We start from the raw sequence: 288,358 nt of genomic DNA on the forward strand, positions 1-288,358 counted from the left end.
GTGTCGTCAGACCGGCTTGTGCGAGTCCGAGGTTGTTTCGGTTTGTTGTCACACGATGTTCTGCCTTCATTAAACTGTCGCACCCACAAACGCACTTTCGACACATCCATAACTCCGTCACCACATGTCTCCTTCAACTGTCGATGAATTTCAATTGGTTTCACACCACGCAAATTCAGAAAATGATTGATTGCACGCTGTTCAAGTAAGGAAAACGTCACCATTTTAAGTATTTAAAACAGTTCTCATTCTCGCCGCTGGCGGTAAAATTCCATCTGCCGTACGGTGCTGCCATCTCTGGGACGTATTGACAATGAACGCAGCCTCATTTTAAAACAATGCGCATGTTTCTATCTCTTTCCAGTCTGGAGAAAAAAAATCGGAGGCCTTAGAACTTGAATGCACCTCGTAAATGTCGTGTGACTAGGGCCCACCATCGGGTAGACCGTTCGCCGGGTGCAAGTCTTTCGATTTGGCGCCACTTCGGCGACTTTGGCGTGGATGGGGATGAAATGATGATGATTAGGACAACACAACACCCAGTCCCTGAGAGGAGAAAATCTCTGGCCTAGCCAGGAATCTAACCCGGGCCCTTAGAATTGACATTCTGTTGTGCTGACCACTCAGCTACCGGGGGTGGAGGTAAGAACTGTTTATAGCCTACCTTTCACTTCCTTACAAAGCTGCATTCCAAATATCTACAAGCCAGATATATTAAAACTTAAATTTATGTTAGATGTTTGCAAATTCCTCTATTTCAGAAATGCTTTTCGTGCTATAGCCAGTCTGTATTTTATATCTCTCTAATGCTTTCATCGTCAGTTATTCTGCCGCTGACATGACAAACTCCTCTATTAGTCTTAATGTTTCATTTCTTCATACAGCATCACATGTTTTGAGTCGACTACATTCTGTTGGCCTCGTTTTTACTTTTATTGATGTTCGTCTTACAATCTCTTTTCAAAACACTGTCCGTTTCATTCAACACCTCTGGCGAATCCTCTGCTGTCTCAGACAGAACTACAATATGACTGGCAAAGCTCAACGTTTTGATTTCTGCTCCGTTAACTTTAACCTTAAAGTATTTATTCCTTCTTCCTGAATATTAATTCCCCCTCCTTAATCCTACCTTCCAAACTTAACAGAAGCTCTTCTGCGAACCTTGCAGAACTAGCACTCCTGAAAGAAAGGATACTGCGGAGACATGGCTTAGCCACAGCCTGGGGGATGTTTGCAGAATGAGATTTTCACTGGCAGAAGTAAAGCTGTGAGTACCGGGCGTGAGTCGTGCTTCGGTAGCTCAGATGGTAGAGCACTTGCCCGCGAAAGGCAAAGATCCCGAGTTCGAGTCTCGGTCGGGCACACAGTTTTAATCTGCCAGGAGGTTTCATATCAGCGCACACTCCGCTGCAGAGTGAAAATCTCATTCTGGAAACATCCCCCAGGCTGTGGCTAAGCCATGTCTCCGCAGTATCCTTTCTTTCAGGAGTGCTAGTTCTGCAAGGTTCGCAGAAGAGCTTCTGTAATGTTTGGAAGGTAGGAGACCTGATACTGGCAGAAGTAAAGCTGTGAGTACCGGGCGTGATTCGTGCTTCGGTAGCTCAGATGGTAGAGTACTTGCCCGCGAAAGGCAAAGGTCCCGAGTTCGAGTCTCGGTCGGGCACACAGTTTTAATCTGCCAGGAAGTTTCACAACAGAAGATTATAAACTTTTTGATGAAACAGTGAATTATTACTTTTTGAAACTAAAAAACCAAACTGGCTATTATAATGTGTCATAACTGTCCTAAAGAACCTTTCTTGTAGGTATGGCCTTAGATATCTTCTCAAAAAGTGGTCAGCTGTCTTTTTATTCAGCGCAGCTGTATTCTGAGTCCGTAATACATTCGTCCACCGCTAAACCTTAAGATTAATTGAGAAAATAAATTGTGTAATGCAACATGTAGATCGTCTATTGTGTTCTGATATTTATAGCGACTAACGCAAGTCTATTCTCCGAGATACCATATAATTGATGTGGAAAACCTTTCAGCATTAACTGTGACGGCATTGTTTAATTAATTCCAAATAAAAATACCATTACGCAAGTGATCAATAATGCATTCCAATAGGCTCTTATCCAGTGTCGACATTGGACTCGATGAAATTCTCTACTTGGACCTTATTTGAAAGTTTCTAGTGACTTAGCTTGTCGGTTACTCCCTCCAACGACAAATAATCACCAAATGTTGTACATATATTTAGCACAAGCTGCCAATCACTGTTAAATGCGTGTGGTGGTGTGCCATTTATTGTAATATGTAGTAAAGCTCTTTCCCACTGCTGAATTTACGATACTGTTCCTACACACTTTTACGTTATTCTGGTATAGGACATAGAAGTTTTTCTGTGCCACCTCTTTCATAGACTAGCCGCAGTTTGCACTATCTTACGAATGAATCGAAGCCAGCTTTATGAGTAACTGTCCTATATGTACATTCTACCTCACATTTCCATGTATTGTTACTCCCCAGAATTTGAGTGACGTTACTGATCCAAGCTGTGACTCATTCCCGTTACGAGGAAAGACATTTCTACGTTTTGTAAAGTACACATTTCTACATTTTTCTATATTTAAAATTACTTCCCACATTTTGCGCCATCCCGAAAATACTGCAAACTGACGTGAATTCGCTGTCATCAGCGAGAAGTCTGAGATTACCTTTTTTTTGCTAAGGGCATAACCTTTGAAATCAGCGACTATGTACTGTAAAACGTGCTAACTTCAGCCACCTGGGGTAATTTTGGCTAGCAAACTGTGAAATCTGGTTTTTGGTGCTGCCAGGTGCTGATTTCGTGGTTTAACTATTTCGAAAGCTGTGTGTAGTGGAGAGAAGTCCCTGACATCCTCATTGTTTCACTTGAGTTCGTGCGAAAACTGTCGTACAATGATTGTTGATTTCCAATCAGTGCCGAACAGGGCAGCGCTGAAGTGTGAAAACAAACTTCTGAACAGCTGATATCTGATTTCGTTAACCATTACCTCTTTAACGGAAATGCTGCGTAAGTAAAGTATCTCTAAATATATACTCAAAAAGTATTCGGTAGGAAAAATTAGGCCTAATGTTTAGTTGAGGTAGTTTTAAAATCGGCTGTGTGAATTTTCAAGGTAACTTGGGCCATGGCGAAAACTTGTAAGAAAAACGCTGGAGGGCACGCCTATTGTAATTACAAACAGTGTTATTTACTAAACGAACTGGAAGAGATTCAGAAAGGGAAAATATCGATGCATCAGGACTCCAAAATATACGCTGTACCTAGAACAACCTTCTAGGGCAAAATGAAAGAAATTCGTATAAGAAAAACCGGGCGTCCATGCGTTCTTTCGGAGGACGTTATTTAATTTTCGTGTTACTATTATTATTTAGAAATTTATATTCTGAGGTCCTTAAATGTTGTTACATACATAACTGCCTGCTGAAAAACATTCTTAAGACAATAGGCCCTAACTTCCTAATTTATTTCACTAGGAAGAAGATGCTCTATGCTCGGACTACACTTTATCGCAGTAAAATTTCCAGGGCACAAATGAAGTGTTCATAACTCTAGTGAAAATAGAGACTGGTATATATCCTCCAAGAGGGAACAACCATGGGAATGTGGAAACATTTTGACAGAAAAAGTGAAGAAGAAATGAACAAAGTAATCGGAAGTATTCTGCCTGAGTGTGTTGTTTTAATGTATTCACTGGATTTCGACGTAACTCAGATCGGTAATTTTTGATTTTAACAGTTAAGTAGACAGTAAGGTAAAAATGTCATCAATCCGAACACCGCAGTGCTTTACTAGGCATGTTCTTAGACTTTAGAACCAGCAAACTTAGAGTGTTATAACTGGGACCTACAGTTTAACGTGATTTCAAAGCATGGCGAAACTCGGTATTTTTCTCAGGAATAGACATTGTCAAAGGTGAAAGAAGTGGCAAGTGACAGGTATAAATTCTTGCACTGCCCAGGCCTAGAACCCCATACCTTGACAGCTGTAGTCTGACACTTTACTACGGTACTACCCAGCCATCTTCGAACGGAGTGACGTGGAGCAACTACTGCTCGTTGTACAAAGCAAGAGAGCAGCACCATTCATCTTCCGGCTGACTCACGCGCTTGAGAAGGTTTTACGCCGCCAGTGTGCTAAAACTGTGTAGATATTTACGACTGCATGTAATGGAAGGCGAAGTCGAAAGGTTAATTGCCTGCTTCATCAGGTATGCTGCCCAGCTGGAAAATCACTTTAGAAAACTCATGAATGTTTGGCTAAGTTACCAGTTTTGGTACACAGGCAAGTAAAATTAAAAAAAAAAGATTAATTAATCTCGAGTGCAATAACCGACAAGGTAGTTGATTGGAGTGTATAATAAATTGCAAATTTCAATCGCATTTTTTTTTTTGCGGAGACCGTTCATCAAGCATAAACGTCCAACGTAACAAAGAAAAACATGCTCACACTCACATCCCTCGTAGAATGTGAAGGTTTTAAAATAAGTAATTGGACAGTTGTATAGATTCTGCAAAAACTACAGAAATAATTGCAGTCACACAATGAGAAACGAGAACAAAAAAAAAAAAAAGATTAATTAATCTCGAGTGCAATAACGGACAAGGTAGTTGATTGGAGTGTATAATAACTTGCAAATTGCAATCGCCTTTTTTTGCGGAGATCATTCATCAAGCATAAACGTCCAACGTAACACAGAAAAACATGCTCACACTCACATTCCTCGTAGAATGTGAAGGTTTTTAAAATAAGTAGACAGTTGTATAAATTCTACAAAAACTACAGAAACAATTGCAGTCACACAATAAGAAATGAGAACAAAAAATTAACGTCACGAAAGATACTGATAGTATGTCCCAGAGATCGAGCTTTGAAAATAAAAAATGTGTCGGCATGATATTCATTGCGACCTGAATGTTAAACAAAATGGCTCTGAGCACTATGGGACTCAACTGCTGTGGTCATCAGTCCCCTAGAACTTAGAACTACTTAAACCTAACTAACCTAAGGACATCACACACAGCCATGCCCGAGGCAGGATTCGAACCTGCGACCGTAGCAGTCGCACGGTTCCGGACTGCGCGCCTAGAACCGCGAGACCACCGCGGCCGGCGGAATGAATGTTAAACCGATTCTATTTTCTGTACTATGTAAAACCTTTCCGTTTTCCAGTTGAAACCAGCTATTTCTGGCGTCTGTACAATGTTGTGCAGTTATTTCAGAATGCATAATGAACAGTATTGTGGCAATGGCACTAGGAGAGTACCAAGGAAATGGGGAATGTCAAATTTATTGCACAATTTTAAGGGAGTTTGATTCACACGCGAATAACGTCCAATACAAGAACCTCGTTTCATCAGTTCTAGAACGTTGTCCGTCAGTCTGGTTGGATTAACCGAAGAGGTAGAAAGGATCCAAAGAAGAGCTACACCAACCGTCATGGGTTTGCTCCGTACGGGTGAGAGTCGCATCAAAAGAACTCAACAAACTACAGGGAGAGACTACAAGAATGTTGCTGTGCATCGCCGAGAGACTTGCTCAATTCGTAAAACAAATCAAAAAATATACTGATTTCTCCAAGTACATCTCCCGTAATGATCACGACGGTAAAATTAGAAATTAGTGCTTGTACAAAAGCGTCCCGGCGAAGTTTCTTCGTGCGTATCATCCGCGAATTGAACTGAAAGGGGGAAGAATGGGGCTGATATAACCTCGTCTAGGAAACCTGCTTTCTCGGATCGCTGGACAACATTCAAACAAACCGTATTAATGTTTTATTACCAAAAGATAGCGTCGCACAAGTGATTCAGGGAAGGACGTATGTCGCTGGCCAATAGCGCACGGTCTGCAATACCACATCGCATCACCGATGTCATTGTTATGCCGCTGGATGCCCTCATTATTTAAGATCGGCGAGTTGCCGCCTTTGTGCCACACGGCCTTCAACCAGCACACAAAGCATGCCGTACGGGACTCGCTCTGGAACATCGGAGCACTATCCCAAGCTAGAGTATGAGGTCCAGTTCACGAGTGGCTGATGGAGACCAGGTATGGTGTCATCACTTCGAACGCGAACCAAAACAACGAAGTCCTCTGTGGAAGCTTGCATGGCCGCTGCCACCCAAAAAATCCAAGGCCGTTTACAACACGGTAACTCATAATTATCACTTCATTTAATTTTGCGATCTCCATATTATTATCTTAATAAAAATGTATGTCTTTTTTATTTTACGGTCAGTGGTCATTAATTGAAGGAAAGTAAGGTATATTTATGAAGAACTATTCAAAACGGATATTGTTCAGGAATGTAGTAGACACCCTGGAAATGTCACGCATAGACCATAGATAACATAGACTGCGCATGACGCCATTTTACTGAAACCAACATCTAAGTCACGTGACTCGCGGCACGAAGCCGAGTATGTCACTACGCATTTATAGTGCACAATTTATGACATTTTTGTTACAGATAAAATGTTGTGCTGCTGTGCTTCTTACTAGATGCAGAAGAAAAGACCTTCACATATGCTCAGATAAGTCTTTTTTTTTGTATCCTAAAGATTAGCTAAAGTGACGAAAATCTTAAGTGTAAGTGAATTACATTAAAATACTTGCAGAGATACATCCATCAACTGAAAGGATGGATGTTTGTGTTTGAAGATAAAACTTGACGAATGACTAAGCTTTTGAAAGGACATATCGTTAATATGTAGCTCAATTCACCAGTACAATCAACATTCTGAAACATATTACGCTTCCTATTTTGATATGGTTTCGGTATCTGTACGGGATTAAAAATCAGAAAACGTGTATGCTTATTTTGTGCAAATACCTGACATTATGCACATAAACGAATTTCCTTTCTTACAAAAGCTTACTAAAGGATTTTGATTTCACACATATTCTTGTCAAATCGTGAGAATACTAATGCTGCGTTCGGCATTGTTATTTTGTCTTGTGCTCCTGTAGAAGCGGTGAACTACAAGAATTCACAAGGCAAAAAAAAAGTATTAACAAAAGAACAGTCATTCTGTCGCTTGTTAAAAGAACTGCCAATTCGTTTCAACTTGACCACATGTAAAAACGATAACCGCTGCTTTACTATCAGGAATTTCAGAGAAATTAGGTTAATTGCACTACTACATTTGTAAGACTTGTACTACAGTTCGTTGAATTGTCAAAATCAGTGCTTGATCTCAGCTATAAATGAGAGAAACTAACTGTCAGCTCCACACAGTGGTTAATGACAGGAACTCAGCTTTCTAACCCGAGTCACGTGACATACATGCTGCTTTCAAGCGTTATCACGGCAGAGATAGTGACATCTTATATATGGTCTACGATATCACGGACATAGGGTGATGTGGAATCCATAGAGTAAATATCTCTGGAGTGAGCATTCACATGCGCAGAACAGATTTTGTGTTGTCAACATACATTGCCGGCCTGGTCACGTGTTCTCCGGACGTCGTGTGTTTGTCCGTATAAAGCCCCGTATATTTAGAATGTCACTACAACCCTAGTACAGACGGATTCTTTTCGTACGTGTCGTGGATTATTTATATATGGTGCGCAGACATTGTAACAGTATTCATTTGATACCGGGAATAAACCAGCTACGTAACTTTTAAGGGCAAGTGATATTGCATTCTGCTTCTTTGCGATAGGTGTCACAGTTCAGAGGCACTCGATTTTTGGTAGTTTTCGGTATGATACGGCACTTTATAGTATTACAGAGCCTGACGTACATTTTTGCAGTGATAGTCGTGCAAAACGACTTGACAGTACGCTAGTACTTTTACAAGTGTCCGAAAAACACCGAATTTGCCACACATTAGCGATTATATCCCTGCTAATTCGTCCTTTTTTTCTGCTATTTCTGCGTATTTATTTTCTCGTTTTTACGACCTAAAGCACAATTTTTCTTACTGGTGACACTTTGAAGTATTTATTTAACGCATTTTGCGTACTTGTTCCCAGTTTATTATATAAATATTTCTCAGTGAAAGAAAGTAGTAAATATGATAACCACAAGTTATATATACGAACCTGACAAATTTCGTTTTACAGGTGGTTTTCGTGTGGGTACTTTTGGTAGTAGGTGCTGTGCAAAACTAAAAATAGTTGGTATAGCATCTACCTTCAGCCACACACGTCCAAATTTTTCTCTGTCTAAACATTTCACTTCAAAGGGTTTTGAACATGCTTTGGAATATTTTGTGGGGACAAAATTACTCCTCCTTATTTTCTGGAGCCACATCTTTACTCGTTGTTCATCCTTCGGGAAACTAAAATATAAATCACACACAATCATTCTCCATGTCCTAGACACACTTAACTTGGTCTCCTACTGTAACGTTAAAGTAAACAAAAAGGTTTGGACACACATATTATACGAAGAGAATTACAGACTCGCACTCTATTGAATTTATGTATCTCCCCTCTTTAAAATTTATGTACATAATTGACAAGTCACTGATAAATGCATGGAGGACAGTATTTGCTGAAACAACTAACCATTCCCTTTCCTGTTCCACTAGCAAATTTATGAGAGGAAGCAATTGTTTGTAAGCTTTTGTACGAGCTGTAATATCTATTATATAGTCATAAAATCGTAGAAAAATAGGTCTACAGAATCAAGTCTTAATTATAATGCGCCTCGAAATTTTTAAACGTATACAGTGTCTCTTACTAAAACGAAAACTACAATTAGAGCTATATGGATGAAAAGTTACTATCCCTCCTTTCACATATTTTTCTTTGCATCCGTAGCAACAACGTAATTCACCATCGCTATTACACTGTCAACAAACGGTGAAACACAACAAAAACTCTTGGTATTATAAACTTCAAACGCTGCAGAAAGCACACAGGCACAGCGAAGTCCCGAAAACATGTGACAATCCTGGTTTAATGTTGACAACATGCGCAGAACGCAATGCTCACTCCAGAGATATTTACTCTATGGTTGAATCCAAAGATATTGTTAAGAGTATGGGACTAACATCGTTGAGACGCGAGCGCGTATAGTGGGGCACGCGAGTTGCAAGCTTACAGTGGCCAAGAACAGAAGGAAAGCGGTTGTCCCAGTCTGCAAGATTAACGGCCCTGTCTATGTGGTATCCTAAGGGCGACGAAGCGTTGTAAATTTACGAGCAAGCGTATGTCTGGGTCACAATAGGCTAGAAGTAATGAAGAAGAGGTGGCAAAATGAACTAGTGGCCAAAGTTAATACAAAGAGCTCGTTAACGAAGGAAGAGCAAACTGCCAATTATTGTTCTCACAAAGTGCATTGCGTCATGCCATCTGCATCAGACTAAGGCGGTGCCATTTAACAGTGCAGTATTGTCAAACACCTGCCAGTATCGTAGACTGACGTATTTGCAAACATTATAGTATTTTTTGTTAAACTATAAATATCATTCAATGTTGATGATTTTCCCCAGTCAACAACTGTCAGTAGGATCCTTTCCTGTCATCGTTAAGACCGAGTGACACTTCATTAAAATACATATTATTTGACCTAAAGAAACTTGATTGCACTTGCCATTAAAACTTAAATTTTGTTACTTGATGAAAAGAGAAACAGTAATAGGTAACTTGCCAGCAGCCGTAGAAAGCTTAACAACCAATGAAATTCAGTTTAAGAGAAGTCTAAAGGATTTATTGGTGGCCAACTCCTCCTCCTTGATGAATTTCTCAGTAGAACCAACAGACTTTGTGTGTGTGTGTGTGTCTGTATAAGTACAATATAACTTCTGCACACTTTCAGTGCAGTAATGTGTTCATTGTAAATAAGTGTGTGTGTGTGTGTGTGTGTGTGTGTGTGTGTAAGTACAATCTAACTTCTGCACCATTTCAGTGCAGTAATATGTTCATTGTAAATAAGTATTATAGTAGTTCTGTTACTTGTTTATTACATTATAACTAAAAAAAACCCTTTTATTTTAAATTTAGTGCATTAGTATTAGTAAAATGATTCTTTCATATAGTGTTCATTAAAAAATGACGATCATTCCACTTGGGACCTGTGGAATGGTAGAATAGCTTATTTGTTTGAGTTGTAAATATTTGTCATTTATAATTGTTTTTCTGACATGCTCTACATCCTGGAGGGCCTCCTCACTACGGATCAATTCGAATGAAAGTAAATCTAATCCAATCTAATCTAATCTAATCTAACTAAAGTCATTACTTCATCGTAGCACGTTAACTGAATTCTACAATTATTTGAAAAATAAGTTTAGTGCGTATTAAAAGTAACTAAAAAATGCTGGTACAGTGAACTAATTTATTATAATTAACTAAAACTGATTATGTTTGATATGTCCCATAAATACACTCCTGCCGGCCGAAGTGGCCGTGCGGTTAAAGGCGCTGCAGTCTGGAACCGCAAGACCGCTACGGTCGCAGGTTCGAATCCTGCCTCGGGCATGGATGTTTGTGATGTCCTTAGGTTAGTTAGGTTTAACTAGTTCTAAGTTCTAGGGGACTAATGACCTCGGCAGTTGAGTCCCATAGTGCTCAGAGCCATTTGAACCAAATACACTCCTGGAAATTGAAATAAGAACACCGTGAATTCATTGTCCCAGGAAGGGGAAACTTTATTGACACATTCCTGGGGTTAGATACATCACATGATCACACTGACAGAACCACAGGTACATAGACACAGGCAACAGAGCATGCACAATGTCGGCACTAGTACAGTGTAGCCGGCCGAAGTGGCCATGCGGTTAAAGGCGCTGCAGTCTGGAACCGCAAGACCGCTACGGTCGCAGGTTCGAATCCTGCCTCGGGCATGGATGTTTGTGATGTCCTTAGGTTAGTTAGGTTTAACTAGTTCTAAGTTCTAGGGGACTAATGACCTCAGAAGTTGAGTCCCATAGTGCTCAGAGCCATTTTTGAGTACAGTGTATATCCACCTTTCGCAGCAATGCAGGCTGCTATTCTCCCATGGAGACGATCGTAGAGATGCTGGATGTAGTCCTGTGGAACGGCTTGCCATGCCATTTCCACCTGGCGCCTCAGTTGGACCAGCGTTCGTGCTGGACGTGCAGACCGCGTGAGACGACGCTTCATCCAGTCCCAAACATGCTCAATGGGGGACAGATCCGGAGATCTTGCTGGCCAGGGTAGTTGACTTACACCTTCTAGAGCACGTTGGGTGGCACGGGATACATGCGGACGTGCATTGTCCTGTTGGAACAGCAAGTTCCCTTGCCGGTCTAGGAATGGTAGAACGATGGGTTCAATGACGGTTTGGATGTACCGTGCACTATTCAGTGTCCCCTCGACGATCACCAGTGGTGTACGGCCAGTGTACGAGATCGCTCCCCACACCATGATGCCGGGTGTTGGCCCTGTGAGCCTCGGTCGTATGCAGTCCTGATTGTGGCGCTCACCTGCACGGCGCCAAACACGCATACGACCATCATTGGCACCAAGGCAGAAGCGACTCTCATCGCTGAAGACGACACGTCTCCATTCGTCCCTCCATTCACGCCTGTCGCGACACCACTGGAGGCGGGCTGCACGATGTTGGGGCGTGAGGGGAAGACGGCCTAACGGTGTGCGGGACCGTAGCCCAGCTTCATGGAGACGGTTGCGAATGGTCCTCGCCGATACACCAGGAGCAACAGTGTCCCTAATTTGCTGGGAAGTGGCGGTGCGGTCCCCTACGGCACTGCGTAGGATCCTACGGTCTTGGCGTGCATCCGTGCGTCGCTGCGGTCCGGTCCCAGGTCGACGGGCACGTGCACCTTCCGCCGACCACTGGCGACAACATCGATGTACTGTGGAGACCTCACGCCCCACGTGTTGAGCAATTCGGTGGTATGTCCACCCGGCCTCCCGCATGCCCACTATACGCCCTCGCTCAAAGTCCGTCAACTGCACATACGGTTCACGTCCACGCTGTCGCGGCATGCTACCAGTGTTAAAGACTGCGATGGAGCTCCGTATGCCACGGCAAACTGGCTGACACTGACGGCGGCGGTGCACAAATGCTGCGCAGCTAGCGCCATTCGACGGCCAACACCGCGGTTGCTGGTGTGTCCGCTGTGCCGTCCGTGTGATCATTGCTTGTACAGCCCTCTGGCAGTGTCCGGAGCAAGTATGGTGGGTCTGACACACCGGTGTCAACGTGTTCTTTTTTCCATTTCCAGGAGTGTATGTTGCATGGTCTTGCCTCGCGTTGTTTCGGAGTAATCTAAATTGATTGCATCTATTTTGTGAAGCTCAGTTGTTATAAAATTTCGTATGGAGTATTGATTATTCGTAGGCATTGTTCCTCAAAACCTGAAAACGGTCAATATTGTAGTGAATGACGTTGCTCAATATACAGGGTGAGTCACTAATATTGCCACCTAGAATAACTCCGAAAATAGGAGCTGAAAAGTTTGTTGGACAAATGTTGCTTGGGATAATGGGGGCTATAATATGACGTCGGTTTTTTTGTTGTTACGTGGGGTCGCTTCAGAGTTGAGAAGGTCAACTTCGTTTTTTTAAATGGGATGCCATAGTTTGGTTCTTATTTTCTGATAGCGGCTATCGAGACGAATCCAACGTGTGTAACAGTAAGATCTTTGAAGGTCAACGAACGTCAAAAAGGTGGCATAAACGTCCATTTACAGAAGGTATTCGAAGTGATAATCATAGCTATGAATGCAGTGCTGCAATCTTCTTACCATGGATTGAGTGGTATTCCTTATCACATCGGCACTTACCGAAGCACATGCTCTGACAATTCCCTCTCGCATATCTTCAGGTGTAGCTGGGACATCTTTATAAACAATGTCTTTTACGAATCCTCACAAGAAAAAAATCCAGAGGCGTCAAGTTTCGCGAACGAGCCGACACGACTCATCTCCTCCGCGTCCAATCCAACGATTTGGGAACTGTCTCTGCAACTCATTTCCAGCCATCAGCGAAAAATGTGCCGGACGCCCATCGTATTGATACCACATTCTGTTCCTTGTTGCTAAAGGCATTTCTTCCAATAAAAGACCTAATATTTCTTGCAGGTATGTGGTGTACTTCCTACCGTTAAGATTTCCTTCGATGAAATTGGGGCCTACAATTCTGTCCTCCAGAATCCTACACCATACATTCACCGACCACGGTTTTTGGTGTGCAACTTGCCGCAGCCAACATGGATTTTCAGTTGCCCAATAATGCATATTATGCAAATTAACGTTTACATGGTTCGTGAATGTAGCCTCGTCAGTAAATAAAATCAAATTAATAAATGTGTCATTCCTCTGAATCTGTAGTGAGCCCATCGGCAGAATTCAATGCGACGCATACAGTCCGTACCAGTTAAACCTTGGTGGAGACTGATATTGTAAGGACGATACTTATGGCGATGCAGAACACGAACAACACTACTCTGGCTCATGCCAGATTCCCTTGTGATTTACAGGGAACTAGCACAAGGATCTCGAACCAATTTCCATTTATTCTTTAGTAACTTTCCTTTGCCGGATATGTTTCCGATGCGTCAAAATGCAGTTGTTATCAATTTATCATACTCTTATTTAAAAGTACGACGTGTAGGGTAGGTAAGTTGAGGATATATTTCAGCGTATAAGTCTTTAGCTTTCACTAAATTTCGTTGGTATTCTCCGTAAATGAGAATCATACCGACTTGTTCTTCGAAGGAATACATCATTCGCATTCGCTTAATTCGACGATATAGTCTTACCGTACCTATTACTATTGTATTACGAAACCGTCGAATGGTGTTTACATGTCAGTGGCAAGTTAGATGGACACGCCGTATTCGGCGGATATTTACTATTTGCACTATATACGAGAGACAATTGTCAGAGCATGTGCTTCGATTATAAGTACCAAAGTGGTAAGGAATACCACTCAATCCATGGTAAGAAGATTGCAGCACTGCACTGATACCAATGGTCATCACTTCGAACACGTTCTGTCAATTGACGCCGGCCGGTGTGGCCGAGCGGTTCTAGCTGCTACAGACTGGAACCGCGCGTCCGCTACAGTCGCAGATTCGAATCCTGTCTCCGGAATGGGTGTGTGTGATGTCCTTAGATTAGTTAGGTTTAAGTAGTTCTAAGTTCTAGGGGACTGATGACCTCAGGAGTTAAGTCCCATAGTGCTCAGAGCCATTTGAACCATTTTCTTTTGTAAACGGACGTTCATACTACCTCTTTGACCATCGTTGACCTTCAAAGACCTTACTGTTACACATCACTGGATTCGTCTCGATAGCCGCTATCAGAAAATAAGTACCAAACTGTAGCATCCCATTTAAAAAAAAAAAAAACGAAGTTGACCTTCATATCTCTGTAGCGACCCCATCTAGCAACAAAAAACGAACGTCATAATATGGCCCCGGTTGTCCCATGCAACTTACGTCCCACAAACTTTTCAGCTCCTATCATGCTTTCGGAGTTATTATTGGTGGCAATAGTTATTGACTCGCCCTGTAAATAACATTACGTGTTGCTCGTAACAAATCAGTACTGATTTCTCACGACTCTAAAGCTTTCAATGCAGTAATAGTTAACTATCAATCATGCCATTATCGATCAATTTTCATTTGAGCTTCTATGTATGTATTTACCATTGCCACCTAAACGAATTTCAGTAATTGTTAGTTAATGTCATTTGCAACTAAACGTTCTTAAATTCATAACTAGCGACAATTAAAATTGCTACACGAAGGAGAAATGCAGATGATTAACAGGTATTCATTGGACAAATATACACTTCTGGAAATTGAAATAAGAACACCGTGAATTCATTGTCCCAGGAAGGGGAAACTTTATTGACACATTCCTGGGGTCAGATACATCACATGATCACACTGACAGAACCACAGGCACATAGACACAGGCAACAGAGCATGCACAATGTCGCCACTAGTACAGTGTATATCCACCTTTCGCAGCAATGCAGGCTGCTATTCTCCCATGGAGACGATCGTACAGATGCTGGATGTAGTCCTGTGGAACGGCTTGCCATGCCATTTCCACCTGGCGCCTCAGTTGGACCAGCGTTCGTGCTAGACGTGCAGACCGCGTGAGACGACGCTTCATCCAGTCCCAAACATGCTCAATGGGGGACAGATCTGGAGATCTTGCTGGCCAGGGTAGTTGACTTACACCTTCTAGAGCACGTTGGGTGGCACGGGATACATGCGGACGTGCATTGTCCTGTTGGAACAGCAAGTTCCCTTGCCGGTCTAGGAATGGTAGAACGATGGGTTCGATGACGGTTTGGACGTACCGTGCACTATTCAGTGTCCCCTCGACGATCACCAGTGGTGTACGGCCAGTGTAGGAGATCGCTCCCCACACCATGATGCCGGGTGTTGGCCCTGTGTGCCTCGGTCGTATGCAGTCCTGATTGTGGCGCTCACCTGCACGGCGCCAAACACGCATACGACCATCATTGGCACCAAGGCAGAAGTGACTCTCATCGCTGAAGACGACACGTCTCCATTCGTCCCTCCATTCACGCCTGTCGCGACACCACTGGAGGCGGGCTGCACGATGTTGGGGCGTGAGCGGAAGACGGCCTAACGGTGTGCGGGACCGTAGCCCAGCTTCATGGAGACGGTTGCGAATGGTCCTCGCCGATACCCCAGGAGCAACAGTGTCCCTAATTTGCTGGGAAGTGGCGGTGCGGTCCCCTACGGCACTGCGTAGGATCCTACGGTCTTGGCGTGCATCCGTGCGTCGCTGCGGTCCGGTCCCAGGTCGACGGGCACGTGCACCTTCCGCCGACCACTGGCGACAACATCGATGTACTGTGGAGACCTCATGCCCCACGTGTTGAGCAATTCGGCGGTACGTCCACCCGGCCTCCCGCATGCCCACTATACGCCCTCGCTCAAAGTCCGTCAACTGCACATACGGTTCACGTCCACGCTGTCGCGGCATGCTACCAGTGTTAAAGACTGCGATGGAGCTCCGTATGCCACGGCAAACTGGCTGACACTGACGGCGGCGGTGCACAAATGCTGCGCAGCTAGCGCCATTCGACGGCCAACACCGCGGTTCCTGGTGTGTCCGCTGTGCCGTGCGTGTGATCATTGCTTGTACAGCCCTCTCGCAGTGTCCGGAGCAAGTATGGTGGGTCTGACACACCGGTGTCAATGTGTTCTTTTTTCCATTTCCAGGAGTGTATTATACTAGAACTGACATGTGATTACATTTGCACGCGATTTCGGTGCATGGGTCCTGAGAAAACAGAACCCAGAACAATCACCTCAGGCCGTAATAACGGCCTTGATACGCCTGGGCATTGAGTCACACAGAGCTAGGATGGCGTGTACATGTACAGCTAGCTGCCCATGCAGCTTCAACACGGCACCACAGTTCATCTCAAGAATAGTGACTGGCGTATTGTGACGAGCAAGTTGCTCGGCCACCATTGACCAGACGTTTTCAATTGGTGAGAGATCTGGAGAATGTGCTGGCCAGGGCAGCAGTCGAACATTTTCTGTATCCAGGCCCGTACAGGACCTGCAACATGCGGTCGTGCATTATCCTGCTGAAATGTAGGGTTTCGCAGGGCTCTAATGAAGGGTAGAGCCACGGGTCGTAACACATCTGAAATGTAACTTCCACTGTTCTAAGTGCCGTCAATGCGAAACAAGAGGTGACCGAGACGTGTAACCAATGGCACCCCATACCATCACGCCGGGTGATACGCCAGTATGGTGATGACGAACACACGCTACCAATGTGCGTTCACCGCGATGTCGCCAAACACGGATGCGACCATCATAATGCTGTAAACAGAAACTGTATTCATCCGAAAAAATGAGATTTTGCCATTCGTGCACCCAGGTTCGTCGTTGAGTACACCATCGCAGGCGCTCCTGTCTGTGATGCAGCGTTAAGGGTAACCACAGCCAAGGTCTCCGAGCTGATAGTCCATGCTGCTGCAAACGTCGTCGAACTGTTCGTGCAGATGGTTGTTGTCTTGCAAACGTCCCGATCTGTTGACTCAGGGATCGAGACGTGGCTGCACGATCCGTCACAGCCATGCAGATAAGATGCCTGTCATCCCGACTGCTAGTGATACGAGACCGTTGGGATCCAGCACGGCGTTCCGTGGGCAACGGCCTTGCCGCAGTGGATACACCGGTTCCCGTGAGATCACCGAAGTGAAGCGCTGTCTGGCGTGGTCACCAGTTGGATGGGTGACCATCCAGCCGCCATGCGCTGTTGCCATTTTTCGGGGTGCACTCAGCCTCGTGATGCCAATTGAGGAGCTACTCGACCGAATAGTAGCGGCTCCGGTCAAAGAAAACAATCATAACGACCGGGAGAGCGGTGTGCTGACCACACGCCCCTCCTATCCGCATCCTCAACTGAGGATGACACGGCTGTCGGATGGTCCCGATGGGCCACTTGTGGCCTGAAGACGGAGCGCTTGCTTGCTTTTACGGCGTTCCGTATTACCCTCCTCAACCCACCGATTCCATTTTCTGCTAACAGTCATTGGATCTCGACCAACGCGAGCAGCAATGTCGCGATACGAAAAAGCGCAATCGCGATAGCCTACAATCTGACCTTTATCAAAGTCGGAAACGTGATGTTACGCTTTTCTCGCCCTTACGCGAGGCATCACAACAATGTTTCACCAGGCAACGCCGGTCAACTGCTGTTTGTGTATGAGAAATCGGTTGGAAACGATCCTAATGTCAGCACGTTGTAGGTGTCGCCACCGGCGCCAACCTTGTGTGAATGCTCTGAAAAGCTAATCATTTGCATATCGCAGCATCTTCTTCCTGTCGGTTAAATTTCGCGTCTGTAGCACGTCATCTTCGTGGTGTAGCAATTTTAATGGCCAGTAGTGTGTATTCTCAGGGTATATTCCCAATTTCATAGTAAGACGGAATCAGCCACATGTTTATTCTACAGAACAAACCTAAAACGGAAAGGAGCAACAGAGATGAATTTGATAAGTTTATCAATAAATGAATTACACTCTAAGAAAAAAGAATCGACCCACGGCGAAGGAATTATCCGATTGGGATAGAAATCGGAAAATGTGATGATCACAATTTCAGAAAAAATGGATGGTTTATTTGAGAGAAAGAGCTTCACAAATTGAGCAAGTCAATAACACGTTGGATAACGTGTGGTGTTTATGCAATCAGTTGTTCGGCTTGGCATTCACTGACAGAGTTGTTGGGTGGGCCTCCTGAGGTATGTCGTGCGAAATTCTGTCCAACTGGAATTAGATCGTTAAAATCCCAGGACGGTTGGAGGGTCCTGCCCATAATGTTCCAAGAGTTTCCACTGGGGAGAGATCTGTCGACCCTGCTGGCCACGGTAGGGTTTGGCCAGCATGAAGACAAGCAGTAGAACCTCTCGCCTTGTGCGAGCGGGCACTGTCTCGCTGAAATGTAACATCAGGCTGGCATCCCATGCAGAGCGAAAAAATGGCGCCTGGAACATCGTCGACGTACTTCTGTACTGTAAGGGTGCTGCGGATGACAAGGGGTCCTGCTTTGAAAAGAAATGGCACTCCAGACCATGTCTCCTGGTTGTCGACCCATATGGAGGGCGACCGTCACGTTGATATCCCACCGCTGTTGGGGCGTCCCTAGACACGTCTTCGTTGGTCATCGGTGCCCAAGACAAAGCTGAAGACAGTTCTACTCCAGTCAACGAGATTCCAGACCGCAGACGTTTCTGCAGACGCCCCACACAGCTTTGGGATACCAACCTGACCGTGCCCGGCATTCGGTCTGACAACAGGGAGTTATTGTCTGCGGTGACATTTCCTTTCAGAGCAGGACCGCTTTCGTTGTCATACGCGGCACCCTTACAGTAAAGCAGTACGTCGACAATATTCTACAACCCCTTTGTTACTCTTCATGGTAAGCCATCCTCCGAATGTATACAGGGTCGTCCATTGATCGTGACCGGGCCAAATATCTCACGAAATAAGCATCAAACGAAAAAAACTACAAAGAACGAAACTCTTCTAGCTTGAAGGGGGAGACCAGATGACGCTATGGTTGGCCCGCTAGATGGCGCTGCCATAGGTCAAACGGATATCAACTGCGTTTTTTTAAAAATAGGAACCCCCATTTTGATTACATATTCGTGTAGTACGTAAAGAAATAAGAATGTTTTAGTTGGACCACTTTCTTTCGCTTTTTGATAGATGGTGCTGTAATAGTCGCAAACGTATAAGTACGTGGTATCACGTAACATTCCGCCAGTGCGGACGGTATTTGCTTCTTGATACATTACCCGTATTAAAATGGACTGTTTACCAATTGCGGAAAAGATCGATATCGTGTTGATGTATGGGTATTGTGATCAAAATGCCCAACGGGCGTGTGGTATGTATGCTGCTCGGTATCCTGGACATCATCCAAGTGTCCGGACCGTTCGTCGGATAGTTACGTTATTTAAGGAAACAAGAAGTGTTCAGGCACAAGTGAAAAAAAGTCAACCTCACCTGGAACAAATGATGATGCCCACGTGGGTGTCTTAGCTGCTGTCGCGGCTAATCCGCACATCAGCAGCAGACAAATTCCGCGAGAATCGGGAATCTCAAAAACGTCGGTGTTGAGAATGATACATCAACATCAATTGCACCCGTACCATATTTCTATGGAACAGGAATTGCATGACGACGACAGTTCTGCCACTGGGTACAAGAGAAATTACGGGACGATGACAGATTTTTTGCACGCGTTGTATTTAGCGACGAAGCGTCATTCACGAACAGCGGTCACGTAAACCGGTATAATATGCACTATTCGGCAACGGAAAATCCACGATGGCTGTGACAAGTGGAACATCAGCGACCTTGGCGGGTTAACGTATGGTGCGGCATTATGGGAGGAAGGATAATTCGGCCCCATTTGATCGATGGCAATCTAAATGGTGCAATGTATGCTGATTTCCTACGTAATGTTCTACCGATGTTACTACAAGATGTTTCACTGCAAGACAGAATGGTGATGTACTTCCAACATGATGGATGTCCGGCACATAGCTCGCGTACGGTTGAAGCGGTATTGAATAGCATATTTCATGACAGGTGGATTGGTCGTCGAAGCACCATACCATGGCCCGCACGTTCTCCGGATCTGACGTCCTCGGATTTCTTTCTGTGCGGAAAGTGGAAGGATATTTGCTATCGTGATCCACCGACAACGCCTGACAACATGCGTCAGCGCATTGTCAATGCATGTGCGAACGTTACGGAAGACGAACTACTGGCTGTTGAGAGGAATGTCGTTACACGTACTGCCAAATGCATTGAGGTTGACGGACATCATTTTGAGCATTTATTGCATTAACGTGGTATTTACAGGTAATGACACTGTAACAGCATGCATTCTCAAAAATCATAGTTCACAAAGGTATATGTATCACATTGGAACAACCGAAATAAAATGTTCAAACGTACCTAGGTTCTGTATTTTAATTTAAAAAAAACCTACTTGTTATCAACTGTTCGTCTAGAATTGTGAGCCATATGCTTGTGACTATTACAGCACGATCTATCACAAAGCGAAAAAAGTGGTCCAACTAAATATATTCATATTTATTTACGTACTACACGAATATGTAATAAAAATGGGGGTTCCTATTTAAAAAAAAACGCAGTTGATATCCGTTTGATCTATGGCAGCGCCATCTAGCGGGCCAACCATAGCGCCATCTGGTTCCCCCCTTCAAGCTAGACAAGTTTCGTTCTTTGTAGTTTTTTCGTTTGACGTTTATTTCCATATTTCATGATATATTTGTCCCGGTCACTATCAATGGACCACCCCGCATACCGATGATCCAAAATATTACTACGTGGTTAATAGTGTGGTGGTCGAAATTTCTAATACAAGTAGTATTGATTCTGGTGTGGATCTTACATGTCATTGTTACATTTCGGGAGAGATGTAGCACCGTATACATGTCTCTGCACAGATCACGTAGTTCCCAAAAGTCATGGGCCTCTGGTTCGCGGATGTGCACCTTGCGCCAAATAGCGTGCCAGATGTTTTCCACCGGATTTCTACCAGCCATTCGCCAGGCAGATGGCGTATCTGAACACACGACATTGGCATGGTGTAACAACAAACATGATTCGTCCCACTATGCGTCACATAATTACTGATCTACGCTCCAATCTTGATGATCCTTTGTCCAATGCCGTCGTAATCGACGATATACTTGGGGGAACATGGTAACACGTAGTGGTCATTAACTCCAGAGTACTATGTTCAACAACATGCGCTGAATAGTGTGCTCCGAAAATCTTGTGTCTTCTCCAACAGTGTACCCTGTCGGCGGATCTCTCAGAGATCACAGCGTATCCTACTCTACCGAGAAGATAAGCGTCCGATCCTTCTTCAGCACCTCTAGCGGTACACAGTAATTGTTTGTACTGCCGCCCAAATCGTATATCTATACAGTGGAGTAACTGATCATCATGGAGGCTATTTATCACGGTACGCAGACTTTCCGGCTCATATTGAACCTTACGGACTCCCAAAATGTGTTGCAGAAACCACAACACCTGTCGTTTGTTAAACTGGATAACACAGGCTACATGTCATGGAGAACATAATAGAATCGCGGACAATGGACACCGACGTCCGCTTACTGTGGATCAAAGGGCATGAAGGCATTCTCCAGAATGAAACTGATGACCGCCCCTGTAAGAGGAGTATTACGGAAGGGCAGATCCGCCCAGCACCAATCCCTTGTGCGGATTTTAACTCGACGGTCAAGATAGCTGGTTATCGCTACTGGAACTGTGACTACCATGTAACCTAGCACAAGGAGGGCGGCCCTACACCCGAGCGTCTCTTCTCGGCCATGACCTCGGTGAAGCTAAGTTGACATCATGCGACCTCTCTCATCCGCACGTTGAAATTCATCGCTTCTGGTCACAGTGATGGGGACATAACGGCGCTGGCGGATTTGAACCACGCTATACCGGCATGTGACAAGTACTCAGGGTTTTCGTATATATAGATACCATTTACTGACAAACTACACTCCTGGAAATTGAAATCAGAACACCGTGAATTCATTGTCCCAGGAAGAGGAAACTTTATTGACACATTCCTGGGGTCAGATACATCACATGATCACACTGACAGAACCACAAGCACATAGACACAGGCAACAGAGCATGCACAATGTCGGCACTAGTACAGTGTATATCCACCTTTCGCAGCAATGCAGGCTGCTATTCTCCCATGGAGACGATCGTACAGATGCTGGATGTAGTCCTGTGGAACGGCTTGCCATGCCATTTCCACCTGGCGCCTCAGTTGGACCAGCGTTCGTGCTGGACGTGCAGACCGCGTGAGACGACGCTTCATCCAGTCCCAAACATGCTCAATGGGGGACAGATCCGGAGATCTTGCTGGCCAGGGTAGTTAACTTACACCTTCTAGAGCACGTTGGGTGGCACGGGATACATGCGGACGTGCATTGTCCTGTTGGAACAGCAAGTTCCCTTGCCGGTCTAGGAATGGTAGAACGATGGGTTCGATGACGGTTTGGATGTACCGTGCACTATTCAGTGTCCCCTCGACGATCACCAGTGGTGTACGGCCAGTGTAGGAGATCGCTCCCCACACCATGATGCCGGGTGTTGGCCCTGTGTGCCTCGGTCGTATGCAGTCCTGATTGTGGCGCTCACCTGCACGGCGCCAAACACGCATACGACCATCATTGGCACCAAGGCAGAAGCGACTCTCATCGCTGAAGACGACACGTCTCCATTCGTCCCTCCATTCACGCCTGTCGCGACACCACTGGAGGCGGGCTGCACGATGTTGGGGCGTGAGCGGAAGACGGCCTAACGGTGTGCGGGACCGTAGCCCAGCTTCATGGAGACGGTTGCGAATGGTCCTCGCCGATATCCCAGGAGCAACAGTGTCCCTAATTTGCTGGGAAGTGGCGGTGCGGTCCCCTACGGCATTGCGTAGGATCCTACGGTCTTGGCGTGCATCCGTGCGTCGCTGCGGTCCGGTCCCAGGTCGACGGGCACGTGCACCTTCCGCCGACCACTGGCGACAACATCGATGAACTGTGGAGACCTCACGCCCCACGTGTTGAGCAATTCGGCGGTACGTCCACCCGGCCTCCCGCATGCCCACTATACGCCCTCGCTCAAAGTCCGTCAACTGCACATACGGTTCGCGTCCACGCTGTCGCGGCATGCTACCAGTGTTAAAGACTGCGATGGAGCTCCGTATGCCACGGCAAACTGGCTGACACTGACGGCGGCGGTGCACAAATGCTGCGCAGCTAGCGCCATTCGACGGCCAACACCGCGGGTCCTGGTGTGTCCGCTGTGCCGTGCGTGTGATCATTGCTTGTACAGCCCTCTCGCAGTGTCCGGAGCAAGTATGGTGGGTCTGACACACCGGTGTCAATGTGTTCTTTTTTCCATTTCCAGGAGTGTATTTAAAAGTCACCTGTATCCAGTTTTGATCTATAAGTTCTGTGGATATTGTCTTCCCAGGGACCGTTCGAGGTGTTGCAGTAGTTATCACACTGGACTCGCATTCAGGAGAACGACGGTTCAAGCCCGCGTCCAGCCATCTTGATTTAGGTTATCCGTGACTTCCCTTAATCGCTTTATTCAAATACCGAGATCTTTCGTTTGAAAGGACACGACCGACTTCCTTCTCCATCCTTTGCTATTCTGATGGGAGCGATGAACCGGTTTTTGGTTCCCTTCCCCGGATCAAACAACTAACCAACCCATGAAGCTATCCCAGTTCGAAAACTGGGATGTCTGTTTATGTTTTTACTTTGCACTGAGAACTTGTCGTTGTAAACTTTGCCCAGCATTCATTTACAAGTTTCGGTGACAGTCATTCAACTCTGGAACCGACTTGGTTCGAATCGCGCGTTGTGTTTTTTAAATTTATATACAGAACTTATCTTTCTACTTCACAATCTTATCTCTGTTCTGTTGTGAAAACTGCCACTAATGTTAACTTGACTACTGCTGGCTGCATGATGTTCATCATTTAGTGTTTTTATCTTCCATTAACTACTCAGATTTGTACATCGAACTGCTTTTATTGTTCTAATATGTAAATAGTAATTATGTTAATACAATAAAGCGCCACAGAAACTGGTACAGGCATGCGTATTCAAACAGAGTGATATGTAAACAGTCAGAATATGGTGCTGCGGTCGGCAACGCCTATATAAGACAACAAGTGTCTGGCGCAGATGTTAGATCGGTTACTGCTGCTACAATGGCAGGTTATCAAGATTTATATGAAGATGGTATGTGATCTTTCGCACATGTCCGAAAGAACAGATAACATCTTCATATAGTTAAGGCTAACCGGCCATTGACCTTCTTCTTCTGTGCTGGATGCACACGCATCGCCCGAACTCTTACGGGACTCGGTAAGATTGTCTGCCGTGTAAGCAGGAGATCCCGGGTTTGAGTCCCGGTCAGTGCAAACATTTTCAACTGTCTCCGTTAATGTATATCAACGCCTGTCGACAGCTTAGGGTCTTGATGTAACTATCATTTCATATCAAGATTTAAGTGGGTTTGAACGTGGTGTTATAGTGTAACGATGACGTGGGGATTTTTCTGTATGATCATTTCACGAGCGTACCGTCAGTATCAGGACTCCGGTAAAACATCAAATCTCCGACACCGCTGCAGACGGAGAAAGATCCTGCAAGAACGGAACCAACGACGTCCGAAGAAAATCGTTCATAATGACAGAAGTGCAACCCTTCCGCAAACTGCTGCAGATTTCAATGCTGGGCCATCAACAAGCGTTAGCTTGCCAAGCATTCAACGAAACATCATCGATATGGGCTTTCGGAGCCCAAGGCTCACTCGTGTACCCTTGATGACTACACGACACAAAGCCTTACACCAGGGCTTAACAACTGCCCGGTTTTGAGCGCGAGTACTCGCGTCTGCTCAGGCACCTGCTCGCGAGCAGCTGCAAGGTCGTGGAGTAGTGAGGGGGGGGGGGAGGGAGGGGAAATGCGCGCGCACGTTTGAATAGGGCCGCAGCGTGCCTATTGAATTCGCGCCGACTGTGTAACGTTTAAAGTACTACGATCAGCTCTTAACAGTCACTTCGCTGGTTAAGAATCATGTGAAGTCGCCGTTGTGTAACCCCAACCATGCTTTCGCAGTTCAACCCCCATTGGGGGGAATTGTATCTGTTTACAGAAAAAGATGGTGTTGCAAAATGTTTAGTATGTCACAAAACGCTAAATTCTTTTACGAAATTTAATTTGCAGCGACATTATATGTCGTACCACGCGAAAGACTACGGACGTGAAAAATGTGATTGACCAGATCGTGCACAGGAAGTTATCAAACTTAAAAGGAAGCTGTCCGAAGAAGATCTGGACGACGAAGAAAAATCAACTTAGGCAGCTCTCAGAGTGGGTTACAAAACTGCTTTTCTTTTAGCAAAATCCCTGCGCCCCTTAACTGATGGCGATATAATAAAGGAATGTTTGGTAGTTGCAGCGGAACGATTGTGTCCATCTCAAGTTGAGCAGTTTCGGATTGTGCCATTAGCTAACATGACCATTATGCGTCGCATACAGGACATGGCAGACGACGTCCAGAGCCAGCTTGCAAATATCTGTAAAGATTTTATGGCGTATTCTCTAGCTCTGGACGAAAGTTTTGATATCACTGGAACAGCGCAGCTTGCCATATTTATTAGAGGTGTTAATAGAGATCTTCAGGTGAGGGAGGAGCTCCTCGATGTAGTAGCCATGAAGAACACTACAACCGGAGGTGATATTTTAAGTAGTGTTGAAGAAAGTGTTGAAAATATAGGATTGTCGTGGAATTCTTAGTTTCAGTATCTACAGATGGTAGAGGCATACACTTGTTGTTGTTGTTGTGGTCTTCAGTCCTGAGACTGGTTTGATGCAGCTCTCCATGCTACTCTATCCTGTGCAAGCTTCTTCATCTCCCAGTACCTACTGCAACCTACATCCTTCTGAATCTGCTTAGTGTATTCATCTCTTGGTCTCCCTCTACGATTTTTACCCTCCACGCTGCCCTCCAATGCTAAATTTGTGATCCGTTGATGCCTCAAAACATGTCCTACCAACCGATCCCTTCTTCTAGTCAAGTTGTGCCACAAATTTCTCTTCTCTCCAATCCTATTCAATACCTCCTCATTAGTTACGTGATCTACCCACCTTATCTTCAGCATTCTTCTGTAGCACCACATTTCGAAAGCTTCTATTCTCTTCTTGTCCAAACTAGTTATCGTCCATGTCTCACTTCCATACATGGCTACACTCCATACAAATACTTTCAGAAACGACTTCCTGACACCTAAATCTATACTCGATGTTAACAAATTTCTCTTCTTGAGAAACGCTTTCCTTGCCATTGCCAGTCTACATTTTATATCCTCTCTACTTCGACCATCATCGGTTATTTTACTCCCTAAATAGCAAAACATACACTAAGCTAACAAAATTATGTGGCACGTGTACATTCTCCTTTATTTGTTTCATTTGTCGCAGTAATAATTCGTGAGTGATATCCCTGCAGGTGGCCGCAGATTTACATCGACTGGCGGCAGCTGTTCTGTACCCCACGTGACTCTCCCCACTCTCCGCTCTGGTCCGGTAGTGGGGGTAGCGTGCTCGCGCTGCTCAGTGCTCGCGCCTTGCTGCTCACAGCTTGCTCCGCGAGCACGTATGTTGTGAAGCCCTGCCTTACACCTTGCCTGGACCCGTCAACACCGACATTGGACTGTTGACTGGAAACATTTTGCCTGGTCGAACTAGTCTCGTTTCAAATTGTATCGAACGGATCGACGTGTACGGGTATGGAGACGACCTTATGAATCCGTGAAGCCTGCATGTCAGCAGGGGACTGTTCAAGCTGGTGGAGGCTCTGTAATGGTGTGGGGAGTGGGGAGTTGGCGTGATATGGGACCGCTGGTACGTCTAGATACGAGTCTGACAGGTGACACGTACGTAAGCATCTTGTCTGATCACCTGCATCCATTCATGTCCATTGTGCATTCCGACGGACTTGGGAATACAGAGTGGCTCCAGTAACACTCTTCTCAGTTCAAACACTTCTGCTGGCCACCAAACTCACCAGACATGAACATTATTGAGCATATCTGAGATGCCTTGCAACGTGCTGTTCAGAAAAGATCTCCACCCCCTCGTACTCTTACGGATTTATCGACAGCCCTGAAGGAATCACTGTGTCACTTAAGACATTAGTCGAATCCGTGCCACGTCGTATTGCGGCACTTCTGCGTCCTCGCGGATGCCCTACACGATATTAGGCACGTGTACCAGTTTCTACTGGTATTACTGACGGCCTTGGGAGAGCCAGTCCTGACAAAACTCTACCATCTGGTGAGCAAGATGTATGAAACAGGCGAAATACCCACAGACTTCAAGAAGAATATAATAATTCCAATCCCAAAGAAAGCAGGTGCTGAGAGATGTGAGAATTACCGAACAATCAGTTTAATAAGCCACAGCTGCAAAATACTAACACGAATTCTTTACAGACGAATGGAAAAACCGGTAGAAGCCGACCTCGGGGAAGATCAGTTTGGATTCCGTAGAAATATTGGAACACGTGAGGCAATACTGACCCTACGACTTATCTTAGAGGCTAGGCTAAGGAAAGGCAAACGTACGTTTGTAACATTTGTAGACTTAGAGAAAGCTTTTGACAGTATTGACTGGAATACTCTCTTTCAAATTCTAAAGTTGGCAGGGGTAAAATACAGCGAGCGAAAGGCTATTTACAATTTGTACAGAAACCAGATGGCAGTTATAAGAGTCGAGGGACATGACAGGGAAGCAGTGGTTGGGAAGGGAGTAAGACAGGGTTGTAGCCTCTCCCCGATGTTATTCAATCTGTATATTGAGCAAGCAATAAAGGAAACAAAAGAAAAATTTGGAGTAGGTATTAAAATCCATGGAGAAGAAATAAAAACTTTGAGGTTCGCCGATGACATTGTAATTCTGTCAGAGACAGCAAAGGACTTGGAAGAGCAGTTGAACGGAATGGATGGTGTCTTGAAGGGAGGATATAAGATGAACATCAACAAAAGCACAACGAGGATAATGGAATATAGTCGAATTAAGTCGGGTGATGTTGAGGGTATTAGATTAGGAAATGAGACACTTAAAGTAGTAAATATGTTTTGCTATTTGGGGAGCAAAATAACTGATGATGGTCGAAGTAGAGAGGATATAAAATGTAGACTGGCAATGGCAAGGAAAGCGTTTCTGAAGAAGAGAAATTTGTTAACATCGAGTATAGATTTAAGTGTCAGGAAGTCGTTTCTGAAAGTATTTGTATGGAGTGTAGCCATGTATGGAAGTGAAACATGGACGACAACCAGTTTGGACAAGAAGAGAATAGAAGCTTTCGAAATGTGGTGCTACAGAAGAATGCTGAAGATAAGGTGGGTAGATCACGTAACTAATGAGGAGGTACTGAATAGGATTGGGGAGAAGAAAAGTTTGTGGCACAACTTGACCAGAAGAAGGGATCGGTTGGTAGGACATGTTCTGAGGCTTCAAGGGATCACCAATTTAGTATTGGAGGGCAGCGTGGAGGGTAAAAATCGTAGGGGGAGACCAAGAGATGAATACACTAAGCAGATTCAGAAAGATGTAGGTTGCAGTAGGTACTGGGAGATGAAGAAGCTTGCACAGGATAGAGTAGCATGGAGAGCTGCATCAAACCAGTCTCAGGACTGAAGACCACAACAACAACAACAACCAGTTTCTTTGGCTCCTGAGTGTATGACACTACTATTGGCTGTATGGTGTTTGCTGCCCAACGCCAAAATAAATAAATGAAAAAAATAAAAGCGTCCTTCCGACCTCCACGTTCTGTGGTGAGCCGTGGACATGCAACACAGTCATCTGCTTTTGGTTTAACCCTCCTTTAACCACTTCCCATAGATGGTCACAACAACAGCGTGCGAACAGCCGACTAGCCTGCCCTTTACGAGATGCTCGTTCCCAAGCCCGTCAACACAATCCGCTCATTGTCAAAGCCGCGTGTGTCAGTATTTGCGGCACGTATGGTCATCCGAATGATTCCACATATGTCTGTTTTCCGTTGTACACTTTCAATACGGCGTTGCCCACCGGTCAGTCGGATTTACTCCGGCGGTGAGTGGTGATCATAACATTTTGTCTCATCACTGTCTGCGCTCTGATTGTTGGAACCAACTTCTGTACTTAACTTCGCAATAGCAAGACGCCACACAGTTTCTTCACTCACTTTCTCCGCTTATGTGACACTCCACAGTCACTGGAAAAAAATACCCTTCCACCTGTCAACACCGGCTAGGCAGACTGTCTTACGAGAAAACATCACAAAATCAACTTCGTATTTTAAGGAGAAAAAAGCACACGTGCAAGATATGTGCCCGAAAAATCGATCCCGTTCGAAACTTTTTGTCTTTATACTGACCTGCTGAATCTATAGCTTTCGAACACGCGAGCGCACTGCTTGTTTGTCACTCGTTCCGCTTCACTGCACCCGCTAAACGCTCGAGCGTGAAGCACTGGAGCAGCATTGGAGCTGTCGCCTTTTGCAAACGTGGAAAGAAGGGGAATCTTTCAGGACCGTCAAGAGGAACTTTAAATTATCAAAACAAAAAAGAGATCTTTACACCTGGTGTAGATACCTTGAAAACCAGGTTACACATCAACAAAAGGTTTCCGAGGTCAACACAATATGTCTACACAAATTTAACAACGCCTTCAGGAAAAGTTAATGGCCCACGAAGTTAATGTACGGCTCTGGGGCGTTCAAGCCAAAATGAAGGTGGGACTAAAATAGTTTAAAGCTTCTGCCAGATGGGTGTACGCTTTCGAGAAGAAACATGGTACTGTGGCGCGAAAAATAGCCCGTGTTACCAACAATAAAAAAGCTGCGTAGTGAGACAGCCATACTTAACGCCATGTATAGAGTTTTTGCTAACACCTGACCTATTATGGAAATGGTCGATAGGCAGAATGTGTACAACACGGGTCAGAACGATTTTGATGTAGAAGTCACGCCCTGTCGATCTCTTGCCAAAAGAAGCAACGAAAGGCGTCGACACAGTGGTGCAATCCAACAGTAACACGACGCACATCTCTACAATAATGCCAGCAGTGTCTTCAGAAGGATTCTTGCTGCCACCTCTGTTGCCGACCGGAACGTTTCACTCGACAGTCAAGGTGTCTTTAATGCAGACATTATTGTAGCAGTCGCCTCATCTTCTGGAAATGTCAACACGGAACATCTGCAGATGTGGTGACAGATGGCGTTTTCTAAAATAGTACAAGATGAAAGCAGAATAATTTAAATTGTTGATTCATTTTCCGACCAACCACAAATGCTTGTCAATGTATGAAGAGAACGGAGAAGAAGACACTGCAGTTTCTATACTGGCGATACCACCAGATGGAACGAACTCGACATGAGTTCTAGACACCACGTCAGCTACGGCCAACGACCTTCAAATGCAGTCTCTTCTGTACAGGCATTTCTGCGCACCATTATTTCAGCTAGTCCTCCGGCGCGGCTGTTATTGAAGTCACTACACTAGTGGCCGGCCAGATCGTTTTCAACATCAAGTGAAATACTCCAGAATGAAATTTTCACTCTGCAGCGGAGTGTGCGCTGATATGAAACTTCCTGGCAGATTAAAACTGCGTGTAAGACCCATACTCGAACTCGGGACCTCTGCCTTTTCGCGGGCAAGTGCTCTACAGATTTAGAAGTGCTACTTGTGCAAGGTTCGCAGAAGAGCTTCTGTGAAGTTTGGAAAGTAGGAGACGAGGCACTGGCAGAATCGAACCTCTTGGGACCCGTGCCCCTTCGTGCATGGGTAGCTCAGTCGGTAGAGGACTTTCCCGCACAAAGCTCCCGAGTTCGAGTCTCGGTCCGGAACACAGTCTTAATCCGCCTGGGAGTTCAAAGTGAAATACTGTTTCGACAGTGGTAACGTGCTTTATTCATTGTGTCAAAGTGAACTGCTCCTAACTTGTAACTGGTGTCAGCGACGTCTTTGTTTTGAACATTTTTATACTGAAATTCACAAATGCTGTGAGAGTGCATGCCATTAAAGAAGTAGTGTAACGATATTTAATTATTAACATCAGTGTTGAGAATCATTTCCTGTGAGTTGGAAAGCTGGCACTGTTAAAGTGAAAACATTTGCAGAAATTGAGCTGTTCTTCACTAGAAGGGCATCGGTTGCCACTTTGCTGTGTGGTACTTTGCTCTCGGGCACCAAACGGTCGCCGTGCGAGAGAGCGAGTGATGGACAAGCGATGTGCGTGCGCATTTAATAGCTGTACTTTCGGAGGATCAAACCTGCGTACTATCAGAATAATGGACGAAATTTTTACGCGGGATCGATTCCTGGCGAGTATGTATTCTACGTGTGTTTTTCTCCTTAAAATACGAGGTCTAGTTGGTGATGTTTGCTCGTTACTGAAACATGTGACTGTCTTGAGCATGAAATGTTTGTATTACATTTTTCACCCTCTAGTCACAGAAATAAAATGACAACAGAATCCCCCTATATTATCCATTCCTTTCTGTGGTTATTAATTATTATTATTATTAAGCCAAACACAAGAAAGGGATAATTATATATATATATATATATATATATATATATATATATATATATATATATATATATATATATATATTGTGGCCAAAGATAAATATTAAATTATGTTTCAAATGAGCGTCAGGCTCCCTACAAATTATTTCAAATGCTTTCGGCGAAATGTAATGCAGGCTATGTTCATTGACCTAGAATAAATCGTATCCTTGAAAGTATGCATTTTTTGACAAAATAAAATTAGTGATGCTTTGAACTTTAGTTAATTGAATAACTTAAAATGATTCTTTCTGCTCCGGCTGTGGTGATATGTTACACAGAAAAAATGAATTTAAATGCGCCGCGTAATGGCGGCCAATTGTTGCCAGTCAAATATCACTTCTGCTCTCTTCGCAGAAACTGAAAAAAATGCTACATAACTTCTTGCAATTATTAACTCAGGAAGAATTGTTTGCAAGGGTTCTTTAAGTAACACAATGCACTCACTTTTTGTAAGTATATTTCCACAAAGCACAGAATACACACTTGAATTATTCGCTACGTACGGGAACAAATAGAACAAAAGCTACCGCTTTACAATCATAGAGTAAATATATCTGGAGTGAGCACTCACATGCGCAGAACAGATTTTGTGTTGTCAACATACATTGCCGGCCTGGTCACGTGATCTCGGGTCGTCGTGTGTTTGTTCGTATAGCGCCCTGTATATTTAGAATGTCACTACATCCCTAGTACAGACGGATTCTTTTCGTACGTGTCGTGGATTATTTATATATGTTGCGCAGACATTTTAACAGTATCCATTTGATACCGGGAATAAACCAGCAACGTAACTTTTAAGGGCAAGTGATATTACATTCAGCTTCTTTGCGATAGGTGTCATAGTTCAGATGCACTCGATTTTTGGTAGTTTTTGGTATGATACCGCACTTTATAGTATTACAGAGCCTGAAGTACATTTTTGCAGTGATAGTCTTCCAAAACGACTTGACAGTACGTTAGTACTTTCACAAGTGTCCGAAAAACACCGAGTTTACCACGCATTAGCGATTATATCCCTACTAATTCGTCTTTTTTTCTTGTATTTCTGCGTATTTATTTTCTCGTTTTTGCGACCTAAAGCACAATTTTTCTTACTGGTGGCACTTTGAGGTATTTATTTAACGCGTTTTAAGTACTTGCTCCCAGTTCATTAAATAAATAGTACACGGAGTAATCTATATACATAATTGACAAGTCACTGATAAATGCATGGAGGATAGTATTTACTGAAACAACTAACCCTTCCCTTTCCTGTTCCACTAGCAAATTTACGAAAGGAAGCGATTGTTTGTAAGCTTTTGTACGAGCCGTAATATCTATTATATATTCATAAAATCGTAGAAAAATAGGTCTACAGAATCAAGTCTTAATTATAATGCGCCTCGAAATTTTTAAACGTATACAGTGTCTCTTACTAAAACGAAAACTACAATTAGAGCTATATGGAATGTACCCATGAAAAGTTACTATCCCTCATTTCACATATTTTTCTTTGCATCCGTAGCAACAACGTAATTCACCATCGCTATTACACTATCAACAAACGGTGAAACACAACAAAAACTCTTGGTATTATAAACTTCAAACCCTGCAGAAAGCACACAGGCACAGCAAAGTCCCGAGATCACGTGACAATCCTGGTTTAATGTTGACAGCATGCGCAGAACGCAATGCTCACTCCAGAGATATTTACTCTATGTTTACAATAGCAAGCGTACCTTATATACTGCAGAAGAAATGATCTGACTCGAAGTGATTTTAAATAGCTTTTTTCTCTTATATATAGTGACAAAGATAATAATGTTAGTTTCGAGAACGTTATGCACTACGATCTCATCTAATATAAATAATGTCTTTTTATTACATTGCAATCGATATAGTCTTTCTTTGAAGCTAATTTAATACATTTTCATAATTAATTTGTCGTTTATGTCCATATAATACACTCCTGGAAATGGAAAAAAGAACACATTGACACCGGTTTGTCAGACCCACCATACTTGCTCCGGACACTGCGAGAGGGCTGTACAAGCAATGATCACACGCACGGCACAGCGGACACACCAGGAACCGCGGTGTTGGCCGTCGAATGGCGCTAGCTGCGCAGCATTTGTGCACCGCCGCCGTCAGTGTCAGCCAGTTTGCCGTGGCATACGGAGCTCCGTCGCAGTCTTTAACACTGGTAGCATGCCGCGACAGCGTGGACGTGAACCGTATGTGCAGTTGACGGACTTTGAGCGAGGGCGTATAGTGGGCATGCGGGAGGCCGGGTGGACGTACCGCCGAATTGCTCAACACGTGGGGCGTGAGGTCTCCACAGTACATCGATGTTGTCGCCAGTGGTCGGCGGAAGGTGCACGTGCCCGTCGACCTGGGACCGGACCGCAGCGACGCACGGATGCACACCAAGACCGTAGGATCCTACGCAGTGACGTAGGGGACCGCACCGCCACTTCCCAGCAAATTAGGGACACTGTTGCTCCTGGGGTATCGGCGAGGACCATTCGCAACCGTCGCCATGAAGCTGGGCTACGGTCCCGCACACCGTTAGGCCGTCTTCCGCTCACGCCCCAACATCGTGCAGCCCGCCTCCAGTGGTGTCGCGACAGGCGTGAATGGAGGGACGAATGGAGACGTGTCGTCTTCAGCGATGAGAGTCGCTTCTGCCTTGGTGCCAATGATGGTCGTATGCGTGTTTGGCGCCGTGCAGGTGAGCGCCACAATCAGGACTGCATACGACCGAGGCACACAGGGCCAACACCCGGCATCATGGTGTGGGGAGCGATCTCCTACACTGGCCGTACACCACTGGTGATCGTCGAGGGGACACTGAATAGTGCACGGTACATCCAAACCGTCATCGAACCCATCGTTCTACCATTCCTAGACCGGCAAGGGAACTTGCTGTTCCAACAGGACAATGCACGTCCGCATGTATCCCGTGCCACCCAACGTGCTCTAGAAGGTGTAAGTCAACTACCCTGGCCAGCAAGATCTCCGGATCTGTCCCCCATTGAGCATGTTCGGGACTGGATGAAGCGTCGTCTCACGCGGTCTGCACGTCCAGCACGAACGCTGGTCCAATTGAGGCGCCAGGTGGAAATGGCATGGCAAGCCGTTCCACAGGACTACATCCAGCATCTCTACGATCGTCTCCATGGGAGAATAGCAGCCTGCATTGCTGCGAAAGGTGGATATACACTGTACTAGTGCCGACATTGTGCATGCTCTGTTGCCTGTGTCTATGTGCTTGTGGTTCTGTCAGTGTGATCATGTGATGTATCTGACCCCAGGCATGTGTCAATAAAGTTTCCCCTTCCTGGGACAATGAATTCACGGTGTTCTTATTTCAATTTCCAGGAGTGTATATTCAGAGTCCTTTTATTATTTACTTCAAATATATCGGCTTGAATATTTCAAAAACGACACTACACCCCCTCCGCAGCCTAGGTCTCCACGACACGCCTCTTTGGTGGCGCTCGACTCGAAGGTAAGCCGGTTCGATACCTGGTGGCGGGTGAAATTTTCGCTGTCAGTATTTCGCCGGCATGGGAAGGAGATGTGGTGGCGTAATGCTTCTGATCGCGAGACTTTGCGCCAGTGTCCGGGATTAAATTCCAAACCTGTCCGAAGCGAGTCATGAAGTCGAACGGGGACGCTAAGCTCGGCGACCAAAAATGGTTCAAATGGCTCTGAACACTATGGGACTTTAAAATTTTGAGGTCATCAGTTCCCTAGAACTTAGAACTACTTAAACCTAACTAACCTAAGGACATCACACACATCCATGCCCGAGGCAGGATTCGAACCTGCGACCACAGCGGTCGCGCGGTAGCAGACTGAAGAGCCTAGAACCGCTCGGCCACAGCGGCCGGCACAGTTCGTAGTAATTGACGGAAAGTCATTGAGTAAAACAGAAGTGATTTATGGCGTTTCACAAGGTCGTGTTATAGACACTTTGCTGTTCCTTATCTATATAAACGATTTTGGAGACAATCTGAGCAGCCGTCTTCGGTTGTTTGCAAATAACGGTGTCGTTTATCGACTAATAAGGCCATAAGAAGATGAAAACAAACTGCAAAACAATTTAGAAAAGATATCTGAAGGAACTCTTTAAACTTCAGTTACACGATGAATCAGTCTAATCTAAAAGCCGTAAATTCAACTAAATACCCAGGTATTACAATTACGAACAACTTAAGTTGGAAGGAACACATAGAAAATGTGGGAAAGGCTACGCTTGTCCGTCCTCTTTTTAGAATACTGCTGCGCGGTGTGGTATCCTTACCGGATAGGACTGACGGAGTACGTCGAAAAAGTTCAAAGAAAGTCAGCACGTTTTGTATTATCGCGAAATATGGGTGAGAGTGTCACAGAAATGATACAGGATTTGGGCTGGAAATCATTAAAAGAAAGGTGTTTTTCGTTGAGACGGAATCTTCTCACGAAGTTCCAATCACCAACTTTCTCCTCCGAATGCGAAAATATTTTGTTGACGCCGACTTACATAGGGAGGAAGGATCACCACGATAAAATAAGGGAAATCAGAGTTCGTATGGAAAGATATAGGTGTTCATTCTTTCCCCGCGCTATACGAGATTGGAATAATAGAGAATTGTGAAGGTGGTTCGATGAACCCTCTGCAAGGCACTTGAATGTGATTTGCAGACTATCCATGTAGATGTAGATGTACCCTCTACAAATACACATACGGCACAACTCTCATAACATCAAGGAAGGGACCAAAAGGTGCAGAGCAGGAACACCCTTTCTTTTCGCGGCTGGACCCACCTCGTGGCTAACGAAATTTACAACCATTTAAAAATAATGAAAGAAATGAGAGGTTGTAAAATACTAGGGAATTAAATTACGAACTCAAAGTATATCCTGTATACAACCACACACATGTGAATACGCTACATAGAAATTCGTCAACTGACGAAGGCACGGGAACCGCTCACACTGTAAAAATATCTGGATTCTGATTGTTGGAACTGAAGGCTAAAATTAGCCACGTAACTTTATACCATTCCGTAGATGTCTTTATAGCTTCATACTTTTACGTAGATAACTTAAGTGTTGAGTTGCAACAACCAGCGTGCAGGTATTTTTACTTTGTGAACGGTTACCCGGGCTTGGTCAATGACAAGTTTCTGTACAGCGTACTCGTCGTTTTAGGTTTGTACAAGAGCCACTTTGATTTCGTAATATCAAAAAATGGTTCAAATGGCTCTGAGCACTATGGGACTCAACTGCTGAGGTCATTAGTCCCCTAGAACTTAGAACTAGTTAAACCTAACTAACCTAAGGACATCACACATATCCATGCCCGAGGCAGGATTCGAACCTGCGACCGTAGCGGTCTCGCGGTTCCAGACTGCAGCGCCAGAACCGCGCGGCCACTTCGGCCGGCTTCGTAATATCGTTTTCTACTATTTAATTACCTTCTTTTACTTTCTTTCTTTCTAATAGATCGTCTGATGATGTCTTGCTAAGAAGTCGAAACCGCTTATGATTTCAGGCTGAACAATATAATAAAAACATTTACTATATAAGAAGGTTATGTCTTCCACTAAAACAGTTTTCCTAGCCTGTGTAGGTTCTTCATTTGCTGTTGTCAGGTGGAAAGACAATTTGCTAGTGACTAAGGAGTGTCGTAAAAGTGGAGACGAAGCGAGTGACGAAACTGTGTGCCTGTGTGTGTGTGTTGGCGTGTTGCCGGGGTGTGGTAAAGCTGGGCGACCCGCAGGAAAAACGTCAGATATCGCGCAACACGGCCCACGTGGCTTGCGCCATGTGTCACTTCCATAATTGTCTGCGGATGGTGTTTTCTCGTGCCAGCCATACATCACACATAATACGTGTCCCGGAGATAAAATTAGGCGCAAGGTGTGCACGACTGGATGCACCGCGCTTTCAGTCCACATCCAGACGCAGCAGAGGACGCGCCTCAGCAAAGATGGTACGTGTCGCAGCGGACAGCCCGTCTTCGCGCGTTGGTACTTCCAGAAACCGCGGTCGCCGACTGCTGCACTCTGTAGCGTATTGTTTGCAACTGTCAGCTTCCATCCACCTGGTACAGATACAAAAAGACAAGTCCACCTGCAGGGACACTTTCGGCGGAATCTTTGCGAACTGTATGTCAGTTTGTACGGGAACAACCTCCTATGTACGCGAGGAAGCGATTGAAACGGCTCAGTGGCTACCGCTAAAACAAATATTACGGAGGACAACGGTTCAGATCCCCATCTGGCCACTCGGATTTACGTTTCCTGTGGCTCCTCTATATGGTTTGAGGCAAATTCCGCTATGGTTGGTACGAAAAGGACACATTCCATTTCGCTCCTCACAGTCAGAATTTGTACTACTGCGCAATGACCTCGTCATCAACGGAACTATAATTTTCCTTCCTTTTTGTACAACACAACATAGTAAAAAATTGTAACCCAGATTCTCTTTGCTTTTTTTTTTCTAAACAGGGTATTCAGTGAGTATTCTGTAAGGCTACAAGACTTCTTGTTTTATGAAATCATCTATGCAAATTAAAGTCCGCCACCTCGTTTTGTGTGATAGGGTTTTCACTATTAGACAGACTGATTAATGAGGAAGGTCTGTGCGTACAATTTATAAATATTTCGTGCAAACTGACAAAACTATCATGAATTAAAGTCTCCCTCTGCGGTTTTCTCTCTGTACGGGAAGACTAATTTCAGGAAGTACTGTACGGATTTTGATACGGTTTTCACTAACAGACAGACAGAGTGACGAGGCAGGCTTTGTATGTGATTTAGTACCACTGCAACAAACAGTCTGGCTGTAGACCCGTCGAAGCCGGTGCATGTCGTTAGTTATTCACAATTTAAGATCTAATTTTATTTCACATATACTCACATAGCTTACATATTGTGTGTTTCATATGAGCGTATATTGCTAATAAGTTTTGTGCTATCCTTTGAGAGTTTTGTCCATACTGACGGTATATTTCTAATTTTTGTGAGTACAGGAAAAATACTTTGAAATTACGTTACCTACCTCATATGAAACAAAATCAGTGAAAATCATCAGCAAGGTGGAAACAAAAATTAACTGCAAGTACATATTCTATATACTAGATGAAATTATGAATACAGATGAAATTATGAATTCAAGTTCAATCGCTCTCCTAAAGGGGAACAATCGTTATAATAACAAGTACATATTCTATTAGGTTGGTGCATAAGTTCGTAGCCTTTTTTTCCTCGTACAAAGACTTGCGCGCATACGCTAAAGATAATGTTAGGCGCTACTTTGTCGAAAACTGATACGTTATGCATCTGGCGGATCAGCGACTGCGCACTGTACTGTGAACTGCTTCCTGCTGGTGTAACCATCACCTGCCGACATTTACTGTCAATAACTGAGTCGTCTTGCAGACGCAGTCCAAGAACAACCAACAACAACGACGAGGAAGACTGCGTGAAGTGATGTTACTCCCCAATAACGCCCGCTCGCATTCTGATGGACTGACAAAAAAGACTATATAGGAGCTGAGTTAGGAAGTAGTTCCGCAGCCCCTTATTAACCTCATCTTGAGCCCTCAGATTTTCATCTTTTCCGCTCTCTATCGAAAAACCTTCAAGGAATTCCCTTTCCGGATGCAAATGTGCTACCAACATGGCGCAACGTGTTCTTCGCCTCAAAAGCTTTCTACAGTCACGCAATGCAAAAATTACCCCAATTAGCAGCGGACTGTTGTAAATAGTGACGGAGAATATTTTATTGGTGACTAAAGTCTCTGTTATGTGTACCTGTTGTGTTTATTAAACTAATGTAAAAACGCTACGAACTTATGCGCTAACATAATATTTTTGCAGAAACCAAGGCGGGATATCCAGAATGAGATTTTCACTCTGCAGCGGAGTGTGCGCTGATATGACACTTCCTGGCAGATTAAAACTGTGTGCCCGACCGAGACTCGAACTCGGGACCTTTGCCTTTCGCGGGCAAGTGCTCTACCATCTGAGCTACCGAAGCACGAATCACGCCCGGTACTCACAGCTTTACTTCTGCCAGTATCTCGTCTCCTACCTTCCAAACTTTACAGAAGCTCTCCTGCGAACCTTGCAGAACTAGCACTCCTGAAAGAAAGGATATTGCGGAGACATGGCTTAGCCACAGCCTGGGGGATGTTTCCAGAATGAGATTTTCACTCTGCAGCGGAGTGTGCGCTGATATGAAACTTCCTGACAGATTAAAACTGTGTGCCCGACCGAGACTCGAACTCGGGACCTTTGCCTTTCGCGGGCAAGTGCCCTACCATCTGAGCTACCGAAGCACGACTCACGCCCGGTCCTCACAGCTTTACTTCTGCCAGTATCCCCCAGGCTGTGGCTAAGCCATGTCTCCGCAATATCCTTTCTTTCAGGAGTGCTAGTTCTGCAAGGTTCGCAGGAGAGCTTCTGTAAAGTTTGGAAGGTAGGAGACGAGATACTGGCAGAAGTAAAGCTGTGAGGACCGGGCGTGAGTCGTGCTTCGGTAGCTCAGATGGTAGAGCACTTGCCCGCGAAAGGCAAAGGTCCCGAGTTCGAGTCTCGGTCGGGCACACAGTTTTAATCTGCCAGGAAGTTTCAAGGCGGGATATGTTTTAGAAATATAAATAACGCATTCGTAAATCAAAAAGCCGCTTAACATTGCGGTACGCTGTTTCAATATGTTATTTAAGTAAAACAGGAACGTGTCTACCATACTGAGTGAAGCGCGATAACAGTCGACATTTAAGGATGCTCGTGAAATAGAAATCGGAAGCGCTTATAGTTGTAGTGAGTTCCTGTTAACATCTGGCCGAGAAAACAAACGTATGAACCCGAAAATAATTAACAAAGGTCCTTCCTTTCGCTGCGCTTGTCAATTGTTCAAATGGCTCTGAGCACTATGGGACTTAATATCTGAGGTCATCAGTCCCTAAGACTACTTAAACCTAACTAACCTAAGGATATCACACACATGCATGCCCGGGGCAGGATTCGAACCTGCGACCGTAGCAGCAGCGCGGTTCCGGACTGAAGCGCCTAGAATCGCTCGGCCACAGCGGCCGGCGCCGCGCTTCTCAACTACTCCGTGTCTGCGTACGCAACGTGTGCGCCGTCTTCAACCGATGATGACCGACCGGTCTAACTATAATTTTTATGACACGTCTCTCATCGTAATCATATCTTCACTGGATACCTGATAAATTCTGAATGACTTTGGATGCATCCTAATAGTCTGCCGCTTCTTTGTTGCGAGTTTTTCACAAATGTTTTATCTCTGTTTCTGTTCCAGCGTTTGTCCGAATATTACTAACTGTATCCCAGCATCTTATTCTGCCGGCTACATAATTATGGTGAAAATTTCTTTCACTACCAGGGTTCGAAGTGCCTATTGCCGTATCTAACGCTAGCCCATTAACGTGCGCTACCGACTTTCGCCGCGGAGAATAGCATTTAATTTTTATGTGGTGTCAATCGTCGTTTCTATTTGTCACTTCAGAAAGTTCGTTATACATTATTATGGCAGGGCAAGTAACTTTTATTGAATGTTGCACTACACTTCAGAATGACGCAGATACAGGATACTGTTTTTGAACATAGTCTCAAATTTCCTTAAACATCGGTTGGAACGTTTTATCGAACTTTCAGCCGCTACGGTCGCAGGTTCGAATCCTGCCTCGGGCATGGATGTGTGTGATGTCCTTAGGTTAGTTAGGTTTAAGTAGTTCTAAGTTCTAGGGGACTGATGACCTCAGATGTTAAGTCCCATAGTGCTCAGAGCCATTTGAACCATTTTTGAACTTTCAGCTGCTCCATGATTGATATTCCTTCCTTAGTTGTGACAAAATCATTGGATAATCTGCGTGAACGTCCGCATCAGTGGAAAATCTCTTCCTTCCGTCCACCTGCTTAGCTGGGTGGTAACGTGGTTGCCTCCCGAGCAGCGGGCCCGGTTTCGATTCCCGGTCGGGTTGGAGGTTTTCTCGTGGACTGCGTGTTGTTTTGTCCTCATGATTATTTCAACCTCATCACCTGTGCTCAAGTCGCCCAATGTAGCTTCGACTAGAATAAGACTTGCACTTGGCGGGAGAACTTCCCCGGACGGAGCCTCCCGGCCAACGATGCCATACTCTCGTCTCTGTCTCTTCCTCTCTCCCACCCAGATATCTGTGGTGGATGTTGGCGTTCTTTCTTTCCGACCAGCACCTACCACGTTGCGGCCTTTGTCGAATTACATACGTCCGAAAGAACAGACACCATCTCGATCCTGCACCAATTATGAATCAAGACACAAAGGAATTAATGACATTTAGCTGTTAGTGGGCATTGATTTACATCAGTGGGTAAAGTGGAATATTCGTGACGCATCGGGATTCGATCCCGGGTCCTCTGCTCACGAGGCAGACACACTGACCACTAAGCCATTCGGACACAGTGGTCATCGCAAGTGCACGGATTATTCTAGCAAGCGTCCCGTCAGGCCTAAATGCTCAACTTATCCACACACTAGTGACGTAGTGCCCCTGCCCATTACTCACTTTACTAGCAGCGTTTCGCCGATTTCTGTCCGTGTTGTGCGTCTGCACTGAAAGGATCATTGGACTGCCTCGCCTTTATTATATATATGGTGTCTGTTCTTTCGGAGATGACTTACAGGAATCAGCGAAACGCCGCGAGTAATGAGGCTAGTGGGCAAGAGCACTACGTAGCAGTGAGTGGATAAGGTGACAATTCGGATCCGACGGGAGGCGTTCTAGGGCAGTCCATGCACTTGCGATGACCACTATGTCCGAATTGCTTAGTGGTTCCGAGTATCTCCTTCTCTCGATTGTCGCGCAGGTGACAAAATGGTAGATATCGAAATAGACGACAGAGGAGTAGAGAAACAATTAAAATCGCTCAAAATAGGAAAGGCCGCTGGACCTGATGGGATACCAGTTCGATTTTACACAGAGTACGCGAAGGAACTTGTCCCCTTCTTGCAGCGGTGTAAAGTAGGTCTCTAGAAGAGCGTAGCGTTCCAAAGGATTGGAAAAGGGCACAGGTAATCCCCGTTCTCAAGAAGGGACGTCCAACAGATGTGCAGAACTATAGACCTATATCTCTAACGTCGATCAGTTGTAGAATTTTGGAACACGTATTATGTTCGAGTATAATGACTTTTCTGGAGACTAGAAATCTACTCTGTAGGAATTAATGAACAAAGTAAGAGCATGTGGACTATCAGACCAATTGTGTGATTGGATTGAAGAATTCCTAGAGACAAGAACGCAGCATGTCGTCCTCAAGAGAGAAGTCTTCCGAAGTAAGAGTGATTTCAGGTGTGCCGCAGGGGAGTGTCGTAGGACCGTTGCTATTCACAATATACATAAATGACCGTGTGGATGACATCGGAAGTTCACTGAGGCTTTTTGCGGATGATGCTGTACTATATCGAGAGGTTGTAACAATGGAAAATTGTACTGAAATTGTAGCTACAATGCAGCAGGTCAGCAACTGGAAGCTGTTAATTCCATAAATTATCTGGCAGTAGGCATTAGGAATGACTTAAAATGGAATGACGATATAAAGTTGATCGTCGGTATAGCAGATGCCAGACTGAGATTCATTGGAAGAATCCTAAGGAAATGCAATCCGAAAACAAAGGAAGTAGGTTACAGTACACTTGTTCGTTCACTGCTTGAATATTGCTCACCAGTGTGGGAACCGTACCAGGTGGGGTTGATAGATGAGATAGATAATATCCAACACAGAGCAGCGCGCTTCGTTACAGGATGATTTAATAATCGCGGGAAGCGTTACGGAGATGATAGATAAACTGCAGTGGCAGACTCTGCAGGAGAGACGCTCAGTAGCTCGGTACGGCCTTTTGTTGAAGTTTCGAGAACATGCCTTCACCGAGGAGTCAAGCAGTATATTGCTCCCTCCTACGTATATCTCGCGAAGAGACCATGAGGATAAAATCAGAGAGATTAGAGCCCACACAGAGGCATACCGAGAATCTTTCTTTCCACGAACAATAGGAGACTGGAATAGAAGGGAGAACCGATAGAGGTACTCAAAGTAACCTCCGCCACACACCGTCAGGTGGCTTGCGGAGAATGGATGTAGATGTAGATATATGCGTCGTGAGCAGCAGACCCACGTTCGGCACAAGTTTTCAACTTTCCCCATTGATGTAAATTAATGCCCACTAGCAGCTAAATGTCATTCCTCTTTATCTCAATTCTTATTATAATACTATTTAATAAGTTTATAGGATTATTCCTATACAATTTTACCGTAACAAGATATCTAGCATTAATTCCCTCGTGTTTTGGTCAAATTGTTGACACTATTTCACTACCACTGGACGAGGCATCGCATCTGGTCCACAAAGCACCAGAATTTCGCCGTGAATCTGTAACTCATACTCTCTTCTGACGATGTGCCACCTTTGTTGCACAATGGTCTTAGAATGGAGCGAACTGTCTAATTTACATGGTACTTTCTGAAGTCCATACGTAGCACTCATCATTATAATTGTCAGCTGTTTTTGTTTAACAAAGCAACTGTCTCGTTTTAAGAGCGATATTATGGGCTGTGAGCGAGAGCTCATCGTAACAACTCAAGTTTTACTATGGTGAAGCTCTTACGGCGCTACGTTCACTTGTGCTTTTATCTGTCTGTATGAAACGCATGTGCAAAGTCCATGTGATGTACTACGATTTACATTGAAACTTCCTGGCAGATTAAAACTGTGTGCCCGACCGAGACTCCAACTCGGGACCTTTGCCTTTCGCGGGCAAGTGCTCTACCAACTGAGCTACCGAAGCACGACTCACGCCCCGTCCTCACAGCTTTACTTCTGCCAGTACCTCGTCTCCTACCTTCCAAACTTTACAGAAGCTCTCCTGCGAACCTTGCAGAACTAGCACTCCTGAAAGAAAGGATATTCTTACGCCTTACATTATTTAGTAGCAGTTTCGGATAGCTGTGAGGTGCTCACTGACCAGACAAGTGCAGTAAGCCGGCCGGAGTGAATTATTTACGTGTAGTTAGCGAAGCCTGTAATTAATAGCTACCGAGACTGACTAAAATATTAATTATGGAATGATAAAATATAATCGCTAGTTATGAATTTAAGAACGTTTAGTGGCAAATGACATTACCTAACAATTAATGAAATTCGTTTGGTGGCAATGGTAAATACATGCTGTTGCTAGATACGGTCGCTTCAGAGATATGAAGGTCAACTTCATTTTTTTAAATGGGATTCTATAGTTTGGTACTTATTTTCTGATAGCGGCTATCAAGATGAATCCAATGATGTGTAACAGTAAGGTCTTTGAAGGTCAACGAAGGTCAAAAAGGTGGTATCAACGTCCATTAAAAAAAAAAAAAAGTGCCGGCCGAAGTGGCCGTGCGGTTCTAGGCGCTACAGTCTGGAACCAAGTGACCGCTACGGTCGCAGGTTCGAATCCTGCCTCGGGCATGGATGTGTGTGATGTCCTTAGGTTAGTTAGGTTTAAGTAGTTCTAAGTTCTAGGCGACTGATGACCTCAGAAGTTAAGTCGCATAGTGGTCAGAGCCATTTTTTGAACAAGTGCAGTAAACATCATATTCTCGGATATTGCTTCTTTCAGCGTCTAGATACTCTCCACGCGGTCACGGAATAGAGTTCAGCTAATGTAGAAAATAACTTATATTGGGTAATATGTGTCTCTATTTTCCCACTGACTTCCTATCGCCGACTCTTGTGTTACATTGCCCTGAGTCTGTAATAACGCTACTGTATTACGATGGGGCAAACGTGTACGGCGCGAGCCTTCGCTTTTGCAACGAAGATCTCTAATGTTAAGTCTTCTGGCGTCGGTAACCAAAACGTGAACAGTTCAGACGCCTGCATGCTTTAGTGAAATGTGAACGTCATTATTACTTAAGGTCACTTGGAGTCTATCACTCAACTTGCGAGTACACTACTATGAAATAGCTCTAAGCACTATGGGACTTAACATCTGAGGTTATCAGTTCCCTAGCCTTATAACTACTTAAGCTAACTAACCTAAGGACATCACACACATCCATGCCCGAAGCAGGATTCGAGCCTGCGACCGTAGCAGCAGCGTGGTTCCAGACTGAAGACCTAGAACCGCTCGGCCACAGTGGCCGGCACAATACTATAAGATCAGTTTATTAAACAAGACATACCAACGTTCCCCATGCGACAGACTGAAATGTTGTTATCATAGCTTGCATATACAACAATGTGAAGATATTTACTGCTTATGTCTAATTTGGCCAGAGGATATCTCACAGCTGGGAGAATCTGCTACTAAGTGGTACACAACGATTGTGCAAAAATATCGCAACACAACGAGAAGTGGATGCGTGAACATAAACGCTGATGCTAGCAAAGCCTGCAGGTTACGCTATTGTATTTGACCACAGACGACACCTATGCAATGGCCTCAATACATTGTAAGTGTCATTCATGATCAGAACAGTGTCCTGTGTTGTTGTGAGTGCCGGAGCTAAGTGATTTGCAAAGTTGGCCGACTTTTGGTGCTCGTACGGCTAGTACTTCCGTAAACAAGGGAGCCGAAGTGTTCGTTGTTTCAAGAGGCATCGTATCGAAGATTTATACCGCATACAAGGAAAGCGGATAAAAGCATCATCCGCTAAGATACAACGCCAAAGAAAGTATGTGATCGTGATGGACAGTCGTTGATGAGAATCGTGACGGAAAATAAGACGTCGATGGCTGCTAAAGTCGCTGCAGCGATGAATGTCGCACTCGCGAGCACTGTTGGCACTAAAACTACACGAATGGAGCTCCATAAGCAGGAAATTGCAGGGCAAGCTGGATTCCACGACCAATCAGTGATGAAAATGTCCGTACCAGGGAAACGTGGTGTCGAAGCCATGAAATCTGGACTAGGGAACCGTGAAACAAAGTATTTTAGACATCTACATCTACATCTACATCTACATCCATACTCCGGAAGCCACCTAACGGTGTGTGGCGGAGGGTACCTTGAGTACCTCTATCGGTTCTCCAAATGGTTCAAATGGCTCTGAGCACTATGGGACTCAACTGCTGTGGTCATAAGTCCCCTAGAACTTAAACTACTTAAACCTAACTAACCTAAGGACATCACACACATCCATGCCCGAGGCAGGATTCGAACCTGCGACCGTAGCGGTCGTGCGGTTCCAGACTGCAGCGCCTTTAACCGCTCGGCCACTCCGGCCGGCTCTATCGGTTCTCCCTTCTATTCGAGTCTCGTATTGTTCGTGGAAAGAAGGATTGTCGGTATGCCTCTGTGTGGGCTCTAATCTCTCTGATTTTATCCTCATGGTCTCTTCGCGAGATATACGTAGGAGGGAGCGATTACTAAATGATCCTGTAACGAAGCGCGCTGCTCTCCGTTGGATCTTCTCTGTATCTTCTATCAACCCTATCTCGTACGGATCCCACACTGCTGAGCAGTATTCAAGCAGTGGGCGAACAAGCGTACTGTAACCTACTTCCTTTGTTTTCGGATTGCATTTCCTTAGGATTCTTCCAATGAATCTCAGTCTGGCATCTGCTTTACCGACGATCAACATTATATGATCATTCCATTTTAAATCACTCCTAATGCGTACTCCCAGATAATTTATGGTGTTAACTGCTTCCAGTTGCTGACCTGCTATTTTGTAGCTAAATGATAAAGGATCTATCCATCTATGTATTCGCAGCACATTACACCTGTCTACATTGAGATTCAATTGCCATTCCCTGCACCATGCGTCAATTCGCTGCAGATCCTCCCGCATTTCAGTACAATTTTCCATTGTTACAACCTCTCGATACACCACAGCATCATCTGCAAAAAGCCTCAGTGAACTTCCGATGTCATCCACCAGGTCATTTATGTATATTGTGAATAGCAACAGTCCTATGACACTCCCCTGCGGCACACCTGAAATCACTCTTACTTCGGAAGACTTCTCTCCATTGAGAATGACATACTACGTCCTGTTATCTAGGAACTCCTCAATCCAATCACACAATTGGTCTGATAGTCCATATGCTCTTACTTTGTTCATTAAACGACTGTGGGGAAACACGGCATCTACCTGTGAACCCGTGTCTATGGCCCTCTGAGTCTCGTGGACGAATAGCGCGAGCTGGGTTTCGCACGACGGTCTTTTTCGAAACCCATGCTGATTCCTACAGGGTAGATTTCTAGTCTCCAGAAAAGTCATTATACTCGAACACAATACGTGTTCCAAAATTCTACAACTGATCGACGTTAGAGATATAGGTCTATAGTTCTGCACATCTGTTCGACGTCCCTTCTTGGAAACGGGGATGACCTGTGCCCTTTTCCAATCCTTTGGAACGCTACGCTCTTCTAGAGACCTACGGTACACCGCTTCAAGAAGGGGGGCAAGTTCCTTCGCGTACTCTGTGTAAAATCGAACTGGTATCCCATCAGGTCCAGAGGCCTTTCCTCTTTTGAGCGATTTTAATTCTTTCTCTATCCCTCTGTCGTCTATTTCGATATCTACCATTTTGTCATCTGTACGACAATCTAGAGAAGGAACTACAGTGCAGTCTTCCTCTGTGAAACAACTTTGGAAAAAGACATTTAGTATTTCGGCCTTTAGTCTGTCATCCTCTGTTTCAGTACCATTTTGGTCACAGAGTGTCTGGACATTTTGTTTTGATCCACCTACCGCTTTGACATAAGACCAAAATTTCTTAGGATTTTCTGCCAAGTCAGTACATAGAACTTTACTTTCGGATTCATTGAACGCCTCTCGCATAGCCCTCCTCACACTACATTTCGCTTCGCGTAATTTTTGTTTGTCTGCAAGGCTTTGGCTATGTTTGCTGTGAAGTTCCCTTTGCTTCCGCAGCAGTTTTCTAACTCGGTTGTTGTACCACGGTGGCTCTTTTCCATCTCTTACGATCTTGCTTGGCACATACTCATCTAACGCATATTGTACGATGGTTTTGAACTTTGTCCACTGATCCTCAACACTATCTGTACTTGAGACAAAACTTTTGTGTTGAGCCATCAGGTACTCTGAAATCTGCTTTTTGTCACTTTTTCTAAACAGAAAAATCTTCCTACCCTTTTTAATGTTTCTATTTACGGCTGAAATCATCGATGCCGTAACCGCTTTATGATCGCTGATTCCCTGTTCTGCGTTAACTGTTTCAAATAGTTCTGGTCTGTTTGTCACCAGAAGGTCTAATATGTTATCGCCACGAGTCGGTTCTCTGTTTAACTGCTCAAGGTAGTTTTCAGATAAAGCACTTTAAAAAATTTAACTGGATTCTTTGTCCCTGCCACCCGTTATGAACGTTTGAGTCTCCCAGTCTATATCCGGTAAATTAAAATCTCCACCCAGAACTATAACATGGTGGGGAAATCTACTCGAAATATTTTCAAAACTATCCTTCAGGTGCTCAGCCACAACAGCTGCTGAGCCAGGGGGCCTATAGAGACATCCAATTACCATGTCTGAGCCTGCTTTAACCGTGACCTTCACCCAAATCATTTCACATTTCGGATCTCCGTCAATTTCCTTCGATACTATTGCACCTCTTATCGCTATAAACACGCCTCCCCCTTCACTGTCCAGTTTAGGATTTCATTACTGTTTACGTCTGGTTTCAGCCAACTTTCTGTCCCTATTACTATATGGGCGTTGTGACCGTTTATTAATGAGAGCAGTTCTGGGACCTTTCTATAGACGCTCGTGCAGTTTACTATTAGCACATTAATGTTGTTATTCCCTGTTGCATTTTGCCTACTCCTACCTTGCCGCGTCTCAGGAGGCGTCTTGTCGGGCCTAGGGAGGGGATTCTCTAACCTAAAAAACCCCCACGTGCACTCCACACGTACTCCGCTACCCTTGTAGCCGCTTCCTGTGTGTAGTGCACGCCTGACCTATTCAGGGGGACCCTACATTTCTCCACCCGATAGCGGAGGTCGAGAAATTTGCACCCCAGATCTCCGCAGAATCGTCTGAGCCTCTGGTTTAAGCCTTCCACTCGGCTCCAAAGCAGAGGACCGCGATCGGTTCTGGGAACGATACTACAAATAGTTAGCTCTGATTCCACCCCGCGACAGATGAGTATCGTTTCACACTGTTTACAACTTCTGGCAGGGTTTACGCCACAAAAGTGAAACATGGCGGGGGTTCGGTGATGATTTAGGCAGCCATATTATTGTATTCCGTGGGTCCCATGGTTACTTTGCAAGGCTGCATTACTGCCAAGGATCAGATTATCATTTTGACCGATCAGGCCCATCCCGTGGTACAGTGTTTGTTCCGCAATTGCGACGCTATGTTTGAAGACAGGCACTGTGTCCCCACAGCTCGCATCGTGCAGGAAGAATTGTCACATCTCGCCTTATTTCCAAAGATACCAGATCTGAATACTGTTCAGCCTTTGCGGCCTGCTTTGGAGAGGAGGGTGCCTGGTCGTGATCCACATCCACCATCGTCACCTGGACTTCCAGCTTTTGGCAGGAGCAACGGTACGTATTCTCTTGGAAGCCACAGAGTGTTTAGCCATTCAGAGACAACTGGGAACTGTTTTGAACGCCAGCGAGATTCCTGAACCGCATTAGTCACGATAACGTGTCGTGTTTGCGGTGGTTCCCAAGTTTTTGTCCACCCCCTGTAAGTCGCAGTACATCAGTTGGAGAACACAGGTGCGTTTCATACATCCTGATAAAAGCACAAAAGTACACGTAGCGACGTGAGAGCGTCATGCACCAGCAGCTCACCATAGAAGACTTCCATATCACGGATGGTTGTTGTGGTGACCAGTTACACTTACAATGTTATACAGTACTAGATGCGGTTGGTTGGTTGGTTGTTTGGGGGAAGAGACCAAACAGCGAGGTTATCGGTCTCAGAGGGTTAGGGAAGGATGGGGAAGGAAGTCGGCCGTGCCCTTTCAAAGGAACCATCCCGGCATTTGCCTGGAGCGATTTAGGGAAATCACGGAAAACCTAAATCAGGATGGTCGGACGCGGGATTGAACCGTAGTCCTTCCGAATGCGAGTCCAGTGTGCTAACTACTAGATGCGTGTCGTGGGGCTAAGCCATAAGAGGGCACCAGTAATCTTCCCATCGCATTCTTTAAAGATTTGATTCCGAAGATGAAGGAACCACTTCGTGGCATTCGCTTCAGAACTGTTCCAGAGATCCGACAGGCAGTAGACAGCTCCATTCGCACCATCAACAGAACACGCTCTGCTAACGGTATACTACGCCTTCCAAATCGCTGGCAACGGGTTCTACACAATGCTGGTGACTACACAAACCAAAACATTGCATAAAACCAAGTGTTCAGTTCCTACTGCTGTGAAATATGGGGAAAAAACAGCAAATCGGCATTCATAAGAAGAGGAACAATACCAAAAATACAACAGGAGCGTAATACGTAGAAAATCGTCCATGCTACCTGCCACTGAAGATGCCTTGCAGAACATAAAGGCGAAACGCGTATGGCACAAAAATTGTGTTTCATTCGGTTGTAGTCAGACGGTCCATAAAGTAAAAATTATCAGCATGCCGTAATATTACACGCAACTGAGGAAGACAGCCCTATAAAAATTGAAGATATACGCTGAGTTATTCGAATTTATTTCATATGGTTCACTCTATTAGTTCGAGTATAATGACTTTTCTGGAGACTAGAAATCTACTCTGTAGGAATCAGCATGGGTTTCGAAAAAGACCGTCGTGCGAAACCCAGCTCGCGCTATTCGTCCACGAGACTCAGAGGGCCATAGACACGGGTTCACAGGTACATGCCGTGTTTCCCCACAGTCGTTTAATGAACAAAGTAAGAGCATATGGACTATCAGACCAATTGTGTGATTGGATTGAAGAGTTCCTAGATAACAGAACGCAGCATGTCATTCTCAATGCAGAGAAGTCTTCCGAAGTAGGAGTGATTTCAGGTGTGCCGCAGGGGAGTGTCATAGGACCGTTGCTATTCACAATATACATAAATGACCTTGTGGATGACGTCGGAAGTTCACTGAGGCTTTTTGCAGATGATGCTGTGGTGTATCGAGAGGTTGTAACAATGGAAAATTGTACTGAAATGCAGGAGGATCTGCAGCGAATTGACGCATGGTGCAGGGAATGGCAATTGAATCTCAATGTAGACAGGTGTAATGTGCTGCGAATACATAGAAAGAAAGATCCCTTATCATTTAGCTACAAAATAGCAGGTCAGCAACTGGAAGCACTTACTACCATAAATTATCTGGGAGTATGCATTAGGAGTGATTTAAAATGGAATGATCATATAAAGTTGATCGTCGGTGAAGCAGATGCCAGACTGAGATTCATTGGAAGAATCCAAAGGAAATGCAATCCGAAAACAAGGGAAGTAGGTTACAGTATGCTTGTTCGCCCACTGCTTGAATACTGCTCAGCAGTGTGGGATCCGTACCAGATAGGGTTGATAGAAGAGATAGAGAAGATCCAACGGAGAGCAGAGCGCTTCGTTGCAGGATCATTTAGTAGTCGCGAAAGCGTTACGGAGATGATAGATAAACTCCAGTGAAAGACTCTGCAGGAGAGACGCTCAGTAGCTAGGTACGGGCTTTTGTTAAAGTTTCGAGAACATACCTTCACCGAAGAGTCAAGCAGTATATTGCTCCCTCCTACGTATATGTCGCGAAGAGACCATGAGGATAAAATCAGAGAGATTAGAGCCCACACAGATGCATACCGACAATCCTTCTTTCCACGAACAATACGAGACTGGAATAGAAGGGAGAACCGATAGAGGTACTCAGGGTACCCTCCGCCACACACCGTCAGGTGGCTTACGGAGTATGGGTGTAGATGTAGATTAGTACAGTTAGGGTAATTTCTGATCCTTTTTAAGAAAAAAACTAGTTTTAGACGCATTTCATTGCTTATGACGTCGTACCTTCTGATATATGTCGCACAATAGAATAATTTTACAGGTACATTCAGTGGTATTGTGGTTACTGCCTGCAGAACATGTTGCGAGAACAGTTAGTAGTAAAGGAGTAATAAACCGGTACGTCGTGCGTGATGCTGAAGCCCTACTGTATGAAAAGCGAAAATGAAGAATGTGAAAATTCATTTCCTTTCATTACTTTGAGGGGAGCGCCAGCGAGAAATAGTTTCGAAAAGATTTGAAATTATATGTAAAGTTTGTTGGTAGTTGCTAAGCGCCGTCATTCTCAAATAGTAGATAAATATAATCTAGGTAATTAGTGTGTCGTGAGCAGCATTGTGTCAAGACATGTACGAGTACATACACTCCTGGAAATGGAAAAAAGAACACATTGACACCGGTGTGTCAGACCCACCATACTTGCTCCGGACACTGCGAGAGGGCTGTACAAGCAATGATCACACGCACGGCACAATGGACACACCAGGAACCGCGGTGTTCGCCGTCGAATGGCGCTAGCTGCGCAGCATTTGTGCACCGCCGCCATCAGTGTCTGCCAGTTTGCCGTGGCATACGGAGCTCCATCGCAGTCTTTAACACTGGTAGCATGCCGCGACAGCGTGGACGTGAACCGTATGTGCAGTTGACGGACTTTGAGCGAGGGCGTATAGTGGGCATGCGGGAGGCCGGGTGGACGTACCGCCGAATTGCTCAACACGTGGGGCGTGAGGTCTCCACAGTACATCGATGTTGTCGCCAGTGGTCGGCGGAAGGTGCACGTGCCCGTCGACCTGGGACCGGACCGCAGCGACGCACGGATGCACGCCAAGACCGTAGGATCCTACGCAGTGCCGTAGGGGACCGCACCGCCACTTCCCAGCAAATTAGGGACACTGTTGCTCCTGGGGTATCGGCGAGGACCATTCGCAACCGTCTCCATGAAGCTGGGCTACGGTCCCGCACACCGTTAGGCCGTCTTCCGCTCACGCCCCAACATCGTGCAGCCCGCCTCCAGTGGTGTCGCGACAGGCGTGAATGGAGGGACGAATGGAGACGTGTCGTCTTCAGCGATGAGAGTCGCTTCTGCCTTGGTGCCAATGATGGTCGTATGCGTGTTTGGCGCCGTGCAGGTGAGCGCCACAATCAGGACTGCATACGACCGAGGCACACAGGGCCAACACCCGGCATCATGGTGTTGGGAGCGATCTCCTACACTGGCCGTACACCACTGGTGATCGTCGAGGGGACACTGAATAGTGCACGGTACATCCAAACCGTCATCGAACCCATCGTTCTACCATTCCTAGACCGGCAAGGGAACTTGCTGTTCCAACAGGACAATGCACGTCCGCATGTATCCCGTGCCACCCAACGTGCTCTAGAAGGTGTAAGTCAACTGCCCTGGCCAGCAAGATCTCCGGATCTGTCCCCCATTGAGCATGTTTGGGACTGGATGAAGCGTCGTCTCACGCGGTCTGCACGTCCAGCACGAACGCTGGTCCAACTGAGGCGCCAGGTGGAAATGGCATGGCAAGCCGTTCCACAGGACTACATCCAGCATCTCTACGATCGTCTCCATGGGAGAATAGCAGCCTGCATTGCTGCGAAAGGTGGATATACACTGTACTAGTGCCGACATTGTGCATGCTCTGTTGCCTGTGTCTATGTGCCTGTGGTTCTGTCAGTGTGATCATGTGATGTATCTGACCCCAGGAATGTGTCAATAAAGTTTCCCCTTCCTGGGACAATGAATTCACGGTGTTCTTATTTCAATTTCCAGGAGTGTAGTTTCTAACTCTAATACGTGACTTACTGTATTAAAGTTACAACGTAACATTATACCTCTTAATGAGTAGGCTGTGTCAGAATTTGAAGTTCATAAATTCGGCCAGCGAAATTATGAAAATTAAATTTTTGTTCCTCCTGGAAGCTGTTATATAGGCAACGTACAATTATTTTTCGATGATGCTAGTGGTTTAGTAACATAGGTGTCGGATGCTTGCAAATCGTAAGAACAAACGAACAAATTACGGGCAATGCTTCTTAACGGACGCTGTTTGAAACTCTACAATAAATCTTAACTCTTTAAATTGCCGTTTCGTCAGTCGTCCGTTTCCGTATCGGTAGAATTCACCTTCGACGAGTTGGGTATGGCCACGTTCAGTCCAGAACACCTCCTTTCCTCCCCACTATTTTCAGCCTGCTACGTTAAACCACCGCAGCGTCAACGCCCACTTTCAATACTTTTAACGTGCGCTCACGCTTTCGGCCGATCTTTTAAGAGGCTTTGCGTCGAGCGCTTCAAAATGTTCAATGAAGGATTTTTAGATTTATTTTATTACAAGATTTTAATACGGAGAAAATCTTCTACGCTACCTGCCACTGAAGATGCCTTGCATAAAATAAAGGCGAAACGTGTATGGCACAAAAATTGTGTTTGATTGAGTTGTAGTCAGACGGTGCAGAAAGTAAAAATTATCGGTATACCGTAATACTACACAACCCTTCTGTTTTGGCTGTCATCATTTATCATGAAGAATTATTTTATTACATTGTGGTCCAAGTCGCTTCGACTGGATTTAGGTCGCCGTGGTAGGGACGCAGTTATAGACCAGAAAAAAACCGTTTTCTATTATTTCCTTGCATGATGTTCAAAGGCTTAGGTTTACCTATCTTAACAACTTCATACCGTTCTCTCTTGTGCCACTAAGATAAACTACACCTACGTCTATACCCGCAAGCTACCTTGCGGTGTGTGGCGGAGAGAACTTTTTGTAGCGCCGTCACTTTCAGCCTATCCTCTTCCCATTACGAATAGTTCGCGGGCAGAAACATCGCCGGTAAGCCTGCGTGTGCATGCGAATCTCTCTAGATTTTCGTCATGGTCTTTTCGCGAGAATACTTGCGAGGAACCCTTATAGGAACATACTGTAATAATAAACCGAACGGTGATGTAGAACGCCTCTAATCCAGCGCCTGTCACCGGAGTTGGTTTATGCTTACTAAACGAACCTGTAACGAAACGCACTCCTCTTCTTTGGATCGTCTCTGTTTCCTCCTTGAGCCCTATCTGGTACGGATCGCATACTGACGAGCAATATTGAAGTGTTGCTCGAACGAATGTTTTGTAAGCTCCTTCCTTTGTCGATTTCATGTGGATTCTTCTAACGAATCTCTGTTCGGCGTCTGCCTTACTTGCGTTTAATCTTACGTGAGCTTTGCGTTTCAGATCGCTCCGCACGCATATCCCTAGATGTTTTAGGGAAGTAACTGCTTCCAGCGCCCGTTCTGTAATTGTGTAATCAAACGATAATGGGTCTCTCTACGTATTCGTAGTACATTACATTTGTTTTGTTTCTCTTAATTTATTGACTTTCGGGATGTGCCCATACAACCATCTGAACAGTGGAATGTGAGTTATGGCGATACGAATGTGAGGACAGCACAACACCGAATCCCTGAGCGCTGAAAATCTCCGACCCAGCTGGGAAACGAACACGGGCCCTTTCGGTTAGCGATCCGCCGTGCTGACAGCGCAGCTACCTTAAGCCGCACGTATTCGACGTTTAAATAGCACATTCCTAACTAAATCAAATAAATCTGGACGTGACAAGAATAATAGTTTTTACGAATGGATGGCACCACTGCGGGAGAGTACAAAAGAAACATGTTTAGATGCAGTGACACGAAACAATTCGCGTCCACGACGTGTAAAAGGTTTCGTTAAAAGCTGACCAATGAAAACGATATACTTCTATTTCTGTGTGAGATTTGTTGAGGATCAATTCCCTCTCCCCCGCACCAAGCATCGATCTACCTGCGTTTCGCTACAATTTTCAAGCGTTGCGGCTTCTCTGTATACAACACCATCAACCGCGAAAAGCCTGGTGAAATTCTGACGTTACTTCAACGCCTGAGTACTTCTCTCCGTTCGGAATGACATACTGTGTTCTGTTTGCTAGAAATCTTCGATTCAGTCACACAGTTCATCTGATATTCCGCATCCACAACGCTCTTATTTTGTTCTCTAGGCGGCGGTGCGGAACTGTAATCCAACGCCCGCCTGATGATAGGGAACACGGCATTTACTAGGCGCCTGTATCTACTGTTGTTTCGGTAAAATAAAGCAATCTGTACCGTTTACCTCATAAGCTCATTGTACTCGCATAGTGAGGCAACCACTAACGACGGCGTCCTTGCAGTTGTTTCCTTTCTACTTATATAATAAAGTAATGTAAGTAAGACGTTCTGGAGCGCACTCGATCTAACAGCTGCGCCACGGACTGCGTAACATCCACGCCTCTACTGCGGCACTGCACGTGGTCCCCCCACTCCTTGTTCCCTGGCAGCTCGCGCGACCAGTTCCCGTATTGGCCGCCGGTGAAGATATTTCAGTCCGGCAATGTGCTTTTGTGTTCAGCTGAGCGTGGAGAATGTTTGCGAGGCGTAATAAATCCTTCCTCTACTGCCGGCGAAATACTGGTGCTACAGTTACGCATTTTCTCCAGTGATAGGCCATACGAGTGGGCGCAATTGTCAGCATTTGGGGGGGGGGGGGGGGGAAATCGGTGTGCCATGGTGGCTTAGTGGCTAATGCAACTGCCTAGTAAGCAAGAAACCTGGGTTCGATTCCTGGCCTTGGTACAAATTTTCACTCGCCACTTCAGGCTATATACATAAAATGCATTTTCGTAGCTCGTTAACTCATTTGCAAGGCATCAGACGTTTGACACGTGGGAGTTCGATTCTTTAAAACATTTGGAGAGGAGGGGAGTAACCGGTGTTCGTCTGAATTGCAAATAAAACAATTAAGTCTGATTTGTCTCAAGACTGCGGTTATTTCCTTACTTTGATGTCGTGCTGGTACCTACCAATCAACGTACAGCCCCAGTGCTATATGAAGGACTAGTGCTAGCAAAGAAACTTATATAATCGGTATATAAATTAGAGAAAAGGTTCTGACAGTACCTAAGCTGTTAGAACGAATCTACCCTTAAAACTCACATGATACAAAGATTGCCTGTGAACTGGAGGTGGCTGGTTCTATCCTTTATCCAGCACATATGTTTCACAACATCATTTCACTAGCAAACGAGTTCCCCAGTCACAGTGTTTACATCTACATCTACGTCTACATGATTACTCTGCAATTGACAGTAAAGGGCGTGTCACAGGATTCATTGAACCACCTTCAAGCTATTTCTCTACCGGTCCACTTTCGAGCAGCACGCGGGAAAAACGAGCACTTAAATCTTTCCGTAGGATCTCTGGTTTCTCTTACTTTATTATGATGATTATTTCTCCCTATGTAGGTGGGCACCAACAAAATGTTTCCACACTCTGAGGACCGAGTTCGTGGTTGAAATTTCATCCCGTCGTAGCAAATAACAGTTCTGTTTTGCTAACAGCCACTCCAATTCGTGTATCGTATCCGTGGCACACACTCCCTTATTTCCGCGATAATACAAAACGTGCTGCCGTTCTTTGAACTTTTTCGCTGTCCTCCGTCCGTCCTATCTGATACAGGTCCCACACTGTACAGCATTACTACAAAAGGGAGCGGACAAGCGTAGTGTAGACCTGTTACATTTATAAGTGTTCTGCCAATAAATCGCAGTCTTTCGTTTGCTTTCCCCACATTATCTATGCGATCCGAATTTAAATGATTCGTAACTGTAATCGCTAGGTATTTAGTGCAGTTTACAGCCTTTAGATTTGTGTTGTTTATCGTATAACTGAAATTTAAAGCATTCTTTTTAGTGCTCATGTGGATGACTTCACACTTTTCGTGAATTAGAGTCAACTGCCTCTTTTTGTACCATAAGGTATCCTGTCTAAATCATTTTGCAATTCGTTCTGATCATATGAAGAATTTACATGACGGTAAATGACAGCATAATCTGAAAATAGTCAAAGAAGGTTGCTCTGATTGTCTCCTAAATCGTTTGTGTAAATCAGAAACAACGGAGGGTCTGTAACCATTTCCTTGGGGAACGTCAGACATTACTTCTGTTTTACACGATGACTTTTCCGTCAGTTACTATTGTGACCTTTATGACGGGAAATCACGAATCGAGTCACACAACTGAGACGATACTTCACAGGCACGCAATTTAATTAGAAGTCGCTAGTGGGGAACGATACCAAAAGCCTGCTGGATATCTAAAAATATGGAATGAATTAGACGTCCCCTGACGATAGCACTCATTACTTCGTGAGAATAAAGAGCTAGTTGTGTATCAAGAGAACGATATTTTGTGAATCCATGACGGGTATTTGCCAATAAATCGTTTTCTACTTTATAACGTTCAAGTAGGTATTAAAATTCATGGAGAAGAAGTAAAAACTTTGAGGTTCGCCGATGACATTGTAATTCTGTCAGAGACAGCAAAGGACTTGGAAGAGCAGTTGAACGGAATGGACAGTGTCTTGAAAGGAGGATATAAGATGAACATCAACAAAAGCAAAACGAGGATAATGGAATGTAGTCAAATTAAATCGGGTGATGCTGAGGGGATTAGATTAGGAAATGAGGCACTTAAAGTAGTAAAGGAGTTTTGCTATTTAGGGAGTAAAATAACTGATGATGGTCGAAGTAGAGAGGATATAAAATGTAGACTGGCAATGGCAAGGAAATCGTTTCTGAAGAAGAGAAATTTGTTAACATCGAGTATAGATTTAAGTGCCAGGAAGTCGTTTCTGAAAGTATTTGTATGGAGTGTAGCCATGTATGGAAGTGAAACATGGACGATAACCAGTTTGCACAAGAAGAGAATAGAAGCTTTGGAAATGTGGTGCTACAGAAGAATGCTGAAGATAAGGTGGGTAGATCACGTAACTAATGAGGAGGTATTGAATAGGATTGGGGAGAAGAGAAGTTTGTGGCACAACTTGACCAGAAGAAGGGATCGGTTGGTAGGACATGTTTTGAGGCATCAAGGGATCACAAATTTAGCATTGGACGGCAGCGTGGAGGGTAAAAATCGTAGAGGGAGACGAAGAGATGAATACACTAAGCAGATTCAGAAGGATGTAGGTTGCAGTAGGTACTGGGAGATGAAGAAGCTTGCACAGGATAGAGTAGCATGGAGAGCTGCATCAAACCAGTCTCAGGACTGAAGACCACAACAACAACAACAACGTTCAAGCTCAGTATATTTTCCAAAATCCTTCTGCACATCGACGTTAGTGATAAGGGCTGTAATTCAGCGGATTACAGCTGTTTCCTTTCTTGGGTATTGATGTGGTTTGTGCAACTTTCCAGTCATTGGGTACGGGTCTTTTCTACGAGCGTGCAGTTTTGTGTGATCACTCAGTATGGAGCTGTTCTATCAGCATACTCTGAAAGGAACTTGTATACAATCTGGACCTGAAGCCTTACCTTCCTTAGGTTTTTGAAGCTGCGTCGTTACACCGAGGATATCTACTTTTAAGTTACTCATGTCGGCAGTTGATCTTGCTCCGAATTCAGGAATATTTACTTCATCTTCTTTCGTGAAGGAATTTCGGTAAACAGTGTGCAGTAACTCTGCTTTAGTGGCACTGTCTTCGGAGGTAGACATTATCGTTCAACAATCAGTTGGAAAAATAACGGTTTTGGTAGTTGTGAATGTGACAAGACGGCCAGAGAAACATTACTAAATGCGTTCTCTGTTAATTACGTAGCTCTGATTTTTCTGATGATCACTTGTTGTTGTTGTTGTTGTTGTTGTGGTCTTCAGTCCTGAGACTGGTTTGATGCAGCTCTCCATGCTACTCTATCCTGTGCAAGCTTCTTCATCTCCCAGTACCTACTGCAACCTACATCCTTCTGAATCTGCTTAGTGTATTCATCTCTTGGTCTCCCTCTACGATTTTTACCCTCCACGCTGCCTTCCAATGCTAAATTTGTGATCCGTTGATGCCTCAAAACATGTCCTACCAACCGATCCTTTCGTCTAGTCAAGTTGTGCCACAAACTTCTCTTCTCCCCAGTCCTATTCCATACCTCCTCATTAGTTACGTGATCTACCCACCTTATCTTCAGCATTCTTCTGTAGCACCACATTTCGAAAGCTTCTATTCTCTTCTTGTCCAAACTGGTTATCGTCCATGTTTCACTTCCATACATGGCTACACTCCATACAAATACTTTCAGAAACGACTTCCTGACACTTAAATCTATACTCGATGTTAACAAATTTCTCTTCTTCAGAAACGCTTTCCTTGCCATTGCCAGTCTACATTTTATATCCTCTCTACTTCGACCATCATCAGTTATTTTACTCCCTAAATAGCAAAACTCCTTTACTACTTTAAGTGTCTCATTTCCTAATCTATTCCCCTCAGCATCACCCGATTTAATTTGACTACATTCCATTATCCTCGTTTTGCTTTTGTTGATGTTCATCTTATATGATAACTTATAATGGAAATATTGGATGATACTACAAACTTCCACGGACCATGGACAAGGGTAAATTTATTAATGTGAGGTGAGGGATCGTAGTCCAGAAATTATCGAGTCGAAAGTTATAACTGAAAATCGTTCTGGTACCTGTGATGGTGGCATACTTGTATGCGTAGAGTTGTTGGTAAGATTGTAAGGTAGACAACTAACGAAGGTGGTAGCAAGGACTAAAACAAGAGAAAAAGACTAATAAACAGGGGCTCTAAAATTCATACCTTAAGAACTATGAGCTCTTCTTCATCTTAGCTACTACGAAACCTGTTCACACATGTAAGAGTTGCTTGATATAACATTTTGGATAAATAGTTTTGAACGTTCATATACTTTGGAGCACAGCCAAGCTGACTACACTATGACCTTTTGCTTAATTTCTTCTATAAATACTTTCGAAAATGGTACAAAAAAAGAATTCGTAGCATTCGGATACTTTCGAGCACCAATGTGACTGCACGGTGATTGGCTGTTTCACTTTGTCTGTAAAATATTTGCCGACAATTGGAGGAGACAGAAGGATAGAGAGAGAGAGAGAGCTGTTACCCTAGCAAAACTGGGCTAGCTACACCATCTTGAATTTTAAAAATTCTTTACCATCTTGTATTTTTAAATTCCGGACCAATGTGACGTCACTGAAAAAAAGGGCACTGTCTGTGACGTCATCATGATGATGTCACAGGTGAGGGGATGTTGTTCGTGATGTCATGAGTGGAGCACTGACATGCTCAAGTGATGTAAATATAAACAGTGTGCCGGAACACACATAGTCTTCCTACTGAGAAGATTGCTTACATATCACTCGTGTGGGCCGCGCGGGATAGCCGCGCGGTCTCGGGCATCTTGTCACGGTCCGCGCGGCTCCCCCCGTCTGGGGTTCGAGTCCTCCCTCGGGCATAGGTGTGTGTGTTGTCCATAGCGTAAGTTAGTTTAACCAGTTTGTAAGCTTAGGGACCGATGACCTAAGCAGTTTGATCCCATAGAATCTTACCACAAATCTACAAATTTACTCGTGTGGCTCATCCTAAAATATTAGACAAGTATGTGGGACACATATGAAAATAAAATGAGTATCACAGTAGAAACTGAACTGGCATACACTTTAAGCTAGACACTGTCCCGAGATGGCCTACTTGCAAAGTTTCGAGAACCAGCTTTTCCGTAGTGATCGTGACTTTAGATTGATTCCAGCGATTAGGGAGCTATTAAACAATCATTCTTCCCGCCCTGTATACGGAAATGGAATGAGAAGAATACCTAACAACTGGTGTAATGGGAAGAACCCTTTGCCATGAAACTCACAGTGTTTCAAAGAGTATGGACGCTAGGTGTGGAACCTCTTGGCGCTGCTATGATTTCACAAACTCCATGCTGACTATGCGACAGAATCACACGGACCTCCATTCCGACTTTGGCTTGGACAACGCGCAGCTAGGCACATCGTTCCATCGTGCTTCGGACTCAGCACTGCTTGTGTGAGCAGCAACATGACTGCAGTGGGGGTAACCATTTGCACAGAACGACCATTTCAAATAACGATACATTACTACCACTAAATAAAACGGGAGTCAGATGTAAAACCACATCAGAAATTCATCAGAGTTTTCCATCAACTTGGTGCACTAATTACGAGTGACTGTATGAACTGATCTTCATATTAAATGCGTGGAGTTTGGCAGGAGTTTACACAGTTTATCGACGTGAGCAATATTTAGTCATTTCATCACTAGTAGCTCTGAAGGAAGTTATCACCAACCCTCTCTTACGTCGACAGTTTACTAAACAAACTATCGTATGCGACGAATGTTTCATTTATTTACTCTGGTGAGATAGGGCCTTTAGAGCCCTTCTTACATTCTCCATAGGTCACGCTGTGTTCATAACGAGACATGTGTAGTAAAAAGATTTACATACAACGTGGAATGCAACCCTTAGAAATAACTGCAACATAAGTATTGGAAAACAGTACTAGAATATTAGAAAAAAAGCACAGTTTATATTAATTCATGGAAAATAGAACGACACGGAATTATTACCGCCAGAGAGATTTAAATTGAGGGTACTGGCAGAGACAGAGGAACGAGAACGAATACGATTCTTGACGGGATATTTGGGGACGAAGGAGGAGAAGGGGAGAGTAATTTACGAAAGAAAAGTACAAGTGGGAGAAGACAGAACCAGTCGTTTTAGTTTTTGACAGAGGGAAATTAGACACACGTGTTAACTTTTCAGAGAAAAATTATAAGATTAACAAAAGAAGGTGTTTCAGCTATTTCCTGAATGCAACAGTGCACTGAATCGTGCACAAAGTACAGAGTAGCTCGTAACAAGAGGCAGACAGCACCAACGGAGAAGGACTTTGAGAATGTATTTCTTTAAGGCTGAACACAGCTAGGGTACCAGATATCTGAGACATTGTGTTCTGATTATGATGAGGCGGCCGTTACTTGATCTCTCATCTTACGAACTGGGGTTGATGCACAATGAGAGGGCCATTTAGTTACGTAACCTGTCTGGCGGCAGATGTCTTAATGCCGTGTGAAGCACAAGGATGGCCAAAGAGACGGATACTTCAGATGTAATGCACATAAGCGCTCGTGGGTAATTTTAAGCTTCTGGAGAATTCACTACTCGTTCCGCGTTGGATTACATTGCAATAATGGAGGTTGAGCGGAATAAGTGATTGCGTAAGTGTGTGCTTTACAGTATTTCAATATATATTACGAAAATTTTCAAGAGCATAGACGCAAGCAGAACTGTTCCCGGACGTGGCGACAGGACATTTTGCCTAGCTGAGATGCTCATTCGAAGTTGCGCCGAAGTTCTTTTCTGATGCGGTACTGGAATACGTTTGAGAAAAATGGGAGATAGTTGTCCGCGGAATCCACAAATAAATAATTTACACTATTATTTGCATAAAGGGAGAACAGTAGTGGGTCGAAGACTGAGCGCTATGGCATTCCTGAGAGAACACGATTCCAAGACGAGTTTTTATTCCCACAGACAGAAAGCGGCTGTCTGTTTTTCAAGTACTTTCGAAATGAAACGGTTCAAATGGCTCTGAGCACTATGAGGTCATCAGTCCCCTAGAACTTAGAACTACTTAAACCTTCAAGTAATTTCAAATCGCTTCAGCATACTATGAAAAAATTTTAAGTGCCGTATTCGTTTTTTTGAGCAGATTGTAAAAATTGGCGGTATCAAAGTTTCTGTGAAGTGTCAATATTATCGCTTTACGCTGATCTATGGTGTATTTCACGTTGTCAGTTACGTGAATTCGTGCCGTTTTCGTTATATCGCGTTCACAAAAGCCAGGCTGGTATTTGGTTGGTTGATTAATTTGGCAGTAGGGGGGGGGGGGGGGGGGGCAAACAGCAAAATCATCCGTCCCATAGGATTAGGGAAGGATGGGGAAGGAAGTGAGCCTTTCAAAGGAACCATCCCGGCATTTGCCCGAAGCGATTTAGGGAAATCACGGAAAATATAAATCAGAATGGCCGGGCGCGGGTTTGAAGCGTCGTCCTCCCGAATGCGAATCTAGAGTGCTAACCACGGCGCCACATCACTCGGTGTCTGGTATTTGTTAAATAAGTTAAATTTGCCGAAGTAGTCAGTGATTTTGTTGTGAACCCGTTCCCAGGTGTAGGTACGGAATAAAGTGTCTTCAACGGCACGACACTTCGATTTTGAAACATGAAGCAATCGGTTCCTTCAGCCCAGTGCTTTTCTTGGCACTGTGCTACAGCAGGGGGCATTCCAGTGCCATCATCCGACCTTGTGACTCATTTATCCAGAGAATTTATGGGGGCGCTTACAGTTTGACGTGCACTGCAAACCACAGTGCAACTCGGCATTTTATGCACATCATTTCCAGGCGGGAAAGAAGTGAAAAGTGGCAGAAATAGTCCGAGCTGAGGATTGAAACCCCAATTCTTTGTATTTGTGCAAGGACTGTAAATCTGATACATTCCCACTTCACCACCAAGATTAAGTTACAGAAGGTATTCCATTTGTGCTGTGTTAATGATTTCGCTCACTCCACCGGAGATGACACAACTAATTTAGATAAGCTTTATTTCGTTGCATTCAAATGCCTCTTAATATAATATTCGTATATGTTAGTGTGTGTGTTCTTATCAGTATTTTTTTGGTTCTGTTTCAGGAAGAGTTACCTCCAGAACAAATCGCAGGTAAGTGCTCCACTGTTATTTATAGAAATTAATTAACTGTTCTGTGCGAGAGGTAACGCTGAAGAAAGTCATGAAAAACTTTTTATAATCTTGTCTCTCGAACTACAAATTGAGTGTTAAACCACTACTCAAAAGTCTTGTGGTTCATGTCTACACCAAGTAAGCTATTTGCGCTCCAAGGAGCACAGCGAGTAACAGCTACCGCGTAGCACGGGTTCAAGGTTGTGGCAGCGGGGCTAACTGAAAACCGACACTATAACAACACCAAAAAGTAGCAGCACTGTCGTAAAAGAAGTCATTAAGCGAAATCGAGAGGTTGAGGACAAACGCGTACTCTTCGTTTTTATACACTCCTGGAAATGGAAAAAAGAACACATTGACACCGGTGTGTCAGACCCACCATACTTGCTCCGGACACTGCGAGAGGGCTGTACAAGCAATGATCACACGCACGGCACAGCGGACACACCAGGAACCGCGGTGTTGGCCGTCGAATGGCGCTAGCTGCGCAGCATTTGTGCACCGCCGCCGTCAGTGTCAGCCAGTTTGCCGTGGCATACGGAGCTCCATCGCAGTCTTTAACACTGGTAGCATGCCGCGACAGCGTGGACGTGAACCGTATGTGCAGTTCACGGACTTTGAGCGAGGGCGTATAGTGGGCATGCGGGAGGCCGGGTGGACGTACCGCCGAATTGCTCAACACGTGGGGCGTGAGGTGTCCACAGTACATCGATGTTGTCGCCAGTGGTCGGCGGAAGGTGCACGTGCCCGTCGACCTGGGACCGGACCGCAGCGACGCACGGATGCACGCCAAGACCGTAGGATCCTACGCAGTGCCGTAGGGGACCGCACCGCCACTTCCCAGCAAATTAGGGACACTGTTGCTCCTGGGGTATCGGCGAGGACCATTCGCAACCGTCTCCATGAAGCTGGGCTACGGTCCCGCACACCGTTAGGCCGTCTTCCGCTCACGCCCCAACATCGTGCAGTCCGCCTCCAGTGGTGTCGCGACAGGCGTGAATGGAGGGACGAATGGAGACGTGTCGTCTTCAGCGATGAGAGTCGCTTCTGCCTTGGTGCCAATGATGGTCGTATGCGTGTTTGGCGCCGTGCAGGTGAGCGCCACAATCAGGACTGCATACGACCGAGGCACACAGGGCCAACACCCGGCATCATAGTGTGGGGAGCGATCTCCTACACTGGCCGTACACCACTGGTGATCGTCGAGGGGACACTGAATAGTGCACGGTACATCCAAACCGTCATCGAACCCATCGTTCTACCATTCCTAGACCGGCAAGGGAACTTGCTGTTCCAACAGGACAATGCACGTCCGCATGTATCCCGTGCCACCCAACGTGCTCTAGAAGGTGTAAGTCAACTACCCTGGCCAGCAAGATCTCCGGATCTGTCCCCCATTGAGCATGTTTGGGACTGGATGAAGCGTCGTCTCACGCGGTCTCCACGTCCAGCACGAACGCTGGTCCAACTGAGGCGCCAGGTGGAAATGGCATGGCAAGCCGTTCCACAGGACTACATCCAGCATCTCTACGATCGTCTCCATGGGAGAATAGCAGCCTGCATTGCTGCGAAAGGTGGATATACACTGTACTAGTGCCGTCATTGTGCATGCTCTGTTGCCTGTGTCTATGTGCCTGTGGTTCTGTCAGTGTGATCATGTGATGTATCTGACCCCAGGAATGTGTCAACAAAGTTTCCCCTTCCTGGGACAATGAATTCACGGTGTTCTTATTTCAATTTCCAGGAGTGTATTTTGGGAGGACAAATTAGGGATTAACCCAAGAAAAAACCGTCTAGTAAGCAAGGGATCTGAAATTCATACTTTAAGAGCTGTCAGCACTTGTTTATCTTCGCTAATGTAAAGCACATCTCTTCTACCGGACAAGTACTCATATCTACTGTAGAGCCCATGGTTACCAGACATTTTTTCTTGTTTTGGTTCATATTACTCCCTCCCCCCCCACCACCACCAAAAAAAAAAGATATGTAGAGGAAAGAGCTTGAAGCAGAACAACTTTTGACACCGTACTCACAATGGCTTGTAATCAAATTGCTTGCTTCCTGGGGCAGATGTGGATTCTGACCACAATCTATTGGTTATGAACTGCAGATTGAAACTGAACAAACTGCAAAAAGGTGGGAATTTAAGGAGATGGGACCTGGATAAACTGAAAGAACCAGAGGTCGTAGAGAGTTTCAGGGAGAGCATAAGGGAACAATTGACAGGAATGGGGGAAAGAAATACAGTAGAAGAAGAATGGGTAGCTCTGAGGGATGAAGTAGTGAAGATAGCATACGATCAAGTAGGTAAAAAGACGAGGGCTAGTAGAAATCCTTGGGTAAGAGAAGAAATATTGAATTTAATCGATGAAAGGAGAAAATATAAAAATGCAGTAAATGAAGCAGGCAAAAAGGAATACAAACGTCACAAAAATGAAATCGACAGGAAGTGCAAAATGGCTAAGCAGGGATGGCTAGAGGACAAATATAAGGATGTAGAGGCTTGTCTCACTAGGGGTAAGATAGATACTGCCTACAGGACAATTAAAGAGACCTTTGGAGAGAAGAGAACCACTTGTATGAATGTCAAGAGCTCAGATGGCAACCCAGTTCTAAGCAAAGAAGGGAAGGCAGAAAGGTGGAACGCGTATATAGAGGGTTTATACAAGGGCGATGAACTTGATGACAATATTATGGAAATGGAAGAGGATGTAGATGAAGACGAAATGGGAGATAAGATACTGCGTGAAGAGTTTGACAGAGCACTGAAAGACCTGAGTCGAAACAAGGCCCTGGGAGTACACAACATTCCATTAGAACTACTGATGGCCTCGGGAGAGCCAGTCATGACAAAACTCTACCATCTGGTGAGCACGATGTATGAGACAGGCGAAATACCCTCAGACTTCAAGAAGAATATAATAATTCCAATCCCAAAGAAAGCAGGTGTTGACAGATGTGAAAATTACCGAACTGTCAGTTTAATAAGTCACAGCTGCAAAATACTAACGCGAATTCTTTACAGACGAATGGAAAAACTGGTAGAAGCCGACCTCGGGGAAGATCAGTTTGGATTCCGTAGAAATGCTGGAACCCGTGAGGCAATACTGACCTTACGACTTACCTTAGAAGAAAGATTAAGAAAAGGCAAACCTACGTTTCTAGCATTTGTAGACTTAGAGAAAGCTTTTGACAACGTTAACTGGAATACTCTCTTTCAAATTCTGAAGGTGACAGGGGTAAAGTACAGGGAGCGAAAGGCTATTTACAATTTGTACAGAAACCAGATGGCAGTTATAAGAGTCGAGGGGCATGAAAGGGAAGCAGTGTTTGGGAAAGGAGTGAGACAGGTTTGTAGCCTCTCCCCAATGTTATTCAATCTGTATATTGAGCAAGCAGTAAAGGAAACAAAAGAAAAATTCGGAGTAGGTATTAAAATTCATGGAGAAGAAGTAAAAACTTTGAGGTTCGCCGATGATATTGTAATTCTGTCAGAGACAGCAAAGGACTTGGAAGAGCAGTTGAACGGAATGGACAGTGTCTTGAAAGGAGGATATAAGATGAACATCAACAAAAGCAAAACGAGGATAATGGAATGTAGTCAAATTAAATCGGATGATGCTGAGGGGATTAGATTAGGAAATGAGACACTTAAAAGTAGTAAAGGAGTTTTGCTATTTAGGGAGTAAAATAACCGATGATGGTCGAAGTAGAGAGGATATAAAATGTAGACTGGCAATGGCAAGGAAAGCGTTTCTCAAGAGGAGAAATTTGTTAACATCGAGTATAGATTTAAGTGTCAGGAAGTCGTTTCTGAAAGTATTTGTATGGAGTGTAGCCATGTATGGAAGTGAAACATGGACGATAACTAGTTTGGACAAGAAGAGAATAGAAGCTTTCGAAATGTGGTGCTACAGAAGAATGCTGAAGATAAGGTGGGTAGATCACGTAACTAATGAGGAGGTATTGAATAGGATTGGGGAGAAGAGAATTTTGTGGCACAACTTGACTAGAAGAAGGGATCGGTTGGTAGGACATGTTTTGAGGCATCGAGGGATCACAAATTTAGCATTGGAGGGCAGCGTGGAGGGTAAAAATCGTAGGGGGAGACCAAGAGATGAATACACTAAGCAGATTCAGAAGGATGTAGGTTGCAGTAGGTACTGGGAGATGAAAAAGCTTGCACAGGATAGAGTAGCATGGAGAGCTGCATCAAACCAGTCTCAGGACTGAAGATCACAACAACAACAATCGAATATTATCTCAGTTATGAGATTGGATGTGTGATTTCCTGTCAGAAAGGTCACAGTATGTAGAATTTGACGGAAAGTCGTCGAGTAAAACAGAAGTGATTTCTGACGTTCTCCAAGGGAGAGTTACAGGCTCTCTGCTCTCTAGGAGACAATCTGAACAGCCGTCTTACGTTGTTTGCAGATGATGCTGTCGTTTATCGTCTAGTAAAGTCATCAGAAGATCAAATTCCAGAAAGATTTAGAAAAGATATCTGTATGGTTCCGAAATTGGCAGTTGCTCCAAACAACGAAAACTGCAAGATCATCCACATGAGTGCTAGATGCAACAAATCTACTAAAGAGGCTGCTTACTCTACGATTGTCCGTTCTCCTTTGGATACTGCTGCGCGGTGTGGAATCCTTACCAGATAGGAATAACGGAGTGCATCGAGAAAGTTCAAAGAAGGGCAGCAAGTATTATATTATCGAAAAATAATGGAGAAGGTACGACGGACGTGATAAGGGGTTCGGGATGGACAAAGGGATCTTTTCACGAAATTTCAATCACCAATTTCCTCCTCCGAATACGAAAGTATATTACTGACGCCAACTTACATAGGGAGACGCGATCATGACAATAAAACAAGGGAAATCAGAGCTCACACGTAAATATAAAGGTGTTCGATTTTTCCGCGCGGTGTTCGTTAGTGGAATAATAGAGAATTATTCTGAAGATCGTTCGATGAACCCTCTGCCAGGCACTTGAGTGTGATTTGAGGAATATCCATGTAGATGTAGATGTAGCTGTGTATCATAGTATCGAACATGAACAAGTGCTCGTAGTTCTTAAGGTAGAGTTCTTGTAAGTAAGTTCTTGTACAGTCCTCGTTTACTGGACATTTTCTTCTTGTTTTGGTAGGAACCTGTCCCTAAAGCTTGTCAGTTTTTTTTTAAAATACCCTGCATCCTTCACTTACCGCTTCGCGTATGTACCTCCAGGCAGCGGTCTTCACTCTCGCTGTGGGCAGTGTACATAACGTTTCGGTTCCTCAGTGCTTGGTTGGAAAAGATGCTGGAAATCATGAGAATAATGATCAGCTACTGAGATAGAGAAGCATGATTCGCTTTGTTGGCAGCTGCAAAAGGCAGTTGAACTGAACGCTTGAACAACAAAACGGCGGGAACTCAGAGAACATAGTTAAGTTAGTGATAACTTCTTGTTGAAACCTTTATCGCTATAACAGTACCAAGTGAAAATGAGTGAGTCCATAAATAATAATCACAGCCATAGTAATAATAATATACTAATAGTTTATTATTTGTAACTACATAGATTTGCAGTCAAACCGCTGTTCTTCTTGGGAGAAGCAGAGTTTCTGTCCATGTCTACGTATCGGTGCGTTGACGACACTTGCTCCCTGGTTCACCCCACAAAAATCCTGTGACCGTCTTTCTGAGGGCGCTAGGTGCGAATCATGTTTCCTCCTTTCTTTTATTTAAACAAATGTTCCATCACAAATGGACACAAGATTAACAGCTAATTTAGGAATACACTACTGGCCATCAAAATTGCTACACCACGCAAATGACGTGCTACAGACGCGAAATTTAACCGACAGGAAGAAGATGCTGTGATATGCAAATGATTAGCTTTCAGAGCATTCACACAAGGTGCTGGCATGAGGAACGTTTCCAACCGATTTGTCATACAAAAAACAGCAGTTGACCGGCGTTGCCTGGTGAATCGTTGTTGTGATGCCTCGTGTAAGGAGGAGGAATGCGTACCATCACGTTTCCGACTTTGATAAAGGTCGGATAGTAGCCTATCGCGATTGCGGTTTATCGTATCGCGACATTGCTGCTCGCGTTGGTCGAGATGCAATGACTGTTAGCAGAATATGGAATCGCTGGGTTCAGGAGGGTAATACGGAACGCCGTGCTGGATCCGAACGGCCTCGTATCACTAGCAGTCGAGATGACAGGCATCTTATCCGCATCGCTGTAACGGATCGTGCAGCCACGTCTCGATCCCTGAGTCGACATATGGGGACGTTTGGAAGACAACAACCATCTGCACGAACAGTTCGACGACGTTTACAGCAACATGGACTATCAACTCGGAGATCACGGCTGCGGTTGCCCTTGACGCTGCACCACAGGCAGGAGCGCCTACGATGGTGAACTCAACGACGAATCTGGGTGCACGAATGGCAAAACGTCATTTTTTCGGATGAATCCAGGTTCTGTTTACAGCATCATGATAGTCGTATCCGTGTTTGGCGACATCGCGGTGAACGCACATTGGAAGCGTGCATTCGTCATCGCCATACTGGCGTATCACCCGGCGTGATGGTATGGGGTGCCATTGGTTACACGTCTCGGTCACTTCTTGTTGGGATTGATGGCACTTTGACCAGTGGACGTTACATTTCAGATGTGTTACGACCCGTGGCTCCACTCTTCATTCGATCCCTGCGAATCCGTACGTTTCAGGAGGATAATACATGACCGTATGTTGCAGGTCCTGTACGGGCCTTTCTGGTTACGGAAAATGGTCGACTTCTGCCCTGGCCAGCACATTCTGCAGATCTCTCACCAATTGAAAACGTGTGGTGAATGGTGGCCGAGCAACTGGCTCGCCACAATACGCCAGTCACTACTCTTGATGAACTGTGGTATCGTGTTGAAGCTGCATGGGCAGCTATACCTGTACACGCCATCCAAGCTCTGTTTGACTCAATGCCCAGGCGTATCAAGGCCGTTATTACGGCCAGAGGTGGTTCTGGGTACTGATTTCTCAGGATCTATGCACCCAAACTGCGTGAAAACGTAATCACATGTCAGTTCTAGTATATTTGTCCAATGAATACCAGTGTATCATCTGCATTTGTTCTTGGTGTAGCAATTTTAATCGCCAGTAGTGTAAGTTAGGAATAGAAACATTAAACAAAATAAATCTTTTAGTCATTTTATGCACTCTAGCAGTTCCGTCTCAAATGTGTGCTCCTGCCGGTTTGCAGTGCTGAAGAAGGCCTTCGACGTGTTCGACCACCAGAAGACGGGCTCCATCGGCACGGACATGGTGCGCACCATCCTGGAGATGTTGGGGCTGCGCCTCAACGAGAAGCAGCTGCAGGAGATCATCGAGGAGGTGGACGCTGACGGTGGGACCAAGCGTAGCGCCAACACAGCTGTGTTCAGGGCTGGGGCGGCTGTTCCTGTCACTTCATCCACAGATCTGACATGATCAGAAAGTGCCTATTGGCTTCTGTCTCGGGTTCTTCGGCCGACGTTCATCTAATGATTTTTCTGACGTTTCGCCAGCACGAGTGGCTGGCATTGTCAAAGCTTCACCCTCCATTGCCGGTGGTGAACTGGAGCCGAGATCGCGGGCGCAGACTATATGTACCTGGCGCGCCAACGTCCGAGGGCTTCTCCGCGGTCATTTCCGGTGCGGTTCTCCTCTTGCTACCTGCGACGGTCGTTCGCTGCAGTACGGGAAGCCAGGATCCGTTGACCTTAAGGCTTTCCTCTTTCTTGTTCAAACTGTTCGCGTGTTTTTGTATTTCTACAGCTTCTCTGAACAAGCGCGTGTGATAGTGGTTCTCTACAGCCAGAACTTCCGTGTCGGCGAATTTTATTACGTGGTCGGTCTCATTCAGTGCGTGTTCTGCCACGGCCGATTTTTCCACTTTACCGATTTTTTCAATGATTGCATCAGTTTTTCCTGACAATGGTCTGCCAGTGCGAGTGTCATCACTGGTGTCTTCGCGGCCATCTTTAAATCGTTTAAACCACTCAAACACTTGTGTTCGCGATAAACAATCATCGCCGTACACTTGTTGTAACATTACAAACGTTTCACTTGCAGATTTTCCTAGTTTGAAACAAAATTTGATGTTAACACGCTGTTCTTTCTGTACACTCAACATTTTCCGACGCACAGACAAAACGTCAACTACTTGAAACAGACGCCACGGGCAGACTGAGTGCAGGAGGCAGATGAAACTCGAGCAGTAGGCGGAGCGAGAGTCACGTGACAGGCCACGCGACTTTCAGCCTTATTGCATTCGTTTTATTGTTTCACCAGCACTAGTCCGGTTTTTTTCTAGCTACACCTCGTATGTAACCCGGAAAGTACGTTGTATCAACTTCTTTATTTCTTTCGAAGCTCCAATCTTGATTCTTTGCTACACCTAAATCTTCATATTCTGCAAATCTGCACCAGCACGTTGCTCATTTCCTCTGTAGGAGAAGTCCGCAGCTTGTGATCTGGCGGCTAACGTTGCTGCTTCTGGATCACGGGGTCCCGGGTTCGATTCCCGGCCGGGTTGGGGATTTTCTCTGCCCTGGTACTGGGTGTTTGTGTTGTCCACGTCATCTCACCATCCTCATCATCATTCGTTACAATGGGTAGATTGTGACTTTGCAAGCCGACCGCGGTGGCCTCGCGGTTCTAGGTGCTGCAGTCCGGAACCGTGCGACAGTTACGGTCGCAGGTTCGAATCCTGCCTCGGGCATGGATGTGTGTGATGTCCTTAGGTTAGTTAGGTTTAAGTAGTTCTAAGTTCTAGGGGACTGATGACCTCAGATGTTAAGTCCCATAGTGCTCAGAGCCATTTGAACCATTAAGAATTTGCAAAAAAATTGGACTGTATAAAAATTGTGACTTTGTGTGGGCGCTGATGACCGCGCAGTTGAGCGCCCCACAAACCAAACATCATCATCATCATCAGAATGAGATTTTCACTCTGCAGCGGAGTGTGCGCTGATATGAAACTTCCTGGCAGATTAAAACTGTGTGCCCGACCGAGAATCGAACATGGCAAAGGTCCCATGTTCGAGTCTCGGTCCGGCACACAGTTTTTATCTGCCAGGAAGTTTCATCATCATCATCATCTGTCGGTGAATCAACAGACTCACAATTACAGTCGACAGTCGATGGAATCGGCTTCACATCTGCCATCCCTACCAACTTTAGGCTTCCTCTCGCCCCGTTTTTCCATGTCAGTCCTATGTCTTTACACCCATCCCCACGTTCCTACCCTCTTGATTCCTAACTGCTGGACACATGATGCCTCTTCAGACCGACTCAGTCATTTAACAGCTCCCAACTTCGTTTTAAGGGGCTCCGGAACGCCCTATACTTGCAATGTTAAAATAACGCTTATAAATTACATCTTTCCTCACAAAGTATTTGAGGTAGGAAGTTGAACTTTTTATAGATTATTTATTGGAATATGGGCTACAACTTAACACGGGGATTTTACAAAATTTTAGTTCAGTTATTAAAGATGATTTTTTTTTCAATTGTAATGAAAATTCACAACATTTTTTTGCAATTTTTTATTTATATATTCAAGAATATACAGTTTTTTGGAAAAAGGCTGTGTTAAATTATGAAGAAGGTACTGTGTAACATTTACTGAAAGTTTGAAACAAATATGTTTGGAAGATCCTTAGAAAACATGTAATTAGTATGAGAAAATAAAAGTTTTGGGAATCGAGCGACAAAGATTGGATTAACTTTTTAGTGCATTCCAGGTCCATAGGATGGATTATCTTCATCCTCTGTAAACTCCTCCTCCAGATTCCTCTTGTTCCTCCTCCTGTTTACTCTTGCTTGTATTTCTAGACTCTTTACAGCCCTGTCTGCAGCCCGAAGGCGTTCCTTGTTTAAAGCAAGCACCGCTCGTACCATGTTAGAACCAATCTTCATTCCCATATTTCTAAATACCTTGCACCTTACAATGTTTTAATCATTGAAAGTCGCAACAGCATCATACACACCAAAGTGAAGTGTTTCTATTCCAACAAATACAGTCTTGGGGATTCTCGACCATATAACACTATTTACACTTTCATTGGGGTTTTGAGTTTTTCCGTGAATACACTTTTTCAACAGTTCAGGTGCTGCTAAGTCTCTGAAAATAGGTTTTATCACCTCCATTATTGCATGAGGCAGACTATGTTTATGAGTGTACACTTCACCAGTTTGCAATCCTTTGTTATATTTACACCAACTGTCTTCTTCTTTGGGACACAAGCTATGTTCGGGATTTTCATCGGTTGAAGAAGTATGAAAAAAAAAAGAGCCCAAACAGCCTTCTTCATTTCGTCGACACTTTGTGTATTTTGCCTAATAGCCATTCCATAATAGTTCTGTATTTTGTCAATTACACTGTCAGTTAACCTTCCCTTCCCATCCAACCCTTTACCATCACTGAGTTTGTTTTTTTTTTTTTTTTTTTTTGTACGAAGCTTTCAGTCGCCGAAGCTTGTTCCCATTCGCTTCTGTACGTGTCCAATACACTCAAATTTCTGCACTACAACATCATCACCATAGGGCTTCAGTCCTTGAACATGTTTGAAACTTTTAGAATCACCGTCACCAAGGTAATTAACATATCGCACTTTATCACACGCCTCAGAACGCTGGAATATACTGGCAACACCAGCCACTTCCATTCCTCCACTACTGCCACTATAGTTAGCTTTGCAATTATTTTCATGTGTACCTTTATATTTTTGTGGACATCTACAATACTTTGATATTACTGCTACATCTAAAACTTTCCCTGTATACATACTGGTGGCAGATACTACACCATGAAGAGATGTGTGTCCCCGTTTATGCCAGGTACCATCGAACGCTGCAGTCAAATCTCTGTTACCATTATTTTCCATTACTGCCTCTTCCACAGCGTTCTTCATAGATTCTATACAGACATCTTCTACTTTAGACCCTATTAATTTATTATAGGTCGTAAACTTGGTTGGGGGATTTGGAAGATTCATGATGCCACAGAAAATTGCACCTGCAGTAGCACCCTTACCAACTGAACGCAAGGAATAAACAAATCTAATGTTGTGTTCGTAGATTTTGCTACCATTTTCTTCAGTTGCAGTTACTGCAACACTGTTCCAAAAGGTGGTCATGTATGAACACTTATCACATTTCAGTTGTATTTCACTAGCAAGTCCTACGTGCTTTATTATGGAGAGTTCCAGACCAACTTCACTACAATGAATACACCTTACACAGTTTGAAAAAATTCCTTTGAGAACCGACATATCAAATATTTCATTCACATCCGATTCGCCCATAAAACATTCATAGTTTTCACTCATTGAACCAAGCTTCTTCTGTGAAGTATTTTCTTTCCCACTTTGACTGCTATGGGCAGGTGTACTTGAGAGGTTAGGTTCACTCACTTGGTTATCGTCTTTATTGTTTACAGTAATAACACATACCTTTGGCTTTCCAACATTTCTCCTTTTCTTAAACGCCTTCAGAGGATTTCTAATAACTTTACTTTTACTCATTATTATACTTCAACAAAACAGAGACTCAAGAAACAGAATTAATTCCGAATATTTTCGAGATAACGACAGAGTAAATAAACATGAAACAATCGACAATCACACCAGCGATATATATTGAACCATCACAGGTTAGCCACAACACATACTTTATCTCACATCACTAAAATGTACCTGATGAACACGGACGTTAATAATAACACCATTTGACAGCAGTTTAACAGCGCCACAGTGGGTCACGCCCATGTAGAACACATTTCAAAAAAAATTTAAAAATAGTTGTAGTCTTCGGAATTGAATAAATTATATATCTATTAAAAGGTAATAGTCTGCAGATTCAGAAAACGCAAAAAAGTAAAAAATTGAACTTTTCATGATTTTGAGCCTTTCCGGAGCCCCTTAAAAGCGGAAAAGACATTCCGTGTAATTTCAAAGACCATCGAGGCAAATAATCTTTTCAATTATTTTAAGCTAAAGTTTTTTCAGTTATGGTAGTATTTTACCATAAGTTGCTTGAATGACGAAATATTGGCAAGCTACCCTCGCACGTCACAGGCGAGAGAACGAAGTAACAAAAACAAAATAACAAACGCAGAACAGAGCCAGTTGTGTAGCATTTGGCTTCGACATGTTCTTTTCGTTTAGTTTTCGAGACATTACCTTGTGTTCAACAGGGGAACGGATGTCATCAACAGAAGTATCTCTGTACACAGCTTAACTGAAGACATTCCTCAAATGACACTTTCGACATCAGGCTGCAAACGATTTAACCTTCCAGTCATATTTCATTAAGTGCATAGGTTGTTGTGACCTGTCAATGACCAAATTCCATGAAACATCCTACGGGAGCACTTGCGCTGGTAACCCCGCACCGGCCCCTTAGGCAGGACGAAGTTTTGGAACAGTCTGAGTTGTGTTGGACTGACCGCGATATCTTGAAAAGCAGCACGTCTCAAAATTTAAGTATCCTTACGACCCTGTTTAATTACACAACTGAATTCGCGTGTAATGTTAAAAGCGCTATAATGTACCACAGTTGCTCTTTCAACCCCATTCCACTATCGAGAACGTGACGGTCCGGTACGTAAAGGCTGACAGACGAGGCTGTTACAGATTCCAGTTTCAGGTTCCTGATGCAATCGCACAGGTGGCAACAAAGTGGCTAAATGACTCTGATATAGACCGCCTGGCCTTTTGTAAAAGTCTGTAATATCGTAAACTACTAGCAATTCAACAGATCTACGGTACTGCTAAGCAGAATAACCATCTGCAGCCCGACATTAAGCGATATGTCGCAGTGCTTCCACATCGGTAACACAGGTATGAAAGCGTCCTTTCGTCGAGTACAAAATGCCCACCATTGCTTTTTCTGTATGTCCACTTTACCAGCCTCTTGCAGTCGCAACTTGCGGGAGAACTCGACAATAAAACAGCAACACGTAAAAAATATTTTCAAATAAAATTAGAATGTCGTGTAATCTCTTCCGTTCCTTGCACCCTGATCCCTTCGTTAAGCAGGCTTGGTGGCTAGCAACCGCTACATGAGATATGACAGTTACGTTTCTATTTATTATCATTGAGACTTACAGGAAATATTTGCCAAATTGACTGGCTTCTGCATCAAGATTATTAATGAATTGCAGGGACGATAACGCAACCGGGATGGGACATCATAGTATTTTACAGTAGGCTGTTTTCAAACTTTCCCTCTGCATTATCCATATTGATCCCAGTTAATCCAAACCACGTGGTGGTTTCACGTTGCGTGGTCATCCTAAACTAAACCATACAATACGATTTACAGCGATAATATAAGTGAAAAAACTGGACTTTTTTCTGCATCTCGTTTCTCTGTGGGAGTATACCTGGTTTTGGGATGGTGAATTCAAAGGTGCAAACGAAATATCTCTAGCATATCATACGAGGGGCGTTCAGAAAGTAAGCTCCGATCGGTCGCGAAATGGAAACGACTATGAAAATCCGATAAAGCTTTGCACAGATGTGTTGGGTAGTGTCTCTAGTATAACCCCAGTTAGCATCACGTCGCTCTACTCATTTCTGAGCTCGCAGTGAGTGCGTAAAGATGTCTAGAAAATAGTGTCTGCCGCCAAGTACGAGGGCCTGGTGAGAAATTTCGCCTGAAGCCATGCAGCTAACATTACATAACTGTCGTGCTGTTTCTTCTTCAAGACAATTCTCAGCCGCATTCTGCAGGGGCAATGAAGATGCTCCTGCATCGTTTTCAAATGGAAATGTGAGATTACCCACAATACAGTCCGCAATTGTCTCCCCCTGAGTTTCATCTCTGGTCACATGAACCGCTGTCTTTGAAGACAACATTTTGACACAGACAACGAGGTGTAGGCCAGCGTGGAGAATTGGCGGAAAGCACTGGCGGTTGCCTTCTATGATGAGGCTATTGAAAAGTTGGTACAACGCTATGACAAACGTCTAAGTCAGAACGGCGACTACGTAGAGAAGTAGCTGAAAGGTGTAGCTAATTGTTACAAGTAAAACATTTCTGATGTTCACTGTGGTTTCAATTTGGCAATCAATCGGAGCTTACTTTCTGAACAGGCCTCGTATTTCCGAGATGCACTCACTATTTAGACTGACATTAGTAATTACTACGTTTCTCTAAGCTAAGAAACGGTAAAAGAAAGGCTTCTGTTTATGAAAAATCAATCTTTATTAAAAAAGAAAACAGTCTTAGCAACAACTAAGTCTCTTACGTTAACACTGGCCTCTTAGAGATTTTGGTATTAACTTAAAAAGCAAAGAAAACTTACTTCAACAAAGCTCAGAGACATGTTTTGAGAAAGGTAACGACCAATTAAGTAAACTACACAGAAAAAAACGAACAATGACTTTCAATAAAAAAAATAAGAGTAGGTATATGAACGAATCAACTAAGCACTTATTTCGTTATTCAGTGTCAAGATATGCCTTTCTATCAATGGAACGCACTTTGTACACATATTTCTGATATTTCGAGCACGTTTCGGTTGTTATCTACATCTACATCCATACTCCGCAAGCCACCTGACGGTGTGTGGCGGAGGGTACTTTGAGTACCTGTATCGGTTCTCCCTTCTATTCCAGTCTCGTATTGTTCGTGGAAAGAAGGATTGTCGGTATGCTTCTGTGTGGGCTCTAATCTCTCTGATTTTATCCTCATGGTCTCTTCGCGAGATATACGTAGGAGGGAGCAATATACTGCTTGATTCTTCGGTGAAGGTATGTTCTCGAAACTTTAACAAAAGCCCGTACCGAGCTACTGACCGTCTCTCCTGCAGAGTCTTCCACTGGAGTTTATCTATCATCTCCGTAACGCTTTCGCGATTACTAAACGATCCTGTAACGAAGCGCGCTGCTCTCCGTTGGATCTTCTCTATCTCTTCTATCAACCCTATCTGGTACGGATCCCACACTGCTGAGCAGTATTCAAGCAGTGGGCGAACAAGCGTACTGTAAACTACTTCCTTTGTTTTCGGATTGCATTTCCTTAGGATTCTTCCAATGAATCTCAGTCTGGCATCTGCTCTACCGACGATCAACTTTATATGATCATTCCATTTTAAATCACTCCTAATGCCATACTCCCAGATAATTTATGGAATTAACTGCTTCCAGTTGCTGACCTGCTATTTTGTAGCTAAATGATAAGGGATCTATCTTTCTATGTATTCGCAGCACATTACACTTGTCTACATTGAGATTCAATTGCCATTCCCTGCACCATGCCTCAATTCGCTGCAGATCCTCCTGTATTTCAGTACAATTTTCCATTGTTACAACCTCTCGATATACCACAGCATCATCTGCAAAAAGCCTCAATGAACTCCCGATGTCATCCACAAAGGCATTTATATTGTGAATAGCAACCGTCCTACGACACTCCCCTGCGGCACACCTGAAATCACTCTCACTTCGGAAGACTTCTCTCCGTTGAGGAAGACATGCTGCGTTCTGTTATCTAGGAACTCCTCAATCCAATCACACAATTGGTCTGATAGTCCATATGCTCTTACTTTGTTCATTAAACGACTGTGGGGAACTGTATCAAACGCCTTGCGGAAGTCAAGAAACACGGCATCTCTCTGTGAACCCGTGTCTATGGCCCTCTGAGTCTCGTGGACGAATAGCGCGAGCTGGGTTTCACGCGACCGTCTTTTTCGAAACCCAAGCTGATTCCTACAGAGTAGATTTCTAGTCTCCAGAAAAGTCATTATACTCGAACATAATACGTGTTCCAAAATTCTACAACTGATCGACGTTAGAGATATAGGTCTATAGTTCTGCACATCTGTTCGACGTCCCTTCTTGAAAACGGGGATGACCTGTGCCCTTTTCCAGTCCTTTGGAACGCTACGCTCTTCTGGAGACTTACGGTACACCGCTGCAAGAAGGGGGGCAAGTTCCTTCGCGTACTCTGTGTAAAATCGAACTGGTATCCCATCAGGTCGAGCGGCCTTTCCTCTTTTGAGCGATTGTAATTGTTTCTCTATCCCTCTGTCGTCTATTTCTATATCTACCATTTTGTCATCTGTATGACAATCTAGAGAAGGAACTACAGTGCAGTCTTCCTCTGTGAAACAGCTTTGGTAAAAGACATTTAGTATTTCGGCCTTTAGTCTGTCAGTCTGTTTGATATTTGCTTTGCTCGATGCCATACCGGATTGTTTTATTTGTAACGGTTTCTTCCAGAAAAATAGGCAAGTAGTGTTACTATTTCTTGCGTTTTATTCGCGGATTTTTTCTGCCTCTTCATCGTCGTCTATTTCACTATAAATTTCGTCATCAGGTATTTCTGTTTCATTCTCATTAAACACGGCTGCATCTTGAAAACAATCTGGTGTATCCAACTGTCTTTGCTAGTTAAAAGTAACCGGCCATTGTGGCCGAGCGGTTCTAGGCGCTTCAGTCCGGAACCGCGCTGCTGCTACGGTCGGAGGTTCGAATCCTGCGTCGGGCATGGATGTGTGTGATGTCCTCAGATTAGTTAGGTTTAAGTTGTTCTAAGTCTAGGGGACTGATGACCTCAGATGGTAAGTCCCATAGTGTTCAGAGCCATTTGAACCAAGTTAATAGTAACTTCAAAACATGATCATCGCTCAGAAGTCGCTCCATTCCGTCTAAAACAGTTTGTGATGACAAGTAAGAAAAGCAACGTTGATAACTTCGTGGGACAGAGAAGGACCCCATCCCGTACGTACCTACGGAAACAATGATCACTGGTTAGCACGCGCTTGCACGGAGCACAAGTGCAACCGGTACTAAGAATGCATAGAAGGGGAGGGAGTGGCAACGTTGGTATAGCAACAGAAATGCAAACATCAGTGACGCGTGAGGTAATAAATTACACCACGAATGTAGTTAATGATTAATATGTGATGCACATTAATAGGACGCAAGTATGATGCAACAGCATGAACATTATTCAGACACACAAAAAATGTAAACAGGGATCACCTTATTCTACGAGTAGAAGTGACATGGAATATGTTCCACGCTAAAAAAATTATGACATTTTTGGAGGACGAAAATCTCCTCTTCTAAAATCAACACAGATTCTGCAAGCAGGGACGCTGCGAAACTCAGAATACTCTTTTCCTCTGTGAGATCCACAGCACCGTATACAAAGTCGTGTCCAGGAAGGCATTTGATGACGTCAAGCACTAACGTTTGGTGAAAAAATACGAGCTAACCGACTACCGGACCAAGTTTGCGACTGGTTTGAAGCCTTCGTTGCCGACAGAACTCAACACCTCGATCCTAAAGAAACAAAATCGAGAAATATAAAGGTGATTTCCGAAGTTCCACAGGCAAATGTGACAGGACCATTACTGTCAACAACTTATGTAAATAGTATAATAGAATGCGTCGGAAGCTCTTTAAGATTGTTCGCTTATGTTCAGATTGTCCACAAGAAAGACAGTAGCGATTTACAGAATAATCTGCAGCGGACTCATGAATGGTGCAGGCTCTGGGAGTTGCCCCTCAACGTAAATGAATGTAACACATTGCCCATACATAGGAAAAGAGAACCACTGTGTACAACTACACTATTCACGACAACTAGTGGAAACAGTGGGCAGTAAAACATCTAGGAGTAACCATCCAGAACGACCTTAAGTGGAATGACCTGATAAAACAAGCAGTAGGAAAAGTAGATGCCAGACTGAGATTCATAGGAGGAATCTTAAGGAAATGTAACTCATCCACGAAAGAAGTGGCTTACACGACGCTTGTTTAGACGATTCTTGAGTATTGTTCATCAATCTCAGATACTTACCAGGTAGGACTGACAGAGGAGATAGAGAAAATTCAGGGAAGAGCGGCGCGTTTCGTCACGGGATCGCTTAGTCGGCGAGCGAGCGTTGCGGAGATACTCAACAAACTGTCGAAGAAAACGATTTATTGATACATAGTATGCACGGATTCAGAAAATATCGTTCTTGCGAAACACAACTGGCTCTTTAGACTCATGAAGTAATGAGTGCTATCGACAGGGGATGTCAAATTGATTCCATATTTTTAGATTTCCAGAAGATTCCAATTCTGGAGTACTGCTGTGCGGTGTGGGATCCGCATCAGGTGGGACTGGCGGATGACATCGAAAAAGTACAAAGAAGGGCGGCTCGTTTTGTATTATCGCGAAGTAGGAGAGAGAGTGCCACAGACATGATACGCGAATTGGAGTGGCAATCATTAAAACAAAGGCGTTCGTTGCGACGGATCTTCTCATGAAATTTCAATCACCAGTTTTCTCCTCGGATTGCGATAACATTCTATTGGCACCCACCTACATACGAGGTGCATTCAAGTTCTAAGGCCTCCGATCTTTTTTTCTAATTAACTGCTCACCCGAAATCGATGAAACTGGCGTTACTTCTCGACGTAATCACCCTGCAGACGTACACATTTTTCACAACGCTGACGCCATTATTCCATGGCAGCGGCGAAGGCTTCTTTAGGAGTCTGTTTTGCCAATGGAAAATCGCTGAGGCAATAGCAGCACGGCTGCTGAATGTGCGGCCACGGAGACTGTCTCTCATTGTTGGAAAAAGCCAAAAGTCACTAGGAGCCAGGTCAGGTGAGTAGGGAGCATGAGGAATCACTTCAAAGTTGTTATCACGAAGAAACTGTTGCGTAACGTTTGCTCGATGTGCGGGTGCGTTGTCTCGGTGAAACAGCACACGCGCGGCCCTTCCCGGACGTTTTTGTTGCAGTGCAGGAAGGAATTTGTTCTTCAAAACATTTTCATAGGATGCACCTGTTACCGTAGTGCCCTTTGGAACGCAGTGGGTAAGGATTACGCCCTCGCTGTCCCAGAACATGGACACCATCATTTTTTCAGCACTGGCGGTTACCCGAAATTATTTTGGTGGCGGTGAATCTGTGTGCTTCCATTGAGCTGACTGGCGCTTTGTTTCTGGATTGAAAAATGGCATCCACGTCTCATCCATTGTCAAAACCGACGAAAAGAAAGTCCCATTCGTGCTGTCGTTGCGCGTCAACATTGCTTGGCAACATGCCACACAGGCAGCCGTGTGGTCGTCCGTCAGCATTCGTGGCACCCACCTGGATGACACTTTTCGCATTTTCAGGTCGTCATGCAGGATTGTGTGCACAGAACCCAGAGAAATGCCAACTCTGGAGGCGGTCTGTTCAACAGTCATTCGGCGATACCCCAAAACAATTCTCTCCACTTTCTCGATCGTGTCGTCAGACCGGCTTGTGCGAGCCCGAGGTTTTTTCGGTTTGCTGTCACACGATGTTCTGCCTTCATTAAACTGTCGCACCCACGAACGCACTTCCGACACATCCATAACTCCATCACCACATGTCTCCTTCAACTGCCGATGAATTTCAATTGATTTCACACCACGCAAATTCAGAAAACGAATGATTGCACGCTGTTCAAGTAAGGAAAACTTCGCCATTTTAAGTATTTAAAACAGTTCTCATTCTCGCCGCTGGCGGTAAAATTCCATCTGCCGTACGGTGCTGCCATCTCTGGGACGTATTGACAATGAACGCGGCCTCATTTTAAAACAATACGCATGTTCCTATCTCTTTCCAGTCCAGAGAAAAAAAAATTGAAGGCCTTAGAACTTGAATGCATCTCGTAGAAACGATCATCACGATAAAATAAGCGGAATCAGCGCTCGCACAGAAAAATTTAAGTGCTCATTTTCGCGCACGCCGTTCGAGATTGGAACGGTAGAGAGACAGATGAAGGCGGTTCATTGAACCTCTGCTGGACACTTTATTGTGAATAGCCGAGTAATCATGTAGATGTAGACTCCAGTTTTTTTGTAGCTTTTCAACAATGCAGTCATTACAGAAACTGAATCTTATTCTGTTGCATAAAGAGCCAAGAACAGTGACTCTGCAAGCAGTCCAAGCATTTATGAGTTTAGCGTCGAAAGTGCCATCCATCGCCAATTGTCAGGTGTGTGGTCCAATAAAGAAACTGTCTTTCATCTTGGCATCACTGATCTTGGGAAGAGCGTCTTTCAGCTGGTTGAAAGCCTCACCTGTTTAACGAGCGCCTTTGTAAAATTCTACGTCTGGCATAACATAATGTGGAGAGGAGGCAGTATGACTTTACGTAGCGCAACTAATGGTCTTTTCTTAAAATTTAATCAGAGGCTATTTCTTGACATGGTAATACACTCCTGGAAATGGAAAAAAGAACACATTGACAACGGTGTGTCAGACCCACCATACTTGCTCCGGACACTTCGAGAGGGCTGTACAAGCAATGATCACACGCACGGCACAGCGGACACACCAGGAACCGCGGTGTTGGCCGTCGAATGGTGCTAGCTGCGCAGCATTTGTGCACCGCCGCCGTCAGTGTCAGCCAGTTTGCCGTGGCATACGGAGCTCCATCGCAGTCTTTAACACTGGTAGCATGCCGCGACAGCGTGGACGTGAACCGTATGTGCAGTTGACGGACTTTGAGCGAGGGCGTATAGTGGGCATGCGGGAGGCCAGGTGGACGTACCGCCGAATTGCTCAACACGTGGGGCGTGAGGTCTCCACAGTACATCGATGTTGTCGCCAGTGGTCGGCGGAAGGTGCACGTGCCCGTCGACCTGGGACCGGACCGCAGCGACGCACGGACGCACGCCAAGACCGTAGGATCCTACGCAGTGCCGTAGGGGACCGCACCGCCACTTCCCAGCAAATTAGGGACACTGTTGCTCCTGGGGTATCGGCGAGGACCATTCGCAACCGTCTCCATGAAGCTGGGCTACGGTCCCGCACACCGTTAGGCCGTCTTCCGCTCACGCCCCAACATCGTGCAGCCCGCCTCCAGTGGTGTCGCGACAGGCGTGAATGGAGGGACGAATGGGGACGTGTCGTCTTCGGCGATGAGAGTCGCTTCTGCCTTGGTGCCAATGATGGTCGTATGCGTGTTTGGCGCCGTGCAGGTGAGCGCCACAATCAGGACTGCATACGACCGAGGCACACAGGGCCAACACCCGGCATCATGGTGTGGGGAGCGATCTCCTACACTGGCCGTACACCACTGGTGATCGTCGAGGGGACACTGAATAGTGCACGGTACATCCAAACCGTCATCGAACCCATCGTTCTACCATTCCTAGACCGGAAAGGGAACTTGCTGTTCCAACAGGACAATGCACGTCCGCATGTATCCCGTGCCACCCAACGTGCTCTAGAAGGTGTAAGTCAACTACCCTGGCCAGCAAGATCTCCGGATCTGTCCCCCATTGAGCATGTTTGGGACTGGATGAAGCGTCGTCTCACGCGGTCTGCACGTCCAGCACGAACGCTGGTCCAACTGAGGCGCCAGGTGGAAATGGCATGGCAAGCCGTTCCACAGCACTACATCCAGCATCTCTACGATCGTCTCCATGGGAGAATAGCAGCCTGCATTGCTGCGAAAGGTGGATATACACTGTACTAGTGCCGACATTGTGCATGCTCTGTTGCCTGTGTCTATGTGCCTGTGGTTCTGTCAGTGTGATCATGTGATGTATCTGACCCCAGGAATGTGTCAATAAAGTTTCCCCTTCCTGGGACAATGAATTCACGGTGTTCTTATTTCAATTTCCAGGAGTGTAGTTTTCGATGTCTCGGCTGCCTCGGAAACACATAAATCATTATTTTACTAAGGCAACCTCGATGTATATCCCTGAAACTAAAGACAGGCAAATATCAACTTCTACCTGGAGTTCAGAACTATAAAATTAACCATACCGAATACTGATTAATATGAGTAGTATTGCATTGCAAATAGCTAGGATCAAAGGCGTAGGCCCTGTCTCGTACTTCAGGATTCTCTAAGTCTTTTATCATGTCTATTCTTGCTCGTCATTTTGAAGTTAGAAAGCAACACAGGGTTTTTCATTAGCATTCAGGCCTTACGAACGATGACTAAACGAAAACTACAAGACATATCGAAAATACATACGTGACAGTGGATAGACCATCTTTCCAAGTCTTTAATAGACAAATACTCTATACGAGCAACGTTTGTTACTCGGCAGCTGCCAATAATTGCGCGTACGCGCGATATTCGGAAACTAACGTCCGATCGGTCGCGAAATGGAAACCACAGCGAAAATCAAAAACGTAGATTGAAACGCATGACAGTCACATCATGTGGGCTACATGACATCAGGCGAAATCTCACACCAGGACTCCACCCTTGGTGGCAGACCCTATTTTGTAGGCATCTTTACGTGCTCACTGCGCTCTCGAAACCGAAAAAAAAGAGACGTGAAGCGATCGACAGACATACTAGAGACACTGCCCGACAGATCTGTGCAATGCTTCATCTGTGGTTTGCACTTCACGCTCTATCGGACCTTACTTTCTGAACAGCTCTCGTATTTCATTGAAGTCTGGGATGGCGCGATGGCAGCCTGCTTTGTTAATGTGTTGACTGGGTTGCCTATCTGTAGGCGCGTCGATGCGAAAGTGTGGAGCGGGTTATTTGTCTTCGTATTCTGACACGCCTGTCCTTGGAGCAACTACTCCACGGCGCGTATTACGATTAGAACCTTGCAGAGGTGCTTTATCCACTGCTAGGTGTCATTTTCCTGTATATCTTCTAGTTTTCACGTAGTCATCTTTTGAATTCCCAGTTACGTGTAGGAATAACGCTGTAGATGACAAAAACGATGCACATTGTGACAGCGTAAACTGAATTACAGTAGAGAAAGTGGTACAAATAAGGAATACCACTTCGTTTTTCGTTTATGAATTTCTCAGTTTTTCGCATTAAGCAGACAAAATATCTGTAGCACATACTTTGGGGTATATTTTAATGCTTCCTATATTTTCGAATACGTACTACGTCAGGAGCACTTCTAAATTAGGCTTAACACAAAGTTTGACATTTTTGGCACTTCAGATTATGGGGTACAAATGTGGATAGTCCACTTGTTTCAAGATATGGATTTTTGAGTGGGCCATTTTCTTTTTTCTAACATTTTAACTGCTACTTGCACAGCAGACTCATTCCACTGCTTCCGAACTCGTAAAGTCATATATGAAGCAATTCCTAGAAGTAAAACAAGTTGTGAGTGTACGGTACAAATTGGAATACTACGCAACAAATATGGAGTGCTAATATTCCATATTAGTGACACAGTCACCTTGAAATTCAGAAATGCAAATAAAATAGAAAATTAAATTTAAATACTCAACAAACACGCCATTTTACGGCTCCGTGTATTAGCTAAAGATCTCTTTACAAAATATATTAATAATTTATGTATTACGACAAGAATGAAAGCGAAAACAAACCTGCAACAATCATTCCTTCCAGTGAATTCGGTGAAACAGCTTCACACTATCACAATGTATGCCAACTGTAAAATGAACGCACCCAAAAGCAGCGTAGTTTTCAATCAGTTAACCAAACTACGGCACTTACAAGGCGAGAAATCATAGTATTTCATATTACACTACTGGACATTAAAATTGCTACACCAAAAAGAAATGCAGATGATAAACGGGTATTCATTGGACAAATATATTATACGAGAACTGACATGTGATTACATTTTCACGCAATTTGGCTGCATAGATCCTGAGAAATTAGTACCCAGAACAGCCACCTCTGGCCATAATAACGGCCTTGATACGCCTGGGCATTGAGTCAAACAGAGCTTGGATGGCGTGTACAGGTTCAGCTGCCCATACGGCATCAACACGATACCACAGTTCATCAAGAGTAGTGACTGGCGTATTGTGACGAGCCAGTTGCTCGGCCACCATTGACCAAACGTTTTCAATTGGTGAGAGATCTCGGAGAAAGTGCTGGCCAGGACAGCAGTCGAACATTTTCTGTATCCAGAAAGTCCCGTACAGCACCAGAAACATGCGGTCGTGCATTATCCTGCTGAAATGTAGGTTTTCGCAGGGATCGAAAGAAGGGTAGAGGCACGGGTCGTAACGCATCTGAAATGTAACGTCCACTGTTCAAAGTGCCGTCAATACGAACAAGAGGTGACCGAGACAAGTGACCAATGGCAACCGATACCATCACGCCGGGTGATACGCCCGTATGGCGATGACGAATACACGCTTCCAATGTGCGTTCACCGCGATGTCGTCAAACACGGATGCGACAATCATGATGCTGTAAACAGAACATGGATTCATCCGAAAAAATGACGTTTCCTGCTAACAGTCATTGGATCTCGTCCAACGCGAGCAGCAATGTCGCCATACGATAAACCGCAACAGCGACAGGCTACAATCCGACCTTCAAAGTCGGAAACGTGATGGTACGCATTTGTCCTCCTCACACGAGCCATCACAACAACGTTTCACCAGGCAACGCCGGTCAACTGTTGTTTGTGTATGAGAAATCGGTTGGAAACTTTCCTCATTTCAGCAATTTGTAGGTGTCGCCACCGGTGCCAAACTTGTGTTCAAATGGTTCAAATGGCTCTGAGCACTATGGGACTCAACTGCTGAGGTCATCAGTCCCCAGAACTTAGAACTAGTTAAACCTAACTAACCTAAGGACATCACACACATCCATGCCCGAGGCAGGATTCGAACCTGCGACCGTAGCGGTCTCGCGGTTCCAGACTGCAGCGCGTAGAACCGCACGGCCACTTCGGCCGGCGTCTGTAGCACGTCATCTTCGTGGTGTAGCAATTTTAATGGCCAGTATTGTACTACCCCAATGCCACATTTGAACTTCTTCCTCTAAGCATATTCTTCAGCTCTATACTTTTTTTAGGTTACAGCAGCTAGCGATTGGTAGTGCACCAAAATAGTGAATGAGTTTATGAAAGGCAGACAACATTTGAGTCGATTCCACAACATGAAATACCACTGCTAGCCGAGTAAGATAATATCGCACAGCAGCAGCAAGACGACGTGGTTTTGATAGTTAAAATTTAAATGGAAGGATTATATTAAATAATGGGGTGAGGTAGAGAGAGAGAGAGAGAGAGAGAGACAGACAGAGAGAACGCTGATGTATTTGTAATGAGCAGTTTGTTTTTATTTAGAGCATATATACGGCTTTCGTATGTTTATAGAGTGCACAGATAAAAACGTAAAAATAACGATTCAATTTCCTTTATTCGTGCGTAAATGCCCTTAGAAATCAGAGCTCGAACAGAAAGGTTTAGGTGTTCGTTTTTCCCGCGCGCTGTTCGGGAGTGGAATGGTAGAGAGATAGTATGACTGTGGTTCGATGAACCCTCTGCCAAGCACTTAAATGTGAATTGCAGAGTAATCATGTAGATGTAGATGAAGATGTAGAAATCATGAAAAAGTAACGTATGAGCTTGTTGTGGCAACTGAGAAATGTGTCCTGAATAATCACTGCTCAGCAAGGTAGATGGGTCGTTCAATAAGTAATGCCCCACATTTTACTCTCTCAGAACATATTTCTTGTTGAGAGTCATAATTTGGTGACAATATACATCAACATGTATTGTCCATGTCCTATTTTTCGACGTAGTCCCCATCATGTTCTATGGTCGTACGCCAACGTTGTGGAAGAGAATGTATTCCCTGCTGATAAAAGCTCTTGTCCTATAGGCGAAGCCATGTTTTCACTGCATGACTAACACTTTCGTCATCTTCAAAGTGTGTGCCCCGTAGGGAATCTTTAAAGCGGCCCAAAGAGATGGAAGTCCGAGGGCGCCAGGTCTGTGGGATGGATGAAGCAATGATGTCCAACGCAATTTGACGATGTGTTCCCGGGTTCTCAGACTTGTGTGTGGGCGTTCATTATCGTGTTGGAGCAAGATTTCTGCTGGATTATTGTCCGATCGAACACGTCGGAAACAGTTCTTAGTTTATTCAGAGTCTTCACGTATGCCTCTTAAATGATGGTTGATCCTCCAGCATAAAATCCACGAAAATGACATCAAAATTCCTAAACACTGTCGCCATGACTTTTCCGGCAGAGGGGGATGTGTTGAATGTCTGCTTTTGTGGTGAATCAGGATGATGCCACCCATGGACTGCCTTTTTGTTTCCGGTGCAAAGTGGTGCACCCAGCTTTCGCCGCCCTTAACGGTCCGTGACAGAAAGGCCTCTCCGTCGGTCTCAAAAAGCTCCAACGATCCAGACGAAATGGCCTTTCTTTGAATCTTGTGGTCCGCTGTGAGCATTTGTGGAATTCATCGTGAGCACTTCTTTGAATATCCCAGAGTCTCGATCATTGCAGACGAACTTTCAATGGTGACCGACAACTGTAGAGCCAATTGTGGAGTTGTGATGCGCCGGTCGGCACGAATAACGGCACCCGCACGATTCAGCACGTCTGGAGCAGTGGCTGTGACACGACGTCCCGAGCGTGGCTGATCTCGGAGCTATGTTTCTTCATTTACTTTACCCATTGCCCAACTGTACTATCAACTGCAGCATCGCCATACACTGCTCACAAACGTTTAGAGATGTCCACCACGGTTTATTTTTCTGCACACAAGAATTCAATAACAGTACGATGCTTGTAACGTGAATCGTATGTGGACGCCATTTTGAAGCTGTACTACGGCTCTGCCATCAGCCAGAACGGTTCGAAACTTGAAATGTGAAACACCAACAAGGACTTGTGTCTATGTACCGGGTGATCAAAAAGTCAGTATAAATTTCATAACTTAATAAGCCACGGAATAATGTAGATAGAGAGGTAAAAATTGACGCACATGGTTGGAATGACATGGGGTTTTATTAGAACCCCCCCCCCCAAAAAAAAACAAAGTATTGCTAGACGCTTGAAAGATCTCTTGCGCGCGTCGTTTGGCGATGATCGTGTGCTCAGCCGCCACTTTCGTCATGCTTGGCCTCCCAAGTCCCCAGACCTCAGTCCGTGCGATTATTGGCTTTGGGGTTACCTAAAGTCGCAGGTGTATCGTGATCGACCGACATCTCTAGGGATGCTGAAAGACAACATCCGACGCCAATGCCTCACCATAACTCCGGACATGCTTTGCAGTGCTGTTAACAACATTATTCCTCCACTACAGCTATTGTTGAGGAATGATGGTGCACATATTGAACATTTCCTGTAAAGAACATCATCTTTGCTTTGTCTTACTTTGTTATGCTAATTATTGCTATTCTGATCAGATGAGGCGCCATCTGTTGGACATTTTTTGAACGTTTGTATTTTTTTGATTCTAATAAAACCCTATGTCATTCCAAGCATGTGTGTTAATTTGTACCTATCTATCTACATTATTCCGTGGTTTATTCAGTTTTCAAATTTATACTGACTTTTTGATCACCCGGTATATTAATGGCTTTTTTTAAAAAGAAATGTGTAGCATTACTTATTGAACGACCCTCGTGCCATGAGGAAATTTTGCGTACTAATTTGTGTGTCTGAATAAATTTTCATGATGAACGGAACAATCAATAGGAGCGACAGATCGGTCGTAGATATTTAGTTTATAGTCAAAGGAAAGCTGTAGGTACAAATTTTCTGCCTCGTACCAGTCACGATGTACATGATGTCAGCTGCCATACTCACGTGTGTTGCAGGCTCTGGGCAGCTGGAGTTCGACGAGTTCGTGCAGCTGGCGGCCAGGTTCCTGGTGGAGGAGGACGCGGAGGCGATGCAGCAAGAGCTCCGGGAGGCGTTCAGGCTCTACGACAAGGAGGGTGAGTGTGCCGGATCTGTGCTGAGCACTACATTCCTCATCTTTTGTTTCCTACCCTGGCGAAGGAGGGCCGCCTGTTGTGCCACTGTTGCTTTCAGTTACAAGTAGAGTTCCGCTCTCATGTACAGTACATAAATGACGTAGTAAATGGTAGAAGTATTGGTAGTATTGGTAGCACTGGAAGGGATAGAAAGGTAAGTGATGTGTGGGAGAGAAACTAATAGCCGATTAGTTCACTTTATTCTTTTGTTTGCTTGTTTCTTTATTTTGCAACATAACTAGAACTGTATGTAGTTGAGTGTTAGTCCATGGCGTATGTTACATTCTTACAAAATATAAATTACTTTTTGAAAATAATAAAAATTAGTTGATAGCGTAACCTCTGTGCTTTTATGTAAACAAAGTAATTACTTTTGATCGCAGTGCAGCTTACATGCACACACGTAAAAAAAAGCTAGATAACTTTTGTTGTTATTTCGTAATCGACAGAATCATAATTAAAGGCAAGTGGTTCCTATTGTTACTGTCGGGTGTTCATGAGCAACAGATACATGTTTTATATAAACTTGACGAAGTATTGAAATAGTGTTTGATATGTTTTATTTTTGCGCGTTTTTCTTTCAATTTTAACTTTTTTCAGAAAATTGCGTTTTCTAGCGCTGTTTGACAAATCTGTATCTTTCTGAAATTCTTACTGGAACAGCACTCTGTTCCAAATTAGAAATCAACAATTTTCGAATGAAACACCGACAATTTCAAAAAATGGTTCAAATGGCTCTGAGCACTATGGGACTCAACTTCTGAGGTCATCAGTCCCCTAGAACTTAGAACTAGTTAAACCTAACTAACCTAAGGACATCACACACATCCATGCCCAAGGCAGGATTCGAACCTGCGACCGTAGCGGTCTCGCGGTTACAGACTGCAGCCCTAGAACCGCACGGCCACTTCGGCCGGCCGACAATTTCAATTTTGCTGTAAGTACTGACTGTTTTCAAGTAACAGAGAGGAGGATAACTACGTAAAAAAATGTTCCCTCAGTTCAGCCCTTTATATATCCTCTTTCAGTTTGTAGACGGCTAACCGCTCCCGGCTTCTAGGGGAATATAGAAAGATACTAATCGCATAAGCGAACTAAACGATCGAAATGAGATAACGCCCGACAGCTATGCAACCCACTTAACGTACAGTAACGTGGTTACGATTTTAATTGACAGGCTACTACGATAACTGCAGTAGTCTACACCTACGTTAGTCTACTGTAGCGTACGGTAGTTTCACTAGTTTTACGACTCTAGTTACAGACGATCTAACGGGGAATGGAAAACAAAGGTACCTAATATGTCAAACTGTGATGGCACCACTCGATTTGGTCATGTGGTACCACTCGAATTGATCGTGTGGCATCACTCGATTTGGGTGGCAGATAGTGGTGAGTTCGCGTATCACTGGGCGGAAGAAGAAAGAGGGAGCAGGCCGTGCGGCTGGCTCCCTACGTCTTAGCAGCAGGTACGAGGTGCTTCACAGTGTTGATGATAACTCTGAGACAGCACCGCATGCCTCTGCCAGCGGTCGAATTTCCTGCCCAGTCCGGACAAGTACAGACGGTGGGTATGCTTGTCATAGGGAGCTACAATGTGTGGCCGGTGATGGAGCCCCTCAAAGAGATACCGGGCAAGGCGAGAAAGAATTCCAGGTGCATTCGGTATGTTTGCCGAGAGGTCTCATCCGTGATGTGGAGGAGGCCCTGCCGGCGGTTATCGAGCGCACTGGGTGCAGCCGGCTGCGTGTAGTGGCACATGTCGGCACGAATGACGCCTGCCGCTTGGGTTGTGAGGCCAACCACGGCTCTTTTCGGCAGCTGGCTGATTTGTGAAAGCAACTAGCAACGCACGCGGAGTGCAGGCTATGCTGTCTTATTTGTAGCATCGTACCCAGGGTTGATCGCGGTCCTCTAGTTTGGATCAGAGTGGAAGGTCGAAACCAGAGGCTCAGGCGGCTCTGCGACGGTATCGGATGCGAATTTCTCGATCTGCACTATCGGGTGCAGAGGTTCCAGTTAATAGGTCAGTCGTGCACTACACGCAGGAAGCTGCTACTATGGTAGCGGAGTACGTGTGGCGTGCACATGGGGCGTTTTCATGTTAGAGGACCCCTCCCTTTGGAGCAAACACGATCTGCCTGTTAAATCAGCCACAGCGACCTCAGAGAATCTTGGTCCTCACAGATCAGAGATAGAAAAGATTACTATGATTTTAGTAAACTGCAGGAGCATCCAAGGAAAGGTCCCAGAATTAGTATCGCTTATTGAATGTTACAATGCACAGTTAGTATTGGGAACAGAAAGCTGTTTGAAGCCAGACGTCAATGGCAACGAAATCCTAAGTTCAGACTGCAATGTTTGTCGTAAGGATAGTTTAGTCGCCAATGGTGGTGGGTGTTTACTGCAGTAAAAAAGTCGATAAAATCTAGCGAGGTTATCTCGGTTTCCGAATGTGAATTTTATCTGAGTGAAATTGAGTATCAAAGAACGGTAAAAAATGGTGATCGGATGCTTTTATAGACCACCTGGGACAGGATCTGTAGTTGTAGAGCGCTTCAGACAGAGCTTGAAGAATATCGGTAGCGATTTTCCTGATCTTGCCGTTGTAATAGGGGGTGACTTCAAATAGCCAGGTAGAGTGTTAGGCCATCAAAACTGTTGGCAGAGACAGGGAATCGTGTGGCGTTGTTCTGGATGTCTTGTCCGAAAATTACCTTGAGCAGATAGTTGGAGAACCAACTCGTGAGGGTAACGTCTTACACCTCCTGGCAACAAACACACATGAACTTATGGAATCAGTTAACGTAGAGGAGGGTATCAGTGATCATAAGGCTGTGACACCATCTATGACGACTGGTCCTACAAGGAATGTTAAGAAAAGTAGGAAGACATATTTGCTCAGAAATTGTGACAGGACAAAAATTTCAGAATGTCTAAGCAGTCAGCATCAAATATTCGGTGATGAGGACGAAGATGTGGAGAACAAATGGAAAAAATTCAAAGACATCGTTCAATATGCCCTAGACAAGTATGTTCCGAGTAAAGTTTTAAGAGATGGGACAGGTCCTCCATGGTCTAATAGCCGTGTCAGAAAAGTGCTATGTAAACAAAGAGAACTTCATCTCAGATTCAAGAGAAGTAAAAACCTAGCTAACAAAGAAAAGCTGAACGAAGCGAAAATGGGCGTACGAAGAGCAATGAGAGAAGAGTTCAATGATTTCGAAATCACGACGTTGTCAACCGACCTGCGCAAAAACCTTAAGAGATTCTGGTTCAAATGGTTCAAATGGCTGTGAGCAGTATGGGACTTAACATCTGAGGTCATCAGTCCCCTAGAACTTAGAACTACTTAAACCTAACTAACCTAAGGACATGACACAGAGGGGTCTATCCTGTCATTGTGTCTACTCTACATACACGAACGCAATAGGCACGATTACTAATACTACACTACTGGCCATTAAAATTGCCACACCACGAACACGACGTGCTACAGACGCGAACTTCAACCGACAGGAAGAAGATGCTGTGATATGCAAATGATTAGCTTTTCAGAGCATTCACACAGGGTTGGCGACGGAGGCGACACATACAACGTGCTGACATGAGGAAAGTTTCCAACCGATTTCTCATACACAAACAGCAGTTGACCGGCGTTGCCTGGTGAAACGTTGTTGTGATGACTCGTGTAAGGAGGAGAAATGCCTACTATCACGTTTCGGACTTTGATAAAGGTCGTATTGTAGCCTATCGTATCGCAGCATCGCTCCTCGCGTTGGTCGAGATCAAATGACTGTTAGCAGAATATGGAATCGGTGGGTTCAGGAGGGTAATACGGAACGCCGTGCTGGATCCCAACGGCCTCGTATCACTAGCAGTCGAGATGACAGGCATCTTATCCGCATGGCTGGAACCGATCGTGAACCCACGTCTCGATCCCTGAGTCAACAGATGCGGACGTTTGCAAGACAACAACCATCTGCACGAACAGTTCGACGACGTTTCCAGCAGCATGGACTATCAGCTCAGAGACCATGGCTGCGGTCACCCTTGACGCTGCATCACAGACAGGACCGCCGGCCATGGTGCACTCGACGACGAACCTGGGTGCACGAGTGGCAAAACGTCATGGTTTCGGATGAATCGAGGTTCTGTTTACAGCATCGCGATGCTCGCATCCGTGTTTGACGACATCGCGGTGAACGCACATTGGAAGCGTGTATTCGTCATCGCCATACTGGCGTATCACCCGCCGTGATGGCATGGGATGCCATTTATTACACGTCTCGGTCACCTCTTGTTCGCATTGACGGCACTTTGAACAGTGGTCGCTACATTTCAGATGTGTTACGACCCGTGGCTCTCCCCTTCATTCGATCCCTACATTTCAGCAGGATAATGCACGACCGCATGTTGGAGGTACTGTACGGGCCTTTCTGGATACAGAAAATGTTCGACTGCTGCCCTGGCCAGCACATTCTCCAGATCTCTCACCAATTGAAAACTACTGGTCAATGGTGGCCGAGCAACTGGCTCGTCACAATACGCCAGTCACTACTCTTGATGAACTGTGGTATCGTGTTGAAGCTGCATGGGCAGCTGTACCTGTACACGCCATCCTAGCTCTGTTTGACTAAATGCCCAGGCGCATCAAGGCCGTAATTACGGCCAGAGGTGGTTGTTCTGGGTACTGATTTCTCAGGATCTATGCACCCAAGTTGCGTGAAAATGTAATCACATGTGAGTTCTAGTATAATATATTTGTCCAATGAATACCCGTTTGCCATGTGCATTTCTTCTTGCTGTAGAAATTTTAATGGCCAGTAGTGTAGATACAAAATTTCTGGAATTAAAAACGTTTAAGGGTAAAGATTCATAACTATTATACCAACAAAAAAGAAACATTGATACTAGTCCAGTGAGCAAACAATACATGCAGAAAACAGGTGACAAAATTTCAGAGTATGAGATATAAGAGCTGCAGAGAAAAAATTACGCGAAGTTAGCAATTTGACGATGGCGAGGTAGGTAGTTCCGACTCGCCATAAATCGGGGGATCGTGCGGGCCAGTCCACTCGCCGAATATCGTCTTCTTTCCAGAGCTCCCCCACGTGTGCTGTTCGGTGCAGTCATGCATTGTCATCCATAAAAATGAAGTCAGATGCGGATGCACCCCTGAAACGACGCACATGTGGAGGAGTAGTGTGTCACAATAACCTCGAACAGTCAGTGAGGGCAGACGTTCAAATATTTCGAGGTCAGGACGACGATGCACAATTATGCCGTTCCACGTCATGACACCCGGAGCAGCAAAACGATCTTGTTTGACAATGCTGCACTTACCCTCATACGTCGGGAGGTGGGAACACGTAATCCAGACAGGAATACAGTCAAACGTAAATAACACACCCAGGAAAGTAGTATCACACGAAAGTTGTGAACAAATCAGTGGGGACTTACAGAAAATAAATGCGTGGTGTAATGGCCCGCAGTTATCTCTCAATATTAGTAAGTTCACCTAATGCGTATAACAAAGCGAAAATCTTCATTAATGTACGAGTACAGAATAAATGCCCAGTATTTGGAAGCGGTAACGTACGTGAAGTATCTGGGTGTGACTATTCGAAATGATCTCAAATGGAACGATTAGATTACACAAGTAACAGGTAAGGCGAACTCTAGATTGCGGTTTATTGGTAGAATTCTGAAGCGGTGCTGTCCTTCAACAAAGAAAATTGCTTACAATACTTTAGTTCGACCAGACTTAAGAGTATTGTTCGTCTGTGTGGGACCCTTACCAGTTCGGTCTAATTTAAGAGATTGAGAAGGTCCAAACAAGAGCGGCAAGATTCGTTACTGGTACGTTTAGCCATCGCGAGAGCGTTACAAATCTCACAGAAAGTTTGAAGTGGGACACACTTGCAGATGCACGACAAGCTAAACGGAAGGGGCTTCTCACTAAATTTCAAAATCTGATATTCGCCGAGGATTTAGAGCATATATCACCCTCAACTTTCATATCGCGCCGTGATCACCGTTCAAAGATTATTCAAAGGGAAATAAGAGCTCGTACTGAGGCGTTCAGACAGTCGTTTCTCCCTCGCGCGTTCCGCGAGTGAAACAGAGGGGGAAATATGACTTTGGAGCGAACAGTGCTCTCCGCCACACACCGCTTGGTGGCTAGCGGAGTATATATGTAGATGTAGAGCGGTCTTCTGTAATGTCCAGGGGACCATCATGAATCGCCGTGACTTCACTGTAATTATTGTTTATAAATAAAAGTGTCATTTCTGCCCGTTTCATAGTCCATTTCTTTCAGTTATCCTCTGTACTATACTGCAGCAGTTCTTTTTCTGTATGGTGCAAGTTTCATCGAGCTATGTTACTTGGCAGTGACGCCTAATGCGAAAGTTACTTTCGTCGTCAAGTTATGCGCACCAGTGTAAATCTGATAAATATTAAGTACATAGGAGCTGATCGTAGAGGAAGAAAACGTGAGGGCGCCAATCGCTTCGACCATTTCACGAGTGTACCGTGAATATCAGGAACCCGGTAAACCATCAAATCTCCGACATCGTTGCGGCCGGGGAAAGATCCTGCAAGAACAAGACCAACGACGACTGAAGAGAATCGTTCAACATGGTAGAAGTGTAACCCTTCCGCAAATAGTTGCAGATTTCAATGCCGGGCCATCGGCAAGTGTTGTGTGCGAAACATTCAACGAAACATCATCGATATTGGGTTTCGGAGCCGAACTGTAACCTTGATGACGGCACAACACAAAGCATTGTGCCTCGCCTGGGCCCGCCAACACCGACATTGGACTTCTGATGACTGGAAACATGTTGCCAGGTCGGACGTACGGGATTCGACCGTCGATCAATGGAAACGTGTCGGCTCTTCAGGTGAATCACACTGTTGCTACTCTAGGTCGAGAGTCGTCTCTACAAACGCCGTCATCGAGGTTAACTACGGCTAGAAACGTGCAGTGCGGCACGGACGCAGGTAGGTGGGAACAGATCAGACTATGGCAGACATTCTCCTGCGCTTGCACGAGACATGTGGTAGTAATCGAAAACACGCTGAAAGTTGCGAGTGACCTGCATTCCTTCGTTCTTGACGTCTTCCCCATCGCCGATGTCATCTTTCAGCAGGATAATTATCCGTGTCTCGGAGCCAGAATCGTGATACAATGGTTTGAGGATCATTATAGTCAACTTACTTTGATGTCATGGCGACCAAATTCGCCCGATGTAAATCGTATAGAACCCATCTAGTTTGCTATTGGGCTCCATTATTGCGTACACGAACCGGCGGCCCGTTATTTACGCGAATTTCATGACCTGTGCGTACACATCTAACGTCAAATACCTCCAAAAACCTACCAACAAACTGTCGGATCTCTAATACGCAGAATTAGTGACGTATTTCGTTCCAAAGACGGACAAAAATGCTATTAAGCAGATGGTCATACTGTTTTGGCTCATCATTGTGTAAGTAGCGAGAAAATGTCTAAACACATGTTAAATTGGTCGCACTTAAAGTGGTACGGAGATAGAACACTGGCAATTAGTCGGAAAGTAAGTTTCAATAAAAATTTGCGCTGAAGATTAATTGTTATTTGAAACTGTCTAATCAAAAGTTGCTTGTTCCAAAAATTATTGTCATTTTAAGTATACTGTTAAAAAACTGTATTTCCCTAACCATTGGTTGAAATGCGATTATTTTAGCACGTTACACCTAGAACATAACGTGTAATTTCCTGTACAAGTTTCATGTTCAGTAGCACAGTGTTTGCTAGATTACAGGAAACCCAATTAAAAAAGTTTAACGTTGTCGATGTGGGGCGTTCCAAGTCCCCTTCAGTCGCGTACTCGGCAGTGGTGCACTGATGACCTACCAGACAATATACATAGTAAGCCCTGCCTTCTGCTGATAATGCAGTTATCTATAATGAAGTATTATCAGATGAGGGCTGGACAAATATTTAGCAAGATGTTGATAAGATTTCAAAACCCTGTAAACTTTGGAAATTCGCTTTAACTGCTCAAAACTGTAAATTTTTGCACATTACAAAAGACAGGAAAGAGGTATCCTATGACTGCAATGTAAATGAGTCACAACTGCAATCAGTCATCTCAAACACACTCCTAGGTGTAGTAATTTGTGGCGGTATAAAATGGAACCATTACATTGTCTCATTTACAGATAATGCAAGTGTCAGACTTCAGTATGTTGCTAATATATGGGAGAACTGTAGTAAGTATACAAGGAACACTGCTTATGGAATATTACATTATGTGTGGCTCATACCATACGGAACTAACTGGGGCACTGAATCTATACGAAGAAGAGAATAGTGGCAGGTTTGTTTGACCCACGGAAGAGCAGAAGCTTTGTTTGACCCATAGAAGAGTGGCAGGTCTGTTTGACCCAGGGAAGATTAGAAGCTTTGCTTGACCCACAGAAGTGTCAGGTTTGTTTGGCCCAGAGAAGAGTAGAAGCTTTGTTTGACCCACAGAAGACTGGCAGGTCTGTTTGACCCAGGGGAGATTAGAAGCTTTGTTTGACCCACAGAAGAGTGTCAGGTTTGCTTGACCCAGAGAAGAGTAGAAGCTTTGTTTGACGCACAGAAGAGTGGCAGGTTTGTTTGACCCAGGGAAGAGTAGAAGCTTTGTTTGACCCACAGAAGAGTGGCAGGTTTGTTTGACCCACAGAAGAGCAGAAAATTTGTTTGACCCACAGAAGAGTGGCAGGTTTGTTTGACCCTGGGAAGATTAGAAGCTTTGTTTGACTCACAGAAGAGTGGCAGGTTTGTTTGACCCATGGAAAAGTAGCTTTGTTTGACCCACAAAAGAGCGGTAGGTTTGTTCGACCCACAGAAGAGTGGTAGGTTTGTTGGACTCACAGAAGAGCATCACTGAAATTCTGAGAGCCCTGACCTGGTAAAACCTTCAAGATAGACGCCACCTCTCCTGTGAAAGCCTACCCACAAAGTTTCAAGAATCAGAATTAACGGAGAAATTTAGTAACACATTGAGGTGACAAAAGTCATGAGGTGCCTATTATTATCATATCGACCCTCCTTTTGCTCAGGGTAGTGCAGCTAGTCGATGTGGCATGGACTCAACAAGTGGTTGGAAGTCCCCTGCAGAAATATTAAGCGATGCTGCCTCCACAACCGTCCATAATTGCAAAAGTTTTGCCGGTGCAGGATTTTGTATACGGACTGACTTCTCGATTAAGTCTCATAAATGTTCGATGGAATTCATTTCGGGCGATATGGGCGGCCAAATCATTTGCTCCAATTGTCCATAATGTTCTTCAAACCAATCACGAACAATTGTAGCCTGGTGACATGATGCATTGTCGTCCATAAAAATTCCATCGCTGTTTGTGAACATGACGCCCGTGAATGGCTGCAAACGGTCTTAAAGTAGCTAGAACATAGCCATTTGCAGCCACTGATAGGTTCAGTTGGACCAGAGAACCTAACCCATTCCACATAAACACAGCCCACACCATTATGGAGCCACCACCAGCTTGCACAGAGCATCGTTGACAACAGAGATCCATGGCTCTTACCAGCTGAAGTCGGGACTCATCTTACCAGATCACGGTTTTCCAGTCGTCTAGGGTCCAACTGATATAGTCACGAGCCCAGGAGATAGCAAAGGCACTCGTGTCAGTCGTCTGCAGCCACAGCCCACGGCTCCCTAACACGAAATTTCGCCACATTGCCCCAATGGATACGTTCGTCGTACGTTCCACATTGATTTCTAAGGTTTCTTCACGTAGTGTTGCTTCTATTGTAGCACTGACAACTCGACGCAAACGCCACTGCTGTCGGTCGTTAAGTGAAGGCTGTCGGCCACTGTGTTGTCCTAGAAGGCCGAAGTGGCCGCGCGGTTCTGGCGCTGCAGTCTGGAACCGCGAGACCGCTACGGTCGCAGGTTCGAATCCTGCCTCGGGCATGGATGTTTGTGATGTCCTTAAGATAGTTAGGTTTAACTAGTTCTAAGTTCTAGGGGACTAATGACCTCAGCAGTTGAGTCCCATAGTGCTCAGAGCCATCTGAACCACTGTGTTGTCCGTGGTGAGGGATAATGCCTCAAGTTTGGTATTCTCGGCACACGCTTGACACCGTGGATCTCGGAATACTGAAATACATAACGATTTCCGAAACGAAATGTCCCACGCGTCTAGCTCCAACTGTCATTTTGCTTCCAAAGAATTTTGATTCTTCGTGTGGCCATAACCACGTCGGAAACCTTTTTACACGAATCACCTGAGTACAAACAGCAGCTCCGCCAATGCAGTGCCCTTTCATTCCTCGTGTACGGGAATGCTATACCACGGCCATCTGTATGCGTGAATTCCATGACATTCGTCGCCTCAGTGTGTACTATAGTCCCCTGCTTATCGCTTCCGTACGAACCACATAAACAGACAATATCAGACTAATTACAGCGCGCACAGAATGGTCTACCCTGTTATTGTTTCTACTCTACGGACACGAACGCAGTAGGCACGAGTCCAAATGAGAATTACCGTGTGCCATGCACTTCGCTACGGTTTGCAGAGTCTGTTTGTAGGTGTACGTAAGTCTCTTTGAAAAGTTTACGGGGTGTTCATCTGGCTGAATGCAAGCGTGCAGTTTGTGGACCGTTTAACGGAGACGTATTGCTGTGGTCTTGTTGCACACTCTTGCTGAACACGTGTGTCGAGCGGAGCGGCTATCACCGGCAGTGTGGAACAACTGCACCTACCAACGCTCACCAGTAAATTACGTGCGTAAATTCAATGCAGTCAGCTGCAACAGTCTGGCATTCGCATGTCTCTCGCCGAGGATGTAAACTACTCCACAGCAGTAGATCACAAAACATCCCTCCAAATAGGATATAAACCTTACGTTCCAAATGGAACAACGATATCCTTGGCTAACTGAATGTCTCTTCCCTCGTAAAGGATTTGTTTATTTGCTAGACATACAGGGTCGTCCAAAAGTCCGGAAACACCCTCATAAAATCCAAATGGAGTAGCAAACAAGGAAACAGAGTCCCTACACACGAGGAACGGGAAGGGGGAAACTTTATAGGCTGTCCGTACCAAATGCAGTCACAGTTTTTAGCCACCGACCTGCTCAATACGTCACGCGGAATATATGTCTTTTCTCGTCACAAAATTCACTTAAAAATTCCGAAATTTCTACACACACATCAGAATAATTATACCGTCACTTTACAACACTTTTGATGTATGAAACACTGCTAGATCCGGCAACTTATCATTTCCATCGGAACTACTACTACACACGTCCGAACTGTTTCATGGCTAGGCTCCGACTCCTCTCTAGAATACTCTAAGTCTTCTCTACCGGCAGAGAAAGGGCGTGCGAAGAATATTGCTTTACCATTGTTCAGTTTACTCAACAGCCAATAGCAAAACAATATTCTCCCGCGCCATTCTGAGCTTTTCATCAATAACCAATCGCAAAATAGTAAACCTAACGACTGCACTTTTTGCCGACGTAATTATCTACTACGCTGAAGATTTGTTTATGCATAACGTTATTTACCATTGTTATTTATGTGGTGTCACCGCCAGACATCACACTTGCTAGGTGGTAGCCTTTAAATCGGCCGCGGTCCGGTAGTATACGTCGGACCCGCGTGTCGCCACTATCAGTGATTGCAGACCGAGCGCCGCCACACGGCAGGTCTAGTCTAGAGAGACTTCCTAGCACTCGCCCCAGTTGTACAGCCGACTTTGCTAGCGATGGTTCACTGCCTACTTACGTTCTCATTTGCCGAGACGATAGTTTAGCATAGCCTTCAGCTACGTCATTTACTACGACCTAGCAAGGCGCCATATTCAGTTACTATTGATATTGTGAATCATGTACCGTCAAGAGCGACGTTCATCATTAATGGATTAAAGTTAAGTATTTCACCAGCTACGTCCGTTTTTCTAAATTCTAATTTCCTTGTCATGTTCCAGACCTCACGCCAGCCTGCGTTAGCTAAAACGCGTGCAGTTCGGCCTCCTCTAGTAACACGGTGTTGGCTCTCCTGCCAACCACAACAATATATACCTGAATTAACTTTTCCTTTACCATAAACTTACTTTATAAATCTATTTTACAAAAATCCCCTTTGTCCATATCCATACTTCTTCGAAATTTTTCCACACTAAATCCTACTACACAACTCGTTAAACAATTATCTTCATATTAACCTTAAACCACACTCACGCGTCATTCATACTGCTCAAACACATTTGTAACATTTTACATACACGAAAAGACATAATAACACTTTATGAAAATACTAGAACAGTTTACGAAAAACATTCTATTACTTTAGAGCACTCTAGTGGGCACAATCGAAACTAAATCACAGTCCCCTATCGAATACTGTCCTCTATCGGCTGATACATAAACTACGTGCACGTCCAGTCTCGCCGTCACCATCTGTCACTATCCAGCTTTGAGACACATCTCCCACTTAACCGCCTCCAAGGCAGGATCGGATACGGCTCTACGCCTCAAATTGGCCACTAGATGTCACGAGAGCCCCGCCAGTACAAAGGGAGGCGGGGAATGCTGTCGGTAGAGAAACTGTAACTGCAGATTGAGTTGGGCACGAGAGCTCAGTGACTCCGAAAGCGTACTACTCATTAAAAGTCTCCTGACTATTATGACATCTGAACCCTTCTGAAGCGGCCCAAATCGACTGTTGGTGATGTGACTGTTAAGTGGAGACGTGAAAGAACAGCGACAGGTAAACCAATACCGGGTAGCCAGCCTGTACAGACAGGGACGGTCGAGCACTCCAGAGGATGGTTGTGAAAAACACGCATGGAATACAGAGGAAGGAATCACCCATGACTTCCAAATCGGTGTTACAATGGTTGAGCACGTCCTCGCAAGTCAACTTCTCTGTAGGCAATGCAGAGCGATGCTTGAGGTGGCGTAAAGAGTGACGAGACTGGACAGTCTTATGGGACTTAACTGCTAAGGTCATCAGTCCCTAAGCTTACACACTACTTAACCTAAATTATCCTAAGGACAAACACACGCACCCATGCCCGAGGGAGGACTCGAACCTCCGCCGGGACCAGCCGCACAGTCCACGACTGCAGCTCCCTAGACCGCTCGGCTAATCCCGCGCGGCCAGTGCAGGCTTTTTTGGCGAGTTTCATATATGAAGTCTTCACGGGTTGTCAGCCGAGTAGCGTCGTCGTCTCGTAGCAACGTTTCGATGGAATGCGTCTCCACCATCATCAGGCGAAGTGTCGGGATGCTGCTCTCATCTGTTACTTTCCCCTCTTTGGGGAAGTGTGTGGGGGAGTTTGTAGCCTTTCGGCTTTTACTCCCCTTTGTACGTGCGTGTGTGCTTATTTCTGTAGTTTTTTTGGTGTCTGTGAAATGTGATGATTGTTCTGTTTGTGTCTGCTACTTGCCTGAGGTTGGCGAGATGATCGGTGTTACATGGGAAGGAGCTGGATTCGGGATTGGCTATAGGAATTTTCTCTTCGACTTAATCGTCGAAGATCGTCATGGGGCGCTTGTGCTTGTCGCGGGACATGTCATACCGACCTAGGGAGTGGATGAGGGCGTTTCCTGATCTGGAAGAACCTTCATAGAAGGCCCTTGCCAGATCTTGGAAACGCTCTCTCAGGAGTGGGATTTCAGCTGCGGCGTGCAGATCATCTGTGGGGAATCCAAGGGGTAAATGCAATGCCCTTCTGAGGGTGCGGTTCTGCAGCCTCTGGAGTTTGTCTAGGTGCTGCTTTGCCGCGTATCCCCAGACAGGGCACGCATATTCCATTACCGGCCGGATCAGAGCCTGGTACACATTAACTGCTACTGGGCAGGGAAGGGAACTGGTTCAGTTCAGGTTTGGGTATGGCACGGACATTCTGCCGCAGACCTTCCTGTGGACCTCGTCTATGTGGGGTTTCCACGTGACAAGTGTCGGAATATCTGGCTGGCGGCTCCTTTATGACTTTCTTCACTGTGAGGAAGTTCGTGTGGAAGTTTGTGGCCTGTTGGCCTTTACTCCTCTAGGAATCTTGTTGAATCTTCTTTCTGGACCGTTGGTTATATCTGGACTGGCGAAGAGTGCCGATGATCTATGTCTTGTGCTTGTCGATGTCACGATTTTTCTTTTTCTTCTTACTCGTGGCTGAGGTCTGTTCCTCGGGGCGGGTTTCGTACGTAACGTATCCTGCCTTGTCATATTCTCCGTTAACCAGAGAAATGAGTACACAACGCATCTGCATTGGTGTGAAGATAGGGTAGAAATCAATCCGATTGAAATCCTCCCTGGAAAGTCCAAGAAGGCCTTCTGGATAGCAAGTGGTTGGTGTGGGAGTGGAGGTTTAGGTTGGTTTGGTGGAACGAAAGGATAGGGGTTGTGGTGGTGGGGGTATGTACCGTCCTGAAGCGAGCCAGCGATCTGCTTCATTAAAACACTTGCGCTGTACATGTCTGGAAGCGGGAGGAATGGGACTTCTTCCCACTCTTCCTCTTGTGCAGCTGCTTCGGTGTCCTTGTCCTTGTGCTGTGTCGCCTCCCCTTCGGCAGGCTCGTCAGTTTGTGTGGCCACCGTTGCGAACTCCTTCTCTCGAGCAGGAGTCGTCTGGGTGGCGGTGTCTTCTCTTGTGGTGGAGTCTTCTTTGGCTGAGCGAAGTTCCTGCGTCAGCACAGCAATCTGACGCCGAGCCTCGCCCAGTTCCGCTAACACGGCTGCCCTCTCTTCCGCCATGGCGGATTTGAAGGCGGACATGGCTTCTTGTACAGCGTCCTTTAGATGCTTGGAGACGACGTCTTCTGTACAAGAGACCACCTCTTCATGTGTGGTGGCTACTTGCTTGTGCGTCTTCTTCTTGTCCGGTCCGTGCCAATTCCTCTTGTAGGCGCAGGAACGGGCGTTCGCCGCGTGTGCGCCGCCGCAGTTGACGCAGGTAAAGGGGTGCCCTTCTCCTTCTTGCAGTGGCGTGTGTCACGTGCTTGCGCACACTTCAAACACACGACTGCGCCGCTGCAGTGCTTGGCGATGTGGCCAAGCTTGTGGCAGCGAAAGAATTGCGCTGCAGTCTTCTTCTCCCTGTTGCCGGACGTCCCTGCTAGCGTGAGCAGCCACTCCGCCAGGGCTACAGCTTTGCGTCCCCTTCCACGTCCCGACATCTCCAGCAGCAACAGCGACAGCAGCGATGCGTAACTCTCCGCAGCCTGAGCGGGAATCCTTGGGATATCTGCTGCTCTCATGTGTTCCTTTCCCCTCTTTGGGGAAGTGTGAGGCCGAGTTTGTAGCCTTTCGGCGTTTGCTCCCCTGCGTACGTGTGTGTGTGATTACATCAGTAGTTTTTGTAGTTTTTTGGTGTCTGTGAAAAGATGATTGTTCTGTTTGTGTCTGCTACTTGCCTGAGGTTGGCGAGATGATCGGTGTTACATGGGAAGGAGCAGTATTAGGGATTGGATACTGGGATTTTCTCTTCGACATAGTCGTCGAAGATCGTCGGGATATCGTCTGTCGCGGGCTGATATCTCTGCTCGACCGCTCTCAGCTTCCCGCCGCCGGCCAATCACGCGCCCGCAGAATCTCCCGATGTACCTGGAGAAAGCTGTGGTGGAGGGGGGGGGGGGGGCGACGCGTGCGCGGGGTTCGAGTCCCGGCGTCCGTCTCTGTCTGCTCCGTCCGCGGCCCTCGGTGGAACGGAACGTTCTTCTCTGATTTTCCTGATTGCAGGCTCCCAGGCTGTGCTGAGACGGTAGCCACTGTCGCGGTTGATTAGGTTGTCGTGTAACCGTATTTCTATGGACTCTTTGATTACTGAGTCCCAAAACACGTTCGCTTCAATACTATGTTCCGTCACATTAGATTTGTGGGTCTGACCCAAGCATACATGCCTGATGTGTTCATTGCAGCGCTGTGAGATGCAACGCAACCTAAACGGAACCCAACTCCCCTGGTGCAGAACCGCCAAGTACCTTGTCGTAACTCTGGACTCTCGTCTTACGTGGAAACCTGACATAGACGACGTCCACAGGACGGTCTGTGCCAGAATGTCCATTCTATACCCTGTCCTCAACACATCCAGCTCCCTTCCCTGCTGTAAACGTCTATCAGGCCCTCACACGGCCAGTAATGGGGACACTCTGCAAAGCAGCATCTGTACAAACTCCAGAGGCTGCAGAACCACGCCCTCAGGAGGGCACTGCACCTACCCCTGGGATTCCCCACCGACTATCTGCACGCCGCTGCCGAAATCCCACTCCTCAATGAAAGATTCCAGGATCTGGCAAGGGCTTACTATGAGAGCTCTTCCAGATCAGGAAATAACCTCATCCACTCAGTAGGTCCGTATGGCATGTCCCGCGATAAGCACAAACGCCCAATGACGATCTTCGATGGCTAAGTCGAAGGGAACATCCCTATATCCAATTCCTAATCCTCCTCCTCCCCCAAAATTCCAATCGTCTCGGCAACCTTAGGCAAGTAGCAGACACACAGAACATTCATGACATCTCGCAGACATCCAAAAACTACAAATGGTTCAAATGGCTCTGAGCACTATGGGACTGAACTTCTGAGGTCATCAGTCCGCTAGAACTTAGAACTACTTAAACCTAACTAACCTAAGGACATCACACACACCCATGCCCGAGGAAGGATTCGAACCTGCGGCCGTAGCGGCCGCGCGGTTCCAGACTGTAGCGCCTAGAACCGCTCGGCTACTCCGACCGGCCCAAAAACTACAGAAATAACCATACACAAGTACACAGTGGAGTGAAAGCCGTAAGGCTACACACTCCCCCACACACTTCCCCAAAGAGGGGAAAGTATTAGATGAGAGTGAGTGATATATCCCGACACTTCGCCTGAAGATGATGCAGACGCATTCCATCGAAACGTTGCTATGAGACGACGACGCATCTCGGCTCACAACCCGTGAAGACTTCATATATGGACAGTGAATGGCTGAAAACGAACGATTTGGAGCGATGAATCATTCTGTAACTGCAATCCCACGGAAGTTCTGGATTTGGCAAATGCCTGGAGAACGTTACCTGCCACCTGGTCTGGTGCCTACATTGCAGTACTGTGGAAGTGGTGTTATCGTATGGGCTTGAGGGTGTTTATCGTGATTAGGGTGTGGTCCCCTTATTATGTTTAAGAAAACGCTAAATGCAGAGAAACATGAACACTTTTTTCAGCACTGTGTATGGCGTACAGTAGGTGTACAGTTCGGAGAGGATGACTGTGTGTACCAGCACGACAAAGCACTCTCACACAAGGCCACACTTAAGAGGCAATGGTTTCTGTACAATACCGTTCCTGAAATGGCCTGTCCAGACTCCTGGCCTGAATCCAATGAAACACTTTTGAGATGAGTTACAACGTCGAATTCGGTCAAGAATCCAGCGTCCAATATAATTACCTTCTCTGGATTCGGCTTTTGAGGAGGGCTGTTATTCCTCCACAGCTCCACAGACATTCAGACACCTCACTGGAATTGTCCCCACCAGAGTTCAAAACGTGATGAAGGAGAAGTGTGAGGACACCACCTATAAATGTCCACAGAGCTCTTTAGATTAGCTCAAACTACAGTATTTCGGAACATATGTCCCAAATTCCTTTTGTTGCTCTGGTCTGTGCCCTTACGATGCTTCCCAGCCACAGTGGCTAGGATTTCTTCATGAACTTAATTAAACGTTTAATTCTACAACATTTCGTTAAATTCACAAACTATCTGTTAATCGCACTCCCAATGTAAACTGAGAGTTCGATATTCAGCCCTATGACATTACCCGTGGTTAACTTGAAGAGGAATCTAAATCTACTGTGGATTCAACCAAGTGGTCGTATCTGGCTGTAGCATCATTTTCCTCCAAAATGTTTTCGAAGAAGAGAAATTATATTCTGACAAATAAATGTCGTGTGACTAGGGCCACCCGTCGGGTAGACCGTTCTCCTGGTGCTAGTCTTTTTCGAGTTGACGCCACTTCGGCGACTTGCTTGTCGATGAGGATGAAATGATGATGATGATTAGGACAACAGAACACCCAGTCCCTGTTCGGAGAAAATCTCCGACCCAGCCGGCAATCGAACCCGGGCCCTTAGGGTTGACATTCTGTCGCGTTGATCAGTCAGCTACCGGAGCGGACTATATGCTGATAGGAAACCGAAACAATTCGGTTTCATTTCTTTGTTTAATGTTTACATTAAATCAACAATGAGTCTTTTGTTGGACCCTACTGAGATATGAAAACACATCAGTGTTTGAATGAAATGTCGCTGTGCCGCAGAAGACCTCTCAAAAAGAATAATGTTGGTCTTAGGTCGCGCATATGACTGGCACCCACTACATAGAAAAATCGATTTAGGGTTACGCGACTATGCGACAGTTATAGTTTCAGTTATATGAATGCATGGTTTCACAACGATATGTACTGACAAAATTCTCTCTCGTTTACAGCCGCATCAAGTTGTTTAAAATCCACGAGTTTTCAGCCGAGTACTTCTCGGCCTTTGTACAGTGGTGACTCTTTTTTACTTGCTTCTGTGACATCATTGGTGTCCGCTCCAACGCTAGACAAGGGAATGTTTCCGTCGCGCGCCCACAATAAAGACGGTCGCCTCCAGTTCAGAACACGGATTAGGATCCGGCCGTCGTTAGGCTGAAACGGGCGCTGAGGGTGCGCAACGAAAACATTACCTTGTATCGCGTTGCAGCAGACATCTGTGGCGTCAGAGAAGGCAGTGCTGCGATGTGAGGGCGGTAGCAGCAACCAAAAAACAGTCACCACTTGACGATGGCCGAGGAGTACTTGGCCGAAAGCTCGTGGATTTTACACCACTCGACTCAACTGGAAGCCCGAGAATTTTATCAGCGCTTCAATTGCCTGATAGTTAATGTTAACCTGACCTGTCAACTTTATAGTGACAGTATACTCGTCTCTCATGTGCTTCTTTTAGGATGTGGATGCGGCCATGACCACATTTTCATGGATCACAATGCGTGATCGCATCGCACTGAGCAGGTGGACGAGTTCTTAGAACGAGAAGATATTCGGCGAATGGACTGGCCTGTCCATTTCCCCGATTTAAATCCCATCGAGCACTTGTGGGATGCGTTGGGGAGACACACTGCAGCTCGTCCGCATGCACTAATGATCATCCACCATAATGATCGAAGAAGACGAAACGATTTAAAATTTCTGCTGCGGATGGGACTCGAACCCGGGTCTTCTTGCTTGCTAGGCAGAAATGCTAACCATTACATTACCACAGTACAAGGGTCGGCATTGCTGCACGAACTACCTAAGCCGAGTGCCGACCCCAACACAAACTTCAATTCATTTCCCCTTATATATTGTCACTACTGCCAGAGCTCTCCGATATTGGCAAGCACCCCAGCATTGGACATAATTATAAGATCTATAAGATCACCAATGGTACAACGACGACCCATTACGTCCAATGCTGGGGTGCTTGCCAATATCGGAGAGCCCTCGCAGTAGTGACTATATATAAGCGGAAATGAATTGAAGTTTGTGTTGGGGTCGGCACTCGGCTTAGGTAGTTCGTACAGCTCTGTTCACCATTGTGCTGTGGTAATAGTTAGCAATTCTGCCTAGCAAGCAAGAACACCCGAGTTCGAGTCCCAGCCGCAGTACGAATTTTAATTCCTTTCGTCTGCTTCGATCATTATCGTAGATAATAAAAAGAGACTTAAATGTCTCAGGGAAACGTTTAATTATAAGGTCATCCATCAGTTGTCAACCGCCTTGGTGGAGGAATCTAACGCCCTACCGCAAGATATCTTTACCAACTTTGTGGCCAGCATGGGAACACGTCCGTGGTGATAACACACCCTACTGAAGACCATGTCCAGCCCTTTGTAATGTCCAACGGACCATCAAAAATCGCTCTGACTTCACTGTAATTATTGTCTTGGCATGAAACTGTCGTTGCCGTGGTCGATCGGTTCTAGGCGCTTCAGTCCGGAACCGCGCTGCTGCCACGGTCGCAGTTTCGAATCCTGCCTCCACCATGGACGTTAGACAGGTTTAAGTAGTTTTAAGTCTAAGGGACTGGTGACCTCAGACGTGAAGTCCGGTAGTGCCTAGATCCATTAGAACCATTTTAAAACTGTCATTTCTGTTCGTCTCCCTGCGTATTTCTTTCAGTTACATTCTGTATTATACTGTAGCAAATCTTTCTATGTGTGATCCAAGTTCTTTTCAGCTCTGTCACTTGATGCTCACACAATCTCAACGTAGTGAGACGTATGTTACCGGCAAAGGGGAATTTCCAACTACCGCACTCCTGGTGATAGACAAGAAGTCGAAAGGCAGACTGTAAAGTGAGGTGCCTCAAGATGGATCTACGACTATATGCAGGACACATCAATACTGCTGAAAGATTAATTTGCTTTCCACACGATATCTAAGTCAATACGGGAGGAATACTTATCGATCTATTAATAGATTGTAACGGTAGTCAACACAACAAAGATGGTAAGTGCACGACAATTCAGTTGACTACCATGGAGAATATATCACATCCGCGGACATTCAAAAAAGAAAACTTCCTCAGCCACATGTATTACATCTTAGTTTGAAGAATTGTCTCAAAATTAATTATTCCTGAATTAAGATACATGAAATGTTTGTGAATCTGTTTATGCTATAAGATGTAATTATTTTTTTATTTGTGGTTTCCAGGAAATGAGTGATCCAACTGAAACTTTCGACTCATTTTCCTTAGATTCTACAGAATTCCTGTAGGTTTTTCGAAATCCATCACACGACTTAGAGGTAGACCCTCTCCCCCGCCCATCAAACTGGTCGCGGAAAGCAGATAAGTTCGAACTCCGTCTGTCACCGCCCGGCGATGTTATGTTCCGCTAACAAGGCAGGTTTCACTGAGAAGGCATGCGTGCTACCCATAGGCGGTTTATGTGTACTGCATAGCATGTGGAGCACGAGTTATGGGCCCCGCGCTTTCAATTTATTCTGCGAAAATTAACCATTAGAACGCTTGAAATTAAAATATGAGACTGATTAGGATTACGTACGCTAGAGTGTGCCGTATTTTTAAAGCACTGGATACAATAGATAACTATCATAAAACTGATTCTATTTTCGTGCGATTGAAGCACACATTGGACATATACGGGTTGTAATCCCGGTTCGGCACTCATTTTCATTGCCGCCATTCCATTATACAGCTGATGATTGTCCATATTCGCAACTGCGAATAAGTTTAATGTATTTCATAACGGCTGTAGTCGCCGTAATTCGGAATAACACAAGGACTGCAATGTCGTATTGTGAATTATTAAATGGTTCAAATGGCTCTGAGCTCTATGTGACTTAACTGCTGTGGTCATCAGTCCCCTAGAACTTAGAACTACTTAAACCGAACTAACCTAAGGACATCACACACATCTATGCCCGAGGCAGGATTCGAACCTGCGACAGCAGCGGTCGCGCGGTGAATAATTATTGGTCACAACATTGTAATTTAGTTTCATTATGGTGTACTGACATTGTTGTGTCTGTCGTTCCACAGTGTATCACGTATTTATAATCTTAATATTTGCATAATTAATTTCTGAGAGGACGAGCGTATTTCTGAATACTTTACTGATTTTCCTTAAAATATCACAGCATTTTTTGTAGAATGTAATTGACGTCTGATCTTGACTTTTTCTGGTCTTTATATAAATTGCCCTTCTGCTGTTACACGAAATTTTAATCCCTTTCGTTATCCGTGGGCGTACTTGTCATTTAACAGTCTTTCTGAATAACATTCTGATAAAGCTACTTTCAGATAGTTACACAGATTTACCATGGAATATGCTGAAATTCACATCAGCACCTCTTTCTATATATAGCTTCCCTTTAACTCATTCTTAAAACATTGTATCCTGGTATCACTAATACGTGCTATATTGTTTACCTCCATTAATTCTGCATGTGATCCGACAGTTCATCACAGCTGGGTGCACATTAATTGTTTCAGCCTGAGCACTGACTATAAAAATGTTATCAGAGTCCTACTACCTTGCAGCATATGAGTTGGAGAATTCACTCCTGAAATCAGACTGGAGAAGCCAAATAATGATCCCAGTTTATTGTTTCTGTCCAAATCTTTTACGAAATACACATTCAAATCGCCGAACTTACTGTTTCGTCTTTGACAAATAGCTCAATAATGCATCTAGATTTCTCATAAATAACTGATAGGTTCCTAGAGATCTGTGTACTGTTACAAACGCGAGAAAAGTATTGTGCTGTGCAAAGTTACAAGCACATGCTTCAAGGATCTAATCTATACGAAAACTGCTTGTTTCAATAATTTTGACTTTGTGTCCAACTTTTAAACGTGTTACGGCCCCTCCTTCTTCTACGTTAACTCAACACGAAAATTATGCTCGTCTGCAATCCCTGATATTTCACGTCTCTAGCCCTACGGTTACATAGTGTCATGTTTATGTTGTTGACAGTATTGGCCGAAAAATCGTTTGTATACAAACGTTCGCAGCATATAACTTATACCGTTCTGCGAACCAGTCCAACAACAAGAATACTCCCAGAACCCGACAGCCATTTGTTTGACTTAACTCTCAGCCATGTTGCCCTTAATTCGAGCGAGAGTAAAAATGTGTAACGGTGCTTACCTCACTCTTCTACTTAATGAAAACAGATTATGGCACATGTTAGTGTGTGCTCAGCTTAAACAGATACTGGCTCAACAATTTATTTCAGTTTTACGATGGAAAGGCTTATGATTCACAAACAGCGATTGTTTCCTGCTATGTGACCGGAGGTAAAAAAAAAATCGACTATTACAGGTGGTTTTAGTGTCGTAAGTAGTGTTAATCAATTCGTTGCTCGGATAACGAAGATTCGAAAATGAGGTTAGTACTTACATTAGCGAAATAGTATTTTATTAGACGTCACCTTCAAATGTTATATGGAAATAAAGTAAAAAGTTTAAAAAATAAATGCGCACATACAGGTGGACAGAGTCCCCGAAAGTCGACGAGTGGCGGAGGACTCACAGTATCTGCTGCCATGCACCTGCTGCCATACATGTCTGCAGCCAATGTGACCACAGCCTCAAGACGTCTTTCTGCCGTTAGAATACTTTGAGGACAGTAGCAGTCTAGGATTTTCACTTTTTAACGGTCGTACATACTGCTATGTCCAATAAAAGTTCGCAGCAGGAACCTCTAATCAGATATGAATAGTTTCATGCGAACAAATGAGTGAGCATGCACGAGTTAACCTGTCTTTGTGATAAGAAATTAAGAGACGTTAAAAGCAACTGCTGTGCCTCCTTCGCTGAAATTAGTCTGTGCCCATGTAGTGGAGTGAAAAGAAACTAAATTTCTGCGTGTGTATGCTTGCCGTTCAGTCTCTTTCGGTTCGAAAGGGAATTCGATGTTCCAGCTGTACTCAGAAGCTTTAGGTGCCACTGTGATGGGGATACGCTATTCTTAGTTTGCCAATTATCAGTCTTTAAAACTGTACGTGAGGTTCCTCAACAAAATGCATGAAACAATATGCAGAACCACAATAGGCAAATTTGGCGAAAACAGTCTTCAAAATCACATTCTTGAGCTGCAAAATCGAATGACAATTGATTCACATTCTTGAATTCAGCAATATGTCCGGCAGTGTTGTATCCAGCCGCTTGCCAGGAACATTAAAGCATAGGCTGATACTATGGAACAGATATTTTATATTGCCAGAATAAATATACACCCATAGGTACGTATTTTGTTGCTTTTGCTGGAATGATCATGCACCCAACGTCTTTATCCGTATTGAAACATTTTCTATTGTTGTGTTCTGATGAGCACTCCAGTAATCACAGAGTAGTACACACCTCTGATTATTTGTGCCATTGTCAATAACAATATTCACGAAAAATGCTTTTAAATGGTCTTTTGACATTTTGCAACTTTTACTAGCCTCCAAATGTACGAGTATGTTTGGTGGAAGACTGTTTTCAGTAGCCTTTTTAACTTTCAAGCCCAAAGTTTTTTCTTCAAGACATACAGTTTTTTTGCCAGGTGCTCACTCACGGAAAGCCTAACATCTATTGTATAACTGTTAGTTGTATTGTGTTGAGACTGGACCAAGGCAACCGTAGATTTTTTCCACTTTTTCAGATACTGTCGCACCAGAAGTTAGTTTATAATTAAATCCAATTCGATCAATGTTCTAAATGCAGTGTGGCTGTACCTGAAAACTCGTAGTTTCCTGGTTTACTTCTTCGACAAAACGGGCCCTATACTGGTGAATATCTCTGGCTGTCATGAAAGCAGTGATGTGCCTACGTCACACTCTGTATTCTTTTTTGAGACATGCTATGAAAGCTGCAAAGCGTTTAACGTCGTGTGCTGAATATGTCTTGCTTTTTGGATTGCCCAAAATTTCAGGTGCCAGTAATGGACATATTTTCCTTCATTTCTTGTCAGATTTGAATAGAATGTGTTGTTTTATCTCCAGTTCTTTGATTGCCTTCGTTTCCTCGAAACGAATGTTCATTACATTTCTTCTTTTCTCCACATAATCAAATATTACTTTGATGTTCGATGTGCTTTTTGTAGATGGAAGTCTTTTCAATAGCGAGCCTTAGGTCGCAGATTTCGTGGTGGTGAATGATAATCATCATAAATACGTTCAAGACGCTATTCCGAAAATTTCTTTAAAATACAAACAGTACTGCATTTCTTTTCTGCTGAAGGTTAATAGTCACCAGAACTGTTAGCTTCTCTTTGACGAGTAATGTTTCGACCACTACCACTAGCCTCACAACCTTGAACACTACTGATCGCGTTATCGTCCGTAAAGCCATTTTCTTCATCCACTAACCTATCCTATCCAATGCAATTTCAGCTGAGTAGTCAAATTAATATTCATGTTTCTGAACAATTAGATCCACCAAAAGCATTGTCAAAGTGTCAAAAATATGCGTGAAACCATTTGTCCTACACCTTCCTTTGGATAACACCTTAATTTAGATGCTACAAAATTTAAAATGTTCGAAACGCTAACGGTTCATTTTTGCTGTTTACGTATGACAATACTGACACACGTATACTAAACATGTCAAGAACTTGCTGAGGTACACTACTGGCCATTAAAATTGCTACACCAAGAAGAAATGCAGATGATAAACGGGTATTCATTGCAAAAATAAATTACAATAGTACTGACATGTGATTACATTTTCACACTATTTGGGTGCATAGATCCTGAGAGATCAGTACCCACAACAACCACCACTGGCCGTAATAACGGCCTTGATACGCCTGGGCATTGTGTCAAAAGGAGCTTGGATGGCGCGTACAGGTACAGCTGCCCATGCAGCTTCAATACGATACCACCGTTCATCAAGAGTAGTGACTGACGTAATGTGACGAGCCAGTTGCTCGGCCACCATTGACCAGACGTTTTCAGTTGGTGAGAGATCTGGAGAATGTGCTGGCCAGGGCAGCAGTCGAACATTTTCTGTATCCAGAAAGGCCCGTACAGGACCTGCAACATGCGCTCGTGCATTATCCTCCTGAAATGTAGGGTTTCGCAGGGATCGAATGAAGGGTAGAGCCACAGGTCGTAACACATCTGAAATGTAACGCCACTGTTCAAAGTGCCGTCAGTGCGAACAAGAGGTGACCGATACGTGTAACCAATGGCGCCCCATACCATCACGCCGGGTGATACACCAGTATGGCGATGACGAATACACACTTCCAATGTGCATTCACCGCGATATCGCCAAACACGGATGCGACCATCATGATGCTGTAAACAGAACCTGGATTCATCCGAAAACATGACGTTTTGCCATTCGTGCACTCAGGTTCGTCGTCGAGTACACCATCGCAGGCGCTCCTGTCTGTGATGCAGCGTCAAGTGTAACCACAGCCATGGTCTCCGAGCTGATAGTCCATGCTGCTGCAAACGTCGTCGAACTGTTCGTGCAGATGGTTGTTGTCTTGCAAACGTCCCCATCTGTTGACTCAGAGATCGAGACGTGGCTGCACGATCCGTTACAGCCATGCGGATAAGATGCCTGTTATCTCGACCGCTAGTGATACGAGGCCGTTGGTAACCAGCACGACGTTCCGTATTACCGTCCTGAACCCACCGATTCCATATTCTGCTAACAGTCATTGGATCTCGACCAACGCGGGCAGCAGTGTTGCGATACGATAAGCCGCAACAGCGATAGGCTACAATCCGACCTTTATCAAAGTCGGAAACGTGATGGTACGCATTTCGCCTCCTTGCACGAGGCAACACAACAACGTTTCACCAGGCAACGCCGGTCAACTGCTGTTTGTGTATGAGAAATCGGTTGGAAACTTTCCTCATGTCAGCACGTTGTAGGTGTCGCCACTGGCGCCAACCTTGTGTGAATGCTCTGAAAAGCTAATATTTCGATATCACAGCATTTTCTTCCTGTCGGTTAAATTTCGCGTCTGTAGCACGTCATCTTCGTGATGTAGCAATTTTAATGGCTAGTAGTGTAACAGATAAACTGCCATGTTAACCCTCCTCCTCGAAGATTGCAAGTGCTTTTGTGTACAAATCAAGAGCAATAAAATCACACGGCGCCGTAGGCTTGGTTAGGGGTGTGAGATACATCTGTGTACAAATGTTTAAATACAAATTCCTACTCGAGCCGTGAAACGCCCCCTGTTAGTAGCGGCATGGCTACTATATTTCGCTCTTTAATGTTTCATAGTCCAGGTACACTTCCGTGAAACTGGCATACTGTGACGTGTCGAGATACCGCCTGTTCGGATATTCATCCACCTTAGTCGTTTCCAACAGGGGCTCTGAATATAATCGCGCGCGCAGAGGAGGGGACACGCGTTTCGGTGCCAGGAGTAAGACAACAGCTATATGCTGGCAGCCGACGCACAGACCTGCGCTCTCATATTTATTTTAGGGGAATGTTTAAATAGACGAACAAAGAGCTCGTTCAGACTCACATTCTTGAGGAGTCTACTTTCCGGGATGTTTTCGTCCCGCTTGTCGCAACGTTCCGAAGGTCGATACCGAAGCGACTGCCGTTACCCGAGATACGGCACAAGAACGGAAATGAGCATTTTGGTTCTTTTGATAGACTTTCTGCGAGATAGTAGTTGACTTTCTCCTAGAATTATTTAGATCTTAGAGAGCCATGACAAAAGTATTCCATCTGGTGTGCAAGATGTAAGAGACGGACGAAATATCCCTGACTTTAAGAAGTATACAATAAGTCCAACATTCGCCTGTTATTCAGAAGCTATTCAGAGTGATCAACTATGGCTGAAATTAATTGCAAATCAGAGAAATATTTTCAGTTTTACACTGATTTGTTTTTTATTTTGAGGGTCGTGGATGAAATATAAAGATGGATAGTCAAGGGGTTTATCTTTCTTACTTTCAGTACAAAGATTCGCAGAGCTGCTGCATAACTATTTTTTTTTTCATTTATTCATTTATTTATTTGTCCTGATAACTTAAATGCCATCAGACCCTGTCTTACATCTAACCAGTCATTCTACATATTTTACTTTACAATCATTAAGATGAGCATGTTATATATTGCATGTAACAGTTAGTTTCACGTCCATAAAATCATTTGTACGATAAATCGTAATGATGTGGAACGATGTCATATACACACCGCAAATTAATTTGTAAATGTGCCTACATTTATATTTTTCGTTTTATTATCATTAAATACGCAGATGTGAGTTAGTAATTCCTCTCCATCACGTTTTACACATTAAAATAATAGAAATTCTTGTACGGAATAGAAAGAGCTGTCACGAAAAAAACAACATTTAGAAATTTCTGCTCAAAAAATAAAAACAGTTTGCATTCGTTAATGAGAAGTACCACAGTAAAGACAAATCAGAGGCAGGTACATTTAAGCTATGAACGATACCAGCAATGGGCATAAGAGAAAGGGTTGTAAGGTTACTGTTCGGACAACACTTCGGTATATCGATATGTGCATACGAAGCTAGTGAGAAATAGCAACGGCCAGTTGCGAGAATAAGTAAAACTGCTTCTCTTTTCTTGATTTTTTCCGCACTGCCAAAGGAATGAATGGTAGCCGAGCACTTGTTGACTCGCAGAAATCCTGTATAAAACGATCGTTTCCATAACCTTTTTGGAATACTTTCAGAAAGTCCCGATTTCCGATTTGGATACTGTCGAGATATGTCCCAGCCACAGCCCGCAAAAGGCAATGGTCATGGGTTCGAATTCTCGTCCGGTATACAGTTTTAATATGCCAGGATGTTTCATATGAGAGCACACACTGCTGCGGAATGAAAGAGTCATTCCAGCAACAATCCTCCAGTTGTTGGGGATACAAAACAATCGATTATCGCTAAAACCGCTTTTACAATATAACGAACAAATTACATTATTTCTGAAACTTTTTTTCCCCTCGATGATTTGATAATACCTTTTAAGGTCTCCAGTCCAATTGATGATGCCACTTTTACGCATATTAAATGAAATCTATTCGCAGTTGCAAGTGTGGATTGACGACAATGAAAATTTGTCCGGACCGGGACTCGATCCCGGAATTCCCGCTTACCGCGGTCGGTCGCCTTACGGTTTGGTTACCCGAGCATGACTAGGGCTAGACCGAAACTTCCATATGTTGTCAGCTACGTGTTTATAACCTGTACTCGAACATTCATTATGTACATTCCCATACAGGAGGGACATTTTACTCGAAAGTTGCTTACCCCTTGGTGTTGGCGGATAAATACGATATTGAACAGCAATATTGTATTTGCGCATATTATTCGGACGCCTAACCTAGTTGCATTGTTGAGACACTCTTTCTGAGCTGTGTTCTTTGGAAATACGGGGTGTTCAGAAAGTCTCTCCGCAGTGCCATATGGTTGTTAGCCGCTCGTGCTGTCTGGATTGTTCGCCTGCCTCGGTTACTTCCCTTCAAGTGGACTCTCCCAGCATTCCACTGTTTCGTTTATCTCAGCCAGCGTCAGTAGTATCGTTGGTGTGTGTCGTCACGTGTTGACGTGAACTTTAAGATTAGTTCCTTTGTTCATTTGTTTCATTTTTGTCACTGTTAAAACGCTAACCATTGAAGAACGTGTATTTTTAGTCGAACAAGTTTTCAAAGCTGGCAGTAAATACACAATTTCAGTCCGTCAAACATTTTATTCAGTTTTCCCAGAGACAACATTCCCACATCGTGATACTGTGCGAGATTTGATTAACAAATTTCGAAGTACGGGTTCAGTGACAGATGCACCGAGAAGTTGTCGTCCTAGCGTTTTGCCTGAGGATAAACTACTCGACATCTCCGATAAAATGCCCACGAGTCCGAACAAGTCAGTAAGGAGACTCGGCCAGGATATCGATGTTGGTGTCGGAACGGCCCACGCAGCTGTAAGGAAAAAATTAGCACTTTTCCCATACAAAATGACAGCCGTGCAAGAACTGAAGAATACTGATCATGGCAAGAAACTGCATCATTGTCAATGGTTCAAAGATTTCGTTCAACAAAATTGAATGGATATTCTTAATGAAACGTTTTTCACTGATGAGGCGTGGTTTCATTTCTCCGGGTACATGAACTCGCAAAATTCTCGTATGTGAAGTACTGAAAATCCATTGTGTATTCATGAGGAACCATTCTGTGAGTTTGGATTGCAATTTCTAGACGTCGGATTGTGGGTCCCATATTTTTCAGCGAAACGATAAACGCACATCGATACTGCAGTGAGTTTCATTTCGGTATACTCACTGCGGCATACGGCATGGCGGAGAGACTTTTTGAACACCCCGTACTGGGAACTACCATTTCACAAAGTAAGTATATCATTGGCTAGTACTCTCCCTCCACAGTCCATCCCACCATAATGAAGATTATTAGCGCCTAATGAAAAAAAAATATTTTTTTGGACAGTTTCATTTTTTAAATGACGGAATATAAACAATATTTAGTTTCTGTAGGTGTTTTACTAAACCATGAAGTAATGAGTCAATGAGACAATTGATGCTGCTTATTTCTAGGATAATGAAGCAATTCTCAGTGTATCATGAGTATTAACTACAACTCCTCTGGAAATACAACTAACTATACACGTTCACAGTAAATATTTGTTGCAAAATACTCTTCCCCTGCACCACTTCTCTCCCTAATGATACTCACTTCACTTCCGCTGCACCATAATTTAAAATCAACCAAAGCCCAATGTGTGCAGCTGTAGTTGGATCTACTACTTCAAAATCGCTAAACTATTGGGCTCCTTGCTTCTCAACTGGCAGAAACTGGAAGAATTCAGGGTGCCAACCCTTTGTGTCTGACCACTGCAACTAATGATAATATTAATAATTAAAGAAAGGAATTAAAGGTGCAGCAACTTTCCAGAAATAAGGCTATTTTCACACAGACAGTTCAATATATGCATTTGGGGACATGAAAAAATGCAAAATAAGTACAGTTTGTTACACCTTTTTGTGAGATTACTACATTTTTCATCTTTTCCCTTTTATTTCAAGCTTAAGCACCTCCCCACAGCCCACCGTTTTTATATTCGTTTTTAATACATAACACAGAATTTTTTCCCCTTTTTGAACAGGATTTTAATATTTTTTAATCAGAACTCAACAGCGGAAAATAAATATTAATTAATTTATGGAAAACACCAGTAATTATTCATATCCGCCAACCTTAGAAACAACAGTTGACCTCAGTAACCATGCTCAACCTGCAGCTGTGATAGCAAATAAAATTTAATGAATGATGCTGCAACAGTTGAAACCTAAATTCAGTTAGGGCTGGCATGAATTTGAAGATTCCTATCTAACGACTGTGTAATGTCTTGCTGGCCGTGTTAGTGTTTTACCGGAATGGACTTTTCACAACAAAATCATGCCGAATTTTACGAAGGAGAAGTTGTGTGCACTTTCAGAAGAACTGACGACTCAGTTTGTCGAAACCGATGGCATCGTTTTGGGATGTGCCTCCGCAAAGTAAATACTCCAATCGACGACAAGCATCAAAGATACAAAATTAACCATCACATCCAGAGCAACAAACATTTAAATAGCATCGAACTTCAAAAGTCGAAAACTAAGGAAATTGCTCTGACACGCGCCTTTGCTTCAGGCTCTGAAAAGCAGAGGTCATTGAATGAGTTCAGTGCGGATCTTGCCATGGCATTAATGCAGTCAGGAATTCCAATCCACAATGTAAACAATCCTTCATTGAAATCATTTCTTGAGATTTACACCAGGTGAAAGCACTCTGCGGCCAACGTATGAGAACGTTTTAGAGAAAATAAGAGAGGGTTTGGCAGACATGAAGTGGGATTCGTTTTGGATGCAACTACTGGTGAGATGCAAAGATACATTTTGAATTTGTCGATTTTGCCATCTTATCTGGTGAATGGATAAAACCTAAGCTTTTTAAAATGTAGCATCTCGAGAAGACAAATGCGTGTACGATGCCGCCGTCAATCAACGAGTCATCTATGACCCTATTGCCTGGGCGCATACAGTACGAAAAAATCAGGCTTGTGGTCACTGATCAAGCACGCTAAATGTTTTCGGCATTCCAACAACTGAAGAGCATGTAGCCCAACCTGAACCATGTGACATGTACTGCACATGCTCTACACCGCGTCTGCGAAAGTATGAGGGAGAATCACCGCAGGCCGGTCGCTGTGGCCGAGCGGTTCTAGGCGCTTCAGTCTGCAACCACGACACTGCTACGGTCGCAGATTCGAATCCTGCCTCGGGCATGGATGTGTGTGATGTACTTAGGTTGGTTAGGTTTATGTAGTTCTAAGTCTAGTGGACTGATGACCTCAGATGTTAAGTCAAATAGTGCTTAGAGCCATTTGAACCAATTACTGCAGGGTAAATGCATTATGGGGTGTGCCTCCGCGAAGTAAACGTTGCATTCGACCGCAAGCATCGAAGATGCAGAATCAGAATGAACCAGTACATCCGGAACAACAAATATTTAAAGAACATTGAACTTCAAAGTCCAAAACTATCTGAAGAAGATCCTGGTAAAGGTCCAAGTCGTCAAGTTTTGTATCAAGCAGTGGCAGGGATCCATCTTCCACAGTTTCCTGTCATCGCAAGGTGGGTTACTTGGATAACATGTGCAGTTTTCTAGTGCGAAAAGTTTGATAAAATCAAACACTTCACATGTGCCCTAGATTCAATGAACGCAGCAGCCATCAAGCCGGCCCAAGAATTAGTCAACAATAAAGACATAGGGATGGAACTTTTTGCAGTGTATGACTATAAGTATTTGCCTGATGTGATTCAGAATTTGGAAGAAAACGATATGGAGGAGGAACAACATAAGAAGAAGCTGATGAGTATCAGGGACTTCCTTGATGGATTAGCAAAGAAAAATTATTAAATTTGAAGAATAATTCAGATGTGGAAACCTTTGTAACTTTGACTGAACTTCCTTTACCGATGCTCACAAGATATATTCCATTGGTTTTCTGAGAGGAGTTTCTCCGCGCATAGGCAGCTATTGAGCTCAAAGCGCCAGCGACGTGTCAAAAACTTGGAAATGATGTGTGTAGCGCAGTATCACAGAACACTGTAAATGGGCCAAGGAAAATTAATGTAGCTAGTTTAAACCCAGATAAATAAATTCTTAAGCAACTTTATGTACTTTCAGTACTTTTATACCCCCTTTTCTGGCCGTAATTTGTACCTTAAAATTCTTTCAGTATTAATAATATAACAGTGTAGGCCCTACAATGGTACTGTAATCATTAGATAGCTACCGCTGTCTTTCTCTGTCAATTAGTTCGTTTACTGTTACGAAGTGAATAATGAAGCAAATACCTTAATATCTGAGAAAACATTTAGATGAGATATTTAAGCATATCTGATATATATGTTCAGTTTATTGTTATAGATGCATGGTACAAAGATAGATGCATGGTGGATAGACTACATGAGGAAGATGTTTATATATTCGTTCCACAAGCCATAACCTCCAGCTCATTGCGTCACATGATAAATTAAGTTTTCTTTAAAAAGTTGATTGTTGTTAAGTTATTTAATCAGTATTACGGTCTCTCGAAATAGTGATAATAGTAATGATCTAAAAATAATACAAGTTAACGACCAAAACAATTCAACGTTTGTGTTTTATCCCTGACAAAATTACATTTATTGACAGGGGCGTAATTATCCCCAGGGTGAGAACCACTGCTTTAGAAGGTAAAAACTGTACGAGGCAGAGTTTAGAATATATTCAACAAATACTCGAGAAAGCTGGATGTAAGAAGTACTGCTCTGAGCTGAAGAGGTTCGCACAGGACAGGAAGTCGTGGCGTACAGTTTCAAACCAATCCGAAGACGGTTGACACTCCCCGTCCCAGAAAGAGACCTCTAGCTTGACGAGGAAATACACAAAGTTCCTGTAAACTATGATCGATCACGTGACATTCCTGTACTTTGTGATGGATCATGGCACGAACAAAGTGTCTGGAACGAATGAAGACAGGTCATTAATGAGGGCAAACTCACTTAGGGATAGCAGGTGTTAGTAATGGAGGAAATTTATTTCGGGACTCTCCTCTTGTCGTTTCCCAATCTCTCCACTTGTTTTACGCGGGCCATACTAGCCGGCTTCGCCGTCCCCGCCTGTGTGCGTCCGCTCCTTTGGTGCGGCCGCATTAGCATGACCTGTTGGCGGGCTGTTTTCGGACTGGTTGGCCACGACTTCCTGACGCTCCGGTGGTCAGGTTCCATTTATCGACGTCACCCACACGCTGCCCAAACAAGCGACTGAGTTCGGCCACCCCGGACCCGAACTGCCTTCCTGCTTTCACACACACACACACACACACACACACGCGCACGCACTAGTCCACACGTTGTCACTCGACGCCGATCGATTCCTGAGACTTATATCTCTATACTTTAGTCGCAGAACTGCAGTATTCATGTAAAGAGAGGATTTTGAGTGTTGTGATATAGGTCGTCATGTGGACGTGGAAGAAATGTATTACTGTACTTGTTATTCCCCCCTCCCAACTTGGCAGAAAAAGCAGACTGAGGCCTTGATTAACTGTATGAATCTACGAGAATCATAGTTAAATAAACCCAGAGGTGTGGTAATCTCCTTTCTGCGGGTCCCAGCTCAGGCAAGATTGTCCACAGTGATATGGTTGGTCAGCGGTCGAAGGTGGCCAGTGTTTCTGGCCCTGCAATGAATGTCCGTCTACCTTCCTCCGATTTGAAGTTACTGAGGCAGCAACCGGCCAAGAAGCAGTGTGCAGAGGACTGGCGCCTTCCAGTCTGTCACAGAGGTCAACAGTATGCTGCGATCCAACCATTTTCGAAAATTTCAGGCTAGCAGGAAGCTGATAACTACATTGAAATGAATTCGTACCAACTACGTTCCCACTGCTTCCCACCTGCATCGCATAGGCATCAAGGATAATCCTTTCAGCGACTGTCAGAAGCAAGAATAAGGGTATGGAAGGAAGGAAGGGAGGCTAGGTTTAAGGAGCACAAGCTCGGATTGTCTCAGGGATGGGGAAGGAGATCGTCCTTGTCCTTTCAATGGAACTGTCAACAACCTGCTGTTTTTCTGCAGCTTAAAAGTTCCCCTTCCACCAAGCGCTTCTACCTTCTTGTGTTTTGTAGATCTTCAAATATACAAACATCTCTTTTGTTTTCTATCAGATTGTAAAGTGTGTATATGAAATTTGGTGTTCTATGTGCAGGTATACAAATTCTCCAACCTCCAGGTGCATGCTTCGTAAACTCTGTTGAGTTCTTATTTTTATGCTCTATTTTCTCCAAGACTGATATGTGAAGACTCCATAGCTACGAGTCTTGAACCACTGTGGAAATTACAAGAGAGTTTAAAATCATGAATCACAGTATTTCTATTGCGAGTTCTCTGTATACATGTTTTTTCATTTGTACCGAGCTGCTGAAAGTAAATATATATACAGGGTGTTTCAAAAATGACCGGTATATTTGAAACGGCAATAAAAACTAAACGAGCAGCGATAGAAATACACCGTTTGTTGCAATATGCTTGGGACAACAGTACATTTTCAGGCAGACGAACTTTCGAAATTACAGTAGTTACAATTTTCAACAACAGATGGCGCTGCAAGTGATGTGAAAGATATAGAAGACAACGCAGTCTGTGGGTGCGCCATTCTGTACGTCGTCTTTCTGCTGTAAGCGTGTGCTGTTCACAACGTGCAAGTGTGCTGTAGACAACATGGTTTATTCCTTAGAACAGAGGATTTTTCTGGTGTTGGAATTCCACCGCCTAGAACACAGTGTTGTTGCAACAAGACGAAGTTTTCAACGGAGGTTTAATGTAACCAAAGGACCGAAAAGCGATACAATAAAGGATCTGTTTGAAAAATTTCAACGACTGGGAACGTGACGGATGAACGTGCTGGAAAGGTAGGGCGACCGCGTACGGCAACCACAGAGGGCAACGCGCAGCTAGTGCAGCAGGTGATCCAACAGCGGCCTCGGGTTTCCGTTCGCCGTGTTGCAGCTGCGGTCCAAATGACGCCAACGTCCACGTATCGTCTCGTGCGCCAGAGTTTACACCTCTATCCATACAAAATTCAAACGCGGCAACCCCTCAGCGCCGCTACCATTGCTGCACGAGAGACATTCGCTAACGATATAGTGCACAGGATTGATGACGGCGATATGCATGTGGGCAGCATTTGGTTTACTGACGAAGCTTATTTTTACCTGGACGGCTTCGTCAATAAACAGAACTGGCGCATGTGGGGAACCGAAAAGCCCCATGTTGCAGTCCCATCGTCCCTGCATCCTCAAAAAGTACTGGTCTGGGCCGCCATTTCTTCCAAAGGAATCGTTGGCCCACTTTTCAGATCCGAAACGATTACTGCATCACGCTATCTGGACATTCTTCGTGAATTTGTGGCGGTACAAACTGCCTTAGACGACACTGCGAACACCTCGTGGTTTATGCAAGATGGTGCCCGGCCACATCGCACGGCCGACGTCTTTAATTTCCTGAATGAATATTTCGATGATCGTGTGATTGCTTTGGGCTATCCGAAACATACAGGAGGCGGCGTGGATTGGCGTCCCTATTCGCCAGACATGAACCCCTGTGACTTCTTTCTGTGGGGACACTTGAAAGACCAGGTGTACCGGCAGAATCCAGAAACAATTGAACAGCTGAAGCAGTACATCTCATCTGCATGTGAAGCCATTCCGCCAGACACGTTGTCAAAGGTTTCGGGTAATTTCATTCAGAGACTACGCCATATTATTGCTACGCATGGTGGATATGTGGAAAATATCGTACTATAGAGTTTCCCAGACCGCAGCGCCATCTGTTGTTGAAAATTGTAACTACTGTAATTTCGAAAGTTTGTCTGCCTGAAAATGTACTGTTGTCCCAAGCATATTGCAACAAACGGTGTATTTCTATCGCTGCTCGTTTAGTTTTTATTGCCCTTTCAAATATACCGGTCATTTTTGAAACACCCTGTATATGTACAATGTGTGTGTGTGTGTGTGTCACATCCCTTCCTAAGACACTGCACCGATTTCTACCAAATTTGGTAGGCATTTCTTTTAGTGTCTTTCAACAATCACTGTCGGTGCAAGAACTACCTCCGTATCTTACTTCAGGGGACATGACGTCATAAACAATAAAATACGTGAAAAACTGCCACATTATGTATTACATTTAAATTTATTATTTGCGTGCTACTAACCCTATTCGTAATAAGTTTCGCAGGCAGCATCCACATGTACAGCTAAATCCACCAACCAAATCATATTACGGTACCCCAAATAGTTAACGAAATAAGACACCATAAACAGTGAGATATCTGAAAAACTTCCTCATTGTGAATGACATTTAAATTTATTACTTCGTTACTACTATAGCTATTCGTAACACCTTTTGCAGACAGTATACAGATGTGAAACTTCCTGGCAGATTAAAACTGTGTGCCGGATCGAGACTCGAACTCGGGACCTTTGCCATTTGCGGGCAAGTGCTCTACCATCTCAGCTACCCAAGTCGTGCTTGGGTAGCTCAAATGGTAGAGCACTTGCCCGCGAAAGGCAAAGGTCCCGAGTTCGAGTCTCGGTACGGCAGACAGTTTTAATCTGCCAGGAAGTTTCATATCACTCCGCTGCAGAGTGAAAATCTCATTCTGGAGTATACAAATATGTCGCTGAATGTACGTAGACAAATATACTGTTATGTAAATTGAAGATGGAGGGGAAAATAGGAAATAACAGGAACTATTGATGTGAAGTGCATCAGGACTTAATGTGGAATCAGCGCTGACGAGTGAAAATGTGTGCCACACCAGTATTCGAAGCCGAGCTCCTCTGGTTGCGCAGTTGCGTTATCCACTGTGCCGCCCTAACACAGTGTTTACCGTCGTTGCGCGGAACATCTCAGCGCGCCTTCCGGCCGACCCACACACCCACTTAGTACTACCACACATCCGCAGTCGCCGTCTGTGTCTTCCATGCTCGCTACTTTGAGATTCCCGCACGAGGTCCAACGTTATTCTGCATCCGCAATGAAAGTGGTAAAGTCACTGTCCATCGAGGTGAATCAGTTATATGACTGCATGGGGTCTGTTCTTTCGGACACGTCCACAAAAACAGTCCTCATGCATTCGTATAGATATATACACTCCTGGAAATGGAAAAAAGAACACATTGACACCGGCGTGTCAGACCCACCATACTTGCTCCGGACACTGCGAGAGGGCTGTACAGGCAATGATCACACGCACGGCACAGCGGACACACCAGGAACCGCGGTGTTGGCCGTCGAATGGCGCTAGCTGCGCAGCATTTGTGCACCGCCGCCGTCAGTGTCAGCCAGTTTGCCGTGGCATACGGAGCTCCATCGCAGTCTTTAACACTGGTAGCATGCCGCGACAGCGTCGACGTGAACCGTATGTGCAGTTGACGGACTTTGAGCGAGGGCGTATAGTGGGCATGCGGGAGGCCGGGTGGACGTACCGCCGAATTGCTCAACACGTGGGGCGTGAGGTCTCCACAGTACATCGATGTTGTCGCCAGTGGTCGGCGGAAGGTGCACGTGCCCGTCGACCTGGGACCGGACCGCAGCGACGCACGGATGCACGCCAAGACCGTAGGATCCTACGCAGTGCCGTAGGGGACCGCACCGCCACTTCCCAGCAAATTAGGGACACTGTTGCTCCTGGGGTATCGGCGAGGACCATTCGCAACCGTCTCCATGAAGCTGGGCTACGGTCCCGCACACCGTTAGGCCGTCTTCCGCTCACGCCCCAACATCGTGCAGCCCGCCTCCAGTGGTGTCGCGACAGGCGTGAATGGAGGGACGAATGGAGACGTGTCGTCTTCAGCGATGAGAGTCGCTTCTGCCTCGGTGCCAATGATGGTCGTATGCGTGTTTGGCGCCGTGCAGGTGAGCGCCACAATCAGGACTGCATACGACCGAGGCACACAGGGCCAACACCCGGCATCATGGTGTGGGGAGCGATCTCCTACACTGGCCGTACACCAGTGGTGATCGTCGAGGGGACACTGAATAGTGCACGGTACATCCAAACCGTCATCGAACCCATCGTTCTACCATTCCTAGACCGGCAAGGGAACTTGCTGTTCCAACAGGACAATGCACGTCCGCATGTATCCCGTGCCACCCAACGTACTCTAGAAGGTGTAAGTCAACTACCCTGGCCAGCAAGATCTCCGGATCTGTCCCCCATTGAGCATGTTTGGGACTGGATGAAGCGTCGTCTCACGCGGTCTGCACGTCCAGCACGAACGCTGGTCCAACTGAGGCGCCAGGTGGAAATGGCATGGCAAGCCGTTCCACAGGACTACATCCAGCATCTCTACGATCGTCTCCATGGGAGAATAGCAGCCTGCATTGCTGCGAAAGGTGGATATACACTGTACTAGTGCCGACATTGTGCATGCTCTGTTGCCTGTGTCTATGTGCCTGTGGTTCTGTCAGTGTGATCATGTGATGTATCTGACCCCAGGAATGTGTCAATAAAGTTTCCCCTTCCTGGGACAATGAATTCACGGTGTTCTTATTTCAATTTCCAGGAGTGTAATATTGTACGACACATAGTTTAAGAGACATGGCGTCATAAGCAATGAGATCCGTGAAAAAATGTCGCATCACGCATGAAGTTTTAATACATGTATTCTTTAGTACTGAGACATTCCTAGTCGAGTCAACCGAAGGAAATCCCTGACAATTGGCAGCACTTTTGACGGTATTCAACTGCGAAGAGCAAACGACTGTAGGCGAAAGCAACTGGCGTATATAGAGCTATGAAGTGTGTAGACATGCGATGATGCTGCGCATAGCGTACAGAAACTGTTCTGGATGTTACACTACAGAAACGATCCATTTTTAGTTTTCGTTTGTAATAGAAAATTGGCAAAATGAGTACCCGGGCCATGCCAGGTTTGTCAACTAGTGGTTCAATGAACCCAAGCAAGCAAATTTAAGTGTTCGTAGTAAAACGGCCTACAATGTAGCAGATATCTCGCCGAAAACTCAGCAAAACCAATATTTTACGTACTTACGTGTAGAATCTGTTACATCTGGAACACACTTTGTAGACAACGGTAAAGAAAGAAACAATCGTACGGCATTGTTCGCTGGATGACACCGAGGGCAGGGTCAGCAAATTAACCGAAAACGGTTTTCCTCCCTCGCGTGCTAAGATCCTTTTCTTCGCGGTGTGTGAGAGCTGCGACGTAAGAGTGTCTGGTACAGGTGATTGTAACAAATGTGTGTATAGTGTGGTGTCAAACTTCTGTTGTATGATGAGGGGAAAGGCGAGAGTGTGAAATCTTCCTTAGGCACACAGCCTACTACTCTCGAACGGCACCAAAGAGATGACATTAGATTAAACTCAGTTTTCGTTACATAGACCCAAAAAATGAGATGATTCTCGTCAGAAAGTATAGCATAAAACATTTGAATATAATACTTACTACGCTGATCATTTATCAGGAGATTGTCGAAATAGCTGAATATAAAGCGGTAAATTGGAACAGTTAATATTTACAGAATTAAGACGCTGTCAGAATGAAACATGTTATGCACTATGCAATTTATCCTACACAAAACACCTAATCTTGAATGTTGAGACCAAGTGCTGTCAAAATTGAAATCTAACAGACATTTTTGCTTAAGCTGGCTTAACAGTCTCTTTTAAGATATTCACCTATAGAACGGAATGAGTCGCCTATCAAAAAGTCTTTCAAACTCTGTTTAAACCGTGCTTTATCTGAAACCAAGTTTTTACTGGTTGCTGAAAATGTGTATTCCTGAATATTGGACTCCTTTTTCGATTAAAGTAAGTGATTTTATGTCTTTATATAGATTGTTCTTATTCCTGGTACTGACACTGTGCATTGAGCTATTGGTTGGAAATAGATATACGTATATTACGTGCAACAAATTTCATTAAGGAATAAATATACTGAGATTCAGTGGTTAGAATACAGGGTTCCTTGAACAGGTTTCTACATGATGGTCTTGATTTTACACCACAAATGATTCTTATCACACGCTTTTGCACCCTAAAAGCTTTTACTTGGTTGGATGAGTTACCCCAGAATATGATATCGTATGACATAACAGAATGAAAGTAAGCAAAATATGCAAGTTTTTTATATTTATATCTCCTACAACTGACATCATTCTCACTGCAAATACATTGACATCATTCTCACTGCAAATACAGACTTGTTTAGGCGCTTAAGCAATTCTGTGGTACGCCCTTCCCAACTGAATTTACTATCGAGTTGTAATCCCAGAACTTTAACACTGTTAACCTCTCCGATCTGCATATCTTCATATGTTATACTCATGCTAGTAGGAAATCTCTTACAGGTTCTGCACTACATATAGTGGTTCTTCTCCAAGTTTAATGACAATGAATTAGCTTTAAACCACTTATTAACGTCATTGAAAATTTGATTAGCAGTTATTTCTAAATCTGTGCTTGACTTGCTACTTATTGCAATGTTTGTAGCATCTGCAAACAAAACAGTCTTAGCATCTGGCAATGTAACATACGAGAGGTAATTAATGTACACAAGAAAAAGCAATAGGCCCAAGATAGAACCTTGAGGAACACGACATGTAATTACTTCCCACTCAGATGAAGATTGACTGCTTACTGCACAGGTATTTTGCAACGACACCCTTTGTTTCCTGTTAGATAGGAAATGCCAGTGCTTCTAATTTATTATCTAATGAATTAAGTACATTCTCACTGCAAGTGTAAATAGCTTTCTCTGTATCAGAGCCTTAAAAAATCCAAACTCTGACTTGGATAATATATTATTTGCAGTCAGATGCTTAAGGAGACACTTGAACACAACCTTTTCAAATATTTTTAAGAAAGCTGGCAAAAGTGAAATTGGTCGACAGTTTGATGGTAGCTCTTTATCCCCCCTCTTGTAAAGAGGCTTAATTTCAGCATGTTTTAGTCAGTTTTGAAATGTTCCGCTGATAAGAGATTGAATACACAAACAACATAAGATAAAACTCAACTCACATGAGCATTCTTTGATTACGTCGTTGATATGTTATCATACCCTCTGGCATACTTAGATTTTAAGGATTTTATGATGGATGCTACTTCTTTGGGAGACATGCGTGCATTTCCATTTTACTGAAGTTATTTTTAAAGACTGGTTGCAGATACTCCATTGCACTGTTCACTGAACTTGATAACCCCAAGCTGTCAGTAACAGAAATGAAGTACCTGTTTAAGAGGTTTGCAACACTACATGGATTTGTTACCAAAATCTCATTTATTTTTAGAGCTATCTGTTCCTCTTTATTTTGGCCCCACCTGTCTCTGTCTTCACTATATCCCATACAGTTTCTATTTTGTTGCCTACTGTAATTATCTTTTTCTCATAATAAAGCTGCTTAGATTTCTGGATTACTTACTTCAATCTTTTCCAGTATTCTTTGTAATGCATTACAATTCTAAGACTAGAGCTGTTCCTAGATAGTAGATAGAGTCTCCCTTTTGTCTTACATATCTTTATTCCTTGTGTAATCCACAGTTTACTTTTTAAGTTCTGTGTAATTTGAGTTACCTTTAGGGGAAACAAATTTCAATGAGGAGCTAACTTTATTACTGAATGCTTTGTATTTTTCATTTTAGTCAGAAGTATTGTAAACATCCATCCAGTTCATGTGTTTCAACAATTTCAGGAATTTCTCAATTTTTGACTTATTTATTACCCTCATGTACTCAGATTTAATAGATTTTTTTATCCTGACATGTTTCAACATTTAACGCAAGATGCTGCATGTGATGATCAAATAGCCCATTTGCTATTGGGTTTTTGATATTACTTTTTTCCCTAGATTTGTGTACATAGATATTATCAATAGCAGTCTCAGAGCATCTACATACCCAGTTGCAAAGTCCACAGTAGGAACTAAATTGAATGATAGTGTTACTGACTGCAATTATTGTTAACTAACAGAGCTTTTCAATAAATCCACATTAAAATAACCAGCAACCACTATTTCCTTGTTTTTTACCATGAGATGGGACAACAGAGCTTCCAAATTTTTATAGAAACTGGAAATTTGTGGTAAGGTCTTATGAGACCAAACTACTTAGGTCATCGGTCCCTAAGCCTACACAGTATGTAATCTAACTTAAACTAACTTACGCTATGGACAACACACACACTCATGCCCGGAGGAGGAATCGAACCTGCAATGCGGGGAGCCGCACGGACCGTGGCAAGACGCCCCAGACCGCTCGGCTACCCCGCGTGGCTAGATTTTTATGAAGAGGTTAAAATTTGCTGAAGGTTATCTGTATATACATACAGTTATAAAGGACTTATTATGAAATACTACTTTTGTTACACAAGCTTCTAAGTGCTGCTCTGAGCAAAATTTATTAATATGAATATTCGTGAAATCAAAACAGTTTCTGAAAAATGTGGTAACTCTTCTTTTCTCCTTATTTCTCTACAGAAGTAAGAAGCTAACTTGAATCCTGTAACTTTTAACATATCTATACCAGTGGTCACATGATGTTCAGAGAGGCAGATTGTAACTGGTTGGCCCAACTCACAAAGAAGCAACTCATTACGTCACCTCTTAGTCCTCGATATTCTTATGCAATAAGGATAACTGATTTGTGCACTGACTGAATTACAAGTGGATGAACCTACTTTTCCTGCCAATTTTAGAGTATCTGTATTTTCTATCAAAGGCTGTCTGTATGAATTGTATACATTAAAATTTACTTTCTGTCTGCTTGTTTTATGAATCTGAATGTCATTTTTACTTCCGCCAGTACCTCGTCTGTGGAAACATCCCCAGGCTGTGGCTACGCCATGTTTCCACAATATCCTTTCTTCCAGGAGTGCTAGTTCTGCAAGATTCGCAGGACAGCTTCTGTGAAGTTTGGAAGGTAGGAGACGAGGTATTGGCGGAAGTAAAGCTGTGAGGACGGGGCGTGAGTCATGCTTGGGCAGCTCAGATGGTAGAGCACTTGCCTTCGAAAGACAAAGGTCTCGAGTTCGAGTCTCGGTCCGGCATACAGTTTTAATCTGCCAGGAAGTTTCACATCGGAGATTTGATCTTTTACCTGATTGCTTACCTTCTCCAGTGAAATGGTCGTACGGGAAAATCCCCACTTCATCGCTACCTCGGAGATGCTGCTCCCATGGCTCGAGCGTCGACTATAGCATCACGTTTAAACTCACTTAAATCTTGATAACCTGCGACTGTAGCAGCAGTAATCGATCTAACAACTGCGCCAGACAGTTGTCGGCATATACAGGCGTTGCCGACCGCAACGCAGTATTCTGCCTGTTTACATATCTCTGTATTTGAATACGCACGCCTATGCCAGTTTCTTTGGCGCTTCACTGTAACCGTAGCTGCGGTACGCGCACACGTACAGAGAGCACAATCGTCTTTTGACCTCCACAATTCCACTTTCTTCTACTTACACGGTCGATATACAATAAAATTAAGATATCCTAATAACAATATCCTAGGCCTAAAATCACAACGTCGGTGACTGTAATCCTTAAAAAGAAAAGAAAATTGTGTCTCCCAAAGTGCTGCGACAGATTTAATTTACGATCATCATGATTTTAGAACAGAACTGGGGAGCTCGGTTATGAAATAATACAATCGTAACCACTGGTACGTACGCCAAGTGCCATATCGTTGACAGTAACCACTTCTTCATCTGATTATCAGAAAACAGTTTTTTTAACTATTTTATTGATCTTCTTGATAGGACTGTCAATGGCCACGAATAGTTCAGTCGTGTGATCACCAAGGGTTTTTGAGTGGACGCGAGACAAAGTGGCGAAGTGGGGATTGACACACTGAGACATCTCCTCAACCGAAGAAAGCTCGAATGAGCAAAGCGAAGATCAGAGCAATGCTGATTTGTTCTTTTGACAGTACGGCTATTGTGCATACAGAATTTGTCCGTCCAGGACACACTATCAACGAAGTGTTTTACAAAGACGTCCATGAAAGGGTCAGAAAAAGGGTTCAAAATGGCTCTGAGCACTATAGGACTCAACTGCTGTGGTCATAAGTCCCCTAGAACTTAGAACTACTTAAACCTAACTAACCTAAGGACATCACACACATCCATGCCCGAGGCAGGATTCGAACCTGCGACCGTAGCGGTCGTGCGGTTCCAGACTGAAGCGCCTTTAACCGCGCGGCCACTCTGGCCGGCAGAAAAAGGGTGAATCGAGTGCAACAGGACATTGCAGACAAGTGGATGCTGCATAATGACAGCGCCCAAGGTCACACGGCCACTTCCATAGCGGAACTTTTGACCTCAAAAAGCATTCCTATTTTTCCACTGTCCACCTATTCACCTGATCGAAGTTCTTGTGACTTCTTTGTTTTCCCGAAATTGAAGAAGTCGTGATAGGACGTCATTCAAAAGAATGTGACTGACCGGTTAAAGGACTATCAACAGAATCCTTTCAGCGCTGCTACCGAGACTGGTAACAACGACTCCGCCGAGAGGATGGCGCAAACTTACACGGCTGAAAGTACACGATAATAGAAGCACAAATGTCCCAGTAACCACGGGCTCTAAAACGCATACCTTAAGAGGTATGACATAATCTTGATTTTCAGTATTGTGAAACAATACTGCAAGCTCTTTGCTTTCCATATTTTGGGAAGTGGTAGTATGGGCCAAAACAAGAAAAAAAAATGTCGAGTAAACATTTTCTGTAAAACGCATACCTTAACAGCTAAGAGCACCTGTTCATCTTCGGTACTTTGGGATATAACTCGTCTAATGAAAAAGTGCTCAGAACTTTTAAGGCATGCATTTTAGAGCACATGTTTAGGGGGACATTTTTTTCTTGTTTTGGTCCATACTACCACTTCCCAAAGTATGGAAAGCAAAGAGCCTGCAGTAGAAGAGATTGTTTCACAATATTGAAAATCGACAATATGTAATAGCCCTTAAGGTATGCGTTTCAGAGCCCTTGTTGACTTGACATTTGTGCTTCTATTATCGTGTACTTTCAGCCGTGTAAGTTAGCGCCATCCTCTCTGATACACCCTGTAGATGGCAAACGAAACTGCTTTGAAGGGAAGAATACTGTAGTTTCAAAAAAAAAAGATAGATAAACAATTAGTCTCATTACTTTTCTCACACATCGCTCACTATCAAGTTCGCTATCAATGGTTTGAGTGTCCATTCCTCACGTTTTATGCAAGCTGACAGCAGTTGGACAGAATGATGACATTCTTATATATTAATTCAGGGCCGAACGTTGAAGTTTCCTACAAGGCCCAATGGCACCGACCGACCGCCATGTCATCGTCAGGCCACAGCCGTCAGTGGATGCGGATATGGAGGGGCATGTGGTCAGCACACCGCTCTGCCGGCCGTTTGTCACTTTCTGTGACCGGAGCCGCTACTGCCCAGTCAAGTAGCTCCTCAGTTTGCCTCACGAGGACTGAATGCACCCCACTTGCCAACAGCGCTTGGCAGAGCGGACGGTCATCCATCCAAATGCTGGCCAAGCCCGACAGCGCAAACTCTGGTGATGTGATCGGAACCGGTGTCACCACCGTGGCAACGCCGTCGGTGCAAAATTTAAGGGCGAAAGTAATTTTTGTATGATGCGTCGCTGCCAAGTAACGAAGCTCAATGAAACTTGAGCGATACACGGAAGGTAACTGAAAGAAATGCGCAATGAGACGAACAGAAATTACACTTTGATTTAAAAATAATAATGACATTGAAGTCACCGCGATTCAAGGTGGTCCCATAACGCGGGACATGGTTCATAATAAGGTGTGTGATCAACGCTTCCTCTGCAACCTTTCTCCCATGCTGCTGGCCACAATGTTGGTAAGGAGATCTTGTGGTAGTGCATCTATTCGCCGACCATCATGGTCGGCAACTGCTGGATAGCTGGCGGTACATGCAGACATGCTGCAGTATGTATCCCACTGCACAGGATTTAAGGCGGGGGAACGAGCAGGCCAGTCAATGCGCCCAATATCCTCCAGTTCCGAGACTTCCTCCACGTGCCGAGGTCGCACATTGTCATCCACAGGAAATGAAGTCAGTACAGAATGCACTTCTGAAGAGCCACATATGGAAATGGTGTAGTGTCACAATATCTTTGACCAATGTGTCCACTGTGATCAAAGATTTGGAGGTCAGTACGCCCCTGCAACATTATACCCTCCTGCCCCCCGCCCCCCTCGTTCACATCACACACCATAACACTTGGACCAGCAAAACGATGATGCTCGAGACTATTCCTGGGTGTATTACATGTTCCAGTCTCTCACTTCCCCAACATAACATCAAAACTGGATGATCGTACTGTCCTCCAGACCTCTGAAGACGATACACTCACCTGTCAACAAATATTGTGACACCGTACCTCGCCGGCCGCGGTGGCCGTGCGGTTCTGGCGCTGCAGTCCGGAACCGCGGGACTGCTATGGTCGCAGGTTCGAATCCTGCCTCGGGCATGGGTGTGTGTGATGTCCTTAGGTTAGTTAGGTTTAAGTAGTTCTAAGTTCTAGGGGACTTATGACCTAAGATGTTGAGTCCCATAGTGCTCAGAGCCATTTTTGAGCCAACACCGTACCTCCTCCCCACGTGGCTTTGACTTCATGTTTCTGGATGACAATGTAGAGAGCATCAGACTGCGCAGACAGAGCACATTCGGTGAATGGACTAGCCTGCCCGTTTCCTCTACTTAAATCCCATCCAGCACGTGTGGGAGACGTACGTCCATATGAATCAACGACCATCCAGCCCTTGTCAATCGCCCTGGTGGAGGAATGCAACGGCCTATCACAGGAACTCCCAACCAACCCTGCGGCTAGCACAGAGAGCACAATGCGGAGCATGCATTGCCGTCCGTGGCGACCAAACTCAATGCCCCACCTTTTCTAATATCCAGGCCCCATATACATCCCTCCAAATAAACGAAAATGTCATGTAGAGCCATAAATCTCTGGATGTCGTGAATTCAAGCATTACACTAGTACTTCAGTCGAAGACTTGAGGGTTGGTATCAAGTCTTCGAATGGTTCAAATGGCTCTGAGCACTATGGGACTTAACATCAGAGGTCATCAGTCCCCTAGACTTACAACTACTTAAACTTGACTAACCTAAGGACATCACACACATCCATGCCCGAGGCAGAATTCTAACCTGCGACCATAGCAGCAGCGCGGTTCCGGACTGAAGCGCCTAGAACCGCTCGGCCACTCCTGCAGCCAAGTCTTCGAATGCAGCACCACCAATGTACTGATTGAATTCACGACATCCAGAGATTTATGGCTCTGCACGACATTTTCCTTTATGTGGAGAGATGCATGTGGAGCCTGAAGATGGCATGGTGAAATCCTGAAACTGGTAGCCTTGAAAATAAAATAAAATAACATATTAACATACACGGCAGTGTGTCTGTTTTATTGACAATGACAATTACTTAACCAGCCGGTGTCTCATGTCCATGATGGACCAGAGACTGATTTGAACAAGGTGGAACACATCTGAGACGCTCTCGGGAGGCAGCTGTGTGCCCACTAGACACCAACCCACAGTTTGTGAGGACTTGTGACCTTTGCGTGAGCATCTGGTGACACATACACTCCTGGAAATGGAAAAAAGAACACATTGACACCGGTGTGTCAGACCCACCATACTTGCTCCGGACACTGCGAGAGGGCTGTACAAGCAATGATCACACGCACGGCACAGCGGACACACCAGGAACCGCGGTGTTGGCCGTCGAATGGCGCTAGCTGCGCAGCATTTGTGCACCGCCGCCGTCAGTGTCAGCCAGTGGACGTGAACCGTATGTGCAGTTGACGGACTTTGAGCGAGGGCGTATAGTGGGCATGCGGGAGGCCGGGTGGACGTACCGCCGAATTGCTCAACACGTGGGGCGTGAGGTCTCCACAGTACATCGATGTTGTCGCCAGTGGTCGGCGGAAGGTGCACGTGCCCGTCGACCTGGGACCGGACCGCAGCGACGCACGGATGCACGCCAAGACCGTAGGATCCTAGGCAGTGCCGTAGGGGACCGCACTGCCACTTCCCAGCAAATTAGGGACACTGTTGCTCCTGGGGTATCGGCGAGGACCATTCGCAACCGTCTCCATGAAGCTGGGCTACGGTCCCGCACACCGTTAGGCCGTCTTCCGCTCACGCCCCAACATCGTGCAGCCCGCCTCCAGTGGTGTCGCGACAGGCGTGAATGGAGGGACGAATGGAGACGTGTCGTCTTCAGCGATGAGATTCGCTTCTGCCTTGGTGCCAATGATGGTCGTATGCGTGTTTGGCGCCGTGCAGGTGAGCGCCACAATCAGGACTGCATACGACCGAGGCACACAGGGCCAACACCCGGCATCATGGTGTGGGGAGCGATCTCCTACACTGGCCGTACACCACTGGTGATCGTCGAGGGGACACTGAATAGTGCACGGTACATCCAAACCGTCATCGAACCCATCGTTCTACCATTCCTAGACCGGCAAGGGAACTTGCTGTTCCAACAGGACAATGCACGTCCGCATGTATCCCGTGCCACCCAACGTGCTCTAGAAGGTGTAAGTCAACTACCCTGGCCAACAAGATCTCCGGATCTGTCCCCCATTGAGCATGTTTGGGACTGGATGAAGCGTCGTCTCACGCGGTCTGCACGTCCAGCACGAACGCTGGTCCAACTGAGGCGCCAGGTGGAAATGGCATGGCAAGCCGTTCCACAGGACTACATCCAGCATCTCTACGATCGTCTCCATGGGAGAATAGCAGCCTGCATTGCTGCGAAAGGTGGATATACACTGTACTAGTGCCGACATTGTGCATGCTCTGTTGCCTGTGTCTATGTGCCTGTGGTTCTGTCAGTGTAGTCATGTGATGTATCTGACCCCAGGAATGTGCCAATAAAGTTTCCCCTTCCTGGGACAATGAATTCACGGTGTTCTTATTTCAATTTCCAGGAGTGTATATCAGGAAATCTTGAAAGAAAGTGTCAAGTCCATGCCAAACAGAATCGCTGCTGTATTGCGTTCCAAAAGTGATCCAACTAGCTTTTATCGAAGGTGGCTGTAACGTTCTGTAGTATTACTAACCCAGCAGACGCAACTGCTAAGAAATTCGCGATTTAAAGGATGAAAACAGGATGACGATTACGTGTGTGTTTATAAGCCTCAGAAAAACATTAAATATTTGTTATTTGTCGAGAAGATCTAACTAAGGGGGGTATTTTCACCATGGCGTGCACCAAGGTGAGCTCGTATGATTGAGGCGCACTGGAGCAGCAAGTAGCCCAGTCAACTGCGTGGTCGTTTGACACGCTGCATCGCAAACGCCTACTTTCCCGCTTTTTCTGGCGGCTGTGGACAGCACGGAGGCACTTGTTTGTGACAGCAGCTTCCCCGACCCTCGTTAAAGCGCCATGCAGGAAACGCTAAGTGACTTGCGACGCCGCTGCCGACGGCCAGCAAGTAAGCTGCGCGGCACTTCCAGCTGTCGGCAGGAGGCGTGTGGCGACCGCCGCGACTTGCAGCTCCCCTCGGGCGACAGGACGACGAACCGTGCTCCCACTTCTGTTTTACGTCTCATATTTTGACAGGAAATAATTCGTCTTGTCATTTGATGTCTAAAACGTCTGTAAACGTCTTCTTGTACAAACAAAGAGTTATTTTAATCTTTTCAACGTCTTCTTCGCAGTAACAGGTATCTTAGCACCATTCGATATTTTATGAGGTCTCGCTGACATTTGTCCGTTTTCAACCTCACATGATTTTGATTTGCTTATACAGGGTGACCCAGCTGCCTCTGCCTATGGGTTCTATGCAACCCACAATGCCTTCAAATACCACATGCGAGATCTTCATATTCTCTCAATTGCTAAGCGCAAACTGTTAGTCCTAGACAAAAATGAACAGGACCCTTTGCGAAGGAATTGTACCAGTAATGCCGTTAAAATTTTGAGCTGGCATACGTTTTCGCAGAAGACCACAGATTTCCAGTTATTAAAAAAAAAACGCATTTGAAGGCCACTTTTGTACATTTTTTAATAATTCGAAAGCTACTGTCTCCACCAAAAACGCATCCTAGTACAAAATTTAACTTCATTAAATTTCCTATAGAAAGTCCTGTTCATTTTTCTGTAGGACTACCTGTTTACACAAGCTGGCAAGTGAATATGAAAACCTCTCTTGTGATTTCAGAAGCCGTTGCAGTTTGCATAACACCCACCGGATAGGTGCAGCTGAATCATTGTGTATAATAACAACCTGTGGAAGAGCATACATGAAAGTGAGAAATCTCTACAATAGAAAATTAAGGAATTATAATAGAATTCTAAAATTAGAAGTCTTTTTGGGTCGGAAACCCTACTTTTATTTGGAAGCAAAATGGTATTAGAAGATTTGGAAAAGAAGGGAAGCAGAATTTTGCGAAAAATATTGTCTACTCAAGATCAAAGATTGCAATTGGGTTTTTGAGACAAAGTAAGGAAATACACTTATTCTGCCATAAAATAACAACTGAGACCAGGACAAGTCGTGCTACACTCTATGGACATCTAAAGAGAAGTAGGAAGACACTTTAACAAAGAAGATTCGCGTATTATTCCAAAACAGGAAAACAGATAAAGAAAATGGAGTGAGGAGGCACAAGACAAAAAAGAACATAGAAGAAATGCAGACTGACCAGGAGACTACTCAACAGAAACAAATTCGAAGTAGAAGTCAAGAAATTCCAAGTTTTCCAGGAAGATAAAACAAGCAGAAAAACTACTGGAGTCAAATAACAGATGAGAGGAAAAGAGTTCACTCTGAGAAAATGGAAAAATTTTGGAAAAAGATGAAGGAAAGGAGACATAAGTTATCTTGACGTTGTCCGTCGTTGGTTTGAAATGAAAAAGAATTCCCACTGTAGCTACAGTATGTCACAGTTTCACTTTAAGGAACACTAGAGCATTGTAGATGTCTTTGTTTCAGTAAAGTGCAGATTACGGGTGGTTTGTGACCTTCAGTCATAGGCAACTGATATGCAACCCTTTGAGGCGTTACAAATTTCAACCACATCTTCACATTACATATTTTATTGAACATCTTGTAAAACTTCGTTTTTAATCCGGAGTGACTACTGATATACCTAATTATATATTATTATAGAAAGAAACTCTCATTGTTCTTAATTAAATTTATCTTTAATCACAAAGGAGCGAAGAATATTGAAACAAAATCTTCCCTACCGTCCTCTGTTAATACAGGGTTAATTGATGCAATAATCAGTTAATAACAACATATAGTCGTATTCCCCCTATCTTCTCTAAGCCCCTGTGTTAAGAGCATCCTGGCAATATATACCTTGATTCTCTTGGTTTAGTATGTTAGTTGCCTATTTGTTAGATAACTAGAACGATTCTTTTAGCGAGTTAGTTGCATGTTCCTTAGACAATTGGGACGAATCTTTTAGCGAAGTGAGACGGAACGAGTCACTTTACACAATATTAAGCATGGTTAGTGTTAACATTGATATTTTAGCCTTACTCATGCAACTACACTTAAAAACTTTCAGAGGTTATCAGTTTCTACATAAAAACTTAGTTATGGAGTAGACGGAGTTGTCCTGGAGGAATAAATTTAGATTAGATAGTAAACTTGCTTTGCTGCCAGTCAAACATTTTAAGTTTTTGGGCCACGACGAAAAATTTTTGGTCCTGCATTTAAACTTCTTTGTCAGCCACTAGCAGCTTTAATTATGAATAATAAACGTCATCTTCCTCTATTGTTGTAGGTGTGGACACCACTAATCTTCTGAAATACTGCTGAATTATTTATGACGAATTTCGTAGGGGAATGTATGTATTGTGATGGTGCAGTTAAAACGCCTAACTCCTTGAAAACTTGATGACTGCGAGTGAACACAACATATTATTCTTACTACTGTCTTTTGTGCAATCAATAATTTCTTTCTGAGGGAAGTGTTATCCCAGAAAATTATTTCTTAAGGTATTATTGAGTGGAAGTATGCAAAATATGTCAAGGGGTTGCTTCGTTTGTTTTTAAGACTAGCAATCATACAAATAGCAAAGCTAGAAAACTATTTGTTTGAGCAGCTCAGCAACATGCTTCTTCCAGATTACGTTTTCATCAACACGTACACCCAAAAATTTGGGGCATTCTATCTGGTGTACTGACTCCTGTTCATGTGGTACATCAGCATGGTATGACACTTTTTGCTGTACGAACTGAAAATAGTGTGTTTTCTGAAAATTTAGGAAGAGCCCATTATCAGAGAACCACTTCATAATTTTTCGAAAAACATCGTTAATAATCTCTTCTGCTGCTTTCTCTCTGATAGGATCTGTTATTAAAGTAGTATTGGCAGCAAGAAAGTACCAATTCTTCTTGTTGAATGTTAAGTAGAAAGTCATTCGCATATGTAAGGAATAAGACTGCACCTAATATTTAAACTCTCTGTGGGTTTCTCTTCGTGATTTCTAACCCAGTCACAAAAATTTTCTCTCCTTCCAACATTGTCTGAATTGAAACTTTCTGGCAGATCAAAACTGTGTGCCGGACCAGTAATGGAACCCGGGACTGTTACCTTTCATGGGCAAGTGCTCTTGCCACTGAGGTTGACTCAGGATTCTTCCTTCACAGCTTTACTTCCGCCTGTAGCTCATCTCCTGTCTTACACTTTTGTATAAATTATTCAGCACAACTTTTTGCATTCTATTTGTTAAGTATGATTTAAACCAGTTGCATGGAGAGCCATCAATTCCATAAAACTTAAATTTTTCTAAGAGTATCATATGATATATGCAATGAAACATCTTGTAACGATCAAAAAAATTACCAACTGGCAATGCCTTAATATTGGTGTTATCCTTTCAAAGAGAAAAAGGTATCCCATCTACTTCTTGTCTTGAGCCAAACTCTTCATCTCAGAGCAGCAGTTATACCCAGTCCTCATTATTTGCTAGGTATGTTGCAGTCTCTATCTTCCTCCAGTTCTTTTGATCTCAGGAGCTGCTCTTGTACTACAGAAGTTATTTTCTGAGGTCTTAACACATACCACATCACCGTGTGCCTCTTCCAGCCAATCTTTTCCACATATTCCATTCCTAACCGATGCTGCAGAGATGTTACTATGACATCCAAACGGGTAGGCACCCTGTTATTCTTCTGCATTCTTCGTTTTCATTTCGTACTTCCCACTCCAATTTTAGCAATATACGCACCTTAGCGTGTGTTCCGAAGTAGCTCAGTGGTTAAATGGTACCCTACATCGTCGGTGAGTCCTAGAATTCTCATCTGTAACTTATCAATTCTTTCACCTCTGGCATACTTTAATAATATGATAAATGTCGACTCCACGCTTACTGTGGGTTGCCCTAAAGTGTATGATCAGTTTAATTGAGGGAGAAAGGCTAAGGAATATCACATCTATGAGAAACACGTCAGGAAATTAGTAAAATGTTTATGGTGAAGACAAACATAAATTAAGTCATGTAAATGCACCTATGAACCCCAGATACCATTTTGTGCCCCTGTAATATAGAACATATATACTGGATGTAACAAAGAGGTCTCGCCAAACTTTCAAGAAACATTCCTCGCACCTAGAGGAAGAAATATATGTGATTGTACATGAGTCCAGAAACGCTTTATTTCTATGTTAGGGCTTACTTTCCAGAATTCTTCAACACACTAATCATGGGAAACACACAGAAACTAATGTATCAGCACGATATGTAACACTTTCCTAAATTAAGTGTTCAAAATGCTCTCCGTTGGCAAGGATACATGTATCAATCCGCCGTCGCATTGAATAACCGAAGTGTTGATTTATCCTTGGAGAATTGCGTATTGCCGGCCGGAGTGGCCGAGCGGTTCTAGGCGCTACAGTCTGGAACCGCGCGACCGCTACGGTCGCAGGTTCGAATCCTGCCTCGGGCATGGATGTGTGTGATGTCCTTAAGTTAGTTAGGTTTAAGTAGTTCTAAGTTCTAGGGGACTGATGACCTAAGAAGGTAAGTCCCATAGTGCTCAGAGCCATTTGAACCAATTGCGTATTGCTTAACAACCTCCCACAATAAGGCCACGGGACTCTGTACACCATGTGCCGCGGTTTCATACACAAGAGCCTTCAAATGCCCCCCACAAATAAAAATATAGTGGTAATAGCTCTGGAGAGCTTGAAGGCCAAGGAACTGGTCCACCTCTATCTATCCATCTGTAAAGGAATTTGTTATTTAGAACACCACAAAATGAGGAGGACCTCAATAGTGCATCAAGTTCACGTTCTGTCAAACTCGTCAAGGCATATGTCTTAGCAGAACAGGTAGAGCATTATCTAAGCAAGCATGGTAAGTTTCCCCATTGAGCCTGGGTGCAAGAAGAGGATCATAAAAGTCATCAACAATGACGGCGCAAACAATGACAGGCAGTCTGTGTTGATAATGTGATTGCACAATTTCGTGAGTATTCTCTACAACACATAAGCGCTGGTTGTGAAAATTTACAATATAATCAGTTGAAATGAAAGCTCATCCGTGAACAGCACACTTTCTCTAAAGTGAGGGTAGACGCACTGTCGACGTGTACCCGTGCAGCAAAATCAGCTGCTGATACTGCCTGAACACGTTGTACATGGCATGGATACAACAGGTGCCCATTTAAAACTCTCCAGAGAGTCGTGTGGTCGACGTTACATGTTGAGGCTAACTGTCTTACGCCGACAGTAGAGCTGTCGCAAACTGTGCAAAGAAGTTCCCCCTCCAGCTGAGGTGTCCTCGTTCACCTAGGCGTCCTCCAGTCCCGATAAGTAGGCTTAAATGCCACTTGTTCCGTAAGACGACAATCAATTGCTTTAAACGTTCTCTCGCCAGGGCACCGTCGCTCGAGAAATCTCTACAAATTCAAACGCTGAGCGCCACGGCCATTACCATCTAGTAATCCTGTAACCTCCCCCTCACTTATCGACCTTAATGACAGTGAAAAATTAAAACGCGTGTACCTAACGGAAATTTGGGAAAAGCAATCGTCACCGAAGTTAATTTGTCGGTAAAGAGGGAGGAAAGGGTTACATCTCAATGAAAGGAAAAATGCAAATGAAACTGATGGAAATTAATTTCGAAAAGGGGTAAAGTTAATAAAGAACGTAAATGTGCGGCCGTTACGTTAACAATTAACTAGCGGTAATTAGATATTTGAAATTTGGGGGAAATTACGGTCGCCAGTCCTAGGGACAATTACTATAGTAACTGAAAAAGAAAGGTTATTACACATATAATTAGCACTAGAAGCGTGGCAACAGAAGGTTGACACGTGAAGTGTGAAAACTGAAAGTTTGTCAGAAGTAATAAATTTCGCTACACTCTGACTTAATTTAGCAAAAGAATTAATAAAACCGGAACACTGAAAGTTAATTTACTGACTGAAATTAATAGTGAACTTTGTTTCTGAAGCACTACGAAATTCAATAAAATAAGGCTAGTCCTTGGGCTACCTCAACAATCATTTCAAAAGCTACTTGAATCTACGCAATTTAGAAATAAGAGATTTAACTTTGAACTTGAATTAAATGATTCTGAACAATTAACATTGGTAAAATTTATTACGTACCGAGCTGAGCTGCAGTCACAGGTAAGCTAAAATACGGTAACAAGACTCGCACTCTTAATTTGTGCTTGGGTAATCTAAATATTGTAGCCAGCTATGAATGCCTTAACTGAACTTTGAAATTAAAGCAGTGAAATCGAATGATGCTGGCGTTTGAATTTCAACGACACTCGAGTTCATTCCGGAAAAGGAAGGTACCCTGCTTGGTAATGCAATTGGGACAATGAGCAACAAAGGTTCATGCTAAGTAGTTGTAATTTTGTGATGCAACAATTTTAAAAGTTTGAGAAGCTGAGGTCTGCCATACAGTTCTAAAACTTTACGTGCTTCCAGTCTTCCTTGTTGGTTGATTGAAGGTTTGAAGCCGTCGATCGAGGAGGTGGCGACAGTCACTCATTGTCGGCCGTCGCTGTTGCAGAAGCTGGATGTTGGCGCGCCTTCTTCTCGACACGGTCACCAGACGAAACGGGCTCTTGATGTGCGCCAGCTTATGCTTCCCGTCCGCGACACCATGTCAGAAACTATCATCGCAAGTCGAGCGCAATTACATGCTGCCAAACCCCGAAAGCGCGGCAACTCGCGGGAGCTTTACACAACACACCTGCTCCACTGCACCACCCCAGCCAGACTCTCCCTCTGCCCGCGCTCCACGCGACAGAGTTAACACTACCAAAGATCCTAAACACTTTTGTTCTCCACACGACCTATCGATGTATTCGTTCGCTAGCATAGTTTTCCCTAGGCCAGACCCAGCGTATAAATACAAATAATATTCACAAAACAAACCAACATAAATGCATAAATATATTTATACAAACAGTAAAACAATTACAATATATAAAGAGACAGAAATGTCATATCTTGAGGTAACAAAACAAGGGAAAAAAATTATAGTACAATAGATGGAAATAGGAGGATATGCATTTCCGGCGTTACACGTGCCCCACATTGTCTGAGGATGTTCGTGTAATGTAAACAGACTCAGAAAATGTCCCAAAACAGAAACAGCGGAAATGCATATGCTCAAAACATCAACAAAATTTAGCATTCGTCTAATTAACCATAAATAAATTTTTAGACCATAATAATTGAGTGGAGACACTCCTAATCTTATTCCACTCTGTCATCTTGCACAAAATAAAACAGGTTGACAACATATAAAAATTCATAGAAAACATAGAAAATGTTTTAGTTATTCCAAAATCGTCAAAATTCATAACACTATCAAGAAATGGAATACTACTTACAAAATTAATCAGAGTACATGGTCATAAAAACAGGTAGATCAAAATACGCAAATTAATTATTAATTACATATTATACACATTTTTATGTAACCTTTTCATAATTAATATTCTCGTCATGAGAGTCCAATTAACGCTAAACAAGAAAATAATATTCAGCAGATCGAAAAAACCATACATATTGACAACAGAATTCTTTCACATCAGCTGTCCGGGAAGAAAAACAACTCCGCCTTCCGTACCCGCAAGTACAAAGAATGGCAACAGTGGCACAAGAGCCAACAGCGGCACAAGAGCCGACAGCGTCTCCGCCTCGCCAGTATTGTTGCGCCCGCCTGTGCGCCACGCTTGATCTCACTCGCCCTTGTAACGGCATTTCCAGAACGTCCGTTTCACTGAATTCTTTCGGAAAAACTCACTCCCGGGTATTCTCAAGGAGTCCCTTAATACTATCACAGTGGATAACTCAACACTGTCCATCATCACACGCATGTACTAGCCTGAAACTTAAAACAGCGTCTAAGTACATCGGCAATGACTAGTAAAACACACATTCATGAAATCTGACAGCTAGTTACAAAAGCATATTTACATTCCGTAATCTACAGTGACTCAGCTGAAAACTTAAACTAGCAGCTTGGATTTTTCAGATGATTATTAATCAGTTACTCTTAAATCATTTAGTCAAAATTAATTTCTTATTAATTACAACTTCTTTAATGTCCTCTTGGTCAGGCAAAAGCATGGAAATCTAGCAAATCGTGAAATATTACACTCTATATTTACATACTGTACAAATTACCCATTCTGTGGTATTAATCAATCCTTGGTTGGTACAACTTCAAGTCTACAATGTTCCGTATACCTAATAGTTTTCCAGAGCTTGGATACTCTAAGCAATAAGCATTTGTGTGAGGTATACCAATGACTTTATACGGTCCGACATAAACAAACTTAAATTTCGAGATTTCATTGTCTATCTCGCTCGATTTCTCATGAGCTTTTACAAGTACTAAGTCTCCGATTGCAAACTTAGCAAAACGCGCTTTAGCGTCATGACGACGTATGCGAGCATCGGCTTTTAGCTTCATTACTTCTCGCAAACGATCTTTTTTCTCACCAACACTAATGTCTATCCGTGGAGGGAATTTGATTATCTCTTCCACTAAACTTTTACTTCTATCATCCAACAGGATTTCCTCTGGAGAAAATCCCGTAGATTCATGTCTCAAGGTGTTCATAATTCTCTCAAATACTGCTATATATTTGCCCCATGCCCTATGGTTGTGATGGCAAAGTCGGCCTAGCTCGCGCAGGCCTCGTCTTTGTTCGTGTGTTACGTTTGACACACCGTCTACATTACTTTCCAGTTCACTTTCTACACTATTGTCAATGCCGAGATTCCTCACATTACAGTAGTTCAAATTCATACCTACGCCAATAGCATCCGGCCAGTTAACAATGTGTATAGGCTGGTATTGCCTAAGCACACCGTCTCCTGCCTCGTCAAAACTAACTACTATTGTTTTATCTTGTGACGTACATGTCAAAGTTTTGCTTTCGCAATTAATCACTGCACGGTACTTTAATAGCCAATCTAACCCGATAACTACTTCCGTAGTTAAGTCTGGCACGACGACAAACTCTTGTTCAAATCGTGCCCCACATATCTCGAAGTTGACAAAAATCTGTTTTTTGAGCGGTTTACTGGCCTTCCCAGTAGCACCAATAATTTTCACTCCTGTTACTGGCATAACTACGATGCCGTGTCTGTCTTTCAGTAACTCAAATATTTTCCCAGATACAGCACTCAATTCTGCACCGGTGTCAATCAACACGTTTAGTTGTAAGTCGCGCATATTAACAGACTCTACTATCTGTCTACACTTGTCGTCGACTGTTTCTTTATTTTCCCACAGTAAATCCTCGTCTATATCCAGGTCATTCCAGAAAAAACCATCCGGCTTTGATCCTAATTCCGGTTTATCTGGCGGCCTTTTCAGCCTCTGTTCACATACAGTTTTAATTTCAACACGTTTGTCCTGAGGCTTAGTCTGTAGCTTCGCCTCCAATACCGAAACCTTTTCCTGTAACTCGTCAACTTGTGAGTGTTGCTTTGCTATCAATTCATTAATTGTCACCTTCGTTGATTCCTCTTTGGTCAGATTGATCTCATCTGCCAATCTACCTGGAGGAATGTGCCCAGTAGTATCTGCAATTACTTCCTCTAGATCTGCGCAACCCACACTGCTACCGTCTGACCGTATAATGTCAGCTCTAACCTCATATACGCTGTAATCTACGTGCTTTTCTACCAGTCGTGTCCGGCTATCACTAAAATTTTCGCAATCTTTCTCCTTAATACTCTCGCAATGTTTAAACTGGAGCTTTGCGTCGGATGGGTCGGCTACTTCTACCACTATAACTTTTTCGGTAAAGTCTGCCGGTCAGGGCCAGAACTTTCCATTACTACTTCAACATCCAACTCCTGCGGGACGAAACACGACGAATCTTGCTCGTGCTCCCCATTAACATCAACTATTTCTAGTAAAGTCTGCCGGTTAGAACCAGAACTTTCTATCACTTCACAAATACTATCTTCCTGTGGGACGAGACGCGGCAAATCCTGCCCGCGCTTCCCATAAACACTTCTCCCGTACAGGCCCCTATAATCTCTTAGTTCGTCGTATAAGCGACCGAACTGCCTTAACCAGACCTCATCCCTCTCTGCATCCCCTCGCTCGATGACGAACGTGTTATCCGACATCTGATCTTCTCTCAACAATTGCGAATCATTCTTACACTCAATCTTCATTTCCGCTGTGGGTGTTGCAGTTGCCACTTTATAATCGTTTTCCGGAACACTACTTAAATTGTTCTCACTGACAGTGAATGTATTTTCTACCGCCGTGTGTACTGCTGATCTATTACTTGTGGGCGCACTCCTTTCTCCTAACACTGGCACACTCTCCCGCCGTCGAATATTCCATACGGAATTTTCATAACGACGACACCTGGGTTTTCTCCTGTTATTGGGCCTCCAAAATTTCTCCACGCCCGGTCGGCCCCTCACCGGCGCGGCTAATGGTTTCCCTGTCTCGTCCCAGCAGATCTGCTCCCCGGGTGCTGCTGAGGCGGCTGATCACACCCTCTGGCGTTATTACTATTCTGTGAAGCCCGTATCACGTTAGTATGATACTGGTTTCCGTCATTCCTGTTATTATTTGCATTGTACCGATTGTTATTACGGTCCGAACCATTATTGTTATTGCTGCCATGGTTGCGGTATGCATTACTCCCATGGTTATTGTTGTTGTGGTTGTTGTGGTACCCGTTGTTGTTACCACGGCCTCTACCACTATCGCGATTATTGCGCCAATTGTCCTCGTCCTCAACTCTTTCCAGGAAATCATTGATTGTCCTGTAATTGCTTCCTATGTAGCGTTTTGTATCATCTGGAAGCTTCTTGTAGAGTTCCCAGACTATTTCGGATTCCGTGCGGCGATCACGCAAATATTCCAACTTGCGGATCCAGCCCTCACAAAACTCCTTCATCGAGCCGCGCGAATTCGCATCGAAAGGCCTCGATACGACAAATTCGCGCCAGACACTTCGTTGTGTTTGCTCTGACCAGTATTCAGCCAGAAACAAATTTTTAAACTCGTCAAAAGTCAGGTTCGTAATGTTGAGGTTTAAGCCCCAACGCTTGGCATCACCAGCCAGCACATCAATAACCGCATTAATTTTTCTCTCATTAGTCCATGATCTGGGTAAAACTCTTTCAAAATTTTTAATGAAATCCGTCGCGTGTATACCGCCTTTTTTCAAGGGGTCGAACCGCTCCTCTTTCGTCAACAATTCCGAACTATGTGCACAGATTGGCACATAGCTCTGTTTTTCGTCAAGTTTCTTTTCTAATTCCGACACTCTCGTAATTACTTGGCAAGTGGTTGTCGCAAGCGTTTCTACTTCCCTTTTTTTCTCTTCGCAGGTATTAGCCTGCTTCGTCACTTTGGTATCTACTTCCGATACTAAAGCCTTTAAAGTTTCCACCTTCTTTTGATCCTCTTTTTTCACTAATTGAATTTGTTCCGTCACCTTATTCTCGATGATCGGAGCAACTGCTTCTCCTACACTTTTCTCGATTCTGCTAATTTCGGAATAAAAACGAGTATTTATGCTCGCAATTTCCACCTGAACGCCTGTCATTTCCTGTTTAAGATTACCGATTTCGGTATTAATCACAACAATATCTTCTTTGATTTTATCAACTTTTGTGTTGACAACTCCAACATTGTTGTTAACAACATTAATAGCTTTGTTCTGATTGTCTAGCTTTCGTTCAATTTTTTCAGGCTGAGCTTCTTGCTTGGCAGCCTGAGCTTCTTGCTTGGCAGACAGAGCTTTAATTTCTGCCGATTGACTCTTGATTTCGTTAATCAAAACATTCAATAAATCAGTTAAATTCCCGGAAACTTCCGGTTTTACTTCCGTAGCGGCTTCCTCTTTAATTGTCCCCCCATATTCGTCATCAAGGGATTCACATTTGATTTTCACTTCCGATTCCGAAACATTTTCGAAAGTTTCGAATTCCATTTCTGCTCTTTGTTGCGTTTCGGCGGTCGCGTCTTTCATGCTAGCCGCCTGCCCCTGCACAATGGGTTCCGCGGTGCGCGTTTCCCACTGTTCGACCGAATGTTCCGTATCCAAGTCTACCAAATTTTGGCAATTGTTGCCTTCACTCATTTTAATAATTTTCAATATAAATGCCAAATCTCAAATCTAATTAGGACTCCTCCCACTACTTAATCTCGCTGACATAACTGCCTGTTCGTAACCAGTACTTTGTTACGAGATTTGCACAATGCAAAATTCGTGTCCAGAACAATCTCAAATCCGAAGATTGTCCTGTCACCAGGTCGCCACATGTAACCTCCCCCTCACTTATCGACCTTAATGACAGTGAAAAATTAAAACACGTGTACCTAATGGACATTTGGGAAAAGCAATCGTCACCAAAGTTAATTTGTCGGTAAGGAGGGAGGAAAGGGTTACATCTAAATGAAAGGAAAAATGCTAATGAAACTGGTGGAAATTAATTTTGAAAAGGGGTAAAGTTAATAAAGAAAGTAAATGTGCGGCCGTTACGTTAACAATTAACTAGCGGTAATTAGATATTTGAGATTTGGGGGAAATTACGGTCGCCAGTCTGAAGGACAATTACTATAGTAACTGAAAAAAAAAGGTTATTACACATATAATTAGCACTAGAAGCGTGGCAACTGAAGGTTGACACGTGTAGTGTGAAAACTGAAAGTTTGTCAGAAGTAATAAATTTCGCTACACTCCGACTTAATTTAGCAAAAGAATTAATAAAACCGGAAAATCGAAAGTTAATTTAGTGACTGAAGTTAATAGTGAGCTTTCTTTCTGAAGCACATCGAAATTCAGTAAAATACGGTTAGTCTTGGACTACCTCAACAATCATTTCAAAAGCTACTTGAATCTACGCAATTTAGAAATAAGAGATTTAACTTTGAACTTGAATTAAATGATTCTGAACAATTAACAATGGTAAAATTTAGTACGTACCAAGCTGAGCTGCAGTCACAGGTAAGCTAAAATACGGTAACAAAACTCGCACTCTTAATTTGTGCTTGGGTAATCTAAATATTGTAGCCAGCTATGAATGCCTTAACTGAACTTTGAAATTAAAGCAGTGAAATCGAATGATGCTGGCGTTTGAATTTCAACGACACTCGAGTTCATTTCGGAAAAGGAAGATACCCTGCTTGGTAATGCAATTGGGACAATGAGCAACAAAGGTTCATGCTAAGTAGCTGTAATTTTGTGATGCAACAATTTTAAAAGTTTGAGAAGCTGAGGTCTGCCATACAGTTCTAAAACTTTACGGGCTTCCAGTCTTCCTTGTTGATTGATTGAAGGTTTGGAGCCGTCGATCGAGCAGGTGGCGACAGTCACTCATTGTCGGCCGTCGCTGTTGCAGAAGCTGGATGTTGGCGCGCCTTCTTCTCGACACGGTCACCAGACGAAACGGGCTCTTGATGTGTGCCAGCTTATGCTTCCCGCCCGCGACACCATGTCAGAAACTATCATCGCAAGTCGAGCGCAATTACATGCTGTCAAACCCCGAAAGCGCGGCAACTCGCGGGAGCGTCACACAATCACCTGCTCCACTGCACCACCCCAGCCAGACTCTCCCTCTGCCCGCGCTCCACGCGACAGAGTTAACACTACCAAAGATCCTAAACACTTTGGTTCTCCACACGACCTATAGATGTATTCGTTCGCTAGCATAGTTTTCCCTAGGCGAGACCCAGCGTATAAATACAAATAATATTCACAAAACAAACCAACATAAATGCATAAATATATATATATACAAACAGTAAAACAATTACAATATATAAAGAGACAGAAATGTCATATCTTGAGGTAACAAAACAAGAAAAAAAATAGTACAATAGATGGAAATAGGAGGATATGAATTTCCGGCGTTACAATCCGTAAAGCAAATGGGCATCTGCTAGATCCGCAACTGAGTACTCTTCCATTGCACTGTCCCGAGAACCTAGTCCGTGATGAACACCAAACAGTTGATGCTATGTGTTTGATGCTAGTAGAGCAATGAAGTTAGGCCCACGTCACACAAGCAATGAAATGAGCCACGTGTCAACATTAACTTCGTTCGATTGTAAAAACAATGGCCGTGAAGCTAAGAATTGCAACTCACTGTACATTCAGACCAAACGTAATCAAGAGGGTATTTTGAAAATTTAATGTATGGAAACGTTTCTTGTAATGCTGATACGTTATGTTTCTGTTTCCCATAATTAGTTTTATTAAGAAGAGAACTAGGAAATAAGTTCTAACACTGAAATAAAGCGGTTGCTGATCCACATTTATATAACACATTTATTCTCATATGGCTGAGGAATGTTTTCTCAAAGTTTGGCCAAAAATTTCTGTTACGCACTACATACATTCGCGCCAGTTCTGCAGAGGAATCCCTCACTCACCACCACCCCTCATTTCTTGTCTTATCACTACACTGTGTGCTTCATGAACTGAAACGCAGACGATGTCTTATGTGGAACGGCAGAGATTCAAACTTGCATGTGCACTAATTATACTTTCCAAACAGAAGCACAACTAACTGACATTTTCAAAAGTACATCACAAAATTTCCACTTCTGCACTGTGTGCAGGACCGAGACTCGAACTCGGGACCTTTGCCTTTCGCGGGCAAGTGCTCTACTAACTGAGCTACCGAAGCACGACTCACGGTCCGTCCCCACAGCTTCAGTTCTGCCAGTAACTCGCCTCCTACCTTCCAAACTTTACAGAAGCTCTCCTGTGAACCTTGCAGGACCAGCACTCCTGAAAGAAGGGATATTGCGGAGACATGGCTTAGCCACAGCCTGGGGGATGTTTCCAGAATGAGATTTTCACTCTGCAGCGGAGTGTGCGCTGATATGAATCTTCCTGGCATATTAAAACTGTGTGCCGGACCGAGACTTGCCCGCGAAAGGCAAGGTCCCGAGTTCGACTCTCGGTCCGACACACAGTTTTAATCTGCCAGGAAGTTTTATATTGGCGCACACTCCGTTGCAGAGTGAAAATCTTATTTTATTTCCACTTCTGTATCAAATTCACTGATGAAATACGCGAAATCATTTCTTGCTTCGGAGGCTGAACTTTAGCGATCGCATACCGTTGACCATAGTTAAGTTAAATGCGAGTAACTGTCTTGACGGTCTTTTACAAACAAATTCTTGTCCAGTGAAGCATTCTAAACCGAACTTTTTTCTTTTCTTTGCAGGCAACGGGTACATAACGACGCAGACCCTGCGGGAGATCCTGCGGGAGCTGGACGACAAGATCACCGAGGAGGAGCTCGACATGATGATCGAGGAGATCGACTCGGACGGCTCCGGGACCGTCGACTTCGACGGTACGCACAAACACCTCTCTGGCTCAAAAATAGCGGAGTACAACTCTGCGTAGCAAATAACTGTTACAGGTCTACCACGAATCAATAATCAAGAGTTGTTACCGGTTGGTAATCTAATACCTCTCAATATCGTGGAAAAATGAAAAATCTGGAGTCAGGTCTTCTGGCTATTCTACGGACATTTTTACGATGTATATATCTGATAACACCGAGATGTACGGGGTATTTCAAAAGGATCATCCGATTTCACAAGACACTATCGAAAGGCGTCAGTCCGTCCAATTTTCAAATTTTTCGCGGTTTTATAAATTCGTCTTTCTAATCAGATCGCTAGAGTATATTTTCTCTGCCTGCGTTTTCTCATATTCTACATGCTACGCAGGAATACCACAAGGGGAACAGACAATGAATGTACATGTACATCTACATCCATACTCCACAAGCCACCTGACGGTGTGTGGCGGAGAGTACCTTGAGTACCTCTATATGTTCTCCCTTCTATTCCAGTCTCGTATTGTTCATGGAAAGAAAGATTGTCGGTATGTTGATTTTATTCTCATGGTCTCTTCGCGGGACATACGTAGGAGGGAGCAATATACTGCTTGACTCCTCGGTGAAGTTACGTTCTCGGAACTTCAACAATAGCCCGTACCGAGCTACTGAGCGCCTCTCCTGCAGATTCTTCCACTGGAGTTTATCTATCATCTCCGTAACGCTTTCGCGATTACTAAATGATCCTGTAACGAAGCACACTGCTCTCCGTTGGGTCTTCTCTATCTCTTCTATCAACCCTATCTGGTATGGATCCTACACCGTGTAACCTCCCCACAAAAATATAAAAAAATGGAAATGAACCAAGTATAACCTCACCACGGAAATATTAGTTAAAAGAATTTTAAATATTGTAACCTCTGAACAAAATTGGCTCCCATTTATAATCTCTGTGCAGAAATACATTCACATTTAATGTTCCCACAAAATTCTTTTCTCATTTAATGTTAAGTTCGAAACAGAAAAATTCCTAAACACCAAAATAATAAAAAAAAATTCAGTCACCTGGTAAACTTTACGATGACAGCAGCGCTGCGCCTCGGCCCTGTATTCTGAATAAAAAACCAAAAATTCTTACCTCAATAAAAACTGCGAATATATCTGCTCTTACATAAAAAATTTTCGGCACAGCTCCGTGCAATGCTGGCCTATGCTTTGTGATTCATGAAAGGAAAGATAATTCATTGAATAAAATCTTCAAATTGAAATGAATGCTTTTAAAAAAAAAATACTTTATATTATAAAAATTATTATTGGGGCATTTTTTTAAAGAAATTAAATGACAGTTAACATACATTATTAGATATGCGCAAGGCTGCTTCTTTACCTTCTACAATAATACTCATCCTCCAGAGTCCCGACCAGAGCAGACTGCCGACACGCGTCGACTCACACAGACTACTGCAGACTACTGCCGACTAGCGACAAGCAACAACTAACTGCATACTGCTCTCTGGTCAGAGACTCTCCTATGTCTTGCCTGTTGCAGGCAGCGCATACCTATTACATAACCCTCCACTGGGGGGGGGGGGGGGAGGGGGGGCAAAAATTTGGCAGCGATGGTGAGTCAATTGGACTTACCATGAACAACAAATTTTTCCTAATTAACTAAGTTTACAATCACAGAATATATACATATATATAAGCGCAGAACATGAAATAAAATATAGTGCACATGCATTGAGTACAGAACATATCAAGCAATGACAAAATGTATACACAATGAGTACAAAACATTAACAAATGGCAAAAGTGCACACGCACTGTAGTACAGAACATATCAGGAAATCACAAAATGTATAGGCAATGAGTATAAATCATATTAACAGATGACATAAAGTGCACACGCACTGTAGTTCAGAATATATCAGCAAATCACAAAATGTATACGCAATGAATACAAATCATATTAACAAATGACATAAAGTGCACACGCACTGTAGTTCAGAATATATCAGCAAATCACAAAATGTACACGCAATGGATACAAATCATATTAACAAATGACATAAGTGCACACGCACTGCAGTTCAGAATATACCAGCAAATCACAAATGTATACGCAATGGATACAAATCATATTAACAAATGACATAAAGTGCACACGCACTGTAGTTCAGAATATATCAGCAAATCACAAAATGTGTACGCAATGAATACAAATCAAAAGTGAACACGCACTGTAGTTTTTTTTTACTATTTTACTAGAACTAGGATAGGAAAGGGAAGGATTGCATCATGGTTGTAGCACATTAGGTTGCACGCAGCTGCACTGAAAGTCCATATCTTTCTACAGAAGCACAACACCAAGTGAGACAATCTGAAGTTCTTTTCACTGAAGTATTAATCAGTGTAGCCAAGACACTGAAATGTCGTAGTAATATTCCATCTTATCATTTTGGTAGTACATTAGGTAGACCAAACAGTGGGACCATAATAACACCTCCATCGCTCAAGGTGGTGGACAGCATGTCGTGTCAACACCACGTTCTTGTAAGGTACACCAACGTAGAATTAGTGCAAAAACCAAAAATAGTGCTCCATGAGCATGAGGATAGACAGGACAAACGTATATTGTAGTAATTTCTGGTAATTAGGTCAGAAGGTGAAGGACATTAAGTCTTATGCCAGTCATCGTTGATAATTACTCTAGTTTAACAACTAATTTGAGTAATTCGTGGGACTCATTGCCAGTTACTGAACATTTCTGTACCATGGATGAAGTATTACAGAATAATGTTCGTAAGTAATCTGTTTACAGAGAACATTGGCGCTTATTGACCAGTTACGAACCATCAGAAGTCATCATTCAAAACAGGAGCTAATGAGTGTAGCATCAAGCTACTGGTATTCATATATATAGCATGAAAGTGACATAATATAAATTTAAGTGGCATTCGTTGGTCACCAAGTATTGAATATTACAAAGCATTTTTCATCATTCAAGTTACATATGACATATTTAAAAATAATTATTGGCACTCATTGGCCAGTTACAAAACATCAGAAGTCATCATTCAAAACAGGAGCTAATGAGTGTAGAGCATGCATGCATTATTACAAAATATCATTCACTATTACTCAGAACTCATCATTTAAGTGACATAAGACATAATTAAAATGTAACATACTGTAACTATTACTCAAAGTCTGTGATTAGAAAACATAATTCAGTATTACGCATAACTCTTTTAAATCGGTAGCATTATTTAGGACAGGTAATACACTTTTTTTGTGCTAGCAATTCATTGCGTTGGCATCGATAATTAATTGCTGGGGCATAACAATATTTGCATTTGACTTATTGCTGTAAATGAAGATGTGTAACATCATTCGTCATGAGTCAGCTGTAGCAAGGTTATGAAACAAATAGAGTATATGTGATCACATTCATGAATGACTCAGGTTTAATGACCAACTGCTTATAACACATTAATTTCATGAATAATTTCTCCTGCAAAATACACAAAATTGATTATTAAGCTGAAAGAAGAAACGCATATTATGCTCAAAAGTAATGAACTTCGAATTAACAGGTAATGAAATGTGTATTAAATATATATGTTCTCTAGCTGTCCTTTCCAAAACCTTCAGTCATCATACCATGCGACATAAGACATACTGTCAAAACGAACTGCAACAATTACTTAAATAACTACATAGCATTAATACATAAACTTCAACATTATCCTCATCTGCAAAGAAAAAACTTCATTATCATTACTATCATCACCTGCAAAGAAAAACTTCATTATCCATATCATCATAATTCCATTATTATCATCACCTGTAAAGAAAAACTTCATTATCCATATTAGCATATTCTGCATCACTATTCATCATTATTCATTATCATCTACAAAAAAAGTCACTTCATTTTCATTAAACAACTATTCATAGTATAGAGTTCCTTATTTCTAGCATATTTCATCACTAAAACTAAGATGTGTAGTTCTATCTGACAGCCTGCATCAATCGCCTCGTATTCTGAAATAAAAAAATTAGTTAAGACTGCTATCATACGATGTGTATAGTAAATTCTTGTTAATGCTTGTTAATTCTGATCCATTTACTCTTCATGACGAGGTATTGCATCTTCTTTCGTTCATTCCGAAGGTGAAATTCCCATTTCTGTTTAATTTATTTTTTACACGTTATTTCTTTCTGAAAATGATGAACAATGATTAATGTCTTGCATTATACCCATGAAATAAAAGCTGGTTTGTAGTGATATAATTGAGCATACAGCATAGCATGACAGAAAACGTATGTCAAAAAAAAACATAGACAGTGTTCAGATGCAAAAATGTACACAATTATCACAATGTAGCAGCAAAAAAAAAAAAAAAATGTAAAAATAGTCACGATGTTGAGATATCATAAGGCAAAATGTCAAAGTCAACTGGTGTTTGTTATATCTTAAATATTTCATAGTGCATACAAACAAAACAGGAAAACAATCATATATACATGAAGAATGGAAAAGGTGCACGGTCTGATGTGTAACGACAAGAAAAGCGACCTGCTAACCTTACCTTGCTGGGCACTTGCCAAGAAAAAATACGATAATCATCAGTAAGTGTTCATGTGAATACAATTGCATAAGTGGTCATAAAAAAAATCAGGAAATGGCATTACAGTGTGATAAATCGTAAAGTATGTTCATTCAATAAAAGGTTTGATGTTGGAGACGTGGTGATTCCCTTTCGTTTTTCTGGTTCTCAGAGTTTTGACGTGTACTACATTGGGGTGAGGAATGCTGCGAATTCGATATGGACCTGCATATAGAAGCTCAAATTTACTGCATCTACTTTTTCCTTTATTAGATAAATAATGTGTGCGTACTAATATCTCCTGTCCAATGTGAAAGTCACGGCGTGTACAAACCTGTTTTTGCTGTCTTCTCCGGCGCTCTGCGGCACGTTTGATGTTGTTCAGCGCAATGTCAATTATTTCGTGGTGTCGTAGTCGACGAGATGTAGGAAAGGTTACTAATTCTTTAATTTTGTTAGGTGGTTCAACATTTTTCAGTATAACAGACGGAGATAGCATAGTAGATTCGTTTGATATGGAATTAATTACATCCCGGAATGAGAGTATGTGTGTGTCCCAATCAATATGTTTTTTATGGCAGTATATTCTACACAGTTTACCAAGGGTTCGAAGAAGCATGGTACCTGGATATATAGATCGGAGAAATGTTTCTAGCTCGTAACATACGTCTCCATATAGCAGATCGAAACTGTGATCCATTGTCGGAAATTACTTTCAATACGTGCCCTACATGAAATAGAAAATGTTTTACAAATGCTTTCGAAACAGTTTTAGCAGTAGCTTTGCGTAACGGAGTGAAGGTAACAAATTTTGAAGTGAGTTCAACAGCGACAAAGATGTAGCAAAAACCTCTATTAATTCTGGGAATCGGACCAAAAATGTCTACAGCGGCCATGTGTCTCAATTTAACAGGTACAATGGGATGTAATGGAGGAATATGTGAAGTCGTATCTGACTTAGCTTTCTGGCAGATTTTACATGACGCTAAAACTCGTCGAATACGTTTCTCCATGTTGGTAAAATAACAGTTCTGTCTCAGTATAAGAAAACATTTTCTGGCTCCGTAATGTGCGTAACTTAAATGAGTATACCAGATTAATTTGTTAACAAGTTCGTCAGGAATGCATAATAACCAATTGTTGCTGTCTGGGTGAGAGCGGTGAAACAGAATGTCATTGCTTACAGTGTAATGGTTTCTAATGGTAACATTATTCCTATCTTGCCAAAGGTGTTTAATTTCTTTCCATACGTTGTCTTTACTCTGCTCTTGTGCTATGTCTTGTAATGACGACGAAATGAAATTCTCAAATGCAACTTGTTGAATGTACATGACGCTGAAATTTGCTTTGCAGAAGTTGGTTGCGATGTCTTGCTGATTGTTGCTGAGAGAAGGGGATAGTGCGTCTGCTACAATATTTTGTGTACCGGGAATGTGAACAATTGTAAAATTAAATTCCTGCAAATAAAGTTTCCATCTACTTAATCTGTCGTGTGTGAATTTAGCGGAAAGTAAAAACTGTATCGCTCTATGATCTGTGTAAACGGTCGTATGTCTTCCATAAAGGAAATGCCGAAATCTCGTAAATGCCCAAACAACACATAGTGTTTCAAGTTCTGTAACTGAATAATTGCGTTCAGCAGGTGACAGAATGCGACTCGCAAAGGCAATGTTTTTAATTACTGTAGTGCCATCTTCTTCAATTTCCTGAAAAATGTGTACGCCTAAGGCGGTGTTAGAACTGTCGGTGGCAATGGAAAAATTTCTAGTAAGATCTGGGTGCGATAAAAGTGGTGCATTCAACAAGGCTTCTTTCAGGTTCATAAATTCAGAATGTGCTTGCTTATCCCAGGACCAAATAGTGTTTTTACCTGTCAATTGACATAATCTAGGGGTGTCTAAAGCAGAGTAATGAATAAATTTACGAAAAAAGTTAATTAAACCTAAAAAGCTGCGTAGTTGTTTCTTCGTCGTAGGAACAGTAATGTCACGTAAAGCTTGAAGTTTTTCCGGGTCAGGCGCAATGCCTTCTGCTGAAATTACATGTCCACGAAATGTTATAGAAGTTTTGCCAAAGTGCGATTTACCGAGATTAACTGTGAGTCCTTGTGCACGAAAAGTTCGTAACAGCTGTTCAAGAATTAGATTGTGTTCAGTCCAGTTAGCTTCTGCAATAAGAATGTCGTCTACATACGTCGTGATTCTGTCTTTTAAGTTCTGTCGGAAGTATTGTATTCAAACGGTGAATAAATGCTGCTGGAGAAATAGTTAAACTGAACGGTAATTTACAAGATTGATAACAGTCACCAAAACAGAGAAAAGCCGTGTACTTTCTGCAGTCCGGATGGAGTTGAATTTGCCAAAATCCCGATTTCAAATCTAATGTGGAATAAATAGCAGTACCATGAAATTTCTTTAGAAGTTCTTCTAGTGTCTGTGGGCGATCTGTTTCATTAATAATACTGTCGTTGATGTGACGCGAATCAAGTTCGAGGCGAAGTGAACCATCCTTTTTCTTAACAATAGGGAGCGGGTTTATGTACGGACTAACTGCCGGTTCAATCATTCCTTGGTCAAGCATATCTTGCAATTCTTTCTTAACTTGTTCTCTATGAATATACGGAATGGGATAATGTTTGGCTTTAAATGTGTCGTGCTGTTTAACTTGAAATTCATACATAAAACCGGACATAGTACCAGGAACGTTGTCAAAAACTGGAGCTTGCTGTAAAAGAATTTTGCGTAGTTGCGTGCGTTCGTCGTCTGTATTTGCACTGCTCTGTTTAACTTTATCAGAAATCATCTGTATAACGTCATAGTCGGCTTCGTCTGGAGTATTATAGTTGTGTACGTACGTATCTGTTAACAATGTGGAATTACAGTCTATGTTACGTGATGCGGAAATGACCTCTGTACGATTAATTGTTTGTTCTTCTGCAGATAAAGAGTGCTGAAATTCTAAAGCCAGTTGTACATTTTCATCCTTTAACATTAAATAGGAGTTTTGAAAGTCAATAATTGCGTCGTGTTGTACCAGAAAATTCGTACCTAACATAACGTCTGTCGTCAATAAGGGAACAAGCCAAAAATTTGAGTGAAATGTATGACCTGCAATACAAAATGATAAATGTGTCTGTAATTTAACATCTACTCCTTTACCAGATACTGCTCCTTTTATTTTCGTTTTACCTAATGGTAACGTAGGATAGGTATTCTCTTTGTTACATTCGTTGAAAGTTTCCTCATTTATGACTGACAGGAGATCCAGAATCGATTACTGCTGAAAATTTCGATGATCCAATTTTTACTTCGATGACAGGGTGTGAAATGGTTTTTTGAATAACTGGTCTTTGCTGCAAAAGAATGTCTCGGATGTCGTCAAAAGTAATAACATTTTCGTGAACAAGATTCTGCATGTCAAAAGTATTGCTTACGTTACTGGAAGATGCAACCTGTACTGTATCTAGTCAAATTCTATCTGACGTGCTATTATTTTCGGGAGGATGCTGTGGCATTTCAACTATTTGTACTGTTCTGTTATTTCTTCCTGACGTATTACGTTCGCGATGATACCTACTGTCTGGTTCATTCATGATAATCTGTTGTTGTGGATGATTCTGCTGCTGGTAAGACCGACTGTAATTAAACGTACGCTGAAAATTGTGCTCATTACTTTTACGTCTGTCATGATACTCATTTCTATACGGTGCATTGCGATATGAGCTGAAATAGTGTGTTTTCTGTATGTAGTGGTTTCCTTGTTGCTGTGCATTACTATTTGTTGGGGCCGACGCTATACGCGTACGCGGCGAAACATTAAAGCTTGTTTGACCTTGTACATTACATTGTTGGTTAGATATGCTAACCGGTTGGTTTTGTTCCTGTTGTTGGGAAAAACCTCTATTGTTACCAAAATGTCGTTCCTGTTGCTAATAATTTTGACGATACTGATAATTAAAATTTTGTCTGTTATTAAAGTTATGCTGGTGGTTGTTCCTGAAGCGTCTATTACCTTTACTATTGAAATTGCGTGGCTGATCATAATTGCTGTGTGTTTGTTGACCTTGGTTATTATATGAAAAATTTTTGTTTATAAAAGAATAATCCGATTGCTGCACTTCCAAAAGTTCTAACAGATCTCTGAATGCCGAAATATTTTCTTTCTGCTGACCTGTTAAAAGTGACACTCTTAATGACCGTGGTAATTTAGAAATACATAATTGAATGAGTGCAGATTCACTGTATGGTTCACTTAAGTACTGGTTTTGTTGGACCATGTGTTCAAAAAATTGCGTGACAGTGGAAAAATTTGAGTTCTCATAATTCGGTAAATTAATTAATTGATCCTTGATTCCACGCTGTGTCGTCTTCGACCAATACGCTGACAGAAAAGCATTCTGAAATTCTTCTACCGAATAGCATTGTCTCGCGATCGGTCTCATACGAGTTGCCGGTTCGCCTTCCAAAAAACTGCAAATAAATTCAAGTTTATGCGTTACAGGCCAAGTCGGTGGAAAAGCAAAGTTAAATTGTTGTATTCAATCCAAGTGGTGAATCTGTGTTCTGTCATTTTAAATACTTTAAATTTTCTCACGGATAGATAATGCTTGTAATCAAAATTATCGTCTCTGTATGTCTGAACAGGTTCCGGATTGTATGAGAATCTATATGTCTGTGATTGTTCGGAATCTAAGTCACGTACTTTCTGTAAATTACCTAAATTATACTGGCTGTGTGAGTGTGACAAATGTTCGGAATGTGCCGTATGCTGTGACGTGTTATTGACTGAAACATTTTTCACCTCTGTCACTTCTTGCTGTAAAGTTGACAATTTTCTACGTAATGTATTATTGGACGAATCTATCTCACTGATCGTCTCCTGTAAATTTTGGAATTCAGGTGTTTGATTAAACGAAATCGGTGAAGTATCGTCTGATTTGCTGTCATTATTACTTTCGATAACGTCAATACGACTGGCCAATTCATCATATTTTTCAGTCAGTATTTGTACCTGATCATTGTTTTTAGTGTCACAAGTATTAATTTGTTTTTGTATTTTACGTGTGGTTTCGTTCAATTTTTTAACGTCTGCTTTGATGGCATCGGGATCCTGTATTAGTTCTAATTGTTCAAGTCTGTCTGAAAGTCTACTGTGTGTGTATCTGTTTTTGATTTAAGATCGGAAATTTCATCACGCAATTCGGTGTTCAACTGTTTGATAGTATTAATTTCGTCTGATACTGTAGCAATATTGTTGTCTACGTATGTTTTTGCTTTCGTAAACAATTTACGTTTATCTTCCTGTCTCTGTGCGGTAATTGTTTCCATAACTTGTCGCTTTACTTTATTTTGTTCATGTATGAATTTACGGTAACGCGTTTCACTGTTTTGTACGTGGTGATTAAAACGTTCGTCAATTTGACTGTTCTGTTGGTCGAATTTCGCGTCTACTTTTGCATCCAGTGTGCGTGAAAGTTATGCTGACATTAATTTAAACTCGTCGCGTAACTGTGTTGCATTTTCAGAGCATTGTTTACCAACTGCACTAATTTCATCTCTAAGTAATTTAGTTGTATCTGCATGTCTATTATTTAATTCTTGTGCCACAGATCTAATTTCTTCACTACTGTTTCTAGCACAAGCCTTAATTTCCTCACGTAATTGTTCCTTAGTATCATGACACTGTGCGGCAACGGCTGTAATCTGTTCACTAAGCTGTCTGGAATTGTTGTCTAATTTTTCATTAAGGTTGTCATGTTTTTCAGTAAGTTGTTTGAGATTTTCACTAAGTTGTTTGTGATTGTCCTCTTGTCTATCATTCGACTGTTCAAAACTTTCACTAAGTTGTTTAAAATTGTTGTCTTGTTCTTTCTTCGACTGTTTGGAATTGTTGTCTTGTTTTTCATTATGTTCATTAATTTGTAGCAACAATGCCATAATTTGCTCCAAGCTAAAACTACCAATTCTATTCTCTGTGCTGTGTGTTGGTGTATCTGCATTTGTCATGTTTTCTGTAACTATTTGGTCATTCTGTAATTCTTGAAAAGGTTTGCCAATCGGATGTGCACTCTTGGACACTAAATCGGAATCAAATAAATCTGCCGTACTTTGAGTACACTGTTCATTTTCGTTAGAAAAATTTATCTGTTCACAATTCAAATTTTGCAAATCGGGTGTGTTAAACTGGGTAACGTTCATTGCAACAGAACGTTCCGCGTCTTCAATTGTCGTTAAATTAACAGAGGACACAATTGAATTTGTTTGCTCATCATTACCATTAAAATCATTGCTAGTGGTCGGTAGGCACTGATTGTCTGTAAATGGAGGACTATCATTAAGATACTGAGTGTCGCAAGTATAATCGGTCAAATTATTAGAGTCGGCTATTTCACTCATTGCACATCGCGATGTACTGTTAACAGTTTTTCGCGGCATTTTAACACAAATCAAAATTAAGCACAAAATGAAACAAGGACAATGCAAAAATGCAACAAACACAATTACAGCAAAAAGCAACAAATTCCCGATGATCTGTGAAAGCAAGAGTGACAAATTAGTAAATGCGTTGCGCCAGATGCAAACTACGTTTCAGTAAATAAGAGCAGATATATGACTACTTCTCAGAAGATTCACAAAGGAATACGATCCTGGCCGGATGTCGCTAAGTGTAACCTCCCCACAAAAATATAAAAAAATGGAAATGAACCAAGTATAACCTCACCACGGAAATATTAATTAAATGAATTTTAAATATTGTAACCTCTGAACAAAATTGGCTCCCATTTATAATCTCTGTGCAGAAATACATTCACATTTAATGTTCCCACAAAATTCTTTTCTCATTTAATGTTAAGTTCGAAACAGAAAAATTCCTAAACACCAAAATAATAAAAAAAATTCAGTAACCTGGTAAATTTTATGACGACAGCAGCCTCGGCCCTGTATTCTGAATAAAAAAGCAAAAATTCTTACCTCAATAAAAACTGCGAATATATCTGCTCTTGCATAAAAAATTTTCGGCACAGCTCCGTGCAATGCTGGCCTATGCTTTGTGATTCATGAGAGGAAAGATAATCCATTGAATAAAATCTTTAAATTGAAATGAATGCTTTTTTTTAATAAAAATTACTTTATATTATAAAAATTATTATTGGGGCATTTTTTTAAAGAAATTAAATGACAGTTAACATACATTATTAAATATGCGCAAGGCTGCTTCTTTACCTTCTACAATAATACTCATCCTCCAGAGTCCCGACCAGAGCAGACCGCCGACACGCGCCGACTACCGCCGACTCACACAGACTACTGCAGACTACTGCCGACTAGCGACAAGCAACAACTAACTGCATACTACTCTCTGGTCAGACTCTCCTATGTCTTGCCTGTTACAGGCAGCGCATACCTCTTACAACCGGTGAGCAGTATTCAAGCAGTGGGTGAACAAGTGTACTGTAACCTACTTCCTTTGTTTTCGGATTGCATTTCCTTAGGATTCTTCCAATGAATCTCAGTCTGGCATCCGCTTTACCGACGATCAACTTTATATGATCATTCTATTTTTTTCTATTTTAAATCATTCCTAATGCCTACTCCCAGATAATTTATGGAATTAACTGCTTCCAGTTGCTGACCTGCTATATTGTAGCTAAATGATAAAGGATCTTTCTTTCTATGTATTCGCAGCACATTACACTTGTCTACATTGAGATTCAATTGCCATTCCCTGCACCATGCGTCAATTCGTTGCAGATCCTCCTATATTTCAGTACAATTTTCCATTGTTACATCATCTCGATATATCACAGCATCATCCGCAAAAGGCCTCAGTGAAATTCCGATGTTATCCACAAGGTCATTTATGTATATTGTGAATAGCAACGGTCCTACGACACTCCCCTGCGGCACACCTGAAATTAGTCTTACTTCGGAAGACTTCTCTCCGTTGAGAATGACATGCTGCGTTCTGTTATCTAGGAACTCTTCAGTCCAATCACACAATTGGTCTGATAGTCCATATGCTCTTACTTTGTTCATTAAACGACTGTGGGGAATTGTATCGAACGCCTTGCGGAAGTCAAGAAACAGGGCATCTACCTGCGAACCCGTGTCTATGATCCTCTGAGTCTCGTGGACGAATAGCGCGAGCTGGGTTTCACACGATCGTCTTTTTTGAAACCCATGCTGATTCCTACAGAGAAGATTTCTAGTGTCCAGAAAAGTCATTATACTCGAACATAATACGTGATCCAAAATTCTACAACTGATCAACGTTAGAGATATACGTCTATAGTTCTGCACATCTGTTCGACGACCCTTCTTGGAAACGGGGATGACCTGTGCCCTTTTCCAATCCTTTGGAACGCTACGCTCTTCTAGAGACCTACGGCACATCGCAGCAAGAAGGGGGGCACACATTGCAGCAAGGAGGGGGGCAAGTTCCTTCGCGTATTCTGTGTAAAATCGAACTGGTATCCCATCAGGTCCAGCGGCATTTCCTCTTTTGAGCGATTTTAATTGTTTCTCTATCCCTCTGTTGTCTATTTCCATATCTACCATTTTGTCATCTGTGTGACAATCTAGAGAAGGAACTATAGTGCAGTCTTCCCCTGTGAAACAGCGTTGGAAAAAGACATTTAGTATTTCGTCCTTTAGTTTGTCATCCTCTGTTACAGTACCATTTTGGTCACAGAGTGTCTGGCATTTTGTTTTGATCCACCTACCGCTTTGACGTAAGACCAAAATTTCTTAGGATTTTCTGCCAAGTCAGTACATAGAACTTTACTTTCGAATTCATTGAACGCCTCTCGCATAGCCCTCCTCACACTACATTTCGCTTCAAGTAATTTTTGTTTGTCTGCAAGATTTTGGCTATGTTTATGTTTGCTGTGAGGTTCCCTTTGCTTCCCCAGCAGTTTTCTAACTCGGTTGTTGTACCACAGTCGCTCTTTTCCATTTCTTACGATCTTGCTTGGCACATACTCATCTAATGCATACTGTCCGATGGTTTTGAACTTTGTCCACTGATCCTCAACACTATCTGTACTTCAGACAAAACTTTTGTGTTGAGCCGTCAAGTACTCTGTAATCTGCTTTTTGTCACTTTTGCTAAACAGAAAAATCTTCCTACCTTTTTTAATATTTCTACTTAAGGCTGAAATCATCGATGCAGTAACCGCTTTATTATCGCTGATTCCCTGTTCTGCTTTAACTGTTTCAAATAGTTCGGATCTGTTTGTCACCAGAAGGTCTAATATGTTATCGCCATGAGTCGGTTCTCTGTTTAACTGCTCAAGGTAGTTTTCAGATAATGCACTTAAATAATTTCACTGGATTTTTTGTCCCTGACACCCGTTATAAACGTTTGAGTCTCTCAGACTATATCCGGCAAATTAAAATCTCCACCCAGAACTATAAAATGGTCGGGAAATCTACTCGAAATATTTTCCAAATTATCCTTCAGGTGCTCTGCCACAACAGCTGCTGAGTCAGGGGGCCTACAGAGACATCCAATTACCATGTCTGAGCCTGCTTTAACCGTGACCCTCACCCAAATTATTTCACATTTCGGATCTCCGTCAATTTCCTTCGATACTATTGCACTTCTTATCGCTATAAACACGCCTCCCCCTGCACTGTCCGGCCTGTCTCTGCGGTATACATTCCAATCTGAGTTTAGAATCTCATTACTGTTTACATCTGGTTTCAGCCAACTTTCTGTCCCTAGCACTATGTGGGCATTGTGACCGTTTATTAATGAGAGCAATTCTGGGACCTTTCTATAGAAGCTCCTGCAGTTTACTATTACCACATTAATATTGTTATTCCCTGTTGCGTTTTGCCTATTAGTACCTCGTCGCGTCTCAGGAGGCGTCTTGTCGGGCCTAGGGAGAGATTTCTCTAACCTAAAAAACCCACATGTGCACTCCACACGTACTCCGCTACCCTTGTAGCCGCTTCCTGTGTGTAGTGCACGCCTGACCTATTCAGGCGGACCCTACATTTCTCCACCCGATAGCGGAGGTCGAGAAATTTGCACCCCAAGATCTCCGCAGAATCGTCTGAGCCTCTGGTTTAAGCCTTCCACTCGGCTCCAAACCAGAGGAACGCGATCGGTTCTGGGAACGATACTACAAATAGTTAGCTCTGATTCCACCCCGCGAGCGAGGCTTTCCGCCTTCACCAACTCCGCCAACCGCCTGTACGAACTGAGGATGACCTCTGAACCCCGACGGCAGGAGTCATTGGTGCCATGAATGTGTTTCATTCTCAGTTTCACAGCAAACTATGCACCTGTAGTCACTTACACTAAACATGAACAATCGCTGGATCGAATGAATGTTGGCTTAATTAAAAACGCCTGCCACTGGATGAATTCAGGTGGAAATTCTTGACTGAACTTTGCAGTGGGAGCTCGAGGAACGCGGTTGGATGTACACTCCTGGAAATGGAAAAAAGAACACATTGACACCGGTGTGTCAGACCCACCATACTTGCTCCGGACACTGCGAGAGGGCTGTACGAGCAATGATCACACGCACGGCACAGCGGACACACCAGGAACCGCGGTGTTGGCCGTCGAATGGCGCTAGCTGCGCAGCATTTGTGCACCGCCGCCGTCAGTGTCAGCCAGTTTGCCGTGGCATACGGAGCTCCATCGCAGTCTTTAACACTGGTAGCATGCCGCGACAGCGTGGACGTGAACCGTATGTGCAGTTGACGGACTTTGAGCGAGGGCGTATAGTGGACATGCGAGGGGCCGGGTGGACGTACCGCCGAATTGCTCAACACGTGAGGCGTGAGGTCTCCACAGTACATCGATGTTGTCGCCAGTGGTCGGCGGAAGGTGCACGTGCCCGTCGACCTGGGACCGGACCGCAGCGACGCACGGATGCACGCCAAGACCGTAGGATCCTACGCAGTGCCGTAGGGGACCGCACCGCCACTTCCCAGCAAATTAGGTACACTGTTGCTCCTGGGGTATCGGCGAGGACCATTCGCAACCGTCTCCATGAAGCTGGGCTACGGTTCCGCACACCGTTAGGCCGTCTTCCGCTCACGCCCCAACATCGTGCAGCCCGCCTCCAGTGGTGTCGCGACAGGCGTGAATGGAGGGACGAATGGAGACGTGTCGTCTTCAGCGATGAGAGTCGCTTCTGCCTTGGTGCCAATGATGGTCGTATGCGTGTTTGGCGCCGTGCAGGTGAGCGCCACGATCAGGACTGCATACGACCGAGGCACACAGGGCCAACACCCGGCATCATGGTGTGGGGAGCGATCTCCTACACTGGCCGTACACCACTGGTGATCGTCGAGGGGACACTGAATAGTGCACGGTACATCCAAACCGTCATCGAACCCATCGTTCTACCATTCCTAGACCGGCAAGGGAACTTGCTGTTCCAACAGGACAATGCACGTCCGCATGTATCCCGTGCCACCCAACGTGCTCTAGAAGGTGTAAGTCAACTACCCTGGCCAGCAAGATCTCCGGATCTGTCCCCCATTGAGCATGTTTGGGACTGGATGAAGCGTCGTCTCACGCGGTCTGCACGTCCAGCACGAACGCTGGTCCAACTGAGGCGCCAGGTGGAAATGGCATGGCAAGCCGTTCCATAGGACTACATCCAGCATCTCTACGATCGTCTCCATGGGAGAATAGCAGCCTGCATTGCTGCGAAAGGTGGATATACACTGTACTAGTGCCGACATTGTGCATGCTCTGTTGCCTGTGTGTATGTGCCTGTGGTTCTGTCAGTGTGATCATGTGATGTATCTGACCCCAGGAATGTGTCAATAAAGTTTCCCCTTCCTGGGACAATGAATTCACGGTGTTCTTATTTCAATTTCCAGGAGTGTATTTTCGGAGGCGGCTCGTATAGCGGCGCTCAGTCGCGATGGGGTCTGGAGGATACGAGAGTTTTTAAACGTGTGCCGACGTGCTCGTATCCTCCAGACCCCATCGCCGAAGATGCCGTGTTCGAATTTTGGACGTTAGACCGAGTGTAAAGTTTTGAGGTGAAAAAACTAAATATTGTCTCTCCTATCTTCTGACTGGAGGACGAACCTGCTACAACCGGCTAATTTATCTTGGTGAGCGATTAGTTTAGCCTCCCTCCAAGTTTCTTCGATCTATGTGTGTGGAGTAAGGCAGTTTGGATTTTGGACAGAAGTTACAGGAACGCTGACGAGTCAAGTCGCAGCAGAATGTCGGTGCTCCGTCGCCACGAGGGCTGCTTCTGGGCGCGGTTGAACGGCGGTTTTGGACGGGACTTAGTTCAGGTTTGAATAAGGATTCTCGAAAGCGATTAACCTCAGTTATATTTTCTGCTGTCTTTTTTTAAGATTAAGTTGGAACCGAGCTTGTTCTTTCAACAGCCACGGTCAAATTCATGCCTCGTGCGCCTAGATGACTTTCATGGTTCTTTTTGGAGCCAGACCATCCCATCTTTACAGGAAAATGCTGAATCTTACTTTCAATAATTCTGTGAGTTTGAATCTTTGTGTGTGGGCAACTATGCGTTCCCTTTTCGTTCCTTAGTAAACGCAATCCTTGCTGAATAATTATGATCAACAAGTTATTACAGATTGCCTGTAATGAACCATAGAGTTAGGATTTTATATGTGTTCCACTTTAAAAACAGTTCAGGAGTACTTTTCACCTTTGTCAATAAATCTTTTCATGCAGTTATGTATTTCGTAAAATTTCATTGCAATGTGCATGCAAGCAACCTTGGATGCTCCTGTGATAACTAACCTCAGGTGCCACGTAACAGAGACTTACTAAGAAATACTCAGGAAAGTGTAAAGCCACATCGATCGGCCTGAAGTTCCTTTGTTAGACTTCCATGGCGCTTTTTTGTTTTCTTGGGACAGTAACAAGGGCTACAATTTCACTTAATATTTATGGGACTTGTGACGATTTGGTACACAGGGGTAGGTAGACAACGTTAAACACTGTATTTGTTTTATAAGAAGCTCGAAACTATGAAAAGTCCCTGTTATAGGACGGAAGTTCGACCCACCAAGGAATTCACTGCCGGTTTTTACTTATGCAGTAAACAACAGGGGCGGCTTTTAATAACTTCTACATCAGGAAGTACAGAAACTTAGGGTGTAACTTTACTTATGCGTAGAAACAAAAAAATAACCTTGGCTCAGGTTGTAAGTTTGTGGTTCAGGTTGTTTCAGACCCCATGTGAGCGGAGTGGAGGCGGTGTTGCGGAGCAAAAAACCCTATAAAGTTATCCGTTTCAGCAGGTTCCTATGTCTCCCCTTTCATCAACTTTGGTGCATATGGCACACCATACAGAAGCAGTAGTGAATGCAGTAACTGCAGACATCTATGCAAAAGTATGGAACGATTTTGACTACCGTCTGGATGTTTGTCGTTAGCCCAGTGGAAGAAACGTTTGTCTAACGTAAATAAAACTTTCATCCTAAACGTAAATGAAAAATGTTCCACAAGTTTGTATGTGCATGCATGTGAAATATCTACCGTTGTAAAATCGGATGGTTCTCTTGGAAATGAAAACTTCGTAGTCCTATGGCCCAAGTTAAAAGCATTTACAACTTTCTATCTTTCTTCATGCGGATGATACAGTCTTTTGAAATTGCATGAATATTTTTTTAAAACACCTTGTCCTATTTAACCCATGTACTTCCCCCACGTCTATCCTTCTGCACTTAACTGAGATTTCCTGCCCATACATAACTGTCAGCCACGTAAAGAACTGAGTAGATTGCTTTTGTCTGAAACAAAGTGTCATATCTAAGCTGTATCTGTCACTGGACTCGGCAGATAGTGATGTACAAACTATGCCCTGCACCAGAGTAGGAGGGAGAAGGGCAGATTTGCTGAGCATGTAGCAGAAGGTATAAGGGAAGACCACGAGGATACAAACCAGAATCCTTGTGATTACCGGAGTGGCAGGGGGACAGCTTCAGGGTTAGAGCCAAGTCTTGAAAGTCAATAGAACAGAAATGGACCATAACACATGTAGCAGTTTCCAGAAAAGCAAAATTAGTTTTTCATCAGAACGTTAAGTAGCTGCAAAACAAGGTGTATGTGCTTCTTGTATGCCTAGAAAATGTGGGACATTCTGAAGTGATGTTCTCTGCCTCTCTGAGCATCATTCAACTACAGGGATAGAAAAGTGATTATAGAGTAGCATCATTTTCGTGTAGAGTGAACGTGGGAAAGGAGGAATTGCAAATATGTGAAAGTTGGACACGAAGTAAAAAACATTGATGTAAGCCGTTTTTGTGTCTATCTGAACCTAGAAGCCTGTGCATGTGAGCTGTTATTGAAGAATACTCATCTTTTGATTGGAGCAGACTACAGGTCCTCTCCAGGAAACTTTCAGCCATTTATGAGAAATCATTACTGACCTACCTGTCAGACAAGAGGTTCAAATGGTTCAAATGGCTCTGAGCACTATGGGACTTAACTGCTGTCGTCATCAGTCCCCTAGAACTTACAACTACTTAAACCTAACTAACCTAAGGACATCACACACATCCATGCCCGAGGCAGGATTCGAACCTGCGACCGCACGGCCACACCGGCCGGCTTCAGACAAGAGGAAACAGCGTAATTTACGGACATACAAACGACAGAAACTCAAATTATCTGCTGATACCAGTAAATTCAGAGGTACCGGTATTCAGATATTAACGTGTGGACTTTTCAAAGTGTCGTGTGCCGTTAGTTGCGAATCTGAACGTAGAGCGTGTGCATATCGGCATTCACGGACTATTTAGATTCCTCCAGGCTAGGAACCTTTTAAATAGACCATCATCCACCACCATCTTAATCCTTGAGTATAGAGTGAAAGTGAAATATAAGAGTGTTGTACTTATTTCATTTACCTAGTACTAATCAGTGTAGGTTTTACGGAACCAAAGCTATTCAGCAGTAAGACAGCACCATCTAGTGGAAAGCGTAGGCATTAACTAACACGCTAACTGAAGTTAACGTTTACGTGTTTTACGGACTGCTTAATATGAACTTTTGTGATTCTTTGACGTCCCCACTCCCTGCGAAAGGTGGCGCAGCCTGTCTTATTGATAAAAGGCAAAATTATTAAATAAAAGCGATATTTACAAGACTCGCAGTAATAGCAAAACACAAGGCCCGCTCATCATCGGAGAGTCGTCGCTATCACGTCGGGAAGTAAAGCCGGAAAACCTACCGACGATACGTATCTACGAGCAGACGTCGACGAGGAGCACCTAAAAAGGGAACCGGAAGAGAGTTGAGGATGCTTCAAAGTCCTTTAAGAAAGTTAGTTGAGTCACTTTACAAAGCCACTTAAATAATTCACTCATGTCAGTCACTTACGTCACGTAAATAAGTCCGTTTAGTAAGTCGCCTAAGTAAGTCATTTAAGCAAGTCTCTTAAGAAAGTCACTTCAGTAAGACACGTAAGTTTGTGACTTCCCTTTGTAATACTCTCTGAAATAGCATATCTATCCGAAATACCTTCAAATTTTACAAGCTGGCTCTAAGAACTTGATATCTATGAATTTGACGAGTCTTATTTTTGACAAAGTAATGTTGTGCATGCACTGTTGATACAATGAGCAGTGTGAGCTTTGGTGTGTGTTCTGAACTTGTGCCTGTCTCGTTGCAGAGTTCATGGAGGTAATGACGGGTGGCGATGACTAGAGAAGGCGGTCTCCTCGAACACAGGATCTTCGATGCTGGCTCTTCCCCAGAAGACAACATCAACCACTGCAAGTCCTCTGTTGGCCTGTCTGTGTACATCAACAAAAAAATCGTTAATAAATGTTCACAGGAACAAGCATTTATCGAATTCTTATTTACTGAATATGCAAACACTATTCCGAATTTAAGTAAACATATTTCAGTAACTAGCTACTACAGAATCCACATCTTAAATTACAAATGTTGATGTGACTAGTTACATCTACATAAATAAATGAGCTTCTTGTGATATTTTTCTTCTTTGCGCTGGTGCAGGTGGCTTGTCGTTGGCGTTCTCCGACTTTACACTTTAGCTATCAAATACAGCACAATTAAATGGAATAACAGCTACAAACGTCTATAACTATTTAATGCATGTCAGTACATCAATAATACGAGGGCAGTTCAATAAGTAATGCAACACTTTTTTTTTCTCGGCCAATTTTGGTTGAAAAAACCGGAAATTTCTTGTGGAATATTTTCAAACATTCCCGCTTCGTCTCGTATAGTTTCATTGACTTCGGACAGGTGGCAGCGCTGTACGGAGCTGTTAAAATGGCGTCTGTAACGGATGTGCGTTGCAAACAACGGGCAGTGATCGAGTTTCTTTTGGCGGAAAACCAGGGCATCTCAGATATTCATAGGCGCTTGCAGAATGTCTACGGTGATCTGGCATTGGACAAAAGCACGGTGAGTCGTTGGGCAAAGCGTGTGTCATCATCGCCGCAAGGTCAAGCAAGACTGTCTGATCTCCCGCGTGCGGGCCGGCCGTGCACAGCTGTGACTCCTGCAATGGCGGAGCGTGCGAACACACTCGTTCGAGATGATCGACGGATCACCATCAAACAACTCAGTGCTCAACTTGACATCTCTGTTGGTAGTGCTGTCACAATTGTTCACTAGTTGGGATATTCAAAGGTTTGTTCCCGCTGGGTCCCTCGTTGTCTAACTGAACATCATAAAGAGCAAAGGAGAACCATCTGTGCGGAATTGCTTGCTCGTCATGTGGCTGAGGGTGACAATTTCTTGTCAAAGATTGTTACAGGCGATGAAACATGGGTTCATCACTTCGAACCTGAAACAAAACGGCAATCAATGGAGTGGCGCCACACCCACTCCCCTACCGAGAAAAAGTTTAAAGCCATACCCTCAGCCGGTAAAGTCACGGTTACAGTCTTCTGGGACGCTGAAGGGGTTATTCTGTTCGATGTCCTTCCCCATGGTCAAACGGTCAACTCTGAAGTGTATTGTGCTACTCTTCAGAAATTGAAGAAACGACTTCAGCGTGTTCGTAGGCACAAAAATCAGAACGAACTTCTCCTTCTTCATGACAACGCAAGACCTCACACAAGTCTTCGCACCGGAGAGGAGCTCACAAAACTTCAGTGGACTGTTCTTCCTCATGCACCCTACAGCCCCGATCTCGCACCGTCGGATTTCCATATGTTTGGCCCAATGAAGGGCGCAATCCGTGGGAGGCACTACGCGGATGATGAAGAAGTTATTGATGCAGTACGACGTTGGCTCCGACATCGACCAGTGGAATGGTACCGTGCAGGCATACAGGCCCTCATTTCAAGGTGGCGTAAGGCCGTAGCATTGAATGGAGATTACGTTGAAAAATAGTGTTGTGTAGCTAAAAGATTGGGGAATAACCTGGTGTATTTCAATGCTGAATAAAACAACCCCTGTTTCAGAAAAAAAATGTGTTGCATTACTTATTGAACTGCCCTCGTAATTATAGAGAATTTAAAAGAAAGTTAAAAAAATAGTTTTACCAAGTTATAAGGGCTTTGATGACTGGTCATACACACAACATTAACTGATAATCTATTTCACGTCACGCGTTCTGAAGCATACATGTAGTTACCGAGCGGAACGCTTAAGAAATGCGTAAACTGAGTCCTGGAACGTTTTCTGGCAACGGAGGCCTACACGCAAGGTCTCAGACGACTCCATAAAACGGTATCAGTGTCAGGTACGTAGGTATAGATGACGAAGATCAAACCACTGCATCGTCATGACAAATACGAGCCATCCTATGGTTTGGAAGATGTTAATTTAAAAAAAAAAAAAAAAAGCGAACCTCCATACCATAACGTGGGATTGGTCAGTCTTACTGAAAATCTTCTCGACTTGTGATGACAGAACAACAGTTCTAAATTTTTAACACGCAGAATGCCTCCCGTACGGAGCCCGCCATTTTAGCCTTAAGGCACGGGACTTCCACTTAGGCGTGGCCCTGCAATGGTGTTGCGCAGTGTATACACGTCTGACGGCCTGCCATGAAGTGTCCGTCCTGCTTCTTCCTCTGTCCTACTTTCTAAACTTCGCAGAAGCTGTTCTGCATATTTTGCTGGACAAACACTCCTGGAAAAATATATTCGCAGGCTGCGAACTCCTGGCAGATTAAAATTGTTTGCGGGGCGGAACTTCAACTTGCACGAGTACCACTTGTAACCTCCCCCTCACTTATCGACCTTAATGACAGTGAAAAATTTAAACCGCGTGTACCTAATGGAAATTTGGGAAAAGCAATCGTCACCGAAGTTAATTTGTCGGTAAAGAGGGGGGAAAGGGTTACATCTAAATGAAAGGAAAAATGCAAATGAAACTGGTGGAAATTAATTTTGAAAAGGGGTAAAGTTAATAAAGAAAGTAAATGTGCGACCGTTACGTCAACAATTAACCAGCGGTAGTTAGATATTTGAGATTTGGGGGAAATTACGGTCGCCAGTCCTAAGGACAATTACTATAGTAACTGAAAAAAAAGGTTATTACACATATAATTAGCACTAGAAGCGTGGCAACTGAAGGTTGACACGTGTAGTGTGAAAACTGAAAGTTTGTCAGAAGTAATAAATTTCGCTACACTCTGACTTAATTTAGCAAAATAATTAATAAAACCAGAAAACTGAAAGTTAATTTAGTGACTGAAATTAATAGTGAACTTTCTTTCTGAAGCATATTGAAATTCAGTAAAATACAGTTAGTCTTGGGCTACCTCAACAATCATTTCAAAAGCTACTTGAATCTACGCAATTTAGAAATAAGAGATTTAACTTCGAACTTGAATTAAATGATTCTGAACATATAACAATAGTAAAATTTTGTACGTACCAAGCTGAGCTGCAGTCACAGGTAAGCTAAAATACGGTAACAAAACTCGCACTCTTAATTTGTGCTCGTGTAATCTAAATATTGTAGCCAGCTATGAATACTTTAATAACTGAACTTTGAAATTAAAGCAGTGAAATTGAATTATATTACTTTAATGCTGGCGTTTGAATTTCAACGACACTCGGGTTCATTTCGGAAAAGGAAGGGACCCTGCTTGGCAATGCAATTGGGACAATGAGCAACAAAGGTTCATGCTAACTTGCTGTAATTTTGTGATGCAACAATTTTAAAAGCTGAGGTCTGCCATACAGTTCTGAAACTTTACGTGCTTCCAGTCTTCCTTGTTGGTTGATTGAAGGTTTGAAGCCGTCGATCGAGGAGGTGGCGACAGTCACTCATTGTCGGCCGTCGCTGTTGCAGAAGCTGGATGTTGGCGCGCCTTCTTCTCGACACGGTCACCAGCCGAAACGGGCTCTTGATGTGTGCCAGCTAACGCTTCCCGTCTGCACACCATGTCCGAAACTATCATCGCAAGTCGAGCGCAATTACATGCTGCTAAACCCCGAAAGCGCGGCCACTCGCGGGAGCGTCACACCACACACCTGCTCCACTCGCTACTCCAGCCAGACCCTCTCATGCTCTGCCCGCGCTCCACGCGGCAGAGTTAACACTACCAAAGATCCTACACACTTTGATTCTTCACACGACCTATCGATGTAATCGTTCGATAGCAGTTTTCCCTAGGCAAGACCCAGCGTAAAAATACAAATAATATTTACGAAACAAACCAATTATACATCGACATAAATGCATAAATATATATATACAAATAGTAAAACAAGTACAATATGTAAAGACACAGAAATGTCATATATTCAGTTAGCAAAAATAAGCAAAACAAATTTATAGTACAATAGATGGAAATAGGAGGATATGCATTTACGGCGTTACACACTACAGCAAATTATGCAAGACAGCTTCTGTAAAATTCGGAAAACAGGAGGAAGGCAGCGGCAGAATTGAAATTGTGAAGACTTTTCTTGAGTCGTGCTTGGATAGCGCCAAAATATGAAACAGAAGAATTTGTGTTTGTCACTGTTATGCACTGAAGAGTCAAAGAAAATGGTACACCTGCCTAATATCGTGTAGGGCCCCCGCGAGCACGCAGAAGTGCCGCAACACGACGTGGCGTGGACTCGACTAGTGTCTGAAGTAGTGCTGGAGGAAACTGTCACAATGAATCCCACAGGGCTATCCATAAATGTGTAAGAGTACGAGGGGATTATTTCTTCTGAACCGCGCGTTACAAGGCATCCCAGATATGCTCAATAATGTTCATGTCTGGACAGTTTGGTGGCCAGCGGAAGTGTTTAAACTCAGAAGAGTGTTGTCATGGAGCCACTCTGTAGTAATTCTCTTCGTGTCGCGTGTTGCATCGTCCTGCTGGAATTGTCCAAGTCCGTCTGAATGCACAATGGACAAGAATGGATGCAGGTCATCAGACAGGATGCCTACATTCGTGCCACCTGTCAGGGTCGTATCTAGACGTATCAGGGGTCCCATAGCACTCCAGCTGCATACGCTACACACCATTACAGAGCCTTCACAAGTTTGAACAGCCCCTGTTGACATGCAGGGTCCATGGATTCATAAGGTGGTCCCTATACCCGTACACGTCCGTCTGCTCTATACAATTTGAAACGAGACTCGTCCGAACAGGCAACGTCTTTACAATCACGAACAGTCCAATGTCGGTGTTGACGGGCCCAGGCGAGGCGTAAAGCTATGTGTCATCCAGTTATCAAGTATACAAGAGTGGCCCTTCGGTTCCGAAAGCCCATATCGACGGTGTTTCGTTTAATGGCTCGCACGCTGACACTTGCTGATGGCCTAGCATTCACAAATCTGCAGCAGTTTGTGGAAGGGTTGCACTTCTGTCAAGTTGAACGATTCTCTTCAGTCGCCTTTGGTCCCGTTCTTGCAGGATCTTTTTCCAACCGCAGCGATCAGAGATTTGATGTTTTACCGGATTCCTTATATTCACGGTACACTCATGAAATGGTCGTACGCGATAATTCCCCCTTCATCGCTACCCCGTAGATGCTGTGCCCCATTGTTCGTGCGCCGACTATTAACACGACGTTCAAACTCATTTAAATCTTGATAACCGGCCATTGCAGCGCAGTAACCGATCTAACAACTGCCCCAGACAATAGTTGACTTATATAGACGTTGCCGACCGCAGCGCCGTTTTGTGCGTGTTTACATATCTCTGTATTTGAATACGCTTGCCTATACAAATTTCTTTGGCGCTTCAGTAAAACGACAGAGTGAAAATCACATTAAGATTTGCGCAGATGCGTTGCATAGTGTCTTTAGTACACCCGTCGATCGCGTCATGTCACACTTTTCAGTTCGCGTCTAACACTGACAAGGGAACCTCCCCATCGCACCCCCCTCAGATTTCGTTATAAGTTGGCACAGTGGATAGGCCTTGAAAAAATGAAAACAGATCAATCAAGAAAACAAGAAGAAGTTGTGTGGAACTATGAAAAAATAAGCAAAATATACAAACTGAGTAGACCATGCGAACATAGCCAACATCAAGCATGATCTGATCGCAGCAGCGGCGTGGTCCCGTGGTTAGCGTGAGCAACTGCGGAACGAGACGTCCTTGGTTCAAGTCTCCCTCGAGCGAAAAAGTTTTCTTTATTTTCGCAAAGTTATTATCTGTCCGTTCGTTCATTGACGTCTCTGTTCACTGTAATAAGTTTAGTGTCTGTGTTTTGCGACCGCACCGCAAAACCGTGCGATTAGTATACGAAAGAACGTGACTCTTCAATGAGAACCGAAAACATTTGATCGCAAGGTCATAGGTCAACCGATTCCTCCACAGGAAAACACGTCTGATATATTCTATACGACACTGGTGACGGCATGTGCGTCACATGACAGGAATATGTTCTACCTTGCCCGATTTAGGTTTTCTTGTGGATGTGATAATTACTCCCAAAAAAGTGATGAAAACATAAGAGTTTGTCACATAAACTGCAAAAAATGAATCCAACAGTTTCACAGTCTCTCACTTTACCTTGTGCTCTGTTAAAACAAATGTTTTTAACGTTTTCAAATTTTTCCGTGTGTAGACCGTCAAATCCTGCATATGTCCAAGCAAATCTGAACATGTCCTGGAATTTTGGAGAGCGAAGTTGATTATGTGTGAGTGCCTGAACTTTGATAATTGTCTGAAAATAAAAAATTAAAATTTTCGCTGAAAGGAAGATTTGAACTAAGGACCTCTCGCTCCGCAGCTGCTCACGCTAACCATGGGACCACGGCGCTGCTGGCTGGATTCTCTCCCAGATGTTGCGTATACTTCCCATGGATTACTCAGTTTGTATATTTTGCTTAATTTTTCAGAGTTCCACGCAACTTCTTCCTGTTTTCTCGATTGATCTGTGTTCAGTTTTTCAAGGCCTATCCACTGTGCCAACTTATAACTAAATCTGAGGGGGGTGCGATGGGGAGGTTCCCTTGTGAGCACCTAAAGAAGTCTAGAACAATAGACTCTCCCGCCAAGTGTGAAGTGCGTGTTGTCGTTAGCGTTCTTTACGCTGAGGGAAACCAGCTGACAGCAGGCAGCTTACGTAACGTAACTGTCGTGTTTGACAGCAAAGTGCGGCAACGGTGCAGGAATTCTGAAGCAGGACGTAGGGACGCTGATCATGTAGGTGGTCAGGAAAGGAAGCGACTGTTAACTGAGGATCTTTGAAGTTAAAATCTTCTGGGTTGTTAGGCGGCGTCATATTTCCACTAAAATGATCGACGTTTCGACCCCTCTGCTGGGATCTTCCTCAGGATCTTCTGGTGTCCACTACTGCTAGAACACTGCCAAAGACGAGTGTCTCGTCCTCTTATAAAGGGGATTTTTCTCGCGTTCGTGCTGGAGAAGTGACGCGACACTCGTCTTTGACAGTGTTCTAGCAGTAGTCGACACCATAAGATCCTGAGGAAGATCCCAGTAGAAGAGTCGAAACGTCGATCATTTTAGTAGAAATATGACGCGGCGTAATAATGCAGAAGATTTTAACTCCAATAACAACGGCCATGAAAGCCTGCAGAATTACATAATTGAGGATCTTGTTTAGTGAGTAGCTCTAGTCTTGTGAGAAAATCGTCTGCGAAGGCCAATTCAGTACAAATTAAGAAGAATACAGTCATAAGGCATTACACTTCTTCACGACAATGCTCAGCCACAAGCTGCAGCTGCTACAAAGCCGCTCCTGTATCGTTTTTAATGAGAAATATTTGGCCACCCACCACATAGCTCTGACTCGACTCCCTCTGATTTTCAGCTCTTTACTCAAATGAACCGCTGGCTATGAGGACAGAATTTTGGCAGAGACAACGAGCTGCAGACAAGCGTAGAGAACTGGAGGTAAGCACTAGTGGCTCCTATGTCGAGGATATTGGAAAGTTCGTACACCGCTATGATAACTGTCAATGTCGGAGCGGCGACTATGTACACAAGTTGCTGGACGGTGTAGCCAAATGTTGCAAATAAAACATTTTTTATTCTCACTATCGTTTCCATTTCGCAGTCGATAGGATATTGAAAAAAAGTAGCTCTCAGATTATTAGGAAGCTAGTCGCTACGAATATACCAGCAGGCACGCCTGAGGCGTCTGACTGTTGGTCTCAGATTCCGTACACTGCTTCTACAATACTGTGCGTCTCTTACATCAACAACACTGGTGTGTCCACACAAACAATACCTATGCCTAGCTCCCTTCCGTCATATTTCAGAAACAATTTTCCTACAAAGACTCATGGATAATTCATAACAAATTTGCTAAAAACCTTTACAGTGTAATGTAAAACAGCCTTTATGATCTGTTAGGATTAACTATACTACTGTGTTAATGAAGTTGTCCATTGAATTTGTAACCTTCCCGTATAAATAAAAAATATAAAGTAATGACATGTAACCAACCCAAACAGAAAATAAAAAATAAAAATAATTAAATTTGAATATTTAGCTTCTGACATATGAAAACTGATAAATCTTAACCCATGAAAAACTGATAAATTTTCACGTAAGCAGCGCTACGCCATGGCGCTGGATCTGTCCGTGAGACATAAACTGAAAAATTCCTCCCTCGTGATGGTGTCGCCGGATAACGCTGTTTAAATATCTGCCCGTAAATGGCACAACTTACTGCAATGCTGCCCTATCTACTAATATTGGATAACATTTGTCTGAGATCTGAATTACTAGAAAAACTGACTTTACTTAGTGACACAGCTGCAGAGCTGGTCGTCTGGTTACTAAAGAATACATGACTATGATCTGACAAAAATTCCGGAATATTTTAATTTAGATAAATGACTGGATCGGGACTGGTAATATCTTAAGGCGAAAGGGTACTTTTATAGTTGACTGGTAAAAACAATTATATTCTGAAATTTTGTTGCGTTATTGATAAAGATCTACAATCCATTACACGGGAAAATTGAATATATTACAAATCTGGGTCAACTGGTGCTGACGAATCACAAAAGAAAAGATTGAAACAAATTCATATTAACATCTCAGACGAGTGACTTAACAACGCGCATGCCAATAAAAATTTCTCCTAACAATACATGACTGATTTAATTACACTGTTGATTTTTCATTATATTAACAATTATTCATTTGTTCATCATCATCATCTCATTCCATGGTATCATTTAGCTCTGCGGCTGATCACAATTATTATTCAGTTCCATAGACTAAAATTTTACAATTTGTTCTGCACTGTTACAACTACTAACTGTAAACTGCGTTGCAACAGCGGCGGACTATAACTACACTGTAGCAGCTAGCGACTGCAACTGCTGCAGAGACTTCTCTGACCTGCGACTCTATTGCAGCTCCCTTTTGACAGGGGCAAAGATATTTTATGTCTCAGGCAGCGCCTGTGAATTGTCGTTCTAGCAAGTGAGCAATACATCGAGATTACATTTGCTCCCGCAGGGTGGTGAATCCCTTACAAATTAACTGAGAGCTGAAAATAAATCGAATATTTTCTTATGCAGCCTAAATTGCCCCGTTAACAATGTATCAGCTCGAAAGTGAAACATCAACCTGTTACGTTACGTCTGTACAAGAGGATACTGGAGACAAGGTAATAAGTGATTTCGCCAGACGTCAGCTCCACAGATACGTCCACGAGAACCACTGTAGCTGCAATAGGGACCTCTTCTTGGTGAGCGACGGTGTACAGTGGATGAGACAGTGCACTTTCCAGGATACAGACAGTTTGTTGCATGACTGAATAAGGAGTTTGTGCAACCTGAGAGAGATACCAGCAAACTAGGCATTACTGTGGAATGCTTTTTCTTGGGGTGGGGTGGGGGGAGGGGAGGGGGGGAGGACTTTTCTCGTAAGTGTGTAGTTTTTAGAGTAGGGAAAAGAGGGTTTTACTCAGGCACGGCGAAGGTGGCTAAAAAATAATTTTACTGGCATCAAAACGGAGGTTGATCAATCAAAAGTAAGGTCAAATCAAGAGTGAATCTTGCAGAACGACAGGGAGGGCAAGTATCTTCAATGTCGCGCTACGCTTTACTTGTGAAGTTAAGCAACGATGATAGCTGAAATGGCTAAACGTCTGGTGAAATTCAGTCCAGCCGAAGCTGTACACAACTTGCTTCCGTCTCACGTCAGTAATGTGAAAATAACATGACATCTGAATGCCCATACGCTGGTGATTACTCAGTAACGACGAGCATTACGGCTCTCTAATAGACCACTCAACCTGTGTAAGCGTTTTTTAAAAACCAGGAGAAACGCCCACAGGCTTTCATTTATAGAATTAGTGTGTTAGAGTTTTAATATTATTTTTTGATTAAAAGACGTTAATTTTGGCTTAAAAACCTCAGCACTTTATGGTAAGGTATTAAGTAACTTTACAAAGCATAAATACCACCAATCTAGCTGTGGTCCAGAAGGATTGTTTAAGCAGAAATATAATCAGTTATTATCTGCTTTAGTTATATTCCTGCATACGGTAAATAGAATTCTGTAATAATACACTCCTGGAAATTGAAATAAGAACACCGTGAATTCATTGTCCCAGGAAGGGGAAACTTTATTGACACATTCCTGGGGTCAGATACATCACATGATCACACTGACAGAACCACAGGCACATAGACACAGGCAACAGAGCATGCACAATGTCGGCACTAGTACAGTGTATATCCACCTTTCGCAGCTATGCAGGCTGCTATTCTCCCATGGAGACGATCGTAGAGATGCTGTATGTAGTCCTGTGGAACGGCTTGCCATGCCATTTCCACCTGGCGCCTCAGTTGGACCAGCGTTCGTGCTGGACGTGCAGACCGCGTGAGACGACGCTTCATCCAGTCCCAAACATGCTCAATGGGGGACAGATCCGGAGATCTTGCTGGCCAGGGTAGTTGACTTACACCTTCTAGAGCACGTTGGGTGGCACGGGATACATGCGGACGTGCATTGTCCTGTTGGAACAGCAAGTTCCCTTGCCGGTCTAGGAATGGTAGAACGATGGGTTCGATGACGGTTTGGAAGTACCGTGCACTATTCAGTGTCCCCTCGACGATCACCAGTGGTGTACGGCCAGTGTAGGAGATCGCTCCCCACACCATGATGCCGGGTGTTGGCCCTGTGTGCCTCGGTCGTATGCAGTCCTGATTGTGGCGCTCACCTGCACGGCGCCAAACACGCATACGACCATCATTGGCACCAAGGCAGAAGCGACTCTCATCGCTGAAGACGACACGTCTCCATTCGTCCCTCCCAACACGCCTGTCGCGACACCACTGGAGCCGGGCTGCACGATGTTGGGGCGTGAGCGGAAGACGGCCTAACGGTGTGCGGGACCGTAGCCCAGCTTCATGGAGACGGTTGCGAATGGTCCTCGCCGATACCCCAGGAGCAACCTGGGAAGTGGCGGTGCGGTCCCCTACGGCACTGCGTAGGATCCTACGGTCTTGGCGCGCATCCGTGCGTCGCTGCGGTCCGGTCCCAGGTCGACGGGCACGTGCACCTTCCGCCGACCACTGGCGACAACATCGATGTACTGTGGAGACCTCACGCCCCACGTGTTGAGCAATTCGGCGGTACGTCCACCCGGCCTCCCGCATGCCCACTATACGCCCTCGCTCAAAGTCCGTCAACTGCACATACGGTTCACGTCCACGCTGTCGCGGCATGCTACCAGTGTTAAAGACTGCGATGGAACTCCGTATGCCACGGCAAACTGGCTGACACTGACGGCGGCGGTGCACAAATGCTGCGCAGCTAGCGCCATTCGACGGCCAACACCGCGGTTCCTGGTGTGTCCGCTGTGCCGTGCGTGTGATCATTGCTTGTACAGCCCTCTCGCAGTGTCCGGAGCAAGTATGGTGGGTCTGACACACCGGTGTCAATGTGTTCTTTTTTCCATTTCCAGGAGTGCATCTCTTATAAATACCACATTTAAATGCATCACTCTAATTTTCCAGTTTGCTTGCTATTTGCTACTGTTACTCCACCGTTTATCAATAACAGCCGTGATTAACGTAAATTAGCACCTGAAGTTGTAGCGTAATATATCACGTAACCACTTAAATACACACAATTTTTTTTTTTTCCATCACCCGGGTTCCCAGAACTCATGAAGATAGATGCTGACTGTGGATATTGTATCACAGACACAGACCCTTTGACTGTTCAGAGATGTCACTAAATCCACACAAAGGCGTAAACAACCATGCATGAACAGCGCCTATTAGACGGAGGGGGTCCGACAGCCGCTCAGTTCCAGTCATTCCGTCAGGAAGGAGGTACACGGTTCGTGTTGTCTGTAGTCGAACCATGCCTAGACGGTCAATACCACGGTTCGATCGCGTCCGAATTGCTACTTAGTGCCAGGTAGGGCTCTCAACAAAGGAAGTATCCAGGCGTCTCGGAGTGAACCAAAGCGATGATGTTCGGACATGGAGGAGATACAGAGAGGCAGGAACTGTCGATGACATGCCTCGCTCAGGCCGCCCAAGGGCTACTACTGCTGTGGATGACCGCTACCTACGGATTATGGCTCGGAGAAACCCTGACAGCTACGCTACCATGTTGAATAATGCTTTTCGTGCAACCATAGAACGTCGTGTTATGGCTCAAACTATGCGCAATACACTGCATGATACGCAACTTCACTCCCGACGTCAATGGCAAGGTCCATCATTGCAATTAAGACACCATGCAGCGCGGTACAGATGGGCCCAGCAACACGCCGAATGGACCGATCAGGATTAACATCACGTTCTCTTCACCGATGATTGTCGCATACGCCTTCAACCAAATAATCGTCGGAGACGTGTTTGGAGGCAACCCGGTCAGGCTGAACGCCTTAGACACACTGTCCAGCGAGAGCAATAAGGTGGAAGTTCCCTCCTGTTTTGGGGTGGCATTATGTGTGACCGACATACGCCGCTCGTGGTCATGGAAGGCGCCGTAACAGCTGTACGATACATGAATGCCGTCCTCCGACCGATACTGCAATCATATAGGCAGCATATTGGCGAGGCATTCGTCTTCATGGACGACAATTCCCGCCCCCATCGTGCACATTTTGTGAATGAGTTCCTTCAGGATAACGACGTCGCTCGACTAGAGTGGTCAGCATGTTCTCCAGAGATGAACACTATAGAACATGGCAGGGACAGATTGGAAAGGCCTGTTTATGGACAACGTGACCCAGCAACCACTCTGAGGGGTCTACGCCGAATCGCCGTTGAGGAGTGGGACAATCTGGACCAACAGTGCCTTGATGAACTTGTGGATAGTATGCTACGAGGAATACAGGCATGCATCAATGCAAGAGGACGTGCTACTGGTTATTAGAAGTACTGGAGTGTACAGCAATCTGGACCAGCACCTCCCAAGTTCTCGCTGTATAGTGGTTGTTGTTGTTGTGGTCTTCAGTCCTGAGACAGTATAGTGGTACAACACGCAATGTGTGGTTTTCATGAGCAATAAAAAGGGCGGAAATGATGTTTATGTTGATCTCTATACCAGTTTTCCGTACAGGTTTGGGAACTTTCGGAACCGAGGTGATGCAAAACGTTTTTTGATGTGTGTGGTTTTAGTAATGTCCCTTTAACAAAAGGACGTTACAATGTATAGATAGTCGTTGTTTGCTACTTGTTATGAGTGTACTGTACAGTGCTGACAAGGTGTTGCTATTCGTGCACGTGTTACTGAAGTTCTCGTTGACGTGAGCCACACGCAATCAGCAGTTCCGACTCTTTCACAGATTGTTGAAAACTCTTAAAAATATCTGATTGGGATTTTTACCTGAAAAGAACGAAGTTTGATTGACTACCGTCTGTCAAACTCTCAGGAGTAGGTAACGAGAAACGTCGGGAAAAAATGGCGGTAGCATAATCACTGGCGTTACAGAACTTTTAAACATATTCCGCATCGGCATTAATGAAGTCGCTTGTCCTTTTAGCGGCTTCTTGTACAAAGAGAGAGTTACCGATAGTTTACTCTGCAGTACGATCAATCATTCGCTCTCGTACTACACACTTTCTTAACATCGTACTGACAGTCTGATGGGACATGAAACTGATTATGTGGCTGAGTATAACTGCACATACTCAGAACAAGCTCTTTTTGTCTAAGAGCAAGCACTTCATACATCCAACTTTCGTGCTATTCATAATTTATCTATCTTTTTTTACAATTTACTTCTCCGTTGTTTGGAAATAATCCTTGAAAGGCGCGATATTCTTCATTATGCAGTAATCTCGTAAGAGTATAGTTGTCAACTACAAGTTACCGCTTTGCAGGCTTTCGTTTGCAAATAAAAGGAGGACTGAAGAATGACAATACAGACACCATAGTGCTCACTGATGATATTGTGGGCTCCTGGCAAATGTATAGTATTTGGAATAGGGAGACGTTGGAGATGATGTCTGATGAAAATGGATGTGTGATGGATATGGGCGAAGAAACTGATAGTTAAAACGTAGAAACTAGGAGATGGGTGTGATTTCAGTTACACAGGGACGAGTTGGTGGGTTGGGCCCTCGCATGGGAGGCGTAGTGTAAGGGTTACCGTTGATAGGACGGTTAGATTTCTGGTATTGTTTCACGGTCTGAGAGGAGAACAGTGTTAAAATGGGCCAATAAAATTACTTAGGTAGGAAGATTGTGGATTTTTGGGTAAGGGGCTCTGAGGTGGATTGTACTGATGTTTGTTCCTGTAATTATTCCTAATTATTCCCTGGATTTTTGGGGTGTGTAAATGAGAGGGTGATGTTTTTGGGTGTCATTTGTCTAAAAGACATGAAGGGGTAGTGACGGTACGGATCCTTGTGGTACGCTTACATTTTGGACAATAAACTCTAGACCTATATCCTTCCTTTAAAAGCCTTTTATATCTCTGGAAATGGGGGCGACGTGATTTACTTATTTTTTACAATTTGTATAAATACTAATAAGTCTTTGAAGATTTGTGGGGAAGGCGGCAGACCGAACAGCTGCTACGGTTGCCTTCGCCTGTAACACTACCAATTCGCATTAACGTCCTTCAAAATAATGTCGGAGGACGTTATCGCTTAATCTCGTTTCTTCTTGATACCAGCAGCTCCGGAATCGTCTTCTGCGGCCTTCCTCTTACGGGCTAAATAAAGTTCTTCTGGCCGTGTCGCGTCTATGGGGCACTGTCTTCGTGATATAAAATTTTATTAGAAGGGTTCTTAATGGACGTAGGTTTTGTCCTCCTACTGAATAAAATGTCACTCCAAACTCGTAACGAAGATTGTATTGAATCCTTTCTGATACAACTTTACACTTTTTACTTCACAAAGAAAAGTGTTTCTGCAAAAAACATCCTACCATGGAGGCGTCCGAAACAAGAGAAGTGATTAATAAAAGAAACCGTTAACAAATCAACACTAAAAAATTTGGTATTACTGAGTTAACATTGATTACTCTGTTAGGTCTATGTTCCTATAAATCATGAGAAAGACAGACAAACAATTAAGAAATTTACAGTCTTTCAGGTATCCCAGTTTAGGTACACTACACTTTCGTACACCGTCAGAGAATTTTTAACTCTTTCTTTATTCGTATTAGTAAAAGATGTCTCGTTATTTGTAGAAGTAAATTGTAAGACGTAAATTCAGAGTAGCTGTCTGCGTATACTATAGCAATTCATTGGGACTCGCGCTTAATGTCAGGCTTGATGTTTCGTGACCTAATGACAGAGATATGTACTCTTTCGCTACGCCCATCAACACATAGTACCGAACAGAACGGAAAGAAAAGGATATACAGCGCTTATCATAATTAATGACGCAAACGTATTCAGTGGAAAGTACACAATACTAGAAACAAAAAAATCTGCCGGCCGGGATGGCCGTGCGGTTCTGGGCGCTACAGTCTGGAGCCGAGCGACCGCTACGGTCGCAGGTTCGAATCCTGCCTCGGGCATGGATGTGTGTGATGTCCTTAGGTTAGTTAGGTTTAAGTAGTTCTAAGTTCTAGGCTACTGATGACCTCAGAAGTTAAGTCGCATAGTGCTCAGAGCCAAACAAAAAAATCTCATGCAGATAACTGCGGTTCGGTGATTGCAACTGACTTAATTCTGTGTATACGTCATCCCAGTTAGGAAAGGATGACAATTATGTACATCTTTAAGAAAAACTTGTTAGAGATACTTTGGTAAAAGTGTAGGTGTTTTAACGAACACAACAGTTACATTACTGTACCCATAGTTGAAGGAGCGTCATCCATATACCCAGACGCCGGCTTGTACCCGTCTCCGCAATGGGTTTCGTATCCTTTCAGACACGCATTGATCATTTCTAAATTCTTGACAAGCACTGACATGTCTGCGCTCCAACTCTTCTAATGTGTTAACCGGAGGCTGAACGCTACACCTTTACGGTGGTCCCAAATGCAGAAGGCCATGGGGTTCAGATCAGAATATCTCGGAAGCCACAATACGCGTCCTTCTTGCCCAATCCATATTCGGCCACATCGGCGCGTTAGATGCCATGCTACCATAGCACCAAACCGTGCCGTGCTCTATCAAGCATACACCACTTTCTCTGCCGTTGCTCTAAGGACACATTCTCAAGCAATCCTGCAAGATGATGCCGCAGAAATCGAAGGTAATGCCGTCCATTGAGTCTGTTTGGTAACATGTACTGTACGCTAAGACGATCATCTAGCACCCCTAACCACACATTCAATGACAAACATCGCGGATGTGGAGACTCATGTATAACATATGGGTGACTCCAAAGGCGGGAATTGTAATAATTAAAAACGCTATCACGAATGAATCGTGCTTCGTCTGTATATCCAATGTTGTTGTGAAACACAGCGTTTCTTTCAGCTTTGTTGTTTCGTCCTCTGACAGAACGTTAGTGTAGGACAAAAATCCACCTCACTAAGGCACTGAAATAGTGGGAGGTGGTACGGGGGCATTGCTTTGCGACGTATTGTCCTCCAAGGACTTCTGTGGCTCATTCCAGGAACTTGTGTGGCAAATCTCCTTGTCGAGATTCTTGGAGGGCGTTCGACAGTTTCCAGAACCTCATCTTCATACACGTTCGTAATTCGTACAGACCTAGCCACTCCCAAAGCATGTGCAAAGCGCCCAGTTTCTCGGGGACGTTCATGCACCCTTGTAAAAGTTCAACTCTTATGGTGCCTTCAGGCAGGACCTGCTTCTTGGTGCAAGTGCGGAACCTCCCGTGCATTGGTGTTAGGCCTACCATACATGAAATGCGTGCTCGAATACTCCTCTTTACTGTAATATTCCATCTTACCACCAATACTCGTACAATACAACGGACCCTCTGCAAACAGCTGCGATGAGTGGCACTCGTAATAGTGTACAGTACAGACTATTATATCCATTCTGTTTATAGCACCACCTCTCGAAAATGTAAAAGCAGACCACCTACCACGGATCATCACGTGGTGTTTACACATAATCACAACAATAGTAGCTGGTAACAATGAAGTCGCACTTTCCCGCAAACGGTTCGTTTACAGACCCGTGTTTACCGAGAAGTTTTTGCTTCTAGTATACTTTCAATTGTACGCGTTTACGCTGTTAATTATGATACACTCTGTACAGATCATATAAGCCATCGCTTCAACCTATGCTAGACAATTGTGTTCGCTGGATAATATAATTTTACAGCTAGCCATAGATATAGAAGTATCCGGGATTGCTGTGTTACGACTTTTAAAATGATTGCGTGATCTGCAGATTTCTTGGAACTTAAGATAAATTACCTGCGAATCCGCTTCAAAAAAATCAATATTCTGTTTTACATCTTAAATCGATGTTAGGTTCTTTTGAAGAAAATGGTGCTTAAAAGAACTGAATTGGACATACGGAATTTCTTTGAAAATCAACTTAAAAATCTCTCGGTGTGCGCCCACACCCGTTTTTCCTCTGCTTTCACGTCATTAGACTCCTGTTCGAGAAACATATACAGGGTGTTTCAAAAATGACCGGTATATTTGAAACGGCAATAAAAACTAAACGAGCAGCGATAGAAATACACCGTTTGTTGCAATATGCTTGGGACAACAGTACATTTTCAGGCGGACAAACTTTCGAAATTACAGTAGTTACAATTTTCAACAACAGATGGCGCTGCAAGTGATGTGAAAGATATAGAACACAACGCAGTCTGTGGGTGCGCCATTCTGTACGTCGTCTTTCTGCTGTAAGCGTGTGCTGTTCACAACGTGCAAGTGTGCTGTAGACAACATGGTTTATTCCTTAGAACAGAGGATTTTTCTGGTGTTGGAATTCCACCGCCTAGAAAACTGTTGTTGCAACAAGACGAAGTTTTCAACGGAGCTTTAATGTAACCAAAGGACCGAAAAGCGATACAATAAAGGATCTGTTTGAAAAATTTCAACGGACTGGGAACGTGACGGATGAACGTGCTGGAAAGGTAGGGCGACCGCGTACGGCAACCACAGAGGGCAACGCGCAGCTAGTGCAGCAGGTGATCCGACAGCGGCCTCGGGTTTCCGTTCGCCGTGTTGCAGCTGCGGTCCAAATGACGCCAACGTCCACGTATCGTCTCATGCGCCAGAGTTTACACCTCTATCCGTACAAAATTCAAACGCGGCAACCCCTCAGCGCCGCTACCATTGCTGCACGAGAGACATTCGCTAACGATATAGTGCACAGGATTGATGACGGCGATATGCATGTGGGCAGCATTTGGTTTACTGACGAAGCTTATTTTTACCTGGACGGCTTCGTCAATAAACAGAACTGGCGCATATGGGGTACCGAAAAGCCCCATGTTGCAGTCCCATCGTCCCTGCATCCTCAAAAAGTACTGGTCTGGGCCGCCATTTCTTCCAAAGGAATCATTGGCCCATTTTTCAGATCCGAAACGATTACTGCATCACGCTATCTGGACATTCTTCGTGAATTTGTGGCGGTACAAACTGCCTTAGACGACACTGCGAACACCTCGTGGTTTATGCAAGATGGTGCCCGGCCACATCGCACGGCCGACGTCTTTAATTTCCTGAATGAATATTTCGATGATCGTGTGATTGCTTTGGGCTATCCGAAACATACAGGAGGCGGCGTGGATTGGCCTCCCTATTCGCCAGACATGAACCCCTGTGACTTCTTTCTGTGGGGACACTTGAAAGACCAGGTGTACCGCCAGAATCCAGAAACAATTGAACAGCTGAAGCAGTACATCTCATCTGCATGTGAAGCCATTCCGCCAGACACGTTGTCAAAGGTTTCGGGTAATTTCATTCAGAGACTACGCCATATTATTGCTACGCATGGTGGATATGTGGAAAATATCGTACTATAGAGTTTCCCAGACCGCAGCGCCATCTGTTGTTGAAAATTGTAACTACTGTAATTTCGAAAGTTTGTCTGCCTGAAAATGTACTGTTGTCCCAAGCATATTGCAACAAACGGTGTATTTCTATCGCTGCTCGTTTAGTTTTTATTGCCGTTTCAAATATACCGGTCATTTTTGAAACACCCTGTACTTTACGACTGTTATTAAAGCTGACAGCCCAGTTAGGAGAACCGCTTTGCGATGCTCTTATTAGATATATTTGGCTTTTGAGCGTTGATTGCCTCATTAACTTTTCTGTTGTTTGAGTTGCTGCTATTTTGTCGTTCTCCAAAGTTATTATGCCCGTAATTTGTTTTAATGCGGGGCAGTCAACAGGTGCCAAGTTCGAGAGTTCTTAGGAATATACGCTGGGTTTAATATGAGACGATCAGTGTTAGCAAGTGAGTCCACGAGAGTGGTCGAAGCTGGAAACTGGGTCGCTGAGACAACTAAAGACGCCAGAATAACAAAGAGAAACAAGAAAAGGAAGAGAGAAGATGAGGAACATGTAAACCAAGATAATTCGGCGAGTGGAATGTTTTATGAATAACAGAGGTGAGTGAAGTCCAAACTCACTTTGAATTCAGCGAGAACAGAATTACCTGGTGTGTATATTTTATGCACAAAGAATCTGACCTACAGATCTGAAATTTCTGAGATGTTTCAGGGTGCTATTTGGAGGAATGTAGACTACACACACTAACTACTATCAACAGTAAATAAAATACCTACTGAGTAATTATTAAAAAGTGACCTCAATTGTGATTACCGGATGTAAATATTTCTAGAATAAAAACTGGTAGCTGTAATGACATGATTGTGTCACTGATCATACCGGACTCGAGAGCCCATTACCGCAGCAACGTACTTTAGCCACCTGCCCCTGTCTTGGGCTATTTCCTTCCATTCACCTTCAGTACCTAGGCTCCTCAAAGCAGCCTTCACATTGTCCTCCCATCTACGCCTCGGTCTCCCCACAGGACGTTTTCCCTCTACCAGTAGTCTGCGCGCTGCCCTGCCCTCATCCATTCGAGCTACGTGACCCGCCCATCGCAGCCTATGTGATTTAATAATACTGATTATGTCAGGGCTCGAATCGAGTTCGTAAACCTCTTCGTTATGCAGTTTTCGCCAGTCTCCGCTAATGTCATCCCTTTTTGCTCCGAAAATTTTCCTCGAAATTTTGTTTTCAAATACTCGAAACAACTTTTGATTTTGCACAGTGAGAGACCAAGTCTCACACCCATACAGCATAACTAGTAGAATAATAGTTTTGTATATTCTAATCTTTAAATTCCTAGACAATATCCGCGATGAAAGTAATCTATTCAGTGAGAAGTAGCACGCATTTCCCGCCCGTAATCTCCTCTTCAGTTCGGATTCAATCTCATTTCTCGAAGTGATGTCCACGCCCAGATACTTAAATGTGTTCACTTTTTCAAAACTCCATGTCTCGAACTCTTAACATGACACGATTGTAGTCTACTTTTTTCATAACACTTAGTTAATACGTACTTGAAGTTTCAGGCAGCTACGTAAGGCAGTTAGTCAGTGAATTGATTCGAAGGAAGGACCAGTATGTCAAAATGTAATTTACTGATCTTCACAAAGAACTGTAGTAAGAACTATAGTAAAATGTACATGACAACTAATGTTATTAATTGTATATCAAAATGTTCAGGGAGAAACAGATCCTATAGTTCGATAATTTTCATCCGACTAAGACTTCACATTGTTTAGTCAGAGGCGTGTAATCTTTATGAAAATTGTACGTATTTTTCCAGCCGTTCACGGACAAATGGCATTAATCCAGTCGAACTTGTATTGGACCACCTCGACCACCGCATATTCTGTGTGAGTCTTTCGTGACATCCCACTCAGCATTGTGTGAGTTTTTCGTAACCCACTCAGCATGTATAGCAAGCACTGCAGGTGGCCCTATCTCCTCTAGCAGTGGCCGCACCGGACAGACTGACTTGTAAATGTTGTGTTGGCAGAAGAGCCAACACCATGTTACGAATGGAGGCCGAAATGCACGCGTTTTAGCTCACGCAGGCTGGCGTGAGGAGGGAAGAACTATACTGACGTGAGGTCTGGAACATGACAAGGAATGAGAATTCAGAAAGCGGACGTAATTAGTTTGATACTTAACTTTAATCCATTAATGATGAACGTCGCTCTTGACGGTACGTGATTCACAATATTATCTGTTCAGAATACATTCGTAGTAACTGAATATGGCGCCTTTCTAGGTCGTAGCAAATGACGTAGCTGAAGGCTATGCTAAACTGTCGTCTCTGCAAATGAGAGCGTATGTAGTCAGTGAACCATCGCTAGCAAAGTCGGCTGTAACACTGGGGCGAGTGCTAGGGAGCCTCTCTCTAGACTACACCTGTCGTGTGGCGGCGCTCGGTCTGCAATCACTGATAGCGGCGACACGCGGGTCCGACATATGGAGGCAAAGATGGAAAAATGGGCCCCTGCTGTTATTATGGGCCCCCTACATATTTGGAAGTACAGGCCACGAATTCTAGCGGAGAGCACATGAACTACTAAAACTAGTTGCCAAACTTCACTGTACAGTGCGTAGACGTAGTAGCTATCATGGTTTGTGAGTAGTTGTGCTGTGAATTTTTTCGCTGTCATCAAAAGTTTGAAAGGTTAGTGTTTACTTGAATAAAACTCAAATTTCTAACATGTTATTAGTATAACTAAGGTAAGGTACGTATTTGGCTTGCTGTTGGGATACCGTTTTACGTTAATTAACGTCGGTTGCGAACCAAACTAACCGTAGGCAAGATCGTTTTTCCCAAGATGTCGAGGCTGGATATATGGGCTCCTTTTGCTGCTGGTATTATGGGCCCCGTAAAATCAATCAGATATTGCTACTCTTTATGTTTCAGATGCCTCGAACACATCTTGTACCCCCAAAAAAATCGAAACGGCAATCGTGGGACAAAGCAAATATGGAAAATGCTATTGTAGCTATTAAAGAGAAAAATATGGGGTTGAAAAAAGCGGTTAAAGTGTACTCTGTCCCTCGTTCTACGCTCCAAAGGCTTTCCACCGGTTTTACCACAGGGACTTGAGGACGAACTGGTTAAATATCTTCTCATTATGGAATCCAAATTCTACGGCCTTACCAGAAATGACGTCAGGCGCATGGCCTACCAGCTTTGCACATGATGTTGTGTGATGATGTCCCTGATGTTGACGACGCTGTATGTCTATTTTGTGAAGGGATTTTTTCAAAGGACACAAAAGATGAACTTTGGGTCCAGTGTATAGCCTGTGAGATGTGGGCTCAAAACGAATGCGCTGGATGCGAAAAAGATGCTTATGTGTGTGACTATTGTAAATAGGCTAGGCGTAGGCTGTGAAAATCATCCCACCAGTAGACTAATTAACAATGTTCAGAGTGTATCTTTCTTTCATTATACAGAAAAATTAAATAAAATTATATTTTTCAAATTTTTGTTTCTTTTTATTTCAAACTACCTTGGGGCCCATATTACCAGCACAAATTCTTGACGCAACAAAATGCAGAGTATCAGGAAAAAAATAAAATTTTGTTTTAAATATTAAAAAGTTGGACCAAAACATGTCGTAACTATTGCAGGACATACTAGACAAATGTTTTATGTTAATTTCAGGTGATTATACTAAAAATAAAAGGTGTTATATAAAAAAACAGAGTGGGGGCCCATTTATCCACCTTTACCTCTACTAACGGACCGCGGCCGATTTAAAGGCTACCACCTAGCAAGTGTGGTGTCTGGCGGTGACAACAAAAAATATGTAGGACAACTAATGTTATTAACTGTATATCAAAAGGTTCAGGAAGAAACAGTTGATATAGTTTGCTAATTTTCATCCGACGAAGACTTCACATTGTTTAGTGAGAGGCGTGTAATCTTTATGAAAATTGTACGTATTTTTCCAGCCGTTCACGGACAAATGGCATTCATCCAGTCGAACTTGTACTGGACCACATCCGACTAAGACTTCACATTGTTTAGTGAGAGGCGTGTAATCTTTATGAAAATTGTACGTATTTTTCCAGCCGTTCACGGACAAATGGCATTCATCCAGTCGAACTTGTACTGGACCACCTCGACCACCGCATATTCTGTGTGAGTCTTTCGTGACATCCCACTCAACATGTGGAGCGAGCACTGCAGGTGGCCCCATCTCCTCTAGCAGTGGCAGCACCGGACTGACTGAGTTGTAAAGACTTGTCTTCTGTGTGTACTACAAGTCCGGGTACTAGCAGGTGGTCATAACAACGCTACTGGACAGAGCGGCACTCCTAGCGAACGCAACGGGATGTTTCTGCGGCGACAGAAGCCATAGAATTAGCACAGCCACTGGGACGTCTGTCAAGTTATGCTAATAAGCGGCGCCGCAGCCTCAGAGGACTTAGCGGCGCCTCGGCCCGCCGGGACACGCGCCTCGCCTCACCTCGCCTGGCCGCGGTATTATAAATAAACCCGCGGCCGCGGGTCGCCCGAGACAGTGGAAACGCGCTGTAAAGCCCCGCCGCCAGCTATATTTTGATACGCGGGGCATTTTCCCGCCACGGAGAATAGCGGGTGCGGCCCCTATAGCCCATTTCACGGCGTCGTTGCGCGGGTAAATATAGCGGAGCGCCGGCCGACCGGAGTCCGCGGAGAGCAGTCCGTACCCGGCCGGCAGCGCAGCACCTCAGCTCAGCTCAGCACACCTCAGCAGCCATGGTAGGCGGCCTGCGCTCCTCTCTTCCACTGCTGCTGCGCGCCGCCCTACCACCGCCCACCGACACCCGTCAGCTCGCCGCATCCCTACCCACAGCACGCCGCGCACGTCTGTCAACTGTCTGCTCACACTAGCGCCCTACGCTGCACCCGTCTGTCAACTGTCTGCTCACACTAGCGCCCTACGCTGCACCCGTCTGTCAACTGTCTGCTCACACTAGCGCCCTACGCTGCACCCGTCTGTCAACTGTCTGCTCACACTAGCGCCCTACGCTGCACCCGTCTGTCAACTGTCTGCTCACACTAGCGCCCTACGCTGCACCCGTCTGTCAGCTGTCTCTGCTCACACTAGCGCCCTACGCTGCACCCGTCTGTCAACTGTCTGCTCACACTAGCGCCCTACGCTGCACCCGTCTGTCAACTGTCTGCTCACACGAGCGCCCTACGCTGCACCCGTCTGTCAGCTGTCTCTGCTCACACTAGCGCCCTACGCTGCACCCGTCTGTCAACTGTCTGCTCACACTAGCGCCCTACGCTGCACCCGTCTGTCAACTGTCTGCTCACACGAGCGCCCTACGCTGCACCCGTCTGTCAACTGTCTGCTCACACGAGCGCCCTACGCTGCCGCGGTCTGTCAGCGAGCTCTCTCTCGATACAAGTCAGGGTACTCCGTCACTACAGCTGAACCTCGCTCGTCGGCATGTCACCCTCTCTGCCCTAACTAGGCTACCCGTTTGTTCTGTGAATACAGAATGTAAACGATAACTGTTTACCATATGCACAGTGGTGTAGGGGAAGTCGAGGCAAACAATTTGATATAGGACACTTGTAGTTCACCACTGATGTAGAAAACCCCAAACTGGTCTACAAAGCCCACCTAAGCTACAAAAATTCAAATGGCTCTGAGCACTATGGGACTTAACGTCTACGGTCATCAGTCCCCTAGAACTTAGAACTACTTAAACCTAACTAACCTAAGGACATCACACCTAAGCTGCAGATTATGAACATTCTCTCGTTATCTTACGCCACAAACTTAACCCATCGGCGCCGGAATTAATTTTTCCGTGATTTTTTTTAATTGCCGCCTTATGTCTGTAAAAAACATAAATTACACAACAGAGTTGATTCGACAAAAGTCATTACCGGTATTAGTGAGATATTTGACGTTGCCGTATGGCAACGCTAGGCGCTTTCACTACCTAAAGTTATACAGATTACAACTTCAACTAAAATAAGTTGGTTATTGAAATTTCTTATTACATATACAAGTTTTGTGCAAATTTATTATTCAGTCTTCATCATACAACTGATACTTTATAACACAGTACAATTCATAATCAAAATTCAAATCTTGAACTCCGCATTATTTCACGTGAAATGGAATAAAACAGTCAACACACAATCCCACATTACACTTAGAAGGCCGGCCGCGATGGTCTCGCGGTTCTAGGCGCGCAGTCCGGAACCGTGCGACTGCTACGGTCGCAGCTTCGAATCCTGCCTCGGGCATGGATGTGTGTGATGTCCTTAGGTTAGTTAGGTTTAAGTAGTTCTAAGTTCTAGGGGACTGATGACCACAGCAGTTGAGTCCCATAGTGCTCAGAGCCATTTTTTGAACCATACACTTTGAACACATTGTTCTCACAATAGATTTACAGTCCTTGTGTGCACACCTTTTCTTCTTCTTTCCTTCTGTGTGCTGGACGAGGTGGTCAGTCTTACCAAACCTAACTGAATCTGATATGCGGCTGTCGGAACATGCCCTTGAGGCAGATGGTCTCCCGGCTCCTTGTGGTAAAGCTTGGTGTCTTTGCAAGTACACTGTTGCTACTTCTCTCTTGAAATCAAGCTGAGAAATAGTTTGGTTTCTTCCTTTATTATACAAAATCCAACTGTTTTGTATGGCGACGTCTAAAATCCATGTAAAGAGACACCAGTACCATTTCTTGCTTCTTATTGCAATGCGACAGCACGCTAGATTCTGATCCATCTGATCAGTACCTCCCATATATGTATTATATTTGGCTACAAGTTTTGGTCTGGGAATCATTACATTTCGCTTTTTTAGTTGCGAGAATCTCTCGACTTGGCCAACTTCTTGTGCACCACATGAAGAATAGATCATTGTGACAAGTAAGTTGTCCAGCCACCGCACATACAATAATCCATCATTCTTCTCTATTCGGATCTGGGGGCTCAACAAACACATCACCTTCAATATCGTCATTTTAAGAAATCTCCAGCGCCTCAGCAAGCGAGAAACCTCTTCTAAAACAAGAAAGAGAAAATTCGTCCTTTTACTGAGTACAAGCGCCTAGCGTTGCCATATGGCAACACCGACGTTCAAACGGCCTAAATGAACGTAATTTATTTCGCAGCAAGCAGTAACCTCCAAAGAATATATATTTGAGTATTTAAAGCACAACCGTACTAAAAAACCAAATTATATATCGTAAGTTACTGTGTAAAACATACTTACTCCAACTTATTCTCCATTTTTCTTCGTCATTCAGCAAACAACGACTTCCAACACTGCTTACGCCGCAGATTTTAAATGTATTGTTGAAAACGTTGCATTGTAGTGATGCAGTCTTGCGGAACGGAATCCAGTGCTGCCAACACTCTCGCTTCGTTGATGTTGTGGAATCAACGATTTTAAAAAAGTGTTACAAACATTGCCATATGGCAACGCACGGCGCTAATGGGTTAGTCAGTCAGAATAGGGAAGACGGTTATTGCTGCAACAACCGGTTTCCGCTCATACCGGTTTTTTTCGTCTCAAGAGTAACCTGTTAAAGCTTGTCAAAGGTATAACTGATTTTTGTTTTTGTTTTAACTGCTGTTACTTTCGGTAATTGACGTAGATTTCTAACAAAGATTGAAAAATTCTGGTGAAAGTTAAGGAGAAGCAGATCTTGATCGACATGGGGCAGAAATTGACCTTAATGCCTCCAGCAAACACGGCACAGGTCAAGTAGAGAGCGCCAGAGGTCACAAATTGATGACTTTCTTGCATCATTGCTTTTGGATGGTGCTTGCCTGAAGCATGCACGCACATTTTCTTCTTATGTGATATCGCAAGTTTGTTGTGCCCCTTCCCATTTTTAATCTCTTTAAGCAAATGGAGCATTTTACTTCATTGTTACCACACTTCGTAAAATACTTTCGAATCAGGGACGGTGCCATTCTGCAATACAACCTGTGTGCGAGTACGACAGCGAGAAACTGCCGTACAGACTGCACGTACATGCGCACCGTCTAATAGGTCACCACACACGCCAACAGGAACTCTACTGTCTGCAGTGCTGACAGATTCTTGTGTCTTTTATGTTTGTTTCATGTTTCTGTCGGAGTTGTTATTAAAATAACACTGATCGCTTTTCCTGTTTTCTATAATAACCCCAATACTTCAAAGCAATGCAAATTTTACCAATAAACATTTCTTGTTAGCAAAAACCAAACATTTTAGCACTGCTGCAATAGCAAATTAATATGCCGGTTTCTTTACCCAGTTATTAGCAAAAAATGAGAAAAACCTCTTATAACCGTGAGTAAAAAAATACCGGTTAGTCGGAACTGAAAGCCTGGTATAGGTTTTAACCGTCAGATTTTTCCCTTCTCTAGGCCACATTAGCGTTAGTAATTTAAACTTTCCCATGATGGCAACGAAGAAAAAGATTCGTTTGCGAAAATTATCTAAAAACTAATCACGCTTACAATTCGATCTGAACTTGTAGCATTGTAGTGAGAAGGCCAGAGAAACAAAATGATTTAACTGTTAACTTGACTCTGTTAAAATTTTGTCAAGGAAAAGAAATAAACTTCAAACGGTTATGACTGATTAAACCGAAGCCGTAAGAGGGCGAGCGCAAGTGTCTTATACCAGTTTGTTCGTCTCGACTTCTCCAACACCACTGTGGTACGTTATAAACAGTTATCTTTTATACTCTGTAGAAGTTCCACAGCTATAACTTCATCATCATCATTATCACTGTCATCATCAACAGTTTCCAGCCTGGGTATAACTTAACCCTCTCCATCTTTTCCTGTCCTCCAGTCACGTATCCATCTCAACATTGTCCCAGTCTTCTTTCTTCATCACACATTCCTTCACTCCAAGGATCCATCTGTCCGTCAGCCTTTCGACCTCCCTCTGGGTCTCTTGCCTTCTATTCTCGTCTCGTGAGCTTGTCTCCTACCAACTCACATTCTTTTAACATGCTCATACCATCTTAACGTTGTCTTTTCTATTATCTCTTACATCAGCTTCCTCTTTCACTATTTCTCTCATCGCCTCATTACTTACTCCATCCATTCCACCATCTTATACTGCATCTTTGAAATTTCATCTCGCAATCCTGTATCCTGCTCACCTTTCGTTTCTTCCATTACCCTCGTTTCTGATGCGTACTTGAGTATTGAAACGTAATATGCTACAAGCTGATTCTTAAAAAGAAGAAAACAGCGATACGCCACTGCAAATAATCGTATTTATTGACACAAATAGCGCCGTTACTCGATTCGAACAGACAAGTTCATCTTAAAACGGCTGTTAAGGGTTATATTACATCTGTGGTTGCTTACAATAGTTATTGGCTGTTTTTTTTCCTCCTTGTGGAGAAAGGAGGAAAAAGACAGCCAATAACTGCTGTAAACAACCACAAGGGTGGCAGTGTCCTACACAGAAAACCATATGAGAAATTTAACTGCCGGCCGATGTGACCGAGTGGTTCTAGGCGCTTCAGTCAGGAACCACACGGGTGCTACGGTCGCAGGTTCAAATCCTGCCTCGGACATGGACGTGTGTGTTGTCCTTAGGTTAGTTAGGTTTACGTAGTTCTAAGTCTAGGGGACTGATGACCTCAGATGTTAAGTCCCATAGTGCTAAGAGCCATTTGAACCATTGAAATTTAACTGTAACTGTGTTTAATAACAAGCCGTTACTCATATCGTTTCTTGGTGTAGGGCACCATCACTTCAAGGACCTTTCGCTGCAAAAGGGTAAAAAACAGACAATAAGTAACGTAAACGGGCACAACTGTAATATAAACTTGAACACCCGTCTGGTGATGAAGCTGTGGTTCAAAGCCGCTGATGGGCTATTTGTGTAAATAAATAACGTTTTAGCAGTGGCTGATTGCTGTTTTCTTATTTTGAACAATCATACTTTGCACGCACTAAGGGTCTCAAAATGTCTGTTTTCGGGAAAACTACACCATTCTCTTTTAGTACGAAACTTGGAGAAATTTTGGTACGTTGACGTTTTTCGCAGTTACACAACCATTTAGTTTCAATGGACAATTAAGCAACAAGTTCTGAACAGAATTGTCCACTCTCTAGTGAAGTGTGCGGTGTGGTGGAATTTCCTGCGATTGCAATTACATCATTGCTTTGGGCTCGAAAGTGCACCACTGACTTTCTCGAAGCATTAATCTTACCCTCTGAGGTCTCCGAGCACAGCTGATGGCCTGACGCAAACCTTCATTATGACAGCACCTCCATTGTACTTTACAAGCTCTAGAGATGGTCTCCCACACGTTTTTGGTGCTTGGAGATGATGGCATACTGAGGCTTTATGTCTGCATTTTAGAATGTTTAGATATCTCAGCTGATAAGAATACGGTCTACCCTCAGACAAGGGCCTGTATTCGAATTTCAAGGAAGCAAACAAGGCTCCACGCTACGCCGCGCTTCTAAAGGCAGTAAGACTACAGCTGAACGTACTGTCGAAGGCACATCATTAGCGGTTAGACACAAGCTCAAACTGATTGACGATTTTTTGGTTTCGAGCTTAAACTTATTTTAGGAACCATAATGATATTCGCGTCTAATGGGTTTAGGGAAACTATATAAAAACTGTATCAGACCGGAATGTAGACCCTGTTGCAAACGAATTCAATCTTTTAACCGCAGTATCGCTTGGCTCCGTTGTTACTGTGCCGGTCCAACAAAACCTCTTATTCACAACGAATTTTCACTCTTCAGCGGAGTTGGTGATATGGACCGGTCAAGTCTCCAGAGGCAGAACATTTATAAATGAGCATTTGCCCGGGAATTTGCCCAAAGTAGTTTTAAGTGCCTGAAAGCTGAGGACTTATAAAATAAGTACTTTTTAATGATTTTACTACTAGATTACAAAATTTACCAGTTACAATAAGGAATGGGGCGATACTCCCGATATTAGAAGTTACTAATTGTTTCCATTTGAACATATGTACGTCATTTATTGCCTATATCACTAAAAACGAAAGGAAAGAAGAGAGAAGCATGTAATTTTTTTAAATTTTTTACTAGCATTCCAGCTTGTTGTATCACGGAAGTGCGCGTGTTACTGACAGCTGCTTGTTATTTACCTGTTCTACTCTTCAACTCTCTCTCCCTTTCTCTCTCTCTTTCGCGCGCGCGCGCACACACACACACACACACACACACACACACACACACACACACACTGCGTTGAACAGCCGTGTAGTGATAAGCTGGTATAAATAAAAATTGTCCTTAGATCGCCGGCCGCAGTGGCCGTGCGGTTCTAGGCGCTACAGTCAGGAGCCGAGCGACAGCTACGGTCGCAGGTTCGAATCCTGCCTCGGGCATGGATGTGTGTGATGTCCTTAGGTTAGTTAGGTTTAATTAGTTCTAAGTTCTAGGCGACTGATGACCTCAGAAGTTAAGTCGCATAGTGCTCAGAGCCATTTGAACCATTTGTCCTTAGATTATCGCTTTGTAATGTTGCACACTTCACTTCATAATCTGAGTCAAATCTCTGAATGTTACTGAAGAACGATTATTGATAACAAAATTATTACGGAATATATTACACAACTGGCATCTGTTTCTTGATAATAACTGTGTTCTTAAATGTTAAACTGTTTGGAGTGGGGGAAAAGGGCTTTACTGTCAGAAGGAGTGACATTTGAGCAGACTATAATTTTCTATTCTGCTCCTTTCTTTATCTACTTTCGTATGACTGTGATGCTGTGAAGATAATATGAGAGCAGTAACAGCAAAGAGATTTCATAACAAAGAATCGATGCCAAAGACGCTGGAATCGTTTGATTCCGATACTAGTCGATTCCTAGAGAATCGGCGATTCTTGGACTCGTGTAATCGGAATCAGCGCATGACTCATCCCTCATTAAAATCATTATGGATAAAATTTTTTTACTCTAATATTTTTGCAGAAGCATAGTATTAGTAAAAATACTACCTACTGGCTACTTACTTAATATGAACTATACTTTATTTCGAGAATTACTTTTAAACCTGAGATTCGTTTTCTTTTTTAAAAAATAATACTACCCCAAGAACTGACCTGACTAAAAACGTATAAGTACGTTTACAGCCATGCTTATTTCCCCCTCTTCCCTTACTCTTAAGCATCTTTTCCAACTGGGTTAACCAACCACTACAGAAGCAGTGTTGCAAAACACCTTTTCCAATACAAAATATCAGATTGAAAGTTTTTTGTAAGTGCAGCTTATCAATTAATCTTTAAAATGCATACATTCTCAGGCATTTATGAATTATGGGCACTTGCCCAGGCATTTATCCTGGGCATTTGCTCTAACTTATAAATGCCCAGGCATTTTCCATCACTAAGCGGAGGTTGTGCTGATTTGAAACTTCGTGCCAGCTTAAAGTTGTATGGCGGAGTGGGACTCGAACTTGGGAGACGCGTGGTGTGCAGAAGAACTTCTGTGAAGTTTGTAAGGTGGGAGAAGTGGTACTGGCGGAGGTGAAGCTGTGAGGGCCGGTCGTGAATCGTGATTGAGAAGCTCAGTTGGTTAACTACATGCTCACGAAAGTAAAAAATCCCAGTTTCGAGTACCGGCTCTGCACACACTGTTAGGAAGTTCATAAGAATAATATGGCAATCGTAAAGTACTATTTACCTACAATGTACGAGGCCTCATTGTAACAGGCTTTGAACATGGAAGAATTCCTCCGAGACTCGTTATGCTGTAATAAACTAATAGTTTACATGTCAAAGAAATTACGAAAATGAAAAACGAGGAAGCTTACTCACAACTGCAACATATCGTCTTCAAGCTAGAAAATAAAATGGGAGACTTACAGAACAATTAGTAATTTATGTAGTGTGGGATACATCTCACATCTTTGTTTCCAAATTTTGCATACTTTTCAGAATATTGTATTCAATTAAAACGTGGTGATTTGACCCGCCGAGATCTCATATACGTAAGGTCCGGTTAATGCTGTACATTTCGTATCATTATTTCTGCAAGTAAAATTACACTCTGACCAACAAAAAACGTCTATCACGCTTGAAACTGATTTGACTCGATACCATCTATGAAGTCATAGCGACTTATAGTTCTAGGTTTCGTAGGAAAAAAAGGTTTAATTCGTTGATTTTTCTACACTGTGAACCGCTGTGAAATCATATTGAGAACTGACCCAGTGCATATCCGTATGGTGACGTTGAGTGGAAAAAAAAATATAACGCACACATTAAACGGACAAAGTTTAGTAGCGTTTAACACTAGCCTCGAGCTTTATATCATGTTGGTACGGAGAGCGATGTTACTCCAAGAAGGTAAAGGATTCTCACAATCAGCCTGACTTTACGCATTCTATAAGACTTGTTTCTCACGTATCTCGACAACACACAGATAATCGTCAAGTTTTATTCGTCAGATGTTGTGAAACAACGACAGTAATATTCTGTCGCGTTCCGTTATGTTGGTTGACAAGCTGTACCACTTAATGCGACAGGTTTCACAACACTCTCACACCACGCCTTGAAAATGACAGCCCAGCTTCCGAAAAGAGTTGTATAGTCCGTCAGACACCCCTACAGTCTCCCAGATTTGCATAGGATCTACATTTAGAATAGTTGAATTTGCATCTAATGAATGCATGCATTCTGCCTCCAGAAACAAAATCGCTGTTCGGAATACTTAGGTAAAATAGCGACTAACATTTTGTGTCAGTTTGTTAATGGATTGATTACGTGAAAGATTTACGAACGAAACATTTTTTACAGGGCTCCTTGCTTAATCGCTCCTGGGTAGTCTTGAGTGCAGCATCTTTCGTCAGTGATCCTTGATCAGTACCTACATTTGATTACAGTGCTACTTTAACTCAGGTGTTGCACGATGTTCTTAAGGCCAAGGCCAACTTGACACGGGGTTGGTTTTGCCGATCAGGGTTTCTTTTCATTACGAACTCACCTCACCAGGTGCCTCCTTGTGGTTTCTAGTGAGGACACCTTCCAATACACGATACGGCATCTCTCTCCCCTCCCTCTCTCTCTCTCTCTCTCTCTCTCTCTCTCTCTCTCTCTGTGTGTGTGTGTGTGTGTGTGTGTGTGTGAAGTTACTCTGGTATATAGAAAATGAAATTTTGCGTATATTACAATGTTTTAAAGCTTCATATTTACGATTAACGTGTTTCTTAATTCTTCAGTCTCAACACTGTACTGACAGGCAACCAGCAACTTGATTACATTCTTTAAGGGGCTCCGGAACGCCCTATACTTGCAATGTTAAAATAACGCTTATAAATTACATCTTTCCTCACAAAGTATTTGAGGTAGGAGGTTGAACTTTTTACAGATTATTTATTGGAATATGGGCTACAACTTAACACAGGGATTTTACAAAATTTTAGTTCAGTTATTAAAGATGATTTTTTTCTATTGTAATGAAAATTCACAACATTTTTTTGCAATTTTTTATTTATATATTCAAAAATATACAGTTTTTTGGAAAAAGGCTATGTTAAATTATGCAGAAGGTACTGTGTAACATTTACTGAAAGTTTGAAACAAATATGTTTGGAAGATCCTTAGAAAACATGTAATTAGTATGAGAAAATAAAAGTTTTGGGAATCGAGCGACAAAGATTGGATTAACTTTTTAGTGCATTCCAGGTCCATAGGATGGATTATCTTCATCCTCTGCAAACTCCTCCTCCAGCTTCCTCTTGTTCCTCCTCCTGTTTACTCTTGCTTGTATTTCTAGACTCCTTACAGCCCTGTCTGCAGCCCGAAGGCGTTCCTTGTCTAAAGCAAGCATCGGTCGTACCATGTTAGAACCTATCTTCATTCCCATATTTCTAAATACCTTCCACCTTACAATGTTGCCATCATTGAAAGTCGCAACAGCATCATACACACCAAAGTGAAGTGTTTCTGTTCCAACAAATACAGTCTTAGGGATTCTCGACCATATAACATTATTTACACTTTCATTGGGGTTTTGGGTTTTTCCGTGAATACACTTTTTCAACAGTTCAGGTGATGCTAAGCCTCTGAAAATAGGTTTTATCACCTCCATTATTGCATGAGGCAGACTATGCTTATGAGTGTACACTTCTCCAGTTAGCAATCCTTTTATATATTTACACCAACTGTCTTCTTCTTTGGGACACAAGCTATGTTGGGGATTTTCATCGGTTGAAGAAGCATGAAAAAAAAGAGCCCAAACAGCCTTCTTCATTTCGTCGACACTTTGTGTATTTTGCCTAATAGCCATTCCATAATAGTTCTGTATTTTGTCAATTACACTGTCAGTTAACCTTCCCTTCCCATCCAACCCTTTACCATCACTGAGTTTCTGTTTTTTGTACGAAGCTTTCAGTCGCCGAAGTCTTGTTCCCATTCGCTTCTGTACGTGTCCAATACACTCAAATTTCTGCACTACAACATCATCACCATAGGGCTTCAGTCCTTGAACATGTTTGAAACTTTTAGAATCACCGTCACCAAGGTAATTAACATATCGCACTTTATCACACGCCTCAGAACGCTGGAATATACTGGCAACACCAGCCACTTCCATTCCTCCACTACTGCCACTATAGTTAGCTTTGCAATTATTTTCATGTGTACCTTTATATTTTTGTGGACATCTACAATACTTTGATATTACTGCTACATCTAAAACTTTCCCTGTATACATACTGGTGGCAGATACTACACCATGAAGAGATGTGTGTCCCCGTTTATGCCAGGTACCATCGAACGCTGCAGTCAAATCTCTGTTACCATTATTTTCCATTACTGCCTCTTCCACAGCGTTCTTCATAGATTCTATACAGACATCTTCTACTTTAGACCCTATTAATTTATTATAGGTCGTAAACTTGGTTGGGGGATTTGGAAGATTCATGATGCCACAGAAAATTGCACCTGCAGTAGCACCCTTACCAACTGAACGCAAGGAATAAATCCGGAGCCCCTTAAGTCGTTTATTAACGATTCTGTCAACAATTGCAGTATTTATATTAGGCGACTAGTTTCAAGCCTTACAGGTTTATTTTAGAGCCTGTCCTACTGAGATTGCACTAAGAATGCCTGATCTTAATAATAAACATCAAAGTGGCAACACATGCTTTATAAACTGTTTGCAGAATGAATGCGACGATCCACGCGTCCCTCTTACCAAGTGAAAATCAAGTTAATTCTGTAAATAACGTATAAAGCATGATTTGCCACTTTTATGTTCATTATTAAGGTCAGGCACTGTGAGCACTGTGAGTGCACCCACAGCAGGTCATGCTCGAAAATGAACCTCTAAGGTTCGAAACTAGTCGCCTGATATAAATACTGCAACTGGTGACAGAATCGTTAATAAGCACTTTAAGGTGTTAAAAAAATCTTTACCATACACTAAAGAATATTCGAGGGGCAAATTACGTTTGAATCGACTTTCTAGTAAGATGGTTCTTCTGTCAGTACAAGAGAGCGATCAATTACACTGACTACATTATTTAGGATTGTCTCATAATTTTACTTAGGTTCATTTACTGTTACGAAGCAGTGTGTGTTCATTATCAATGCAAGGACTTCTAGGATGCATGTTGACCTTGAGACGGCCGTTTGATTCGGCTGAAATCGGTCTTCTTCTTCTTGTTTCTCCAGGTCTTTATCCCGTTTCTTAATGTGGCCGACATGTTAATTGTTGGATTTGCCAATGTTAGTGGTACGAAAGGTCCGGATGTCCCTCCTGCCTCAAGCGCTATTCCCCCAGGGGACGGAACTTGTCTAAATGTTCGCGGAACGTGTAACTGAGGCAGGATGTAGGCACCACCAGCACAGTGTTCATCTACTCGGACGTGTGAAACCGCCTAAAACCCACATCCAGACTGGCCGGCACACCGGCCGTCGACGTTACTCCACCGTGTGGATTCGACACGGGCCTGGCGTGTATCCCCGGACCCCGGAATCGTCGTGCCACCACGCACGGTTATCCAGGCTGGTCAGGGTTGAAATCGATCATGCAGGAAAATAAATGTGATTATATGGCAAAATCCATAAACAAAAATTGTCAAATGTAGCACTCACAGCGGGCTCCATACAATTACAAAGTCGTACTTCGTAAATTGTTAAAAACCGTTAAACCATTCAACAGCCAAGATCGCATAAAATATTTTTTTTATTTAAGACAACCGATTTCAACAGACTATGCTGCCATCTTCAAATCTTAAAATATTTTTGTTGTAAAACATGTTCATTTTACGCTGACCTCATGCGCAAAATGTCAAGTGGAAAAAAGTAGCACGTTATAAAATGTTTGTCAACGCTAAAATATTTAAAAACATAAAGCACCTTGTGCAACAGGCTATGTCCATGTACATATTGCTCACACTTGCTTGCTGCATCATACAAACACCGTACACACTAGCACAGCTATTTACATATGCTGTACATATTCTAAATAGTGCAAATCCACCTCAAAATCTGTTGTGTACAGTATCGTATACGATGCAAGAAGCAACTGTGAACAATATGTGTATGGACGTAGCCTGTTGCACAAGCTACTTTACGTTTTTAACTATTTTAGCAGTTTTTATGTTGTGCGTGAGGTCAGCACAAAATGAACATGTTTTACAACAAAAAGATTTTAAGACCTGAAGATACCAGCACAGTCTGTTGAAACCGTTTGTCTTAAATAAAAAAACATTTCATGTGATGTTGGGTGTTGAATGGTTTTTAACAATTAAACAGATCGCCCTTCAGTGCTCTCAAAATGAGAAAATTCGAAGTACTTCATAAAAATATGTTACTCTATTTTGTATCGTAATTGTCTTAAAAACATCTATTGAGCAAATCTATCAGATATATAGTCCTGTCTTGCTACAAGAAAGTCCATAGTGTTTTCTAGTGCACAGCAATATTGATGTATAGATCTGAAAAAGGTAACGGAAAATGACATATTTTCGGTAATAAATGCATGGAATCATAAACGAAGACGTTTGATAGTATGATTCGAAAGCGCCTACTGATTCCCGCGAATAGTAAGAACGTGGAGGAAACAGTTGGTATGTCGAGCGGGTCGTGACAGATAGTAGCAGTTCCTGCTACTCCATTTTATAACATTTTGCCGGCGACTGCGTGTCTGAGATTACTCTTCTGTCCATATGCCACATAACTGGCGACGGAGATTGAGAATTACAGCTGTTTATGTGGTGTGAAACGCTTGTCTTCTTCTACAGCTGACGGTTGAATACGCCAGTGTCTTTAAACAAATACGTTAAGTGTCCGCCAGTTTTAGAAAGGAAATAATGTGTTTGTCAGTTTGTGAACATGTTATTCCCAGATGCAGTGTTGTACATACCTAAATCCTAGCTACTTGTGGTAGTTTAGAAAAGTTCTGTAACACATTACTGAACTGACCTAGCAGTGTACTTTTCTCGTGCTTCCACTTCACGTTAGACTTTCATTACCACATCTGCAGCTCTCTGAAACTGTCTGTTGACGACGCAGTAGTGTACAAGGAAGTGACATCCCTTAGAAGATTCGTATTTAATGCTCAGCATTTGGTGCTTCACAGTAATGCTCATAAATAGACAAATAGATCCGATAACTTTTGACTAGGCGATCGGCGGCAATTAGTCATTGGAATCAGTCACAATCTTTAAGTTTCTAGGAATTTCTATACGATATAATGCAACAGCAATGGTAAACCTAAATTTAAATAATGTAAATGATCACGTAATCATGTGGTGACCTAGTCTCGTTACGTTACACTGAATAAAGGAGTTAGTAAGCTGTGGCTAATTCCACTGGTGGAATTATGAGGAGAAAGTAATGAAATTAAATCTACTGTGGAACCCAAAAGTAATAAAACTGTACCCATGTACTCGCCGTGTACCTTCACTCAGACATGCAAGAACGAGGATAAAGAAAATTAAACATCATTCTCTGGCATTATAGTTACGACAAAAATATAGCGTTAATGTAGTTTCATAATATGTATGCATGCAATGAAAAATATGCTGTTACTAGAAACTCACTGACGCACCGAACCACTGAAATTCGCTTAACGTTGTAAACAAAACAACACCAAACACATGCACACCAGCTGTCAAATTCGCATACTGCGCTAGCTGCTGTTCTCAGCCAATCAGAATAAAGATCAGTTACGATAGGTTCTCGCACAGGCGCTATAACAGTGGGTTACAAATAGTTCATTTGTTAAAATTACTGATTTTTTTTTTACGTGAGAAAGCAGAACCTGTGAAACTTAGCACATACAGTAAATGAATGGAAGCAGGCATCATTACTATTTGATGAGATAGTAGAAAAATTGTAGGGAGGGATGTGCAGCATACACTACATTTAAATGTTGATATCGTTACAATGGTACGTAGACTAACTACAAAATTACGACTGGAACAACATTTTGTTTTAAAGAGAAAACAGTTAATACATTACTTTAGTACCTAACAGGCTGATGGCATTTAAAAGTCTTTTTAAGAAGTATCCGCGTTGCCTGCAGCTTACCTTGTTGCAGGATTTCGACATTGAGTGGTAGCGATGACACGCGATTTCACCATTCTGCGGTGAAAACAAGGTCTCCAGGTCCGCTTTGCATCTGCTTCAGATAATGTTAAACTTCTGCACTGCCACAGCCGTCGTTATGGGCTTGAGGCTTGATGTCGTGTTATTTCAGTTCCAGAGGGTGCACAATTTCAAATACAATACACTGACATATTTGTCTATGCAACGTCTACTACGTGGCACCTGCGAAAGAGTTACAGTTCTATGATTTATATGACATAATTCAACCGCTATTCGTATCAAAGGACCGTCCTCGAAATGTGCAAACCTGATATCGTGGACACGAACTGTTTCACCAGTGACCACTGATTTTCGTCCATAGCACACGCGAAAGCTGTCTTAGTTCATTTACGCACAAAGCAGAGTGCAGTTCATAGTTTACTCGGTATTAATCACTGCCCCTCCGCAGTTCACACGATATGCTGCACATATTGCTTCAAATGTTTTATCCGTGTATATATCCATGGAAACCACCACACCACCCACGTCGTACTTCAACAATCAGTGTTGTTCTTCGTCGCCGTTCTACTACTTGATTGTTCAGTTTCGATAATCGAGAACAGGCTCTCGTACAGCAGAGATATATTCACCCCGTTTACATGGGGCTCCCAAAATCGGATTTCGTAAGCCGATTTCCCGATAACGGTTTTGGATGGGCATGTAAACACTTCAGAATCGATTTTGGAAATCCGCTTCTAGTCGCCGGTTTTCCAATTCGGCAACCGACTTTCGCTTTCATGAAAACGCAACCGGTATTGAAATGTGATCGGTTTTTCAAGTTACGTGTTGTTTTCAGAGTATTCGGAGAGTAAGGACTTGTTGCGTAGTGAAGGAGAAGCATAAATATTAGACAGCATGAAGCTGTGCAGCTGTAACATTTAAGTGAAGACAAATAACGATTGTGTTGACTGAATCAGAAACTGGATCAGTTGTTTTCCAGACGCCATATTTAACTGTGCTAGCAAACATTCTTATAATTTTTTAATGTACTGACATTAATTACTTAACATATTGAATAAAACAAAATGATAAAAGGAAAAAAATACTTATACCGGTTAGGCCCCCTCGACTATCCCTTTTTAACAAATTAAGGAAAGGAAAAAAATATTTTATTGATCCAGTGGTAGAGAAAGCAGATGATTATGTCAGATACTTCACACATGTAATCTGCACACCCAAGATATCGCTTAGAAGACACTCTTTCGATTAATTCGTGAGTATTATTTGTCAGTCTGGGGCCCTGGCCAAGTTGGATTTGCACAAAAGAAGAGCTGTTCTCTTCTTCAATTTTGTAAAGTCAGCATGACAGAATCACAGAAATGTCAGTTAATCTGCAGACGTTACAAGGAAGGCGGTATGTATCGCAAAGGCCCACACTCACAATATCTCTCGTGCCCACGTTACAAAACGAGTCAGCAAACGTACCACTTCATGCAATATGCTTTTCACGTACTGGCCACGACGATGTAATTAGACTAATTCTGGGCACAAAGATTGGTTAGATGATTTCTGAAACATTCCTCTCGCAATTACGTGTAGTTCTAATCAACTTTGTCCCTGACGGCAATGGCAATGTAAAACAATCGCCGCCGACCTAGTTCTTACTCTATGTATGCGATCACGACGCCCATGTACGTATTGTATGTGGCTGTAAGTAAATCGTACTTATGATTATTTATCGGACTCTTTGTTCAGATGACTTGCTAGGGGGAAAACGTATCAAATATTTAAGTCTGCTTGGCACTTTGATTAGGATGTAGGTGTCTATTAAAAATAAAGATTAAATATCACAGAATTTTTATTCTCCACTGTAAATATAGTTTTTAATGATTAATTGCTTGTTAAACAAATCTAGAACAGAAATTTGGCACAGTCTTGCAAAGATACTTCTTTTCTCTTTAAATCAACATACCCAAATCTTTTTATATGAGAATTTGAGCCTTGCGCCGCTACGTGAAAGTATTTACAATTTGCTTTTACTTTTTTTTAAATGTCCTCTTTCGACACTAGCTGTCTCTGGATCCCCTGATCCTCTCTGAGGGCGGTTTTTATAACCGTCGCGTTCGCCCTTTTTCATAGCATCTGACGATACTCTATACTCACGCCATCAAAAATGGAAAAACAAAAAAAAAGCTTTAGAATATTATTTATAATATAATCATATACATTGGTACTCATTCCCAATGCATTACCTATAAAGAAAAGACAAAAATGCAATTAAAAATTACGACGTGACTGCTACGTCTGTCAAGACAAAGAATGACTGACCATCGGAGGGCAGGAGTGAGTAGGGGGAGGGGAGATAGGATGTACTCTGGTAGGCTAAGCACCTGCCGCCACATACCGCCCTGCGCCATCTGAAATACACAGATATACATGTAGACATGTGGAATAATGCGTTAATGTGAAGCCATTCGACATGGGACAAAAATGTTATCAAGCTTCCACTACGTTATCCATAGACCATATTTGCTTATTTCAGTGTGTATCACGTGACTCAAAGATGACTCGAAAAGGAGCCTATGACAAATCGAAGACAGGGGGATAGATTACCAGGAAGTTCATGAGCACACAACACACTACACTTTGGTGCCTTATTAACTTACGTAAGTCCACTAGATGACGGAGGCAGAATTCTCATAAATGTCTAGCAGGAAGTTCAGTATCATAAATGTGTCTCTTTACAGCTATTTTACACTACTGGCCATTAAAATGGGTAGACCAAGAAGAAATTCAGATGATAAACCAGTATTCATTGGATAAATATATTATACTAGAACTGAGGCCGGCCGTAGTGGCCGAGCGGTACTAGGCGCTACAGTCTGGAACCGCGCGACCGCTAGGGTCGCAGGTTCGAATCCTGCATCGGGAATGGATGTGTGTGATTTCCTTAGGTTAGTTAGGTTTAAGTAGTTCAAAGTTCTAGGGGACTGATGACCTCAGACGTTAAGTCCCATAGCGCTCAGAGCCATTTGAACCATTTGAACTAGAACTGACCTGTGATTAATTTTCACGCAATTTGGTTGCATAGATCCTGAGAAATCAGTACCCAGAACAACCACCTCTGGCCGAAATAACGGCCTTGATACGCCTGGGCATTGAGTCAAACAGAGCTTGGATGGCGTGTACAGGTACAGCTGCCCATGTAGCTTCAACACGATACCACAGTTCATCAAGAATAGTGAGTGGTGTACTGTGACGAGCCAGTTGCTCGGCCACCATTGACCAGACGATTTCAGTTGGTGAGAGATATGGAGAATGTGCTGGTCAGGGCAGCAGTCGAACATTTTCTGTATCGTGAGAGGCCCCTATAGGATCTGCAACATGCGGTCGTGCATTATCCTGCTGAAATGCAGGGTTTCGCAGGGATCGAATGAAGGGTAGAGCCACGGGTCGTAACACATCTAAAATGTAACGTCCATTGTTCAAAGCACCGTCAATGCGAACGAGAGGTGACCGAGACGTGTAACCAATGGCACTCCATACCATCACGCCGAGGGATACGCCAGTATGGCTTCCAATGTGTGTTCACCGCGATGTCGCCAAACACGGATGCAACTATCATGATACTGTAAACAGAACCTGGATTCGTCGGGAAAATGACTTTTTGCCATTCGTGCACCCAGGTTCGTCGTTGAGTACATCATCGCAGGCGCTCCTGTCTGTGATGCAGCGCCAAGGGTAACCGCAGCCACGGTCTCCGAGTTGATAGCCCATGCTGCTGCAAACGTCGTCGAACTGTTCGAGCAGATGGTTGTTGTCTTGCAAACGTCCGCATATGTTGACTCAGGTATCGAGATGTGGCTGCTCGATCTGTTACAGCCGTGCGAGTAAGATACCTGTCATCTCGACTGCTAGTGATACGAGGCCGTCGGGATCCAGCACGGCGTTCCGTATTACCCTCCTGAACCCACCGATTCCGTATTCTGCTAACAGTCATTAGATCTCACCCAACGCGAGCAGCAATGTCGCGATACGATAAACCGCAATCACGATAGGCTACAATACGACCTTTATCAAAGTCGGAAACGTGATGGTAGGCATTTCTCCTCCTTACACGAGGCATCACAACAACGTTTCGCCAGGCAACGCCGGTCAACTACTGTTTGTGTATGAGAAATCGGTTGGAAACTTTCCTCATGTCAGCACGTTGTAGGTGTCGCCGCCGGCGCCAACCTTGTGTGAATGCTCTGAAAAGCTAATCATTTGCATATCACAGCATCTTCTTCTTGTCGGTTAAATTTCGCGTCTGTAGCACGACACCTTCGTGGTGTAGCAATTTTAATGGCCAGTAGTGTATTTTCAGTTGATATTAGTAACAGTCACTGTCACGCTTAACCGAAAATGTTCGCATTTGAAGGGATGAGCCTGTTTCAACTAACATGGATCCTATATCTGCGGATATCTAGGGTACTGTCCGTCAGAACAGGCTTCTGAAGGCCCAACCGTACCGATCGACCGCCGTGTCATCCTCAGCTGATGAGCGTCACTGGATGCGGATATGGGGGTGCATGTGGTCAGCACATCGCTCTGCCGGCCGTTGTGTTATCGTGACTGGAGCCGCTACTTCTGACTCGAGTAGCTTCTCAGTTGGCCTCGTAAGGTCAGATACATCACATGATCACACTGACAGAACCACAGGCACATAGACACAGGCAACAGAGCATGCACAATGTCGGCACTAGTACAGTGTATATCCACCTTTCGCAGCAATGCAGGCTGCTATTCTCCCATGGAGACGATCGTAGAGATGCTGGATGTAGTCCTGTGGAACGGCTTGCCATGCCATTTCCACCTGGCGCCTCAGTAGGACCAGCGTTCGTGCCGGACGTGCAGACCGCGTGAGACGACGCTTCATCCAGTCCCAAACATGCCCAATGGGGGACAGATCCGGAGATCTTGCTGGCCAGGGTAGTTGACTTACACCTTCTAGAGCACGTTGGGTGGCACGGGATACACGCGGACGTGCATTGTCCTGTTGGAACAGCAAGTTCCCTTGCCGGTCTAGGAATGGTAGAACGATGGGTTCGATGACGGTTTGGATGTACCGTGCACTATTCAGTGTCCCCTCGACGATCACCAGTGGTGTACGGCCAGTGTAGGAGATCGCTCCCCACACCATGATGCCGGGTGTTGGCCCTGTGTGCCTCGGTCGTATGCAGTCCTGATTGTGGCATGCTACCAGTGTTAAAGACTGCGATGGAGCTCCGTATGCCACGGCAAACTGGCTGACACTGACGGCGGCGGTGCACAAATGCTGCGCAGCTAGCGCCATTCGACGGCCAACACCGCGGTTCCTGGTGTGTCCGCTGTGCCGTGCGTGTGATCATTGCTTGTACAGCCCTCTCGCAGTGTCCGGAGCAAGTATGGTGGGTCTGTCACACCGGTGTCAATGTGTTCTTTTTTTCCATTTCCAGGAATGTAGTTTACGTCTGCAGGGCGATTACGTCGAGAAGTAATGCCAGTTTCATCGATTTCGGGTGAGTAGTTAATTAGAAAAAAATCGGAGGCCTTGGAACTTGAATGCACCTCGTAATTTCAGATCAAAAATTGTTTAACAGTAACATAATTTGCTCTCTCTGTCTGACATGCACACCTGTGATAGGTGTTACAATAAAAAGATGTACTGGCCCACTCCATTTCGAGCTGTTCACAGAAGTAAATAGGGCCGTTTTTGTCAGAAGCACTGACAATATGCTGCAGAATCTGTGAACAAACGTCTCTGCATACGTATTTGAAGGAATTAAGAATCTACAATACTGGCCATTAAAATTCCTACACCAAGAAGAAATGCAGTTGATAAACGGGTATTCGTTGGACAAATATATTATACTAGAACTGATACGTGATTGCGTTTTCACGCAGTTTGGGTGCATAGATCCCGAGAAATCAGTACCCAGAACAACCACCTCTGGCCGAAATAACGGCCTTGATACGCCTGGGCATTGAGTCAAACAGAGCTTGGATGGCGTGTACAGGTACAGCTGCCCATGCAGCTTCAACACGATACCACAGTTCATCAAGAGTAGTGGCTTGCGCATTTTGACGAGACAGTTGCTCGGCCACCATTGACCAGACGTTTTCAGTTGGTGAGAGATATGGAGAATGTGCAGGCCAGGGCAGCAGTGGAACATTTTCTGTATCCAGAAAGGCCCGTACAGGACCTGCAACATGCGGTCGTGCATTATCCTGCTGATATGTAGGGTTTCGCAGGGATCGAATGAAGGGTAGAGTCACGGGTCGTAACACATGTAAAAAGTAACGTCCACTGTTCAAAGTGCCGTCAATGCGAACAGGAGGTGACCGAGACGTGTAACCAATGGCACCGCATACCATCACGCCGGGTGACACGCCAGTAGGCGATGACGAATACACGCTTTCAATGTGCGTTCACAGCGATGTCGCCAAACACGGATGCGACCATCATGAAGCAGTAAACAAAACCTGGATTCATCCGAAAAAAATGACGTTTGGCCATTCGTGCACCCAGGTTCGTCGTTGAGTACACCATCGCAGGCGCTCCTGTCTGTGATGCAACGTCAAGGGTAACCGCAGCCATGGACTCCGAGCTGATAGTTCATGCTGCTGCAAACGTCGTCGAACTGTTCGTGCAGACGGTTGCTGTCTTGCAAACGTCCCCATCTGTTGACTCAGGCATCCAGACGTGGCTGTACGATCCGTTACAGCCACGCGGATAAGATGCCTGTCATCTCGACTGCTAGTGATACGAGGCCGTTGGGATCCAGCACGGCGTTCCGTATTACCCTCCTGAACCCACCGATTCCATATTCTGCTAACAGTCATTGGATCTCGACCAACGCGAGCAGCAATGTCGCGATACGATAAACCGCCATCGTGATAGGGTACAATCCGACCTTTATCAAAGTCGGAAACGTGATGGTAGGCATTTCTGCTCCTTACACGAGGCATCACAACCACGTTTCACCAGGCAACGCCGGTCAACTGCTGTTTGCGTATAAGAAACCGGTTGGAAACTTTCCTCATGTCAGTGCGTTGTAGGTGTCGCCACCGACGCCAACCTTGTGTGAATGCTCTGAAACGCTAATCAATTCCATATCACAACATCTTCTTCCTGTCGGTTAAATTTCGCGTCTGTAGCACGTCATCTTCGTGGTGTAGCAATTGTAATGGCCTGTACTGTACATATTTCTTGGCTCCGTCAGTCTTTCACGTAGCAGGCAGATGGAGTTGTCTGGAAAAGGTTTTTCCGTGGGTACTTTCACTTCCTGCTAGTAATTCGAGGATTTAGTCCCTTCAGCTGCCGTAGCTTCTGACAGCCGTACGTGAGGCGCTGTCTGCTACCCTGCGCGGTGCTAATAGCTAACACGAGGCCACGCACCTAGGAGTCGGTGTCACTCCACATCGGACGCCAGACGTGCCTGTCGGCAGTGCCAGCAAGTGTCGCGACCTTTCAGTCGGGACAGCACCTGTCGCGTCGCTCAGCGGGTGGCCGCCGCGCCAACTCTGCTGGCAAACACCCCACCCCTTCAATCTGTGTCAGCCCGTGCCGTCGGGGAGCGCTGAAATAAGAACGGTTCGTCGGAAGAGCTCTTAAAGATCAGATGGCAGTGCGTACGAGCTACGACGGCAACTACACGAGTAGCCGAGCAAGGTGTTACAGACATCAAGCGCTGGTGTGTAACAGGCACTACGAGGGATCAAATACTGTTTTTGTAGTCACGATGTAGGTATACCTAAAATGTCTACGTACGAACATCAGAATAACTCCTTTATGCACTAACTGAACTGTAAGATGTTATACCATGAAGCACCAGTCCGATATTGAAATGATTACACTTTCATTCCATTCGGTACTAACTCTCCCCGATGTTATTCAGTCTGTATATTGAGCAAGCAGTAAAGGAAACAAAGGAAAAATTCGGAGTAGGTATTAAAATCCATGGAGAAGAAATAAAAACTTTGAGGTTAGTCGATGACATTGTCATTCTGTCAGAGACAGCAAAGGACTTGGAAGACCAGCTGAACGGAATGGACAGTGTCTTGAAAGCAGGGTATCAGATGAACATCAACAAAAGCAAAACGAGGATAATGGAATGTAGTCGAATTAAGTCGGGTGATGTTGAGGGAATTAGATTAGGAAATGAGGCACTTAAAGTAGTATAGGAGTTTTGCTATTTGGGGAGCAAAATAACTGATGAGAGGATATAAAATGTAGACTGGAAATGGCAAGGAATGCGTTTCTGAAGAAGAGAAATTTGTTAACATCGAGTATAGATTTAAGTATCAGGATGTCGTTTCTGAAAGTATTTGTCTGGAGTGTAGCCATGTATGGAAGTGAAACGTGGGCGATAAATAGTTTGGACAAGAAGAGAATTGAAGCTTTCGAAATGTGGTGCTACAGAAGAATGCTGAAGATTAGATGGGTAGATCATGTAACTAATGAGGAGGTATTGAATAGAATAGGCTAGAAGAGGAGTTTGTGGCACAACTTGACAAGAAGAAGGGACCGGTTGGTAGGACATGTTCTGAGGCATCAAGGGATCACAAATTTAGCATTGGAGGGCAGCGTGGAGGGTAAAAATCGTAGAGGGAGACCAAGAGATGAATACACTAAGCAGATTCAGAAGGATGTAGGTTGCAGTAAGTACTGGGAGATGAAGAAGCTTGCACAGGATAGAGTAGCATGGAGAGCTGCATCAAACCAGTCTTAGGACTGAAGACCACAACAACAACAACAACTAATGTCCACTAGAAGACGAAGTAAACATTCCAGAATTCGAATCAAGAACAGCTGCCAGCATGAGTAACGTAGAAGTAAATATCTTCGGAGTAGTGAAGCAACTTAAATGACTTAATAAAAGCAAGTCTTCTGGTCCAGACTGTATACCAATTAGGTTCCTTTCGGAGTATGCTGATGCATTAGCTCCATACTTAAACAATCATATACAAACGTTCGCTCGACGAAATATCCGTACCCAAAGACTGGAAAGTTGCACAGGTCACACCAATATTCAAGAAAGGTAGTAGGAGTAATCCACTAAATTACAGGCTCATATCGTTAATGTCGATATGCAGCAGGATTTTAGAACATATATTGTGTTCGAACATTATGAATTACCTCGAAGAAAACGGTCTATTGACACACAGTCAACATGGGTTTAGAAAACATCGTTCCTGTGAAACACAACTATCTCTTTATTCACATGAAGTGCTGAGTGCTATTGACAAGGTATTTCAGATCGGTTCCGTATTTCTGGATTACCGGAAGACTTGTGACACTGTACCACACAAGCGGCTCGTAGTGAAATTGCGTGCTTATGCAATATCGTCTCAGTTATGTGACTGGATTTGTCATTTCCTGTCAGACAGATCACAGTTCGTAGTAACTGACGGAAAGTCATCGAGTAAAACAGAAGTGATTTCTGGCGTTCCTCGAGGTAGTCGTATAGGCCCTTTGCTGTTCCTTATCGATATAAACGATTTTGGAGACAATCTGAGCAACCGTCTTCGGTTGTTTGCAGATGACGCTGTCATTTATCGACTAATAAAGTCATCAGAAGACCAAAACAAACTGCACGATGACTTAGAAGAAATACCGGAATGGTGCGAAATGTGGCAGTTGACCCTAAATACCGAAATGTGCGAGGTCATCCACACGAGTGCTAAAAGGAAGTCGTTAAACTTCGGTTACACGATAAATTAGTCTAATCTAAAAGCCGTAAATTCATCTAAATACCTAGGTTTTACGATTACGAACAACTTAAATTGAAAGGAACACATAGAAATTGTTGTGGGGAAGGCTAACCAAAGACTGCGTTTTATTGGCAGGACACTTAGAAAATGTGACATACTAAGGAGACTGCCTACACTACGCTTGTCCGTCCTCTTTTAGAATACTGCTGCGCCGTGTGGGATCCTTACCAGGTAGGACTGACGGAGTACATCGAAAAAGTTCAAAGAAAGGCAGCACGCTTTGTATTATCGCGAAATATGGGAGAGAGTGTCACAGAAGTGTTACAGGATTTGGGCTGGACATCATTAAAAGAAAGGCGTTTTTCGTTGCGACGGAATCTTCTCACGAAAATCCAATCACCAACTTTCTCCTCCGAATGCGAAAATATTTTGTTGACACCGACTCACATAGGGAGGAACGATCACTACAATAAAATAAGGGAAATCAGAGCTCGTACGGAAAGATATAGGTGTTCATTCCTTCCGCGCGCTATACGGGATTGGAATAATAGATAATTGTGAAGGTGGTTTGATGAACCCTCTGCCAGGCACTTAAATCTGATTCGCAGAGTATCCATGTAGACGTAGATGTAGTAACATCAGCATGAGGTTTCACCCCCAAGGAAACGAATACACTCTTTTCTTCGTTGTGGCATGGAAGCGAACAGTCTCCGAATGCCATCTACAGGATTTTTCTTGGAATGTCTGAAGCAAACGGTGTATTTGTTCACGCAGGTTGCTGGTTTAACTATTCTTGCCGCTTAGTCTGAATTCATTCTTCCTGTTCTTTCCGTGAGATTACACAGGAGACAGGAGGTTTACTCTCTTTTTTCCAAAGAGCGCAACCGTACAACTATCATTAACCAACGATTAATCAACTGTCACTGAATTGATCAGGTCTGATGAAAGTAGTCAAATGATAAGTACACGACTCGTAGTGGATAAATAATGGACACTGATGCGCCGTGGAAAATGGATCATTAGCAGCTCGAGCAGTCGAGGCAGTTTTTTACTGCAATACAGATTCGTCAGAAGTGAAAGTTAGTAACCCTGAAAGTAGAAAACATGTCTCTTTCTTTAGTAATAACATAAATCATTTCAATAACAATGGTAATCAAACTGCTGTTTTTTTTTTAACAGATTATGCCTGAGAAAGACTCAAAAGCAAGTTTACGGTCCTCATGTTTTCAAATGTACATCATACTATCAAGTTTGAAACCAGGCAGATCTTGTAGCAAGTGAAATATTTCAGTCGTACGCTTTTGGGCTCCCTCTTCCCCATTCACGAATACATTAGTACATAAATAGTCGTACATACAGTGGGTTGTACGGGAAATATGTTTTCCTGATGAGTTCTTGTAACTGTGATGTTGTGGTTGCTGCTGTACCTGAGAATGCATGTAATTCGTCTGTGAGTTGAAACTGTATGTATCATGAGGCGTGTTTACATAGTAGAACATACTACAAACGGCGGCCATGTATTATATATGGCTTGTAATTCGTTCGCTTAATACGTCACACATAGTAATACCAGACATTCGCGTTAGTATGGTTCAAATGGCTCTGAGCGCTACAGGACTTAACATCTGAGGTCATCAGTCCCCTAAGGACATCACACCCATCCACGCCCGAGGCAGGATTCGAACCTGCGACCGTGGCAGTCGCGCGGTTCCCGGACTGAAGGCCTACAACCGCTCGGCCACAGCGGCCGGCCGTGGTAGTATCTCTGAGACTTACAGTGCCAACGTTAACAAGTGATGAGAATATACGCTATCAGATGTAAAGTATCCTGACAGAGGATATTCATGTAGGGTCTGTCCACCCTTCGCCTTTATGATGGCTTGAAATCTGCCCGATACACTGTGACGAAACAAGATGGGATATTTTTTACTTCCCCTCTTGTTTTGCCATCTGCCTCCTTAAGAAACATTTTTGAAATAATTACTATTAACATACGTGAGTATAATTTTCATTTTCATATGAGAGAAAGGTTGGCCCTCAGCCTTAAAGAATATAACACCAGATCTAATTTTGTGCTTAGTTTTATGTATGTAATTGATTTTCTCATTTATTTTGACTATTCCTAATTGGTAACTTTTGTTACAGGGCGAAATCGGCAATTGTTTCGTAACTTAATTCCTATTGTTGACGTATAAACACATACAGGGTGTTACAAAAATGTACGGCCAAACTTTCAGGAAACATTCCTCACACACAAAGAAAGAAAATATGTTATGTGGACATGTGTCTGGAAAAGCTTACTTTCCATGTTAGAGCTCATTTTATTACTTCTCTTCAAATCACATTAATCATGGAATGGAAACACACAGCAACAGAACGTGCCAGCGTGACTTCAAACACTTTGTTACAGGAAATGTTCAAAATGTCCTCCGTTAGCGAGGATACATGCATCCACTCTCCGTCTCATGGAATCCCTGTTGCGCTGATGCAGCCCTGCAGAATGGCGTATTGTATCATAGCCGTCCACAATACGAACACGAAGAGTCTCTACATTTGGTACCGGGGTTGCGTAGACAAGAGCTTTCAAATGCCCCTATAAATGAAAGTCAAGTGGGTTGAGGTCAGGAGAGCGTGGAGGCCATGGAATTGGTCCGCCTCTACCAATCAATCTGTTGTTGAGAAGCGTACGAACACTTCGACTGAAATGTGCAGGAGCTCCATCGTGCATGAACCACATGTTGTGTCGTACTTGTAAAGGTACATGTTCTAGCAGCACAGGTAGAGTATCCCCTATGAAACCAAGATAACGTGCTCCATTGAGCGTAGGTGGAAGAACATGGGGCCCAATCAAGACATCACCAACAATGCCTGCCCAAACTGTAGAGCAATGAGTCGCATGTCAGCACAAGCACCGAAGTCAACATTACCTTCCTTCAATTGGGCCAACTGGCGGTGAATCGAGGAAGTACAGTACATACTGACGAAACTAAAATGAGCTCTAACATGGAAATTAAGCGTTTCCGGACACATGTCCACATAATATCTTTTCTTTATTTGTGTGTGAGGAATGTTTCCTGAAAGTTTGGCCGTACCTTTTTGTAACACCCTGTATAAATTCTGTACTAATTATAAACATTTGGAAGACGAAATAATAGTTATCCTGAAGTATCTATTTGGCTATATTCGAAAACATGATAGCAAAGACAGCCCTTAATTAATTCCAAAGTAGTTAATAGTTTGGTCAGAAATATTGTTTGCGTAACTATATATGTTAATTTCATGATTTTAAAAAATAATTCAGCCTAGCTCTTGCAGTAGAAAAAAAAAGTTCAAATGTGTGTGAAATCTTATGGGACTTAACTGCTAAGGTCATCAGACCCTAAGCTTACACACTACTTAACCTTAAGTATCCTAAGGACAAACACACGCACCCATGCCCGAGGGAGGACTCGAACCTCCGCCGGGACCAGCCGCACAGTCCATGACTGCAGCGCCTAAGACCGCTCGGCTAATCTCGCGTGGCCTTGCAGTACAAGAAACTGTTAAAGAGAACCAATTTTTGGCGTATTCAGTTAATTTAATGAGTTACGTTTTAATTGTAATTTCTTGTAAATTTAACTTCGAACAATGTGTAAGTTCAGTAACTACACTCCTGGAAATTGAAATAAGAACACCGTGAATTCATTGTCCCAGGAAGGGGAAACTTTATTGACACATTCCTGGGGTCAGATACATCACATGATCACACTGACAGAACCACAGGCACATAGACACAGGCAACAGAGCATGCACAATGTCGGCACTAGTACAGTGTATATCCACCTTTCGCAGCAATGCAGGCTGCTATTCTCCCATAGAGACGATCGTAGAGATGCTGGATGTAGTCCTGTGGAATGGCTTGCCATGCCATTTCCACCTGGCGCCTCAGTTGGTCCAGCGTTCGTGCTGGACGTGCAGATCGCGTGAGACGACGCTTCATCCAGTCCCAAACATGCTCAATGGGGGACAGATCCGGAGATCTTGCTGGCCAGGGTAGTTGACTTACACCTTCTAGAGCACGTTGGGTGGCACGGGATACATGCGGACGTGCATTGTCCTGTTGGAACAGCAAGTTCCCTTGCCGGTCTAGGAATGGTAGAACGATGGGTTCGATGACGGTTTGGATGTACCGTGCACTATTCAGTGTCCCCTCGACGATCACCAGTGGTGTACGGCCAGTGTAGGAGATCGCTCCCCACACCATGATGCCGGGTGTTGGCCCTGTGTGCCTCGGTCGTATGCAGTCCTGATTGTGGCGCTCACCTGCACGGCGCCAAACACGCATACGACCATCATTGGCACCAAGGCAGAAGCGACTCTCATCGCTGAAGACGACACGTCTCCATTCGTCCCTCCATTCACGCCTGTCGCGACACCACTGGAGGCGGGCTGCACGATGTTGGGGCGTGAGCGGAAGACGGCCTAACGGTGTGCGGGACCGTAGCCCAGCTTCATGGAGACGGTTGCGAATGGTCCTCGCCGATACCCCAGGAGCAACAGCGTCCCTAATTTGCTGGGAAGTGGCGGCGCGGTCCCCTACGGCACTGCGTAGGATCCTACGGTCTTGGCGTGCATCCGTGCGTCGCTGCGGTCCGGTCCCAGGTCGACGGGCACGTGCACCTTCCGCCGACCATTGGCGACAACATCGATGTACTGTGGAGACCTCACGCCCCACGTGTCGAGCAATTCGGCGGTACGTCCACCCGGCCTCCCGCATGCCCACTATACGCCCTCGCTCAAAGTCCGTCAACTGCACATACGGTTCACGTCCACGCTGTCGCGGCATGCTACCAGTGTTGAAGACTGCGATGGAGCTCCGTATGCCACGGCAAACTGGCTGACACTGACGGCGGCGGTGCACAAATGCTGCGCAGCTAGCGCCATTCGACGGCCAACACCGCGGTTCCTGGTGTGTCCGCTGTGCCGTGCGTGTGATCATTGCTTGTACAGCCCTCTCGCAGTGTCCGGAGCAAGTATGGTGGGTCTGACACACCGGTGTCAATGTGTTCTTTTTTCCATTTCCAGGAGTGTATTATTGTGAGGATATATAAGGTCCCAGTTTTTGGTCACGAGACAGTCAGTCCACGGCTGAATTTCAGACGAGGAACCTGTGTTGTAGACTTGGCCACTGTTTCTATGTTTCGATACAGTGTATCGATACGTGGAACTGTTTCAGTGTTTCGGAACGGCTGTGGTTCACTGTTTCGAAACAGTGGTGTTTCATTCCGCCCCTGTCTCGGATAACCGCACCAGATTCGATCTCGAGCCAGACACAGAAACTGTATCGTTGTTTCAAAACAAGGCTGTTTCAGTCCACCTGTGCTTGGAACGGACTAATTGTATCGAAACAGGGATGTTGCATTCCGCTCTGTGTCGGACGAGATTCGGGCTTGGCACAGGTACTGAAACACAACGTACCACTTCGTGAAACACTTTCAAGAGTGTCGAAATCTTTTTGACAGGCAATAGCATGAAGCATAAGCTATCCGACAATAAAGCTTCGATTCTAGCTGACTGTCCTATTCCGAAATGGCTTAACATCTGCTTTATAAACACTAACCAAACAATAAAACAACGCATACTATTCACATTCAAAATAATAAATATGTGAAAATCATTCAGTTAAATTACACTTTTTTTTAACATACGCTTCTCTGTTCATGTGCAGTAATCATATTAAGAAACACAAGTAAACCTACAACATTTTGAATAAAGAAGGCGTAGAGTGACAGTTATTAGACACATACATAAATCTGATGTAAGTATAATTGCAAGCAATCTGTTTGACATATCACTTATAGTGTAATGGTGAACGGGAAGGGCTGGGGAGCATGGTGAATTTATAGTAACGGTTCGAAACACCTTGAAAGACAAAATTTTTTTCTGTTATATTTTGTTATTTATTCGAATTATCTGTGAGCCTATAGCCAATGTGCCTATTATTCACAATGATTCCCTTTGTGTGCATGGAAATTAGCAGGATGGGTATATTACCCGTACTAACGGAATGTGGGAATCCCAGTAGCATATCCGTTGTTTGTGCAGTTTGCTCCCACCTCCAGTCCCGTTCGTGGCGGCTCTTCTGCCTTCAGCTATGACTGTCCTCAGCCAATTGAAAAGTATGAAAGTCACACGACACGAAAGCAGTGCAATTGCTGCAGGAAATACGAAATGCCTATACGCCTACATCTACATCTACATCTACATGACTACTCTGCAATTCACATTTAAGTGCTTGGCAGAGGGTTCGTCGAACCACAATCATACCATCTCTCTACCATTCCACTCCCGAACAGCGCGCGGGAAAAACGAACACCTAAACCTTTTTGTTCGAGCTCCGATTTCTCTTATTTTATTTTGATGATCATTCCTACCTATGTAGGTTGGGCTCAACAAAATATTTTCGCATTCGGAAGAGAAAGTTGGTGACTGAAATTTCGTAAATAGATCTGGCCGCGACGAAAAACGTCTTTGCTGTAATGACTTCCACCCCAATTCGCGTATCATATCTGCCACACTCTCTCCCCTACTACGTGATAATACAAAACGAGCTGTCCTTTTTGCACCCTTTCGATGTCCTCCGTCAATCCCACCTGGTAAGGATCCCACACCGCGCAGCAATATTCTAACAGAGGACGAACGAGTGTAGTGTAAGCTGTCTCTTTAGTGGACTTGTTGCATCTTCTAAGTGTCCTGCCAATGAAACGCAACCTTTGGCTCGCCTTCCCTACAATATTATCTATGTGGTCTTTCCAACTGAAGTTCGTAATTTTAACACCCAGGTACTTAGTTGAATTGACAGCGTTGAGAATTGTACTATTTATCGAGTAATCGAATTCCAACGGATTTCTTTTGGAACTAAGTGATAGTTTCATACTTTCTGCAATATGATTAGCGCTCTCGATCCTCATTTGTGTTTATATGGACATACTTATACAGTAGACATTCAAGATGATAAAATGTGTAGGTTTATTAGATTACTAAACACAAATTGTTTCACTGTTTCGAAACAGCGTATCGAAACATTACATTGTACTGTTTCATTTGTTTCGAAACAGTTACGTGTTTCAGTTTGCCCATCTCTACTGTGTTGGTTAGAACGATAACAATACATCGACTTAACAGTGAAATAAGTGTTACACCAGTAGGCCGTGTGTAAAAACAATGACATTGTCTGTTTCCATACGATCCTGATAATTCTTCAAGAACTGTGAATTATGTAGTGATGTTTTTACTGCTCAGTGATGTTCAGCAGGAAACTATTGTAGCAGTATGTGGATGTTCGCCTGCTAACTATTGATCAAGCATATGGGAAGTTAGAACAATAGTGCTCTGGCCATATATACTGTGTATTATTGGGGAATTGTGAAAAGTGAAAGTAAAAGACTGTGAAACGCAGCTATGCATCTGTCAGATACATCATTTACAGTAGACAGTAGACAGTAGTTAAGAAAGGCAAGTCTTCCGGTTGTAGGGAAGCAGCCTACTCACGCCGTAGTAAATTCTCATCAGTCTTTCCATTATGTGCCAGCTAGTCCGCGGTAACTAGCTCTGACGTCATAAAGGTTGCACAATACTTTAAAAATCAAATAAATAACCTAAAATGTTTCTAGCATGTCAGGAGTAATACTAAATCAACATGTGTTGAATGTCAGTACAATAACTTGAACCATTTTCGAAATTTGGCTGTTTTCTGTAAAAATCATTGGCGCAACAGAAAAGAGCTACAGATTTAAAAATTTATACTTAGATTCCTTTTCAATAATAATTTAATAGAAACAGTCTTCTGGATCTCACAAATTAAGAATTTAGTTGAAATTCATGATTTTCTGGTTTTTGTCTTAAAAATTAAGGAAGCAAGATAGATTAAGTAGGCTAATAAATAAGGCTAGGATGTTTATATTTAAGTAGAATGGAGATCCGCTATAACCATAAAGATGTGAGAAGTTTCATTTGAATAAGTATAAAACTATAGCGATAGCGTATCTCCAAAGGGCAAGTTCAGAGCTCGTCTACTGCGTGCAGTGTAATTAAATTAATTCTCTCGCCCAAAATATTTAACTTAGCCACGTCACACTTTTATTATGATTACTTACCTGTGTGCTGAATGCACATTTAAATTAAGAGCTTCATCGGCCATCAGAAAAAGAAGCTATGATTTATTCGGTAACTTAATGTGGATCATTACTAGCCCAGCGGCTAGTCGGGAGAGCCGATTAGATCAGGCGTTCCCTTAGCCGCCCGCACCGCGGCTTTATATATAAGAACGCTGCGCGAGGAAGAAAGGCCCCAGTTCTCTCCAGACGCTGATTTGCGCACCACCTGTGTCGGGAGTCGCGTAGCGTCGGTATCATTACTATAAAAAGCCTCGGATGCCGTATTAAGTTACTCGAGATACGCGTAACCATGAAATCGTTTTCGAGTGGAGTGTTAATTCTGGGTTGACTTCAATTATCTAGCTTCAGTTTGCGTATGTCGTATTTTCACGTGCCGCCGCGGGACAGACATTCTACCATTATTTAGCATGGCGTTTGATGAACATTATCATCAAATTATGGCGAGCATTCACTTAAATATTTAATTTGGACAGTTATAGTGGCATCAGCGCATTAGACTCTGAACTGCTCTGTTAGTTAGATTGTGTGGATTCTTTTTTTTTTTCATCTGTGACTTTCAGAATATAGAGAGTTTTTTTTTCACGATCGTTTTTGATTATAAATCCCAGACAATCTCCTAATTCCTCAGAGCTATAAGCTGTAGCTATGAGTGTATTTCTCAGATGAAGTGGGCACTAGGAATTCTAATTACAGACTTCACGTTTTGCTAATCACTTTCTGGTTGCCAATATTGTAGTTAGAGAGCCAGTGTTGAGAACGGCAAACAACAGCATAAATATACGAACATTTATATAACAATTAATTCCACCCGCCGCCCCTCATATGGTTAATCGGCCGTGAAGTGTTTCAACATTCAAATATTTATACAACAACAATATAATTCCACCCGCCGCCCCACACGGTCCAGATGGTATACCAATCAGGTTCCCTTCAGAGTATGCAGACACAATAGCGCTATCATATACAACCGCTCACTTGACGAAAGGTCTGTTCCTAAAGACTGGAAAGTAGCACAGGTCACACCAATATTCAAGAAAGGAAATAGGAGTAACCTGTTGAATTACAGACCCATATCACTGACCTCAATTTGCAGAAGGATTTTGGAGCATATACTGTACTCGAACATTATGGATCACCTTGAAGAAAATGACTTATTGATACATAACCAACACGGATTCAGAAAATATTGTTCTTTTGCAACACAGCTAGCTCTTTATTCCCATTAAGTAATGAATGCTGTCGACGAGGGATCTCAGATCAATTCCATATTCCTAGATTTCCAGAAGGCTTTTGATACCGTTCCTCACGAGCGACTATTAATCAAATTGCGTGCTTATGGAGCAACGTCTCAGTTGTGTGACTGGATTCGTGATTTCCTCTGACAGAGGTCACAGTTCGTAGTGATAGACGGTAAATCATCGAGTAGAACAGAAGTGATATCTGCAGTTCCGCAAGGTAGTGTCATAGGCCCTCTGCTGTTCCTGATTTACATAAATGATCTAGGTGATAATCTGAGCAGCCCCCTTAGATTGTTTGCAGATGACGCTATAATTTACAGTCTAGTAAAATCATCAATTCCAATTTCAAAATTATCTAGAGAAAATTTCTGTATAGTGCGAAGAGTGGCAATTGGCACTAAACAAAAAAAAGTGCGAGGTCATCCACATGGGTACTAAAAGAAATCCGACAAATTTTGGGTATACGATAAATCGCACAAATCTAAGAGCTGTTAATTCGACTAAATACCCAGGAATTACAATTACGAGCAACTTAAATTGGAAAGACCACATAGATAATATTGTGGGGAAGACGAAACAAAGACTGCGCTTTTTTCGCAGAACACTTAGTAGATGCGACAAACCCACTAAAAAGACAGCCTACATTACAGTTGTCCGTCCTCTGCTGGAATATTGCTGCGCAGTATGGGATCCTTACCAGGTAGGATTGACGGAGAACATCGAAGACGTGGAAAGAAGGGCAGCTCGTTTCGTGTTATCGCGCAATAGGGGTGAGAGCGTCACTTATATGACACGCGAGTTGGGGTGGCAGTCGCTGAAACAAAGGCGGTTTTCTTTGCGGCGAGATCTATTTACGAAATTTCAATCACCAGCTTTCTCTTCCGAATGCAAAAATATTTTGTTGACACCCACCTACGTAGGGACTAATGATCATCATAATAAAATAAGAGAAACGAGAGCTCGAACGGAAAGATTTAGTTGTTCCTTTTTCCCATTCGAAAGTGGATTGGTAGAGATGGTTCAAATGGCTCTAAGCACTATGGGTCTTAGCATCCGAGCTCATCAGTCCCTTAGACTTAGAACTACTTAAACCTAACTAAGGACATCACACACATCCATGCCCGAGGCAGGATTCGAACCTGCGACCGTAGCAGCAGCGCGGTGCCAGACTGAAGCGCCTAGAACCGCTCGGCCACAGCGGCCCGCGGATGGTAGAGAAGTAGTATGAAAATGTTTCGATGAATCCTCTGCCAGGCAGTAACCATGTAGCTGTAGATGTACTGGACGTCCACCCCCCCCCCCCCCTCCCCCGCTACCCTCCTGTTTTTTCAGCCAGTACGGCGACACCGAGGACAGTCAACGAAGAAACAAAGTAGGAGAACCGCTACGACACATTCAGCGAGATGACGCAATGTCTGTGGTGGAATGGCAGTCTGTTCTTCCTCAAGAACCGAAACCATTGAAGGTTGTGACGGTGTGCCCTGGGATCTGGAGTGAAGTCCACGTTCTCAACTGAAAGGTGTTCCACAGGTTTCAGATCGTGATCCAGGGCAGGCCAGTCCATTTCAGGAATGTTACTGTCGACAAACCTTTGCCTCACAGAGGCTACCTTCTGACACATTTTTTTCTCATACTGATACAGTCATCGTCTCTGGCCCGTTCTTCTACTGTACGAAGTACAGAATGCTGTTAAGATGTGTTCACCACGAAACACACCCTCTTATATCGAAACACCACCTCCTCCGTATTTCACTGTTGACACTATGCGTGATGGCGGATAACGTTCTCCAGGCATTAGCCAAATCAAAGCCCTTCCATCGTATTGCCACTGGCTATAGCGTGATTCGCCGTTCAAAACGTTCCTACAAACATGTCATCATCCTGTCCCGTCGCTCTTTACACGACCTAAAGCAAAGTCGACCACGGCGTGCAAAACTTCACATGTGCACACCGACGCTCAGCCTTACTCGGCACTGCACAGTGTGTTTCGGCTTTGGTCGGCTTTTCTCGGTGTAGCGCGACATTTCACTTAGCAGTGCGATGCCACACTTTCTTCCAGCATTTGGCGAGGCTTATTTTGCTCGGCACGATATTCTTCAGTTCCGCAGAACCGTAGTGTAAGTCTTGTTTGTCTTTTGCCATTTGCTCGTGACTGCGAAAAACAGGCAGTCTAGCGGCCAAACATCGCAGTCGTTTAAAAATGTATGGGAATCACAGAGCAGAACGTTGAGAACTTCCAGTGTTTATTACGAGTACGTAGTCGCATAATCGACGGCTTCCGGTAACTTACTGTGAAACGGCATTGCAACAACGTGCAGAAAGAATTTAAAGATTTAGTTGTCGATGAAAGAGGTAAAAATTGTAACAATCGACCAACGATTTGTACGGGATTCATTGTTCCTTACATCAAGAAGAACTTTTTGTTAAATATGAAGGCATGGAACAAGTTATGGAATTGTTAGTGCGAATAGTAAACTTTCCGAAGTCGCACGCGTTATTACGACGCCAGTTGCCACAGGTTATGATGGAACTAAACGAAGAGTGTGGAGATATTTTATATTACTGCAATGTACATTGGTTAAGTCGGACCATATGCCTGGAGTGAGTTTTCGATTTTTATTGTGATGTATTAATACTGCATGTTTCAGGTTTTAATATGTCTATGTTCCTCCAAGTATGGACGGGATATTCCACACTGTTCTCAAATCTGTGCGTAATTAGTTGGGTTAGCAGATGCCGCGTAATAAAGTTAACTTTCTCGCTAATGTGACGAGGTCTACTACTATTTTTTAACCGAAGCAACGCCCTAATGTTTTAACCTATTTTTTAGGAGAGTACTGTCCATGTAGCTTAAAAACTATATGAGCTACACTTTGATTACATCTACATCTGAATCTACATTAACAGTTTTAAGACTGTTATCATCTCTGATTTACTTGAAACGCATACTCGTACGGACGTATTAGTGTCAGTATGGTGTCCAAGCCACAGCGTGATATACCTTGCCTACATCCAGGTTGGTGATGATGATGACAGTGATGCTGATGATGCTGTTGGTGATTGCAACAGCGAAGCGCTGTGGCCGACGATGATGTCCTTGGACAATATGCTGTACATATGTGCACTTACAACACTACGTCATCACATTCCACTAACAATGGTCTAGGGCAGATGGTTGAGTGGCTAGGGACAGATTGTAAAGTAATAAAACGTATAACACTCCTGTCTGCTACTGCTATATCATAACCTCGAAGCTGGAGGCAGTTTGCAAAACAGAATTATTTTTTTTATAGTAATTATGGTATAAAGCAACAGAGCAGTGTTACCCTCTGGGAGGAATTTTGTTAAGTTGACCGTGTTGTATCTAACAGAGGTGGCTTATCGGAAATGAAAGTCAGAATTACGTAAATATTTGAACAGTAACAAACGAAATTTTGTTTATCTGCACTGTTTAATGGATAAAGAAAACGGTCGCCAGCCTAACTAGGCAAGAGAATGATTAACATTCTCGTTGAAGAAAATGGTTATTAGTAATTTTTAACGGATAAACACAATCTATACTTGGCCACAAGCGAGTGCAATGAACTCTGACACGCTCATATGTTTACGGTAAGGGTGAAACTAACAGTTGGAGCAGCACAAACTATTTGCAAAATTATAACAGGTACAGGAAAACACTATCACCTTCAGGGCTTACACAAACTGAGTGGTCTTTATACTGTTAATATGCACACAAGAGATACAAACACTTGGTAATTATGAACATATAATTTCTTACTATGCAGTTTTCCACTTTCACTACCGTGAGACATAAAGTTAACATTTATGTAAGATACTGACTCACTTTCTGCGATTTACAACAGGCAGTAATGTGATCATTTACTAAGCAAAACTTTATAAGCCTGAGTCTTAAGAACTTTTAATTTGAAGTTGGCAACAACACATTAATAAGCAGTTTTACTAGGAAAATTATTTTCAGCAAGTATCATTAATTTTAACTCACTCTCTAGACACATTAACTTTAGCTGTCTCTTTAGTATGTTCAAGAGGCATTAAATAGAAAACTGGGTTTTAACGTACTTTCAGTAAGGACACTCGGAAATCACTTTAGTTCAAACGGAGAGGAACCTAAGAGGTGTTATGATGAGGAGAAAAATCAAAGTAGGTACATAAATTCCGATATAAATTACCTTATATTTCAGCACATTAGCACATCCATTAAGCTGATCCTTCACTGTACATCATAATAGTGTTACGTTGCAATGATTGCGCAATGTGGTGGCAACTGCACGTTGGTAGGTGGATTCGCAGACAGAATTGCTGGACTCTGTCATTTCTTGGTGGCGATGATAGATACAAATTCCAGAATAGCCCAGCTATTTATCCATCCATCCGAGGCCTTAGAAAGAAGCAGGAAAAGCCTCTCTCGAAATCAGCACAATATGCATCTTTTACATGGCAGTGCACGGACTGGTGGCTCGTCTCCGATTCGTAGCTCGTTCCCGACTCGTAGCTCGCCTCCGACTGACTCTTGTTCCACCTTTTCTACCTAGGCCAACCACAATTTGCGCGCGCAACACAGTTCCGTTCCCGAGGGGAACCACTACACCTCTTATACACAGAATCCTAAGAGTCCTAAGTGAGGATCAGCAATTTACATAACAGTAACCAAATACATTAAATAAAACAGAACATTTGCACATATAGACATTTCCACAAAAAATTATTCACACAAAACTACAATTATATACAGCAAGTTTTGTTCCCTCCAAATGGGACAAAGAATATAAATTGCAGATACACTACTTTGCATTGAACCAAAACCTGACGTCAAAATTTGTACAAAGAAAGAAATATACAGTTTTATGTTATCGATTCAATCACACACATTTACAGAAGCGCAGCAATATAACATTAAATGAAACAAAAGCAAAATAAATCAGTACAGCATTAGAGCTGTGGTGTTACAAACGATTTACGAAAGGTCTCCCGGAGAGACTGATATCCTTTAATATCTACAATGAACCGCTTCTCTATCTTGCAGATGCACGAGAGCAAACTGGTAAGGTTGTTGTATACGCATGTGACCTTTTCGATGGCATGAAACAGATCTGAAATCACTTCTCAAGTATAATAACATTTCTGATACACAATTTCATTTTGTATAAGAACTTTCTTCAATGGTGCACGGATACACATCGGCAACCGTCAAATCAGACTCGTGAACTGGCGAGCACATGACAAATTGAAAGAGATTCCATCCATTTGATCTGCATTGTATCATTAACGCTGTGCTTTGTTAAACATTAAAGCATAGCGAAGCGGAAACGTCGCGGAATACTTCCCTAAGAACAAATAGCGGCTGCTTCCAAGATTCAGATAATAGCGATTCCACATGACAAGTTTACTAGTCACAGAAGTATAAACTCAAAAGTCATTAATAATTTTGCAGTTCCAGCTGGTCGAGGATGTGTTCCATAATGTCACAATCACATTGTATTGACGCTTTCCTATCGAGAGAGACCAACCATTTAGTGAATTGCACAGAATGGTTGCTACATTCTCATCAGCGCTGCCCCATCTTCTACCTATTACACACCTTTACATCGCGCAACTCCATTATAGATTCTCCAACTTCCATTTTTCAGATGTTAATGACGCACTTTGATGTCCTGAAGAATCACCTAACAGATTGAGAGTGCTCGGTGAGGGCTGCCATTTTCTTGAGGGCCATCTGGGAAAATCACCCCAATCACTAATGTTTACTGCCGGCCGGTGTGGCCGAGTGGTTCTAGGCGCTTCAGTCTGGAACCGCGCGACCGCCACGGTCGCAGATTCGAATCCTGTCTCGGGCATGGATGTGTGTGATGTCCTTAGGTTAGTTAGGTTTAAGTAGTTCTAAGTTCTAGGGGACTGATGACCTCAGATGTTAAGTCCCATAGTGCTCAGATCCATTTGAACCAAGTCACTAGTGTTTACTGACAAAGAGGGGTATCATACAATCCGAAATGGATGAAAACATGGCTGCAGTCTAGTAGAAAAGAAACCGTTAAAGCTTACAGAAGAATCATGTGAAATTACTTTAACAATTGAAATTTGTATCGGAACAGTCATTGGTATTTACGCTTGTTGCCACAAGACTCGGGAATGATACATTACTTTTGTTGACACATACGTCTGTTAGAGTACATAGACTTGTAACACTTCCAGCACTAACGTTAAATATATCAGTAGGAGAAACAATAAGGAGCGTGACAGAATCAGCAGCGTTTAAGCAATTGCGAGGCTGGAAAATGTGGTAGCGGTGCCTATCATAGACAAATGAAGGAACGTAGAAACAGACGCAATTCTGATGAAAAGCTCTCGTGTTTCCAGCCGGTTACAGTGTTAAGATACTGCGACGTTTCGACGAGTGTCGTATTCATCTTCGGTATCATACTCATCACTTTAATTCACGATAAGTATGACACTCGTCGAAACGTCGCGGTATCTCAACACTGCCACCTGGTTGAAAATGCGTAAGCTTTTTTCCAGTAGTATACTTGGGAAAAGTCTACATCACACAGCGGCCATATTATAAACTTTATAGCACGAGCTAATTTACGACTGAAAGAACTTTCAAAGTAAAACATTAACATGGAATAAGAGGCGGCCATAGTTTTTGTCACATCTATGACGATGTTCACTCTTTATAAAAATATTCGAGATCTTGACTAAACATTATTACAAAAGTGAAAGATACGTATCGCTCTGAATATTTGCGACCGTTCATGGATATTAGCGTTGCTGTAATGTTGGTTTCACGACTTTATGTGAGAGGTAGCGCTTACATGTGTTTCTAAAAGTACTCTTTCACTTTTGTTTCAGGAGGATCTCCCACCAGAACAGATCCAACGTAAGTAGCAACACCTCATGTAAAGCAATAAATTATAAGCTTTATAAATGTGATTCCCTATCTGCATTGCTGGAACAATCTTTCTCTCACAGAATGATAAATATCAGAAGTAATGATTCAAAAATCACCTTTGTAATAATTATGTTAAATGGCAATTTAATACGGTCTGCTTCCCAGGCAGAGAATCAAATCTGATTAATTTTTAACCTACCTCATCCAGTTTTGGTTCTAACATGTCAATGTTCCACTCTTATCGAAGAAGCCGTCCGAGAACCCCACACGGCTCTTATGTATAGCTTCAGTCTGCTAGTGCCTATGTCTCAGTTTTACAAACTTTTTAGTGAAAGTAATTCATCGTAGTTACACGTGATATTTATCTGACTTTTCTTGTCTTCATTTCGAACACTGATGAAGTTTTAAATAATTGTATGTAACAAATGATCCTTAAGAAATGTGGTCACAAGCAGTGAAATGTTACTTAGCAATTGCCTGAGAGAAACAGGGAATTAAAAAGTTTGTAGCTGACAGTTACTGCCTTTCTTGAGTATATTTTCTGCTTCGTCTCAGTGTTGAAAATACTGCTACACTTAAGAACAAATGAGAAACATAGTTTACTGTACCACAGACCTTGCCGCTACTGTCAGCGGTTTTTGAGTCTCAAGTACGAAAAATTATCTTTGACCCGAGTAATTCTATATTCTGACCCGTTATTAAGTTTCAAGTTAAGCGTAGTTGTTATCGAAAAATATTGAATAAAAACTAAAACAATGGTCTCGTTATTTTCTCGGGCAATGCGTCGGTAGTTGGTAGTACTGACACACTCAAGATCGTCCGTAACCTGTTTGTCATACTCCAATCTCTCTGTGACAATATAAATTTGTTCTTCTACTGCTTCATTCAGCGACAAGGTGTCGTAGTAGATGTTTCACTAACTTGTCTCCTCGTGTAGTAATGGTTTTCGATCAGCTTTATTCTTCTCTTGTTGTTTCTGGTACTCCACCTCGTAGCATTTATTTTTCTCCTTAGTTTTTAACATGTCTCGTTGTCATAATGTTTTAGGTGTTTCTATTTCTTTTTATCTTTTAACTTGGTCCACGTTTCACTTCCATGTAACACCTTTTTACAGATGACTACTTCTTGGCTTTTTTTTTCACAACTTCGAGACAATATTTCATACCAGCTAATCTCTTTGTCGAAGAAAGCTTTCGTTCTCTCTATGTCCACCTAACTCACATAGCTTTCTTGAGTTGATCGTCCTATATAATCTTACTTCTTAGCTAGAAGACTATTTTTCAGTTCTACGACTGTAACTTTCCAAATTTTGATTCGTAACAAGTCACTTACAGTTCTTAATTATTTTCTTCTTAGCCTTCTTTATCCTTGGCGCATCTCCTCTGCCGTTTCTTTCATGCAGCAGACCTTCTTAGTTATTCCACTTGTTCGTCTTGTGAGCTGCAGCGTCCGCGAACCTGCCCATTGGTATCTGTTACTTTTAATTTCTCCTCTGAAATCTGCTTTCAATATCTTTTTTTGTTTTTTCGACTTTCACTTACAATCAATACTAAGCAGCAACAACTCTGCATGACATTTATATTAACACTATCTTGCCTCTCTTGATCTTCGTCCGTTCTCATTACCACTTGGTTTCTGTGCGTACTGTGGAATGTCACCTATCACTACACTTCATTCTCATTGATCTTGAGGTTCTGAATATGTTATCCCAACCCACGTTACAGAAAGGCGTCTGTAGGCCCACAAATATAGTAAAAGTGCTCCCAGGTTTCTTTACTTTTCCTTCCGTTAGCGCAAAGTCAGAATATCCGATCTCGTAGGTATACGTTTTCTGAAACCAAAGTAATCTAGTCTCTGTATGCTGATCTTTTCAGAGATGGTTGAGGGACCTCGGTTGTTCAGTACAGAACGTCAAATCAAACGCCTTTCAGCCGTCCAATTTCCAAACTGTTACTTTATTGGGCTACCAGTTTCGGCGATACATTACGCCATCTTCAGGCCTCCTGACCGAAGAGTAGGAAGATTCCCACCTCGGTTCCCATCAAAATAGGGGCCAGCATTCAAAGCTGGTGTCTGTAGATTTTTGATACAATGATGACTTCAGACACCAATCTTTGAGTGCTGGGTCCTATTTTCACTGGAACCGATGATGGATTCTTCCTACGCATCGGTCAGGGGGCCTGAAGATGGCGTAATATATCGCCGAAACTGGTGGCCCAATAAAGTAATAGTTTGGAAATTGGACGTCTGAAAGGTGTTTGATTTGACATTCTTCCAAACAGGTATCCAGTGAGTCTTAAATTTTTCCCTGTGATCTTTTACATATTATGCTGGTCAGCACCCTACAAGAGTTAGACGTCGGAGATTTCGTCTTTAGTTTGGTGACGATGCGTGCCTCGTAATCTGATGGTAAATCACGTGTTCTGCAGACTTTCGACGGCAGACCAAACAGCTTGGTCCTGTACCTCTCATTACATTAGAGTATATACTCGAGAATGGTTCAGTTTCACAATATCTTATCCTATGTTTTGCAGTGCTGAAGAAGGCCTTCGATGCCTTCGACCAGCAGAAGAAGGGCTCCATCGGCACTGACATGGTGCGGACCATCCTGGAGATGTTGGGCCTCAAGCTCGACGAGAAGCAGCTCCAGGACATCATCGACGAGGTGGACGCAGACGGTGCGCGCCCGAAACTCTTCCTCCTCTTGTTGCGTAATCTCTAGGCACAAAAGAAATACATATTTAGAAACTTCATTTCCATATCGTATTATACACTAGTAGTAGTAGATGTAACATGTTTCGGAACGATAAGGTAAACAAACTTTTTTTAATGTGATCATTTGCATAGTCTTAGTTTTCAGTATTCACAGCAGAATTTATACGTATTCAATGAAGTTTTACTGAAAATGTTTGCCGAAGTGGTGCACATAAAATTAAATACATAAATGTCGTTAGGTCTGCCTATTGCAAGGCGTGGAAACGTACACCTGTCAACAACAAGTTTTACTGTGACGTTTGTTCTGTCTGTTGGCAGTATTAAGTTAATGTCATGTTTCATTTGAGTTAGACTGAAAACGAACTGCACAGTACGCGGCTTTTAAACATCGTTTAGGAACATCTAGCGGAAATAGAAGTGTATTCAGAGTCTCTTAAATAGTGTCAACTGGCATTGTTGACCTTTAGTTTCTTTCGCACTATTGTACAATTTCAACAGTAGGCCGATTTCATGTATCGTTCGTTGGCTGCTTGGCCATCACTCGCCTGAGGCCAAAACCGTGCTGCAGTACGTAAATAAACGAAATGTCTGCAGTGGCAGCCAGTTTTGAACCGTTTTAGAAATTCATGGCATCTGTGAACTCGACTTCGAAGAAAAAAAAAAAAAAACTGAATGCAGTCTAGACGAAGAATGAAATCTGTTGTACAACAATTGATCTCAGATTTTCTCCAAAAAAGACAGTACATCAACTTTCGAAAAAAAACGATTTGAAATGCTTTAACGAGTGAACGCCCTACTGAAAAGCATGGATCATCTATGTTCTGCTTTTCTATGTGAACGATGAAGTCTAAATCATCGCCATATCATTATCATCATGATCATCATCATCCTCTAGACCATTTCCATGCGCTATGGTCTCTAACAATACGATGTAGTGACACGTATTAGCATTCCACAGATTTCTAGAGAGTGACTACACTCTGTCTCCTAGTTTTCCCTCAGTGCTAAGCTGCTAAAATGTCTGGTGTACGTAACGTTATACTCTATGAGGCATATACAAATTTGATCCAGTAACTTCTCTTCAAGAACATAATACACTTTGTCACACGTATTTTCTATAACACACCTGTGTAATTGTGCAAGTTGCCCTATTAAAGCGTTACTACCGTCTCACGCATATTTGGTTGTAAGACATTTGAACAAGTTGTTTGCTAGTACACTCTCCCTGAAATGCCAGTTAACGAAATGTACTCGACGCTAGACAACGTAAGAAACCACAAACTGAGTTAATATGCGGAGTGAAGCTCCCAGAAGTGGATGAGGAAACGAAATGAAACTTCACAGGCAGCGAGAGTAGGTGATGTTGTTTCAGTGATTGCAAAACCGAGATAAATTTACAGAGAATTAGGCGGTATGAGAAAACTTATCAATATGACGTACTGTCCTCATGCGTGCACTGATTCGCTTGGAAAGGTGTCATAAGGTAATCGTATCCTCTCTTGACACAAACTGTCCCACACGCACATTTGGTTGTAAGACATTTCAACAAGTTATTTGCTAGCACTCTCTCCCTGAAATGTCAGTTAACGAAATGTACTCGACGCTAGACAACGTAAGAGCAAGAGCTCAGAAAGGCGTTCAGGCTCTACGACAAAGAGGGTGAGTCGACAACCTCTGGTTACCCACTGGCCCTTCGTATCCTGCATACGGGGGCTGGGACACAGTTGATCTCCGAGGTGGTCCCGCAAGTATTCTATCGGGGTCAGATCTGGGGATCTCGATCACTCCGGGAGTGGCTTCATATCATGCAGACAGTTCATAGAGGCACCTGTCGTGTGGAAGAGCATTATTTTGTTGAAAAATGGCATCACGATACTGTCACATGACAGGCGATTCCCTCTGTCACTACCAGCTGTGACCTGAACCAATATCTGCTGGCGCCCCACACCAAGACGCCATGATTTCAGCGCCGTATGCCTCCAAAGAATGGGATCTCGACCCAGATTGCAGGCGTACTCACTAACTGTGGTCGTCGGGGGCAGTGCATGACCGCCATCCGTCAGTGAACGAAAGACTCCATTCATCAACAGTCCATGTTTCCCACTCACAGCAGCTTTCCAAACGCAGTCGTTTGCGCTGTGTTGGCGGCGGACTACACATGTGACGATGATTCCATAGCTTGGCTGCGGCAAGTCTCTGGCCAATAGTGCCAGATGACACAGAATGTTTCAGGGAGCCCATTACTTGTTCTTGCACGTACAGATGTGAAGCGATTAAGATATTTGGTGCACAATGTGTGGTGTCTCTATGAATATCAAGAGCTCAGATGGAAACCCAGTTCTAAGCAAAGAAGGGAAAGCAGAAGGTGGAAGGAGTATATAGAGGGTTTATACAAGGGCGATGTTCTTGAGGACAATATTATGAAAATGGAAGAGGAGCTAGATGAAGATGACATGGCAGATATGACACTGCGTGAAGAGATTGACAGAGCACTGAAAGAAGGCCCCGGGAGTAGACAACATTCCATTAGAACTACTGACAGCCTTGGGAGAGCCAGTCCTGACAAAACTCTACCATCTGGTGAGCAAGATGTATGAGAGAGGCGAAATTCCCACAGACTTCAAGAAGAATATAATAATTCCAATCCCAAAGAAAGCAGGTGTTGACAGATGTGAAAATTACCGAACTATCAGTTTAATAACTCACAGCTGCAAAATACTAACGCGAATTCTTTACAGACGAATGGAAAAACTAGTAGAAGCCGACCTCGGGGAAGATCAGTTTGGATTCCGTAGAAATGTTGGAACACGTGAGGCAATACTGACCCTAAGACTTATCTTAGAAGCTAGATTAAGGAAAGGCAAACCTACGTTTCTAGCATTTGTAGACTTAGAGAAAGCTTTTGACAATGTTGACTGGAATGCTCTCTTTCAAATTCTGAAGGTGGCAGGGGTACAATACAGGGAGCGAAAGGCTATTTACAATTTCTACAGAAACCAGATGGCAGTTGTAAGAGTCGAGGGGTATGAAAGGGGCAGCAGTGGTTGGGAAGGGAGTGAGACAGGGTTGTAGCCTGTCCCCGATGCTATTCAATCTGTATACTCAGCAAGCAGTACAGGAAACAAGCGAAAAGTAAGGTATTAAAATCCATGAAGAAGAAATAAAAACTTTGAGGTTCGCCGATGACATTGTAATTCTGTCAGAAACAGCAAAGGAGTTGGAAGAGCAGTTGAACGGAATGGACAGTGTCTTGAAAGGAGGATATAAGATGAACATCAACAAAAGCAAAACGAGGACAATGGAATGTAGTCGAATTAAATCGGGTGATGCTGAGGGAATTAGATTAGGAAATGAGACACTTAAAGTAGTAGAGGAGTTTTGCTATTTGGGGAGCAAAATAACTGATGATGGTCGAAGTAGAGAGGATATAAAATGTAGAGTGGCAACGGTAAGGAAAGCGTTTCTGAAGAAGAGAAATTTGTTAAAATTGAGTATAGATAGAAGTGTCAGGAAGTCATTTCTGAGAGTGTTTGCATGGAATGTAGCCATGTATGGAAGTGAAACGTGGACGATAAATAGTTTGGACCAGAAGAGAATAGAAGCTTTCGAAATGTGGTGCTACAGAAGAATGCTGAAGATTAGATGGGTAGATCACATAACTAATGAGGAGGTATTGAACAAAATTGGGGAGAAGAGGAGTTTGTGGTACAACTTGACTAGGAGAAGGGATCGGTTGGTTGGACATGTTTTGAGGCATCAAGGCATCACCAATTTAGTATTGGAGGGCAGCGTGGAGGGTAAAAATCGTTTAGGGAGACCAAGAGATGAATACACTAAGCAGATTCAGATGGATGTAGGTTGCAGTAGGTACTGGGAGATGAAGAATCTTGCACAGGATAGAGTAGCATGGAGAGTTGCATCAAACCAGTCTCAGGACTGAAGACCACAACAACAACAACGACATGTGTGGTGGTCAGACGTTGTCGACCTGCCCTCACGCTGCCACGCAGTCCAACATCGGGCCACTGCCACATCCCAATGTCCCACAAATCTGGATACTGCACGATTCGATCATCAGGCCAACTGGAGACCCATAACGAAGCTCCTTTCAACCTCTCAGGTGCCGGTCACGCTGTCTCAAACCAGTCACGCGCCACATGCGTGCGTTTCTCAGTGATCACTCAAAATTCGACGTTGTTAACGCCCCTTGTATTAGTCGTCACTGTACCAGGCATGGTAGCAATACTAAACACAAACAACACTAATGCACTGTGGGTGTCTTCCTACTTGTCACTGATAATTACAGCTCTAATCACAATCTTTGATGCGAATGACATCCGACCACGTCGTCTGGGTACTTAATTTCTCTTATTGTCAGGCAGCAGTGAATATGTCAATGTGTTCTTGCAGCTAGAAACATAAAAACTGTAATTAAATTCATAATATTCTTATCTCTTCTATCTCTAGGTGGTTTACCACCATTTCTTGGATTCCTACCAAAATGAATTGTAATACAATCATTAATAGAAAACAACATTATAACTATTATAGTCGTATTAACTACAATTACACATTATTATTACATACGTATTAGATTCTCAGCCTTAATTATGTCATATACCGAAAATTCATGATCTATAAAGATAAAGTATCAAAAACCAAGAATTATTCTTCCTATAACCGTAATAATTTCAACAATAGGATTGATTTCAACATCAACCTTAATCTCATTGTACTAAGGGCTTAAGTTAATTAAAGTAATAACCTTCAAAGTTATAATTGAAAGAATAATCTTTTAGGCCTTAGTAAAAATTTACACATCTAGAATTGCAGTCTAGAATCATAACTGAATATAAGACCAGAATATGGTAAGAAAAAAAATATCTTATAAGTAAATTTACAGTCTAGCACCTAACATTCAGCCATCTTACGGCAAGAATGATTATTCTCAACAAACCATAAGGACATTGGTACTTTCTACTTTCTACTTGGAGCATGAGCAGGAATAGTAGGAACATCAATAAGAATACTTATTCGTGCTGAACTTGGTCAACCAGGATCTGTAATTGGAGATGACCAGATTTATAATGTTATTATTACAGCCCACGCACTTGTAATAATTTTCTTCATAGTAATACCTATTATAATTGGTGGATTTGGTAAATGACTTGTACCATTAATAATTGGTGCGCCAGATATAGCATTCCCACGAATAAATAATATAAGTTTTTGATTACTGCCACCTTCATTAACCCTTCTTCTTACATCTTCTACAGGGTGTTACAAAAAGGTACGGCCAAACTTTCAGGAAACATTCCTCACACACAAAGAAAGAAAATATGTTATGTGGACATGTGTCCGGAAACGATTACTTTCCATGTTAGAGCTCATTTTATTACTTCTCTTCAAATCACATTAATCATGGAATGGAAACACACAGCAACAGAACGTACCAGCGTGACTTCAAACACTTTGTTACAGGAAATGTTCAAAATGTCCTCCGTTAGCGAGGATACATGCATCTACGCTCCGTCGCATGGAATCCCTGATGCCCTGGAGAATGGTGTATTGCATCACAGCCGTCCACAACACGAACACGAAGAGTCTCTACATTTGGTACCAGGATTGCGTAGACAAAAGCTTTCAAATGCCCCCATAAATGAAAGTCAAGGGGGTTGAGGTCAGGAGAGCGTGGAGGCCATGGAATTGGTCCGCCTCTACCAATCCATCGGTCACCGAATCATTTGTTGAGAAGCGTACGAACACTTCGACTGAAATGTGCAGAAGCTCCATCGTGCGTGAACCACATGTTGTGTCGTACTTGTAAAGGCACATTTTCCAGCTGCACAGGTAGAGTATCCCGTATGAAATCATGATAACGTGCTCCATTGAGCGTAGGTGGAAGAACATGGGGCCCAATGAAGACATCACCAACAATGCCTGCCCAAACGTTCACAGAAAATCTGTGTTGATGACGTGATTGGACAATTGCGTGCGGATTCTCGTCAGCCCACACATGTTGATTGTGAAAATTTACAATTTGATCACGTTGGAATGAAGCCTCATCTGTAAAGAGAACATTTGCACTGAAATGAGGATTGACACATTGTTGGATGAACCATTCGCAGAAGTGTACCCGTGGAGGCGAATCAGCTGCTGATAGTGCCTGCACACGCTGTACGTGGTACGGAAACAACTGGCTCTCCCGTAGCACTCTCCATACAGTGACGTGGTCAACGTTACCTTGTACAGCAGCAACTTTTCTGACGCTGACATTATGGTTATCGTCAACTGCACGAAGAATTGCCTCGTCCATTGCAGGTGTCCTCGTCGTTCTAGGTATTCCCCAGTCGCGAGTCATAGGATGGAATGTTCCGTGCTCCCTAAGACGCCGGTCAATTGCTTCGAACGTCTTCCTGTCGGGACACCTTCGTTCTGGAAATCTGTCTCGATACAAACGTACCGTGCCACGGCTATTGCCCCGTGCTAAGCCGTACATCAAATGGGCATCTGCCAACTCCGCATTTCTAAACATTGCACTGACTGCAAATCCACGTTCGTGATGAACACTAACCTGTTGATGCTACGTACTGATGTGCTTGATGCTAGTACTGTAGAGCAATGACTCGCATGTCACCACAAGCACCAAAGTCAACATTACCTTCCTTCAATTGGGCCAACTGGCGGTGAATCGAGGAAGTGCAGCACACACTGACGAAACTAAAATGAGCTCTAACATGGAAATCAAGCGCTTCCGGACACATGTCCACATAATATCTTTTCTTTATTTGTGTGTGAGGAATGTTTCCTGAAAGTTTGGCCGTACCTTTTTGTAACACCCTGTATAGTAGATCTAGCCATTAGGTTCAAGTTTGCTGAAATCTCAATACGTTGGACGGTAATTCGGTTTTGAAGATTCAGAATTTGCGCTTTTCCAACTCCGTTACCTACACACTTACACTTATTCAACTTGCAGGCTCTGGGCAGCTGGAGTTCGACGAGTTCGTGCAGCTGGCGGCCAGGTTCCTGGTGGAGGAGGACGCGGAGGCGATGCAGCAAGAGCTCCGGGAGGCGTTCAGGCTCTACGACAAGGAGGGTGAGTCGACACAACCTCTGGTTACCCACTGCGAATTCAGCATCCGAAAACCAACTTCTTTACCTCCATTGTCGACACACACACTTACTTTTTATACATTCACAAGGAACACTCTTATTACAGGATCTGCAACGCCACTTAGCAAACTATGTGCAGCTTGCTGTTCAAATATTTGACTGTGCCAACTCTGTTCACGTCGTTTTTGGGGTATTTGTCATAAATAACACAGACTCATTCTTGCGATTTGTCGTTAATAATATGAATTTGAAACCGAAAAAGAAGAGAATCGTAGCTTTTGAGGTGCAGTGCAACAGAAGGATACTGAAAATTAAAGGCACTGATGAGACGAGAAATGAAGACGTTCTCCGTAAAACAGACAAGGAAAGGACTTGTGGGAAACACTGACTCTACGAAGGGACATAATGACAGGACATGTGGTAAGACATAAGAGAATAACTTTCATACTCTTGGAATTTTACCAAAAAATAATTGAGAACATTTGATGTAAGTGCTACTCTGAAATGAAATGAGGTGGTTGGCACAACATATCCCCCCCCCCTTCCTTTTCTCTCCAAAAGAACTGCTCTAAAGGACCTGCAACATTCATGAAGCGAACATTAGATAGGAGAATGACTTTCAGTTCGATGATACTTTCTAAACTCAATACATTTTGCACAGGTGACACCTGGTGCCCCACAGCTCGATGTATTTGAGGAAAGTTCTTTTTAAGAAATAACAAGAGCTACTCATGAAATAAACCTTTATTTACTGCCACTTACACCAACCGACGTGCATCGTGTATCATAAAATTATCTGTTTCACCCTCAATGCAATCGTTCTTACTCTGGCGTCACAGAAAAGAAATTAAGAAACATGCTGAATCACTGGTACTGTCGTCAACAATCCAATACTGGTCTTGCGGCAGCGTTCTCGCTTCCGGCGCACGGGGTCCCGGGTTCGATTCCCGTGGGAGTCAGGACTTTTCTCTGCCACGTGATGACTGGGTGTTGTGTGTTCTCCATCATCATCACTGACTCGCAAGTCGCCAAAGTGGCGTCAACTAAAAAGGACCTGCAATACGGCGGCCGAACTTCCCCGCATGGGGCATCCCGGCCAACAATGCCATACGATCACTTCATTTCATTAATAAACTAAAATGAATTAATATTGTTAAATAACTTTCGTACAGTGTCCATACTCAGGTTCTGTCCTCTTGGTAGGGACACTTCATTTGGCCAAGAGTACGTCCCGCAAAGAAGAATGGTACCTGTATGTAAACGGTCTTGTTTTTCTTCTTAGCGCCTTCCACTTGGAGCGGGGTCCTTGTTTTTGGATCAGATCATGCCATTTCTTACGATCTAAATTTTCCCGTGGATTTAGGGTTCTTGATCGTAGAGCTGATTTTAAAGTGTCTAGCCACCGAAATTCAGGTCTCTTACTGTTGGATGACAGGTTGAGCTGATGACTGAACTGAGCAGGTCCCATACGATCTGTCCATACTAACGAAGTATCCATTCTTGCATCTTCTCATTGATTCGAGACACTCAAACAAGTTGTCGAATCGTCGTGTTGTTTATATGGTTGACCAGAGAAATGTCTTAAGATCTTCTTAGTATCAGCATTTTCATAACACAGAGTGAGTCTCAGGACTTCCAGGGGCGGGCCAACATTTGATAGCATATAATGCAATTGCTCTCAACATTCTTTCATTTTTTTATCTTTGATTTTAGGCCTACTGGCATCTTATTGTCACAGAGAACATCAGCAACGTCTCTGACTCGCATTCTGTTAGCTCTGATTCTTGCGCGCACATCCTCACTCACATAGTCGTTACTCTGTGATCGAGATCGTCGGTACTAGAAGAATTTCCATTAATTTGCGTAATTCGAGGAGAATTTAAACGGATGTCAAATCGATGCAGACAATCGTACCATCTTTCGACTTGAGTTTGAAGATCCTTCCAGGTATTCGCCTCAAGCATCATACCTTCAGCGTACAGCATTGTCACGATACATACCTCTGTAGGCTGCTCCTTATGGTATCCACTGCGGTAACAAAGAGCGGTGGAGTCACAGTTGGACCTTGTTGATCGCCATTAGTAACAGGGCAGGTGTCAGTCAGCTCTGCTAGCGAATTTGAATAGCATTTTAAGCCAGTGTCTGTAAGTTTCAGGAACTTAATGATCGCGAAAAGCATACCAAATGATCTGAAGTGATACCCAATCGAATGCCTTCCCAAGGTCAAGAAAGGCAAAATGTATTGACCTCCTTTTCTCAAGAAATTTCTCCTTCAGCTGGCAAAAATTACTTGTATCGTGCCACATCCCTGCTCAAACCCATATTGATTTATTGAGAACTGGTCTATATTTCGCAGCCTGTTGACAAGGATATGTTCAAATATCATAATAGTGTAGGAGAGGACCAGAAATGGACGGCAGTTGGTACATACAGCAGGGCCACCTTCGCCTTTAAAAGTAGGTACTCTGATACTGAATGACGAATCGGTGGGTAGGTGTTACAGAATAAGAAAAGTATTAAAATTAGGAATTGTGTATATATGTCTTGAGGCTATATTCATCTAGTATTTTAAAATCAGGGCATACAGCGGCTTGAAAAATACTTTTACACATAATCTGAAACGTTTCCGAAATTTTTATTTTGCTGGCACTTCCCCCTCCCCCACCCGCCACACATACACATACATACAAAATAATGAAAAAGAAAACAAATTTATCAATTACTGCACTTTCGCTTTTCATGTACTAGAACTTCAGTACCAAGCGTGATGTCTTAATTTTTTTCTTCATTACTATTTCAGTTCGTAACACTTTTGTAGACAGTATCTGCATATACCGCTGAATTTTCCTGCACAATTATATCATTGTACGACACATACTTCAGGGGGTAGGACGTCATATACGTTGATATGGGTGGAAAACTAGCTTTTGTTAAAATGGAACGCAAATCGCTCGCACCCTTACTCGTCCAGTGTGTGACAATGAGAGCACTTAGCACCTTTCAGCAAACTTCAAACATAACTGAAACCTTTTCTAAACTTTCCTGTTCATTTATGGCCGGATAACCCGAAGCTAATTAAAGCCAACATAATTACGACTTTATGTCTTTAAACGTAAAGGCTTTACATGCTTAACGTCAAACACTTAACACATTAAGTCATTTGTAAAGCAATCAGGCGCTAGAAATTGTTTTGTACATGGGTGTTCGATTCTTTCGATTCTTTAAATAATCGATTCTCTTTATTCTTCACACTTTAAAGATTCTTTAAAGAATTCTGTTCTTTAAAGAATCGAAGGTTGGCTGCATATATTGAAACGTCCCCTTAGAAAAACTATATACGTGACTGGGCTTAAACTGACACACAATGTTTTTAGCGCAACGCAATCTGACTTTCAAAAATCCCTACAAAAGAATGGCCCTGACTAACATTAACCTATACCTTTCACAAATCACTTACCTCACAAAAATCTTCGTTACTCGAACTACTGAGGGAGCGCCACTACTGCCAGCTAAATAAAAGATTCAAACTACTGAAGGCACTAACTACTAATAGGCATAGTTAGCAAAGGAAAGATTTTGATAGAGAACAAACAATGTATTTACCTCAATAGTGTTCAAAAGTCATAATGTATATAGCAGTTCATGACATCCAGTCTTACAAATTTCAAAACTCCGCCATCTCTCTCCCCACATCCACCACTACTGGCGGCTCACCTCCAACTGCGCAACGCTACGCGCTGTTAACATCCAGCTGCCCAACACTACAATGGCAGACAACAATGCAAACTAGCCACAGACTGCACACAGCACACCCAGTGATTTTCATACAGAGCGCTACGTGGCGTTACCAATATAAGAACCTAAACAGCCTACTTACAATATCTGGGCACAACACCGTTAATCCATTAATAGTGAATTAACGAAGTAAACGTTTCGAGTAACGGATTAACTTTAAATTAACTTTTAAAAACATTAACGGACTCTGTAACTTCTTTTAAATTTCTTTGAGACCGCTATTCGACAATTGGGTACCTACTATTTATGACATGACGTCGCACCGCCCGCGGAAACCATGCTCTGACAAGTGCGGTTCATGTAGGTGTGTGGCTATGCCAGATTGCGCGAGATCGATGTAAGCAATCGAGTGCGAGCGAGAATAACTAGATGATGGCTGTTTGTTGTTGTTTCTTTTCCGAGTTCGCCTTAAGTATAGTCCGCGCAGGGTACGGTAGTCGACGTGCAGTGACCAATTTTCGTTCAAAACGTTAGACAAGATCATTCGTTTGTTCGGAAACCTTTCCTTGTCTGAAACCTTTCGGCCAATCGGCGATGACAGAATAGAAGTGTTCACCCTGCAATCTTTCTCGAACGATTCTGCAGAAACTATTCGATAAAAAAATTAAGTTTTGCTTTACTTATAGCTTTATACGTCTGGTTCATGATAATGTGTCCATCATTTTGTTAATGGTCACTGTTATTGTGATATTTATGTGGAAGTAAGAGAGTGTGTGATTTTTTCTTTAGACATGGGCGGAGGTCTCTATCCGTTACCAATCTCGAGAAAACTGATCTGACGTAACACAATCATTTGCGATCGCGCCGCGCCAGTGATAAAGCCAGAGTGAATTATCCACAACATTCCTCATATTTCATAAACGGTTTGAGATATCGAAATGAGATTTTGGTACATGATAGCACGCAAAGAGAAGAGTACTTCGCCATTTCGTTATCACGCATAACTGTCTACCATGTTATTCCACTAACTACAGACTTCTTCGATGAAAGAATGCAATTTTTTAGGGTCAGGGATATTTGGTAAATGAGAAACGCTATCGGTTTTGGAATAACATAAGAGAAGACATTACAAGTTTACTTTGCAACGAGAATGTGCTTTTTTATAAGCTATTGACCTTATTTTTCCCCAGTTCCTCACTTAACAAACTTAACAAAACACTTTTTCAGAATTCTTTTGCAAACTGCATGTGCATAATGTGTTACTGAGGTGCGACTGTGTAAAGTCTGCTGTGTTTTGCCAAAAGAAGCAGATTTTATCTTGGCAAGCAGAGAAATGTGTAGGTTTTACTCAAAATTCGCCACCCATGATGTTATTTTGGGAGTTACAAAAGGTTAACAATCAATCAATAATAAATCGCTGCATTTTTGGGGAAATTCTGTTTGGATGCTAACCAAAGGAGATGTCACAGTAGATCTTTTTGAACGGCCACCAGACAAGTGTGGGCATATTTACAGAAAATATGAACGTGTATGCTCTCCAGCGCTCGGCATTTCCCCTACAGCGCCTGCCTGTAACCCCCTCCACTACACTCACCCCACTTGTGCCCCGCCATCTGTGCATTTGCCGGCCATAGAAATCTGCACTCACTGTACTACGAGGCCTGTTCAGAAAGTAAGCTCCGATTGATTGCCAAATTGAAACCACAGTGAACATCAGAAATGTTTTACTTGTAACAATTAGCTACACCTTTCAGCTACTTCTCTACGTAGTCGCCGTTCTGACTTAGACTTTTGTCATAGCGTTGTACCAACTTTTCAATAGCCTCATCATAGAAGGCAGCCGCCAGTGCTTTCCTCCAATTCTCGACGCTGGCCTACACCTCGTTGTCTGTGTCAAAATGTTGTCTTCAAAGACAGCGGTTCATGTGACCAGAGATGAAGCTCAGGGGGAGACAATTGCGGACTGTATTGTGGGTAATCTAACATTTCCATTTGAAAACGATGCAGGAGCATCTTCATTGCCCCTGCAGAATGCGGCTGAGAATTGTCTTGAAGAAGAAACAGCACGACAGTTATGTAATGTTAGCTGCATAGCTTCAGGCGAAATTTCTCACCAGGCCCTCGTACTTGGCGGCAGACACTATTTTCTAGACATCTTTACGCACTCACTGCGAGCTCAGAAATGAGAAGAGCGACGTGATGCTAACTGGGGTTATACTAGAGACACTACCCAACACATCTGTGCAAAGCTTTATCGGATTTTCATAGTCGATTCCATTTCGCGACCGATCGGAGCTTACTTTCTGAACGCCCCTCGTATTTCTTGCTAGTGGATTGACTGTGAAAGCTAAATCACGGAATCGGAGCGTAACTCTACAACTGACACAAATCCATGGCTGCATTAATTTTGTTTACACGTTGGGAGAACAAGTACTTCCCGATTGTAAACTGTGCTTGCCTAAAAAATCAGCAATTAGGGCTCACATATCGAGTTTAACAATTTGAAACAATACATACAAATAGCAGATGAATAGCGGTATGTCCAGTTTGAAGAAACAGTGAGGGTAGGCTCCAGCCGAGGAAAACCAAAACAAAAAATCAATCTTGGGGACTCAGATGTCGACTGCGAATCCAGTAGAAGTAATCCAGTTAGCCGGCCGCGGTGGTCTAGCGGTTCTGGCGCTGCAGTCCGGAACCGCGGGACTGCTACGGTCGCAGGTTCGAATCCTGCCTCGGGCATGGGTGTGTGTGATGTCCTTAGGTTAGTTAGGTTTAAGTAGTTCTAAGTTCTAGGGGACTTATGACCTAAGATGTTGAGTCCCGTAGTGCTCAGAGCCATTTGAACCATTTAATCCAGTTAGAAAAACACGACAGACTGCAGAGTCTTTTGGCACTGCAGAAATTGGTAGCACTGTGTCTCAAGACAGTGTGGACCAGTGCAGAGTAAACGTTTTGTTACGAACATGTCATCGAATCGAAGTCGTTTGAGAATCTGACAAAAACTTAAAACCTCAGTAAAGTTCAATGTCGAGGAGAAATTTGGGCAGACACATTGTTGATTAGAGGAACATCTAATTAATCGAGCAGATACTTCTTCACGGAAATTCAAATGAACCTACCTGCGGTATTTCTCGTGGAAGAGTATTTAGCAAATTTCTTTATTAAATATAGTACAACACCATCGGATGCTGCAGTCGAACGACTGTTTTTTCGTGGGCGAAGTCATTTTGTCTCCTAAACGAGCCTCGCTCTCGGATGCAAACTTTAACATATTGATATTCATGAAGGGAAATATGCACCTTATCTCATATATTATCTGATGCTGCTGTACAGTAATTTGGTTCTCCCGTGATTTGACATTGGCAACTAAATAGTTATAAAACTAAATGATTAAATCGTTCAACTGTTCTTTTTTATTTATCTCGATGTCCTGCCTAAACTTCCACTACCAAGACATTTTTGTTTAAGTAAAGGTATTGCATTTGGTTCACTTGCTCATTTCACTACATCCACAACATAAAGTTTACTATTACGAGTTAACGACTTACGTCAACTTCTGATAAACCTCTTGTAAAGTCGGCCCCCACCATCGGAAGTTCGAGCCCTCCCTCGGGCATGGGCGTGTGTGTTGTCCTTAGCGTAACTTAGTTAGATTAAGTAGTGAGTAAGCTTAGGGACCTCAGCAGTTTGGTTCCTTAAGCCCCTACCACAAATTTCCAAATTTTTTTCCTTGTAATGTAATGCTTTAACATTTACCAAAGTTAACTTTTTTAGTAACAGACTAACGATTAGCGAAGTTCACTTTTTGAATAAAGTTACTCAGCTGTGGTTGGGGGTTACTGGTACCTTTCGGAACAGACTTACTAATACCTAAACTTATATTCGATGTTAACAAATTTATTTTTCCAGACATTTTTGTTGCTAATACCAGTCTGTCTTTTATATCCTCTCTATTCTCGTAACTTATTCCACTGATTCCTGTAATATTCATTGTACTAATAAGTGTATGAAACACCCTGACATTTATCTAAAATGTAATGATAATTAAAATGTCACCTGTAAATTGTTAAATGTGCCACTTTTACTTCGCTCTATGTTATTTCGAAATGATTCTGTGTAGCGAAGAGTACTTTCAATTCCAATATCACTTACCCCTTCCAAGTTCAATCCATAACTTTTGCGAGTTAAGTATGCCTGGCAGTAAGCTCCCGTGTGAACTCGGATTCCTCTCCTTTTCCCATAATAGTCATTTCGAGAGGTATTTGTGGCAGGGAACAGTGTGACGTTTCATAGTTCTAGGGACTATTGTAACGGTAAATCTCTCGCGGTGCACAACGCCTTTCTTGCAAACTTAACAGTGGCGTTTGACGCTCTCGTGCTTACTAACGAACCTTTCACCTAACTCTTCGTTGGGTATTCTCTATCTCCTGCACTGATACTAGACGGGAAGGCTACCGGACCACCGAGATTACCCCTGATGATATTCACTGAGGGACACAAAATATACTAGACTTCTACGAATGCGGAAAATATCTTGTTCCAGGTAACGGGTACATCACGACTGGCGTTCTGAGGGAGATCCTGCGAGAGCTGGACGACAAGATCACCGAGGAGGAGCTCGACATGATGATCGAGGAGATCGACTCGGACGGCTCCGGGACCGTCGACTTTGATGGTAGGCGAGCTGCACCGTATATCGACCCGTAGAAAGTATCGATGTTATGTTGAAATAATGTAGCTATCAAAAACAGATAATATATTGTCGTTATATTGACAATATCTAAACATTTTCCCAAGATATTTGGTTTTCATAACTCTGTTTTCTGTATACTTACTCTAGGTGTTGGAAATAAGTAATCGTTGTTCTCACACATTCTGTCAAACTTCGTTGTCGTGGTCTTCAGTTCGAGGACTGGTCCGATATAATTCTTCACGTTAGTCTTGCCTATTCAAGTCTCCATATCTTAGCATAGCTAATCCATTTCAATCTACTCACTGTAGTTTACAATTCTTATCGCCCCCCTCCCTTTCCTCACAACCCTCCATTACCAAAGCAACTGTTTTTCGTTGCCAACCTATCCGCTCTTTTAGTCAAATTTCGTGAACTGTCCTCTCTCTGATATCTGTTGATAGAGGTTAAACGTATTGTAATTACGTCTTCCTTTCCGTCTTCCTGCATCTATTAGGCATTTGCCTATTACGCCCTCCTGACTTAAATTTTTGATCTTTCTGCCGGCCGCGGTGGTCTCGCGGTTCTAGGCGCGCAGTCCGGAATCGTGCGACTGCTACGGTCGCAGGTTCGAATCCTGCCTCGGGCATGGATGTTTGTGATGTCCTTAGGTTAGTTAGGTTTAAGTAGTTCTAAGTTCTAGGGGACTGATGACCACAGCAGTTGAATCCCATAGTGCTCAGAGCCATTTCAACCATTTTGATCTTTCTATCTTTTCCTCGATTTTCATAATAGCCTTCTATCCAGTGGATAATCATTCATAATTGACTTTGATATTCTGTCTTCTTCCATTCTTGTGAGACGGTTCTTCCAGTTATTCTGTACTCCTTACTCTGCTCATCTAAGCTTTTCGCTCACAGTACAGACTTGATGTTAATATTGCTTTTCCTACCCAATACTGTACACTGAGCTACTCTTCTTAGGAATCTCATCTCCGGTGCTTGTATTCTTTGTTCATTTCTTTTTATTACGCTCCATGACTCACTACCATATGCCTCGGTTGATACTGACTTCGTTTTGTAGAACTTGAGTAGAGTTCCCTTTCTTACTTTCGTTCTGAGTGTTCTTCAGATTATTAGGTTAATGTAATTAAATACGGTTGCCTTATGAACTTTAAACAAATTTCTTGGCACACCTGTCATAGACCAAATTTAAATAATAACCAATTCCTGTTTCGAACTTAACATTTTTTTAAAGTAAGTAGGATTCAGTCATTTTGATATAGCAGTAAGGCAATATATAGAAAGTACCGATGTATTGTGTGCTATGTATCATCATCATGGAAATCGTACACCCGATTTGCTGAAGAGGCGGTACATCGATGTCTCCGTCACTAGGTGCAAGTAATTTTCTAGCTCTCCTATCTATCCAGTCTTCCGCTATCCTGCTGGAGTGCTTGTGCTGACCCCAAATTTTTCGCAATCTTCGCCTGGTCTCTGTTCAGCTCCTTTTATATCATAGATAAATACAACTAGCGACAACACTTGTGATACGTTGGGACCAGATTTCGCAGTGCCACTGCTCGCCTGCCAGCATCGCGGGTGACAGTAAATTTCTCCCCTTGCAATTCTGACTGAAGTTATCCTGTGTCCCATGCTCTCAGAATTTTGCAGTTCCATGAAACAACAGAGTATGTGGAAAGACGTGGAAATAGAGGCAAAAGCTGACAGGAGAGGAAGTACCCCGACTTTAAAAGTTTCTGGCGTGTCCAAGGAGAAATCCATGGTGGAAATTACTATGAAGTGACTCCATTCTTTTAAAAACAGAGTACCCGTGACCTTAGGGATCTTTTAAGACCGTCCGTTTAAACAAGCTGATCACTGCCCCAGAGAAACTGCCACATGTACTGATGTGTGATGTGTGGTCGTTGTGTTACATTTGCATACAATGCAAGACGTCCAGAGCTGAGCGCAGGCGTGGGACACGCACTTAGGTATAGAAACATCGATCACCGCGCAGGCGCTTGCGCGTTTCTCCCTCATTATTGTCTAACGTATTGTTTAACAATATCAAGTGATAAATTTGCTAGTTGTATAAATTGTGCTCAAGAGCCATGTGACCTGAGAGCGTATCTTTCTTCACTATAAGCCGAATTGTCTCAAATCACTTGTGACGTCTCTTAACAGTTATTGGCATCCTTTCGAAGGAATATTAACACCTCATTGCACCAGCAGGCACGTAAAATCATGAGAATACAAGTGACTGTAATAGAGGTGGGATTGTTGGATGAGTACAGCACATGCTTCCGTAGTCTTATGTTACGAATTTCAACTAATCCCAATAACATTTCTTCATGTTGTATAAAGTTCTAAACATTCTTACCAAAAGTATCAGGACACCTGTTAGTGAACATTAATATGAGCTGCATCCAGGCTTTGCCTTCATGCCGGCTTCAACTCTTTTGGGATACCTTCAGCGAGGTGTGTGAATATCTGTGGAGGAATTCCAGCCCATTCTTCCGCAAGAGGCGAAACCAGAGATGACAGTGATATTGGATGCTGGGGTCTGTATGGAAGTCAACTTTCTGATCCCAAAGGTGTTCCACTGGGCTCAAGTAGGGACTCTGGACAGCGCAGTCCAATTCAGGAATTTTATTGCCCAGAAAACCCTGCTTCACAGACGCTGCTTTACCAAAGGATGTATTGTCTAGCTGGCCATCGTCTCTGAACTGTTCCTCTACTGTACCCAGAGCACCAATGCTGTAAAATATTTTCACATCCTGCCACATTTATCGTTTCATTAAGCGGAATAAACGGAGCTCACCCTGACCACGAAAACCATCCCCACATCGTAATACAACCTCCTCTACACTTCACTGTTGGCGCAACACATGATGGCAGGTGACGTTCTCCAGCCATTCGTCAAATTCGGACTCTTCCGTAGGACTGACAGAAGGTACAGCGTGATCCATCACCCCAAATCGCTCGTTATCATCCACCCTCCAGTGGAGCCTCTCTTTACTCCACCTCAAGCGCCGTTTTCCATTCTCTGCGGAAGTATGTGGCTCGTGAGAAGCGTTGTACAAAATTCGTTTTAACTCCCTACATACAGCCACCGTGCTGGCTGCTTTACTGGTAGCACTTTGGAACTCTTGAGTAATTTCTTTTGCTGATTCATGCGATTTTTTTACCACCACCATCCACAATCGTCGACGGTCTCTGTCCACCAGCACTGGATGTGCCCCTGGTCTTGGTATACCTGTGGTTCCTGCCTTGAGTTTCCACTTCACAGTCACAGGCGACATGGACCGCTTTCGACGGGTTGAAATGTCCATGATGGATTTCTTACCCAGCTTACATCCAATGAATAGTACAGGTTCTAAGTCGCTGAGCTCTGCCGATTGACCCTCTCCTATGTTATTTCTTCTCTACTGACAACACAATACTCTCTGCCTCCTTTTATAGTAACGGGTCCTCTTCTCGTGACATACAGTGCTCAATTCCGCACTACGTGGAGACGTCCAGATACACTACTGGCCATTAAAATTGCTACACCAAGAAGAAATGCAGATGATAAACGGGTATTCATTGGACAAATATATTATACTAGAACTCAGATGTGATCACATTTTCACGCAGTTTGGGTGCATAGATGCTGAGAAATCAGTACCCAGAACAACCACCTCTGGCCGTAATAACGGCCTTGATACGCCTGGGCATTGAGTCAAACAGAGCTTGGATGGCGTGTACAGGTACAGCTGCCCATGCAGCTTCAACACGATACCACAGTTCATCAAGAGTAGTGACTGACGTATTGTGACGAGCCAGTTGCTCGGCCACCATTGACCAGACGTTTGCAGTTGGTGAGAGATCTGGACAATGTGCTTGCCAGGGCAGCAGTTGAACATTTTCTGTATCCAGAAAGGCCCGTACAGGACCTGCAACATGCGGTCGTGCATTATCCTGGTGAAATGTAAGGTTTCGCAGGGATCGAATGAAGGGTAGAGCCACGGGTCGTAACACATCTGAAATGTAACGTTCACTGTTCAAAGTGCCGTCAATGCGAACAATAGGTGACCGAGACGTGTAACCAATAGCAGCCCATACCATCACACCGGGTGATACGCCAGTATGGCGATGACGAATACACGCTTCCAGTGTGCGTTCACCGCAATGTCGCCAAACACGGATGCGACCATCATGATGCTGTAAACAGAACCTGGGTTCATGCGAAAAAATGACGTTTTGCCATTCGTGCACCCAGGTTCGTCGTTGAATACAGCATGGCAGGCGCTCCAGTCTGTGACGCAGCGTCAAGGGTAACCGCAGCCATGGTCTCCGAGCTGATAGTCCATGCTGCTGCAAACGTCGTCGAACTGTTCGTGCAGATGGTTGTCGTCTTGCAAACGTCCCCATCTGTTGACTCAGGGATCGAGACGTGGCTGCACGATCCGTTACACCCATGCGGATAAGATGCCTGTCATCTCGACTGCTAGTGATACGAGGCCGTTGGGATCCAGCACGGCGTTCCGTATTACCCTCTTGAACCCACCGATTCCATATACTGCTAACAGTGACTGGATCTCAACGAACGCGAGCAGCAATGTCGCGATACGATAAACCGAAATCGCGATGGGCTACAATCCGACCTTTATCAAAGTAGGAAACGGGATGGTAAGCATTTCTCCTCCTTACACGAGGCATCACAACAACGTTTCACCAGGCAACGCCGGTCAACTGCTGTTTGTGTATGAGAAATCGGTTGGAAACTTTCCTCATGTCAGCACGTTGTAGGTGTCGGCACCGGCGCCAACCTTGTGTGAATGCTCTGGAAAGCTAATTATTTGCGTATCACATCATGTTCTTCCTGTCGGTTAAATTTCGCGTCTGTAGCACGTCATCTTCGTGGTGTAGCAATTTTAATGGTCGATAGTGTACTTTTGACCACGTTAGTGTATAACCATCGATTCACAATTGTTGTCAATAAAACACAGTTAGACAGGCTATGCTTTGCAGTTAGGGGTGGATAATGAGGACGGGTCTGATGTTTTTTCCCGCATCGTCAGTCTTTCGAGTGGTTAGATGCTTTTGTCCATTTTGCGCTAATCATGTTACCCGACCACGATGTTACGGCATTTAGCGCCGCATGGTCGCAGGCGGAAACATGCGGTGGCGTTACAGTAAACAAGTAGACCTGTGTCTGAGGAAAACGCTTCGCACTGTGGGAGATTCCAAGACAGTTGTGCAAATGCTACCAAGTGTTTCAGCGTTTCACGTGAAATATCACGATAGAAACTCACGGTAAGGAGACCGAAGCGCCGTTAACCTCAGATGCAATCATATTGTGTCGACTAATACACTCCTGGAAATTGAAATAAGAACGCCGTGAATTCATTGTCCCAGGAAGGGGAAACTTTATTGACACATTCCTGGGGTCAGATACATCACATGATCACACTGACAGAACCACAGGCACATAGACACAGGCAACAGAGCATGCACAATGTCGGCACTAGTACAGTGTATATCCACCTTTCGCAGCAATGCAGGCTGCTATTCTCCCATGGAGACGATCGTAGAGATGCTGGATGTAGTCCTGTGGAACGGCTTGCCATGCAGACCGCGTGAGACGACGCTTCATCCAGTCCCAAACATGCTCAATGGGGGACAGATCCGGAGATCTTGCTGGCCAGGGTAGTTGACTTACACCTTCTAGAGCACGTTGGGTGGCACGGGATACATGCGGACGTGCATTGTCCTGTTGGAACAGCAAGTTCCCTTGCCGGTCTAGGAATGGTAGAACGATGGGTTCGATGACGGTTTGGATGTACCGTGCACTATTCAGTGTCCCCTCGACGATCACCAGTGGTGTACGGCCAGTGTAGGAGATCGCTCCCCACACCATGATGCCGGGTGTTGGCCCTGTGTGCCTCGGTCGTATGCAGTCCTGATTGTGGCGCTCACCTGCACTTCGCCAAACACGCATACGACCATCATTGGCACCAAGGCAGAAGCGACTCTCATCGCTGAAGACGACACGTCTCCATTCGTCCCTCCATTCACGCCTGTCGCGACACCACTGGAGGCGGGCTGCACGATGTTGGGGCGTGAGCGGAAGACGGCCTAACGGTGTGCGGGACCGTAGCCCAGCTTCATGGAGACGGTTGCGAATGGTCCTCGCCGATACCCCAGGAGCAACAGTGTCCTTAATTTGCTGGGAAGTGGCGGTGCGGTCCCCTACGGCACTGCGTAGGATCCTACGGTCTTGGCGTGCATCCGTGCGTCGCTGCGGTCCGGTCCCAGGTCGACGGGCACGTGCACCTTCCGCCGACCACTGGCGACAACATCGATGTACTGTGGAGACCTCACGCCCCACGTGTTGAGCAATTCGGCGGTACGTCCACCCGGCCTCCCGCATGCCCACTATACGCCCTCGCTCAAAGTCCGTCAACTGCACATACGGTTCACGTCCACGCTGTCGCGGCATGCTACCAGTGTTAAAGACTGCGATGGAGCTCCGTATGCCACGGCAAACTGGCTGACACTGACGGCGGCGGTGCACAAATGCTGCGCAGCTAGCGCCATTCGACGGCCAACACCGCGGTTCCTGGTGTCTCCGCTGTGCCGTGCGTGTGATCATTGCTTGTACAGCCCTCTCGCAGTGTCCGGAGCAAGTATGGTGGGTCTGACACACCGGTGTCAATGTGTTCTTTTTTCCATTTCCAGGAGTGTATGTCTGTGGCGGTATTGGGAGTTGTTACAGTCAAGGGAAGAATCTAGTCATCAACAACACTTTCTAATGCTTCTACACGTACATCGAGGGTGCGAGTTCTTGCAGTGCCCTGCACGGAGTATCTAGTAGTTTTTGTTAGTTTTCTGAAAAAAAAAAATGTTTCAGGATATTGCCACATCCCTGACAGAAATAATGATATGCTGGTAAATGACTGGTTGAATAACGCGTGTTGGTCTAGATGCACACCATATTCTTCTTAGCACACTATGCAGATATCGACAGAATTTAGTGGATATTGCAACTAAAACTCCTTAAAAACTCGTCTTCATGCTGTATGGTATGTCGCACGTGTAGTTTCAGTCTGCTCTTTCGAGATTACCTTACTGTTGATAGTCGGTCGAGAATTTTTATTCAGTTATTTTAATGGTTTCCAAGAGGACCCATTGAGCATAAATGGTATACATTCTTGCATTCGTTGTGACACGACGAGTAACAGCCTCTGGATTTCATTTTGAGGTATTTCTTCTTACTCCTGAAACACATGCAGTATCAGTTCATGTAGGTTCCTGTTGCAGTTAAAAATGTACCTCTTCCCATCACATCCCAGACATGCTTCACGGTTGATAAATCAGGACACCGGGTAGGCCAGCCAAGAGTCCATATACTCTAGGATTTTGTGGTGCGAAGTGCTCAGTGGGGTCTTGCATTGCTGTTGTTGTCGTTGTTGTGATCTTCAGTCCTGAGAATGGTTTGATGCAGCTCTCCATGCTACTCTATCCTGTGCAAGCTTCTTCATCTCCCAGTACCTACTGCAGCCTACATCCATCTGAATCTGCTTAGTGTATTCATCTCTTGGTATCCCTCTACGATTTTTACCCTTCACGCTGTCCTCCAGTACCAAATCGGTGATCCCTCGATGTCTCAGAACATGTCCTACCAACCGATCCCTTCTTCTAGTCAAGTTGTGCCACAAACTCCTCTTCTCCCCAATTATATTCAATACCTCCTCATTAGTTATGTGATCTACCCATCTAATCTTCAGCATTCTTCTGTAGCACGACATTTCGAAAGCTTCAATTCTCTTCTTGTCCGAACTATTTATCGTCCATGTTTCACTCCCATACATGGCTACACTCCATACAAATATTTTCAGGAACGACTTCCTGACACTTAAATCTATACTCGATGTTAACAAATTTCTCTTCTTCAGAAACGCTTTCCATGCCATTGCCAGTCTACATTTTATATCCTCTCTACTTCGACCATCATCAGTTATTTTGCTCCTCAAATAGCAAAACTACTCTACTACTTTAAGTGTCTCATTTCCTAATCTAATTCCCTCAACATCACCCGATTTAATTCGACTACATTCCATTATCCTCGTTTTGCTTTTGTTGATGTTCATCTTATACCCTCCTTTCAAGACACTGTCCATTCCGTTCAACTGCTCTTCCAAGTCCTTTGCTGTCTCCGACAGAATTACAATGTTATCGGCAAACCTCAAAGTTTTTATTTCTTCTCCATGGATTTTAATACCTACTCCGAATTTTTCTTTTGTTTCCTTTACTGCTTGCTCGATATACAGATTGAATAACATCGGGGAGAGGCTACAACCCTGTCTTACTCCCTTCCCAACCACTGCTTCCCTGTCATCTCCCTCGACTCTTATAACTGCCATCTGGTTTCTGTACAAATTGTAAATAGCCTTTCGCTCCCTGTATTTCACCCCTGCCACCTTCAGAATTTGAAAGAGTGTATCCCAGACAACATTGTCAAAAGCTTTCTCTAAGTCTACAAATGCTAGAAACGTAGGTTTGCCTTTCCTTAATCTTTCTTCTAAGATAAGTCGTAGGGTCAGTATTGCCTCACGTGTTCCAACATTTCTACGGAATCCAAACTGATCTTCCCCGAGGTCAGCTTCTACCAATTTTTCCATTCGTCTGTAAAGAATTCGCATTAGTATTTTGCAGCTGTGACTTATCCTGTTGAAAATATGACATTGTCTACCCTGGTAATGAACGATAATACAGCAGGATTTACCATTCTTGCCACGTAGCGGTGAGTATTCAGGCTTCCTTCTATAGTTACCAAATCAGCCCTTCTGTCATATCAAACAGCTCCTCACACATATGATTCCAAGAGTTAAGGTCACCTACGTATACGCTGGCTTCGATCTGACTGCCACAAACAGAATCGAGGCTCTTCCCTGAACACCACGGAATGTCGCTCAATGTCCCAGTTGACACAGAATCTACACCATTTGCATGTGGTATGCGAGTCAATAAAGAAGACACACGGCAACTCGAGATCTCAACCTAGCATCCATTAATCTCTTCCAGAGGGTACGTGATGAAACTTAGTGTGCAACCTCCGCTCGCATTTCAGCTGTTGTCGTCCGTCTATTCGTCTAAGCAGTCGAAAATCCTATGATCTATTGTGGCGCAGTCCTCCTCGAAAGACCCTCCCTTCTCTCATTGCCGAACGCTGACCTGATTCCAAGTCGTTGCTGGTCGCTCTGAAGTCATAGCAGTACAGCCAACGATCTACGTGATCTGTCAGTATGATACTCCTATGTCCCTTATGTCAATGGTCTGAAATTTCCGAAGGTATGAAAGATGGTAAGGCTTCTTGTGGTCGTGTGTGTTGTTATCTTCACCTGAAAAGTTCCAGCAACGTTAGGTACACCTAATAGCCGTCATGAACTCACTTAATTCTTCATGAGCAAAATGGCTTACTTTTCTGAACCGAAAATTTTCAAAGTGAGCACACATAAGGATGGCGTTTTAATCAATATATCCCACAGGCATGGAAATACTGGAGTATCAGTTTGGCAACATGTGGTCTAGGAGCTCATGGTGTAACAGTTTCCATTTCCATCAGAGTATTAATTAAGAATTCCCGTCAGTAACTGGGCCCATGTTATCATATGTCTTGTTTATAATGCTCGAGTGAGAAATAAAAGTACCTTTCCTTGCTGGTAGTAACATCCAACAGTGTTCGACCTAGCCCCTACACACTGTGTATCTGTTTGCCACTTGCTCCACTGTGCAGAACAGGTGTTTTATTTATTTATTTATTTTTTTATTGTTCCGTGGGACCAAATTAAGGAGAAGTCTCCATGGTCATGGAACGAGTCAATACATGGAATTATAACACGATAGTGGAAACAGATAAAATGAAATACAAGAAACGTATTCAGGCAACAATTCGTAAGTTTAAATAAAGAAAATCAACAATGTAACACTGGATTTTGCTTAATTTTTCAGCTCTTCCAGGAGCTCCTCGACAGAATAGGAGTGAGCCATGAGGAAACTCTTCAGTTTAGACTTAAAAGCGTTTGGGCTACTGCTAAGATTTTTGAGTTCTTGTGGTAGCTTATTGAAAATGTATGCAGCAGAATAGTGCACTCCTTTCTGCACAAGAGTCAAGGAAGTGCATTCCACATACAGATTTGATTCCAAAAGTTGACCTGTGTGTGCCACGTGTCTGTGTTACAGCTGTCTATACAGTCACTGTACTCACTTTGCATGTGGCTGTGTTGCAGAACGTATGTAGGTGCTGTACTTACCTAGATGTGTGGTTGTGTTTCAGAGGTAATGTAGCTGTTACACTTACCTTGACATGTGACTGTGTTGCAGAGTTTATGTAGGTGCTGTACTCACCTTATCGTGTGTCTGTATAGTAGTGTGTGTGCCTGGTGCCATGTGTGTATGATGCAGTTTTCATGCACGTGTTGTACAGAACCTGCCAAGCACGAATGTTGCAAAGTTTACGTCGGTGCTATACCTACCTTGCGTGTACCTGCGTTGCAGAGGGCATGCAGGTTCTGCACTTACCTTGAAATGCGACCATGTTGCATAGTTTATGTAGGGTTATACTCTCTGTGCCATTTTTCCGGGTTCAGTGTGTATATCGGTGCTGCACTTACGTTACTTTGCGCTTGTATTGCGGAAATTTGTGTCAGACCTTACACACTTTGCCGTGTACCTGTGTCGCAGAATTTATGTAGGGCTGTACTCCTCGATACACTCTGCAACACAGGCACACACAAGGCAAGAACGGTGCCGACGTGTGTACCTGTGTTGCAGAGTTTATGTCACCGCTGTACTTACCTCCCCACGCATCTTTGTTGCAGAGTTTTATCTCACTGCTTTACTCTGAGTTGCAGAGCTAACGCCAGTGCTGTGTTTACTTTTGCTGTGTTGCAGAGTTCATGGAGGTGATGACGGGCGAGTAGGCGCCGCGCCGCCCCCGCGCCGCGCCACCCCCGCGCCGCGCCGCCGCCCCCGCCGCCCGCCTCCCCCCGCCCCCGCTCAGCTCCCACGGCTGTCTCTACATTCCCGGATGGGCTTCGCCTCTCCGCTTTCTCATCTCGTCGGCGAGCACGTCGGAACCGAGTGCGCAACGGCACTCCACAACAAGCGTTCTAGTTTTGGGTAATAACGGTAAAAACCACACTCGTTCCCACACGAAAATTTTGTCCATCTTTGTTTACGCATAGCAGTAAATGTACTCTGTGAGTGTGCAACAACAACATAAATGTATCGAGCTGTATCTATGAAATATCTGTGTGGCAATACATTCTGAGAAAGCAGTGCTGTGACCACCAGCTATGTAATACAAAGTAATTGTCAATAAAATATTTTATCGTCACACAATTCACGACTACATATTTGATTTCTTACTAAAAATTGGACGTAACTATAAATATTAAAAGCGATATAGTAGTCATGCCACGAAATCCCAACATGTAAAAGTAGCATACACCGCCTATTCAAAAAGAGGGGACATACACTCCTGGAAATTGAAATAAGAACACCGTGAATTCATTGTCCCAGGAAGGGGAAACTTTATTGACACATTCCTGGGGTCAGATACATCACATGATCACACTGACAGAACCACAGGCACATAGACACAGGCAACAGAGCATGCACAATGTCGGCACTAGTACAGTGTATATCCACCTTTCGCAGCAATGCAGGCTGCTATTCTCCCATGGAGACGATCGTAGAGATGCTGGATGTAGTCCTGTGGAACGGCTTTCCATGCCATTTCGACCTGGCGCCTCAGTTGGACCAGCGTTCGTGCTGGACGTGCAGACCGCGTGAGACGACGCTTCATCCAGTCCCAAACATGCTCAATGGGGGACAGATCCGGAGATCTTGTTGGCCAGTGTAGTTGACTTACACCTTCTAGAGCACGTTGGGTGGCACGGGACACATGCGGACGTGCATTGTCCTGTTGGAACAGCAAGTTCCCTTGCCGGTCTAGGAATGGTAGAACGATGGGTTCGATGACGGTTTGGATGTACCGTGCACTATTCAGTGTCCCCTCGACGATCACCAGTGGTGTACGGCCAGTTTAGGAGATCGCTCCCCACACCATGATGCCGGGTGTTGGCCCTGTGTGCCTCGGTCGTATGCAGTCCTGATTGTGGCGCTCACTTGCACGGCGCCAAACACGCATACGACCATCATTGGCACCAAGGCAGAAGCGACTCTCATCGCTGAAGACGACACGTCTCCATTCGTCCCTCCATTCACGCCTGTCGCGACACCACTGGAGGCGGGCTGCACGATGTTGGGGCGTGAGCGGAAGACGGCCTAACGGTGTGCGGGACCGTAGCCCAGCTTCATGGAGACGGTTGCGAATGGTCCTCGCCGATACCCCAGGAGCAACAGTGTCCCCAATTTGCTGGGAAGTGGCGGTGCGGTCCCCTACGGCACTGCGTAGGATCCTACGGTCTTGGCGTGCATCCGTGCGTCGCTGCGGTCCGGTCCCAGGTCGACGGGCACGTGCACCTTCCGCCGACCACTGGCGACAACATCGATGTACTGTGGAGACCTCACGCCCCACGTGTTGAGCAATTCGGCGGTACGTCCACCCGGCCTCCCGCATGCCCACTATACGCCCTCGCTCAAAGTCCGTCAAGTGCACATACGGTTCACGTCCACGCTGTCGTGGCATGCTACCAGTGTTAAAGACTGCGATGGAGCTCCGTATGCCACGGCAAACTGGCTGACACTGACGGCGGCGGTGCACAAATGCTGCGCAGCTAGCGCCATTCGACGGCCAACACCGCGGTTCCTCGTGTGTCCGCTGTGCCGTGCGTGTGATCATTGCTTGTACAGCCCTCTCGCAGTGTACGGAGCAAGTATGGTGGGTCTGACACACCGGTGTCAATGTGTTCTTTTTTCCATTTCCAGGAGTGTATTTTAAATATTTACTGCTTCCAAACTACAGAATTTCTCTAAGCACATCCGACGATACCTGAATGACACCTGTAACGTATTACTGTCTTTACGACGTTTCTCATCGAGCCATATACGTTATCTCGCATTTCTAGCTGCTTCTCTCACACAAATAATGATAAAAATTGAGAAACTGAGGGTCACCACCAGCCCAAGCCCTTCCTAATCATTTAGAAAAAACGGAGCTGAAAAATTATTACTTTAATTACTTTAATAATTTAATTACAAGTATGCAAATTTCTTTAAGTAGCCAGACTAACAGCACTCTATGACGTGCGTGAAGCAACTTGATTAATTCAGGATTGGAAATCAGAGTAAGTGGGTAAGATCAAAACCACAGAATTTGTCTTTCACGTAGATTATTTATTGTATCTAAGTATTTGGTTGCACATCCTAATACGCATAACTGGTGCCTGACTAGTAATATTTAAGCAAGAATTACGTGAGAATGTAACAGAGCACAATTTAACTACAGCAAGAAGAAACACAGAAAACGGGGGTGGGACACAATGATACTATCATCTCATTTGCATTCATACCATAACAATATCTCAGTGGGATTCGCATTACGGTTCTACTCATGCACTGTTCTGGACAGAGGGTTAACCAATGCACGAGGTTGTGCGATGATTATTCAACATACTAACTGCGTCTGCTGCTTGCAAACGGCCGAACTAGAGCACGTGGTGCATTCCGAATCAAACTGTTGTGCTGCTTTGTAGAAAGCGCACGAAAGAACAGGTATTCTTGGAGAAATTATAGCTCATTAAACAAGCAAACTGTTAAAATAAAGCCTATTGCGGTGTCGTGGTGGACCAGAAGGGTCATTGATTACCAAACACGTGGCACAAAATCGACACACGAAGACAAAAGCGACTTCCACAAAATATAAGATTAAAAATCATTAAACATCATACTCGCTTCGACACAGTATTACACTCACGTACAGTTAAAGTGATCCTAACCAGCTTTTTCTTATCAGATTCACCGTTTGAAATTCTACTTCATCGTTGTTCAAAATGAACAAAGTAACTTCCACAGTTTTAACTCAAACACCCAAAAATCGCCTATTTGAAGCAATATAATTATGGTACATTCGGAAAAATAACTCGCTTCACACGCTTCAGTTAAGCTGAAGTTCTTAAGTATTCCAGCAGTTGAACATAACGAAGTCCTAACTCAACCTGCTTCCTATCACCTGAAACCCCCCTTACGAGCTACGATCCGTACTCACCAAGCGTTCACCGAAGACTGCCGCTTTCTCTTTCGACATTACCTAACTCCCCGTGCAGCGGAAGCTACCAGAGGGGTAGCCCTCCGTCACCAACCTCACACACAAAAACAGCCTTCGACTAAGATGGGTAAACCTCTGTGTTCAGGTATCGGAAACCTAAGTTGGCCATCCTGTGCTCTCCTTCGAACGAGAAGCAACATCGTCTGCTCCCAGCAGACGGTGACCAACTCAGCGTTTCCCACAAAACAAAACCGAAACCCCACGTTAAAACACACATATAATATTCAATGGGCCTTATTTGAGTGCTCAGTCTTTCCGGAAGAGTTCATGCATTGAGCTAAAATCAGGTAGTCGTATGAAACGACTTCACAGAGACGTTTCACACCATTCCAGGACGATGGATTGGAAGAGGAGGATCAGAAGATGAACTTTATCGCCGGTGGCCTCCCAGGTCTCCAGACCTCACACCCTGTGACTTTTATCTGTGGGGATTTGTAAAAGACTGCCTTTGTATCTCTCCCCCCCCCCCCCGCAATACCTGACACTCTTGAAAGTCAGCGACATCGCATTGTTGACGCCGTGTACTCCATAGCGAGAGACTAGCTGCTTTGTATGTGGCAGGAAATGACCCTCCATTTTGATTTGTCGTCTAATACTCGGTGCTTACATTGAATACCATCTCACTAGGGGTAAGATAGATACTGCCTACAGGAAAATTAAAGAGACCTTGCAACGCTGCGCTTGGGGCAAACGATACTCCTTAAAGCCTGTACTATGGTAAGTTGACGGGCTTCACCTTATGAGAAAGGATTTTCGTATAGATATTGACCGCGTGTACCTGAATGGAGGCAAATCAGACTTACACCCACTCTGTAATCACAATGATACGTCAAGAAAGTTTGAAATGCAACTACACGTCAGTACGGATAAGAAACAACACAGAAGATGCTACCAATTTGTTAATAATACGGTCACCAGCCTAATTAGGCATTAACTGAGTTTCTTCCCTGTACAAGTTGATGTATGTTCATGCTAAACAACATGTAGTAACACTGCATAAGTTGGTAAATTTTAGAATCAGAAATTCTATTGAACTTATAATTTCGCTTTCTGTAATGATATGGATAAACCATAAGTACATAACACTACACCATAATGTTTACTACAAAATTTCGTACTGTCTATTGATCTGATTAAAATCGGGCATAGGTTACCCTAGAAATAGCACTTTCGAATCACACACACAATGTCAATTTTGATAAAGGTAAAACACTGATAAATTTTGGTTTTTATATTGACTTTAACTTTGCTGGTCAAATCAGTTTAGAACACTTCAGAATTCAAATGAATAAAAAAAGGGGGGGGGGGACCCTGAAACTGTTATGATCACTGTATTAAACAATTTGATTACTGAAATCATTATGTGCTCAAGATTTCCAATATATGAGTTACTACTCTTTTCATCTTATTTCCTGCTCATTTAAATACCATTATATCTTTCTCGAAATAATTAAACTTCATTACTAAATTAATATCAAATTTATCTTCCAACTTTGACAGACCTTTGTTATTCCTCAATTGGTTCATTAACAAAATAGTTCTTTAAACATCATTCTAACATAGCTAGGTCTGCAGGTAGTTATTATTAACACAAACTTTAATTATTCATCTCGGGACACTCGGATTGCACAACATGTGGAAAGGACCCTGTATAGGTTAGAAGTGAGGATAATTAAATGATAGGACAGTTCTGGTAAAATTTAAGTTGTTATTGAACAGTATGGAACAAAAGTAACACTGGTCCACACGAATACAGTACTAAAAGTTTCAACCTGTTTGTATCGATGTGGCGGTTAGCGGGCGGCGAGATGGCGAGACACGGAGCACACATACGATCACAGCTATGGCTCTTGATGTATCGGCACTTTACTTCTTCTTAGCGTCGCAATACTTTTCCATTTAGTGCCTATGGAATTTTGCCATGCTGTATAGGCGTTGGAACGGCATATCCGAGGCTCAATGAAACTACGTCTTCCCGGAGAGCCTCCTCGATCCAGAACGTGTTTCTCAGACCGATGGCCAACTCCGACTACTACTGCTGAGCCCGTTGTGCCGTGCAGTGCCCGTGTGCATTTTCCCGCGCTCGCCTGCCATCCACCTTTTACCGCTCCCTTACAGACAGGGTATTCACCCGAGGTTTTACATTCTACATATTCTAACACATTGCCTACGTATGGACCAGACGCACAGTTACAATTTTAAACATGTTACAACCGTCTCAACATATGTTACACTTCAATGCTATTACAATATTGCTTGAAATTAGACGTAAACATTAATATTCATATCGAAATTTGTTTACCGTTTCCTTAACATAATGGCATGAAACAAAAAAGAAATGAAATCAGAACATCGATTACACTAATTTATCGAAAATCAGAAGAAAAAATTATTATATGTACAATAGTACAGCGTTGTTGTTGTTACAACCTTTGGAGAAAAGAAAACCACTTGTATGAAAATTAAGGGCTCGGATGAAAACCCAGTTCTAAGCAAAGAAGGGAAAGCAGGAAGGTGGAAGGAGTATATAGAGGGTCTATACAATGGTGATGTACTTCAGGACAATATTATGGAAATGGAAGAGGATGTAGATGAAGATGAAATGGGAGATATGATACTGCGTGTAGAGTTTGACAGAGCACTGAAAGACCTGAGTCGAAACAAGGCCCCGAGAGTAGACAACATTCCATTAGAACTACTGACGGCCTTGGGAGAGCGAGTCCTGACAAAACTCTACCATCTGGGGAGCAAGATGTATGAGACCGGCGAAATACCCTCAGACTTCAAGAAGAATATAATAATTCCATCCCAAAGAAAGGAGGCGTTGACAGATGTGAAAATTACCGAACTATCAGTTTAATAAGTCACAGCTCCAAAATACTAACGCGAATTCTTTACAGACGAGTGGAAAAACTGATAGAAGCCGACCTAGGGGAAGATCAGTTTTGATTCCGCAGAAATGTTGGAACACGTGAGGCAATACTGACCCTACGACTTATCTTAGAAGCTAGATTAAGGAAAGGCAAACCTACGTTTGTAGGATTTGTAGACTTAGAGAAAGCTTTTGACAATGTTGATTGGAATACTCTTTTTCAAATTCTGAAGGTGGCAGGGGTAAAATACAGGGAGCGGAAAGCTATTTACAATTTGTACAGAAACCAGATGGCAGTTATAAGAGTCGAGGGGCATGAAAGGGAAGTAGTGGTTGGGAAGGGAGAGAGACACGGTTGTAGCCTCACGCCAATGTTATTCAATCTGTATATTGAGCAAGCAGTGAAGGAAACAAAAGAAAAATTCGGAGTAGGTATTAAAATCCAAGGAGAAGAGATAAAAACTTTGAGGTTCGCCGATGACATTGTAATTCTGTCAGAGACAGCAAAGAACTTGGAGGAGCAGTTGAACGGAATGGACAGTGTCTTGAAAGGAGGATATAAGATGAACATCAACAAAAGCGAAACGAGGATAATGGAATGTAGTCGAATTAAGTCGGGTGATGCTGAGGGAATTAGATTAGGAAATGAGACACTTAAAGTAGTAAAGGAGTTTTGCTATTTGGGGAGCAAAATAACTGATGCTGGTCGAAGTAGAGAGGATATAAAATGTAGACTGGCAATGGGAAGGAAAGCGTTTCTGAAGAAGAGAAATTTGTTAACTTCGTTTATAGATTTAAGTGTCAGGAAGTCTTTTCTGAAAGTATTTGTATGGAGTGTAGCCATGTATGGAAGTGAAACATGGACGATAAATAGTTTAGACAAGAAGAGAATAGAAGCTTTCGAAATGTGGTGCTACAGAAGAATGCTGAAGATTAGGTGGGTAGATCACATAACTAATGAGGAAGTGTTGAATAGGATTGGGGAGAAGAGAAGTGTGTGGCACAACTTGACAAGAAGAAGGGATCGGTTGGTAGGACATGTTCTGAGGCATCAAGGCATCACCAATTTAGTATTGGAGGGCAGCGTGGAGGGTAAAAATCGTAGAGGGAGACCAAGAGATGAATACACCAAGCAGATTCAGAAGGATGTAGGTTGCAGTCGGTACTGGGAGATGAAGAAGCTTGCACAGGATAGAGTAGCATGGAGAGGTGCATCAAACCAGTCTCAGGACTGAAGACTACAACACCTAACAACATTGAATACATAAAAGTTTGAAAATTTCTTTTTCGAGGAAGGTTGGAAATGTGTTTCTGTCTTTTATAGTATGGAAGCAATGTTTGAAATCTATTTCTTCTTTTTGAATAGTCTTGTATTAGCAGTGAATGATAGAATCCGCTACAGTCACAAAAATTATTTATTTCTAAAAAGGAAAGCACTGCACGGTGTTCGAAAAACCGCCATCATGCGGATCCATGTGTTGTGCGTCCATGACCTTGGACCGTTGTCCACCACAGCGTGAAGCTTTCTGGAAGACTTAGGATTGAAGAGGATATTCTATTGCGTTTCATGCCCCAGGGATGCACTACTTTAACATATTTTAACTTTAGTTATGTATCCTTTGTGGACTCACATTTAAATGTGCACCTGAAGAAGGGATATATGTCCTAAAATGGAGTAGTGCTTTCCTTTCCAGAAATAGATAATTTTTGTACATGTACCGGAATTTGTCGGTGACAATGAACAACAGTTGTGGATGTCCCGTGAAGAGAAACGTGTGGAAGAATCAGCTGGAAGATCAGTCTCGACAAACAAGGGTACAAAGATATTGTTGTAGAACTTAAAACTGAATCTTCTTCGGTCCTATTAAATACAGCAAATTTTCGTGACCGAAAGAATGTTCTATTTCTGTTGATTCGGACGGTCACGTGTGGCTAAGACGACGAGTGACTGGGGTTGGAGGTTAACAAACATGTGAGAACTTTCCGTTCACAAATTACTTAGGTCTATGGCCAAACTGCCGTGGATGTTGTCACGTTTGTAGTGTGGAAATCACAGTGGACCTCTTTTTAACAGGGTGCATTTTATTTATTGATAGCATAGCTTCGGTTGAAAAAATTCGGCATTTGTTGTGGAACATCGTGGAATGATCCCGTTGGAGCCCCTTTAGTTTCGTGAAGTTTCGATAGTGGCCGTGCTATACACAGCCATAGCCATCTGCAACGGAGTTGCGTTCCGAGTAGAGAGCTGTCACCGATTTTCTTTTAGCAGAAAACCAGAGCATCGCAGATATTCATAGGCGCTTGCGGAATCTCTACGGAGACCTGGCGGTGAACAAAAGCACGGTGAGCCGTTGGGCGAGGCGTCTCTAATCTTCGCAAGACATTCGCGCAAACCTGTTCGAGCTCCGCGTGTCGACCGGCACTCTTACCGCGTGTTGGTAAGAGTGGACGCTCTCATTCGAGGAAATCGACGGGTCACAGTCAAGCACCTCGCTGTGCAACTGGTCCTCCCTGTTGGTAGTGGCGACACACTCGTCCACAAGTTGGGGTATTCAAAGGCGTGTGCCCGCTGCCTTCCTCGCCGCCTAACAGAAGATCACAAAGAACAACGAAGGACCATCCGTGCGGAGTTACTTGCGCGTTGCGAGACTGATAGTGGGCAATTTCTTGTCGAAAAACGTCACAGGCGATGAAACATCAATTCATCACTTCGAACCGGAAACAAAATGGCAGTCCATGGAGTGTGTAACGTCACCTCTCGTCCAACGATAAAGTTCGAAGTCGCACCCTCAGCCGGAAAGTCATGACGAAAGTCTTCTGGGAGTATGAAGGGGTTAAACCGTTTGAAGTCCTGCCTCACAGTGCAACAACCAACTCGAGACTGTACCGACCTACCCTCAGGAAACTGAAGGAACGGCTTCAGCGTGCTCGTCGCCACATAAACGCAAATGAACTTCTTCTCTTCTTTTCCATGGCAACGTAAGGCCTCGCACAAGCCTGCACACCCGAGATGAGCTCACAAAACGTCGTTGGACTGTTCGTCCTTATGCACCCTACAGTCCGCATCTCGCACATTCCGACTTCCGTCTGTTTATCCCAAAGAAGGGTGCTCTCCGCGGGGGTCAGTACGTGGATGTTGGAGAGGTTATTGATGCAGCAAGACGTAGAATGGTTCGGTGGTGGTTGACTGGTGCCACGGTGCCATACAGGCCTCCCCAGTTAGTTGGCGTAAGGCTGTCGCAATGAACGGAGTTTATGTCGAAAAATAGACTTTTGCAGCCGAAAGCGTGGCGAATAACATGGTCTACTGCAGTAATGAATAAAACCAACCTGCTTTCAGAAAAAAAAAATGTGTCGTGTAACTTACTGAACGCCCCTCATAGCTTAAAAATTTGGGTTTCAGTCTATAGTCCAGCGTATCCTTCAAATGCTGAGTGATGATCTTAGCTCAAATGTTTTTTGGTATTTCATCCACTCTTAAATGTTGTGTCATATAATTTTTGTGTGAACGCTAAATTCAGCATTGCCGGCCTCTCAAACAAACATACCGGCCGAAGTGGCCGTGCGGTTAAAGGCGCTGCAGTCTGGAACCGCAAGACCGCTACGGTCGCAGGTTCGAATCCTGCCTCGGGCATGGATGTTTGTGATGTCCTTAGGATAGTTAGGTTTAACTAGTTCTAAGTTCTAGGGGACTAATGACCTCAGCAGTTGAGTCCCATAGTGCTCAGAGCCATTTGAACCATTTGATTTGAACAAACATATTTATTATCAAGACACCATAACCAAATAGTCTCACTAAGCGTCGATGCACGAATGAGAACTATTAGTTACGTTCTGGCTCAGTCAGTTCACAATCCCTGGAGTAATTCTAGCTCTGTAACGAAGATTCACAATTTTTGTCAACAGATACTTGCCGTTATATCTCACGACCAAACCTTCTTCAGGCAAAAAGGCAACAAATAATTAAATGTAATCACAAGAACATAACGAAGTAAACAAGTAGAATCTTGCTTGCAGTCTTTTTTCTGGATCGTTCTTTAACGATTTGGGAGTACAGCACACAAAATAACCTGCCGTTTGCTACTTTGCTTTCACGACGATTACTGTCTTGAGAAATATTGCAGCAACCGTAAGAAATTGTCGCTAGAAAATTATCGAACGCACTACACAGTTGTTGAAAAGTGTGCAGCAGGATCACATGGTACTTGGTCTTCTTGTTGTGAGACGAGACCATTGTTCGTCACGGTCTGTTTCTAGAGAGCAAGCAAGCAAGTAAGCAAGCAAGAAAGTATGCAAGTAAGTCGCTATAACAGTCTTCTGTCAGTCGGCAGTGAACATATGTATCGGTAGTCATGGCTGGAGGTCTCTGCCAGCGGTTACCTCCTCGCAAACCAACACTGCAGTATGACGCTGGTCGGACCTAGCCACTGCCGAGCCTAACTTATCCGGAGTTATCAAACAGGCCACACTGTACCTATACTGGAGTAGCCATTTGGAGAAATGATTCGCACCGTGTTGAACGAATCTCAGTAGAAGATACACCCCCCTCACCTTTGCCGCCACTACGTACATTTTACCCTCGTACATGGGTTGTTGTTGTTGTTGTGGTCTTCAGTCCTGAGACTGGTTTGATGCAGCTCTCCATGCTACTCTATCCTGTGCAAGCTTCTTCATCTCCCAGTACCTACTGCAACCTACATCCTTCTGAATCTGCTTAGTGTATTCAACTCTTGGTCTCCCTCTACGATTTTTACCCTCCACGCTGCCCTCCAATGCTAAATTTGTGATCCCTTGATGCCTCAAAACATGTCCTACCAACCGATCCCTTCTTCTAGTCAAGTTGTGCCACAAACTTCTCTTCTCCCCAATCCTATTCAATACCTCCTCATTAGTTACGTGATCTACCCACCTTATCTTCAGCATTCTTCTGTAGCACCACATTTCGAAAGCTTCTATTCTCTTCTTGTCCAAACTGGTTATCGTCCATGTTTCACTTCCATACATGGCTACACTCCATACAAATACTTTCAGAAACGACTTCCTGACACTTAAATCTATACTCGATGTTAACAAATTTCTCTTCTTCAGAAACGCTTTCCTTGCCATTGCCAGTCTACATTTTATATCCTCTCTACTTCGACCATCATCAGTTATTTTACTCCCCAAATAGCAAAACTCCTTTACTACTTTAAGTGTCTCATTTCCTAATCTAATCCCCTCAGCATCACCCGATTTAATTTGACTACATTCCATTATCCTCGTTTTGCTTTTGTTGATGTTCATCTTATATCCTCCTTTCAAGACACTGTCCATTCCGTTCAACTGCTCTTCCAAGTCCTTTGCTGTCTCTGACAGAATTACAATGACATCGGCGAACCTCAAAGTTTTTACTTCTTCTCCATGAATTTTAATACCTACTCCGAATTTTTCTTTTGTTTCCTTTACTGCTTGCTCAATATACAGATTGAATAACATCGGGGAGAGGCTACAACCCTGTCTCACTCCTTTCCCAACCACTACTTCCCTTTCATGCCCCTCGACTCTTATAACTGCCATCTGGTTTCTGTACAAATTGTAAATAGCCTTTTGCTCCCTATATTTTACCCCTACCACCTTTAGAATTTGAAAGGGAGTATTCCAGTCAACATTGTCAAAAGCTTTCTCTACGTCTACAAATGTTAGAAACGTAGGTTTGCCTTTCCTTAACCTAGCCTCTAAGATAAGTCGTAGGGTCAGTATTGCCTCACGTGTTCCAATATTTCTAAGGAATCCAAACTGATCTTCCCCTATGTCGGCTTCTCCTAGTTTTTCCATTCGTCTGTAAAGAATTCGCGTTAATATTTTGCAGCTGTGACTTATTAAACTGATAGTTCGGTAATTTGCACATCTGTCAACACCTGCTTTCTTTGGTATTGGAATTATTATATTCTTCTTGAAGACTGTGGGTATTTCGCCTGTCTCATACATCTTTCTCACCAGATGGTAGAGTTTTGTCATGACTGGCTCTCCCAAGGCCATCAGTAGTTCTAATGGAATGTTGTCTACTCCCGGGGCCTTGTTTCGACTCAGGTCTTTCAGTGCTCTGTCAAACTCTTCACGCAGTATCTTATCTCCCATTTCATCTTCATCTACATCCTCTTCCATTTCCATAATATTGTCCTCAAGTACATCGCCCTTGTATAAATCCTCTATATACTCCTTCCACCTTTCTGCCTTCCCTTCTTTGCTTAGAACTGGGTTTCCATCTGAGCTCTTGATATTCATACAAGTGGTTCTCTTCTCTCCAAGGGTCTCTTTAATTTTCCTCGTACATGGGTAGCCTATAGAAAATCTAACGGGTGAACGCTTCCGGTCTGTCCAGAGACTTCTCCACAGCCCAAATGCCAACGTCCCAAACAACTGCCCTAGCATTTAAACTTTTATTAGGGCAATAAATCTAATTTTGAATCAGTAGAAGGTAATTCGAAAATGATCGTCGAAGAGCCGCACGATATTAATGAGTCTTTGTGCAAAAATTATAAAACCAGCCGTGCCGCAAAGGAACATGGATGTGAACCCATGCAACATAATTCCCATAATAAAGAGAAATTACTGGACGGTATCTGATTGCTAGGTTGGCACTGGACATTGGGGGCGATGTCTTCTGTATGTATTTTAGTGTAAGACTAAAAAGTGGTATGAAATGGGACAAACACGTCAAATCAGTGTTTAGGAAGTCGAACCGAGGACTTTAATTTGCCACGCGTGGCAACCGCGCGGTCTAGCCGACTTGCCACGGCTCGCGCAGCTTTCCCCGTCGGAGGTTCGAGGAGTCCTCCCTCGGGCATGGGTGTGTGTGCTGTCCTTAGGGTAAGTTGCTTTAAGTTAGATTAAGTAGTGCGTAAGCCTAGGGATCCAGGACCTCAGCGGTTTGGTCCCACAGGAACTTATCACAGATTTCGAAAATTACTTAAATTTTTTGGGAGAGTTCTCGAAAAGTGCGGTGCATCTGTGAAATAACTGTCTTGCAAAATGCTAGTGCGATAAATTGTAGAGGACTGATCCAACGTTTGGAAATAGGTGTCGATGGAACGTAGAGACGCACTGAGAGGATCGTAATGGGTAGTACAGCCTACACGAAAGTGTAACAGAGGTGGTGGCTGGATTTAGATGGGAATCTTTAAAAAGAGCAAAATGTATGAATAGTTCTCACAGAATCCTGTTAGGTAAATTTAAAGATCCTGTTTTCGAGAAAGACTGTGTGACCATTCTGCTGTCACCGTCGTACAACTCACATAGGCATCGTAAGAGTAAGGGAGAACATTAGGGCGTGTACAGAGGCATACAGACAGTCCTTTTCCGTCGATCGATATGCGAAGGTAATGTAACGTAAAATCGCTAACGCTGGTACGAAGTACTCACCGCCACGCACTGTAGGGGAAGTATATATGTAGATGTAGGTCTACATGCAGCTTTAATCAAAATCCAAAAGGTTTACAGCGCTGCACTGACATTTACTGTCCACATACACTGCCGGAAAAAAATGCAGTACAAAAAAAAAAAAAAAAAAAAAAAAAGGTTCAAATGGCTCTGAGCACTATGGGACTTAACATCTGTGGTCATCAGTCCCCTAGAACTTAGAACTACTTAAACCTAACAAACCTAAGGACATCACACACATCCATGCCCGAGGCTGGATTCGAACCTGCGACCGTAGCAGTCGCGCGGTTCCGGACTGCGCGCCTAGAACCGCTAGACCACCGCGGCCGGCAATGCAGCACCCTCAGGGACTATATTCAGTGACACCATGGTACGATACTCGTATGTGCATACTGAAGGATTTTAGTGTTAGCGACACGTTTGTCACAGTCCTCGGTGGCTATCAAATAACGCTCAGGTCTGTCTGTACACCCTTTGTTTTGACTCTGCAAGCAGTAACTGTGCTGAGTTCAGAAGTGGTGTTTGCCATATTCCTGTTAAACAGCTCTAGCCATTTGGTAGGGGTCACATTGTGGGCCTGCAGGAAGCTGGATGGACTGGATTACAGTAGATGTTGTGCTCTGTAGACGATGTTCTGGACGTCCGTGTAGTGCAGACACACGTCACGTTCGACGCATTGTATAAGCAACGGTGGCCGAAGAAGTATCATTCAGGGCTGCCTCTGACACCATGGCGCCACCAAGCACGGACGCCTCAGTGTCGTGAGGAAGTTCGCTGGAGAGTGGAACAGCGCTATGTTGTGTTCGGTGACAGGAGTCGCTTCTGTCCATTTGTGAGTGATGGGTGTGCGCGTGTGCGGCGAGTTGCCTATTCCTGAGTCCATTCACCCACAAGACGCGAGCTCCACTCCTGCTTCAGGGTGTGGGGCGGGGAGGGAAGTGGGTTTCAGTTGCAATTCACAGTCCCGCCTGATGTTTCAGCGAGGTAAAGTGTCTGCTGCATTACACAGACTGATATCCCTGTGGTACTGCAATTTCTTCGGCAGGGAGGAGATGTGCTTTTTCAGCAGGAGAAAGCAACATGCTCTTCGTGGTGTGCAACTGCCTGACCAACAAGATCATCAGAGCTCTCACCAATTGAACACGTATGGGACACGAAGAAGAGGGAACTCACTCGTTCTGTACGACCTGCAAGAACCATTGCCACGTTGCAACAAAACGGACAAGATGCTTATGACAGTCTATCGCAGACTGCTATTCGGTACCTTTATGTTCGTTTACTTGCAAGAATTCACGCCTCCTTTGCCACCACCACCAGTGACGCTTGAAAGGGGGGGGGGGGGGCGATACACGGCATAATACACTCCTGGAAATTGAAATAAGAACACCGTGAATTCATTGTCCCAGGAAGGGGAAACTTTATTGACACATTCCTGGGGTCAGATACATCACATGATCACACTGACAGAACCACAGGCACATAGACACAGGCAACAGAGCATGCACAATGTCGGCACTAGTACAGTGTATATCCACCTTTCGCAGCAATGCAGGCTGCTACTCTCCCATGGAGACGATCGTAGAGATGCTGGATGTAGTCCTGTGGAACGGCTTGCCATGCCATTTCCACCGGGCGCCTCAGTTGGACCAGCGTTCGTGCTGGACGTGCAGACCGCGTGAGACGACGCTTCATCCACTCCCAAACATGCTCAATGGGGGACAGATCCGGAGATCTTGTTGGCCAGGGTAGTTGACTTACACCTTCTAGAGCATGTTGGGTGGCACGGGATACATGCGGACGTGCATTGTCCTGTTGGAACAGCAAGTTCCCTTGCCGGTCTAGGAATGGTAGAACGATGGGTTCGATGACGGTTTGGATGTACCGTGCACTATTCAGTGTCCCCTCGACGATCACCAGTGGTGTACGGCCACTGTAGGAGATCGCTCCCCACACCATGATGCCAGGTGTTGGCCCTGTGTGCCTCGGTCGTATGCAGTCCTGATTGTGGCGCTCACCTGCACGGCGCCAAACACGCATACGACCATCATTGGCACCAAGGCAGAAGCGACTCTCATCGCTGAAGACGACACGTCTCCATTCGTCCTTCCATTCACGCCTGTCGCGACACCACTGGAGGCGGGCTGCACGATGTTGGGGCGTGAGCGGAAGACGGCCTAACGGTGTGCGGGACCG

The 288,358-nt window shown here is 43.7% G+C and overlaps 2 protein-coding genes across 2 annotated transcripts; both read left to right on the top strand.

Annotated features, from left to right (window-relative positions):
• Nucleotides 1-37,476: 37,476 nt before the first annotated feature.
• On the top strand, nt 37,477-178,891 carry LOC126253689 (troponin C, isoallergen Bla g 6.0101-like). The gene is made up of 6 exons (XM_049955216.1): nt 37,477-37,657; nt 65,247-65,274; nt 72,548-72,691; nt 92,859-92,978; nt 158,348-158,479; nt 178,718-178,891. The coding sequence occupies exons 1-6, from the start codon at nt 37,490-37,492 to the stop codon at nt 178,750-178,752; spliced, it is 627 nt and encodes a 208-aa protein (XP_049811173.1). The 5' UTR covers nt 37,477-37,489; the 3' UTR covers nt 178,753-178,891.
• Nucleotides 178,892-202,440: 23,549 nt separating this feature from the next.
• Nucleotides 202,441-272,984, top strand: LOC126253690 (troponin C, isoallergen Bla g 6.0101). Its single transcript, XM_049955217.1, has 6 exons — nt 202,441-202,574; nt 243,323-243,350; nt 245,897-246,040; nt 253,054-253,173; nt 261,469-261,600; nt 272,535-272,984. The coding sequence occupies exons 1-6, from the start codon at nt 202,572-202,574 to the stop codon at nt 272,561-272,563; spliced, it is 456 nt and encodes a 151-aa protein (XP_049811174.1). The 5' UTR covers nt 202,441-202,571; the 3' UTR covers nt 272,564-272,984.
• The last annotated feature ends 15,374 nt before the right edge of the window (nt 272,985-288,358 follow it).

This window comes from Schistocerca nitens, chromosome 4 (genome assembly GCF_023898315.1).
Source record: "Schistocerca nitens isolate TAMUIC-IGC-003100 chromosome 4, iqSchNite1.1, whole genome shotgun sequence".
Classification (NCBI taxonomy): Eukaryota; Metazoa; Arthropoda; class Insecta; order Orthoptera; family Acrididae; genus Schistocerca; species Schistocerca nitens.

Excerpts from the sequence above, each read along its gene's own strand:
- LOC126253689 (XM_049955216.1), top strand. The coding sequence starts at position 37,490 with ATGTGTCACTTCCATAATTGTCTGCGGATGGTGTTTTCTCGTGCCAGC. Across the intron at positions 37,658-65,246 it reads GACGCGCCTCAGCAAAGATG|GAAGAGTTACCTCCAGAACA; the intron begins GTACGTGTCGCA and ends GTTCTGTTTCAG. Across the intron at positions 92,979-158,347 it reads CAGGCTCTACGACAAGGAGG|GCAACGGGTACATAACGACG; the intron begins GTGAGTGTGCCG and ends TTTTCTTTGCAG.
- LOC126253690 (XM_049955217.1), top strand. Across the intron at positions 246,041-253,053 it reads CGACGAGGTGGACGCAGACG|GCTCTGGGCAGCTGGAGTTC; the intron begins GTGCGCGCCCGA and ends TTCAACTTGCAG. Across the intron at positions 253,174-261,468 it reads CAGGCTCTACGACAAGGAGG|GTAACGGGTACATCACGACT; the intron begins GTGAGTCGACAC and ends ATCTTGTTCCAG.